This window comes from Passer domesticus, chromosome 10, assembly GCF_036417665.1.
Source record: "Passer domesticus isolate bPasDom1 chromosome 10, bPasDom1.hap1, whole genome shotgun sequence".
NCBI lineage: Eukaryota > Metazoa > Chordata > Aves > Passeriformes > Passeridae > Passer > Passer domesticus.
The window spans coordinates 14,152,683-14,441,040 of NC_087483.1; the positions used below are offsets into that span (position 1 = coordinate 14,152,683).

General features: G+C 42.7%; 1 protein-coding gene and 7 long non-coding RNA genes across 24 annotated transcripts; 3 read left to right on the plus strand and 5 right to left on the minus strand.

The window, feature by feature from the left end:
• Positions 1 to 81,529: 81,529 nt before the first annotated feature.
• LOC135309418 (uncharacterized) lies at positions 81,530 to 82,504 on the minus strand. 2 transcript variants are annotated; one of them, XR_010369691.1, is made up of 3 exons: positions 82,460 to 82,504; positions 82,194 to 82,250; positions 81,530 to 81,883 (listed from the first exon to the last, which is right to left on the minus strand). It is a non-coding gene; the product is annotated as an uncharacterized LOC135309418 (long non-coding RNA). The 2 variants fall into 2 exon arrangements; XR_010369690.1 differs by lacking the exon at positions 82,460 to 82,504 and having other exon boundaries at positions 82,194 to 82,396.
• Positions 82,505 to 88,634: 6,130 nt separating this feature from the next.
• LOC135309419 (uncharacterized) lies at positions 88,635 to 89,356 on the minus strand. The gene is made up of 2 exons (XR_010369692.1): positions 89,299 to 89,356; positions 88,635 to 88,988 (listed from the first exon to the last, which is right to left on the minus strand). It is a non-coding gene; the product is annotated as an uncharacterized LOC135309419 (long non-coding RNA).
• A 6,361-nt stretch (positions 89,357 to 95,717) lies between these two features.
• Positions 95,718 to 96,692, minus strand: LOC135309420 (uncharacterized). 2 transcript variants are annotated; one of them, XR_010369694.1, is made up of 3 exons: positions 96,648 to 96,692; positions 96,382 to 96,438; positions 95,718 to 96,071 (listed from the first exon to the last, which is right to left on the minus strand). It is a non-coding gene; the product is annotated as an uncharacterized LOC135309420 (long non-coding RNA). The 2 variants fall into 2 exon arrangements; XR_010369693.1 differs by lacking the exon at positions 96,648 to 96,692 and having other exon boundaries at positions 96,382 to 96,584.
• Positions 96,693 to 102,812: 6,120 nt separating this feature from the next.
• Positions 102,813 to 103,534, minus strand: LOC135309421 (uncharacterized). The gene is made up of 2 exons (XR_010369695.1): positions 103,477 to 103,534; positions 102,813 to 103,166 (listed from the first exon to the last, which is right to left on the minus strand). It is a non-coding gene; the product is annotated as an uncharacterized LOC135309421 (long non-coding RNA).
• A 13,421-nt stretch (positions 103,535 to 116,955) lies between these two features.
• Positions 116,956 to 178,672, minus strand: LOC135308662 (uncharacterized). 12 transcript variants are annotated; one of them, XM_064433888.1, is made up of 7 exons: positions 137,387 to 137,805; positions 130,158 to 130,243; positions 122,689 to 122,766; positions 121,299 to 121,423; positions 117,886 to 118,306; positions 117,620 to 117,676; positions 116,956 to 117,309 (listed from the first exon to the last, which is right to left on the minus strand). In XM_064433888.1, exons 4-7 carry the CDS (start codon positions 121,413 to 121,415, stop codon positions 117,197 to 117,199), a joined length of 708 nt encoding a protein of 235 aa, XP_064289958.1. In that variant the 5' UTR covers positions 121,416 to 121,423; positions 122,689 to 122,766; positions 130,158 to 130,243; positions 137,387 to 137,805; the 3' UTR covers positions 116,956 to 117,196. The 12 variants fall into 12 exon arrangements, 5 of the variants coding, with proteins under 5 accessions (XP_064289958.1, XP_064289957.1, XP_064289959.1 ...); XM_064433887.1 differs by having other exon boundaries at positions 122,689 to 122,769; XM_064433889.1 differs by lacking the exon at positions 137,387 to 137,805 and adding an exon at positions 134,047 to 136,252 and having other exon boundaries at positions 122,689 to 122,769.
• LOC135308663 (uncharacterized) lies at positions 118,793 to 122,745 on the plus strand. The gene is made up of 2 exons (XR_010369047.1): positions 118,793 to 120,516; positions 120,816 to 122,745. It is a non-coding gene; the product is annotated as an uncharacterized LOC135308663 (long non-coding RNA).
• A 12-nt stretch (positions 178,673 to 178,684) lies between the features above and the next one.
• LOC135308664 (uncharacterized) lies at positions 178,685 to 230,784 on the plus strand. 4 transcript variants are annotated; one of them, XR_010369048.1, is made up of 3 exons: positions 178,685 to 179,049; positions 201,924 to 202,018; positions 230,615 to 230,784. It is a non-coding gene; the product is annotated as an uncharacterized LOC135308664 (long non-coding RNA). The 4 variants fall into 4 exon arrangements; XR_010369051.1 differs by having other exon boundaries at positions 230,681 to 230,746; XR_010369049.1 differs by lacking the exon at positions 230,615 to 230,784 and adding an exon at positions 205,214 to 207,022.
• A 306-nt stretch (positions 230,785 to 231,090) lies between these two features.
• On the plus strand, positions 231,091 to 240,723 carry LOC135308660 (uncharacterized). Its single transcript, XR_010369037.1, has 3 exons — positions 231,091 to 231,222; positions 231,420 to 231,516; positions 235,823 to 240,723. It is a non-coding gene; the product is annotated as an uncharacterized LOC135308660 (long non-coding RNA).
• Positions 240,724 to 288,358: the final 47,635 nt, after the last annotated feature.

Sequence of the window (288,358 nt, forward strand, 5' to 3'; positions counted from 1 at the left end):
ATTTCCATCTTTTTCCAGAATGAAATATAAACTTTCATTATCCCGAGTCTGCTTCTGTAAAGGATGGAAGATTGACTTCAGGATTTTTTTTCCCCACTTGTTTAATGGTTTGGGCTTTTTTAATCTGTTCACATATGCATGCTCCTTTGAGTATTCTCAAGAGGAAGCTTTTTTTTTTTCAATTACAAGTGAAGTTCTTGCATTATATTCTGACTCCAGGACATGAAACTTTCTAAAGATGATTAAGCATTGTGAGATCTAAGATGAGTTGCCAAAACGTTGCAAATCTTGAAGGTTTCTTCAGACACAGTTAGCTAAACAGCTAGAAACAGAGTATAGTAGAAAGTAAAGGAAGGTCCTTAACTCCAGATGCCAACTAAGAGGCCATAAATATCAAAACAAAGATCTCCTTCAGCTTCTGGAGAATTGGAGTCCAGATTCTATGGAGGCCATGCAAAGAGATTTGAAATACAACACAAAAATAGTTCCTCATCTTTCTTACCATTTCTATTCTGCTGTAAGCTGCCTTCCCCCTGACTTTTCATGTATCATCATCAACAGAGGAATCAAAGAAAAGACCTGTTTAGAGAGTCGCAATAGGGGTAATGTCTGTCCTCTCAAGCCAATGCAATAGGATAACTAAACACTGAAATGTGCCTTTCCAAACTGTTTTGGGATGAGATGAAGAAAAATGAACAGCAGAAAGACTGAACTGGAGAGGGAATCATGGAGAAGAAAAAATCACTCTTAAGAAATCAATCACGTTAACAGCACTGGAGATAGTCTAATTAATGGCTTTCAGCCATTTCACGTGGCATTTAGTGGGAATCCCATCCAGCTCACTCATTCAGCAAGAGACCACCCCATGTAGCTCCAGCTGCCTTCCTCATCCTTCCTCAGGGCACAGGGACTCGTTCTGATTCCCTGTGCCAGCCCCTCTGTTGCTCAGGGTAACTGGGAGAGGCCAGCCCTGCAGGCAGAGTGCCCTGCACAGCCAGGGAGGAGGGACAATGACAATCCATCTGTAACAGTGACAGCCACAGTGGGCGAGCACCACAAATGCTAAAAAGAGTGATGAGAGTTTATGGAGAAATAAACTGAGATCTATAATGGTGTGAAGTGAGGCATCCCTGAGAAAATAAAGGAAAATGAAGTAATTTGAGCACTCTGCTGGGTTTGTGGATGCAGGGACGTGAGCTGAGGGAGCTGCTGGAGAGATGCAGGCTCTACAGGTGCCTCTTGCTTACTAAAAGCATAATGTACAGATGGAGTAGCTAATTTATGATGATGTTTTTCTTGAGCAGCCCACCAACAGGGTAGAATGAGCTTCCTACCTTTGGGGTAAGAATACAGAGAAGATACTCTCTGCTGCAGACTCTTCACCTTGTGATAGAACATACAAGTTGTGTTTCAGGAGGGTTTTGCCAATCAATATTCTGTTTTAAAGTTTTGGCAGCCTAGTGGATGGCATTTCATTTTCAAGCATTTTAGCCTCACCAGAAAGAAGGAAAACTTTACATTTCTCTCTTAGATATTGCATTTTTAGTTACAGAAACACTATACTGCAGTATTGATTTACAGGGCTGAATCTTCAAATCAGCTCAGAACTAAAAATTAAGGGCCCTGTCCTGATCCTGTGGCTCCATACTGTTTACTGCAACAGCACAGGGACATGTTCTTAGCTCTCATCCACTGGAAGCCAAGTGCAAGAGTGAAAGTAGCAAAATTCTTTTACCTCTATTACTTTTGAGGGCCATTTTGTGTGATAAAAAGATTAAGTAATGGTTCTGAGCTATTAGTGTGTCTTTTTCTTTCCTTATACAAGAAACAGTGTAAAGATGCATCATCAGTCTGTCCCTTCTGAGCTTCTTTTCCATTTCTATCTGTATTTTCAGTGTTTTTCTGTATTATGTGCCTTATCTCGAGAGAGTTGCTGATCAAGTTTTTCAAACTTTGGCAGATGTAGTAGCAACACCACAACTGGGCAAGCCCAGGATCCTCAGCAGGGCCCTCAGACTCGGCAGCCAAGCAGGAGAAGCTGTCAGCTCTGCTACCTCGTGCCACTGTACCAGCAAAACCTTTTAAAAAGATTCTCTTTGATGTGTAACCACGGGAGAGCACAGGTCCCAGGTTCAGCTAAGCATGTTGTGAACATTAGCAGCTTTAGCTCCAGAAGGCAAACACAAGTGACAGCCTGTAAGTCAAGATATCATTTTGGAAGGGTTGCTGCAAGAAAAATACTGAGATTAAGAAAGAGTGGGTATTGTGGATTTTCCAAGTGAATATTGGAGCTCCTGAAAAGCACCACTACCCAAAACTTTCATTAAAATAGGAAAGGCATTAACACGTGCTTTACAGATCCACTTTACCTGTCCCAGACACAATGGAAAAATCAGAGAGGGGAGAATTTAACTTTCCTTAGTAACAATAAACACTGAACAGCATCCTCTACTCACAGAATGCAGTCTGCATTTTCAGTATGGAATAAAATCCTCTCAGCACTCCACCTTCCTCAGCCTTGGTACAAAGCCCTCATATCCCACTCAGGAGGGTAACAGTGTCCTCCAGACCCATCTCCCTGGAGAACACAGGTCAACCAGGGTGAGCAAATTGGTCTAAGCTGTGGTTGCCAGTTAAGCCTAAATTAATCCTCTCCATAGATCAGCATCTTGCAAATAAATTAATGGGCACACTACCTGGGAGACAGTATAGTCCTTTTCTACCTCATTAAAGAATTCCTGCTTTAAGCAAGACATTAGTCATTCTGAAATTTGTGGGTCCTTCACTTTCAAATTTTCAAAGGGAGTTTTGAACTCAGTCTATGAAGGATTAATACATGATTTGAAGTCCAACCAAGGCTTCTTAGGTCTGTGGAAAGAACAGGAGCACAGAGCAATCACTGCTACTTTTGATTTAAATGCCTCATTTACTCATTCCACATGAAATGCTATTAAATAAAATTATGCTTAAGTAAGGATTTAACACTAAAGGAATTCTCCTTTTGCTCAGAGATAGACTGTTGTTGTACACTGTCCCCAAAGCAACAATTTTCTACAAGTGGATTTCTGTCAGTACAGTCAATGTATTAGGAAATACAAAAAATGAAATAAAAACACACTACCCAAAATTTAGAAAACGTTAACAGTTTCCACTGCTCTAAAAAAAAAAATAAAATGAGACCAGTATAAAGTCATTGCACACTGATTGTGGGTGAAGTAGAATTTGAAATCTTATTCCTTTGGTTTTATTTGTTGGTAGAAATGTGTATTTTTAATATAGTGAGAATAAAGACCAATCATATTATAATTAAGGGTATATTGCAACAGGTGTATTGCAATGAAAACTTCTGCGTTGTTCAAATCTTATTTTTTATACATACATCAATGCACCACTTTACATAGCTCATGTTCTACAGAACCAACAGAATGTTTATTACACACAAAATGTACTGACTGCCATTATCCTCCAAGTGCCCTGGACTTTGAGATCAAAAGCAAAGGGAGCCACCTGCTCATCCCTCACCATTCTTAGCTGATATTTGCTCAGTCCATCAAGCAAGACACCTTTTTTTCCATTCACAGCTTGTCTTATGAGCCTGAAACACAGAAAAAAAACCCCAAATTTCCTTCCTCTTTACAACAGCCTTTCACAAAACTGAGTAGTTACGCTGCCTCCCCGTGATTTTCTTCTAAAGATTATCCAAACTGCAGTTCTTTCAATCACCATATTCTGGGTTGTTCTTCCTTGGCCACCAACCCATAAATCTAAATCCCTCTTGAAGGAAAATCATTGTATTTTTACATAGGACCACTTCATGCATTTTCTGCACTGTGTACACAGCCTAAAGGTATTTACCCTTCTCTTAGCAGTGTAACTGTTGGCTCACACTCTGCTTGGAGAGGAGGAAGGGAAGCTCTGCTCCTGCACTGATGCACAGGGTGCTGGGTTTGGAGACTGGAAGCTCTAAACCAAGGCTTTCCCAGGGTCTGGTTTTAAATTCAGCCTCTGACAGAAGAAAGGGCAATTTCTCACAAACAGAGAAGGAACAGAAGAAAATACATGGGAAAGCCAGACTGATACAGGAGGAGAGCCCTGATAACTCTCGGGTTTCCAGTCAGTTAATTTCTTTCCATCTGGACTCAGCGCAAACTGGAACAATTCCTTCATGGGACTGTGTGCACAAGTATATTGTGTTTTAGGAGGGCAGAACTCCCAAGTGACCACATCCTACTTCAGAGTGTGCCTGTACGTGGAACTGTAACAGGGGACGCAGAACTACAAACAAGCTAAACTTTTTTCAGTTTGGGGGGTGAAAAAGAAATCTGGTGGAAAATTTATTGGCATACAATTTTGTATTTATGCAAAAACACATTTTCAGAAAGAGCACAGAAAGAAAAAGGTGCCCTCAAGGTGGTACCAGTTGTCAGAGGGAATTATATGATTTATAGAAGCTCTCATAGCTGGGGCAGGTGGCACAAAGATATTTATAGCCATCTTCCCAGCTGAACAGGTGTGCTTTGTGAGTAAAGTTAATTTCACACAGTTTCATTAGGCAAATTTTCACAGATAAGGTCATGATTCATCAGATCACTTTTTCTATGATTATATGCATTGAAATCCTTCACTGAATCAGGTTGCTGCAGTGAAGCTCAAGTCTGCAGTCAATGGCAACTCTGTCATTGTCTTAAATGAGAAAGAATTTCACATGATTTCTTCCAAGATCTATTCAAACATTGTCTCAATACACAGGCACATCTGTTCAGACTCTGGGCCTAAAAGAATAAGCATTTTGCATTTTGACTCTGGCATTTTATTCATCATGTGCAATGACTAAATTAAAAGTTAGGTACAGGATTAGATATTTAATCTTAAAATAATCCTATAGGATTTTTTCCAACTTCTTAGTTATGGGAAAACAAAGGAGAAACTCTCTTTACCCCTACATATATCCACCTTCTCACTCATCAGAACAACCTTAAATCAGTCCTGACACTTTCTTAATCTCTGTGTGCAGAGAGCTGATATTATAAAGAACAGCTCAATATACGTCCCTTTGAAATTATTCTTACTTGTGACAGGCTGCAGAAGACTGGAAAACTTACACTATAAGATACTGGACTAATCTATCTCACACAAAGATAAATTCAGGTATTTTGCACAGAGGTAAAACTAGATCTGAGATACCACCAGTGCAAGGCTTTGCCACCACGGCTGCATTACAAGAGCATTCACAACGTGACAAAGCTGAGCTGGCTGACATGAGCTGCTCCAAGTTGATCCCAACACTGGATCCACCTGTTCTAAACCCATGGGCTCTGTAAGAGCTGCTCACCCAGCCCCGATTTGTAAGGGAGCTTCTCCTGCTGAGACTGCATCCACAGGCTCCTTACCTTTGGATATGGAGCTTCACTGCTGCTCTCAGGGTGTTTATACACCTTTACTGCTCACCTTCTTTCAGATATCTGTGCTTCACATTTAACCCCTTAAAATATGGTGTATATAAAGTCTGTTACAGAATTTTCTTCTTAGGAGTACAGATAACCTATGAACATGATCATGCCAGCCCCAGTTTTATCAAGCCTGATGTGCGGATCCTTCATCTCTTCTCAGACATATTCTTCACTCAGAACATTTTTTCGTTTTATTCTTTCAGGCAGATGTATCTTTCCCATTATTTAAAATTCCATCTTTTTCTCAACCAGGAACAAGATAAATGGTTCAGCAAGCCAGCAATTTGTGGAGAGATAATCAGCACTTAGGATTCTCAGATACAGTGAAAGTTGGGGCTACACTCTGACATTAATGTCACAACAAACGGCAGAGTTCTACAGCTCAGGGTAGAGGTGGCACGTGGTTACATTTACAGCTGCAAGACAAACATGTTCCACCAACAGTCTGACATTTGACAAGAAGTCAAGTGTACTGCATGGGATCCCAACTAAGTTTATGGTTACAAATTATCAAATACAAAACTTAGGGTCTCTTCAGTTGTTCAGTAATACAGACTTCAATTATTTCTGTGGGAATACAGATTTTGCTAAAGCAGTATCTCAAAAGGGTTTAGGAACGAGCGAAATAATTTTCTTATCTAAAACAAAAGAGAAAAGTGATACAGTCACACAGCTAATGGAAGAGCCACAAAAAAAAAAACCAAAAAAACCAAAAAAAACCCCTGCCTCTCTCTCTAGATATATTATATATTCCAAGATTTGGATAGCTCAGAAACCTCTTAAAATACACTGTACATTTTTAAACTCAATAATTCCCCTGACATACAGATACTTTTGAGAATACTTCCGAAGATACTGTCAGTTTTCCTGATAAATCAAAATTCTAAAGATGAGAGGTCAGGGATGGTTCACAAGATATATTTCTGCAATACATAAAACTTGGACAGGGATACAGTTTGAGTCATTAAAAAAAAAAAGTAATTGACTATCAAATGCATAAAACAAGCTAAAACCTAACCAATGGCTGCAGAAGTAATGTTCCCAGAACTTATGTTCAGTAGCATGTCTTGTTTATCCAAATGAGGGCATGAAACCAAATTGCCAGTTTTTTTTTAGTATTGTTCAGTTATTTTCATGTTTATATAAAGCAAGTGCAACATAGCTGATAAATCTATAAGCTTCTAAAATTCTTGCTTTATTGCAAATTATATTTGACATACATGCATTCTCACTAATATTTAAATGCTCAATCGCCTCTGCACCAGCAGGGTGCTGCTCTTACATTGATGGCAGGTTTTTACAAGGAACACACATTACAGCATGTGACAATAAGAGTACTTGGTCTTTCCAGGCAAGGATGACCCAAGTGTCTTTTCACCATGCAGTATGAATGGACAGAGAAATTTCATCCAAAGCCTTTAGCTATTGCTGTCAAAAGGCAGTTTTTGCAAGTGAAAAATTGCTCTTCTCTACTGAAACCCTATTTCTCACTCACTCTGCAGACCAAGGTCAAAGCTGAAATGTGTCTCGCTGTGTAATGAAGACATAATAAAAATGTGAAGCCCTAAAAGAGGAGGAGGTGATTACAAGCTGTAATGGATGCCCTGTTTACTCTGCAGATTGCATTCACCATGCACAGCCAGGCTCTGATGGGTGCCACTGCTACCTGCAGCAGATCCCTTGGACATCTCCTGGGAAATGACACCTTCAAGTATATTATATTTATCAACATGTTGCCAAGACTGGCTGCCGGCCTGAAAAAGCCCCTCACACTGTTAAAGACAAAATTGTTCTCTCTGTTACCATGAAAGGATTTGATGAAAACAACTTACAGTGCAAATCAGCCAAAGGCTTATGGACAGTCTATCTTTGTAGCTTACTACAGGAGAAAAAGGACAGTACTCCTGTCTCAGTGAAAATGGAATGTTAACAGAAGAAAAATAAGAAAGGCACTAGTACCCATGTGAAACGGATGGGTTGGAGTACAGAGGAATAGAGCCTTGAGCAAAAGAAGGTCAAAAAAGAATTATTGAATTTCATCAATGTTATAATAGGTTTAAACTACCAAAGTTGTATTGGAGTGGGATGCACTTTTCAAACCATTTGTTTATCTTCAGGTGGAGATGACATGATGTACCTTTGTGTGTACCTTCAGTCAACATGGGAAAATTGGATGCAGCTTTGTAGAAATTTAAGTCTTCACTTCCACAAAACAACCATGCTCTTCAAAGCCTTAGACTCACCCCAGGCACAACAGTTTTCAACTCTCTCAAAGGCGGCTGAATACCATTTCAGTACAAAAAAACCCCAAACAACTGGACTCAGATACTGCATATCAACAAAGTTTTTTTTGTCAAGTACAGCAAGTAGAGAAGACATCTGAAAAAAGGATAATTTCACAGCACAGCTTGAGTTTTTTATCTCTCCTTACTGCTTTTGGCTTCACACCACTCATGCTTTGACCTCTTCCCTGATTTGCCTGCTCTATGGAGTGTTTATTTTATACAAATATGCAGGTAGTCAATTCTCAGAGCTGATTCTATTGACTGGAATTGCTTGGGCAGTGGGACATTTCAGCAGTGAGCCATCCCTGAGGTAATTTTTTGGTAGTGTATTCATTGTATGCAAGCAGGTGCCTAATTTTTGGATTCTGTTCCATCAGCAGGACACTATTACTAGAGTATGAACATTTCATACACAACTTTGACTTGTAAATAGGAAAAAGTGTGCTTACACAGTAATATTTGACTTTGTGGTCTTGCTTAATCTCCTTCCTGCCTTCCCCAAAATTTAAAAACAAAGAGAAAAATCTCCCCCAAAAAAGATGAAAGAGGACACACAATTACAAATATGATGGATTTGCGGCTGGACAAAATAAAGGCTTGTCCACCTTGATGTGACTCAACTGACCCACTGTGTGCACATTAAACCCAGCAAGGGATTCCCACCAGCTGCCCCAGCCTGTTCACAGGCTTGGGAGTTTTGTTTAGGGTTTGGCTTAAATAATAACACGACCTCCTCCACTAAAAATCATCCTGTGATGGACCCTTTCTCCCAGCTTCAGAAATCAAGCTCAATTCCCTACAGAGCCCCTGCTGTGAGAGTGACAGGGAATTCCAGTGGCTCCCTGCCAGCCCTGTGCCGTTTGCAGTGCTCAGGTGGGAACCTTGGCAGCCACTCTGTGATTTCCCACTGGAGTTTCTCTCAGGTTAATGTGCCACCTGACCTGGTGAGTTACTGACAGCCAATACATCTGTTTGTTTTGGTGAATGTACTTGCTGTATATTCACACAAACCCCCTGAGTCCATCTGACCTCCACCCTGAAAGCGTGGCTCAGGTGCACAAATACCTCTGATGCCTTCAGACAGCAACAGAAGGAATTAACTGAACCTCTTGTTATGGCTTCCTAATTCCAGAGTCCTTCCTTACAGTTTGGTCATTAAGTGGTCCCACTCCTGCCCTACCTGACTTTTGATTTAAGAACTTTTGACTAAAAGCTTGAGCACCCCTTTCAAGTTTTTAATACTCTATTTCCTGTCTCCACTTGACCTGCCATGATTTATGCCTTTCTAGTTGTCATTTGGACAAGCTTTGTACTTTTTAAAGAATTTTTTTAAGCCTTCCCCTATGATAACCTCCTTGCAGTCATGCTCCCAGGAGCTGGGACCCTTTGATGGCTTTACTGAGTTTGGATTGCTTTCTTTTTTTTCCCCCCATTTTTTTCTTCTGTAAATGTGGTGGTTTACCCGTGCTTCTAATAAAACATTTTCCAAAACTGGAGAACATTTTGTAGGCCTCTTACTTTTCACACAATTATTTTAAGTGTAAATATACGATTTTAAATTACACTTAAAAAATATATATATAGTTGCATATATATATTTCTGCTTCTTTACATTAAGTATTTGTCTACTGGATTAATTCAGCTTGCTACATAAAGCAACCCAGTGCAAGATAAAACAATTATAATTAGTAACACTTCCATGGATGGATCTTTAATTCACCTTGAAGCAGACCTTGTATATAACTTAAGACAAAATGCAGAATGGCTTTTTTTTTCCCCCAAGATCCTGACACTACAGTTCAGTCCAAAAATTTTACCTTTATACCTCATTTAAGTGAAACATTGACTGTACATATCTGTGCTATGATCAAGTTTGCTCAATGCACAACTTTTGATTTCACTTCATATTCCCTGATCAGTGTCATGGTCCTGAACAAGAGCTTGCAGTACATTCCCAGCTATTTTGACTTTTATCTTTCCCTGTTTGAGTGGGCAGGAATCCTGTGCAAGCAGGGCCTCCACAGAGCTTCTTCCTTTTCGCAGCACTTGTATTGTTACACTTTCCATGCTGTGACACTCTCCTGCTGCACATGTGATGCTCTCATCCTTGCAGAGCTGGTGCCTGGCAACTCTGTGCCCCATTGATCACTGTCCTATTGATCACTCTCCTTCTTCCACAGCTGAGGTGTGCTATCATAGCCAGCTGTCATCAGACAGCCAGGATTCCTTCCATCCAACTTCCCAGGCTCCCAGCAGTGGCACAAAGCCCTTGCTGGTTCCTCCCTTCTCCTGCTGCTCAGCATCACACCTGGCAGCTCACTGAAGGCCCTTCCCAGCAGTGCTGCTTTGTTTCCCGCTCCCCACCTGCCTTTGACTCGCACTGCTGGCTACCTCCACCCTGCAGCTTGCATCAGCAGAGCCCAGGTTTTGCCTTCTCCATGCTGATTTCCTTGGTGTGTTTATCTAGACCATCCCAACCAGGAAAACACATCTTAACCCACTGTTTTAGGGTGTAAGATGTGGCTGGGTGTGTGTATTCCATTGCCATCTGTCAGAGGTGTGGCAGTCATCTTCTGTTAATTGGGCCACCCATTAAAACCAGGTGGGGCAGTTTCTTTATCTCCTCCACAACCAATCCTCCCTGCAGGAAATATCTTCTGTTAATGGGCTATTGAGTGTCCCTGCATGGCTGATAAAATGACATCATCCCACTGGGAGATGCTCCACCCAGAGGGAGGAGCCAAGCAGTCCTACCTGGATGGAATCTGAGGTGTGAAACACCACAGAAGCCTTTTCTACTGGATTCCCAGAGGAAGACCAGGCCCATCTACAGCACCCCTGGACCTTCAGAGGAAAACTCCACCCTTCTACAGGATCCCTGCTCCAACAGAACCACAGTTGGCACTGCGGGAGTGCTGAGCCACCATGGAATGGACTGCTGCCAACACCCTGACCCACAGGGTGTTGGGTTGTATCCTGACTCTGTCAGTGTTCTTCTGCATTACTGCATTTTCTTTTTATCTTTCTTTTTTTACTAATAAAGAACTGTTATTCCTATTCCCATATCTTTGCCTGAGAACTCCCTTAATTCCAAAATTAGAACAATTCAGAGGGAGGGGGTTTACATTTTCCATTTCAAGAGAGGCTCCTGCTTTTCTTAGAACACACCTGTCTTTTCAAACCAAGACACCAACACAGCAAAGAGTCACCAGTTTTGCCTGCACTTCCCAGTAAGCTCTGAAGGGCCTGCTACCATTACACTTGCCAGGGCTTATTTCAGATTAATTATTGTGTCTGTCTTTTTGCAACAGCATAGCATTTTATACTCACGTTTTTCATCTCATGCCATAATCCGCAAGCTGAGTATCTTTTTATGATTATTTTATCATCCTAAAAACACTAAAAGAAATGACATGCTCTACCTATAAGTGAATATCATTAGCATTTACTTTCAAGTATGCCACTGACAGAAAAAGTAGAATTCTCATCTTCTCACTTTTTTTTTCTTCCAGACTCTTACTTCATACTTTGTAACTATTAGAACTTAAAAATAAACTTAAAGGCTTACCAGTACTGCTAGTACTTGAGCTACTTTCACCATCACTCTTCCTGAATTTTGTATTTCAATCATCATTATACAGGCTTTGTTGATTCAATATTGTCTTTTATGCACTATGTTCGTAAAGCCTTATTAAAGTTTAATGAAACACAGAATCAGATAATATTTGCATGTAAAATAAAGCTGTAGCCTAAGCAATACAAAGTATCTATAATCATCAAAACAAATCACTCAGCACAAGAGACAATAAAAAGAGAATGGAAGCCAGGGAAAGAATTTATACAGAATCTCTTCCTAGAAATCAGCTAGCAAAGGTTCACTAGACACAGTAATTTAACACACAAAGCTTTGTTTATCAAGCAGAATTGCAATTTCTACAGTTTTTTAACCTTTAAAACCCCAAATATCTGTAAAATCTCAAATACAATAAGTAGTTGTCCTAATTCTAAATTATTTTTAAGAATACCACTGCAGAATGAATCAATGAAGGATAATCTATGATGTACATGGGCTAAGTGACAGATGAAAGAGCCCTTTACTGAAATGCTACCTGTAGTATGGGATAACAGAAAGGAAAGAATCAGTTTCAATATACCTCAAAAAATTTAAAAAGGTAATGAAAATCAAGATGAAGGTGCATATTCTTTGCTCTCGTACTATCTGCAAAAGATCTAAGCAATTTGAGACCTAATTTATTCTAAGATCAAAGTTGTCCTAGTTCAAGTCTCTCTGCTGGCAGAAATGATTTTACATTAGCAAATTATTTTACTGTTTTTGTAGTGATTCTCAGATGTGTTTTTATGTTCCCTGACTGCTGTAGACCAGGGAAATATTTTGGCTGAGTCAAAGCTAGATCACAGGTCTGCTTCACCTTAAACAGAGGTAAAGCAGCACTGGTTGTTATTAACCATTATAAATATAAATGATGTGTCCAGTAGCTAAGGCAGGAGAAGACAACAGCCCCCAATGAACTGCCACTGAATTGAACCAATGCTGCAAAATCTTATTTATGAATGTTTATTTGAATTTTAAAGCACGTTGGCTTTCACTTCAATTTTACATCCCCCTTTTGTGTTTGCTTTTGGCATGTTCTAGTAAATTAATTACTAGCAGAAATGCCTGCTGAAGCTGTGAATTTTCAACAAATACTACAAAATATTTACTGAAACTGCCCTATAAATTTACAGTTGTGGTTGTAGCCAGCAGAAATCTGATTTTGGAGGTTAATTTAGGAATGTCAACGGAGAATAAAACAGCAGGTAACCCCATCTTGAAATTCCTTCTATTAAAATCAGCAAGAACCAATTCATGAGCCATAGTGACTTAATTGCATAGCTACGATAAACAATTTTGGATAATAAACACTTCAGATCATGTAAATAGTCCAAAATTGTACTGCAAGGGAAAGACCTTTGTGTCACTTCAGAAATTATGCACCAGACTTGACAACATCCCTGCTTAGGGAGCTGCCTCTCTAAAATATTAGATCCTTCATATTCCCATTTCTGCTGCAGCCATCAAATGTTCTGACCTGGCAACATGATTATTGTCAAAGCAGGGAGCAAATCCTGCGGCTCTTTAGGAGAGTCAGATTTGCATTGAGTAAGCCTCAAACACTGCCAGCTCTAAAAAAGCATTTTTCAGAAACCAACACATGACCCCCCCCTCTCAAATTAAAGAAAACCAATTTGCACTGGAGTATCCATGAAATGAAATTGAGGAAATAACCTTCGAAGACTCAATTTTTGATCAACACAAAGTAGTATGAGCAGCAGGCACTTGCAACAGATCAAGCACGAGGAATTATATTAATCTCCTTGAAACTGGATGACTTTGGGAATGAGCAGATATTAAAAAAAGAAAAAAAAACAGCAGAGAGACTCCCTCCAGAAAAACATCCAGATTTGTAAGGAAATGGTTGGAAAATAAAAACATATTTGCCTTAACCACTTCTCCAGCAGAGGTGGTTAGAATTTTGAAACATTGAAGGACATTCAGCTGAGAAGTTCATCAAACAGAAAGGGTTTTGCCATATCTCTATGCAGGACCATATAACACTGAAGAAAAACCATGAAGCAAATAATGAAACTTCTTGGGACTATATGTGAAATTATTTTTACATTTCAGGTTACAGTACTTCAGTTTTTGGCTTCCCTTGTCTAAAGCTATTTTACGACTCTAAATGAAAATTTATATTTTTATCAGGATGGTTACACAAGCAAGAAATTAAGCTCTCTTCAACTTTGGCAAATAAGCCTCAGAGGAACTCTTGAAAATCATAGCCATTTCTGCCTACCAGAAGATTTTGACACACAACACTTCAAACAGAGAAACTAAAAAAGTAATAAAGATAGTTGCAAAAAACCCCAACCGTACTTCAAGAAGATGGCTCTTGGACATCAAGAAGATGTCTTCCTCATTTTCAGTTTTTGAATATCAAACAATGTAGCTACCAATTTCCATTTAAAAAAATGAAGAAAAAGAATACATTTGTATTGTTTTTTAAACACATGAGCAAACATTTAAGGCTGACCATTCAGAGTCCGTTTTTATGAGGAACAAGGCGTGCCCTACTGAAAACACAGCAAGGAAGGGAGCCAAGACTGGGCAAGCAAGGATTACAACTGAAAAGGCAGATTTCAGCAGGATGAAGACCAGGCAGCTTTAATTCTTCTCCAGTGGTGGTGTCCTGTTCCACACACACTTCTCAGGATGGTCCAGGTGCTCCATGTGCTACCCTGGACCATGTTTGCTCCCCCTTCACTTGCCAGGACCTGTCACCCGCCACCCTGGGCTGTCACACCAGGACTCCAGAGCAAAGTGGCCTGGCCAAGGACATTTTGAGGTTTCATTATTAACACTGACAAACATTTTAAATGTTAGTCTGATCAACATTTCCAAATTTTGCTTTAATTCTGAACTCCATAAAAAGTTTCTGTGGAAACTTTGAGTATGTTAAAGACTTAACTCCCTATAATGAGTGGTGGTAGATACACCATCAGACATTAGAAATAATACCTGGCTCTACAATTTACAGGTAATCCACAAACAAAACTAAGAGTACAGGATTTGGTAACATCTCCTGTTCACCTACCCCATCTAATTCCCCAACTCAGAATAAACACTAACTGGATAAATTACACAATGCTTTAGTGAACAGTTTTACTCAAGCAGTTCTGTTTTGATTTCAGAACTCTTTCAAAGCTCTATCGTGAAAACAATCAAAATCCCCAGCAGCACCATAAGAAAAAGACATAAAATAAGAACGTGCAATTATTGAATAAAAACATGAAGGATTGTCTTGCTCTCTAAGCATACATGACAGCACTAAAAACTGCTGTGGATGTTTACTTCAAGTTGAATGTACACTCAATTCTTTACAGCTGCAAAAGAGATCTTGTTTACAAGATCTAGGATGTTAACAAAGATGGTACAATCAGTCGTGGGAAACAGTTATAAAGCCTGAGAATTTGGTCTTCCGTTTTTGCATAACAGTAAAACCACGTTCAAATCATGACAGTAAAGTTGTGACAACAAATGAAATCAGGATGCTAAATCATAGAAAGTCAATATAGGAATTACAATACAAAGACAAACAACCCCCAACTCACTGAATATTTGAAGTGAACATCCTCAAGTATTGACATATTTCTTAAAAATGGCTAAGCTGTCACAACATTTCCTTTGAAACATATGGAAAACTGTACTTGCTTTTTTTCTTGCTAAATTTAAAGTGCCTGCTCCAGTAGGGGAGCACAAAGAATCACTGTGCAAAGTCCACACAGAAGGAGGGAATGTCAGGGCAAGGTATGAAAAGATATTAATTTTATTAATTACTCCCTGGAGCAAGCCTTGCCAGGAGGTGCAGTCATGTGCACACAAGGGATATGGAGAAAAATATAAGGAAACTGAAATATATTTTAATTATTTCTTACTAAGAGGAAAGAATCAACGTGTCTTGAAATTGGTCAGGACATCAGGGCCTGGAGGATACCAGCTGCTCTGAGTGCAGGCTTGACTTAGCAGGGCTGGAGATACCAGTTATTATTAGTATCAAACACCAACAGCTCACCCCTAGTATAGTTTCCCTTAGGTGGGTGTAGAATTCTCTTTCCTTTCCCCTTCTCTGGTTCCATTTAATCCTCACCATCTCATAAAAAAAATTGAGGGCATGAGAATAGGCCTGTATCACACAATAGTGTTTGGCCAAGAGGTTGTTTCCCTGAAGACAGGTAAATATAAACATCATCTTCATTTACAAGGACTGCAATCGTTCTTAGATAGAAATAGTATTGTCAAAGAAAAAGGCAAGGCCAATTACTGTACCAATTAATGTCCATTATGCTGAGTGATGTTTAAGAATGTCCATGAGATTCAGCTACAGGAATTCTTGAGTACAAAGCAAAGAAATCATAAAACCAACAAACAACAACAAAAATTTGAACTTAAAAAAAAACCCAGCCAAAAACCCCCCACCCACCCAATGAAAAATTACTCAGATAAACACAGCCAGAATTTTTAAAAAAGTCTGAATATTTCTATTCACTTTTTTTAAAAATACATTTCTGCAAACCAACATACAGATGAAAAATTACGACAAATAAAAAAGCTGATTATTGCTAACCACAATAATCACAAAAATCTTAGTCTGCACTCTGATATATGCATGTGCAAATATTCATAAACTAAAAAAACCCACAGTAAATGTGGAAAAAGTGTGGCAGGATATTGGGTGAGGAGCATATTTCCTTTCAGACAGACATTATGATTGAAGTTTCAGCTATGCAAGATGTAGGGAAAAACAGCTGCAAATAAACCAGAAATTTCCAATTTTTGTTCCATTTTTAATACCTAATAATCAAACATAGGTCACAAGTACCTTCCCAAATCTACTTTAATTTCCCTGAGCATAGTCAGATACAATCTCAGAGGACACATAAAACTGAGAAAAGGGAAACTGAGTGTATTCTGCAATAGCAAACTCTCCATGTCAGCAAATGCCAGGGTAAAGTTATAGTACCATGACCATGCAAGATTAATAGAAAGAAACCCAACACTAAGATTAAAACACTCTACCTTAGCAAACAAAAATGTCTTTTACTTCCTGCTTATAATTTTTTCCCTTTTTTTTCCTCCCCCTTTTCAAATACCCACAAAATTAAAAACCATAGAGGAAGATAATCTATTACCATTGGAGAGCAGCACAGCTTTAGCACACAAAATCCCTTCAAGTTTTCAGTGTTTTGTTGGGCTTTTATTTTTGGTTTTTTTTGGGGGGTTTGGTTATTTGTTGAAAAAAATAAAGCAAAAAACCAAACCTTTCCAAATGGATTCACACTTGCGTAGGAAGTACTTTCTGCACCACTTGTGTCTGGTTTGTCTTACACAGATATTGCAATATAATGGTTTGTAGTAATACCTCCCTCTTCATCAAAATTATACACAATTATCAGACCCTGAAAGCCTCCCAAGTTCAGCTGCTTCTCCTCACAGAATTTTAAAATAATAATATTTTAAAATGTAACATAACACTGACATTGTAGAATTTACTCCTGCCTCTTAGCTGATAATGCCCCTCATTCCAACAGCACTGCAAACCAAATAACCCCAATAGGGAGCAATGCACTGTACCTGCTGAAGCTCTTAATGTGAATAATAGTGCTCATTTTTGTGATATTATTCATCACAACCAGAGCACACATTTATCCCTATAGTTAGAAATACAGATTCACAAAAAAATTATATCAGATATCAAAGAGAAGTATATCAATTTACAGATTTCACCTATCTGATTACACCTCTGTTGTGAATACAAAAGAAAATTACCAATAAGTAGTAATGAAACTGAAATACCCCACTAGAAGACAGACATTATGGAAACTTCTGGGGTTTTATTCAACTGGAGAAAGGAGGATCCTCACATTGTCTGACCATGTTGTCACCACAGCTGTCTAAACCACATCAATATCAGAGTGAGACACTTCTCCAAAGCTGATCCAAAATACCAAAATTGCAGCACACTTATTTTCTCCTCACAGTTTAGACAGGCTGCTGAAGCGTTGTTTATGCCTAGAATAAGCTGCTGGTGCTCTAAATTAAACTGCAGGTTGTCTCCGACTGCATACAGGACCTAGAGACACTAAGGCTCCCTGCTATTCCATTTTTTTCTTGGCCACAGCATGGGTAAAGTGTTCATCTACTACCGAAAACTCTTTCCAATGATTCATTTTTCATTTGCTTTAACAGGAACATATACATAAAAATAATAATAAAAAAGGCAACAAAATAAAATATGACAAAGGTGATGCAATTATCACCTTGGGAATAGGAGAGGGAACAAGCCAGACACAACAGATGTGAGCAGCATCAGTGAGTGTGTAGCTGCCAGGCTCCCGGATACTGGCATGGTGAAAGGAGCCTAACAGAATATGACTGGAAAGGTAATGGAAAGCAGACACAAACCTTTGATTGATGGTTAGCTACTGCACTACACTTAAGACTTCAGAAAGGATGAAGAATATTTAATTCTTCATTAAAATGGTGCTGAAAGAATGGTGTCAAACTCAATTCACAGTTAGTATTTTAGCTAATTACAGTCACACATTTAAAATTACTACAACTGTGGGGGGAAAATTGAAATTAAATTTGTGTAGGGAAGCATAGCAGTTAAACAGTGATTATCAAGGAAAATTATGTGGCTTCTGGGAAGAACTGAAAGCACTGATCCCAAAGACTTACCATTCATGGGTAAGAGACTATGCACATTTTATAGTTCTGTGGAGTATTACTTTGTCTTCAGTGAGAGGAGAGGAAGGTCCCTCAGCATTCCAGAGCAAAGCCCACGCAGCAGATCACCGAGAGTGAACGCCACAGCAGCTCGAGCCTGCTCTGCAGCAGACTGTGCTTTTATGCAAAACATTCAGAGTGACTCCTACAACCTCTGCTGAGACAAGTGCCATCTCCTTTTCCTGTTCTGCTGGCAGTGGCTGTGTCTGCACAGACAGTGCAGCGCAGGAGGAGCAGAGCTGCAGAGAAACACACTCGGAGCCGAGGACTCAACTCTGACATGACATGCATTTTTTTTTAAGAATTTAAGTTCTCTACTTTATACATCTGACTGGATGATCCCTGGAGTCAGGTGCACAAGACAGACTCATGGAATAGTTTTCCTAATTTGAGCCTATTTCCATTTAATTTCAGCTCAGAAGTGAGTCTGCCAGCTGCCTCCCCTCACTGCTCACCCTGCCACAGGATGTGAAGAGTGGATGTGTATCAAGTTAAACTCAAACATTCAGTCCAGGGGGTATCTGATGAGCCCCAAACACCAACAGCTATTCAGGGCAGGACTCAAGTTCTATAAAAGAAAAGATGAAAACAAGACAAATAAAAACTGAACTGCAACAGGCAGTGTTTCTGGAGGAAAAGCTGTTCCTGCACATCTCATCCACTCTGATGTTTGAAGCAACGTTATGCAACATGCAGGAAAGACAGCCTGTGGCAAACAATGTCGACATGATTAGCAGCTATTAAAAAACAGACAAAAAAACCCCTTTTTTTAGTTAATGATTTCTGGAGTAGAAAACAGACTTTTTTCTGCTGCACTGTTTAATTGCAGAATCAACTCGATGTCAAAGGTTTCCAAGGGAAAATATAATTAGAACTGATTCAAAAGGCAAATAACTTCTGTTTCACTCCTACCAAGTAGGCAATGGCTTGAAAGCTATATTTAGGCTTTTAAAAAGTCATTTCCCAATCTGAATTTTATAGTGAAAAACACCACCAGGGCTTAAGTTAGAAAATAATATGTTCTTCATCACAAGCTGGAAATCTGACTCTAACAACCTCCTGCTAAAGGATGTTCAATTGTCTTTTCACAGTGGACAGTCCCATCCTTCAAGTTCTTTCCTGACATCCATCTTTTCCAAATCTCTAATAAATTTGTGAGAAGAGAGATACAGCCCTCTCATCAGGCCAATGGCATCTGTGAGTTTTTCAAGCATCTTTCTACTATTAAGCTCCTACTCCTACATCTAGTCCTCACTTTTCAATTAATAGAAATAAACCCAACCAAAGGCAACTCCCTTTTTTCTTTTTCAGCATGATCTGTATGATTAATCTGTATTTTAGTGCCAAAAACCTAATCATGTTGGACAAAACAGCTGTCATATCTTCTGCCCCAATGTTTAATATCTTTGTCAATGATCTGGACAAAGGAATCACTGAGTGCTTGGGGCTGCAGCTTGAGTGCTGTGCCCAGCTCTGGGCCCCTCACTTCACAAGGACACTGAGGTGGTGGAGTGACGCCAGAGAAAAGTAACAGAGCTGATGAAGGGTCTGGAGCACAAATCTCATGAGGAGGAAGCAACTGAGCCACCATGCCTGGAGATATTTCAAAGATGTGTTGATGTAACACTCAAACATGGTTTAGTGGTGGACTCAGCAGTGTCAGCTTAACAGTTGAACTCAAGGACCATAGAAGTTTTTCCCAACCTAAATGATTCCATTTTTGTGTGAACATCAAGTAAGCAGCAGTGCCAAAGGTCTCCCACAGGTGAAACAAAATGCTGTAATTACTGCCAGCCACAATTTGAAGGTTGTATTCAGATTTCCAAGCCAAAGTCGTGATACAGTCACTGACTGCTTAGAATAAAGTCCTTCCGAACAGTCTCACAAAATAATTGAAGTTATCTACTTCAGAACATTCATCCTGATTCTTCCTCTTCTCAGGTATTCAGGAAAATATGCCTGGGCATTTAAATAGTCTCAGGAATATATTGACAAAAGGAGTATATTGATACAAAAAAAAAAAAAGCTCTTGATGGCCAAAACAACTTATTACAGAGCACCAAAACCAAATATTAGTTATTTTGCTATCTTTCATTTCTACTCACATCCTAATGCTGACAAATGATAAAGCATGACCTTTATCAGCAGATAAAGCAGTTAACACAACAGTCATGGTTTTTAAGAAATATGTACTGGGAAAAGTGAGTCCTTCAGGAGAACATATGCTTTCATTTTTTTAGTAAAATGAAAGGAACAAACACTTCTGTTTGTTTGCTGTTATTTTGGTTCGGGTTTTATTTGAGATTTTTTTTCTTTTTTTGCTTTAATTCAAATATCACTGATTAATTCTTGGCAGACAGTGCAAGCACATTTTTACTGACATTCTGAATTACTTAAGTGAAAATTTCAAACATCCATAATTCAGAAACCTCAATTCCCTAGATATCCATTTCAACATCAAAATATTTACCCTATGTTATTTTAAAATAACTTTCAAACTTCATTTTCATCATTAATCTATTTTTCTCTAAAGACTGCACAAAAACCACTTTTTTAAATGAACTTTGTGACTAGGAGAATACAGAGTGCAGAATAATGCAAGCTCATGGAAAGGCTGAGATTATTCAGAGTCCTTGGCAACCTGGAAGTTCTTAGTTTCAAGATAAATGTACTGGTTTTAGAAAAAACAAAATTCTACAGCTGCCTGTCCCCTGGCACCTTGTAACTGTAAGTGGACTGAGCAAATTAAGTTTGACCACCACTGAGAAAAATGTGCAGCTTTTAATTAGATGGCATGGGGGTGATGGCTACAGGCCTCGTGGTTAGAGCACAGTTATTGTGGCATTCAACCTTTAGAATATTGAACAGAGCTGTGAAATGGAAAAGGGCCTAAAAATCACCTCACCATTAGAAAAGGCATTTTATCCTAAAGGTTTCTGTAGTGTTTAAGTGACTTCACAGTGCAAGTGAATAATCATCTGAAAGAGAAGAACCAGTGGACTCATCAAAATGCAAATAACAAATGAGAGGAAAGTACAAAATAAGGCAGTTCTGTTTCCACATTTCCTGAAACTGTACCAGATGGCCCAGTGCTTGCCTTTCATTAACTAGTGTGCTGGGATAAAGCTGTGTTAATTAAATCACTAAACTACCTCTAATTCTCTGTTATTTACTAATTCAACAAATTTAATTTTTTTTGTTTCGTTCAATACAGCAAATTCTAATTAAGTCTTGTAAAGTTGAAAGGATCAATAATTAAATAAAATAGATGAATAATGATAGGTGGTTGTCTGTTATAGCATTAGCCATAAAACACAAGTTCAAGACACAAACTAGCTCACATGGAAAGAATATTTCTCACTAAAGAGACCCCGTGGAACAAAATATTGAAGGAAGAACTTTCTAATACACTTGCTAGAGCATGACAAATGCTGCCAGCACTCTAATCGAGATGCAGGCTGCTTGGCACTGCAGCTTTTCCCTGAGATAACCTTAGATCAGGACAGGCTTCCCAGAGCCTGGCATTGGGGCCAGCAAGGCGCAGAGCTGCATCCCCACACCCTGGAGCAGGCAGAGGTACCACACAGCTCTCTGAGGTGCAGAGAGCACATCCTGCCCCTGCTCAGCTGCCCTTCACCTCAGCCTCGGCTGAAAAGCAGCTCCAGTGCCCAGCCACCCTTATCTCCCATGTTAACTTTGGGGAAAAATAGCCATTTGGGTGCACCAGAAGAAGCCACCTGCTGTCCCTAAATACTTCTAGCACGACTGGCAATTCCAGGGCTTATTTGAGCATTTCCCTCCATTTTGCTCTCCACTTACAAGGAGCTGCTCCTTTACTCAGCCACAACCAGTTAAGAAGTTGTTTCCTTTTCAAGATGCTAAAATTTGAGAGCCAGGAGAGAATAAAAGAAGCAGATCTGTTGATTCCCATGCAAGGACTCAGGTGGGTTTCTGGGTCCCTGCTGAGGAGGTCAGGACAGCACTGTCCAAGCAGCACCAGGACAGCACTGTCCAAGCCCAGCAGGCATAAAAGCCCTGGAGCCTAGGGAGTGAGGAGCAGAAATCAGAGGACTGCTCCTATTCCAGAAGGGCAAGCTCATATTTCTTAAAGAGTAACACAGCACAGCTCAGGGACCACGTTTATCCAACATTTTCAAATTCCTCAAACAAACAAAAACCTTCTTGCAGCTGGGGTGCCAGCCCACTTCGTAAGCAAATGCAAACTCCTCAGAAAAGTATTTGTGAAATCACAAGAAATACTGGGATTTTTTTGTAATTCTACATGCTTTGGAAATAGGAATTGTGCAGAAAACTGACACTTCAAGGAAAAAAAACCCAAACAGAGTCAAAACAATTATAATGACTACAACTGGCAGTCAGTGTTTGCATTCTAGCTCCATCCATAGCCTGTTCTTATTCTACTCTACACAGAGAAACACCCTGCCACTAAAATGTATTTAGACTGTCTAATACATGAAACCAGTGCAAATTTACCCACCAATACAGAAGAATCTTCTGTCAAGAGACAGAAAACATTGTTAAGCAAGGAATCCTGCTTAAATACCTATTTTCCTAAAAGACAGGAATGTATTGGATACTGTTGAGGGGACAGTGGAAATAGCACCCAGGGTTAATTACCAATGGTTCTCTAGAGAAGAAAGATTATCAGCAGCACAGAGAATAGATAACTACTTGCTTTGGTAACAGCTGTGGCACTAATGCTCTTAGAAGGCTGGAAAACAACCCTCCATCAAATATTCATGCCAAGTGCTCATCTGTGTGCATGACAGGTGTAACTAACCTGTCCAGCTTCTAATTCTTCCCATATTTGCATTTATGATTCTCAATTATGTAGTTTCCTGAAACACTCCCCTGTGAATTAAGCCGGTGCCAAAGAACTGGAAGATATTCACATTCTCTCACACCACAATGACAAATTATTATTTGATTCTTAAGAAATTGTGAAATTCTAGAGGTATTTTGCTCAGATATAGCATATACATGTATAGGACACATTCACACCATTTTTCTACTGAAACATTAGTGGAAAGGAAAGCAAGAGTAAGCAGCTGAATGACACAAAAGGATGGTTTCTTTGGACAGCTTCTCATGTGGCTGGTTGAAGAAGCTGAGTTCAGAGGAACCCCAGAGCCTGCTCAGGCAGAAGAACAGACTGCTGAACTGTCCAGCCCTTGGATAAAGCACATGGCATTTCTTCCTCCTTCTGAACTGCTGCTTAGAAAGCACACTCAGGTACAGGCTGAGCAATGGCTCAAGGCTGAAACACTGATTAAATCTCACACAGCCTCTCCTTCCCTCTGAGCCTCAGTCTCCAGACCACCCTCCTGTCCCCAGCAGTGCCAGGGCTGAGCAGGTCACTGGGGCTTGCTGTTGACAAAATTCACAGAGCTCCCTAAAAGTTCCTTTCTGGCTGCATTCTGAGCTGATAAAAGCATTGCAGAGTATCCCTCATCAGAGTTGATGCAGAAATCTCTTTTTAACACACAGATATTTTCAGAATGATTAAGAGGCAAACAGACCATGAAGTAGGAACCCTAACAGCTTTTATGCTGGATTTAACTGAGATAAATAAAAGTTGTAGCCAATTTTACTTATATCAACTTGTTTTTCTTAGGTCTGGGGTTTTTTTTTCATATTTATCTATTTAAGCATAAAGTCTCCATCAGAAATTTTTGTTTGGTTGGGTTTTTTTATTCATTCTTTTTTAGAAAGGATCGTTTAGCAAATGCTCTACAGGCAAAGCAAGAAGTCCAATGGTCAAAGTCCATTCACAGTGAGATAGCTCTTGCTTTAAGAGAGCAGAGCTGATGCAGAGATATTGACATTTGGATGTGCAGATATTTACACAGAAGCAGAAAATCTTAACTGAAACCTGCATTGAACTCAGAGCACTCAAAGCAAGAGCAATTTAAATGTTCTTCTTTTCTATCAGCCAACTCACAGTGACAAAACAAGGCTGACTCTGTTGCTTTCTGACTGGTGACATTCCTGCTCAGGGTTTCCTGTGGAAAAGGACTAGTCTGGATGGGTTCCTCTGGGGAAGAAATCATGGAAGGAGGTGAAAGATCTATAATTATAATTTCTTCTAATTGTTCATGATTCTCAAGCCAAACCGCACCTCTTAACAAAGGAGCTTAGGGGGTTCATTGTCTTTGAGGGATTACACTCCACTGAATATTGAATAGCAAGCCTAAAATTTTCTTCACCTGTTCCTGGGCCACAGCAGCCAAGCTTAAAAAGGCTCAAAACTTATTTTCCAAACTGGGTTTTTTGTGTAGGTTGTTGGATAGGGGTTTTTTCACCTGTTTATCTTTGAGATTTTCTTTGTGCAAGATAAAAGAGGTGCATATTTGATGTGTTTCCTTCTTATTACTGTTCTGGAATTGAGAATATCAAGAAAGCAAGCTTGAGTGATTGAAGAATATCTGCAGCAAGTTTAGTCTGGGAGAAAAAGCATTTGTTTTTTGCACAAAAAAAAAAGGGTCACAAGAAAAACACTTCAGAAGGACAGCAACAGGCATTTGGAAAAAGCACTTTACGTTTCTTGTGTAAGACATGTGGAAGAGGAGAATGAAAAAGTAAATAAATGTTACTATTATTGGCATGGCCTGGTAGAAGGAAAAATAAGCCAGAGATACAATGAAATCAATCAAAAATAATTCAATTATTGAGAAAATAATTGCATTGAACTGGCATAGTATGCACTCAAGATGCCACATTACAAAGTCCAACACATTCCTGGGTAAATTAAAAGGTCATCACATATCATAAATATGCTTTTTAAATCTTGACCATATTTGAAGTTCTTTTAAATCTAAATAATTTAAATTTACAGTAATTCACCTGGAGATTGTTACACTACCTGTTACTGCACCAGTTAATTGATTAACATATATTATCAGGTATCAAATTTAATCTGTGAAGAATTACTGAATTAAGTTTTTCCTTTGAAACACACTTTTTGTGAAAACTCTTTCCACAATTATTAATAGAACTGCTCAAGAGCAGAAAATGCATTTTAACACTAAATTGCCTGGTTTCTTCTTTCTTTATCTTAGACAAAGCATTTCAACTTGCTCATTTCTAGAGGACAGGTAAACAAATTAAAGGCCTAAGTAAATTATATCAATCCTACAATTTAAATGTCCAAACCCACCAATTTATCAGGGTCTGCAAAGCAATAATGAATAAATGTGCCTTAATCACAAAGTAGCACACTCTTACTTAGCTTGGCATTTCCTGCTGTCTTTTTTGCCATCTGAATTTTGAAAGGAATAATTATGCTTCTCGACTACTATCAGAAAACTGGCAATATGTAAAATTTCCTTGTGTGCATCAGAGTCCAGGAATGTCACAGGCACAAAGCACCCTGGACACCCAAACCGTCCTTGTATTCCCTGTCTCATTTAGAAACCGAAGTTTCAATTAAAAGCAAGGTATTTTTTACCCTGTAACAATCTGATTCATTAATCTTTGACCCTGTACACCCAAACTGTCAGTTGCTAAGCAAGCTGCCTGCAGTATCATTCCAATCAGATTTTTAATTCCTGCAGTGGCTATTGCCTCCTTTGCAGTCTCAAATAGCTGCTCTGAATTATTTTTCCAAACAACAAATGTAATTTTGAACTTTGGATACCTTGCTAATAGATATGTAAAGCTCATTGGTAGCCAGAAATAATATGTTATATTCATTAAAATATCCAATTTTTTTCAGAGTAAACGTTAACATTATGTGCTACTTCAACACACTAAGCAAGTAAAAATTAAGAAAGTAAAAATTCAAACCTAAGAAAGTAAACATTTTCCACACTAAGAAAGCAAAAACTCAAACCTAAAGCCTGAACGCACCTTTGCTACCTTTTGCTTATTCAGTCACAATTCTCATCCATAAAATACCTCCTACCTTCAAATATTCAATGAATGTACCCAATCTTCCCTTACATATTTCTTTTCTGGTTCATCAAAACCCACTGGTGCTATTTAGAGGCCAAGAGAGAAACTAAATCCACAGCCATCCTCCAGTAATTCTGCCACAACAAAGCAGATGAGAAACAGAACCTAGGAGCACTGCACACAGTAAATTAAGATGTTTATTTTCAGGAGATTCATTTTAAAGATGGATCCCACCCAAACACAAAAAATAGGTGTCTCAGGATATGCAACACACAACGTAAAGTCTACTTTTCATAAATTCTCCATTTCCTAAACCTGTCAGATTTGTTACTGAAAATCCTACTGTCCTTGAGAAATTTTAAGTTCCCAAAAAATGAAGAAACTTCCCAGACTAGTAGAACCAAATTCACTGTGCAAAGACTGCAATTTGGTAATGGCAGTTGATCCAAAATTTCACCTGCTCTCCCCATCCCTAATTGCTTATAAGGATTACAGAAGATATTTGGGTTTGCTGATGCTTCATACAATAATATGTAATAAAAAACTAATTACATTTGAGGTAAATGAAACAATCTTGTGCTAAAAGCATAGTTGTGCAAACAACAGCAAAAATTAAAAGTAGATATTGGAGAATAATTTCTTTTGTTCTAAAGCAAAATGTTATAGCACTGAAGTTTAAAAGTCTAATGCAAGTCTAAATCCAAAACTCTAACGTAAGCGATTTTATTATAGTTTTCTAATTAAACTATCCCCTCATGAACCTACGAGTACAAAAAATTTTTAATGCCAAAATGCTAATTTTAAGAAAAAAATTTCTTGTTTATATTTCTTCTTCACAGGTAGAATCAACCACTGAAGTGCACTGCTAGCTGTTTATAAACAGCTTTTGTTCAAACAAGCTAGTGCTGCAAATATTTTAATCACAGGTTGTAAAAGCAGGGACAAAAAGCAAGTTTTGTGGTGAACAAAGCAGCCTGTCACACTATTGTGCCCCGAAGGCAAACAGAATGCTAGATGCTTTATCAAATGAAATAAAAACAGCTTGCACCTTTTTTACATTAATTGGCTCATGATTGAGCTTTAATAAACCCACAATCTCTCTTTAAAAGTTCCCTCACAAATTTTAAGCGTTATCTTTTTATTTCAAATTTCCTTGGTTCAATAAATTCCAGAACCAACTCTGTGCAGTTGCAGGCTTTTATTGCCTTTTAGTGCTTTATTCTATTTCAAAGGGTTTCAAGCCAGCATGCACACTGTTGCTCAAAATATTTTGTTATCATTTTCCTCATGCTTCTTATTTATCTTTTCAACTGGCTCTTAGGTATGTTTTTACTTTCACAGCTTGCTCATCCAAAGGTGTATTATTTAAATGTCCTCTAAGACAGGAGTAACTGTTTTGAACACAATACAAAAGGAAAACAAGAAACCAGTGCAAAGAACAGATTTCAAATCCTGCTTGCTCCAAAATTGCCTGTTTCTCCTCAACAGCTGGCACATTTAGACAACCAAAGTTATCCAGCACATAAACTTCTAAAGCTACATCAGATGAAATGCCTCATTTCTGTTTAGCTTCAGATTCATCCGTTATGAGGAAAAACAATTTTTTTTCCTTTATCTGCCTCTCACTGTAAGTCAATTTCCTGAACTAAACAGCTGGGAAATAAAAATACAGGTAGTCAAAACAGAGCAAGTAACAGAAATTAACTTCCACATGAACTCTAGAAAAGCAATAAGCTTATTCAGCATGGTCATAATTAGTGAAATGGCTGAGGAAATAAAGGGTTTTGCAAGAACTCACACACTTCTGAAAGATGATATTGTAACACTTGCAGATAACAAGAGTTGTGTTTAATCTCTGCAAATATATTGCATTAATGCTATTGAACCTTCAAGTCAATGTACAGAGAAATTTTATGGAGCTTCCAATTCAACCCTGTCACTGCTGACAAGACCAACCACCACAATTACAGTGTGCTTAAGTTAAACTATTAAAAATCATTTATTCACTGAAAGACCAGGTAAAATTCCATCTCCTATGTGAGGAAATGCATGCTTACTCCCATAATGTTTTCTTTCTTATGCAGAATTTCAGAAGAGTCACAGGGAGTGAGGAAAGATTTTGGAAGAGTCTGGGAACTGCTTTCCTCAAGCCTCAAGAGATTCCATATCCAACCCTATTTTTTTGTGCTGGGTAATATTTGTCTGGCTTCCACACATCTTCCCTACTACTCATTTTATGAGGCACTTGGCAGTTGCGTGAATTATCCCTTTATTTTTACAGTTCTGGTATGTACTTAGCAAAATTAGATGGCATTAGGTTTATAGCACCACAATATATTTAGTCCGCAGATTGTAACTCTTGCTATTGCTTTCAATGAACAAGCAAATGAAGTCTCCTTGGAGGCCCAGGACTTTGTATGTTCTTATCTCAAAATTCCTATAAGTTCACCAGAATCCAAGTAATTTTTTCTAAAAGCAGGTGTGATGGTCTGAATTTGAAATCCTGTCTCAGAACTTCCCAAGTCTCTGTGATGGGATGTGTGGCTGCTGCAGAATTAAATCCAGCAAGCTCATACAGCCCTTGATTGTTTTAAGATAGAGATACTGATACAATAAAAGCACTTAGTTATGTTGTTTGTTGAACAGGCCTGTAAAATCAGGTAAGATTGGCACCATATGAGTTAATAGCAAAGTTTCCTACCCGTTTGAGGGCTGATTTTTCTGTGCAGAGTATGAAGCCATTGTGCTCCCAAGGCTTAATACTGGGAAAAAATATACACTTTTGGACCTGTGTAATTATTAGTTCTTACTCATCTTCCTTACACTTTGGAGGAAAAAAAGACATTTCCTGAAGGTAGCATTTAATGTCAGTAATCAGCAACCACTGATGGTTCCAAGACCAGTAATTCAAGATCTGCAGAAATAAAGAAAATAGCTCTGTCACAGAAACACTTAAAATAGCTTCTCCTCTAATTTTAAACCAATGCAAGCCTCACAGGGATGTGACTTTGGATCCTCACAATGGCAACATATTTATCTGCACTCCACAATTATGCATCAGACAACCAAAGTAAATATATAACAAGTTGAGTAAATGGACAAAAAACTTCAAAACAATTGCTTTTCAAACACCACCTTGTGTAAAAGTGGTCTGCACCTTCATATATTTGTTTTTGCTCTGAAATATATGTAAAAACAATATTCCATTCTAAACCCATTATAGTCAACAAAGGAGCTGTCAATGTATCACAATGACCACTGAGGAATTACTTGTTGGTTAATCCCAAATGTATGGTGGTGAGTTTATAAAAATCCTTTAAAAAAAATTTAAATAATGGTCACAACGCAGCTGGCCATATGTTCAGCTGTGCTTATTCTCCATTCTATATTTGATCCCTCACTCTTATTTGAATTTCTCTGTTAATCCCCAGATCAATGGTGGCTGAGGGATCTAGTGTGCAGAGTTTGAAGAACCAATTTATAAGCTGATATAATTACATCTGCATTTTTAGCTTATGACTGTAACTGCTATATAGGGATTTTTTTTCCTGCATAGAAACATTTCTGTGCTTGTTCTTTCTAATGAAGTTTATGTCATCTTGTTCATAAAATGACTCTCATGTCAAAAAGCTTGCTGGCATTAGTTAATTTTTCTTCCATTAAAATTGCTTCCAAACTTCATTAGAGTAATGTTTGTTGTGCACATCAACAGCAAATTATTTTAATAATTCAGTTAAGATTTTTGCATTGTCTATTTAAATTCTTCAATACTTCCTCAATGTTAAAGACAAAAGATTCAATGCTGTCATTAGTCTGTCTGTCCCAGAATAGTTGGCACTCAAATGCTTTGTCAGCCCAGAGACAGATTTACTGAATTCAGCTAAACTGGAGACTATTAAATCCCCAAACATTAATCCTCTTTATTCAACAAGGGGTTTAGAATAAAACATAAATACTCTTGTTCAAAAAATAGTGTATGGAGTCCAAGTATGACAGAGCACATCGCAGACCATTGGAGTAATTACTTAAAAGGCAAAACTCAAAGTGAAATGGTGAAGCTTTATCTGCCTGGGCCCCTGCACAGCACAGAATGGTTCAGGTTAAGAGAGATGTCCAGTGGTTCCTGTAGCAAGGTCCAGCTAGAGCAGACTACCAGGGATTGTGCCCAGTGGATATCCTGCAAGGATGGATATTCACCACCTCTCTGGGGAGCTTGTTCCAGTGTTGATCACCCTTGAGGTGAAAAGAACTTTCAGTGTCTTCTGGTGGGATTTCCCTTTTTTTTTTTTTTTTTTTTTTGATGAATGGAAGTTGCCTGTAAGATCCTGGTTCAGCTCTCTCTCTGTTACCCCATGTTTGCCTTTCTTAGTCTCAGGAAACTGCTCCAACCTCCAGACATTCCAAAAACCTTCCCAGAACACAATCCACCTCTGAGATGGCTGTAACTCAGCCTTGCTATCCCTGCATCTCTTGATAAACCCCTTGGCTCTCCTCTGGGCAGCAGGCACATCTGCACCGCCCAAAGAGCCTGTGTCCATCCATGGCAGCACTGCAGCCAAGCCAGAGCTCCACATTTTTGTCATCAGAGCTCTGTAACTCTGCACAGGTTCCCAGTTCCCTTTGCTTCCTCAAGAGAAGCTCCACAAGTTCCTACCCCAGGCTGTCTTCCAGCTGTGTCTCCTCTCCTATCATGCTAGCAGCACCACTGGCTTTATTCTGGTCTCTAAATCAGGAAGTTTGTTTCCTTTTTCTTTCCAAGAATGTATAAGGCTTACTAAATTGATGACTTGTATGAGGTACTCTGGAGGAGAGTGCTAAAGAAGCAGAATGTCACTGATATTTCATCTGTAAATGCCTGCTTAATGTTAATATTGGACTACATTTCCACCACCCTAAAATATCCGTAGCAAACTGTCCTAGTATTTCCACACTGAAGCAACAGAGTTCTTGGTCATGTTTCAATGCAAAAATACTGCAGAACTAATTCCTTAGTTTGAGAAAGAATATGGCAGTATGTTTAAGTTATTCAGTAAAGAGTTATCAAAAAAAAAGGGCAATAGGTTCATTAACATGCAAAACCATGAGCAAATGGAAGTATATTCTTGACTCAGAGTCAAATGCTAGTCAAGTCACACTTGACCTGTAGTGATTTATAACCACACATATATAGAGGAGAAAAATAATCTGAGAAAGGAAAAAATTTAGCAAATTGACTGATTTTAGCGATTGCTGATAAATCTCTATCTGAAACTGATGGAAAACCTGTTCAGTATCACTGAAGCCAGTGGAGCTCTGCTGATATATCCCTCAGAAAGGTCAGATTTTCCCACTGTCTTCAGCCCCTCACCAAGATGCTGCTTTCTTTTGCCATCATGCCTGGAAATGATTCAGTTCCCTTAATTACCCATCTGAACCTGACAAGAATCATTTAAAGATCTTGTTTAACAACTGAACCCATAGTCTCCAATATTTATTAACAGAACCAGAGCACAGTCTTATTTTGTCCAATCAATAACAGTTTGAAATAATTAGAGCTCAATGAACCACAGCACCACATACCTTGCTTACTACTATATTGTAGCCTGGCAAACCCTTAAGATCATGTTTGATGCATTTTAAATGTATGTTTAACATACATATTCTGTTAGCTTTTAGGTCTCTAGATGGCAGAGTAAAAAATAAATATAAATAAAGCTCATTGATTGAAAGCCCATTGTCACCACTCTCTCCCAAAGGTAGCATCCCACCAAAGACAAATCCTTCTTCTGAACATCACTACTCAAATTATAAACACTATAAAAATAAAGCACTGAAATCCCAATCTAGTATTACCAAAAAAAAAAAAAATCCATTTGAAACAACGATCTTATGCAGCTGAAAGGTTCACAGGAAAGACAAATTCAACTTCTCAAAATGCAAGTTTGTTGCTGCTAGTAAGGATAGTTGACAGTCACATGAAGTTGCGAAATTTAGAGGCGTTTTGCTCCTTGAAGCAGTTTATCAGTTACTCTATTGTATTTGTTCCAAAACACAATATATTACTGGATAACATTGCTGCTTTTCCCTTCCAGCTCTCTGGGGGAAAAGCCAGGCCCTTTTGAAATGGAGATGAGAGTGACAGTGAAGAGCTGCTACAAGAATATTTTGCTAGGTGACATCCCTGATACTTACTAGAGTAGTGTGCAACTTCATTGTGCAACCATCATTCCATTAATGAGATGTGACCAAGGCCTGGGAGCATCTGGTTATGAATATATATTAACAAAGTTTCAAGGCAGAATGATTCTTATATCCCATTTTATACTCCCAGCAGTTCTTGAGAGTGGAAATGAAGTTGAATCATCTTAGCATTGACAAGGAACTTGAAATATTTAAGAAATAACCCATAAAAAACTAAAATTCAATTAAAAAAAAAATTCATGACCACTAGAACTGAATGTAGTGGGACCCTGGCACCTTAAATCCTAAACTTGAAAACTTAACAGCCCTTACTGGTTGAAAAGACTGATTTTTCCTTCTTTGCTGTAAAACTGTGGTTCTGCAGTCAGTGAGGAAGATATTTCAATGGATGTATGAAACAGTCTTAAATATTTCTGTTTCACTCAAGAGTATCTCAGGGTTTAATTATAAAGAGTAACAGGGGAAAGAAACAAAGAAGTTGTAGGTCTGCCATTCATTTCATGATTTCCCAGGGCAAACTAATACAAATTTGGTCATATAATCATCACCACACACAATGGTGGAATGAAAAAAAATTGAGACAGAAATAGCTGGCCACACAGAAAACATACAAAGTAGAAAACCTGTTATGCATAGGAGTTAAAATTTGAAGTAAATAGAATGGAAGCTTATAAAAATATATCATAATGCATCATAGGAATATACACAGATCTTCACCTATTGTCCACATACCTAAAATTTCAATTTGGTTTGTATCATACATTCACAAGCCAAAATAACATAATTTAGCTATTTGGTAAATCAGGTAAAAACAAAGTTATTTTTAGAAATATGATTTTTGAATGCTCTTCTTCATCCAGCTCCTTTCTAACTTGCTGTTTGCATATGAGCTTCCATTCCCTAATTTCTAGGGGAGATTCTGGGTTGTTTTTTTTTCCTCTCTTCCCCTCCTGAACTCTAAGTATGTTTTGCAGATGTTATGGTACTACCATTGGTTGAAAATTAATATGCTCCTCATGAGAGACAGCACCAGGAACCAAACCTTAAACCATAGGATGCAGCAACTGAGCAAGAGCTGCACTGCTATCTGTGCCAGCTGTCTTTTGAAGCCTGTTTGGGATTTATGAATTGTTTTCTATCTATTCTCTGAGGTTTTCCTGGATGCTGTACTCTCTGCTTTATTCCACAGATGGAACCTATTAACTTCAAAGGTATGTCAAGTGAGCAATCCTGCAAGCTAGTGAAAATGCTTGTGCATCTGAAAATTCACATATAGAAATCCTTTATTTCATCTTCTGAGATTCTTAGTAAGACATCAAGTTTCAGGCAATAGATTTTTTTTTCCTTATCTCAGCATTTCTAGCAAATTGGGACACCAGCTCCATTTCCACAGGAAACACAAAAACATTGGCATCTACTTTTTCCCAATATATCTGAATCTAAAAAGCTACTTCTGTGGGATTCTAGGACAGAAGTTTCCTCTATTACTCAGCTATTGTTTCCTGTGTGCAACTGCTACTTTCAGAATTTATCAGCCCTACAAATAACTCCTGTGCAGCCACACTGTCATGCCTTCATTCCATTTAATAACCAGTTCCTTATTTTTATCCCATTAGGTTTGGGGGATATAATCAAATTTCCAGAACCAAATGGGATTAATATTCCTCCCCCCTTCTCTTTGAATAAGAACAGCATCAAGAGATGGGGGAACAGCAGATTATGACAGAAAGGTGCACATTTATTACAACTGGAGGTTTACAAACCATTACTAGCCAGAGTGCAAGAATGGGAAGCTCTGACTTGTCCCAAAAAAAGGCTGGTTTGGAGCAGCCTGGTGAGAGTGACTTGCTGAACCACAGACATTTGCTCCTAGCTCAGTTTTTTGAGAGAAATATAAACTCAACACCAAACACCTGCTTCACTATAACTTTCACTCATTTTACTCAGCACACCCCCCCATACATCCTTTGTTTTCCACAATACTTTTCCTAAGATGTCTCATACCCATTTCTCCTACATCTACCATGACAATTCTCAGACATCACTTTTGCTGTCACATCATCACACAGCGCTTCTGCTCACATTTTCAAAGAAAAACAAGGTTTGATCCAGGCTGTCCTTAAGACAAGCTGCAAGTATTTTCTTCCCTGGCTTATTTGTGACTATCACATAATAGCTATGCACAGCAGGATGCAGTGTCTCTGAAGAACAGGTATAAAAATAAATGATTGCTCCTCCTTAGCAAAGCTACTTAGAGAAATCTCAGGCTTGAATCCCAACGTCTGAGATTTCTTCTCTTTTGATTCTATTTCTGTTACTGCTAACAGTCTATTTTATGAAAATGCGCGGTGTTAAAGAACAAAAGCAACTGGTCAAACAGACAAAATCCTGTGATGGCTTGAGTAATATGTCAAGAAATCTGCTATTCATCTAGTTTGAAATGAGGAACTTGGTGACTGGCAGTGTAGATCCAGGTGAGGAGTCTGCAGCCAGACAGATGCTGATTTTCCAGCTCTGGGTAAAAAAGAAGACAGCAGGAGAGCTTGTTGAAACCTATTGCTTCCCATGGTAGAGTACCTCCATGGAAAAAAGAAAAAAGTCTAAAAAGGAAAGCAGGGACTCCCTGAGGCAATGAATGGGTGAGTAACCTGGGCATGTTTGACAGGAAAATACTATTTTCTCAGATGGAGATGACAGTGAAGGATGAAATCTCAATGGGGCTGAACCCAAAGCAAAAATCATGAAAAATAAGAACTGATCAGGCATCAGACAAAACCCCAAGTATTTACCAGCCCTTGATGAGCACAGGTGGCCAGGAAGCTCACACACCCAGAAATGCAGCACACCACAAGGCACTAGAATTGCAGTAGGAGGTAGCAAAGCCACCCATGCAGCAGTTGCTCAGAAACTGCACATGACAGGACACAAAAATAGTGTTGGATGCTATGAAATGGAAGCAGGCAAGCTTTTTACACAACATCTAAAGGATGAATAGAAATATGACAATAAATGGCACAGCTCAGAAACCTTTCACATTAAGAGAGGTGTTCTCATCTGGAGGCAGGGTGATCAGACACACAAAAAAAAAAAAACAAACCAAAAACAACCTAGCCAGGCTCTGGCTATGTGATTTTTGTTTTTCAAATGGCACCGCCTAAATCAGAGAACAGCACCTATCAGTGTTATCATGCCTGATTAAAAAACTGCAGCTGGTGATGCATGAAAGCAAGACAATATCATCTGCATCCTGAAGGAATCTTTCAAGCCACTCCTTGTGGGCAAGAAATCTGCGAGACAGTTGGAACCAGAACAAGCACAGCTACCAAGTGAAATGGCTGCAGCTGTAATTACAGCAGTTATATTCACTAAAGCCAGGAGAAAGAAAAATTTAAAAAAGAATGAGAAAAAAAATCACAGTAAGTTATAATACCATTATTAAAGCAGGAGTCTTACTAATGACAATTCCAAACATTTATTTTTTTTTATTAGCAGTTAATAGAAGAGCTCTTTGGTCAGACACATTCTCCAGGACATTGCTTTGATCACTTTTTAGGGGTGTGCTGATCTGTGGCACTGATAGCAGGATCAGTGAAAAGCCTTTTTTATAGTAATGGCAATGAAAAGCAGCTTCATTTACTTTATCCCACATAAATCTCTATTACTGTGAGCAACCTAAGCCATGACAATACTGGTGCTAAGCAGCTGAGCAAAAGACCCATTTTCTAACAAACCTCTTAAGAAAGCAAAATTAATAAGACCACATCTCAACACCATGGTACTCACTCTTTTCATGCAGCTATACAATACACACATGTCAGCTGCTGCACGCCTGTGTTAGCAAAGAAGCTGCAGGTTTAACCTGGATACCCCTATCTCTGCTCACATCTGCAGTGCTGCTCTTCTTCCCCTGCTGTTTTCTCTTAAAGGATGCCAAGAAAGCAGCACTTAAGTCTTTTGTCTTCTCTTTTGCAAATCCTTCGCTGTTATCAGTTCCTGAGCAGAGAGAGTTTCCTGCCAGGCACCATGCCCAAAGCCTTGGCAGTCAGAAAGGCTTTAACTCATTCCAGGGCAAATCTGAGCACTTTGCACTGAAAGAAACGAGACTGGTCACAGACTCGGGCAACTTGAGAAGCTCAGAACCTACTGAAATAAATCTTAAGCTGCCATTTTCAATAGCTTCTTCTACTGATTTTATCTCTCATCATATAAACTCTCTTTTTCTTCATAGCACTCTCTGAGCAACTTGGCTGTCCAACCTCCAGGGGAGCCAGGGCAAGCATCTCTGGGTACCTGAAGGACCACTCATCCCCTGCTGCCCAAGAAGGCTCAGATGCCTCCTCACTCCATCCTTTCAGGGGCTCCATGCCCTGTGTTGGCTTTTGTCACTGCATGGCCTCGACATTGCCAGATGTGACAGTGCTTTGTCACTGCCAGACGTGACAGCCCCCCTTCACTGCCAGCCCACCCCAGCAATGACTCGAGGGTGGCACTGCCAGCCCACCCCTTCCAATTAAACCATGCAGAGCTGGGTCCCCTTTGATAATTCAGCCACAATTTATACCAGCTCTGAATTAGCATAGACTGTGAAATAGGCGTTCAGCTAAGGCTTTAATGGTTTTCCAGAAAAAAAAATAAAATAAAACAAACATACAATGTGGATTCAGATTAAAATGGTGTAAATAGAAGTTAATGAATATTATTAGTTGAGTTATTAGAACTTTCTGCTTGAAAAAATTTAATCTAATATTCCCATTTTTAGTATTGCCAACAGCACTGGGGCATGCAGTTCAATAGTTCAAAGTTACCAGCTTTATAATTGCTTTCTACAGACCTTAAAAAAGGCATTTAAGTTTCAGGATGTAACAGAATGGAATGAATTACCCATAGTCACTTCAAAAGCAAGGAAAAAAGTTATTACTGTGCTAAGGTATTTACATGCCTTTTCCTTTGAGAGACATGAGGAAGAACTAAAAAAACTAAAAAGCATGATAAACAAATGAGAAAATTCTGTAATCAAAGAATTAGGAAGCCTTGGGCATTTCCAGCTCAACCAGCGTTGAGCATTTCCAGCTCAACCAGTATCTTTAAAAGAGAGTTTAAGTTGAAATTTTAAGTGATATCACAGTTTTTCTTCAAGACACAATATTTTAAAGTCAGAACTACACTTTATTTACTCTTATCTATGCTTTGTGTACTCAGAAGAATATAAATTGGATTAAATATAAATTGGATTCATCTCAATGCAGCTCACTCACAACAAAAGGTGTTGCTAGCATGTTATCTTCAGGTTAAACGATATTACAGTTTGTTAATAAATGTGTTTTGGCATCACCAGTTAACACTGCATGAGGAGACCCTTAGAAAGAGGAATTGCTTTGTCCTGGTACTGACAGTTCCCTTGGTGATAAAACTATCAGATTTGCCATTCCAGTGGCAGCAATACCTGCTGGCCATCTGTAAGAAGGACACATTGCTTTCTGAACCACTACAATGATTACATAATTTTTAAATATTTAAAAATGCAATTAAAACAGACACAAATATCAGTAATAGGAGGAAAAGCCCCTAGGAATCTCACCTAAGTAGTATTTCAAATATCAAACATGCTTTTCCAGCCTGAATTACTCACCATTTTACACTTAAAGAATCAGAGAAATAGTTATAACTCAAATATGCAGGAGCAGATTGACACAAATTACTATGACAATCAGCCCAAGTTATTTCAAAGGCCTTGTTTCAGGCAGAGTAATTTGGCCCCCAAATCCTAAAGGTTTTTGGAGATTTATGGAATTCCAAGGAGATGGGAGTAAATGAGAAATGAAAGATCATCCTTACCTTAATACTGTTTTGGATGTTCTTACTTGACTCACCCATGTCTGTAGTGAAATTTCCATTTATAAAAGGAAAATCTCATGATTCTCACTAAGGCTAATATTGAGATGATTACCTAATAATTCTCTGTTCAAATGCTGTGAACAATGGCTCCATGAGCTTTTACAAAGGAGGAGAGATAGGTTTGCTATCTCTGGAACTTTCTTTCTTGCTTCTGCCATTAAAAAAAACCAAACCAAACCAAAACCACAAAACCAAACCCTAAGTTGAAGGGCTTCTGCAATTTGTAAAGTTCTGAAGTAGAGCAGGGACCTCAGGCTGAGGTTCCCATGGAGTTCCAGCTTTGTGTGTTATATACCACAAGAGAACATGATTCAGTGCAGCCCCAGCACTGCTTGCTTTTCCAGTTCAGCGTGCTTCTGTACAATAAAGCAGAAATGTCAAGCCCAGCTAAGCTTAAGCTAAATGTTTAACCTGCAAGTCTTCCTCACTGTACAGACCAATAAAACTGCAATGGCTTCAACAGGCATTTGAACCAAAGAGCCCTTTTGAAATTATCTGTGATGAAAAGCTCAGATTTTTTTGAAGTTAACTCTAAGATTCGAAACAAAATAACATTTAGGAGGCACATAACTTGTTTTTGTGGTTTTGAAGGCTCACTAGTAGAGATCAACAGGCTCAACACTCAGAGATTGTGAGCCACTCCTGAGAAAATGCTTTGTTCATAGAGAAATATCCAAGCATTACTGCTTTCCTTTTAGCCAATTGTGCATCATGAAAGAACTTGATATCTGCCTTTCTGTCAAGAGACTTGAGATCAGAAAAGTTCAAGAAAATCTCTTTGTTTGGGCACATTTCTGACATCAGCAGGTGAGATCTTGCCTGAACACACCAAAACTCAGACAAGAGACACAAGTGTAGGACTTAACTACATGCTCAGTATTCATTGAGTGCTCAGCTTCAATAGCAAAGCCTTCCGGTGACTGGGTTTTTTTTTTCATTTCACTAATACCAGGGCAAAACTCAAGTATGTTCTGTGATTCTTTTTGTTTCTACGTTGCAGGGGTACTACTGACAGCAAATGTAGCTGAATGCTTCTGAGACAGTGCACTCAAGTAGGGCTAGTGCACACAGTCTGGTCACATCCATAGGCATGGTTCTGTTTCAGGAATATGCAAGAGCCCATCATACTTAGAAACTTTTAAACAACTTCTGCCAAATATGCACATAAAAATAAAATAAGCTTTGTAAAAGTTAAGAAAAATCTACTTATAAAAAAAATTGTTATAGTTTATATATTCTAACACAGAAATTTTACTTTTCCCTTTTCATTGCAAGGCCTCTGCAAAGCAATTCTGGCCAACTTCCAGATATTTCAACAGATTTTGTTATTTGTGTGATGGAAGCACGAGAGCATAGATCACCATTTAATATGTTAAAACACTCCTGCACCAGAGAGTTACCGAGGGCACAATGATGAAAGAAGCATTTGATTCTAACAGATTGAACCACATCACCTGGAGGCAGGCTGGGGGCTGCCCAAACTGCACAGAAAGCACAGCTCCAGAGGTTTTGTGCAGACCCAGAATGCTCCCACACCTGGAAGCTTCCAGTGCAGAAGTGAACTCCAGAGCCACCAAGGGATGAGGCACTGCTGCAAACTCCAGGCTCCTGGATCCTAAGAGCTGGATTAATGTTGGGAGGGGTGAAATTCCCCTATGGCACATAGCACAGTATCAGTGTCAGAAATGCCTCAGGCTGAGCTTCCCCAGGGAGAGAGCTCAAAAGTGAGCAGGCTGGAAAAGAATGTAATCCCAAATAAGCTTCCAGTGCCTCGTGTACAGACACAGTTGAACTTCTTCTAAGGAGAAGCACTGAGGGGCTTGGTTTGGGTTTCATTTTTTTGGGGTTTTCCTGGGTTGTTTATTTAGTTTGTTTGATGTTTTGTAATTAACAAGGGAGACAGAAATAAGAAACATTTTGTACTTTCCTGAAACTATTAGAAAAAGGTATGAAAGGGTAACAAAGCTTAAAAAACTTTCAAGAGCAGTAAAATAAATCTACAGTCAAATACTTTTGGATTCTTTTGGATCTCTATATTCTAATGAGGAGTTTCGCATAAATTCCAGAGCAATCTCAAAAAAGGATTGACATTCACACACTGGACTTCCACGTTAATCTGTTTTCCTCCAAATGGTCCGCAGAATATTAAAAAAAAACAAAAAACAACCCAACAACCCAACCCCAAACAAAATAAATATATGACTGCTTTAAGTCAACTCAAGGGATAAAGTCCAGTAAGGAGGCACATAAAGTTCAAGTTCAACATCATTTACATCTGAAAACCCAGGAAACACACAGACAGCCCCTTCCAAAATTAGTAGGATTAATTGCTTTTTCAATGTAATTCCATATTTTGTGCTTCTCCCCTTGCTATACAAGCTGTCATCACAGTCACCCTGCTAAAGGGCTGATCTTTTCCCAAGAAACTCCATTTCAGAAGCATGAAAGGTCTACAAGGGATTCAGACAGCCTGGCAAGTTTGAATTTCATCTCCAGCAAGATAACATCTATGATAAAATCAACAGAGCAAATTCATAATCACAGTTTGTTAGGAAAGTGCAGGACAGTTTCTCCTGCTAGCCCTGAACACTCTGTGGCAGGGTCTAACAGCATGGGAGTGAAGGGATTCCATCCTCATAGCACAGCTGCAATTTCAAATGTTATTAAGAAAAGAAAAGTTCCACCAGACTGGAGCAAACAGCCATTTCTGGACTGAGTGCTAATCCAAGGAACAAGAGCAAATAATAATGCTCAACCACTGCTGTGCAGGGTGAGGCCAAGTCAGAGACATCCACTAAGTGCTGGTTTCTGTCAACATCTTCATCCGTGACCTAAAAAAGGAAATTGGGAAAGGATTTCAAGCCTTTCCAGATCAAATGGTGCAGCTGAAGAAGAACTCCAGAAAGACCCCACCCCAAAGGGGGAAAAGCAGACAAAAATGACAAAGTAGCCTCAGTGGAAATAATGTATATTACTGTTCCTAGGCACCATAACATCATTCTGCCCACTGCAACTATAGAAAATCCCATATTTAAAAGTAAATTTTAGTTATCAACATGAAGTTACAATACAGCTTAGATATCTTAACTGTTTTCTTATAGTAGCTCTTTCACAGAAGAAAAAAAATCACCACAATGCAAAATAAGTACCTCTACTACACATTAGAAAGTCAACAAAAAAAAAGCAGAAAATAAATTTTAGAAGACCGTGACAAATCAAGCTTTTAATTTAACAAAATACCCATGAATACTTCTCACATTAAAACAAAACCTGCAGGTATGTTTAACTTTAATGACTACTGAACAAAAGACAAAACAATTGGACTGAATTATGCTATAAACTTCACTTTAGGTACTTTGAGGAAATTCTGATCTAAGCAGAGAAATAAAACACTGCTACAATCTCTAAGGAACACGTACAAGCAACCTGTGTTAAAATGACACTGTCCGTATTCCTCTCCAAGAAATTTAATTTGTAATGGAAAACCTGTATTGTAATTGCACCTGGTCCCTTTGATATTTTTATATTGTTTTCAAAAACACTGAACTCTACTTTTGGTGGTTGCAGATTCACAGAGCTATGCTCTCAGGGATAAGCTCCAAGGGAGGAAAAATACTTATGAAATGAAATAAACAATATTCTGCACATTTTAAGTGCAGGCACAGAATGTGACTACAAACAGGTTTGTGCCTCAGAATGGTTTGTGGGCCTTACAGAACACAAGCAGTGCTGAACTCCAAGTGCCATTCACTGAAGGTGAGGGGGTCTTACAGAACAAATGCTGTTCAGCACATCCTGGGTGTTTAGAAAATACACAAACTACTGTGTGTAAAGGCTATTGAGAGCCTAGGATAAAACTAAAATCTACATTGGAATGAAGAAAGGACTGACAAAGCTAAATCTTAATGCTTAGCAATACTTCAGGACTCAGAAATCTGGAGGCAAGCCTGGTTGCAGCATCACAGTAGTTTAACTCTTCTGTGTTTGTTCTGAAGTCAGTTTGGTGGGTTTTGTTTTTAAGGAAAGGTGGAAAGAGAAGCTGAAAAAGCTAAAAGCCTAAGAGAGCTCACTACAATAAACTGAAACTGAACTGCAGGATGAGTTCCTCATCCATAAGAGATAAAGTTTTTATTAATGTCTTAACTAAATATACACTTATTATTTGGCTGTTTGATTCCATATAAATGACAGGGGTGAGGTGATGGCACCAACGATGAGCAATGACCCCAGAACAAAAAATAAGCACTTGCCATCATTCAGGTTAAGAGAAGGTGGCAAAGAGCACATTTACTCTAGTCATTCCAAGAATAGAAGCTCATAATCTATCTTAACTGCTAGATATTTTAATGGCCTGCAGAATATCTCTAACTATGTAGAACAGAAGCCTTAAAGGAAATGAAATTCTCAGGGAAAAATATGATCTAATTAAAGCATCTACAAACACGTTTCAGAAATGGGAAAGAATATTTAATTTTGTCAGCAACATCTGCAAAATGTTTTAATATGAGGTATCTATAACCCTCCTGACTTCCAGATTTTCAGACTATGTCAGAATGTTTTACAAAACACATTAATTGGTTCAGCAGTAGTTTGAAGCAGTGCACACCATTTCACTGGGAAAAAACTGTCAAGAAATTGTGGCTGGTTTTATTTCACATCCTTGTCTCTGAACTCAGCCTTAAGCTCCTCTGTCATATCCCAATGGTACTAATATTTGTAATTATAAAGATATCAGAAATTGTGAAGATGTTATAAGATATCCAAGGTATACAAGATCTGATATCTTATATAAGGTTATAAGATATCAGATTTTCAAATTAAATTTTGGCAGCTTTATTTTCAGCAGCAGTCTCCTGCATTCATGATTTGTTCTAAGTTTTTTTTCCCTTCAGTGAAAGATATTTCTTTTGCTTGAGACTCTCTCTTCCATTTTATATTGTTTTTCCTGAGGGCAGGAATTTCATATTTTTTGCTGGGCTGCAAGTATACCTGTAGCTGAAACTTCTCCCTTTTCCATTATTAATTGCTGTAACTTTGGACAAAACCAGAGGTAGCAAGACAGATAACACAAACAAAGCTCCATACTGGCAATGGGAAACAGGGAAAGAAGTTTAGTTGTCTAGTGCAAATCCACTCCAAGCACATTCTGAAAGATGGGAGTGCTTTAGCTACAAGCAAAATTTTGGCTAGAGCATTTTCTCCAAGCCTTCATTCTGGAAACGTGTAAAACACAAGTTTCATCACCTCCGTTTAGTTTCCAGTGTCCAACAGCAATTCAGGACACTGTTGTGGCATTTCTCCCTGGGGGACATGGGGTCTGGGTGAGGACAGCCACTGCATGCAGGTGCAGTCAGACATTCCTACAGCAGCAAATGGAAAAGGTCCTGAGAGATAAAGGGAACACTGAATCCATGGCCTCCTGAGCAATCCACAATGTCCCTTGGGGAGCCACACACATGGGCCAAAATCCTGACACAGCCAAACACCTCTTCAGACAGCTCCTCTGCAATCCCTCCACCTACACATGACAGAGTTTTAGAGGAAAGCATTGTTTTGGGCTCAGGATACAACAGGATTTATCATTACAGGACTGCTATTAATTTCTTCAGCAAATTTTCATTTGCTAACAGCCCAAGTTCACTTAGAAGTTTACTCCACTAATTATCTTCTCTTCATATGCCTGTAATTCAAGACATTTTACACTGGTTTGTTCCCATACTTGGTATTGCTTTATCTTCTTATTTCTAAATGCTCAGAGTAAGGAAAATGTTTAGCTGTCTAATCAAACACTTTTCACTTACTGTGGAAGTCATTGACCTCTTTTTCTGCCCTGGCAATGAGAAACATTATGATTTCTGAAGTTAGCAAAAAAGCTGCATATGTCAGTCCTAAATCACTGAAATACATCAGATAAATCTAGAACAATTCAAAGACCAGAACACAAAATTTGAATGTCTGAAAACAGTGGCTCAAAACTAAACCAGTTGAATATCATCTACATGCACAGAAGCACCCGTGAGATTAGGTTATGTGAATGTTTTCTAACTCCAATAAGCAAAGGAGAACAGAAAGGCAGATCTAAAGTACATTCCTCAATAGTCAGAAACAGAAATCAGAGAAGAAAAAAAACCTGTGGAGGAAAATTCATTCCCACAGACAGGTTCTTCTCCAGTTTGCAAGTGAGGAACATTCAGACACTTTACAAACAGAAGTGTTTTGTTTTCAGGGCTGTCAGCCTGGTATCCTCTACAATCATTACATGAACTTCCATTTCACATTCAAAAGGGGAAAAAAAGAAAGAAGTCACCTGGAATTAATAGAAGTAAAATGTAAATTTATCCTGCTTCCTGCAAGGTGACCACTTGTCACATAGCCCATTGAGATTCCCCACAGGCCTGAAAATAAACTTCCCAAGCCTGAAAGTAAACTTCAGCTGTGTGCAAGACTGAGAGCTTAATGTGTGAGCATCTGTTCCTGCAGCTATTCCATTTAAAGTGCACTGTCATTCCCAAACTGCAGTACAGGTGTCCTGTGCCACCAGCCTTCACCAGAAGCTCCCCATGTATAGAAATATTTTCTTCCTCCTGTTACTTTTATTTGCATTATGTGGAATTACACTGAATGAAATATTGACTTCTAAGATTTATGTAGCTTCAGCAATAATGCAGTTGGTAACACCTCTTACTGTATTTTCTCTCCTCCTCTATGGCAATTTTCTTAGCTTAAACACGTTAGCTGCTGGCATATGGCATGTTAATACACACATTGTGGGAGCAATGCTCTCCATTTATCTACCAATAGTTGGCAGTGTTCACTCAATTCTCTACAGCATGACAGCAATTCCAGAGGGTATTGCTGGGCCAGGGTTATATGCCAAACTTCAATGTTTTACCTGGGCACATTAAGTCATTCCATGAAAATTAATTTTTAGTCAAAAAACCTGAAAGGGTGTGAAACTTCCATTCTGCTTCCTTATCTTTGTAATGGTTCAGGCTTAAGACATTATCTTTTATTCAGCTCAAGAACACATCACCACGCCTGGTAGTGTCCTTTTCTTTCATATTTTTCCTATTCTGTTTACTATTCTTCCTAATTTATATTCCCATTAATATCCTACCTCCTAAACATAAAGAGGTAGCAGTGATAACCTAGACTGCTTGCCTTATTCTACCCTGATTTTAATGGATTTGCCCTGACAGAAGCCTGTGGAGAACCTCCCACTTCAATACTGGCATCACTGAAGGCTTTATTATCATAGTTTGTGTGATTTTAAACAGTTTTTCTGTCATTCTGAATCCATGGAGACAACATATAGATATTTTCAAGGACAAAGATCACTTGGCACTAGTCAATCTTGAAAAAAAGTCAGCCCTCAAAGTCTTCCCTGTTAGCAGATGGCTTTGTGAGCCAGTTACAAGCTTCACATCACATCTTCCTTCCCTCAGTGCTTTGCAGAAATATATGCATCTATATATTTGTGCTCCTATGTATATATAAATACATATTTCTATTTTTTTGCATTTCATTCTTTTGGTTAAATATACAATTCCATATTTCTCTCCACTTGCTAATTTTACTTTGACAAGCCTTGACAGATGACAAGAAATCTTCTCCTGTGGCTTTCCCACATTCCTTCAGGCCTGATTGCATATCCACAAACAAAGCTGTCAGTGAAGCCACCTGCTTACTGACAAAGCAATGTGTAAAACATAAAGCTACATGGCTTTTCAAATTGCATGCAAAGAGCAACAGACAATCCAGAGCCATGAACCAGGACTTGCTTCAAATCAGAGATGTGCCAACTTTGTCACCAAATGTGTGGACTATCACTAAACAAGTCTTTTTTTCCCTCCTCAAAACTGGAGACAGGGAAAAGCAAAGAGAAGATGTCTCCATTCTAACCACTCTGCAAAATCCTTTCCCATGACACAAGTAAAATGCTCCAGATTAACATCTACTGCACAAGCACAGAAAGCTGAATCAGATGATGTGGTGCTGGTCCCACCACAAGGAGAAATGCACAGGAAACACCACAAAAATATGATGGTTAATAGCAATGAGCAAAACCCAAACAACAGTGCAGGCTGGGGACTGACTGGCTGTGAACCTAAAGGGCTACAGATTCTTTAATACCAAAATGGACAAGGAAAAGTTAAGAAAGGAAGGATGCTTGCATTTATATAGTCGTACAACACCTGTTCTGTACTATTTCCCACATCCTATTGTATTTCCTCATCTTCTAACATTAAGATAGAAATGTGGATGAATACATCTTCCTTTCATTTCCTTACAGCTTTTCTACAGGAATATACCCAATGTATTTCACTTTTATAACATACACTGAAGTTGAAAATAATGTGAGGACATCTCCATTCCCTGTTCCTTTTCCATTGTCCACTAGACACACACATTTTTATCAACACTACAGTTTTATATTTGCCAACACATCTAAAGGAGTGAGAAGTACTCAGACTGTAGATCAAGCTAAAACAACCCCCAGTCTGCTCTGCTTTGGACCAGGGCAGCAGCTGGAAGCTGAAGCCAAATGTGTTTCTGCATGTCACTGAAGTATGAAACACAGACAAGTGCCCAGTTTTATCCCCAGACAACCCCTAATGAGTGAGTCAGATAACTGACCCTTCTTGCTCTGCTGTGTTCAAGATGGGACCCATCAAGACCAGCTATGAAAGCATTTTTACAGACAGCCTAGCCTGCCTCTGAGCTTCAGGGCAGGCATCTCTGCAGTCCCTGCTTCCCAAACACCCAGAGAGGGACACCCCAGGCTTCCAGCCCCTAGCCAGCACAGCCTTCCTTACACAGAAAAACAAAGGAAGGAGTTCAAAACCAACACATTCACGTTTAATTTGAAGGTACACAGGAACAGATACTCATGCTTCTGCAGTGGAGGTACCTGCTGCCTGTAATTGTTCCCTGACAAGTGGTTTTTTAACAATGACAATTTCACCCACAAAGCTTGGAAGGCTTACAAAATACAATTGCATTTGTCCCTGATAGTACCCTACATTGGAACACTTTCTCCTGAAATCGTACCTCTAGCAATGCATATTTTGAAGAGGAACAATCATGTTACCTGATCAAATAAGAACTTTTCTTTTCATGTTATATCATCACAAGCTAATTCACAAATACTTTTCTCTAGATTTGTAACTAAACTGGCAATTCATTTCAAAGCTTATGATGTATAGCAAAGGGAAAAACTGAATGCTAACAACTTATGCTCTCGATTATAAGAATATTTTAAACACCTGTAAAGATCTATCACAATGGATCATGGAAACAGTAAGTAAGCCATAATGTACCTATAAAAAATCTTTAAGGGTTTGACACCATAAATTACTAGCAATGACAATGATACTTATAACAGTTTGCACTAAAGTTTCATTGTAGCTATAAGGAGGTGCATTGCTTGAAAAGCAAGGAAGAGCTTGCAGTAGGCACAGGACTGATAAACTGTTCATATTTGATTTTGTGGACTTTTTCAGCACTATTTCATTAGAAAAATTAAATTTTTGTTTAATTTGTCATATAAATATATTTGTGTAGACTCCTCGAGAACTTACATAAAGCTTTTATTTTTGTTTCTGCTCTCAGTTATACAGTGCCACAAATTTAAAGAAAACCAAACAATATCTATATCAAATTCCCAAGGTGATTTTAGCAACAAGAGTCACATATACACAAAATACAACAAACCTAAGTTAGTTACTTGACACATGTAGATGGTGGCCATTCTCAGAGTCCTAATAAATGAAAGATAACTTCCAGGAGCCTGATCTGTAGCCACATTCAGGCAATAAACCAGTTAGAATTTTAAAATATTGGTTCAGCTAGGAAAAACAGAAAAAATTGAACCGTTCATTCAAACATAAAAGAGCCATGAAAATATTTCTGCCCAGGAACTTATAACAGTGTTCCTGTTACAATTCAATATTCTATTCGTTATCAGCTTGGATTTGATGAGGCAGAAATCTTGCAGTTAAAACCAGGAGGTTTTTTTCTCAAAACAGAGGTAGTGAGTTTGGGTTCAATAATCATTAAACAGGCACAGAGGGATGTACATTTTCTCATAGTTCTGTCTCTGAAGGCATTTGGTAGCAAATGAGTCCTTCAAATTGGACTCATCATTACTCAGTTTTACAAGACAAGTATTGCACTGAGCTAATTGTGCATAGCCACCCAGCTTTACCTTTAAGCACAAGCTCCCTCATTACTTCCTTGGGATTTTAATAGATTTGCTGTCTCTAAACAAGAGCTGCACAAATAAACAATTACATTATAGGTACATAAGGAAAAAGCCTGAAGTTGGGTCATGGCCTTGTGCTGCAGGTAGTAAGAGTCAAGAGGTGTGGCTGGAGACAGCACAGAGGAGAATTCACATCTTTCTTACTTAAGGATATATCTCTGCTTCAGCCTAAAACCCAGGCAACTTCTCACTAGAGAATTCCTTCCCTCTCCAGAAGGAATCTGCCCACTCTGACTTTTTCCACAGCTTTTTCTCTTTCCTCAAAAGTATCTGGCATTTATGAAGCCCTCATAAAGACAACATGTAATTACATGGAGTATAAACATCTGAGTAGCCAAAGGGGAAAACATATCCTAATTAGGACATACACAACAGATATTAACATATCTCCACCTCATCCAACAGATTCTGATTATCCCACTTCATGTGTTTTACTTCAGGAGTTAGCTCTTATATCTCTGCAAAATCTATTTTAAATTACCTGCATCTCAAGTGTTAAACAGATGGGAGGTTTTTTCTTTACACTCTAAACTGTTATGGCACTGGAGTTTGGGCTCTCATTCCCTGCTGAACCTACACCAACTTCACAAGAAGCATAGGCTTCAGCTCCCTCTGAAACTTCTGGGATATTGGGATATGTTCACAATTCATGAAATTCAGTCAGGTGAGTGCAGTACATGTATTGAGTTCATAAAGGACTCTAAAGACAAAGTATTTTAAGCCAAGAGTCACATTTAGACTGAGAAAGTTCAGTAATCACTACGACACCTTAGCTGTTAATGGCAGGTAGGATACGCTCTAAACTATAGTGTTTTTCACCTTCATCTTCATTTATTTCAGGAATATAAACTGTATTAAACACATCTGAGCCCAAAGTCTTGCTGTCTTTTACATATCACTGCAGTGACTTCCTTCCATACAAGGAAGACAGAAACACAAGGTCACTTGACAGACAACAGAAAGTGGTGCAGCTTTGACAGCTCAGTAAAAGATTCTTCTTCAGTTTTAAAGGAAAAAATGGCTAGCAGAACAAAAAAGTTTTGGTGACAACATTGCCGAGTCAAGAGATCTGGGTCTGAATGAATATTTACATCTTGGACATTAAAGGCATTTATCCATGACATGAGCTTTTAAATGACTAAGCACGTTTCTGTGTAACGTCATAATACTTTCATTCAGCTAAAACTACCCTTGACCCTTTAAAGCCCATGCAAATAGTATCCAAAAGAATCCTGAAAACATGTTCTCCAGCCTGCATGACAGCTCAGTTCATTGTTGCAGTCAGTGAGCTGTGTTCTGTTTGCAGGGGTACTGCACTAGTGTTATCCCATGTAATAACTGAGGGGATTTCAGGAATGTAACCAAACCTACTGAGCTCTGCAGTACCTCTGGAAGCAGCCACCTACAAGTTGCTGTAACAACTCTGAAAAGACCTTACAGAAGTAACTTCCAGTTCAGAAGTCACAGAAGAGGATGAGGACAAACAAGACCTGCAGAGTAAGCTCTCACCATTCCAACAGTGTTAAACAAGTTCTTCCTGGTGCATTCTAAAGGACAACACCTACTGTACCAGAGGTTAAAAGCAAGTACATGCATTGACTTTCCCTCTAATAGGATCTATCACTTACTTTAGACCATCTGGTGCAAAAGAACTCTTACTTATCACACAGTTTAAATGCATGGAAGAGGCACAACCACCAAATTACTGCTAGAACTGTAAATAACTAGCATGTTGTCTTTGCTTATACAAGACTATTCACTTACACACTTTCAAGTCCATTACTCTCTCCCGTCCTCAAAATATGGTGTTGCCATTCCCTGAAGAGAAATTCCCCTCAGAATTCAAGGTTGGCTATTCAGCATTTTTCCTAAATCTGGGAGATTTGTGTTCCTAAATCTGCGTGACCAATATGAAACTCACTGTTAACAGACTCCTTTTCCTTATTCCTTCTTTGGAAAGCAAAAAGGTGTGGGGAAGCATGGAAATCTCACACAAGTACTCAGACTAAACCCAGAGCTACTCCCCTTCCAGGGAAGCAATGGATCTCACTTGAAGGCAAAGAACATCTCTTCCTCAGCAGCCACCATCTTCTGCAGATAAAAAAAAAAATCACCAGGGAGAGAGCACCATTACCATCCACTCTGCCATAAAACCCCATCACCAGAGAGGGGTTGAGCAGTATTTGATGCAGAGAAGTGCAGCAAACCTGGGCTGTGCCAACAGAAGCACAGCCAGTTGTTCAAGGCAAGCAATTATTCTTTGCTCCAGTCAGACTGACTGTACCTGCTGAAGTCATTAGTGTGCCCTCCAGAGCTAGCAAATTAATGGTAGTGATAAAGGAAAAATAGTCAGTGTACAAGGCCTTTGAAAGGATACCAAGGCAACCTGGCTTGCTGGATTAGGGAAAAAAAAGTAATATAAAATATATATTTTATATCTACAATATTTTAAAATATATATGTTTATATTTATATATATACATATAGCTTTGTGAGGGACCCAACAGTAGCTCTCCAGTAACACCCAATACTGAGGGGCTGACAAGATGAAAAGTCTGCCACAATGCACAACAGGAAAATGAGAGACAGCAGGCACTAATTGAAAAAAATTACTCCAACAGTACAAGGGGAAAAGAGTCACTACAAAAATAATTAGGCAGAGAAGCAGAGGCCCAAAGAGGTTGTGCAACTTCCATCCTGGCCAGCTTTCAAAACCCAACTGGCCAAAGCTCAGATGATCCTCACAGCTGACCTACTTTGAGCAGGATGTTGGATAGGTCCCTTCCAGCCCCAATGATTTTGTGACTCCCCTCTTAGTTGGCTCTTTAGCTACAAGCTTACAAAGCCACTTCAACGTCTCAGGTCACCAGTTTCCTTTCTATTCAGTAATATTGAGCTCTATGAGATGAAAAATACAGTATCATTCCAGTTGGACATTCCTTTCTTTAATCTAGCTTCCTGACTATAGGCAAATTTCAGCAGAAAATGTCAGCAATAAACAAGACTCATTAAAGAAAAATAAGAAATACAATCAAATACTGAGTTTTCAGTTTTAAATTTAAATTTTAAACCTCTTCAAAGAACTTAAAACACATACATGTTTTATGGTTTCATGGAGGCAAGAGTCATTGTAGTTCTAGTTCTCAGTAAGTTTTTTAATCTACTTACCTAGTGCATTTTGTCACAGTGCTCTGCTCTCCCTGAAATAGGAAAATCCCCTGTTCCTCCTAGGCTGAGCAGTAGCCTGGCCACTACCTAAAAAAACCCATCAGCAGTATTCCTCCCTTGTCACAGACCCAGGTGTCATTGCCCAGGAAAGTAGATTTCTGTTCTTCCTTTGCTGACTTTGACCCTTGGAAAAAGAGTATTTCATTGCTTTATTTGTAAAATTGGAAGTTATACAGAGCAACACCAGAAATATTTCATCTTTTGCCAACAGACGTGTTAATAAAGAGCTAATCCCCTCATGTTTATATCAAAGCTGAGGCAATCCACAGCACTAATGCAAAATCCCTCACTCATCTTCTTCCATTTATGCTCTGTTAATCATATAACATTATTACAAACAATACAGTAAACTAATTACTGTTCAGTCACTTTTTCCTTCCGCACTATAAACTAAATTACTTACTCACGGATGCATTCTCTCTGTGCAGATGAACTGCTTGTTTGTTCTCCTTCCTTCCAGGCTGTTTAATGCCTTTTCAATTTGCAGACACCAAAGCCTTAAGGATGCCTCCCCACATAAGTGGGGTGAGAGTTCTTGGGCTGTGATGGTTTCTGGGTTTGGTTTGGGGCTTGGTTTTTTGTTTGAGGGGTTTGGTTTTGGTTTGTTGTGCTTCTTTGATTTTCTTTGTTGTTTTTCTTTTTTGTTTGTTTTTTTTTTTTTTTTTTGTTGTTTTGGTTTTTTTTTTCAGGGGGTGGGGAGGAAAGAGAGAGCAGCAATGGGAGGAAGGAGTACATGTTAAAATGGCTTCAATGAATTTTCTCCTTGGCTGTCAGAGCCACTTTTGAATGCTGCACCTAAAATATTCTACAAAACCTGGAAAAGTCCACCTGATTCATTACCCTGTAGCCTTGTGAGATTAAATTGGTGCAGCAGTTCAGTAACAGGAGGCACAAAGCAAATTGCACCTATTGCTCCCTCACATTCATTACAAATACCTTTGGGCACGTCAACATTCTGCTGAACTATTGCAACTAAAGTATCATGAACCCTGTATATTTGAGGCATAGTATGAAGAGGGAGGTCTTAGCCTATGAAAACAAAGACTTTCAGTGAAAAATTTTAAAACAATCCTCTAAAGAAAAGTAAGAAATTAGAATCAACATAAGTTTGTCTGAAACAGACAGATGGGCAAAACTATGCCAGCATCCTATGGTTTGGATTACTGAATATTGAGTTCAGAATATTAGAATAAATACTGAACACATTTCAAAATATTACTGTGCTGGAAAAACTGCATATACTCAACATATTCAATGCTATTTGTGAAAGCAAATCAGAATTTGTTCTGAAAGCATTTATACTCCAAAACTGAACCTGAAGACATGTATTCATGCATTATTCTTCTCCTATTTGACAGGGAAGTATGAAAGGCATTAATATATGAATCAGTGTACCACTATCATTTTTCATAGCATGATACCAAATCTTGCCATCCATTTTTGAGAACAATGAAAAGCTTTTTCACTTGCAGGGTAAGAAATGTAGCATGGAATCTATTTCAAGCTTCTAAGGTCATTTGAAACAATCCATGTTTTGAAACAGAAGTATTTTACATAAATGAAAAATTCTCTTGGTACTATAAAGATCTTTGTAAGTCTACTCTGTTGATTTATGAATAAAAATATACCACAAACACAGCTATGTCATATTTGTTTGTACATCTCAGTCTTCAATGAACACTACAGACACTTTCAGCAGAGAAAGCAACAGCCACTTTAAAGGCAGCAACAAAATTAATTCCCCTCAGATGGGTTTCATTTGTGCCAACAAAACCCAAGAAGACTTAAAAAAAGCTCAAAGTCTAGGGAAGAAAGCCCTCAATATTGAATTGTGGATCACAAGCAAGACAAGTAGATGGCACAAAATCTGTGACAGGACTTGTCAGGTATTTCTAGCAAATTTCTCTCATTTGGTGTATCCAAATTCATCTTCCACACAGAAATCATATGGCCAGCCCTTAAAATAATTTGCACTTCATGACTAACTCTGCATTGCTTAATTAGGGATAAACTGCTTTCCAGCTTTCAGCTTGCTTGGAAATACCAAGACAGTACTTTGCCATTTCTTTGTGCCAAATAAGTACTACATGTCACTTCACGTTACATTTTACCAATTGAGAAAAGTGCACTGTGCACTTAGGAAGCACTAAAGGCTTATCTCTTTCCACTACCAATTATTTACTCTTTCCCTCATCTTAACAAAGAGGAGTTATGGTTTGTACATCTCAATATTCACCTCTCGTTTATATCCTAAGTCTTTGGAAAAATGGCCTTTTATCAATGTCCTTAGGAGCTCTGCTTCTCAAAACTCAACAGTATTTATCCTACTGTGGTCATGTTCTGGTGCTCAAAAAGTGCTGCTGTTTCTGCAATGTGCACAAGGGCATCTGCTTATTAAAGAATTGAGGCGTTTTCTAATAGTATCAGACTACAAAAGAAAACTTACTTTAAACATATGCTCCAAATACTGTACGGTCCACCTTGGTGAGCATTTCAAGAAATCATTGAAGGTCTGAATTTTTATACTTTTGTACCAAATATTTGGTCCTGAATAATCAAATGAAATCCAATTTCCTTTAAGATATTATGCACAAAAATAGCTCAAAAGGCACAGAAACCATCCACAAAGACCTTGTCCTGAGATAAGTGAAATCAGTAAATCTCTTATCACTTCCAATGCAAAGCACTCTCTGATTTAAATATTCTTTATTAAGCTCTCATTATTATTCTACATATTTCTATTTTTTTCCATGAGCAGACTATATTGCAATAAATATTTGTATATGTAATTGAGAGATACAAGTGGTATTAACTTTTAGAATTACTGGGATAAATTACTGGAATTGTGTTCAGTCAATAAGCTTTCCCTGGCAACTGTCACAGGATATACCACTAGACTCAAAAGCACAGGGAACTATTTACCACACAGCAGACATGTCCAACAGGTCATGTTTCAAATAATCAAGGACAGCTTTCCACTAGTTTTCTTGCTTTCCTTCTGCCTTACTTTACTTGCTGGCCCCTCTCTTCACTGAGCACTTATTTACACTAATAAGTGATTATCCAATTTTCATTTCCTCACTCAGCATAAGTACCATAATATTGCCATATGATATTTTATTCAAATAAAAATTTTATTTTAGTTTTTAATCAGTGCAGCAAGGGTCTCCCATATCACATTTCTTCCTCGCCTTCTGCTAGATACTAAGCCAACAGCACGAAAAAAATTAATTAAAACTGAAAATGTGGGCCATAGGTATTTATGGTAAGCATAAAATAATGATTTTTTTGCTACTATGATCAATTGCAAGAGTTGAGATCTATTTTTTAAATTTTCCTTCAAGAAGATATCAAGCCAAAATAAAAAACTTGCCTGTTTATTCATGTTGCAACTTATAAGAGCTCCATTTCCTTTTGCTACTTTAGCACTGTACTGTATCCCACCAGGGGAAATATTTTTTTGGTTTCCTTTTTATGCTAATAACTTGGTCATAATTTAAAACTTCAAGCCTGCACATGGCATTTATGTTGATTTAGCAAAGTAGTCATCACCTCTCTATGTTTGGGCCTGACGACTTTTTCCCCCAAAGTGCTAAGTTGCTATTTCAAGTGGAAAAAAAAAGTTTGAAAAAGGCTGAGTACTCTGACAGCCACACTATTAGCAGAAAAAAAAAAAAAAGACAAATCCTACAGAAGCATCACATTTTAATGGTGTAAAACATCAACTTTCAAGGTGCTGCCTAGTTATGAATCCCTGAAACATTAACTCATTCTCTGTCCTGTTCCTAAAGTCGAGGTGAGCTGATCTACTCTCACCAGCAGCCCTAAACACAGAGCCCAGTGGCAAGGTTCCCTCAAACTCCCTCACCCCATCAGTCTGGCAGAGTCCACATTTACAAGCCTTCAGGGCTTGCTGCAGGGTTTATCTATTTATTCAGGCTTTTGCCTGAGGGAGGGCTGCAGAAGCAAAGGGAAGGTTGGCAACTTCTCTTTATTTGCAACGAGGTCAATTTTATGTATTAATTTATGTACATGTGCCTGGAGATTATGATAGGCACAATTCATACAATAGCAAACAACTTTAGCCATAACCTAATTAACTTTGACTAAGGAGGAAAAGAATTCTCCAGGTCTCCATTAGAGATAAATTCCTGTAAAAACTTGCCATGATCACAGATGCTACAAAATAAGAGTCTGCCTGATCTTAAAACAAAAAAAGGAGGAAAAAATGTGCCTTTTCACACACTGAGGAACACACATGAAAATCAAAAGCCAATTTATAAGTTACATGTAAACTTTGGTACTATCTGAACCTTTTCTTCCGTGCCCTTTGACTTACTGTTGAGTAATAAAAGAAAAATTCTCCTTCCCTCTCAGTATAACTCTGGGCATAATTTTGCAAGTGTTCAAAAGTTGTAGAAATACTGTAGCTCACGAGACTAGGAAAAAAAATAAAAGGAGCTGCTAAGAATAAGAGAGTCGCCTGGAAAGGAGCACAAAGTGGTAGATTCTTGGTATACTGAAATAATACAATCAATACAAGAAATCAACTGCGAAGTGAAACTGATTGCTGAATACTTTCTGACAAATCTAAAGAGACTTTCCTGCAGGTGTTGGTTTGACCTATTCCCTGAAGAAACAAGAGAAGCATATTAGATTGGCAAGCTCAGGGTACAGCTTAGATATAACACTGTTTTAAGGGAAAGAAAAAACCCACCATGTTTTTAAGGTGACACATCAGTTCTAGAAATGGACTTGAAAAAAATGCAGCAAGTCTTATGACACCTGCTCTGTTGTTAAATTTAGACTTTAGCTGTTATGTTACTCAGCAATGCAATATTAGTAAACAATATGTTGCTTCAGTGACAAACTCAGCCTACACTGGGATGAGACATGTCCCAGACCAATGTATCAAGCTACAACAGCACTCAGAGCCAATAAAAGACTCCATGAAGATTTTTAGAGGGGCCAAGAGAAGCTTCAACTCTATAAAGTGTCTGTTCTGCACTTGCAGCTCCTCAGGAGGTGCTGAAATGAGTCATTGTGTTTTGGGTGGATGGATAAATAAGTTTAAGAATTGCTTTGCAGTATGGAGACACAAAGTGACAGAAACTGAGGATCCTACCAAAAGCTATAAAGTGACCAAGTACCAAGGGTTTATAAAAAAGTTGGGAGAACTTGGATTTGTAAAAGAAAGTCTCTAAACACCATATGAGCCTTATTCAAACCAGCCCATAACTCATCTACAACTGGTGTTCTTACCAAAGGGAATGCATAGCAGGGTTGCAGTTCTATGGGAGAAATGAGATGGAGTGCACGTGAAACATCAGAAATTCCAAGTATGAAATCACACATATGTTATCATATTATCACAAAAGTTTCATACCTTGTTGGTGTTTCTCCTGGGCAGCCCCTCAGAGCACTGACTCTCTCTTCCCCACAAGGTAACCAACAGACTCCAGCTCCTCCTCAAGAGCCAACCCACTCTTTTATAGCAATCTTCTTCTTATTAGTTACAGCTGTGGCCTGTTAAAGCCAGGCCTGCTCCTAATCTTTGGTAATTGGCCTAGCTGCAACTCCTTAGGGGTAAGATTACTTTCTGCACCATCTTCATTGTCTTATATTCTATCTCCCCACACACATATGTCTCAATGATGAGCATGTCCCAAATACCATTGAGAAATATTCATGGCAAATGAATAAAAAACAGTGTGCATTGAGAATATGGCACGTAGAGCAGACCTCAGGAACAGAGCTTATTTTACAAGGAGAGAAGTAGATACTGCACTGTCACAAACACAAACGTAAGGTGAAAGGGGATAACATCCTCAGCAGGTCACACTTGAAAGCTTTCTCTTCCAATAGCTAAATTATGGTGACATTCCTAATGACCCATCTTTTTACAATGGGTATTGTAAATACCATGGGATCTTTATATTTAATTAAGAAGTGAAAGTTTTTAAGCTTTACTAATCTGCGGCTGGCTGCCAAATCTGTGGTTCATGCCATAATATCAAACATATGTTTTATACAACATGCAACCCATTCAGTAATTTTCACCAGTTCCAGGCATCCATTTCCCTTCCCCTGATACATGAAATGCATTCAGAAGCAGCAGAGTAATCAGAACTGGGAGCTGGAAGATTTAAAGTGCAAACCCATGGGGATTTTCCCATTTGTCACCCTTGGGCTCTGGTAGTGGCTTACGGAGAATGTCACGTTTATCTACAGACTGTAAAATGAAGCTGTTAAGCACAAACAAACTCAGGATGAAAAGTACAAAAATGACTTAAAATTTCAAATCTATCTTCTACCTCCCTGGTGAGATAAAGCTGCACAAGCTGCCCTGTGCCTGATTTCTAGTGCAATAAGGGAACATGTGGATTAAAACTGCATTTCTAGCTTGGCCACAAATCCTGTGCAAATGCCATTAATATTTCCTTACTTGAGCAATCATCCCATCAGACATGGGATCAACTGCCCTGTACATAATTTAATGATTCTGAAGAGAAAGGTGAGGTTAATGATGCAAACTCAACCTTTCAAAATAAACCCAAAAACTTGCCACAGCAATTTCAAAGTACACGAATTTTTCTTTTTCACAAATGAAAACTTTTTTTTAACACTAAGTGAAGACTTAGCAGTATTTGTTTACAGTGTTAAAAGCTTTCTTTAACAATAACAAAAGACTGAAATGCAAAACCCACTGGAGGATCACCTGCATTAATAACAAAACATTCTTTCAGAGAGTAATTGGACAGTACACCCACTCTTGCATGTAACTGGTAACATTACTAAAACCATAAAGCTGATGGCAGAAGAGTTGTTTACTGTGAAAATGCTCATGCTTCACTTCAGCCTGAAAAGTCACTAAATCACAAAGGCTTGAACTATGAGTATCTAATATCATGAGGTTGTGGGGTTTTGATCATCACACATTTTATTTACTCAGAACTTCTGACATAATTGTCACGATTACTGAAATGTTAAAAGTGATCCAGCCAACACGTTTGGAATGGAAAGAAAGGAAAAAGCTGTTTTTTCCAAGGTTTAAGAACATGAAGTCCTTAATCTGTCTGCTTGTTTATCATGAGACCACTCTGTCTTTGTTGGGTATGGATACCAAACATAACAGATGGTCCGCCAAAACCCTATCACGTTTGCTTCAATTATTTGTGAAAGACTGCAGAGGGGGAGGAAAGAACTATGATGATGCATTAAAATCTAAAAGAAACACAAAGCCAGGTACTAAACAATAGAAAGAATGACATGCTGAAGAAAATAGATGCTTGTGCACAAATTGCCCTGAAACAGCTTCAGGATATTTCACTTCAACAGAAATGAAGCAAGTATAGAGTCAAACAAGGTGTTAAAAAAGAAGATGGTTTCATTGTTAATTCTGTCTACTTAATTTTTTCAACACTCCAAAGAGACATACAGCTGATTTTGCATAGTATTTCCATGGAATTACTAACTTAGTATTATGAGAACATTTGTAAAAGATAACGATACACCACTATGTGCAACAATTAACTCTGATTGCAAAAGGGCAAACTTGTAATGTGAAAGGAGACCAAACGACCTTTTAAATACAAGACAAAGCTCAGCAGACAGTAATGTGCTTTTTTGATTCTCCTAAGCCCTTAAGAATGCTTTTTCATGGGCCAAGGGGTTTAAAAGACATGTATTTATGGTATTTAAGAGACCTAGTTTAGTGATGGAACTTAGGTTAATGATTGAGCTCCATCTTTTGCAATCTAAATGATTCTATGCAGGAGAATATGTAGAACCCTCATGTGTTTCCATGTCTCTTAAATTGGCCACCAGCACTCCACCAAAACACAAATGCCAATACTGTAGTACTAAGTCAAGCATTCAAAAACTAAGACAAAGGACATAGATTAGAAAAGATTATGGCAGAGACTTATAGAAACATGTTTGAACATGATTTTTTTTTTTCCTGAGCTAAAAGTGCTTGACCTCAGAACTGCAGGAATTTAGGGCATTGAGATGGGATGATTTCATTATGTAATCTGATTTCCTGTGTCTTACCCACCATTGCACTTTTACTTAGCTATTTCTCCCTCACTAGATCCAGTAAGTTACATTTATCAATATTATCTTCCTCAGGATGCCAGCACTTTTTGTGAAGACACACCAAAACCAGAAAAACAACCAATTACTTTTGAGAATGTGTTCCAAAGATTATACTCTCACTTATGGATAAAGTCCAAACAGTGATTTTCAGGTTTTTTCTTGTCATTGTCCATCAGCAAATATTCCTGTTAAAAAATTCTTCAATACTGAGTGTTTTTCTTGTCAGAACACACTGGAAAATTAGTTGATTTGTCATATACACAAAATTGCAACTGTATTAGATAAATGGGTATATAACAGGTAACCTACAAAAGCTATTCTGAGAAAAAAGTTATGTTCAAGTAACACAATTTTTGTGAAATTCACACTGTCACCATAGATTTGCAGTCTTATGGGCATCAGAGAGAAAAGCTAAACACTTTTCATTATAAACAATTAACAAAACTGAGTCCCCAAATTTATTGGGGTAAACAAGAAAAGGCACAATTAACTTTTTGTCTCCTCCCCAACCTTTATATATAGCTAGGATCCTGAACAACTCTTTTCATATTCAAAGGAGATAAATTACACAACAAAAAAATGTTACTATAAAGAACTGTAGTGTTTACTACCAGATTTCTCTGATAACTAAATTATGTTCTTGGAGGTTTTAGAATTTATTCCATAGATAATTGAGTCCTTCCTAAGTGACCTAGAAGTTCTGCCTGAAGCCATAAAGCCCTGTGTTGAAATAACTAGATCTTGCATTTTAGGGTAAAGCACGCCTGAAATTTGAAGTTCACTTTAACAATTAACCCTCCAAGGATGAAGGGTTATATGTACTAACATCTCAGAAGTTACTGCAAGGCACTGCACTCCTGCACTGTATCATGGGGCTCACACAAGTGAAGCTTTCACCTCTGCTGGTGAAAAGGGTGGTTTAAAACCAGGCTACAGCACGGAGACCTCCCTCACAGCATGTGCTCCATCAGCCCAAAAATCCTCACCCTGAACAAATCACAGATTTCAGGTTCTGAAACAAAGGTTAACATCCATGGGTGGCTTGAGAGGCACCTTCCCTCTCCAGCACACACCCGGGCTTTGCTCTGACATGGAACACTCATCACTCCAACACTCCTCACTGTTTTTGGTGACCCGTAATGGTCCGAGTGCTCCAGGAGCTCACACCAATTGTCACCACCCTAACACACCTCAAAACCTAATCATCACTTCAGTGTCCATTACCTCTGCTGCAACCTCTCCAGATCTGACTTCCTCCTAGAAAAGACAAGAAGACGACTTGAGTTTTAGGGGTTTTTTTTTATAAGAATGAAGTGGATGAAGCTGCAGTAGATGCAGAGTTTCCGACAGATGATTCAGGGAAGCACTGGTACAAGGCAGCGTGGGAATTAGAAACTGTGGTGAAAATTATTTAAACCACCATATAATAATGAGTAATCCAAATTCCACACCTCTTGAACAGTGAGAGAAAGATGAAAAACTGCATCTTTTACCACCACATGCATGTTGGGCATGAGTTCAGATCTTGGGAGCTGTCATGGAATGTTTCACCCTGCTCATTTGCCTGGCAGCGCAATCTCTCTGACCATTAACAAGTAATTCCTTTACAAGAGCCAGGAGAAGTTCAGCTCATCAACCATCTAATTTCTTAATAAAGGAAAATAACTCAAGGTTGCCTGGGAAGAGGATGAAGCCAGTGTCTCTGCAATTTACAATTGTCACAATTGTCACTTTTATAAAAATCAGTCTTTTCAATGTCTAGCTCAAAACAAATACCTTTTCTCACATGTGTCATTGCAGATAACTGCAATTCAATCTTATTTTTGAGTCCTTATTGTAGGAGGTAAGCAAAATAGCATCTGCACTTTGGTTATTTTTTACTTGGTATATGTGAAGAGATAACTGCAAGGAGTTTCAATGCTCAAGTTTATGTTAATCATGTCTATGTCTAATACTCCACAAAAAGGAGCATTCAGCATTTTCCACTCCATTTCAAAATAAAAGAAATAAGAGTAAACATAAGAGCCATGTAACATCAGAATTCTTTACAGCTGCCCTATTTGAGTTGTATATGTGCACTATTCTCGTCTGCCTAGCCTTACAGAGGCTGTGCCTACTTTATAAACAGTATGAAATTCAGTAAATTCAAAGAAAATTTAACTATAACAGCAGCACAAGCCATTATGTTCCAGCAATCCATCATTTTTAGAGAAAAAAAATGCATTTTCTTCACAATGAGCAATTTATGGATTCAGATAGTACATCTGGGATTTCTATTTCAAGTCTATTATTTCACAAAAAATAGTTCTAGTAAGGGTAAGGCTAGATAAATATTAGACGAGATTGACATTTCGTGTAGATTATTTCTAAGATCTGAAAATAATTCGGTAAGCATTGCACCAAACAGTGAAGAGAAAAATCTGCAGCTCATTACTCAATGTATCATTTTGAAATAAAGGATACATTCCCAAGGGTAAAAAGACAACAAAATGCCCTGCCCCAAAGAATTCTGAAATTATTTGCACTATTTGCTTACACACATCCTTGGGAATCCTGCAGCCAGGGAAGGTCTGGCCCAAAGTTATCCCAGTCCATCCCAGGGAAGGCCAATGAAAGCCTCACAGCTCCTTTAAAGCCAGCTCCAGTGTCTCCACACCATTAGGGAGAGACCTGAGCTAAGAAATTTCCTCCCCAAGACAGATTGCTGGGGTTTTTTGTTGTGTTGTTTTTTTTGGTTTTTTTTTTTTTTTTTTACTCCAGTGCTCTCTTAGCAATTAAATGAGGTGCTGTGGGCTGAATTGGCTGAGCTAAAAGAAATTTAAAGCATTATTCCATGTTTTAAAAATATTTTCATTTCTAAGCACTTTGACACTAATTAACCAATTCAAGCAGAAAACAGACCTCTCTTCACTCCACGATTTCCTTCCATTCTGGAAGCAGATTGTGGGGTTGTTTTATTTTTTGGAAGATAGTAGGATGTTGCAACAAAGACACCCAAGCAGATCTAACTGTTTATGGGAAACAATAGATGAAATTTTGTCTTCAGAACCACAATACTTTGTTAGATCATGAATGTATAAAGCCCAAAACTATGGGTGCAACGAAAATGTGGTTTGATGATTTTTCTTACCTTTTTTTTTAATGTAGCCAAGTCTTTATTAGAGTATGAAAATAGGTTCACAGAATTTCAACACAATATGCTATCCTAACCGTGGTAAGTACATGCCAAATACAAGAATAACATATATGTGGATCTAGGTAAGTAGTAAAAGTGGGTTTTCTCAAGTGGGTACAAACTAAGTCTATTTATGTCTTCAGTGTGCCAAACTATATTATGTTATTCTATGAAATAACTTATGCCTTTTTAAAATTATAGGAATCAAATAATTAAAGAATTATGTACTTCTAAGGGGTGTTTTCAGGTGTCTTTTACTCTATGACTATGGATAATCATAACTTTTAAAATGGGGGGAAAAATCCAAGAGGAAACCCATCTGCATGTGCCTTCAATATTCATTTCTTCTTCCTTCCTGATACACAACCTCACTTCACCCATAACAGTTTCCTAATTTATTAAAATTGATCCCACACTATAAACATAGTATGTGCAACCCAAATATTGCCTCTAGATTCAAACAATGAAATAAATGTCAGTCCTTCAGTCTTCCCTTCCTTCCCACTTTTGGGAAAAAGGGCTTCTGGCTCTCATGCAGACCTAGAGATGAGAAGTTATTCATTCCCCCACCAAGCACACCTCAAAATGAAGGTCAGGAAAACAACTTTGCATACCCCTATCAGCTGCCCAGTGTTAGATGTACAGTGGCATTGGTTTATTCCAAGCAACAATCCACTTCAGAGCAGCAACCAATTCCCTTTTTTATACAAGTGTCACAGCAGGGAGTTTACATTTGCAGGGATCTACATCAAGGCTGTTTGTAGCATGCAAAGGATGCAGTGGAATATTAAAATTTTACATACACGTGCTTTTGGCTCGATTATAATTTCATTAACAATATGTAGTAGAGAGCTATGTCAGTCACTCCTGAACAGCACTGGGATGCATGATGACAACACTAGATGACAGCTAGAGGCCATCCCCTCAATGGCAAAATCCAAAATAGCTTTGAAGGCTTCTGATTAAAAACTCCCAATCACCAATGAAGTTCTATTAAGCTCTCCTTCCCCTGTTTGGATTCAAGTAACATGGTGGATTTTGCCTCCAATTCTTACAGTTGTTTAAGGATGCAGCAAGCTTGGATCCTGTAAATAAGACATGGATTTGAGACTATTTTTATGCTTATATTTGAGTACAAACATTGTTTAGGATCTTAATTCTTCTCCTCAATAGAGGATAACCACAGGGAAAAAAATAAAATATAATAAACCAGCAGTTGCTTTCGTTTGTTCTCCATTACACTTAACCATTTTGTTGTCCATAAGCATTTGGGTTTTTCATCCTGTTGGGCTTTTCACAGTTCCTTTATGATCTCACTACGTGATCTTTCACCATATTATCTACAAAGCCATTTGGCTACAGGTTAGAGACAGCACAGCTTCCAGGCACCTCTCTGCATAAATAACAGGAAAGGGGAAGAGAGCTGAACATAATTTATCATGAGTTTAATTTTCTATTTCCTTAATAATTGGTTGATAAATGAAAAAGGGAACATTTTATTGATATCCAATCTTTTCATCCTTCTATTAAACAGTAACTTGAAAGTTTTGCATAAAAAAACCCTCAGGAAAGTGCTACTACTTATATCAATAAAATATTGAAGGAAAATTGCAAGTTTCACTTCCACTTGACTGTTCCTGGGCCACTGTAACACATGGTAAAAAACTACAGCAAAACAGAATAAGTTTCCCTAAAGACTGGGGAATTACTAATTTTATTTATTTTTAATTGATCTGCTGAAGTTTGTTCATTAGGTTGTTATGCTTGCAAACTTTGTACTTTATTCAGGAATAAAACATTAGATTTTTATTGTTAAAACTCCATTTTTTAAAATAAATATTCGTTTAGGCCACAAAACTCACTGTTAAATACAGCTTTTAATTAACCAATAGCTGAGCTTGATTGGACCAGCTAATCAACAACAAAAGGAACAAAGATTCCTTATCCTTAGCCCAGAATAAGAAAGCCAAAGCTACATAATTCCTAGACAGATGGCAATAGACACTTGGTGAATGGGTAAGAATTTTTAGAATTCCAATATTGGCAACGCAGCGAAAGCCTCCTAAGCTCAAGAGCACGCAGCACACATCCCCCTAAGCTTGGCCTGTCAGGCAAACCAGGACATACGGGCTAAAAATAAAAGCAAAATTGTGGCTCACTTGCACCCTCCCAAGCAGCAGAGCAAACAGAGCCCCTGCCAAGGCTTTCCTCTCTCAGTTCCAGGCACGTGCAGCTGGCACCAGTGTGCTGTTCTCATGCACCAAAGGCAGCAGATGGAATGAATTACATATTTCAACAGCCTCTGACACCATATCAAACACCTTGGCTTTTAGTTTGAGAAGAGTAACTCCTGGGATACTTTTTTTTCCAGCTTTCACCATCCAAATAAAAGTCACACACAGTTATTTCCTTCTTTATAGGACAATATAGCCATGCCATATGCTGCAGACTTGCAAGTCTTGCATAGTGAAACAGTGCAACAATAGCAAAATAAAATGTTCCAAGTTTGGCTTTGTGGCTAAGCAATAAGTGAGCAATGAGTTTCAGATAATGAACAAAGCTTCAAATCACAGAACAGAGCAGTTTGAGTTGGAAAGGGGCTTAAAAATCACCTATCTCCTTCTCTACCTTCCCCACCACAGGCAAAAACATCTACCAACGCCCACTGCATTGCAGAAATTATGGGGTGTTCAATACTTTTCTAAACCAAACAAAACTCAAGCCTCTACAGCTTGGCAAAACAGATCAGCTTTAGTTAAGAAACATCAGCTGATTTTACTTTGTTCCTTAAATTCCCTAGTTTCAGCTACCTTGTGTAAGTGCACTACCCAGGGAGGTGGGGATCTGTCCTGCTGGTCACAGTGGCAGCGCTGCTGGGAACAGCACGGCTAAACATGCCCCACGGGGTATAGCTTTCATCCAGGAAAATAAATACCTCCTCCAAGCATCACATTCAGCTGAAGGTCTGTTGCTGAACTGCATCAGAGGAAGCCAGGCTGCTCACATCTGTGACTAAGTCCAAGCAGAGGCTGCACCACAAGCCTTTTCCAGTACCTGACCTCCATCGCTTGCTTGCTTTCCTCTCTCTCCCAGAGCAGCTGTCAGACAGACCTACAGACATGTCTGAAACCTCTTCCCCTGTGCTTTTCCTCCCCACCAGCCCTACAAAACTGTAGACCTGCCTGGCTCAGACCATCCAGAGGCTGCTTCAGCAGAGGGCAGAGTGAGAGACCATGCTGAGGAGAGCCAAGCTGGAAGGCACCATGGCTGCACAGAGCCAGGACATCACCTCACCTAATTCCTCTGAAGACCTCAAAGTTTTATCAAACTGATAAAAGTTCTGCTATCCTTAAATGCTTACAGGTCTTCTGTTTTCCCAGAGCAAGCTGCCAAGTGCCTCTTGGCTTTTATGTTAGCAATCATTTCTTCCAGTCTCAGGTTTTGAGCAGATCAAGCGAACGCACCTTGTTATGACCTTGATTCCTTCCCCTTCTGCTGAAGTGGGATCAATGCTGGCTATTCTGCCTCTTTCAGATAAAGGTTATTCTGTCCTTTTCAGACTGTATCCTCCCATAACTTCTTAGCTAGAATTTCTGCATGTACAAGTGACTTTGATCCTGGCCAGCTCAATACTTCTGTGAAATACATTACCTGGTAGCACCAATAGTGATGAAAATCTCTTTGGCCCTGGTAATATATGAAATGAGGAAAAAGAACACCAAGTATGATATTCCCACTCTCCTGCTTCCCCCACTAGTTTATTTGTATTCAACAATTTTAATAACTCTCAAATTGAGCCTAAATGATCCTTTTTATTTTCTTTTAACCCAGTTTAACAAAGAGAAACATTCAAACTGCAATGCTTATCTTTCTCTTTGCACTTTTTTTTATCCAATACCAGTTTTTGTTATTTCTATTTGGGAAGAACATTCTTCTTTCATCAACTGAAAAAAATAGTTTGACATACCCCTAAGAATTTCCTCTCTCAAAATTTGCTGTCTTAATGGAGTCAGTAAATTGATAGCCTGCTGCAGTTCCATATGGAATTAGGAGTTTCTACGTACCTAATTCAGTCCAAAGGGGGCTCTTTTATTCCAGCTTTCTTCAAGACACTCTCTCACTTTGCTTCTTCCTAATTATTGTATGCCTCTGAAATATAGCTCTCTGTCCAGTTTCTCCTCTTTCTTGCAAGAGGGACAGCTGAGAGAGACAGGGTTTTTCTGACAAAGATGAACTACTTCAATTCATCTCAGTTGTCTGCTATCCTAATCTCTCAATTTCCTTAAATCAGCCACTCAAAGTGGAGAGACTAAAATACTTAGAAGGAGAAAATAAGGAAGAAAAGAGCCCAGCACACATAACAATAGTACAAAGAAAATAGATTGAGATGTTAAAAAAAAAATAAAATAAAGCATCAACTCAGCCTATAGAACCAGGCAGAAATCAGCAAGATGTAAGCAAAATGTTTTTCAGAAGCAAAATGACAACAAGGCAGAGCAAGATGTGGTTCTCAATCTGTACATTCAAGGCAGTTTTACTTAAATAAAAGCAAAGTACTTATTTCTAGTTTGTCATCACCACTGTGTCAAAATAAACTGATCTTAGCCTTCATGTTCAGCTTCACACTAATCTAATTTGCTAATTTCTGTGTAGTACATAACACACGATGCAGTTTAAGATGTCATTGAAATAGAAAACACAACTGCCACACAGAGACTTTAATTTAAATTGTGGATGTAGCAGTGTATCCTGCTCCTTTCCTGGGAGTCAAGCACAGAGACGCACTTTTTTCTTTGCTGTTGATCAATTAAAATCACCAGCTGTTTATGCAGAACTGCTGGCAACCTTGGAAGTGTCATTTCTCTTCCTAAGCTTCATGAACTTGATTCACCCATTTGTTTAAAGGTACAACAAGCTAACAATGTGAATGTTTTCATGATAAGTACATAAAAATACTCAAGAAACAGTCCCTGCTCATGCAAAACTTCAACTGCAAAGAATGATACCTGCTAAAGAGCTACTGGATCAAGCTCTACAAGTAGAAGGGAGCATAAATCCATGTGAAAGTCTTTAATTGCTAGAACAATCTAAACCTTTCAGCTTGCTAATTAGTTCAACTCATACTGTCTGAGGCATAACACCTGGGGCTGGTTACAGGCAAATTTTAAAGGTGTATCAAGTCTGTACAGGTGTGCAAACAAGCCGTAAAGTTGTGCTGCTTTCTCCAACACATAGAAAGTAAATTTTTTAGCACATTTTTTGTTATCCACGTTTCAACCTTAACTTAAAATGGTTGCCCTTGCTCTTAGCTGCAACTTTCCAGTGATGTTGAGGCCATTGTCAGGTGTATAAAGCGCTCTGATTCTTAGGTTAAAAAAACCGTCATTAATCCAGTCTTTTAAACTATATTGGCAGAACAGGGAGAGGCACAGTGCAATGGAGGTCAGACATCAATGCAGACTGGTGAACCCATACACAACCTGCATATTTTAATTTTTGATATTTATGACAAGAACACATCAGTGATTTAGAAACCTCACTCTTCTTTCATGGGTGAAACTCTGATTCTAAATGAATTGTCCAAGACTGTACTACTTTTCTTTTTCCTAACCTTTCATTAGAAATATATGCACAGTTTTAAGGGTATCTTGCAGAAAGTAACAGAAGAAAGACTATCCCCTTTCATTATGCCCTGAGATCCTCACTATTATTCAGAATATTTAAGGTAATCATAAAAAAAAGTTTAAAAGCTCCTATAATTGGCAGTCCTGGTCAGGCACAGCCAAGCAATGCTATCAATTCTTTCATACCACACACATGCTCACATGCAACAACCTGATGGCACAGGCATCACAGTTACTGCTTCCCCATTTCTATGGGGAGTATTTCTCTGATTTTTGAAAGGCACAGCAACCGAGTTTTCCAAAAACCCTCCACCATGCTCCCTTGTCTTTTGGTAGGAGTCCATTGTCAAGTCATAGACGTTGAAACTTTTGAACCGAGCGTGTGCTGGCTGCACATTTGCTGTTCACTGCCAGGTGCTGTCTGCAAGCCAGTTCTGCTCCATCCCAAACAGACAAGCAGGCTCAGCCTGGCATCTCCCCTTGCCATGCACAGCTCTCATTAGAAGCAGTTGTTCAGGCACAGGCACATCAAACCTGGCAGCCTGGCCAGATGAACTCGAGCAGCCGTGACCTACACACCAAGTTCCAAATTCTCCTCCTTCATGGGGCTCTGTCACAGCCACGCTGCCTGTGACAGACCTGCAGTGAGGCACCACAGAGCAGCCAGGATCCCTGTCTCACATTGCATGGATGCAGCAGGGAGGACACACATGCACCCAGAGTCGAGCACATGGCACCTGTCTTTCTCAAAGCTGATTATCTGATGTGGTCTGACAGGAGCTCCAGCGAAGCCATATCCTTTCCAAAGGCTCCCTTGCTGCTGAAAGTCAACAGAGGAGGCAGTGGAACAGCATTTGGAAGGACTGAGAAGCCAGGCAGGAAGGTTATTCTCTCCCTGATCTGGCACAAACACACAGTAGTCACCAAGTGGAACCTCCTGTAAGCTCAGTTCTTTGGAAAAAAAGAGTTGAGTGGCAGGGAAAGCCAGAAAGGGAGAGTTGGGAATTTATCATTCTGTCTATAAAATAGACTGGGAAGGAAGCACACATGGCAGTGCCAGCAACCTACCATGAACTAGGTGATGGAAAACAGACACCAACAGGAAAAGATGACATTTTAAAGACACGTTCAAAGATAATTTCCAGTTACAATAGTGATCCACAGCACTGAGAAATTATACCTGTCAGATGACTAATTGGTGATGAACACCACATGATGGAGTGAAGCTGTTTGACAATAACTGTCAGCATGATCACAAACAAAAACCACCAGCTACATCCACAACAATCCCATCCAGCATATTAATAAAGGAGCTGGGACAATCCTTCAAAATATTCGGCAAGACTGAGGTCAAGTGACAAGTGATTTCATTTCAGGCTAAAAACCTTTGTAATAATTTATTAGCTAGTACTTTTTTGTTGCACTCAGATAGAAAACAAATCAGTTTCTTACTAAGAAATGCAAACTAATCTAACCATACACAGCACTTTAGTCTCAACTTGGACAAATACTCTCCTCTTCAGATCATAAAGGAAAATAATTTCTATCTCGGATAAAGGATTTTTTTGGCCTTAACCTCAAAGTCCTCTTTAGAAATCTACTTTTGTTATTTTAATCAAATTCATTCACCCCCACATACTGCAACATGAATCAAATCACTTGCTTTGCAAGTTCAGTACCCAGAGACACTACAGAAGTTTTAACAGCTGTTGGAAAAACACTGCAGCCTCTGACTTTTTTTACTGGAGTTACTGCAGCCAAGGTTTGCTGCAAATTGATGATGTAGCTGGATTAGATGTTAATATGCAGCTTGATATATTATTCATGAGAGTGAGTCACAGACCTAATTAGAAACATGACAAGAAAAGCTTTTGAGTCCACAATCTGGATTCTCCCTGACATGAAAGATTTGACATGTGAATACATTTTCACTCACTGAGAGAAAAGAGACAAATGACCTTTCACATCTAAGCACAAAAACATCATGCTGGAGTTGCAGAACTGCCTTCCTGAGAGTTTGGGGAAAAAAAAGAAGCATCCAATTTGATATGAAAAAGTCTTCAAAAATGTGATTTACCCTTGTAAGCAGATAGATGCTCCATCAAAAACATAAAAACATCCATTCCATGTATCTTCCCAGTCACCGACTTCAAATAGAGGCTTCATAACCCTCTGCCAGGTGGGGCTCCAATAAGGTGGCACAGGAACTTGTCCCATCAAGGCATGTAGGCTTGATAAGTGGAATTTTGAGAGAAATGACTGCTGTTACTTTTTTTTTCCCCACATTTGGGTAAATTATTCCTTATCTCATTGCCTAAAAATTGGATGATTTAATTTCTACATCTATTTAAATCTTACAGTTATATTCCAGTCCTAGATGAGACTATGCTTCAGATATAAAAAGATGAAGGTATCTCCGGATAAATTTAAAATAAATGTGGTCTGTCAGGCAGAGAAAGAATATTATGGGAAACATTTTCTTCAGCTTACAAAACAAGCCACCACAATATACTAATGAGCTGTCAGAAGGAAAGAAAGCACTTTAAACAAACTATTTTAACTTAGATGGCAATTAGTGCAACCCTTACAGTAGACATGCAAAAATTGAAAGAAACACACTCCTACCCAGTATTGATCTGCCCCTGGTGAAACCAAAGGTTACCCCAATGTAAGCCAGGCTTCCAAGGAAAACAAACTCAAGTGGCACATGAGCAACTGGGAGTTTTTCCAGACTTTACAAAATTGAGCAAGAAAAGTCATTACTAATAAACAGCCAACAGCTTTGCACTCAAGATATCTTTGTGTGAGGGCAACACTGAAGGAGATAGAAAGGAAGATGTCAGGATGTACTAGCTTCTAAAATTAATAATTCATTAAAAATTTTGCTTGAGAGAGCTGTTATTAAAAAAAAAAAAAACAAGAACAAAAGCCAAAAAACCCCAACCAACAAAAAAGCAACCAACAAAAAAAACCCCCAAAATACACCAAAAAGCAAAAACAACAAACCAACAAAAAACCAACTAAACCCCCAAAAACCAGCAAAATAACCTAAAGAAACCCAAAAAAAAAAAAGTAAAAAATTAACAAAAAAAAAAACAACCAAAAAAGAAAGGGAAGAATCCTAAAACATTCTTAGAGTCATCAAGGTACTGGAATACTAAGCACCAATACAACAGCTCTGACTTGCTCAAGTATGGAAGTGTATTAGAATGTCTAAGTGAACATGAGCCTCCATTTATTCTTAACTACGTTCTTAACTTGTCCCCCCTTCCCCAGAAAACATTTCAGTCTATCTTTACTCCTAGAAAGGCAGAAAAATTGAAGTTGTACAAATACTACCTCACAGGTTCTTGACCACAAAGGAATATGTACAGCATAAACCATTGGGACTTTGCTTGAATTAAATAAAATAATTATTTTTACTAGATTTCATAAAGGTATGTTTGAGGAAGAAAACAAGAAGACAAATAAACAGTGGGAATGCAACTACCTTACACTTTTACTGTGTCTCTAGATTTAACTAATGGATAGACCTAAACCCAAAATGCCAGGATGGATACAATCGAGAACAGAACTTAAAACATGTAAATTTCCCCCATAATGGACAGGATGTCAAAACTAAGTAGGAGTGTTCCCATGTGCTTGGTCTGTGGCTCTGAGCAGTCCATCACTACAGTTGTCACAGCTGCAAACCCCACCCAGTGAAGTATTTAAGAGACACCTAACCTGACCTCTGCAGGCAGCTTTGTCCTAGCTCCACTTTGCTCCCCTCTGCTGTGATTTCACAGCGACCCTCTTTCCCAAACTGGCCAGGTGCTCAAGTCAGTGGGACTCCTCGTGCCCTAGGAGAGCCTGGACTGATGTTGTAAAGCACCCTTTCAATAAACCAAGGAGAAGTTCTCAGTGCAGCAGTCAGTTCTAATGCAGACACGCAAACTGAAATTAACAGTGGAAGGAGTAACAGCTACAGAGTATTTACAGCAATGAAAATGTCATTTATTTACAAAGCAAAGAACAGCAACAGAGTTTGATGTTTGACTAAAAATGAAAAATATCAATGCTTTGACTGAAGTGATCTCTTTGAAACAGTGATATTGACAGAGATAGCCCTAAACTGTGAAACTTCCCAGTTCTCAGTTCCTGCTAACTGCTCATGTTTGTTTCTAAGAGTCACCTAATCAATGGGAGAAAAATCCCAACACAGAAAGCCACCCCTGTGCAGGGAAAAGTCACTGCAGGCCTTCTCTTCCCCCACACCCCAGCCTTCTCTCAATGAGGAAGCACATATAAATACAGATAAGAATTCAGTGAGGCATCTAATTCAACAGATCAATCCAGAGTGTTTTGCAAAGAAGTAAGAGGTTAGAAATCATACTCTGACCATGCTACATAGGAAATTCAGACTTTTAGAAGTAGTTTCAATATTAAGCCTCTCTGATAATGCATTCTGTCCCAAAGTAAGCTATTTAAATAAATGAATGGCAATTTCAGCTCTTCCAAATTTCCATTGCACTTAAATTATAAGATTAAACAAACATAATCATCTTTAAGAGTTTAGTAAGAAAAGTTTCTACATCAAATCATTCTAATCCTCTTGTTAATACAGTTTGGTTATATTTAGGGACACCATTTCCCTGCTTATCAGATACAGCCAAGATTCAGAAGTGCTTAATCGAGAAAATTCTCCTAGAATTATCAGTCAGCATCACAGTATCTGCTTCAGAACACATTCTAGGCCTCTCAATATAACATCATCCCAGACTGCATTTGCCCTTAATTCATTTAAATCAGTTTAATCCCAAATGTTTTGCATAGCAGAAGTAGAAAATGTCTCCTCACATGTGGTTAAATCACTATTATACTTGACTGCTACATAAACACTTGTACATGACAATGTATCTGGCTCGCATTTGTGATAATTTTCTTTTCATGTTAACATTTCTTTCAACATACAGCAGCATTTATGTATGGCCAAGGTCCCACAAAGCAGAGCTTGGCAGCAGCTGGGGGTACTGCAGTGCAGTCGCAGCCACCTGCCAGTGCAGCTGGCCAAAATTAAAACAAACAGAAACAAAAACAAACACTAATACAATTTTTAAAAATTAAAAAAACAAAAAACAACACCCCAAACATTAAAGGTGATTGGCCCATTGGCCTGGTTACTAATAACATAAGAAACAAATATTAAAGATGACACCTGGGACACCAGCTGGCCAGAGCCAATTCCCAGCTACCCCATAACTTGCCTTTCTGTGCAAACACAGAGGTTTCAGTTGCCCACCTTTCAGAGAGAGGAGCCTGCCAGACCAGGATGAACATTCAGCCATGTCTACTTGAATGACCTAAAGCTTCCAATCCAGAAGCCCAAGCTTATGAAGTGTGATTCTTCATTTAATTTCCTATATCCAAAATTGATTATTCAGATCTACTCGTGAGCCAGTTCTCAAGATCTGTTGAGAACATGGAATGGTTTGGAAAGTAAACTAAGGAGCAAGGCAGAAAAACAAATTTTACAGGACTAGGGAGAAAAAAGGCAGTTGTGTTTTAATTGTCCTATTAGCTGTAACTTGTAATTGCTGTGGGGCAGTTAATAGTTTATTCAGCTTGACAATGTAAGTCAAAGGTTTATTTTTTTTAATTCCTGAGGCTGCACACTTGAAATTCTTCAAGCTCTTATATCCCAGGTGAATCCTGTATGCAAAATACTTGAAAACACATTCTTTACCAGAAAGAAAAATAGATTTAAGCATAGTTGCAAGCGTTTTCTATATTCATAGAATTCTCAAACTACTAGGTTAATTCCTGAGACTATTTTTATCTTTTGCTCTTGTGCTTATTGTTGTCTTATTTCATATTCTGTTACTACTTGTAACGTACATTAATCCTATCTCACTGCAGTGCAATAATAAAGCAAATAATTACCTAAGGGATGAAAAGAACACATTCCTCACTATCTTGCATAAGGATGAACACAGAACATTTCAGGGACTTGAACAACTCATTTCTCTTAATAGGAAAAAAAAAATAAAAAGGACTTGAAACACTCCATAAATTCTAGCTTAACTAAGAAAATCTCAACGGGCACCAAGCCATGGAGGCACATGCACACCATCACCTCATCTGACAAAAATGAACCCATTTCTCACCACCAGCCAGTTCATAGACCCAAACTCCTTCCCCAGCCCCATGGGAAAGCAGTGTCAAGACACAGAAACCAGGAAGTGTCCCAGGATGCAGAGATAATGCTGCCAGCAGCACTGGCTCAGATACACTGAAGTTCAGCTGTTGCTGTGCAGCAGTTTCTTCACACTGCTAAGCTCATGGCTCTGGCTGGATTTTCCACAACAGCCACTTCAGTACAGGACCTGGTGTAGTGAGAAGTTCTGGAGTTCTGTTTCCTCATTTGTAAAATATTTCTCTTCTTCTTTAAGACACACAACTTGAGACGCCTCAGGAGGCAACATTTAATTGCAACCAGTTCCCCAAGTGAGCTTGTAAAATATGCTATATGTTTACATTATGTACCATGGGGATTTCAAGACTAAAACTCTAAACCGTATTTTTCCACTTAAAAACACCTGTCAATTAAAAAGCTTAAACTTGGCCAGTTTTCACTACAAGGAAGAATACTCTCTGTCCTAGACAACCATCCAAACACACCCTTGCTTAGATACAGCTCTTGGACCTTTTGGGTAGCTTGACTGCAGAATTAAAACATCCAAGAACAGGGGTACAAATACAAACCCTTACATAAACTGAAAGCAACTCAGAAGGTTCTGGGTTTTTTTCATTTTAGAGGAAGAATTAACACAGCAGTAATAGAAATCACCTTTCTCCAGAAGCAGCTCTCACAGGTAGCACACTTAAGACTGCACCACAAGCAGTTCCTAGGTGTGGAATCCAGTTGTTGCATGCCACCAATAGCATTTGGAACTGCTATAGGAAAATACCACAGATTTTCCCCTCTTTTTCTTTCAGTTCCAAAGACAGTCATAAAACCTGGCTGGCTCCCTGGGTAGTGGTGCTAACACTAAAAACACTGACCAGCAGAAATGACTGCAATCACACCACTACAATCTTCCACAGAGGAGGGCAATCATACAGATCAGTGTATGGTCAAATTGCCCCCTAATTCTCATAAAGTCCATCCACTCTGGATACCCTTACTTTGTATTTCTGTTTCTCACTCATCGCAGGACTGAGAGCAGCAAGAAGAATAGAAAGAAACATGAATAGTCCTTGGGTAAGAGCAATACTGGACTGCCAGGAACTAAAAATAGTTGATAGCATCTGTATCAGGGATTTTTTTTTACTCTCTACCAGTGTCCATTTCAGGCATCCTGTTAGTGTGATTTAGGATTTTGCAGCTAAATACAATGGGCTGCAATTTGAGAGGCCTACAAGAAAAAAAAAACCTTATCATACTTTTTTTTCCCCTCCAAGTGACAGGTATAAAATTCAAAATGAAATGGCCTAGAGAAGGTATTAAGCCTAATTTTAGAAAAATATAGTATCATCAGATTCCAAGGAATGGAGATCCAGGAGCAGCAAGGAAATGCTCCCAGAAATGTTTTCTAGCCTGAAGAGAGCAGCTAGCCACAGGAACAGGAGAGAGCCACTTCTTTTGCAATGTATACATTACTGAATGCAAGATCTATTGGCCATTTCACCTTCTGTGAAGACTATAACTGGACTTCAATGTTCTTGAGACAGCTTCTGAGAAAAATACAAAGAAACTACATTACATGTCAGTAAATGCAGCATTTAGAGTAGTAACTAAAAAGTGCTATCTCATAGTTAAATCTTCAGTTCTTCATAAATTGCAATCAAGTCCGTGAAGTGCAATACCTAAACCAGTTCAATCCCACCTACACCTGCTTGTGTAACTAATATTTTCCACTCCACTCCCTATCCCTTCTCTCACCAAGATCCTCAAGCCCTCAACCAGGCACAAGCCAACTTCTCACCTGGCTGCTGGTAATTACCAAGCACCTGTTGGTAATTACCTGAGCACCTGCCCCACCCACAGCAGCTGTGCAGGTCCCTGACTGCTGGGAGAACAGGCCTGAAGTGCAGGCATGACCCTCCCCATTAAAAAAAAAAACACCCTACAACTTTGCAAAAATAATTTGAGACTAGTAAAACATACATCAGGACATTGAGAGAATCAAGAAAAAGTTTATATCCTTCTCTGTGAAGGGAATGCACGGTTTTTGCTGAAGCAGAAGCATGTTTTATTAGTCCAGTGTCCTTCCTCATTTGTCCCTGCTGCCCAGGAGGCCACTCACTAGGCATATATATAAATACCTGTGTCTGAAAGCACAGCTACATGAGTGCATGACTTGCACCAGAGCACTTAAAGGCATAGTTTTTATTGCATAAAAAAGGCAGAAATCTGTCCTAGAAGAGGCACATCTGTAAGAGCCCTGCCAGCACATCTGCTGCTAAAGCAACAATTCCAGCTCTGCAGTGGCTCAAGTAGGCTGAGATGGAAGTGTTACTTCATCAATGCATAAACCACAACAAATTATTGGTGACAAGCCTTCTTTCCAAGTCTGACTGAAGGTTTGGGAAGGAGGTTTGCCTGCAGAGGGCACACAGAAGCATGACACCTTTCCCTACTGTGCACCTACAATTTCTACACCATCGTTATTGCTGCTTGGGTGACTGAGCAAGCTGACAGTGTATGACAGGTTATCCATCGTGTATAGAAAGTCACAGAAAGAGGAAGAGAGAAAGAAAATACAGAAGATTACAATGCAAAAGATGCTGAAGTGTGGCAAGGACTGAGGATTAAGGGACAAAAATACAAAGAGACCACACCCTTTAATTGTAATATGCTGAAAGGAAACTGCAAGCACTTCCATGTTTAAGATCACCACCCTGACTCACATGCCTTGTCCACATTACCATCATTTCACTAAGATTTGCTTCCTGGAGAAGCTGCCAGGTCTCCAGTACCAGTTGTACCTCCTTTCCAGCAGTCTACATCTAGGTAGAGAGCTGAAAATAGATCAGGGATTGCCTTTTACACCATAAGCATTCAAGACAGCCAAAGAGCTTTGAGGGAAAAGGCCACATTGAGTGCCCAGGACAAAGAGATTTTAAGAAACTGGAAAAAGAAAATATTGATTGAGGGTCACAGTTATGTTGAGGTTTAGCCTTTCAAATGTTTGTTGCTTTTCTACTGAACACCACAGGTGAGAAAGCCTAGGCAGAAAAGGGAGGGAGAAGCCATGTAAACAAGCTCATAGTTGTATGCAAGGACAGAAGCAGCTTCCATCTTCAACAGGCTGAAGAGAGTAGTTTTATTATTAGAAAAAACAAAAGCAAACAACGCCCAACATGTACGTTCTCTCACTACATTTAGACATGAAAACAACACAAATGCACTGTAAAACCACTGCAGTAAATTAGTGAGTTAGAAAAAATAAACAGGGCTAAGGTTAATTGTATCCATAGCTATCTTTGGAAAGATACACAATTACAATCTGCATCCTAGCTCATGCTTGGTGTTTTCTACAATCTCAAATAGCAACAAAGTCAAACAACAGATGACTGATGTTCCTACCTTCTGCTTCCCAAACACAGCCAAGGGTGGCAGCAGCTACAGCTCTGTTCTCCTGAGTTCACAGCGCAGCTGTTCCAGCCACACCAGCACGGGACTGGCCGCAGGTTGTACAGCCCGCGCCTGAGCCAGCATCAGAGAGTGTTTCCTCTCAGGTAATGGGATCCCCGTGCTCTTCCACAACTTCTCCACCTTCTCGAGGAGCAAAGCAAACCCCACCACAGCCACAAAAGCCAATGCTTATCAAAGTTTTCCCTTACCAGCTTGGAAGGGCCAAGTCCCGCAGACTCCGCAGAGCATCCACCCCGAAGAGAGAGACACAGCCAGCCTGCTCTCCTTTCATCAAATCCAGGCAACACCCACCTACAGCCATTTAAAAGGGTCATTCCCAACCTGAGAGCTAGTAATGAAAAGTGATGATAATTAGAATCACCTGAGTAACAGCTGAGGCAAATTAGCTCCCTGCTTTGGACTAGCCCATTTGGTGTTCTTGTGCAGTGGGGCAGTATTGTAGTGTGTTTTTGTTTTAGTAGTAGGTTTATTGTTTGATTTGTATTCTGGTAGTTTCCTTATGCTGTTTTCCTTTTTGTTCCTGCTTTTTCCCAGAACTTTTGTCACTTTTCCTGTTATTAAACGCTAGTTTCTATTTCTCCCAACTCTATTAGTTTACTGAAAATGTTCTCCTCCCTTGAAAATTTGTATTGGTTTATACTTTGTATTCCCCGCCTGGTTTTTCACTCCCAATTTTCCTGATTTGTTAAAGATTGTATCCTCCTCTGAGACCCCACTTATAAGCTCCTGTCTGCCCCCTGTTCGGGGTCTCAGGATGAGGAAGAGGGGAAGTTTTACCATCAAATAAAGTTACCCGGGGACCGGTGTGCTGCTCTGTGTTTTATGCTGTGCCGACACTGGCAGCTGGGATTCAATGAGGCTCAAGGGGGGGATCTTCTGCCCCCCTCCTGTCACCAGCTACCTGAGAGGAGTGGCAGGGTAGTCCCTGCCCCGGCACTGGCAGGGGCTGGAGGGCAGCTGGGAGCCTTTCCCAGCACATGGCAGCTTCTGCAGCTTGGGGAGCTGGGGCATGTCTTGTGTCTTCTGGAAACCTGGCACCACAGAGGGGGTCCTCGGGTTGGCATCTCTGATTTTGTTGCAGTTCCTTTGTCTTAGGTCTGAGATCAATGAAAGGGTTTTTTATCCCCGCTGCCAGTATAGCAGAAACTGCTCAGGCCACTTCTCCCTGAGATCCTGCCCTGACCAGAGACCTGCAATATCTGCAATTATTGTTCAAAGTACTCTCATTAGTGTTGTCTATTGACAATATTTCCATAAACTAGGACTGGGTTCGGTTGTTTTCCAACAAGCTCACTTGCCTAACAGAGATTTCTTTCAAAATTCTTCACTAAAATTTTTACTGTGAATTAATTCAAAAGAAGTTTACCCATCTTCAGCTCCACCAAGAGGTGCCCCCTGCCCACTTTGGTGATAACTATGCACAGAGCAAAAAGCTTCATAAAATGTAGTCCCAATTGCCCAGGATGACTGGCCAAGCAAACTTTGAACTGCCTGAAGCCTGTGCCCTTGATTCTCTGCATTTGTCACACAGGACGCTTACTCAAGATAGAAGTGTTTCTCTTCCACCAGCTCAGCTTCTGTGCTACCCACACGTTTAAAATGCCATTTCCTGCCACAAGACACAGAACTGCACCTAAGCAACTAGCAAACGCCAAGGTTAAAATGGGGAGGAAGGCAAATTCCCCATGAAGGTCCCTGATGAGCTAGATAAACACTACTGAACATCATCATAAAATGTATCTGGTGCTTCTTTTTGTAGAGCATGTGGCTAAAGATAAGAGAGACACAACCAGATACATGAATGGTACATACATGCAGATTTGTTAATTGTCAGTATTAGATTTTTCCATTTCTGATATGAAAAGCAGTAATAAATCAACACTTTTGGTCAGGATGCAGAAAGACAGGGTGGATTGAAGAGGCATTTTAAAAGATAGTTTATTGCAAAATCAGTCTCAAGTATGTTCCAGGCCGAGAGAGCCTTCTATGCTTGCATTTCCCGAAACATTCAAATAGCTAAGTGAAAAAAAATCGTTTCTTAGTTCACAAAACACAATACTGCTGCACAAAAGGAAGAACATACAGCACAGGAATATGTCCCTCTATTTGTAATACTGCTGGATGAAGGCACACTTTTTTAAATGCCTACTGGCTTTTCTAAACACAAAAGGTAATATGGACTGGGCTTTACCAGGGTTTCCGCATCATTCTGTAGCACAGAAATCTTGGACTCTTTAGAACGTACATCTGTAATTCTAACATATTCTGAAAAGAACAGGAGAGAAGAAATGGGATAAATTCAGATACCTGAAGATACATATCAACATCTGCAGAGGTAAATCAAAGACACAAGTAAAGCATTTCGACGTAAAGAATAACAGAGCAAATTAAAATATCTATTGACATGATAATAAACACAGTGGAAATGAAGAGCATCTGAACCATAACAGAGAATGCACAAAATCACACTCTGCATCAAGAAAATATAGCTCATATTTCTCTACAGCCTTCTCCCTACCCACGCCCCTCTGCCAAGTGCAAGGGGCCTCAGGGACAGAAAGGAGAGCAGGGAGGCAGAGGCAGACAGCTGCACCTACCTCACTGGGGGCTCCTGGGGAAGCACTTTGCTTGAGAAGCAAGCCCCTCTCTTCCAAAGGCATTTCCCCGAATGCGCACATTTCCCGGGGAACACCAACACACACTTCAGAAACCCTGGCAAGGCTGAATGCCTTCTGCTCCTTGCAGCCATGGCACTCCAGCTCGAGCTCCACTTCCTTCCCCCGAGTATGTTTCCATGGGTCCTTTCTGGCACGCAGCCCTGGGCCCCCTATAAACAGGAGCTGCCCGCTGCCTCCTCACGTGCCTGAACTCCTGCCTGCGCTCAGGGCAGCAAAAGCAGGCTGTTGCCAGCCAGGGAGCGGAGCCCTGTTCCCGCAGGAGGCTCTGGTGAGCCCCTTCCCCACTGTGCACGCAGCACTTCTCCTGCCTGCCCAGAACGCCCCTGGCAGAGCAGAGCACAAGCTGGCTGGCTCTGGGCTCAGCACACCCCAAACACAGGCGCAGGGAGACGCAGCAGCTGTTTTGCAGCCATGCCCCAGAGAGATGGGAAGGATCCCCTGGCCCTGGGCTCACTTGGTTGGGTTTCTGACTGGCTCTGAGGCAGGGGCAGCACTTCCTCGCTTGTGGGGAGAGCAGAGGCGCCGGAACCACACGCAGCGTGCAGGCACTGCCTGACAGCGCTGCGGCCACTGGGACGCCCGCGCCTCTGAGCCTCTGCCACTGCGCTGCTGCAGGACAGGGAGCTTTGCAGCCTGAGCTGGCCTTGTTCCTCTCTGTCCGTGCAGAGAATGCAGCGCGGAAGAGAAGGGCAGCAGGGCCCCGCCTGTCCCCGGGCTCAGGTTTTGCGACGCTTCAGCTCCACGGAGACGCGGGTAACACGGAAAAGCCAAACTATTTATTACGGGAAAGCGAAGGGAAGGGGTGAACTGGGAGGTAAAAAGGGGGATGGGCAGGGCCTGAGGGCTGCAGGGAGGGAGATGCCATCAGGGAGAGGGATGGCAGGAGCTCCTGGAGCTTTCCACAGGCTCAGTTGTGAGCACTGGAGCTCCAGCTGGTTCCTTCTGCTGTGCAGCTGGTCCCATCTCCAATGGGAGCTGGAAATTGCTGATGGATGTCAGTTCTTCGGATCCAGCAGAAGAACGAATCCTGCAGATCTTCTTTTGAAGGCCAGCTGCATCAGTGTGCTCCTGCAGGATGGGCTCTGATCTTCCCCGATGGCTTGAAGAGCTGAAAGAGAGAGGACCAGAGTCACGGCCAGAGGCCAGATTGAGGGAATGCAAGGAAAGCCTCCTGCCAGGGCCATCCCAGCCGGCTGTTGCCATGGCCAGGAGGGAGCGGCAGCCAGGGGCTTGGGCCGGAGGGTGCTGGCCACGGATCCCCCACGTGTCCCTGAAAGCTCTCCGGGCTCTGCCCCCGCCGCCCCTCGTCCGCACAGGGAGCAGAGCCCTCGGCAGCCCGGGCACGGACTGTAGCTGCGGGGCCGGCATGTGCAGTTGCCCCCGGCGGTCCCCGCTGGCCCGGGGCTGCCCTCACTCACCCTCAGCGAGGACCTGGAGCTCCTCCTTCTGCCCCGTCATGAGCGCTCCGCCTGCCCCTGGCAACACAAAGGCACAGGTGGCGGCCCCGGGCGGCACAGCTGCCCGACACGGGCGCTGCCAGCCCCGGGGCCGCACGCCCTCCTCCCCGGGCAGGGCTCGGGCCGGGCCCCTGCCGCACGCTGCCGCCCCGGGGAGGGCTCGGCTCCGGCTGCCGGGGCAGCAGCCGGGCCGGGAGGCGGGGAGGGACGCCGGGCTCGTGGCTCACCGGTGATGCTGACGGCCGTCTCTCGCAGGGGCCTCTGCGGGCTCTGCAGGCGTGGCAGGGCGCAGCGCAGGTGCTCGGCCGCTGGGCTCTGGTCCTGAAACAGCTGCGGGGAGCGCTGGGAGGGAAGGCCCGGCGCGGGCTCTGCCCCTCGGCCGGGCGCTGCCCGAGCCTGGTACCGGCCGAGCCGGCCCCCACGGCCCAGGGCAGGGAGCGGCGTGCGGGGCGCAGGCTGGCGGCTCCGGGTGCGGCGCTGGGCAGGGGCACAGCTGCCAGCCCCCCACGCCGAGCACCGGGGCCAGGGGGCTTCTCCAGCCTGTGGCTGGGGCTGCCGGGCTGTCCTTACCAGGCTCTGGGCGAACTTCATCCGCAGCTCCTCCAGGTCCATCCTCCTTGGGCAGCGTGCCACACAAAGCAGGGCTTCGCGAGAGTCCTGGAGAGCAGCAGAGAGCCGCAGGTGGCACCAGAGCCCAGGGCACAGGACCCGTGTCCCTGTGCCAAGGCCAGGGGGAGGCTGGAGCCCAACAGGCGCCAGGGCAGGAGGTGGCCATGCCCCCTCCCAGAGGTACAGCAGCATCCCACAAAACCTCACCTTGGCCACGTGCCAAGCGCAGGAATAGAGGCAGCAGGCACTGGCTCAGGATTCTTGTGAGAGCCTCTTCCCCCTCTTCCACTCCCAGCTCCATCACCTGGCTGAAGAGCTGAATGGAGGGTAGCTGCAGCTGGCTGTTGTCCTGCAAGGAAAGGAAAAGTCCTAAGCAACAAATGCTCCAGGCCCACTGGAGCGAAGGCCCAAAACTGCGGAGAGCACAGAGTTTCCAGGCAGGGGCCAGTGCCCTGGGCTGGGGGCACAGAGCCTTACGTTGCCAAAGCGTGTCAGCGGGGGCTCAGCCAGCTTCAGGGCGGTGATGCTGGGTATCTTGAGGTGTTTGTCCTGCAGCACGTGCGTGAGCACGGAGAGGCTCGTCCAGAGCATCTCCGCATTGGGATCACGCAGCTGCTCCAGCAGGTGTTGATAGAGGCCGCGTATTCCTCTGCCCTGTGTGCAAGACGGGGCTGTGCTGTGAAGCCGTGAACGGCTGCAGCACCAGCAGCTGCTCGGGGCACTGGGGCAGCTGAAGCGGGAGGCAGGAGAGCTGGGAGCAGCTGCCTCTGCTGGCAGAGGCCAGCCGAGGCCAAAGGTGTGTGTTCCCCCGCCCCACGCTGCCAGCGCGGCTTCAGCCACTGCCCCCTTCTCACCAGCGAGGGCTCCTTGCTGAGCAGCATGAGGCCTCTGAGCTGCAGGCGCAGCCTGTCCCTGCACTGGCTCGGCAGGTGCCTGGATAGGAGCCAGAGGGCCCTGGGACCGTGTCGGCTCAAGTCCAGGCAGTCCAGGAGCTGAAAGGCACAGGGCAGTGACGGGGGAGCCGGCCGGCAGGAGCCCGGAGCCGCACAGGGCCGGGCCCCGGCAGCAGCGGCAGCGGGCGCGGGCAGCGTCCCAGGCGGCTGCGGCTAGCAGAGGCCCGAGAGCTGGGAGGCAGCTCAGGCAGGCAGCGCTGGCCGTCAGGCTCACCTCCACAAAGAAGGCCAGGGCAGGCAGATCCCGGCGCGGCTGCTTGCGGATGAGCAGGCTGAGCAGGTGCGAGGCCATGTGGGGACACAGGGGGCTCAAGCCACGGCGCATCTCCCTGGCAGGGGAAAAAGGCTTGAGCCGGCAGGCAAACCTCTCCCAGGAGTGACTGACAGAGGTCTGATCTTTCCCCAGCACTCTGCAAGGGGACACGGGCCCCTTGGGAGGCGGCTGCTCCTGGGCATCCTCCTCTGCCAGGCTTGTGCAGTCTGCTCGGCCGTGCCTCGGTGGCAAGGCCCTCTCGCTTACGGCCGCGGGGACTGTGTGGGGCACTCCGGGCACGGGGCACAAATGCTGGCAGTGGCGGAGGGGAGAAGGGAGTCTCACCTGGCCAGCAGGCCCGCTGCCTCATGCTGGGTGTTGGCACAGAGCAGGGCGTCCCAGACCTGTGTGTGCTCCAGAGCCACCAGCTTCTTGTCGAAGCCCAGTCGGGAGAGCAGAGCCTTCATGGTGTGCGCTGCAAACCTGTGTGCCGAGCAAGGGCCAGGTCACGCTGGGAGCACTGGCCCTGGCCACAGGGGGCATGGGAAGGACAGGGCGACTGGGACCTGTTGGGGTTGCTGGGAAGGCCGTGCTCCTCCCGGCACACTCTCCAGAAGCTCTGGGTCTCAACGTCCTCTGGCATCTGCTCTGTGGTAGAGAAAATTTCCAAGAGCAGATCCACGAGCAGCTGGGGAGAATAAATGTGCATCCCGTAGTGCCACTCGGACGTGGGGACAATCCTCCGCAGCACCAGAGTTGCCTGCAAGAGACAAAGCACCCCGAGGCAGCGCTCAGTGCCGAGGTGCCCATGAGGCAGGGCCCGAGGGGAGACGCAGGGCGGGCACCCGGCCTGCTGCCCGTGAGCCTGCCCTGAGCCCAGCTTTCAGCCCAGGCAGGGAGCTGCAGCGTGGGGAGAGCATGGAGAGCTGCTGGAGAGGGTGACCTGGAGGGCGAGCAAAGGCCAGCTCCAGAAACTCACAGCCAGGGCAAAGGCGGCCTCATTCCCGCTGCAGAAGATCGGGCCGTGTGGTGGCTGCTGCTCTAGTACGGAGAGCAGCGCCGGAAGGACCTCCTCCATGGTCACTTCTGAGGTGGCCATGGCCCTCCACATCAGTGTGGCAGCTCTGTGGGACCAGAGCTGTGTGTCAGCACCCTGCCCCGTGCAGCTGCGTGGGGCCGGCTGACAGAGCCCCAGTGCCCTGAGGGGCCGGGAGGGAGCATGGCAGCAGGCTTGGGAAACAGAGGGGCCCGAGGGGCCCTACGGGCCGGTGAGCACCGAGCTCTCGAGGCACTTGTGGCCCGTACCTGTCACACAGTGGGGCGCAGTGCAGGAGGCTCATGACCACGTGAGCAGGATGTTCTTCGGTCAGGCTCACGATGGCCATTTGCAGCCCGGCGTCCACAGAGTCGCAGGACGCCAGTCTCTCCAGGATGGCCCTGACCGTGGCTAGCACCTGGAGGGAACGGCATGGGGGAGACTTGGTGTGCTGTCCAAGGCAGCAACTTGCCCAGCTTCGCCCAGGAAGTGCTTGCCTTCCCACCCCACTGTGATGGCCCCAAAGGCTGAGCAGGACCAGCAGACATGGCGTGAGGGGCCACGTGATCCTGGGAGGCCTTCAGCCCCGGCCCCAGGCTGCTTGCCTGCTGCGGAGAAGAAACACCCTTCTGGCAAAACTCCAGACTGGGTGCAGGACTCACAGTCAGGGCAGTCACGGCCTCAGTCTCCGGGATGGCCTGATTGTGGGTGTGTGAAGTGGCCATCCCCTCCGTCAGGGCCAGGTCAGCCTCAGCCCGGCCCTCGGCCGCTGCCCGCTCACAGCTGGCAGCGAGCTCAGCGGGCGCAGTGCTGGCAGCAGGCTCTGCCCGCAGCTCGCTGGGCACGGAGTCGGGCTGGGCCGTGCCTCCGGTCACGGTGGCGCTGGTCTTCCTGCGCCGGAGACGCAGGAACCTCCGCAGTGCCTGCAGCAGAAGGAAGGGCGGGAAGAGAGGGACGTTCCATGGTCTGCTGCAAGGACGGGGCTGGGCCGAGCAGGGCCAGCAGGCCCGGCCCAGGTGGGGATGGCCGCAGGTACCTGCGCCGCTCTACGGAAGCGGCCACGGGTGGGCTCCTGCTCTTGAGACGGGTCCTTGGCTGCATCTGGCAAAGAGGGAGAGCAGCCAGAGCTGAGGGGCCGCAGGAGAGGCCGGAGAACACAGGCCAGCCCTGCGCTCCCCAGGCAGGGACAGCCCCCTGCATGCCTGGGAGATGGGGCACGGCTGCCATCGGGGGGGCAGTCCCTGCCCCTGTCCCATCCTGTCCGTGGGCATGTCCATAGGGATGGGATGGGATGGGATGGGATGGGATGGGACGGGACGGGACGGGATGGGACGGGACGGGACGGGATGGGATGGGATGGGATGGGATGGGATGGGATGGGATGGGATGGGATGGGATGGGATGGCATGAGATGGGATGGGGCGGGATGGGGCCTAGGCTGGCTGCAGGCACCAGGCCTGTGGCCCAGCTGCACCACTCACCGTCCTGCAGCGGCTGCAAGTGCTCCGGCTCTGCAGGCTGCTGCACTGGGGCAGCTGCAGGGCCGTTCTTTTTCTTGCCCCGAAGCCTCCTGAACAGGCTGAGCACTTTGCTCGCCATCCCGCTGCCCGACCTCGAGGGACAGATGCCTCGGCAAAGGTCCGAGTCAGCGGTGCCGCAGTCGTGCCTTGCAGGCACCTGCGACAGGGAGGCCTCAGGAGGATGACAGGACAGCAAGTCCTGCCCTGTGTTCTCGAGGGCTCCTGCCACAATGACAGGAGACTCCTCGTGAACGATGTAGTTCGCCAACTCCCACGGCCTGGCCACAGGGGCACCGGCCACAGGGATGGGAGATGCCTCGGAAAGACTCCGAGTCAACGTGTCCCGAGGTCTGGCCGTGAGGCCAGCCGCAGGACTAGCGCTTCGGAAGAGCTCCGGGTGGGCAATGAACGAGCTGGCTGTGCGGGGGATCCACACAGCACCGCTCTGTCACGTCCTGTCCCGTCGCGTGCACCGAGCACTCTGGCGTGGCCGTGACGCTGCCAGCACCTATGTCAGCGCGTGTCACAAAGGGCTGCTGCCACACCCTGTTGCACCGCGCCGCACGGTGACCCTGCTGCACCGTGTCAGGTGCAAAGAGGGAGAGCAGCCTATGTCAGCGCATGTCACAAAGGGCTGCTGCCACACGGTGACCGTGCTGCACCGTGTCACATGGGGCCCTTGGTGACGCTGTCATGTGCCCCGGGGCCACCCTCTCCCCAGGCAAGGCGCCCCTGCTTGGAAGGAATCCATTGCCCTGAGTGTCTAACACAGCCCTGGACACAGCAAGGCCAGCCAAGTGCTCAGGGCAGGCCTCTCCACGTCTGTGCCCGGCCCGCACAGCCCAGCTCCGTGCTGGCCCTGGAGCAGAGCGGCTTCCAGCAAGCAAGAAGCAAACGCATCTTGCCAAGAGCTAAAACACACTAGATAGGGAAGATGGCATTAATAAAGGCCTTGGAATTCACAGCTCTCTGAGAGACATTTGGGGTTCTTGCTGGGCAGAGGTGATCCGGCTCTGTCCTGTGCTCAAAGGGGGGAACACACCCTACCACAGGTGCTTGGTTTGGTCTCCGCAGGCCCAGGCAGGTGCCAAAGCTGCTCTTGACAGCCTTCTCCCTTCCCACGCCCCACTGCCAAGTGCAAGGGGCCTCAGGGACAGAAAGGAGAGCAGGGAGGCAGAGGCAGACAGCTGCACCTACCTCACTGGGGGCTCCTGGGGAAGCACTTTGCTTGAGAAGCAAGCCCCTCTCTTCCAAAGGCATTTCCCCGAATGCGCACATTTCCCGGGGAACACCAACACACACTTCAGAAACCCTGGCAAGGCTGAATGCCTTCTGCTCCTTGCAGCCATGGCACTCCAGCTCGAGCTCCACTTCCTTCCCCCGAGTATGTTTCCATGGGTCCTTTCTGGCACGCAGCCCCGGGCCCCCTATAAACAGGAGCTGCCCGCTGCCTCCTCACGTGCCTGAACTCCTGCCTGCGCTCAGGGCAGCAAAAGCAGGCTGTTGCCAGCCAGGGAGCGGAGCCCTGTTCCCGCAGGAGGCTCTGGTGAGCCCCTTCCCACTGTGCATGCAGCACTTCTTCTGCCTGCCCAGAACGCTCCTGGCAGAGCAGAGCACAAGCTGGCCAGCTTGGGGCTCAGCACACCCCAAACACAGGCGCAGGGAGACGCAGCAGCTGTTTGGCAGCCATGCCCCAGAGAGATGGGAAGGATCCCCTGGCCCTGGGCTCACTTGGTTGGGTTTCTGACTGGCTCTGAGGCAGGGGCAGCACTTCCTCGCTTGTGGGGAGAGCAGAGGCACCGGAACCACACGCAGCGTGCAGGCACTGCCTGACAGCGCTGCGGCCACTGGGACGCCCGCGCCTCTGAGCCTCTGCCACTGCGCTGCTGCAGGACAGGGAGCTTTGCAGCCTGAGCTGGCCTTGTTCCTCTCTGTCCGTGCAGAGAATGCAGCGCGGAAGAGAAGGGCAGCAGGGCCCCGCCTGTCCCCGGGCTCAGGTTTTGCGACGCTTCAGCTCCACGGAAACGCGGGTAACACGGAAAAGCCAAACTATTTATTACGGGAAAGCGAAGGGAAGGGGTGAACTGGGAGGTAAAAAGGGGGATGGGCAGGGCCTGAGGGCTGCAGGGAGGGAGATGCCATCAGGGAGAGGGATGGCAGGAGCTCCTGGAGCTTTCCACAGGCTCAGTTGTGAGCACTGGAGCTCCAGCTGGTTCCTTCTGCTGTGCAGCTGGTCCCATCTCCAATGGGAGCTGGAAATTGCTGATGGATGTCAGTTCTTCGGATCCAGCAGAAGAACGAATCCTGCAGATCTTCTTTTGAAGGCCAGCTGCATCAGTGTGCTCCTGCAGGATGGGCTCTGATCTTCCCCGATGGCTTGAAGAGCTGAAAGAGAGAGGACCAGAGTCACGGCCAGAGGCCAGATTGAGGGAATGCAAGGAAAGCCTCCTGCCAGGGCCATCCCAGCCGGCTGTTGCCATGGCCAGGAGGGAGCGGCAGACACGGCTTTGGGCCGGAGGGTGCTGGCCACGGATCCCCCACGTGCCCCTGAAAGCTCTCCGGGCTCTGCCCCCGCCGCCCCTCGTCCGCACAGGGAGCAGAGCCCTCGGCAGCCCGGGCACGGACTGTAGCTGCGGGGCCGGCATGTGCAGCTGCCCCCGGCGGTCCCCGCTGGCGCGCGGCTGCCCTCACTCACCCTCAGCGAGGACCTGGAGCTCCTCCTTCTGCCCCGTCATGAGCGCTCCGCCTGTCCCTGGCAACACAAAGGCACAGGTGGCGGCCCCGGGCGGCACAGCTGCCCAACACGGGCGCTGCCAGCCCCGGGGCCGCACGCCCTCCTTCCCGGGCAGGGCTCGGGCCGGGCCCCTGCCGCACGCTGCCGCCCCGGGGAGGGCTCGGCTCCGGCTGCCGGGGCAGCAGCCGGGCCGGGAGGCGGGGAGGGACGCCGGGCTCGTGGCTCACCGGTGATGCTGACGGCCGTCTCTCGCAGGGGCCTCTGCGGGCTCTGCAGGCGTGGCAGGGCGCAGCGCAGGTGCTCGGCCGCTGGGCTCTGGTCCTGAAACAGCTGCGGGGAGCGCTGGGAGGGAAGGCCCGGCGCGGGCTCTGCCCCTCGGCCGGGCGCTGCCCGAGCCCGGCACCGGCCGCGCCAGCCCGCACGGCCCAGGGCAGGGAGCGGCGTGCGGGGCGCAGGCTGGCGGCCCCGGGTGCGGCGCTGGGCAGGGGCACTGCTGCCAGCCCCCCACGCCAAGCACCGGGGCAAGGGGGCTTCTCCAGCCTGTGGCTGGGGCTGCCGGGCTGTCCTTACCAGGCTCTGGGCGAACTTCATCCGCAGCTCCTCCAGGTCCATCCTCCTCGGGCAGCGTGCCGCACAAAGCAGGGCTTCGCGAGAGTCCTGGAGAGCAGCAGAGAGCCGCAGGTGGCACCAGAGCCCAGGGCACAGGACCCGTGTCCCTGTGCCAAGGCCAGGGGGAGGCTGGAGCCCAACAGGCGCCAGGGCAGGAGGTGACCAAGCCCCCTCCCAGAGGTACAGCAGCATCCCACAAAACCTCACCTTGGCCACGTGCCAAGCGCAGGAATAGAGGCAGCAGGCACTGGCTCAGGATTCTTGTGAGAGCCTCTTCCCCCTCTTCCACTCCCAGCTCCATCACCTGGCTGAAGAGCTGAACGGAGAGCAGCTGCAGCTGGCTGTTGTCCTGCAAGGAAAGGAAGAATCCTAAGCACCAACTACTACAGCCCATTGGGGCAAAGGCCCAAACCTGCAGTGAGTACAGAGTTTCCAGGCAACGTCCAGTGCCCTGGGCTGGGGGCACAGAGCCTTACGTTGCCAAAGCGTGTCAGCGGGGGCTCAGCCAGCTTCAGGGCGGTGATGCTGGGTATCTTGAGGTGTTTGTCCTGCAGCACGTGCGTGAGCACGGAGAGGCTCGTCCAGAGCATCTCCGCATTGGGATCACGCAGCTGCTCCAGCAGGTGTTGATAGAGGCCGCGTATTCCTCTGCCCTGTGTGCAAGACGGGGCTGTGCTGTGAAGCCGTGAATGGCTGCAGCACCAGCAGCTGCTCGGGGCACTGGGGCAGCTGAAGCGGGAGGCAGGAGAGCTGGGAGCAGCTGCCTCTGCTGGCAGAGGCCAGCCGAGGCCAAAGGTGTGTGTTCCCCCACCCCACGCTGCCAGCGCGGCTTCAGCCACTGCCCCCTTCTCACCAGCGAGGGCTCCTTGCTGAGCAGCATGAGGCCTCTGAGCTGCAGGCGCAGCCTGTCCCTGCACTGGCTCGGCAGGTGCCTGGATAGGAGCCAGAGGGCCCTGGGACCGTGTCGGCTCAAGTCCAGGCAGTCCAGGAGCTGAAAGGCACAGGGCAGTGACGGGGGTGCCGGCCGGCAGGAGCCCGGAGCCGCACAGGGCCGGGCCCCTGCAGCAGCGGCAGCGGGCGCGGGCAGCGTCCCAGGCGGCTGCGGCTAGCAGAGGCCCGAGAGCTGGGAGGCAGCTCAGGCAGGCAGCGCTGGCCGTCAGGCTCACCTCCACAAAGAAGGCCAGGGCAGGCAGATCCCGGCGCGGCTGCTTGCGGATGAGCAGGCTGAGCAGGTGCGAGGCCATGTGGGGACACAGGGGGCTCAAGCCACGGCGCATCTCCCTGGCAGGGGAAAAAGGCACCAAGGCCCTGAGCCGGCAGGCAAACCTCTCCCAGGAGTGACTGACAGAGGTCTGATCTTTCCCCAGCACTCTGCAAGGGGACACGGGCCCCTTGGGAGGCGGCTGCTCCTGGGCATCCTCCTCTGCCAGGCTTGTGCAGTCTGCTCGGCCGTGCCTCGGTGGCAAGGCCCTCTGGCTTACGGCCGCGGGGACTGTGTGGGGCACTCCGGGCACGGGGCACAAATGCTGGCAGTGGCGGAGGGGAGGAGGGAGTCTCACCTGGCCAGCAGGCCCGCTGCCTTGTGCTGGGTGTTGGCACAGAGCAGGGCGTCCCAGACCTGTGTGTGCTCCAGAGCCACCAGCTTCTTGTCGAAGCCCAGTCGGGAGAGCAGAGCCTTCATGGTGTGCGCTGCAAACCTGTGTGCCGAGCAAGGGCCAGGTCACGCTGGGAGCACTGGCCCTGGCCACAGGGGGCATGGGAAGGACAGGGCGACTGGGACCTGTTGGGGTCGCTGGGAAGGCCGTGTTCCTCCCGGCACACTCTCCAGAAGCTCTGGGTCTCAACGTCCTCTGGCATCTGCTCTGTGGTAGAGAAAATTTCCAAGAGCAGATCCACGAGCAGCTGGGGAGAATAAATGTGCATCCCGTAGTGCCACTCGGACGTGGGGACAATCCTCCGCAGCACCAGAGTTGCCTGCAAGAGACAAAGCACCCCGAGGCAGCGCTCAGTGCCGAGGTGCCCATGAGGCAGGGCCCGAGGGGAGATGCAGGGCGGGCACCCGGCCTGCTGCCCCTGAGCCTGCCCTGAGCCCAGATTTCAGCCCAGGCCGGGAGCTGCAGCGTGGGGAGAGCATGGAGAGCTGCTGGAGAGGGTGACCTGGAGGGCGAGCAAAGGCCAGCTCCAGAAACTCACAGCCAGGGCAAAGGCGGCGTCATTCCCGCTGCAGAAGATCGGGCCGTGCGGTGGCTGCTGCTCTAGCACGGCGAGCAGCGCCGGAAGGACCTCCTCCATGGCCACTTCTGAGGTGGCCATGGCCCTCCACATCAGTGTGGCAGCTCTGTGGGACCAGAGCTGTGTGTCAGCACCCTGCCCCGTGCAGCTGCGTGGGGCCGGCTGACAGAGCCCCGGTGCCCTGAGGGGCCGGGAGGGAGCATGGCAGCAGGCTTGGGAAACAGAGGGGCCCGAGGGGCCCTATGGGCCGGTGAGCACCGAGCTCTCGAGGCACTTGTGGCCCGTACCTGTCACACAGTGGGGCGCAGTGCAGGAGGCTCATGACCACGTGAGCAGGATGTTCTTCTGTCAGGCTCACGATGGCCATTTGCAGCCCGGCGTCCACGGTGTCGCGGGACGCCAGTCTCTCCAGGATGGCCCTGACCGTGGCTAGCACCTGGAGGGAACGGCATGGGGGAGACTTGGTGTGCTGTCCAAGGCAGCAACTTGCCCAGCTTCGCCCAGGAAGTGCTTGCCTTCCCACCCCACTGTGATGGCCCCAAAGGCTGAGCAGGACCAGCAGACATGGCGTGAGGGGCCACGTGATCCTGGGAGGCCTTCAGCCCCGGCCCCAGGCTGCTTGCCTGCTGCGGAGAAGAAACACCCTTCTGGCAAAACTCCAGACTGGGTGCAGGACTCACAGTCAGGGCAGTCACGGCCTCAGTCTCCGGGATGGCCTGATTGTGGGTGTGTGAAGTGGCCATCCCCTCCGTCAGGGCCAGGTCAGCCTCAGCCCGGCCCTCGGCCGCTGCCCGCTCACAGGTTGCAGCGAGCTCAGCGGGCGCAGTGCTGGCAGCAGGCTCTGCCCGCAGCTCGCTGGGCACGGAGTCGGGCTGGGCCGTGCCTCCGGTCACGGTGGCGCTGGTCTTCCTGCGCCGGAGACGCAGGAACCTCCGCAGTGCCTGCAGCAGAAGGAAGGGCGGGAAGAGAGGGACGTTCCATGGTCTGCTGCAAGGACGGGGCTGGGCCGAGCAGGGCCAGCAGGCCCGGCCCAGGTGGGGATGGCCGCAGGTACCTGCGCCGCTCTACGGAAGCGGCCACGGGTGGGCTCCTGCTCTTGAGACCGGTCCTTGGCTGCATCTGGCAAAGAGGGAGAGCAGCCAGAGCTGAGGGGCCGCAGGAGAGGCCGGAGAACAAAGGCCAGCCCTGCGCTCCCCAGGCAGGGACAGCCCCCTGCATGCCTGGGAGATGGGGCACGGCTGCCATCGGGGGGGCAGTCCCTGCCCCTGTCCCATCCTGTCCGTGGGCATGTCCATAGGGATGGGATGGGATGGGATGGGATGGGATGGGACGGGACGGGACGGGACGGGACGGGACGGGACGGGATGGGATGGGATGGGATGGGATGGGATGGCATGAGATGGGATGGGGCGGGATGGGGCCTAGGCTGGCTGCAGGCACCAGGCCTGTGGCCCAGCTGCACTACTCACCGTCCTGCAGCGGCTGCAAGTGCTCCGGCTCTGCAGGCTGCTGCACTGGGGCAGCTGCAGGGCCGTTCTTTTTCTTGCCCCGAAGCCTCCTGAACAGGCTGAGCACTTTGCTCGCCATCCCGCTGCCCGACCTCGAGGGACAGATGCCTCGGCAAAGGTCCGAGTCAGCGGTGCCGCAGTCGTGCCTTGCAGGCACCTGCGACAGGGAGGCCTCAGGAGGATGACAGGACAGCAAGTCCTGCCCTGTGTTCTCGAGGGCTCCTGCCACAATGACAGGAGACTCCTCGTGAACGATGGAGTTCGCCAACTCCCACGGCCTGGCCACAGGGGCACCGGCCGCAGGGATGGGAGATGCCTCGGAAAGACTCCGAGTCAACGTGTCCCGAGGTCTGGCCGTGAGGCCAGCCGCAGGACTAGCGCTTCGGAAGAGCTCCGGGTGGGCAATGAACGAGCTGGCTGTGCGGGGGATCCACACAGCACCGCTCTGTCACGTCCTGTCCCGTCGCGTGCACCGAGCACTCTGGCGTGGCCGTGACGCTGCCAGCACCTATGTCAGCGCGTGTCACAAAGGGCTGCTGCCACACCCTGTTGCACCGCGCCGCACGGTGACCCTGCTGCACCGTGTCAGGTGCAAAGAGGGAGAGCAGCCTATGTCAGCGCATGTCACAAAGGGCTGCTGCCACACGGTGACCGTGCTGCACCGTGTCACATGGGGCCCTTGGTGACGCTGTCATGTGCCCCGGGGCCACCCTCTCCCCAGGCAAGGCGCCCCTGCTTGGAAGGAATCCATTGCCCTGAGTGTCTAACACAGCCCTGGACACAGCAAGGCCAGCCAAGTGCTCAGGGCAGGCCTCTCCACGTCTGTGCCCGGCCCGCACAGCCCAGCTCCGTGCTGGCCCTGGAGCAGAGCGGCTTCCAGCAAGCAAGAAGCAAACGCATCTTGCCAAGAGCTAAAACACACTAGATAGGGAAGATGGCATTAATAAAGGCCTTGGAATTCACAGCTCTCTGAGAGACATTTGGGGTTCTTGCTGGGCAGAGGTGATCCGGCTCTGTCCTGTGCTCAAAGGGGGGAACACACCCTACCACAGGTGCTTGGTTTGGTCTCCGCAGGCCCAGGCAGGTGCCAAAGCTGCTCTTGACAGCCTTCTCCCTTCCCACGCCCCACTGCCAAGTGCAAGGGGCCTCAGGGACAGAAAGGAGAGCAGGGAGGCAGAGGCAGACAGCTGCACCTACCTCACTGGGGGCTCCTGGGGAAGCACTTTGCTTGAGAAGCAAGCCCCTCTCTTCCAAAGGCATTTCCCCGAATGCGCACATTTCCCGGGGAACACCAACACACACTTCAGAAACCCTGGCAAGGCTGAATGCCTTCTGCTCCTTGCAGCCATGGCACTCCAGCTCGAGCTCCACTTCCTTCCCCCGAGTATGTTTCCATGGGTCCTTTCTGGCACGCAGCCCCGGGCCCCCTATAAACAGGAGCTGCCCGCTGCCTCCTCACGTGCCTGAACTCCTGCCTGCGCTCAGGGCAGCAAAAGCAGGCTGTTGCCAGCCAGGGAGCGGAGCCCTGTTCCCGCAGGAGGCTCTGGTGAGCCCCTTCCCACTGTGCATGCAGCACTTCTTCTGCCTGCCCAGAACGCTCCTGGCAGAGCAGAGCACAAGCTGGCCGGCTCTGGGCTCAGCACACCCCAAACACAGGCGCAGGGAGACGCAGCAGCTGTTTTGCAGCCATGCCCCAGAGAGATGGGAAGGATCCCCTGGCCCTGGGCTCACTTGGTTGGGTTTCTGACTGGCTCTGAGGCAGGGGCAGCACTTCCTCGCTTGTGGGGAGAGCAGAGGCGCCGGAACCACACGCAGCGTGCAGGCACTGCCTGACAGCGCTGCGGCCACTGGGACGCCCGCGCCTCTGAGCCTCTGCCACTGCGCTGCTGCAGGACAGGGAGCTTTGCAGCCTGAGCTGGCCTTGTTCCTCTCTGTCCGTGCAGAGAATGCAGCGCGGAAGAGAAGGGCAGCAGGGCCCCGCCTGTCCCCGGGCTCAGGTTTTGCGACGCTTCAGCTCCACGGAAACGCGGGTAACACGGAAAAGCCAAACTATTTATTACGGGAAAGCGAAGGGAAGGGGTGAACTGGGAGGTAAAAAGGGGGATGGGCAGGGCCTGAGGGCTGCAGGGAGGGAGATGCCATCAGGGAGAGGGATGGCAGGAGCTCCTGGAGCTTTCCACAGGCTCAGTTGTGAGCACTGGAGCTCCAGCTGGTTCCTTCTGCTGTGCAGCTGGTCCCATCTCCAATGGGAGCTGGAAATTGCTGATGGATGTCAGTTCTTCGGATCCAGCAGAAGAACGAATCCTGCAGATCTTCTTTTGAAGGCCAGCTGCATCAGTGTGCTCCTGCAGGATGGGCTCTGATCTTCCCCGATGGCTTGAAGAGCTGAAAGAGAGAGGACCAGAGTCACGGCCAGAGGCCAGATTGAGGGAATGCAAGGAAAGCCTCCTGCCAGGGCCATCCCAGCCGGCTGTTGCCATGGCCAGGAGGGAGCGGCAGACACGGCTTTGGGCCGGAGGGTGCTGGCCACGGATCCCCCACGTGTCCCTGAAAGCTCTCCGGGCTCTGCCCCCGCCGCCCCTCGTCCGCACAGGGAGCAGAGCCCTCGGCAGCCCGGGCACGGACTGTAGCTGCGGGGCCGGCATGTGCAGCTGCCCCCGGCGGTCCCCGCTGGCCCGCGGCTGCCCTCACTCACCCTCAGCGAGGACCTGGAGCTCCTCCTTCTGCCCCGTCATGAGCGCTCCGCCTGCCCCTGGCAACACAAAGGCACAGGTGGCGGCCCCGGGCGGCACAGCTGCCCGACACGGGCGCTGCCAGCCCCGGGGCCGCACGCCCTCCTCCCCGGGCAGGGCTCGGGCCGGGCCCCTGCCGCACGCTGCCGCCCCGGGGAGGGCTCGGCTCCGGCTGCCGGGGCAGCAGCCGGGCCGGGAGGCGGGGAGGGACGCCGGGCTCGTGGCTCACCGGTGATGCTGACGGCCGTCTCTCGCAGGGGCCTCTGCGGGCTCTGCAGGCGTGGCAGGGCGCAGCGCAGGTGCTCGGCCGCTGGGCTCTGGTCCTGAAACAGCTGCGGGGAGCGCTGGGAGGGAAGGCCCGGCGCGGGCTCTGCCCCTCGGCCGGGCGCTGCCCGAGCCTGGTACCGGCCGAGCCGGCCCCCACGGCCCAGGGCAGGGAGCGGCGTGCGGGGCGCAGGCTGGCGGCTCCGGGTGCGGCGCTGGGCAGGGGCACAGCTGCCAGCCCCCCACGCCGAGCACCGGGGCCAGGGGGCTTCTCCAGCCTGTGGCTGGGGCTGCCGGGCTGTCCTTACCAGGCTCTGGGCGAACTTCATCCGCAGCTCCTCCAGGTCCATCCTCCTTGGGCAGCGTGCCACACAAAGCAGGGCTTCGCGAGAGTCCTGGAGAGCAGCAGAGAGCCGCAGGTGGCACCAGAGCCCAGGGCACAGGACCCGTGTCCCTGTGCCAAGGCCAGGGGGAGGCTGGAGCCCAACAGGCGCCAGGGCAGGAGGTGGCCATGCCCCCTCCCAGAGGTACAGCAGCATCCCACAAAACCTCACCTTGGCCACGTGCCAAGCGCAGGAATAGAGGCAGCAGGCACTGGCTCAGGATTCTTGTGAGAGCCTCTTCCCCCTCTTCCACTCCCAGCTCCATCACCTGGCTGAAGAGCTGAATGGAGGGTAGCTGCAGCTGGCTGTTGTCCTGCAAGGAAAGGAAAAGTCCTAAGCAACAAATGCTCCAGGCCCACTGGAGCGAAGGCCCAAAACTGCGGAGAGCACAGAGTTTCCAGGCAGGGGCCAGTGCCCTGGGCTGGGGGCACAGAGCCTTACGTTGCCAAAGCGTGTCAGCGGGGGCTCAGCCAGCTTCAGGGCGGTGATGCTGGGTATCTTGAGGTGTTTGTCCTGCAGCACGTGCGTGAGCACGGAGAGGCTCGTCCAGAGCATCTCCGCATTGGGATCACGCAGCTGCTCCAGCAGGTGTTGATAGAGGCCGCGTATTCCTCTGCCCTGTGTGCAAGACGGGGCTGTGCTGTGAAGCCGTGAACGGCTGCAGCACCAGCAGCTGCTCGGGGCACTGGGGCAGCTGAAGCGGGAGGCAGGAGAGCTGGGAGCAGCTGCCTCTGCTGGCAGAGGCCAGCCGAGGCCAAAGGTGTGTGTTCCCCCGCCCCACGCTGCCAGCGCGGCTTCAGCCACTGCCCCCTTCTCACCAGCGAGGGCTCCTTGCTGAGCAGCATGAGGCCTCTGAGCTGCAGGCGCAGCCTGTCCCTGCACTGGCTCGGCAGGTGCCTGGATAGGAGCCAGAGGGCCCTGGGACCGTGTCGGCTCAAGTCCAGGCAGTCCAGGAGCTGAAAGGCACAGGGCAGTGACGGGGGAGCCGGCCGGCAGGAGCCCGGAGCCGCACAGGGCCGGGCCCCGGCAGCAGCGGCAGCGGGCGCGGGCAGCGTCCCAGGCGGCTGCGGCTAGCAGAGGCCCGAGAGCTGGGAGGCAGCTCAGGCAGGCAGCGCTGGCCGTCAGGCTCACCTCCACAAAGAAGGCCAGGGCAGGCAGATCCCGGCGCGGCTGCTTGCGGATGAGCAGGCTGAGCAGGTGCGAGGCCATGTGGGGACACAGGGGGCTCAAGCCACGGCGCATCTCCCTGGCAGGGGAAAAAGGCTTGAGCCGGCAGGCAAACCTCTCCCAGGAGTGACTGACAGAGGTCTGATCTTTCCCCAGCACTCTGCAAGGGGACACGGGCCCCTTGGGAGGCGGCTGCTCCTGGGCATCCTCCTCTGCCAGGCTTGTGCAGTCTGCTCGGCCGTGCCTCGGTGGCAAGGCCCTCTCGCTTACGGCCGCGGGGACTGTGTGGGGCACTCCGGGCACGGGGCACAAATGCTGGCAGTGGCGGAGGGGAGAAGGGAGTCTCACCTGGCCAGCAGGCCCGCTGCCTCATGCTGGGTGTTGGCACAGAGCAGGGCGTCCCAGACCTGTGTGTGCTCCAGAGCCACCAGCTTCTTGTCGAAGCCCAGTCGGGAGAGCAGAGCCTTCATGGTGTGCGCTGCAAACCTGTGTGCCGAGCAAGGGCCAGGTCACGCTGGGAGCACTGGCCCTGGCCACAGGGGGCATGGGAAGGACAGGGCGACTGGGACCTGTTGGGGTTGCTGGGAAGGCCGTGCTCCTCCCGGCACACTCTCCAGAAGCTCTGGGTCTCAACGTCCTCTGGCATCTGCTCTGTGGTAGAGAAAATTTCCAAGAGCAGATCCACGAGCAGCTGGGGAGAATAAATGTGCATCCCGTAGTGCCACTCGGACGTGGGGACAATCCTCCGCAGCACCAGAGTTGCCTGCAAGAGACAAAGCACCCCGAGGCAGCGCTCAGTGCCGAGGTGCCCATGAGGCAGGGCCCGAGGGGAGACGCAGGGCGGGCACCCGGCCTGCTGCCCGTGAGCCTGCCCTGAGCCCAGCTTTCAGCCCAGGCAGGGAGCTGCAGCGTGGGGAGAGCATGGAGAGCTGCTGGAGAGGGTGACCTGGAGGGCGAGCAAAGGCCAGCTCCAGAAACTCACAGCCAGGGCAAAGGCGGCCTCATTCCCGCTGCAGAAGATCGGGCCGTGTGGTGGCTGCTGCTCTAGTACGGAGAGCAGCGCCGGAAGGACCTCCTCCATGGTCACTTCTGAGGTGGCCATGGCCCTCCACATCAGTGTGGCAGCTCTGTGGGACCAGAGCTGTGTGTCAGCACCCTGCCCCGTGCAGCTGCGTGGGGCCGGCTGACAGAGCCCCAGTGCCCTGAGGGGCCGGGAGGGAGCATGGCAGCAGGCTTGGGAAACAGAGGGGCCCGAGGGGCCCTACGGGCCGGTGAGCACCGAGCTCTCGAGGCACTTGTGGCCCGTACCTGTCACACAGTGGGGCGCAGTGCAGGAGGCTCATGACCACGTGAGCAGGATGTTCTTCGGTCAGGCTCACGATGGCCATTTGCAGCCCGGCGTCCACAGAGTCGCAGGACGCCAGTCTCTCCAGGATGGCCCTGACCGTGGCTAGCACCTGGAGGGAACGGCATGGGGGAGACTTGGTGTGCTGTCCAAGGCAGCAACTTGCCCAGCTTCGCCCAGGAAGTGCTTGCCTTCCCACCCCACTGTGATGGCCCCAAAGGCTGAGCAGGACCAGCAGACATGGCGTGAGGGGCCACGTGATCCTGGGAGGCCTTCAGCCCCGGCCCCAGGCTGCTTGCCTGCTGCGGAGAAGAAACACCCTTCTGGCAAAACTCCAGACTGGGTGCAGGACTCACAGTCAGGGCAGTCACGGCCTCAGTCTCCGGGATGGCCTGATTGTGGGTGTGTGAAGTGGCCATCCCCTCCGTCAGGGCCAGGTCAGCCTCAGCCCGGCCCTCGGCCGCTGCCCGCTCACAGCTGGCAGCGAGCTCAGCGGGCGCAGTGCTGGCAGCAGGCTCTGCCCGCAGCTCGCTGGGCACGGAGTCGGGCTGGGCCGTGCCTCCGGTCACGGTGGCGCTGGTCTTCCTGCGCCGGAGACGCAGGAACCTCCGCAGTGCCTGCAGCAGAAGGAAGGGCGGGAAGAGAGGGACGTTCCATGGTCTGCTGCAAGGACGGGGCTGGGCCGAGCAGGGCCAGCAGGCCCGGCCCAGGTGGGGATGGCCGCAGGTACCTGCGCCGCTCTACGGAAGCGGCCACGGGTGGGCTCCTGCTCTTGAGACGGGTCCTTGGCTGCATCTGGCAAAGAGGGAGAGCAGCCAGAGCTGAGGGGCCACAGGAGAGGCCGGAGAACACAGGCCAGCCCTGCGCTCCCCAGGCAGGGACAGCCCCCTGCATGCCTGGGAGATGGGGCACGGCTGCCATCGGGGGGGCAGTCCCTGCCCCTGTCCCATCCTGTCCGTGGGCATGTCCATAGGGATGGGATGGGATGGGATGGGATGGGATGGGACGGGACGGGACGGGATGGGACGGGACGGGACGGGATGGGATGGGATGGGATGGGATGGGATGGGATGGGATGGGATGGGATGGCATGAGATGGGATGGGGCGGGATGGGGCCTAGGCTGGCTGCAGGCACCAGGCCTGTGGCCCAGCTGCACCACTCACCGTCCTGCAGCGGCTGCAAGTGCTCCGGCTCTGCAGGCTGCTGCACTGGGGCAGCTGCAGGGCCGTTCTTTTTCTTGCCCCGAAGCCTCCTGAACAGGCTGAGCACTTTGCTCGCCATCCCGCTGCCCGACCTCGAGGGACAGATGCCTCGGCAAAGGTCCGAGTCAGCGGTGCCGCAGTCGTGCCTTGCAGGCACCTGCGACAGGGAGGCCTCAGGAGGATGACAGGACAGCAAGTCCTGCCCTGTGTTCTCGAGGGCTCCTGCCACAATGACAGGAGACTCCTCGTGAACGATGTAGTTCGCCAACTCCCACGGCCTGGCCACAGGGGCACCGGCCACAGGGATGGGAGATGCCTCGGAAAGACTCCGAGTCAACGTGTCCCGAGGTCTGGCCGTGAGGCCAGCCGCAGGACTAGCGCTTCGGAAGAGCTCCGGGTGGGCAATGAACGAGCTGGCTGTGCGGGGGATCCACACAGCACCGCTCTGTCACGTCCTGTCCCGTCGCGTGCACCGAGCACTCTGGCGTGGCCGTGACGCTGCCAGCACCTATGTCAGCGCGTGTCACAAAGGGCTGCTGCCACACCCTGTTGCACCGCGCCGCACGGTGACCCTGCTGCACCGTGTCAGGTGCAAAGAGGGAGAGCAGCCTATGTCAGCGCATGTCACAAAGGGCTGCTGCCACACGGTGACCGTGCTGCACCGTGTCACATGGGGCCCTTGGTGACGCTGTCATGTGCCCCGGGGCCACCCTCTCCCCAGGCAAGGCGCCCCTGCTTGGAAGGAATCCATTGCCCTGAGTGTCTAACACAGCCCTGGACACAGCAAGGCCAGCCAAGTGCTCAGGGCAGGCCTCTCCACGTCTGTGCCCGGCCCGCACAGCCCAGCTCCGTGCTGGCCCTGGAGCAGAGCGGCTTCCAGCAAGCAAGAAGCAAACGCATCTTGCCAAGAGCTAAAACACACTAGATAGGGAAGATGGCATTAATAAAGGCCTTGGAATTCACAGCTCTCTGAGAGACATTTGGGGTTCTTGCTGGGCAGAGGTGATCCGGCTCTGTCCTGTGCTCAAAGGGGGGAACACACCCTACCACAGGTGCTTGGTTTGGTCTCCGCAGGCCCAGGCAGGTGCCAAAGCTGCTCTTGACAGCCTTCTCCCTTCCCACGCCCCACTGCCAAGTGCAAGGGGCCTCAGGGACAGAAAGGAGAGCAGGGAGGCAGAGGCAGACAGCTGCACCTACCTCACTGGGGGCTCCTGGGGAAGCACTTTGCTTGAGAAGCAAGCCCCTCTCTTCCAAAGGCATTTCCCCGAATGCGCACATTTCCCGGGGAACACCAACACACACTTCAGAAACCCTGGCAAGGCTGAATGCCTTCTGCTCCTTGCAGCCATGGCACTCCAGCTCGAGCTCCACTTCCTTCCCCCGAGTATGTTTCCATGGGTCCTTTCTGGCACGCAGCCCCGGGCCCCCTATAAACAGGAGCTGCCCGCTGCCTCCTCACGTGCCTGAACTCCTGCCTGCGCTCAGGGCAGCAAAAGCAGGCTGTTGCCAGCCAGGGAGCGGAGCCCTGTTCCCGCAGGAGGCTCTGGTGAGCCCCTTCCCACTGTGCATGCAGCACTTCTTCTGCCTGCCCAGAACGCTCCTGGCAGAGCAGAGCACAAGCTGGCCAGCTTGGGGCTCAGCACACCCCAAACACAGGCGCAGGGAGACGCAGCAGCTGTTTGGCAGCCATGCCCCAGAGAGATGGGAAGGATCCCCTGGCCCTGGGCTCACTTGGTTGGGTTTCTGACTGGCTCTGAGGCAGGGGCAGCACTTCCTCGCTTGTGGGGAGAGCAGAGGCACCGGAACCACACGCAGCGTGCAGGCACTGCCTGACAGCGCTGCGGCCACTGGGACGCCCGCGCCTCTGAGCCTCTGCCACTGCGCTGCTGCAGGACAGGGAGCTTTGCAGCCTGAGCTGGCCTTGTTCCTCTCTGTCCGTGCAGAGAATGCAGCGCGGAAGAGAAGGGCAGCAGGGCCCCGCCTGTCCCCGGGCTCAGGTTTTGCGACGCTTCAGCTCCACGGAAACGCGGGTAACACGGAAAAGCCAAACTATTTATTACGGGAAAGCGAAGGGAAGGGGTGAACTGGGAGGTAAAAAGGGGGATGGGCAGGGCCTGAGGGCTGCAGGGAGGGAGATGCCATCAGGGAGAGGGATGGCAGGAGCTCCTGGAGCTTTCCACAGGCTCAGTTGTGAGCACTGGAGCTCCAGCTGGTTCCTTCTGCTGTGCAGCTGGTCCCATCTCCAATGGGAGCTGGAAATTGCTGATGGATGTCAGTTCTTCGGATCCAGCAGAAGAACGAATCCTGCAGATCTTCTTTTGAAGGCCAGCTGCATCAGTGTGCTCCTGCAGGATGGGCTCTGATCTTCCCCGATGGCTTGAAGAGCTGAAAGAGAGAGGACCAGAGTCACGGCCAGAGGCCAGATTGAGGGAATGCAAGGAAAGCCTCCTGCCAGGGCCATCCCAGCCGGCTGTTGCCATGGCCAGGAGGGAGCGGCAGACACGGCTTTGGGCCGGAGGGTGCTGGCCACGGATCCCCCACGTGCCCCTGAAAGCTCTCCGGGCTCTGCCCCCGCCGCCCCTCGTCCGCACAGGGAGCAGAGCCCTCGGCAGCCCGGGCACGGACTGTAGCTGCGGGGCCGGCATGTGCAGCTGCCCCCGGCGGTCCCCGCTGGCGCGCGGCTGCCCTCACTCACCCTCAGCGAGGACCTGGAGCTCCTCCTTCTGCCCCGTCATGAGCGCTCCGCCTGTCCCTGGCAACACAAAGGCACAGGTGGCGGCCCCGGGCGGCACAGCTGCCCAACACGGGCGCTGCCAGCCCCGGGGCCGCACGCCCTCCTTCCAGGGCAGGGCTCGGGCCGGGCCCCTGCCGCACGCTGCCGCCCCGGGGAGGGCTCGGCTCCGGCTGCCGGGGCAGCAGCCGGGCCGGGAGGCGGGGAGGGACGCCGGGCTCGTGGCTCACCGGTGATGCTGACGGCCGTCTCTCGCAGGGGCCTCTGCGGGCTCTGCAGGCGTGGCAGGGCGCAGCGCAGGTGCTCGGCCGCTGGGCTCTGGTCCTGCAACAGCTGCGGGGAGCGCTGGGAGGGAAGGCCCGGCGCGGGCTCTGCCCCTCGGCCGGGCGCTGCCCGAGCCCGGCACCGGCCGCGCCAGCCCGCACGGCCCAGGGCAGGGAGCGGCGTGCGGGGCGCAGGCTGGCGGCCCCGGGTGCGGCGCTGGGCAGGGGCACTGCTGCCAGCCCCCCACGCCAAGCACCGGGGCAAGGGGGCTTCTCCAGCCTGTGGCTGGGGCTGCCGGGCTGTCCTTACCAGGCTCTGGGCGAACTTCATCCGCAGCTCCTCCAGGTCCATCCTCCTCGGGCAGCGTGCCGCACAAAGCAGGGCTTCGCGAGAGTCCTGGAGAGCAGCAGAGAGCCGCAGGTGGCACCAGAGCCCAGGGCACAGGACCCGTGTCCCTGTGCCAAGGCCAGGGGGAGGCTGGAGCCCAACAGGCGCCAGGGCAGGAGGTGACCAAGCCCCCTCCCAGAGGTACAGCAGCATCCCACAAAACCTCACCTTGGCCACGTGCCAAGCGCAGGAATAGAGGCAGCAGGCACTGGCTCAGGATTCTTGTGAGAGCCTCTTCCCCCTCTTCCACTCCCAGCTCCATCACCTGGCTGAAGAGCTGAATGGAGAGCAGCTGCAGCTGGCTGTTGTCCTGCAAGGAAAGGAAAAGTCCTAAGCAACAAATGCTCCAGGCCCACTGGAGCGAAGGCCCAAAACTGTGGAGAGCACAGAGTTTCCAGGCAGGGGCCAGTGCCCTGGGCAGGGGGCACAGAGCCTTACGTTGCCAAAGCGTGTCAGCGGGGGCTCAGCCAGCTTCAGGGCGGTGATGCTGGGTATCTTGAGGTGTTTGTCCTGCAGCACGTGCGTGAGCACGGAGAGGCTCGTCCAGAGCATCTCCGCATTGGGATCACGCAGCTGCTCCAGCAGGTGTTGATAGAGGCCGCGTATTCCTCTGCCCTGTGTGCAAGACGGGGCTGTGCTGTGAAGCCGTGAACGGCTGCAGCACCAGCAGCTGCTCGGGGCACTGGGGCAGCTGAAGCGGGAGGCAGGAGAGCTGGGAGCAGCTGCCTCTGCTGGCAGAGGCCAGCCGAGGCCAAAGGTGTGTGTTCCCCCACCCCACGCTGCCAGCGCGGCTTCAGCCACTGCCCCCTTCTCACCAGCGAGGGCTCCTTGCTGAGCAGCATGAGGCCTCTGAGCTGCAGGCGCAGCCTGTCCCTGCACTGGCTCGGCAGGTGCCTGGATAGGAGCCAGAGGGCCCTGGGACCGTGTCGGCTCAAGTCCAGGCAGTCCAGGAGCTGAAAGGCACAGGGCAGTGACGGGGGTGCCGGCCGGCAGGAGCCCGGAGCCGCACAGGGCCGGGCCCCTGCAGCAGCGGCAGCGGGCGCGGGCAGCGTCCCAGGCGGCTGCGGCTAGCAGAGGCCCGAGAGCTGGGAGGCAGCTCAGGCAGGCAGCGCTGGCCGTCAGGCTCACCTCCACAAAGAAGGCCAGGGCAGGCAGATCCCGGCGCGGCTGCTTGCGGATGAGCAGGCTGAGCAGGTGCGAGGCCATGTGGGGACACAGGGGGCTCAAGCCACGGCGCATCTCCCTGGCAGGGGAAAAAGGCACCAAGGCCCTGAGCCGGCAGGCAAACCTCTCCCAGGAGTGACTGACAGAGGTCTGATCTTTCCCCAGCACTCTGCAAGGGGACACGGGCCCCTTGGGAGGCGGCTGCTCCTGGGCATCCTCCTCTGCCAGGCTTGTGCAGTCTGCTCGGCCGTGCCTCGGTGGCAAGGCCCTCTGGCTTACGGCCGCGGGGACTGTGTGGGGCACTCCGGGCACGGGGCACAAATGCTGGCAGTGGCGGAGGGGAGGAGGGAGTCTCACCTGGCCAGCAGGCCCGCTGCCTTGTGCTGGGTGTTGGCACAGAGCAGGGCGTCCCAGACCTGTGTGTGCTCCAGAGCCACCAGCTTCTTGTCGAAGCCCAGTCGGGAGAGCAGAGCCTTCATGGTGTGCGCTGCAAACCTGTGTGCCGAGCAAGGGCCAGGTCACGCTGGGAGCACTGGCCCTGGCCACAGGGGGCATGGGAAGGACAGGGCGACTGGGACCTGTTGGGGTCGCTGGGAAGGCCGTGTTCCTCCCGGCACACTCTCCAGAAGCTCTGGGTCTCAACGTCCTCTGGCATCTGCTCTGTGGTAGAGAAAATTTCCAAGAGCAGATCCACGAGCAGCTGGGGAGAATAAATGTGCATCCCGTAGTGCCACTCGGACGTGGGGACAATCCTCCGCAGCACCAGAGTTGCCTGCAAGAGACAAAGCACCCCGAGGCAGCGCTCAGTGCCGAGGTGCCCATGAGGCAGGGCCCGAGGGGAGATGCAGGGCGGGCACCCGGCCTGCTGCCCCTGAGCCTGCCCTGAGCCCAGATTTCAGCCCAGGCCGGGAGCTGCAGCGTGGGGAGAGCATGGAGAGCTGCTGGAGAGGGTGACCTGGAGGGCGAGCAAAGGCCAGCTCCAGAAACTCACAGCCAGGGCAAAGGCGGCGTCATTCCCGCTGCAGAAGATCGGGCCGTGCGGTGGCTGCTGCTCTAGCACGGCGAGCAGCGCCGGAAGGACCTCCTCCATGGCCACTTCTGAGGTGGCCATGGCCCTCCACATCAGTGTGGCAGCTCTGTGGGACCAGAGCTGTGTGTCAGCACCCTGCCCCGTGCAGCTGCGTGGGGCCGGCTGACAGAGCCCCGGTGCCCTGAGGGGCCGGGAGGGAGCATGGCAGCAGGCTTGGGAAACAGAGGGGCCCGAGGGGCCCTATGGGCCGGTGAGCACCGAGCTCTCGAGGCACTTGTGGCCCGTACCTGTCACACAGTGGGGCGCAGTGCAGGAGGCTCATGACCACGTGAGCAGGATGTTCTTCTGTCAGGCTCACGATGGCCATTTGCAGCCCGGCGTCCACGGTGTCGCGGGACGCCAGTCTCTCCAGGATGGCCCTGACCGTGGCTAGCACCTGGAGGGAACGGCATGGGGGAGACTTGGTGTGCTGTCCAAGGCAGCAACTTGCCCAGCTTCGCCCAGGAAGTGCTTGCCTTCCCACCCCACTGTGATGGCCCCAAAGGCTGAGCAGGACCAGCAGACATGGCGTGAGGGGCCACGTGATCCTGGGAGGCCTTCAGCCCCGGCCCCAGGCTGCTTGCCTGCTGCGGAGAAGAAACACCCTTCTGGCAAAACTCCAGACTGGGTGCAGGACTCACAGTCAGGGCAGTCACGGCCTCAGTCTCCGGGATGGCCTGATTGTGGGTGTGTGAAGTGGCCATCCCCTCCGTCAGGGCCAGGTCAGCCTCAGCCCGGCCCTCGGCCGCTGCCCGCTCACAGGTTGCAGCGAGCTCAGCGGGCGCAGTGCTGGCAGCAGGCTCTGCCCGCAGCTCGCTGGGCACGGAGTCGGGCTGGGCCGTGCCTCCGGTCACGGTGGCGCTGGTCTTCCTGCGCCGGAGACGCAGGAACCTCCGCAGTGCCTGCAGCAGAAGGAAGGGCGGGAAGAGAGGGACGTTCCATGGTCTGCTGCAAGGACGGGGCTGGGCCGAGCAGGGCCAGCAGGCCCGGCCCAGGTGGGGATGGCCGCAGGTACCTGCGCCGCTCTACGGAAGCGGCCACGGGTGGGCTCCTGCTCTTGAGACCGGTCCTTGGCTGCATCTGGCAAAGAGGGAGAGCAGCCAGAGCTGAGGGGCCGCAGGAGAGGCCGGAGAACAAAGGCCAGCCCTGCGCTCCCCAGGCAGGGACAGCCCCCTGCATGCCTGGGAGATGGGGCACGGCTGCCATCGGGGGGGCAGTCCCTGCCCCTGTCCCATCCTGTCCGTGGGCATGTCCATAGGGATGGGATGGGATGGGATGGGATGGGATGGGACGGGACGGGACGGGACGGGACGGGACGGGACGGGATGGGATGGGATGGGATGGGATGGGATGGCATGAGATGGGATGGGGCGGGATGGGGCCTAGGCTGGCTGCAGGCACCAGGCCTGTGGCCCAGCTGCACCACTCACCGTCCTGCAGCGGCTGCAAGTGCTCCGGCTCTGCAGGCTGCTGCACTGGGGCAGCTGCAGGGCCGTTCTTTTTCTTGCCCCGAAGCCTCCTGAACAGGCTGAGCACTTTGCTCGCCATCCCGCTGCCCGACCTCGAGGGACAGATGCCTCGGCAAAGGTCCGAGTCAGCGGTGCCGCAGTCGTGCCTTGCAGGCACCTGCGACAGGGAGGCCTCAGGAGGATGACAGGACAGCAAGTCCTGCCCTGTGTTCTCGAGGGCTCCTGCCACAATGACAGGAGACTCCTCGTGAACGATGGAGTTCGCCAACTCCCACGGCCTGGCCACAGGGGCACCGGCCGCAGGGATGGGAGATGCCTCGGAAAGACTCCGAGTCAACGTGTCCCGAGGTCTGGCCGTGAGGCCAGCCGCAGGACTAGCGCTTCGGAAGAGCTCCGGGTGGGCAATGAACGAGCTGGCTGTGCGGGGGATCCACACAGCACCGCTCTGTCACGTCCTGTCCCGTCGCGTGCACCGAGCACTCTGGCGTGGCCGTGACGCTGCCAGCACCTATGTCAGCGCGTGTCACAAAGGGCTGCTGCCACACCCTGTTGCACCGCGCCGCACGGTGACCCTGCTGCACCGTGTCAGGTGCAAAGAGGGAGAGCAGCCTATGTCAGCGCATGTCACAAAGGGCTGCTGCCACACGGTGACCGTGCTGCACCGTGTCACATGGGGCCCTTGGTGACGCTGTCATGTGCCCCGGGGCCACCCTCTCCCCAGGCAAGGCGCCCCTGCTTGGAAGGAATCCATTGCCCTGAGTGTCTAACACAGCCCTGGACACAGCAAGGCCAGCCAAGTGCTCAGGGCAGGCCTCTCCACGTCTGTGCCCGGCCCACACAGCCCAGCTCCGTGCTGGCCCTGGAGCAGAGCGGCTTCCAGCAAGCAAGAAGCAAACGCATCTTGCCAAGAGCTAAAACACACTAGATAGGGAAGATGGCATTAATAAAGGCCTTGGAATTCACAGCTCTCTGAGAGACATTTGGGGTTCTTGCTGGGCAGAGGTGATCCGGCTCTGTCCTGTGCTCAAAGGGGGGAACACACCCTACCACAGGTGCTTGGTTTGGTCTCCGCAGGCCCAGGCAGGTGCCAAAGCTGCTCTTGACAGCCTTCTCCCTTCCCACGCCCCACTGCCAAGTGCAAGGGGCCTCAGGGACAGAAAGGAGAGCAGGGAGGCAGAGGCAGACAGCTGCACCTACCTCACTGGGGGCTCCTGGGGAAGCACTTTGCTTGAGAAGCAAGCCCCTCTCTTCCAAAGGCATTTCCCCGAATGCGCACATTTCCCGGGGAACACCAACACACACTTCAGAAACCCTGGCAAGGCTGAATGCCTTCTGCTCCTTGCAGCCATGGCACTCCAGCTCGAGCTCCACTTCCTTCCCCCGAGTATGTTTCCATGGGTCCTTTCTGGCACGCAGCCCCGGGCCCCCTATAAACAGGAGCTGCCCGCTGCCTCCTCACGTGCCTGAACTCCTGCCTGCGCTCAGGGCAGCAAAAGCAGGCTGTTGCCAGCCAGGGAGCGGAGCCCTGTTCCCGCAGGAGGCTCTGGTGAGCCCCTTCCCACTGTGCATGCAGCACTTCTTCTGCCTGCCCAGAACGCTCCTGGCAGAGCAGAGCACAAGCTGGCCGGCTCTGGGCTCAGCACACCCCAAACACAGGCGCAGGGAGACGCAGCAGCTGTTTTGCAGCCATGCCCCAGAGAGATGGGAAGGATCCCCTGGCCCTGGGCTCACTTGGTTGGGTTTCTGACTGGCTCTGAGGCAGGGGCAGCACTTCCTCGCTTGTGGGGAGAGCAGAGGCACCGGAACCACACGCAGCGTGCAGGCACTGCCTGACAGCGCTGCGGCCACTGGGACGCCCGCGCCTCTGAGCCTCTGCCACTGCGCTGCTGCAGGACAGGGAGCTTTGCAGCCTGAGCTGGCCTTGTTCCTCTCTGTCCGTGCAGAGAATGCAGCGCGGAAGAGAAGGGCAGCAGGGCCCCGCCTGTCCCCGGGCTCAGGTTTTGCGACGCTTCAGCTCCACGGAGACGCGGGTAACACGGAAAAGCCAAACTATTTATTACGGGAAAGCGAAGGGAAGGGGTGAACTGGGAGGTAAAAAGGGGGATGGGCAGGGCCTGAGGGCTGCAGGGAGGGAGATGCCATCAGGGAGAGGGATGGCAGGAGCTCCTGGAGCTTTCCACAGGCTCAGTTGTGAGCACTGGAGCTCCAGCTGGTTCCTTCTGCTGTGCAGCTGGTCCCATCTCCAATGGGAGCTGGAAATTGCTGATGGATGTCAGTTCTTCGGATCCAGCAGAAGAACGAATCCTGCAGATCTTCTTTTGAAGGCCAGCTGCATCAGTGTGCTCCTGCAGGATGGGCTCTGATCTTCCCCGATGGCTTGAAGAGCTGAAAGAGAGAGGACCAGAGTCACGGCCAGAGGCCAGATTGAGGGAATGCAAGGAAAGCCTCCTGCCAGGGCCATCCCAGCCGGCTGTTGCCATGGCCAGGAGGGAGAGGCAGCCACGGGCTTGGGCCGGAGGGTGCTGGCCACGGATCCCCCACGTGCCCCTGAAAGCTCTCCGGGCTCTGCCCCCGCCGCCCCTCGTCCGCACAGGGAGCAGAGCCCTCGGCAGCCCGGGCACGGACTGTAGCTGCGGGGCCGGCACGTGCAACTGGCCCCGGCGGTCCCCGCAGGCCCGCGGCTGCCCTCACTCACCCTCAGCGAGGACCTGGAGATCCTCCTTCTGCCCCGTCATGAGCGCTCCGGCCACCCCTGGCAACACAGAGGCACAGCTGGCGGCCCCGGGCGGCACAGCTGCCCGACACGGGCGCTGCCAGCCCCGGGGCCGCACGCCCTCCTCCCCGGGCAGGGCTCGGGCCGGGCCCCTGCCGCACGCTGCCGCCCCGGGGGTGGGCTCGGCTCCGGCTGCCAGGGCAGCAGCCGGGCCGGGAGGCGGGGAGGGACGCCGGGCTCGTGGCTCACCGGTGATGCTGACGGCCGTCTCTCGCAGGAGCCTCTGCGGGCTCTGCAGGCGCGGCAGGGCGCAGCGCAGGTGCTCGGCCGCTGGGCGCTGGTCCTGAAACAGCTGCGGGGAGCGCTGGGAGGGAAGGCCCGGCGCGGGCTCTGCCCCTCGGCCGGGCGCTGCCCGAGCCCGGCAGGGGCCGAGCCGGCCCGCACGGCCCAGGGCAGGGAGCGGCGTGCGGGGCGCAGGCTGGCGGCCCCGGGTGTGGCTTGGCAGGGGCACAGCTGCCAGCCCCCCACGCCGAGCACCGGGGCCAGGGGGCTTCTCCAGCCTGTGGCTGGGGCTGCCGGGCTGTCCTTACCAGGCTCTGGGCGAACTTCATCCGCAGCTCCTCCAGGTCCATCCTCCTTGGGCAGCGTGCCGCACAAAGCAGTGCTTCGCGAGGGTCCTGGAGAGCAGCAGAGAGCCGCAGGTGGCACCAGAGCCCAGGGCACAGGACCCGTGTCCCTGTGCCAAGGCCAGGGAGAGGCTGGAGCCCAACAGGCGCCAGGGCAGGAGGTGGCCAAGCCCCCTCCCAGAGGTACAGCAGCATCCCACAAAACCTCACCTTGGCCACGTGCCAAGCGCAGGAATAGAGGCAGCAGGCACTGGCTCAGGATTCTTGTGAGAGCCTCTTCCCCCTCTTCCACTCCCAGCTCCATCACCTGGCTGAAGAGCTGAATGGAGGGTAGCTGCAGCTGGCTGTTGTCCTGCAAGGAAAGGAAAAGTCCTAAGCAACAAATGCTCCAGGCCCACTGGAGCGAAGGCCCAAAACTGCGGAGAGCACAGAGTTTCCAGGCAGGGGCCAGTGCCCTGGGCTGGGGGCACAGAGCCTTACGTTGCCAAAGCGTGTCAGCGGGGGCTCAGCCAGCTTCAGGGCGGTGATGCTGGGTATCTTGAGGTGTTTGTCCTGCAGCACGTGCGTGAGCACGGAGAGGCTCGTCCAGAGCATCTCCGCATTGGGATCACGCAGCTGCTCCAGCAGGTGTTGATAGAGGCCGCGTATTCCTCTGCCCTGTGTGCAAGACGGGGCTGTGCTGTGAAGCCGTGAACGGCTGCAGCACCAGCAGCTGCTCGGGGCACTGGGGCAGCTGAAGCGGGAGGCAGGAGAGCTGGGAGCAGCTGCCTCTGCTGGCAGAGGCCAGCCGAGGCCAAAGGTGTGTGTTCCCCCGCCCCACGCTGCCAGCGCGGCTTCAGCCACTGCCCCCTTCTCACCAGCGAGGGCTCCTTGCTGAGCAGCATGAGGCCTCTGAGCTGCAGGCGCAGCCTGTCCCTGCACTGGCTCGGCAGGTGCCTGGATAGGAGCCAGAGGGCCCTGGGACCGTGTCGGCTCAAGTCCAGGCAGTCCAGGAGCTGAAAGGCACAGGGCAGTGACGGGGGAGCCGGCCGGCAGGAGCCCGGAGCCGCACAGGGCTGGGCCCCTGCAGCAGCGGCAGCGGGCGCGGGCAGCGTCCCAGGCGGCTGCGGCTAGCAGAGGCCCGAGAGCTGGGAGGCAGCTCAGGCAGGCAGCGCTGGCCGTCAGGCTCACCTCCACAAAGAAGGCCAGGGCAGGCAGATCCCGGCGCGGCTGCTTGCGGATGAGCAGGCTGAGCAGGTGCGAGGCCATGTGGGGACACAGGGGGCTCAAGCCACGGCGCATCTCCCTGGCAGGGGAAAAAGGCACCAAGGCCCTGAGCCGGCAGGCAAACCTCTCCCAGGAGTGACTGACAGAGGTCTGATCTTTCCCCAGCACTCTGCAAGGGGACACGGGCCCCTTGGGAGGCGGCTGCTCCTGGGCATCCTCCTCTGCCAGGCTTGTGCAGTCTGCTCGGCCGTGCCTCGGTGGCAAGGCCCTCTCGCTTACGGTCGCGGGGACTGTGTGGGGCACTCCGGGCACGGGGCACAAATGCTGGCAGTGGCGGAGGGGAGAAGGGAGTCTCACCTGGCCAGCAGGCCCGCTGCCTCGTGCTGGGTGTTGGCACAGAGCAGGGCGTCCCAGACCTGTGTGTGCTCCAGAGCCACCAGCTTCTTGTCGAAGCCCAGTCGGGAGAGCAGAGCCTTCATGGTCTGCGCTGCAAACCTGTGTGCCAAGCAAGGGCCAGGTCACGCTGGGAGCACTGGCCCTGGCCACAGGGGGCATGGGAAGGACAGGGCGACTGGGACCTGTTGGGGTCGCTGGGAAGGCCGTGTTCCTCCCGGCACACTCTCCAGAAGCTCTGGGTCTCAACGTCCTCTGGCATCTGCTCTGTGGTAGAGAAAATTTCCAAGAGCAGATCCACGAGCAGCTGGGGAGAATAAATGAGCATCCCGTAGTGCCACTCGGACGTGGGGACAATCCTCCGCAGCACCAGAGTTGCCTGCAAGAGACAAAGCACCCCGAGGCAGCGCTCAGTGCCGAGGTGCCCATGAGGCAGGGCCCGAGGGGAGACGCAGGGCGGGCACCCGGCCTGCTGCCCCTGAGCCTGCCCTGAGCCCAGCTTTCAGCCCAGGCCGGGAGCTGCAGCGTGGGGAGAGCATGGAGAGCTGCTGGAGAGGGTGACCTGGAGGGCGAGCAAAGGCCAGCTCCAGAAACTCACAGCCAGGGCAAAGGCGGCCTCATTCCCGCTGCAGAAGATCCTGCCGTGCGGTGGCTGCTGCTCTAGCACGGAGAGCAGCGCCGGAAGGACCTCCTCCATGGCCACTTCTGAGGTGGCCATGGCCCTCCACATCAGTGTGGCAGCTCTGTGGGACCAGAGCTGTGTGTCAGCACCCTGCCCCGTGCAGCTGCGTGGGGCCGGCTGACAGAGCCCCGGTGCCCTGAGGGGCCGGGAGGGAGCATGGCAGCAGGCTTGGGAAACAGAGGGGCCCGAGGGGCCCTACGGGCCGGTGAGCACCGAGCTCTCGAGGCACTTGTGCCCCGTACCTGTCACACAGTGGGGCGCAGTGCAGGAGGCTCATGACCACGTGAGCAGGATGTTCTTCGGTCAGGCTCACGATGGCCATTTGCAGCCCAGCGTCCACAGAGTCGCAGGACGCCAGTCTCTCCAGGATGGCCCTGACCGTGGCTAGCACCTGGAGGGAACGGCATGAGGGAGACTTGGTGTGCTGTCCAAGGCAGCAACTTGCCCAGCTTCGCCCAGGAAGTGCTTGCCTTCCCACCCCACTGTGATGGCCCCAAAGGCTGAGCAGGACCAGCAGACATGGCGTGAGGGGCCACGTGATCCTGGGAGGCCTTCAGCCCCGGCCCCAGGCTGCTTGCCTGCTGCGGAGAAGAAACACCCTTCTGGCAAAACTCCAGACTGGGTGCAGGACTCACAGTCAGGGCAGTCACGGCCTCAGTCTCCGGGATGGCCTGATTGTGGGTGTGTGAAGTGGCCATCCCCTCCGTCAGGGCCAGGTCAGCCTCAGCCCGGCCCTCGGCCGCTGCCCGCTCACAGGTTGCAGCGAGCTCAGCGGGCGCAGTGCTGGCAGCAGGCTCTGCCCGCAGCTCGCTGGGCACGGAGTCGGGCTGGGCCGTGCCTCCGGTCACGGTGGCGCTGGTCTTCCTGCGCCGGAGACGCAGGAACCTCCGCAGTGCCTGCAGCAGAAGGAAGGGCGGGAAGAGAGGGACGTTCCATGGTCTGCTGCAAGGACGGGGCTGGGCCGAGCAGGGCCAGCAGGCCCGGCCCAGGTGGGGATGGCCGCAGGTACCTGCGCCGCTCTACGGAAGCGGCCACGGGTGGGCTCCTGCTCTTGAGACGGGTCCTTGGCTGCATCTGGCAAAGAGGGAGAGCAGCCAGAGCTGAGGGGCTGCGGGAGAGGCCGGAGAACACAGGCCAGCCCTGCGCTCCCCAGGCAGGGACAGCCCCCTGCATGCCTGGGAGATGGGGCACGGCTGCCATCGGGGGGGCAGTCCCTGCCCCTGTCCCATCCTGTCCGTCAGCATGTCCATAGGGATGGGATGGGATGGGATGGGATGGGATGGGATGGGATGGGATGGGATGGGATGGGATGGGATGGGATGGGATGGGATGGGACGGGACGGGACGGGATGGGGCCTAGGCTGGCGGCAGGCACCAGGCCTGTGGCCCAGCTGCACCACTCACCGTCCTGCAGCGGCTGCAAGTGCTCCGGCTCTGCAGGCTGCTGCACTGGGGCAGCTGCAGGGCCGTTCTTTTTCTTGCCCCGAAGCCTCCTGAACAGGCTGAGCACTTTGCTCGCCATCCCGCTGCCCGACCTCGAGGGACAGATGCCTCGGCAAAGGTCCGAGTCAGCGGTGCCGCAGTCGTGCCTTGCAGGCACCTGCGACAGGGAGGCCTCAGGAGGATGACAGGACAGCAAGTCCTGCCCTGTGTTCTCGAGGGCTCCTGCCACAATGACAGGAGACTCCTCGTGAACGATGGAGTTCACCAACTCCCACGGCCTGGCCACAGGGGCACCGGCCGCAGGGATGGGAGATGCCTCGGAAAGACTCCGAGTCAACGTGTCCCGAGGTCTGGCCGCGAGGCCAGCCGCAGGACTAGCGCTTCGGAAGAGCTCCGGGTGGGCAATGAACGAGCTGGCTGTGCGGGGGATCCACACAGCACCGCTCTGTCACGTCCTGTCCCGTCGCGTGCACCGAGCACTCTGGCGTGGCCGTGACGCTGCCAGCACCTATGTCAGCGCGTGTCACAAAGGGCTGCTGCCACACCCTGTTGCACCGCGCCGCACGGTGACCCTGCTGCACCGTGTCAGGTGCAAAGAGGGAGAGCAGCCTATGTCAGCGCGTGTCACAAAGGGCTGCTGCCACACGGTGACCGTGCTGCACCGTGTCACATGGGGCCCTTGGTGACGCTGTCATGTGCCCCGGGGCCACCCTCTCCCCAGGCAAGGCGCCCCTGCTTGGAAGGAATCCATTGCCCTGAGTGTCTAACACAGCCCTGGACACAGCAAGGCCAGCCAAGTGCTCAGGGCAGGCCTCTCCACGTCTGTGCCCGGCCCACACAGCCCAGCTCCGTGCTGGCCCTGGAGCAGAGCGGCTTCCAGCAAGCAAGAAGCAAACGCATCTTGCCAAGAGCTAAAACACACTAGATAGGGAAGATGGCATTAATAAAGGCCTTGGAATTCACAGCTCTCTGAGAGACATTTGGGGTTCTTGCTGGGCAGAGGTGATCCGGCTCTGTCCTGTGCTCAAAGGGGGGAACACACCCTACCACAGGTGCTTGGTTTGGTCTCCGCAGGCCCAGGCAGGTGCCAAAGCTGCTCTTGACAGCCTTTTCCCTTCCCACGCCCCACTGCCAAGTGCAAGGGGCCTCAGGGACAGAAAGGAGAGCAGGGAGGCAGAGGCAGACAGCTGCACCTACCTCACTGGGGGCTCCTGGGGAAGCACTTTGCTTGAGAAGCAAGCCCCTCTCTTCCAAAGGCATTTCCCCGAATGTGCGCATTTCCCGGGGAACACCAACACACACTTCAGAAACCCTGGCAAGGCTGAATGCCTTCTGCTCCTTGCAGCCATGGCACTCCAGCTCGAGCTCCACTTCCTTCCCCCGAGTATGTTTCCATGGGTCCTTTCTGGCACGCAGCCCCGGGCCCCCTATAAGCAGGAGCTGCCCGCTGCCTCCTCACGTGCCTGAACTCCTGCCTGCGCTCAGGGCAGCAAAAGCAGGCTGTTGCCAGCCAGGGAGCGGAGCCCTGTTCCCGCAGGAGGCTCTGGTGAGCCCCTTCCCCACTGTGCACGCAGCACTTCTGCCTGCCTGCCCAGAACGCTCCTGGCAGAGCAGAGCACAAGCTGGCCGGCTTGGGGCTCAGCACACCCCAAACACAGGCGCAGGGAGACGCAGCAGCTGTTTGGCAGCCATGCCCCAGAGAGATGGGAAGGATCCCCTGGCCCTGGGCTCACTTGGTTGGGTTTCTGACTGGCTCTGAGGCAGGGGCAGCACTTCCTCGCTTGTGGGGAGAGCAGAGGCGCCGGAACCGCACGCAGCGTGCAGGCACTGCCTGACAGCGCTGCGGCCACTGGGACGCCTCTGAGCCTCTGCCACTGCGCTGCTGCAGGACAGGGAGCTTTGCAGCCTGAGCTGGTCTTGTTTCTCTCTGTCCGTGCAGAGAATGCAGCGCGGAAGAGAAGGGCAGCAGGGCCCCGCCTGTCCCCGGGCTCAGGTTTTGCGACGCTTCAGCTCCACGGAGACGCGGGTAACACGGAAAAGCCAAATTATTTATTACGGGAAAGCGAAGGGAAGGGGTGAACTGGGAGGTAAAAAGGGGGATGGGCAGGGCCTGAGGGCTGCAGGGAGGGAGATGCCATCAGGGAGAGGGATGGCAGGAGCTCCTGGAGCTTTCCACAGGCTCAGTTGTGAGCACTGGAGCTCCAGCTGGTTCCTTCTGCTGTGCAGCTGGTCCCATCTCCAATGGGAGCTGGAAATTGCTGATGGATGTCAGTTCTTCGGATCCAGCAGAAGAACGAATCCTGCAGATCTTCTTTTGAAGGCCAGCTGCATCAGTGTGCTCCTGCAGGATGGGCTCTGATCTTCCCCGATGGCTTGAAGAGCTGAAAGAGAGAGGACCAGAGTCACGGCCAGAGGCCAGATTGAGGGAATGCAAGGAAAGCTTCCTGCCAGGGCCATCCCAGCCGGCTGTTGCCATGGCCAGGAGGGAGCGGCAGACACGGCTTTGGGCCGGAGGGTGCTGGCCACGGATCCCCCACGTGCCCCTGAAAGCTCTCCGGGCTCTGCCCCCGCCGCCCCTCGTCCGCACAGGGAGCAGAGCCCTCGGCAGCCCGGGCACGGACTGTAGCTGCGGGGCCGGCATGTGCAGCTGCCCCCGGCGGTCCCCGCTGGCCCGCGGCTGCCCTCACTCACCCTCAGCGAGGACCTGGAGCTCCTCCTTCTGCCCCGTCATGAGCGCTCCAGCCGCCCCTGGCAACACAAAGGCACAGGTGGCGGCCCCGGGCGGCACAGCTGCCCGACACGGGCGCTGCCAGCCCCGGGGCCGCACGCCCTCCTCCCCGGGCAGGGCTCGGGCCGGGCCCCTGCCGCACGCTGCCGCCCCGGGGAGGGCTCGGCTCCGGCTGCCGGGGCAGCAGCCGGGCCGGGAGGCGGGGAGGGACGCCGGGCTCGTGGCTCACCGGTGATGCTGACGGCCGTCTCTCGCAGGGGCCTCTGCGGGCTCTGCAGGCGCGGCAGGGCGCAGCGCAGGTGCTCGGCCGCTGGGCGCTGGTCCTGAAACAGCTGCGGGGAGCGCTGGGAGGGAAGGCCCGGCGCGGGCTCTGCCCCTCGGCCGGGCGCTGCCCGAGCCCGGCAGGGGCCGAGCCGGCCCGCACGGCCCAGGGCAGGGAGCGGCGTGCGGGGCGCAGGCTGGCGGCCCCGGGTGCGGCGCTGGGCAGGGGCACAGCTGCCAGCCCCCCACGCCAAGCACCGGGGCCAGGGGGCTTCTCCAGCCTGCGGCTGGGGCTGCCGGTCTCTGTCACCTGAGCAATCCATGCAGGGTTCTCCAGCTAGGTCGGGTTTGTTGCCGTGATGGTATGCACTTCTCCTCAGTTTCCAAAACTGAAAAGCAAAGGTGACAAGAATAATAACTGGGACGATTTGATGCCCTGCTTCTATTTCTTCTGCCATATTGCTTTGAAAAGTTGGAGCAGTGAAATGGCGAGTTGGGAAATACTGCAGTGGCTCTCAGGGCAGTTGAGAGAATAAAAGAAGGGTGGACTACTCTGTAAATATAATGTCTCAAAGCTTATTAGGCAGGAATCCTGCATAGGAGTTTTCGTGGGTTTTTTTTTTGTTTGTTTGTTTTGTTTTGGTTTGGTTTTTTGTGATTTTTGTTTTGTTTTGTTTTGTTTTTTATTTTTTTACCCTATGTTTTTATAACTAAAAGGTACAGTGTATTTTTTTTTTGTTCATTTGTTTGTTTTGGTGTCCTGTTTTTGTGATATATAGAAATCTAGAATCTCTCCTCTGTTGTTTTTTTGTTTTTGTTTTTTCTTGTGTAATCAACATTATGACTGACTGTGTAACTTACTTGCCAGGCAACAAAAATTCCTATGCACTTTTTGTTGCAGTGCTGGTACCTGTGCCAGCTGTCTCATGCTTGTTATGTGCCCATAAGATGTTACAGGGAGAAGCTGTAGCCAGTGTCAAGGGATTGCAAGGAGGGGTGAAGGAATCAATCCTTCATTCTTTAGGAAGAAAGGAAACAGAAGTACTGAGATGAGTTTACACTACTTCTGCTGCTATGGGTTTATGGCACATTGTAATACAGTTATTTACAAGCAGGAACTCAGCAGGCTGTTAAAAAATGGCAGCAGAGGGCTGAATAAGTTAGCCCTCTTCATGAAAGACAACGGATTTAGTTTGTCCCCAAGCTGGTAGGGATCTCATTCTGTGATAAGGTAAATAAACAAATTGTGGGTAGAATAATTATACACACATCCACGTTGAGACAGTCTGACTGGCGAGGTATCTGGCTGTTGTGTAAGAATCTCTAACCAAATACTGAATTCTAATTGACTTTCACAAGTCAATTCATACTGGGTTTCACAAAGGCAGTTGTCAATGCTCTGTGGTTGAACAGCTTATTGAATTAGGTGAAAGTCACTCACCATTCTGAGCAGACTGCATTCTGAAAGTACACATGAAACAGCTAAAAAATCCCATCAAATATAATTTAGCAGGGAAAGGATTTATAAAGATTTCATTGTAAATAAAAGCATATTGTTCTGATTTTACTTTCATTGTTCTGTAAAATTAGGATGACTTATAAATAATGAACAAATGAATTTTTTTTATTGAACATAAATTATTTTTTTCTTTACAAATGGCTGCATAGATAAAATACTATTTATATATTTCGGAAAGCTGTGGGAGAGCTGTGGAGAGTTCTGTTTAAATCACCCCAAGTGATTTATAAATCACTTCTAAATTGTTTAAATCATCTCCAGCTCATAAGATAGGAAACTCTTTTTGTTAGAGAAGCAGCTAACTATGTCTTTTCATACTTGAAATATCTGATGCTTTGAATAATACATGACATTTGAATGCTTATTTTGCACTTGGGACCCAGATCATCTACTAATCTTTAGGGATATCGGGACTTGACACCCAGCTGAGCAGCTTGCTTTATGCAGTAGCCAGCTCCAAGCAACTTAAAGAACATCACCTGTGAGGGTCACTTCTAAATCTTCCTGTCTTCAAAGTTAAATTATTTAAACAAATACTATAGGTTTGCAATAAGATGAAAAATGTGTGTTTAAGGAAGCTTTCTGAATGGCTTAGTGAGAAGCAAATTGACTATGATTGACTGGAAATGAAACTAGGTGCTATGATGGTACGTTTTTGCTGTGGAAGTGTGAGCCTGTTGTTACTCAGGAATGACAGACTTCATTGTCAGGAAAAACAAAAGATTCTACAGAGCAAGGAGTTTCTGACAGTGCCAACCAGCACCATTTGTTTTGCAGGTCAGCACAGCCTTCAGTCATGTTTCTGAGTTTCATATTGGATGCTCTCATTACTGTTTTCTTTTCACTGACTCATCTGGAAAATGTAGAGATCCTGAGCAGTTTATAGCAACTAATCCCTTGGGCTAGGAAATACAGCACAAAACAATGCAGATCACAGACCCCCTTAATCCTTTTATGACATCCATCTTTAATGTGCATCATGATGGCACACAAGAAACCTGACTGCAGAGTAGTCATGCATACAGAGCACATGTCACCAGTTGCTCAAAAGTGGGCCTGTGGCTATTTCAGGCTGAGTGGGTGGGTGTTTTATTTATCTCAGGGATATGACAGCTCTCTTCATGTAGTAGGTGAATGCAGTAACTGCTCTTCCACCACTATAATTTGTTTAATATAGTCAAACAAAAAAAGTTCTTTTTATATTATTTTTTATGTATTCTGCTGTGTATCACAATGGATTCTGAAAGCCATGGTGCCTTTTTCAACTGTTTTCTTTGGAGAGGTCTAATAGCGTGGTTAACACAGTTGAATTACTCCAGCATGTAAGAAATTTCACTCTATATTCTGCTTTCCACCTTCATTCAGTTTATTTTCATCAGGTCCCAGCTTGCTGTCCGGCAAACCAGTCTCATTCCATATTGATTTGTGATGAGGCAACAGGGCAAAAGAAAGCAAAAAGAACAGGAAAAAAGTAGCCCAAAAAGGAGAAGCCCTTGACCTCCTTCCTTTATGTGGCAGCCTGGTTTGGCTGAAGGGTGAGTGTTGTAATATAGATGAAAGTAATTTCTCTAATACAAGGAGTATACATGTATTTCTAGTCCCTCTCAGTGTGGAATTTGCTTACTAGATTTGGATAGTTAACACATTGTGGCAGGAGTCACGATTCAGCAGAAAATATTTTCTAGTTGAAAAACCAGCGTGACCAAGAGCTGGTGCAAACCAAACACAAGCAGAAAGTTTGTTTGCCCACCCTCTCTTAATGCCTCACTCCTGATATGGTCCAGACTCCAATATTCAGCCCATTCCTCTGTTCAGAATGGTTCAAGCCTGTCCTGTGCTGTTTACACAAGTACAATGCTCACCCTCTGCCAAGGATGAGCAATTTTCAGCACTGCTGATTCTGATACGCTCTTCAAAAGAAAGGTTCTGATGGTCACAGCTACTGAGGGCAGCTGTGTTACACTGTGCCAGAAACACATGTAACACACTTGAAACATGTATGTAAGTTGATAATGTGGTAACAAATCACTATCTTATAAGAACCAAAATTGCCAGTTAACCTTGCTATAATTGCAAGCAGCTTATGTGCAGAAGGTCTAATGTGGAGAGCAAAAGATCATTTAGAAGAAAGATGTTAGGACAGTCAGCTCTTTATTTTTCATCTTCTGATGCATGTGCTTCCATCTGTCTTGCCATGGAATGCTGTCCATCAAAATAGTTTTCCAGACAGGACTTCCTAAGACGTTGATTTATAAATCAGGTACAAATTTGCACAAGATCACTCTGACTCAGCTTTGAATCTGACCTAAAAGTATTTCTTGTCATATGGAAGCAAATTATGGTGCAGCAATAAAACAACAGAAACATTGCTGAGAAACATTGGTGCTATTCTTGGCTCTGGGGTGCTGCTGGAATGTCACAAACAACTGACAGAACAGAAACTCGTGTCTAAAAGAAAATAGGAAACCAGTAGCTTAGATTGTCTGTATTTATTAAAATACACTCTGCCTGGATTGTGAAAAAACAAGGTAGTTTTGGCCATCTTTTTTACACAGAAGCATGATCACCAGTACAAAACCTGCCGTCTTCAAAGGATGACTGGTACTGAGATCTACCAAATGAAGTGGCTTTAGCATGTCATAATCTAATTTTAAAAGTGAGATTTTAAAGTTAATATTCCCTTCCGTTCAAATAATCATCTGGAAATCTGAGCAGGGTATTTTTTATATACTTTTATGTACACTCTATCTATTTTTACTCTCCACAGAAGGAAAGACAAGAAAGGTGAAGGATGGGTGCGGGGACATCAGCCCAGATCTGGAAATGCTTTGCATTATCTGGTAATCTCGTATGCATTATATGCAAACACATAGCAATCCTTCAATGCTGAAAGATCTGCAAACATTTCAAAGATGACAACTTTAATTCCAGTACAAAGTACATTCCCAAATGCAACTCATGTCCAGAAGATATCAAGAAGATAGGTGCTGTGGTTTGTCTTTGGGGTATTTTTTTAAAATTACATTACATTATTCATAGACCAGTATAATGGTTCTTTGGGGAGGAGATGGTTGAGGTTTTTTTCCTTGGGGACTTAATAAAACCTCTGAGGATGGCCAAAAAACACAAAAACAACAATTAATCTGAAGTGATTCAAACTCTGGAGAATACTTTTTCCTTTCTACATCCTCTCTCCTTTGGTACGGCTCCTGGCAGAGAAGGTTAAAAGTTTTTTGCTATGGACAAGGATACAGTAAAGTCCTGGAAGAGTAACGCGTTAGGTCTACCAATCTTCCTATGTATGAAGCAGGGATCTTGAAAAAGATGGGCCTGCTGGAGAAAAAAAATAGAAAAGGAACTGTTATTTTATAGTTTTCTACCCTCATTATCAAGCAAAGCCCAAAACCTCTGTCACTGAACAGTACATCAGGACAAACCCCATAGCAAATATGTGATGTTCTCGCTCATGAAGCTGGCATTCCAGAATACAGAGTGCCTTTCAGATAAACTGGCCTACTTCACCTGTACAAAGAAAATAAATTTATTAGGTTCACATTACACCTTCTGTAATTCTCAGAGCACCATCTGTTTTTAAGCAAACAATTGCAACTCATAAAGTAATATACCTACAGTGATTTACATAGAACAGTTCAGACCTTTATCCCCAAGTATGATGACAGAAAATTATGTACTTTTCTGAATCAATGCTTCCTAGAGAGTCAGGATCAATGCAGATGTCCTTTTCATTCTTTGGTATTGTATCTATTCCTAAATTGGATTAGATTAAATGATATTAGATTGATAGATAATACCACACATATCTTTTATCTCAATTTGACTAAACAACATTGCAATGGTCCTAAAGCAATGTTTTTTCATTTGAATCTTCATGTACACATGAAGCTAGAGATTCAACTGAATTTCTGTTTCCTCTTTGTCCTTAACCCTAACCTTTGATGAAATTTATTTGGATTTGTAAATTGCATTTGCAAATTGAAGGCTCTGACATGGATTAATACAGACCAAAATTAGGAAGAAAAGTGGGAAATAACATGTTAGGTATCTCCAATAACCCTTTCTCCTCTAGGTACATAAAAAGGAAAAAAACTTTTGGGCACAGAAAGTAAAAGACAGTTCTTTACTGACAACTGCACTCATCCCTAAAGAATCAGGATGGTATCAACATTTAATCAGGCCCCCTCTAGTGTAACTTTCAGGGTCTCTCTGGTATAGATACTGCTTAGATACTGCTTCAGTATCAAAGCTTCAGTCCTCTGAAACAGTCCTCTTTTCATGCCTGGTAACATAAAACGAAAAGATGTTGTGTTCTGACTGGGTGTCCTCCTACTTAATTACTTCAAAAAATAATCTACATCAGTTTTTCCATCAGCAGCAGGTGCCTCAGGTCCCAGAGATTTTTGTACTGTACATCATGGAAGAAATAACCAAATACAGATGGTTTGGTTGTATTCTGCAGTGGTAGTCAGCAGTTACATTATCCCTGCTACTATTGTTGTAAGAGATTCTGAAAGGCAGAATATCTGAAGATGAGGGTCTGAATTAAAAATGTTGATCTAAAGCTATTGTGAAATTAATTTGAACTTGTATCTCAGTTCTAGTAAGTTCTGAGAGAATGGTTATGTGCAAATACTTGTGATATTTCAGAAGTTACACAGATACTTTGCCAGTTATAAATCTGAAAATGATTGGATTTCAGGGGGAGGAAATTGTGTGATTAAGTAGCAGTTTCATTTATGGTGTAGTTAAGCTGAGATGTCAGGATTTATGAATGTTGTTGGAACGGTCTGAATAGTTTTCATAGGAACTGTATAACATTGATGTGCATTTAAAGTTCAGGCCACTCTCAGTTCTTCACTTCTCTTTTTTAATGCAATATTCCAGCCTTTCATTCTTATGAAAACTGCCACCAAAATCAAAATCAATTATTTAGGGCCAAACACTTGGTGTAGTTGTGACTGGAGAAAGAATTTAAAAATTCAAAACCATCACAGGTTGCCAGTATGACTTGAAGGAAGAAGGGCAAAACCATGGGAGGCAAAAAAGTCTGTGAGTCTTTTGGGTCTCTCCAGTGGAAGTCTAACAAGCCTGAGATCCAATAGTTTGGGAGAGTTATGCAGTCAGAAATATGGTTTCAGATACACTGATTTAGTTCCTATCTCTGCATTTATCTGTGGTTATCTAAATTACAGAGCCATGCAAAGAATTGGACAAATGATCACAGGGAGCTTGGGGCTGGATCCAGAGCTCTGGCAGAAGTGATCCTTAATTCCATCTTACTCTGAACACCTAATTCTTCTGTGCCCTCTAACAAACAGGAGTTACCCCCCAGCAAGATTTTTGGTTAGTCCCTTGATATCAGCAGGCTTCAGAATACCCCAGCCATTGCTTTATCTTCTGCAATAGGATTTCTTCCACAAATTGCTGGGGAAGTTGTAAAGTGCTCTTATTTCTCTACATTATCTCAATGCTAACCTACAAAAGACGATGCACCATTAACTGGCCAAATGGAGGCCAGTTAAGGAACTTAATATCCTTTCAGGCTACTAGGATAAATTTTTAACCCTAGACACTAAAGCCTGCCTGTAAATTTAGCAATATAATTTAAAACACCTTTTTGATATTTGCAACTTAGGCAGGATAGTTTAGTGGCAGTTTTAGATGATAATTGCAAAGTTATAGCCAAGGTAAAAATTACTACATGAACAGATGTCCTAAGGGCATAACAGACTTGATTCAGGTGTGATCCAAAAAAAGGTGAAGGTGTGAAACTAAAAGGCACCTGGAGAAGTTTGAGAAGGAAAACTGGGAAGCAATCACCAATCTTTGCAGAACCTGTTAAGCAGTAATTAGCAGGAGTTCAAATGACATGCTCTCCCAAGTGATTTGTTCATTTGTGCCCACAGAGATTTAAAACTGATACCAAATTTCTACCATCATGCTCAACTTGTACTTTTCAATGGTGTTTTAGTACTGGCGTATTTCTAATATCAGTTGACAAGCAGATTCACGTGAGACAGAGTTGGAAAGAGCATCTTTCCCTTGCTGAAGGTTTCACCACTTTTATATGTAACTGTTTAAAGCTGAGAGGTAAAGAGTAGCTAAGGTTATTGAAGAAATCTGTTGTCTTTTTCTCCACAGGGCAACATTCAAACGTGACAACTAGAGCATCAGCCTCTAGGTCAAATCTTTCAGGGACTGGCATTTGCTCAAAACTTGCAGGAATAGAGAATAATGACAAAAAAAAAGTTAAATTTTTATGCAATATCACAACTAGAACTCAAAAGATTCATAACTTGAAAAGTTAAATATTCTAATGCACACACCTACTACAGTTAAAATACTTGGAGCAATTTGACAGATACATTTAGATTCTATCTGACTTGTTTCTTATCATCAATGTTAAAATACTTAATTAAAAAAAAAAAAGCAAACCACAAACATACATTCAGTTCTGTATTGGCTTTCCTACAGTTGTCTGCATTTCATAGTTGCATATGAAATGAACAAATTCAGAGTGCTGAAAAAATGATGTTAAATGTGCTGCTCATAGGCACTGATTTGAGAAATAAAATAAATATTTAGATTTCAAAGCAAGCAAGGACTCAAAATATTTAAAAAATAGATTATTTCATCCACCTTTCATCATTATGTGTGGTATAATGTGTATCATTCTGAAAGGATGAGTTAACAGGTATAAATCAGCAAAGCTACTCCAATTTCAATATATAATCTTGGAGGAACCATCTGGGAAACATTGATTAGAGACAAGACTCTGGGGAAAAAGCAATAATAAGAAATGGTCTGGAGTGAACTGTAATAGTCACCCAATGATCTAAAGATGGAACCCTCCAAAATTGTTGGGATTTTTGTTTAAGTGAGACTTATTGACCAGGGTTCATTAAATGTTATATTGTCCCAAGAAGAAGGCTGATCATGCATAAAAACATTTCTGTCAATGGTATAAGCCCATTAAAAAAAGAGAAAACATCCTGGAAATAATTAAAAAAAAACCCAAACCAAACCCATGCTTCTGTGGTTTAGAGTTAATTGAGTTTTTCCAGGGGGAAATTCAGAGCAGGACATTACAGAATGATTAAAGACACCTGAATTCTCTTTGCTTATGCCCTGTGGAAGCTCTGGGGATTCATAAGAAGTTAAATGGTAGGCGATGGCAGAAGATCTGGGTGAAGTCTCCAGCAGTGTCTCCAATGGAGGGTGGGTGTATCACTAACCCATCTTTGTAGTAAGATCATTTCTGTGTTGTTGAAAATACCCTTCACATTTTATTTTTCAACAGCTGTTAATCATTAGTTTTAACTAATCAAAGCAAAAGACTTCTTGGCTATCAATAAAATGTTAAAATTCTGAATTACTTCTTTTTCTCCATTTTTTTTCAAGTAATTCTTTAGTAATAATTGAGTATCTAATTTCTTGCTCAAGAAATTTAGCTGTTGTGAAATAAGGCAGGTAAATGAGGGCTCCTGCTTGCTGCTGTCACACGGGTGTGTTGGTAAGGAAGAGGTTTTACAGCAGCTTCTGTGAGCCAGAGAGAAGTTTGATAAGAGGATCCATGCTTACCCTTGAAAAAATTTTCCACCAAGGTCATGGACACAAAAACCGAAAAAGAAGGAAGGATAAATAAGAGAAACCTGCAGCTGTCTACTCCAATGAGCACTTTGCTTGTCTTTCCTGACCAATGAGTAAAGTGTAAACTTGATGAGTTTTGCAAGAATGTATAAAAAACATACATGCTATAATAACAATAGGTTTGAAGCCTTCTGAAAATGCAGTGTGTTGCTTTGACCCTCTCAACTATGACAAGTTGAAGCAGCAGCCCAGCTGTGTCTGCGTGCTCCATGGGCCTCAGGTTCCTCTTTCTCCCTCCATACACCACAGCCCTGCAGAACACCCAGGTTAAGGCAATTATACATCCTAAGACACTGAGTTTCTTCCCTCACCAAAGTATAAACACCTTTTGCACAGAGCTGAAATTTTGTGTTTACCTGGTATCTTTTAATTAAAAGAGAAACTTTTTTAATTACATGGACTTCTTTTGTCATGCGTTTAGGGGTTTGTTGTTTGGGGTTTTTTTGTGGCAACATATCTTCTCTCCAATATTTGCAAGCCGTGCCAAGGTTTTCTGAGCAAGCATAGAATTATGCTGATCCTGGTTTAGGAGACCTTTTCATAAAGGCAAGAAGCAGTAGCAGTAAACAGTTTTACAAAACTACATTTACAGGAAACGTTTTATAGGATTCTAAAATTAAACTTGATTGAGGACATTTGTTAAAGAGCTAAACAAATTAGAAGGCCTTAATAGAATATTTTAAGCACTTTAAAAGGAAGAAACCAGATCTTTCCCCTTGTACAGTTATCCTGAAAAGCCTTTTAAATAAATAACGCTATGACATTTGATATAATTAGTTTCAAAACCTATCATGAAATGGTATCCATTTAAGGGTTTCTATTTAGCAAACTATCAGGGCTTTGGATTAGGGGAAGAAGAGAATTCTGATGAACAATTAAACAAATGTCATCTCTTTACTCAATCCACTTTTATTTGTTTAGTGAAGAAAACATTAATGGAAATGCAGATGCATTAGGACATTATGATAACTAGTACATTAATAATGCAAATAGCTTAAGAAGGTTAATTACTTCTTAAATGAGTAGTTACTGTGTAATGTTCTTCCTTTGCAAAATACACCAACTCATTCAAAGATAAAAGCAATTTTTTTTTGCCTTTTTTTTTTTTTTTTGGCTGCAGCTACTCTTGAAATATACATAAGCATTTTGACCTGTTGGGATTGAAAACAATTATCAGTCAACAATTATAGGCTGAAGTCCAGCATTCAAAGATCAAGAATACATTATCAGTGAAAAATCTTTAGTCTTTATACAGCATCAAAACCAGACAATTATTTCTGTGACTGCTAAAACATGCCTTTCCCCAAAAGGCCAAAACATAAGCACCACATTTGAATTTCAGATGATAATTGCTGCTCTTGAAGACAATTAAACCACAATAACTGCTCCCTTGGTTTGCATGAATGCGTTCTCTCAGTTGTTGTAACATTGTTTGAGATCCAACATATGAAGTCAACTGTCTCTGTTAGATTCAGATAAATAACTGAACTGATTTTTCTGGTTTAAATTAAAGTATAACTGCTTGATAACTGGGATTTCAACATATCTACTCTCTCACTAATTACTGACAATAAGAAAAAATGTTTCAGTGTATCCTGCCACAGAGCAGAGCAAAAGTCAAGTTCTGTTACAGTGAGGTCAGCATTTGATGGAACAAGTCACACAATGAAATGCAAGTTTCCAAAGGAAGCTCACTTTCAGAATTATTATTTACTCTTAGGTTTGCAATCACTGCTTTTGGCTTGAACCTCTTATAAATTTTCTAAGACTTCCTAAGCCACAAGCAAAAAGAAGCCATCCAGTACTTCAAACAAGAGGGAAGCTAATTTCTGTGTTTTGGTAGGAACCAACGTGACGCTGCTCCTTGCAGTTATTGATCAAATGTGGGATGGAGAAATCTCCCATCCAAGCTGTCTGTTGTCCTTTTGTGGAGGGTGTTCTTGCAAATTAGTGTCCTTTCTGTAATCCTCACTGTATATTCCCAGTTATTTTCTCCATGGGAATCTCAGTTTTCCTTATTTTGGTCCACCTATCAGTTAAGTGTGCAAGCAGTGCCACTGAAGTGACACATTTAGGTATTTTCCTGACACAGTCTCCTGCTCCAGCAAACAGGTACAAGGTGGGCTCTTGATGAGCACTCAGCTCTTCAACCTCCACAAGACCTTTCACCACTCAGGGCTGATGACAGCAGTGAATGAACAAACTCTCTGCTCAGAGGTGCAACCCAGCACTACAGAAGGTGAAATCTAGCTCTGAAACACTTCCAAGTAATTAGAAATACTCCATTACCTCAGCTTTGGGGTTAGGATCTTTGTTAAAATATATATAATTATTGACATCTGTGCCAGGTTGGGAATGCTCTGCATGCTGGTTCAGTACCTTGGAAAACAGAGGTTTGGTTCCCTTCAACACTTCAGAAAAACATGCACAATGAATGTCAATATTCAGCACTAACAACAACAAAAATTAGCCCTGAGCATAGCTGTACTTAATAGCAGCTGTTAACATAACAACCTTCATGGATCCGTTAAAATTACACATTCTTATACATTTTTCTCGTAAGATTTTTTTCCATGCTTTTAATTGTGGATCCTATGATTTCCTGCGTACTGCTAACAATTTGTGCGTTCTCCTAATATTGACATATCTAAATATGACTTTCTATGGCTCAAATGATTTGAAAAGTCACATATTTTCTGCTATAGTGTCAAATGTCTATAAATATCCCCTTCATTTTTCATACCAGGTCTTACTGTCATGTCCTCATTCCTTTTTTTAGAGAATTTCAGTCCTTGTGTTTGAATATTGCATTGAAGAAGACATTTGCGCAATTTGGCAATGAATTATAATGGCATAAGAGAATCCATTAGCTCTCCCTAAGTCTGAGCTGCTGGCTGCTCTTTTCTTGCTGTCAAATATCAAAAAGTTCCTACGTATAGGGAAAATGCAAAGTTTGAGAGATGACTGTGCTTGCAAAGTGAAGTTTCCTGGTTTGTTTCTCTAAATACAAGGTGACAAAACCATACTGGAAAGATGAGATAACAATGACTCACCTTAGAGGAAGATTTTTGTTCACTCCTTTTGTGGGAAAAAATGCTGTAAAAGCACTCTTTCTGAAGTAAAAATATGTTTGCATTTCCTGTAACATAAAGTTTTCACAATGTGGGGTCATTTAGTTTTCATTTTAGGGTTAGGTTGTACATTAGGACCAGTACTGTATTCACCAGATAAACAGTAGGAATTTGTGATACTGATATGAAATGTGCACATGGCCCCCTCTCTCCATCACCACGTCTCCATTTAGGACTTTATAATCACTATAAAACATTTCCAAAGTTACCTTGCCAGGTTTCAGATTTGTAGCTTTTCAATAGAAAAAAGAACCAGTGTAGTAACACTGGTAACTATGTTTGGGTACAGCTCAAAGACATTTTTAATAGGTGTAAGTTCTACTCATACTTTCTTGTGGGTTTTAAATATTAAATGAAAGAAAAACGGTCATTATTAACACGACACATTGGAAAGAAAATGAGTTCATAAATATTGTTGCTATTACTTAGTTATAGCATTCTATTTCTATTCCCTGTGGAAGTTGTATTAACATTGAGCATAATTTTTGAGGCACAGAACGTATGCAGCAGAGATAAGGCTGCCGTCCCAGGAGCTGCTGCACAGCTCCGCCGTCCATCACCCTGATGAATCCTAACCATTTATATCCTGCTTTTTACCAGTTACTGTAAGCGAGGCCGGCTGGTTTGGCCTTACTGGAACTGGGCAGCAGACCCATCTCTCGTATTATAGATTAACCTGCCTCACAGTCCCGTGATAAATGTGCTGCAATTTCTTTGCACATTATTTATTTAGTTTCTAACTCACTAGATCTAAAAATTTGTTATTGAATTTCTAAAATTTTCTCGTAGAATTTATATACATGTATCTACCAGGATATAGGAAATAGTGCTTTAAAAGTCTGTTGTTGATGAAAAACTAAAAGCTTTTTGATTTTTGCTTTCTCGTACAGGAGAAAATTTACAGAAGCAAACAGCATACCTTGAAAAGTCACATTTTTCATTAACTATAAATTTTTAATAAAGAAACCCAGGAGGTTTTTATTTAAATAGATAATTTCTTGAATAGGTGGTTTATTCAAATCTGCCTTAGGTCACAGGAAGCTCAGGAACTATTGATTGGATCAGCTATTGCCTTCATTGTTCACTGTTCAAAATGAGCTCTTCATTGCCTGAGGTTGGTCACCAAGGTCATCTGGTGCCATTTATAAACCCATCAGCAGAACACCTGCACTTTCAGAGGTTTTGTGCATTTCTGGAATGAAAACTCATTTGAAATCTACACAAAGTTGCCTGATTTCTTTTCCCAATTCTAAGCATTTGGATCCTGTTTTAAACACTTACAGTTTTTAATTAAAATTCTCCACTGATTCCAGTGAGATTGTATCGAGTCAAAACTGGTTACCATTTAAAAGCACCAAGGCTCAGAGGAGGCGAAAAGAAGGACTCACAAGTATTTTCAAAGTGATTTTAAAAACCAAAGTCTCAATTAGGCAATTGTATTCATCCATTCCCAATCCCCAGCTCACCAAGGAATTCCAGTTTATCAGTGCAGCATACAGGAATGTACGCCTGTGCCTCCATCAGCACAATCCACTCCTCATTCCATTCACACTTCCCAGTAAGAGGTGTACTCATCCTCTTAATGCACAGGTCTGGAAGGAGCAGAATGCAGCTTTGGGGGAGCAGAAATTGCATGGGAGCTCCAAGGTTTGTATTTTAAAAAGAGCTTGTGCTTATGGTCTCCTACCCATCGAGCCTGCTTTTCAGCTGAGCCTGCCAGCAGCACTACTGGAACCAAGGGCCAGCTAGCAAGTCTATTGTAAAGGAGGCTTTTGAGAGTCTGCATGGAAGAATTCACCCCGAGATGAAATTTGGCATCAAAGGCCCTGGCATAAAGCTCGCTTAAAATGACACTAGGGCAGAAGAAAATAATTTCAGATCTAATTCAATATTTCAATGGGGAACTGCAGAAAGTGTTCAAATCTGCTGAAAATCTGGCTTTTATAATATTGTCTCCAGGAAGGTGTCTGATAGAAAAGCTTCAGTGCCAAGCAAGAACAGAATTATCCTCCATTTAGAAGGAAGTAAATAGATCATTTCTCTCTGACCTCCAAAGAGGAAGGACTATTCTCTCCACACGGCGGTGAAATGTAATAAAAAGAATGATACCCTTGGGATCCGTTCTACCAACAAAAAGCTACTGAGCACACTAACAGCATAGATAATCAAGGTAGTTGCATGAAAAATGAGAAATTTAAAGGATTGCTGGGAATGGGATTCTGGCCAGTAAGAAAAAAAGGCTTACGGACTAGCTAGGGGCAGTGAGTATAATTTAATATATTTCTGGCAGAAAACAAATAAGAAAGTACTCATCTGCAATTACAGAAGATGTCATCTCTTTTGAACTAGAGTTTGCAGAATCTATTTGTAAATACTGCTGTGTTTTCTCCTCGCCTCCACCCCTATACCAGCACAAAGCCTTTGCTCTACCCTGGCATTAGTAACACACACACTAAAAAGTTCAGGAAAGATTAATACACTTTCAAATAGGGTAATATTTCACATTTCCACTACACTGCACATTGTTTGCAATTTCATTCAGAAAGATATGGATAAAATAAGCATTTGGAATTTTGAGATCAATAAGGTTTTTTCGCAGTGCTGTGCAAGGACATCATGGTATTGCTCCAGGAAAACACTGGTGGCTGAGGTTTCCAGGCTCTCTCTGCCCTTAGAAGGTTGATTCTTGCTGGGCTGTTGCCTGGTGCAGTTCACTTGTCTGGCTTGTGCTATGGAGGCTACACCTCCCACACGTGTGGACAGTTGAAATGTGTGTCCTGAAGAACAGCATCCATCTTTGTGCCAGTCCACCAGGCCTGACTTGTCTCTGGGGATTGTTAGAGAGACAACTGATCTGTATGAAATATGGAGAATTTTCACCTGAGCCCTTCTCGGTCACTCCGTGAGGATTTGGGCACTGCCTGGTCACCTGCTCACCAGACCCAGCGCTAGGTGCTCCTCTGCACACCACAGGATTGCACCCTGTGTTTGTGTTCATAGCAGGGTTTGGTCCTGCCTCAAACCCTTCTCTGAGTGTTTTGCTAGGAAAACAGAACTCCTGGCCTAAGTGATCTCAGCTGCTGATTTAGTGGGGTCTGCCTGAGCAGGGCAAATTCTGCTCACCATATTTATATAACTAAGAAAGATTCTACTGATTTCTTTTAAAATCCTCTGCACACCACGGGATTGCACCCTGTGTTTGGTGTTCATAGCAGGGTTTGGTCCTGCCTCAAGCCCTTCTCTGAGTGTTTTGCTAGGAAAACAGAACTCCTGGCCTAAGTGATCTCAGCTGCTGATTTAGTGGGGTCTGCCTGAGCAGGGCAAATTCTGCTCACCATATTTATATAACTAAGACAGATTCTACTGATTTCTTTTAAAATCCTCTGCACACCACAGGATTGCACCCTGTGTTTGGTGTTCATAGCAGGGTTTGGTCCTGCCTCAAGCCCTTCTCTGAGTGTTTTGCTAGGAAAACAGAACTCCTGGCTTAAGTGATCTCAGCTGCTGATTTAGTGGGGTCTGCCTGAGCAGGGCAAATTCTGCTCACCATATTTATATAACTAAGACAGATTCTACTGATTCCTTTTAAAATCCTCTGCACACCACGGGATTGCACCCTGTGTTTGGTGTTCATAGCAGGGTTTGGTCCTGCCTCAAGCCCTTCTCTGAGTGTTTTGCTAGGAAAACAGAACTCCTGGCTTAAGTGATCTCAGCTGCTGATTTAGTGGGGTCTGCCTGAGCAGGGCAAATTCTGCTCACCATATTTATATAACTAAGAAAGATTCTACTGATTTCTTTTAAAAGAGCTTACCTGTATTTCATGAGCTAAGCCAGTGCTTTCATATCCTGTTTGTTAACAAGACTCTGTGCTCCTTAGTCTGTGCTAATTCATCCTGTGGTAGCTCATCCAGTAGCTCACCGGGTGAGCTAATGCTTTACAAGTCATTATTCAGCATCAACGTTTTCTCACTATTATAACCAAAAGATTAAGCATGTAAACTCCAGTGTAAAGCACTGATATATTAAATTAATATTTCGGATTAACAATGCCATTGAACATCGGTGTGGTATCAAAATCCTTAACATAAGCAGGCCAGTTGCCATGGAGATGGCAAAGTTTCAGAATGATTTTGTAGTAATGACAACAACTTTAGAACCTAAATGCTTCCAAATAGTCTATAAAGCTGCAAAAGGAGGGGCAAAATAGCAATTGCTATTCTTGAAACAAGTTACAAGATACAAGTGCAAGGTACCTGATATTCTGAGCAGGTGTTTCAAGAAGAAAACAAGTATTAGCTGTTTCTGTACAAATACCAATTTGTTTTTTTTGTTTTTTTTTACAGAGCCCCCACTTTTGCAGTGAGCAGTCTAGTCCATATTGCTTTCAATTGAGGGTGTTCAATATCTATAATGTCTGGGAGGTTTTGCAATTTTTCTCTGTTCTACATATGCACTTTTCTTCATTAAAGATAAAAAGAACCATCAACAAACTGTTTACCCTGCAGTATGAGTAAAAAACTGACTTAGTAGCTCATGAGGCTTAAACCCCTACCTAAGGTGTGTTCCTGTTTGAACAAACATTAACTTTTAGAGGGAGAAAATAATGTGTTCTGTAAGGTTGTTGTCTTCTGTGGATCAGACTGAAAGTGTTGATTGCAATCAGTGATAATTTGAGGGAATTTTTGAGAGTCTAACATGGCATTTCTCTGACTGGCTGAAGATTATCTTATGTCCATTCATCCATATTTTGTATCTCTGCAAAGCAAGTGACATAAGTGATTTCATCGCAAATTACAGACAAATCCACTGAATTTGCTAGACCTGTACAACAGGAACTCTGACATGAGTGGGGAACTGATCCCCCTGTACCTTTCTAATTTTATCAACAGTGATTCCTATCACCAGAAAAAAAAAAAAAACAAAAACACCAAAAAAAGCCACTAAAAAGGAGAAAGGAGGAACAGAGAACAAATTCTCTCAATCTAGCCCATAAAGTTTGATTTTATATTATAAAATACAGTGATATGAAGTACAATTTAATAGCAGAATCTTACAGGGGACAGTCTGACTACAACAACATCCAAGATATGCAACAAGCAAAAGGCTGAGCTGTTGATGCACATTTTAATGAACAGAGATCCACAGCAATTACTCTTTATCTATGAATGCATTATTATTCTATGTAAATGTTAGTGAAAAAAAGATAATAGGTGAGCCAGTTCCTACTTTCCTCTATTAAAAAGTGACACCATAATTAATTCTATTGATATGAACTTTTCAGTGACACTTGAGGAAGTGCAGAATGAAGAAAGCTCATGGTCTCAGCATAACTGACTGACAGGAAGTTTAACCTTCAGGGGTTTAGAAAAGTACTGGTCTAACAGTACCATAAGCTTAAATTCAGTGTCATTTTTAGGGGGTGGAAAGTACCTTTTAATCTCCATCTATTCTAGGAATAAATTATAACTTTTGTAGAGCCTATGTTTCCACAACTTCTGTGAGAGCAAAAGCAATCCACAGCTTCATGGAAGAATTATCACACCCATCTTTTGTGAAAGGAGTTGATATTGAGATCTGAGATATGTTTGTTTGGGGAGAACACAATTACAGGAAGCAAATTCAGAACTCAAACACTAATACATCTCATTTCACCAGAGAAATCCAAATCAGGGGGGAACATTTCCAACACAACTTCATGCTATTGTTAGCAGAAATAAACTGTGCACTTTAGCAGTCACCTATGCGTAGTCCATGGGGATTTTTCCAGTTGCATGTGGGGGTTTAGCCCCTGTGTCTGTCAGATAAATCAAAGAGCCAAATGAAATTCTAGTACTCAGGAACACTACAATATTATGTCACACTCCCTGGAGGGCTGCAGTTTTGTAATGAAATGAATAAATGACAAAGTAGCAGTTTGATATCCTGAAAGTTCTACCTGTCCTTTAGGACAAGCATGTCAGGATAAATTCCATTTAATTACACTGAGCACAACTTAAAAAAAAAAAAAAAAAAAAGAGAAAAAAGAGGAAAAATAAAATTCAAGCATTATCTTTTTGTCTGGGGCTCCACATGTGCAATAGTGAATTGACCTCATTTATTGCTGCATTTCTTCATTACTTTATGCCTCCACAGAAGTGACACTGGAATGGATATCAAACAGCAGAAAACTGGAGCAACATTTCAATATTTCAAAATGGGCCATGACAAAGCTAGCTCAGTGTTGATTATTATATTAATGTAAACTCCAGCAATTGCTGAGGGCTTTTCCTCCTGCATGTACAGCCCTCTACAGAAACAAAAGCACTCAGCAGTTCCCTATAACTGATAGTTCGAAATTTTAAAACAATTAGCACAGCAGGAGAATGCACACAATACCCAAGTGTTTTCCCCATGTTAAAATTCCCATAAAGTACAAAATGCCTATAATTTCCTATTTTTTTCAGCATTATTTCAAATCAAATGCCAAGAAAATATATGGTAAGTCTTGTTTTAGTTGAACCTGAGGCTTACAATGGAGTTACTTCATTGGCTTCACTGAATTTCTTGACAATTAATGTCTGTTTTGGAAAAAATGTTTGCTTTTCCAAATGTGGGCTTTGTTCAGAGTTTTATGTCAGGAATGTGAGAAGTTACCCCATACCCCCTTTTCAAAGAGTGCTACAACTGCTGGTAACTTAGCAAAGGGGCAGAGACAGACACAAGATATATGCTGTAATATTAATTCTTCATAGTGTCACAAAATACTAAAACAACACCAGCCAAGTGTGCTATTCTAAACAAAAAAAAAAAATCATGCCATGTCATCTTCAGCACCATTTCTGGGCAACACCCCTGTGTGGCATCAAAGACCAGCCATTGATAGCTTTGTAGCAAACATCACAAATAAAATCAGCTCACAACAGACTGACGTGTGTAGGAACCTGCCATCCACACCACCCACAGGCAGCTAAGGGAAGGATCTTCCAGGCACCTTATATTTAGATTTAAGCAGTTCCCACTAAAATCAGCAGTGAGATAACGGACTTCAGTAGAAGCCAGTTAAAGCCATCAGTGTTCTGTTTTGAGCCCTATCCTAATTAAAAAAAAAGGACTTTGGTGGAAGTTAGTTTTTGCCATGGAATTAAAAAAAAAGGTATTATAAAATCACTTACATTGCTTACAGGAGCTGGGGTGTTTCCACTGAGGAAGAAGAGAACTGAAAGGATCAAGAAAAAAATTTGGAAACTGCATCTCTATGGTTTCAGCTTGCCCAGCTTGATTGTAGAGCCACCTTCTGGTTTCAAATAACAATTTCATACTTGCTGACAGTAAGAATGTGTGCGTGTGTACCTTAGTTATGCATTTGGAAGTGTTTCAATTCACTACTTTAAGCCACATTAGGAAAATGACACAGAAATTAAACACTGTGGATTCTGCTTTGTTCTAAATCCAAATAGCCCAGTGACACATTTGGATATCTAACAAACTCTGCCTTGGGCTCTTAGGACCATTTATGATTGTATAAGAAACTGAAACTGCAAACATGAACCCTGGGAAGTGGTGAAACCACAGTGATGAGAGTCAATAGAAACAGGATGGGAACAGTTCTGGAGAGATCCTGGGAACATTCTCTTTCCACAGCACACTTGCCTGGTGGTTTGACCTCTAATGTTACTTTTTGAAACACAGAACCACCCCATTAATTCCATTTTCTTGATATCTGACCATTCCCTGGTTTGGGTTGATTGCTGTAAGTTTCAGCTAATACAGCATGACGTTTAGAACCGATTACAATGTTAGAGGTGTCTGCCAAATGATTGCAGTCCAGAAAGAAAACTAATCATACAGCATCTCAGGCAGAACATGAGTGTTACAGTGTCACTCTAGTTTGCACTAAGTTTTTCCTACAGTTGTGTGATTAGAGATGGCTGATCTGATCCCAAAACAGGCCTCACCTCATGTGCTTCATGACAGGCCAAGGATTGATTGCAAAGGCACTGAGTAAGCAGGTTCTCAGTGGCATCATTATGAGACATGGGAGGGAAATACTAGCTAAAAAAAAGGTTATAGCAAAAAACCCTCTTTGTTTTCCATTTTGAAATGAAGAGACAAGAGCAAGGGTTTGATCAACATCCCAGAGCACCAGAGATCCTGTGGCTGTGGCTCAGAGGAAGAAACCAGCCCCTCACACTGACAGCTTCATCTGTGCCTTCCACATTCCAAAGAACTGCTCTAATCACAGACCATCTCATTTATCTTGGGGCTGTTCCAGGTTCTATAAGCAATTTCATTCCCATTAGAGCAATAATGGGAACTTTCTCTGCCACCTACATGTCAGGCAAGATTCCTCACCACAGGGTCCTAAAATTCTTTCCCTTTTATTCAGAATGCAACATTATATATAGAAACTTGAACAAGTCCAACGGAAGAAAGTGCAAGGACAAGATGAACTTTTCAGCCTCCAGACAGCAGATTAGAGATTTTCCATACATGTATGCCAAGCACTGTACAAAGCACTTGGCATGGAAGCCTCTTTCTCCCAAACAGAAATTGAAATTTCAATAGTGGTTAAAGGCATTCATTATTAAAATTAGCATTTTGCAAAGTTCTTTTTTTGTTGGTAAGCTGGCAAAAAACCCCATTTACTCCTGAAATGTGGGACTCACTGTAGTGGTGTGACACAAGACAGGACAAATGCATACAGGAAGGCAGCTCCCACATTCTCAGCTCAGAATCCCTCAGGTTCAGAGGCTGATCCTCAGGCAGTTCAAAACATAAAGTCAAATACTGCTTCCTTAGCAACTCTGCAGCCATCAGGGAATTAAAGTTATTAAAATCTGAATTTTATGAAAGACGTAAATCTCAGATTCAATAGTACCTAAGCCAGGTGCTATTGAAATCAATGGTGGAACTTGCTCTGATTTAGCAAGGCTAAATCCTGTCAGCCATAAAACATACATTGGTTGCATTTTCAGTGCTCCTGTTCTTTACCTTATATACACACAGACACATGAGTTTGCAAGGATGCAAATGTTAAAAAAAAAACAACAACCCTTTGAAATATTTTTGGTATCTGATAAAGAACCAATCACTGTTCATAATTATTTTTAAAATTCTATATTGTTTTGATGTTTAGCTGATGCTGTGAGGCAGCTTTACAAACCTTCTGCTTTTATGTTCACAGGAGCACAGTTGAACTATTTAGTACACATTACATTGATTGCTGCTGAATAGAGGACTTTTGAAGTATCACTTTAAATCTGTTTGATATTTAAAAAAACAAAGTCCTGTGTGTGCTATTTTCATAGTAGAGACTTTGAAATTATTTCCTGAGAATAATTAAAAGAAGTTAAATTATTTATAACTGCAAAACCAAAGCAAAACACATTCTGTTAGGTCTTTTAGATCAGTATCTAACAGGAATGTTTTGTTCTCTGAACATGTCCTTCACACTGCTTGCTCTTAGAGAGCAGAATGAATACTATTTATGAATAAAAGTAAGATTTTGTTTACTGCTCCCAAATTCTTTACCTGTAGTTCTGCTCAGGAGAGAAGTCCACAAGCTGTACCAAGAGTTGGAACAACAAAGCATTTCTGGAAGACACTCAGGTATGGGAGCATGCAGGGTTTATACACATACAATAACAGCCCTGCTTTTGGTTAGAGAACAGGTATTTTCCAAAAGGCAGCACAAAAGTCATCAAGAGCTCAATTAAAATGAGTAGGGAAATGCTGGAGTACCATATGGAAGATTTTTATTCTTTTCCTCTTAAATCCATTGGATAATACATTACTGAAAAAAACACTTCAAAGTAACTTTTTTGGATGCTTAGCCCATGGTCCTCTAGAACTGTTTGGAAAGGAACCAGTAGAAGTTTAGTTTCTTACCTTTTTTTAGTTAGTTTTCCCAAAACTTCAAGTGAAAAATAATACAAAGAGAAGGAAAAAAAACAAGAAAAAAGAAACAAACAAGGAAAAAGAGATTCTCAAATAATGTCAGACACAAAAAAAAAAAATCTACACTTGCAAGTGCAAATGGTAAAGAAAGATAATAAGATCAAAAGCACCTTTACAGTTAAAAATTGATGGTTTTGTTTAGTTCTTCTATATAAAAGCAACATTTCCACATATTTCTAATTAGTAAATAGTGTCTATTTACAAGAATTTACTGCAAATTAAAGTGATCAATATTCATAATATTAATTTTATTTTATGCTAGATTGACTATTAATTTCAGGGGTTTTTTTCTCCTCAGAGGTTTTTCCTCTCTCATTTTTACTTGGAGAATCAGGGAAGTGGAATCAGAGTGGATGAAGCTATGAGAATCTATGAGATAGATGAGTGAATTAGACAGAATAATTTGTCAAGACACAGAAATATCACTTCTTCCAGGGAATGATATACAAATTATTGTAAGTTATAGAGGCCTAAGAGAATATACTTCATGACTTTTCCTCTGATGTGATTTGTTCTGTGATGTGATTTGAAAAGAAAATAAATTATCAGTCTCTTGAAAGAAAAACAACTCTGATTGGGGGCATGTTTTTGATTACTAAGTGCTTTATTCATTTAAGCAATAGTCCTCTAAAATGTTTTTACAGGAAGGAAAACTTGAGGAAATGCAGTTACAGGAGAAGGAGGGGTGAGGAGAGCACTGTAACATCCCTTGTTCATGGGAATAAGGAGCCATGGAGAGGACCTGCACTTGGAGCTCATTGATATGGACTTGTTAAAATTGCCAAATTGCTACCAGCGATGTGCCATGCAAAGGTTTATTTTTGTGTGGTGCTCTGAGACTGGAGACAGGATATTTCCTCCATGGATACGGCCACAAACGAGCCGTTCTCAGAGTCTTTGGCACTGATTCCTAAATATCATACATGTCTTAGGTTTCCTTCTACCCTTCCAGAGGAAGACATTTGACAAATAATAGCACATACTTTTCCCCCCTAACTCGACATCTCACTGTGCCTGTCTAGAATCATAAATTTTCAGTAACAGATATAGTCAAAACCCATGTCCAATTACAGTGAGGATGTGTAGAAATCAAAGATGCAATAGAAGCAGAAAAAGTGAACCGAAGGATTTACCAATTTGCACAGAGGTGTAAATTACTTGCTCTGAAATACACTAATATGGAACTTCTGCAATGTTTTTTTCCCTCTTATTTTCAGCCTGTTAAAACTTCTTTTTAAAAAAAGGGATAATAAAATGCTCTAACACTGAAAGCAAGGGGTTAAAACACCTGGTCTAACCAAAGAGTTTCCCAGAAAGGTGGAAACAAAATACCTTGGATAACTTTCTTGTGCAGGAAATCAATGTTAATTTAAGACAAAATAAAATGCTCTTAAAGTTATCCTCGCTTGGGAAAACCGTCCTAAAAAAAAATCATTATAAGTTTGCACATATATTTCAATATTATATTTAATTTGACTTTAAGCCCACATTTCAACTGAAACATATGTTTAAATGCATTGTGTCAATAAAGATAGACTTAAATATATGCTTAAGTGTTTTCCTGAAATAGAATTTATGCCACAAATTATGCCTTAGATTATTACATTGAAACAAGTCTCTAATTATAATGTATTACCAGTTCTGTTGTCTATTTTCCTGCTCCATTTAATCAGTCTGGAAAGAAAGCTATTGTAATTTCATCTTTTGTTGTAGATGGATGGGAATTAGAGGCCATAAGCAGCTGTACAGTGGGGAAATCAGGATTCAGATCCAGGAGCATTTCCTCTAAGTCTTTCAGATTTTTTTCACTTCTTGTAAGATTTGGTTCCAGCAATTACATAATCATCAAATTGTCCTGGTCACTTTTGGATGCCATCATCCTCGTTCCCTTGGTTTTGGACCAACATGCAACCAGCATGCATTTATATGATGGTGTTTTCATCTTTTCCTGCTTCCTTACTGACATTTGTGCCCATAGATCTTCACCATAATAACATTGGAGCCGTCCTTGTACTTCGGTTTTAACCAGCCAAGTTATTTACACTGAACTGTTAACACAAAGAAACAAAAGGAAATTACACTGCACGGATGACAACCTTGAAATTAAGGGCTGGGAGTAAACAAAGCCTTCAAATGAAAACCTTAGCCATTTCTCCTTAATGCACAATGAATTAAGGGCACTGGGTAAATGCTATCAATCTAATTAGGAAGCATTAAGTGATCTTCCTCATTAATCAGCTCCTTAGTGATTTTCTATGAAATTAGTATTGAATTTTGTATAAAAGCAGTCTTTTTCTTCAGATTCCTTCCACCTGCCTTCACAGTGAGCAGGATGAATCATCTGCTCACATGCCTGTACATCCAAACATGTGCACATAGTTACTTTTTCACAGCTAAATAAATCAAAACAGAGAGGTGAAAGGAGATGGATTTTGAGGCTGACCCATGTCAAAGAAACCATGGCATGAGACAGAGCACGTGTCCTTTGCCAAACATAGCCATTGGATTCCAAATCTGGAATGGTTCCCAAAGGAAAACAAGTCAGGTTGGAACAAGTCCTTCCTGCATCTCACTGAGTCAGAGTGGAGGGGGAGGAGGTGAGGTGATTTTCTGAGAGATTCATCTGGGTCTGCATTTGATCTAGGATGGCTCCCCGTGCTGCACCTCAGAAAGCATTAGGCAGAGGTGAGACACAAACAAATATGCTCTTATAATTTTAGAAAAAAGCAATTTCTCTATTAATTTCTGAGTAAAGATTTCAGTAGCTCTCCTCTGCTGTTGTCAAGTTTTTAAAGCTTACTTCATTATCTGTGTTCATGGAATCTTCTTTCCAAACTGCACATTCCCAGTTAAGCCAGAACCTTTAGGTAGATGAATCCTGTCACAGATAGTTGCAGTTCATGTGCTTATGCACATGGCTAAATACCCCAATAAATCAGATATCAGGATCTGTAAATGCCTTTTTTTATCTCTCCCTCAATGTTTCCATATATTGTCTGTAAAAAGCTATTTCATTTGAACCAGATCTAGAAATCACTGGATAGAGCCAATCAAAGATTCTGACAAAATGCAGTTTCACCAACTTTTTGTATGAGATGATTGTTATTTACATCTGAATCTTAGAAAATTCCTGTCAGAAAAATATTCAAAAATTTTATTTAACTTTCTTAACTTGACTCATTGCTTTATGTATTTTCCCTCCGGCATCCATCAATGACATTTTAATAGGAAAACAATAAACCAGGATTGTAGGATTTAACACTACAGTTTAACAAACATGATACATCACATTGTGATTTAAACACAAGTTATTTTTTCTCAATACTGCATAGGAATAATCAGTATTCATATTCTTCTTATCAACATAAGCCTGTGTAGCTTTCCACCAAACATCAGTTTAATTATGTTTAGACAAATCCCTGTGTTTGGACCAGCAGAGAAATTCTGCCATTTCAACATTGGTTTCCATCTAGATTGCAATGAGAGTTTAAAGGAAAGAATAAAAATTCAGAGAAATATTTTACAGAGATGTCAATATAGTTTTTTAACTCTGAGACTTTCCAGTATGGAACAGCCATTTACTAGAGGATTTTAAAAAAATCCGCCTTCCTAGTTTGAGAAGGAAGAAAAGAACTGACACCAATTCTTATAATGTGTTTGTTACAGATTAGGTTTTGCAGCATCTCCAAAATGGTTGAACTGCCTGAATGCAATTATCTTTCTCAGTAGAATGAATTGGGACAATAACATCATGGACAGTGAGGTTACCCTGGGGCCCAGCAGTCCTCACACAATGCATTTTCCATAGGAAAAGGTTCACACTGGCTGTCCTTGCGCAGCTGGAAGGAGCAGTGAGCACAACTGCCCATGTGTGAAATCCACAAATGCCGAATAAAAAGAATCAGCTGGGACAATCAGCTGGTCAAACACTGATTTTCCTCTGAGATAAAAACAAAGCCCTCAGAAAAAAACCAAATGGCTGTTGGTGTTTGGAACAGGCAGGGACTGTGCAGCACATCCCAGCAAGCAGAATGTGTGCCTGAGAGTTGTCTGCTCCTGGAAGTTTCCATGACCAACACACCAACGCGCAGTAACAGCAGCACTGTGGAAAGCACCAGCCCCAGGGGAGCAGAGTGGAGCTGGCCCTGAATGCACAGGTGTGAACTCACCTGTGAGCCTGGGGAGAGGCTCAGCAGAGAGCAGAAGCATGTCAGGCACCTGGCTGAAGGCCTCACACACATATCATCATCTCAGGCGAGACTATCATGGCAGGAAGTGCTTTGAGATTTATCAGCACAGCCATTCAATTATCCTGAACCAAGTCCTAGAGCAGGAAGAGTCCCAAGAGCAATGGCAATGAATGTTTCCTACTCCCTCACTTCCCATGGCTCACTTAGACTCTCTCATTAGCAGTTGCATATTTTCATTTTCAAGTTGAAATGCTGGAAAAATAGATTTGTGTATGCACATACAGAAAATGCAGCATTAACATACCACTAGGGTCCAAAAATACAAGGCTTGAACTGAAGGGGAGTGGCTTCTCTGTCGCTGGGATTTGAGGCTAATGAGAGAAGCTTCAGTGCACTTTACTGTAAGCTGATACCTGACCCAGGAGATTTGAATGAATGACTCAAGGCGGGTCAGATTTGGGGCACTGAACTCTGTGTAATCTGTCGGATAGCAAAACAAACACAAATATGTGGAAACACAATCAATAACTTGCAGAAATATATATTTTGCCTTTAATGAAAGAAGTACGTACAATAGGTTTAATTTGCTTTTCACTTGAGCCAAATTCATTTGTGCCAACGGCATGGAAGAATTGCTTTCATTTAAGTCTTGTTGCTGAAAAAGCACATTCATTTTTTTTTCCAAAAGAAGTTTTTTCACCCCTAACAAGCCAGTAATTTTAGAAAAAACCTGTAGCTTGTCAGTTTGACATGGTTTAATTTGCAACAAACGGTAAACAGAGTATAGAAAATGGAAACTCTAATAGAGACAGGCAGAGAAAAACCATATTTTTTGTCAATAGAAAAATCTGTATGGCAAAAAATGAATCACATACATTTGCATTTGTCCCTGTGACATAATGTTAATTACTTATGTGTGAAGCATTCCATTAGAAGGTATGCACCTAAAATAAATAAATGTTAGTTTAGTTAATTGCAGCCTAAATTCTAGTCAGTGACTGAGTATTCAGTACCCATTCATAGATGCTTCCAATTTACATATTTCAGAAAGCGTATTATGCTCCCATTTGCTTAAATGTCAAGCGACAGAATGATCCTGATAAATACCATTTAAAACCAAGAAATACTCAGAAACCCCCCCCAAGTGTAGCTCAACAATTTTTTTGAATCAAAATGCCTAAGTCAATATGTAGGAGGAAAGCTTCATCTAGTTTAAATTTCCGCTGAGGGGCTGGCCCTAAATTTTACTTATAAGTGTTGGTGTTTCTTCTTCACCACAGCATTTATTGTAGCACCCAGTCCTTCCAATTACTCTGTATCAAATGATTTGCTACCCACAGCCAGCCGTGAGGGAAGTTGTGTACCCATATTCCCTCAAGCAAGAAGCTTGCTGGATGAGGAGCACTCCTGTTTGTCCTAAATTCTTTTAACATTTCCATGTGGTTTTAACATTAGTTCTCTGCTTGAGCTTGCTTTGACAAGCATATAATATGGGTGAGAATGATGTGCATACAATACTTGAGGCCATTGAAAAGCTTGGGAAAAAAAATTTGTATTACCAAAATTATTTCAGCAACAGAGCCACTGATCAGGAATACAAATAAACTGTAACAGATCCCCTGGGCAATTGTATGCAGAAGCGCACATATAAATATTTAGCTTTTCATATCCAAAGTCTTAAGAGGAAAGATCCTGGGCTACAGTTGGTCATGAGATAAAATCATGAAATGGATCTGTGGTCATTTCCAATGCTCAGCCTTAGAAAGAACTTTGAGTGGCATCTCATGATGATACTGAGGCCCCAGAGAATTTTAAAAATGTGAGATAGACAAATGTAACAGTAAGATGTCCAGACAGGTAATGATCCCTCTGCTGGGACTTTATTCAGAATCTTATCACACTACTGGGACATACCACAGAAATGCATCCAAGCCTATGTTGTGTATATTCCTTGGGAATCTCGAATATGGGTTTTGTTCTTCCCTTTGCCTTTGCTTCCCTTGCCTTTACCTTCACCAAGAGAGTTTTGTGACATCAAGTTTGCTAACATGCAATGGGCTAGATGGAAACTGTACTGTCATTCATATTTCTGTCTCCCCCTCAGTCTAAATTTTACCTGGCAACATTTCCACTGTTGGAGATAAACCATTTATGGCAAACAGAAATGAAGTTAATTTGGAGTACATAACAGAGTCATTGTTATCCCAATTCTTCAAGTAAATTAACAAGTTTAAGCATGCTAAATCAGGTAGTGGCTCAACACATGGTTAAGCTGGGTTTAAATAAGTGCTCTGGTAACTGTTTTCTAATTGAGGCCATTAAGAATAAATAAAACCAAAGGTAATAGTCAAGTGAAGACTACTAAGGAAAAGCAAGATGAGGACAGAAAGAACTTGTTAATAACATACTGAAAAGTGAAGAAAAGCATTTACTGAATGGAAACAGTGACTATTAAGTAGAAAACAAAGAAGCAAAGATAAAGGAAAAGTACTTCAGTGAGGTACAAAAAGAATCAAGCTTAAAAACGGACAAAATGCAGAGCAGAATCAAAATCAAACCATACTTTTGTAATTACTGACAGTTTTTATTTAATCCAACCAATTATCTAAAATGTGATTCAAGCACACTTGACTTCAGTGAATTGCCTTCTATAACACTTTTATGTGTATCTTTTTCAAAAGTCAAGTGTGCACTGATTGCACTTCAGACAATCAGTTACATTTCTAGAACGCTGGAGAGAGGAAAAGAGCCCCACACATTTAAACCATCCATTTAGCATGAAGTTACCTGGAGTTTGGGTGTGTCTGCCCTGCTCACAGCTGGATGCACTGGGCTGGAGCTCAGGGCTGCCGAGCTGCTGAGCCCAAGGTCACCTCCTCTGCTGGTGGCAGGCAGCATGAAGAGAGCTGGAAGCAAGAGCTAGACCCTGTTTTCCCTTAGGAGCTGCTTTTAAGCTACAGCACACCAGCAGTCTGTGATCCTGACCCAGGGTTGCCACCACACCTGGATCCTTGCAAGAGAGGCCACAGCTGCCAGTGCCAGAGTCACACTTGGCTCCTGGATCCCTGTCCCTTGCAGAGTGGCCATCCCTGCTGCACCCTGTCAGCAATGGGGTGTTTTGTGAGGTTAACAGCAGACCTGCACACTCACATCTTCGGGAGCCCAGAATCTGCATAAAAGCACTGTGTGTCATGCTGGTGGCCTGCAAAGTTTGCAGGGTGACATTGGTTCATAGGTCCTGAGTGCCATTAACCCTGGACTCATCCTCTTCTGATCTTTCAGGCACAAAATCACCCTGGTTACTGCAACAAGGGCAACAGCCACAGTTACACTCATGAATTACTCTCCCTTTTTGGCCGGGTCACAAACTGGAGGCTTTGTGAGGTGAATACTCATTCTGACAAACTGTTGTTTTGATGCCAGTCTTAAAATGCCATCAGATCAAGGCATGAACTTATCATCAGGGAGCTCCATCCAGCCTGCTGCTTTGAGTGCTTGGGCAAAAGGCCCCTTTCCTTTGCTGAGAGGGGAACAGGGCACATAACCATCAGACTCACGAGCTGGGACAGCATTTCCCAATGCACAGCCAGCATCTCATAGGGTGTAAACAGAGTGTAGAAAAAAGTGCTTGTTACATGATGTGGGTAAAAAACTGACAAAATGCCAAAGTCCTTGAGAACAGAAATCTGAGGATTAAACTGGGAGACACTGGAGTACCTCTGTTGTTACATCAACAAGATTTTCTCCACCTTCAGGATTTTAGTAAGGAGGACCTGGAAGAGCTGCCCATGTCCCTAAAGCCCATCTCTCAATCGTTGTTGGGAAGCTATTAATGGAAAGAGGGCTGTGCTTTCATTCCAGCTGGTTTTGCCTCTGAAGGTGCTGCAGGTGCCCATGCTTCTCATCCTTTGATGAAGGAACAGACAGTGGCAGGTGTCCTGTGGCTCCCACTTGTAGGAAGAGCACAAAACCAAGGATCAGCCTGTGCCTGTTTGTGCAAAGTGTTTGAAGAGCAGCTGCCAGCAGACACATTTTGATCAGAGACAATGAGGGAGCACTTCCTAAGGCATTTTTCCTTGGGAATCTGTGAAGGAAATTGTCAAACACGGATGGATTTCCTACAAAGCCATTCCATTTTTTTTTCTCCCTCCCCCATAACTGGTATTCCTACAGGGAAGCCCAGGGGTGGGAATGAAGCATGCATGTAATCAGTTCTGTAGATAATCAATAGATGGACGGTATCAGGAAATTAAACTAATATTTCTAGCAAGGCAAATGACAACAGGAATTCAGCATTTGGGTTTGAAAGATTGATGTAAACTTCAATAAGATAACAGCCAGGATTTTTCTTAGTGACTTTGCATCCTTCAAGTTTTTGAGGGCCAGATTCCAGAGATATTAAGGCATTTGTTTTTCAAAAAAAAAAAAAAAAAAAAGAAAACAAAAATCAAACTCCTACAGATTACCTCCAAAAACATGATTGTATATTAACCTGAAAATAACATCCCCTGGCTGCTGGGACTTTTCCCATAAGTTTCACATGGATGACCTATGGACGCTTGGATGTTTTGCCTTATAAGGCTATGCCACATTTTTCTTTCAAGTGACTTTACTTACTCTTCTATTTCTGGGATAAAACATTCCATCATTTCTACTATTTTAGTTTAATTTAGGTCAGAAGCATCTTTCTGGCACCTAATTCTAATTTCAAAATGTCAATGATTTTTTCAGACAGATGGGAGTTTTTTTCATACTGTGATCACCCTTTATTGGGTGAAATTGTTAACAATATCATCTCTAACAATTAGGAGATTTATTTTTATGTCTCTCTGACAGGAAAATCGAACTTCGGGTACTAAGATGGATGTCAAGTTCAAGTGATTATGTTGAGGATTTAATTCACACAAATCTAATCACTTTCTCTAGGTCACTTTTTGAGCACTGTGTGCAAAGTCTTGCTTTCAGTGTCACTCACATTTTCTGAATTCTTACAGTTTTGTTCCTGTGCTTGAGATATTTGAAATCATATCCTAGGACAAGCATTCTTCAGCCAAAAGCCCCTGTAAGCCTAAATATTTGACCAGGAAGAAGGAACAAATTTTTCCTGAGAAGAACATTTCTTCATTAATAATTCTATATTGGGGAAGTTAGAATTCTTTAATTCTAGTATTCACCAAATAGCAAAAATTATAGCTTTGGAAAACTTATAATAAAAGTCTTCTTCTGTGTGAATCTTTCCCTCAAATGAAAACCATCTAATGTCAAACTTGATGTCACAAGGAGACTAAGGGAGTGTTTCTTTCTGGCTTATTTGAATATCTTTCATGCAAGATATATGCTTAAATTCCACTAATTCACCCAGTGCTGCTTGTCACAGACCATGGTGACAAGTGCTATTCAGACTTTGGACTTTCAAACAGCAATGTTTTGCTAGTCCAACCTAGAACACTCTTAGCACTCTGGAAAAAGGTAAAGTAACTCACACTTGATCTTACAAGCCTGCAGCAATGGAAAAAAGAATCATCCTGAATCAGAGGATGTTCAAGAGTGCCTGAAGCACCCTGGGAGGCACAAACCCAATAAACCAATGATGGCTAAAGCCAAACTGCTTGAAGCTGTGGAAGGAGGACAGGGAGGTTTGCCTTGCTACCAGATCCCAAAATGTGCTGTGGGTTCCAGCAGCCCAATTTACAGCCCTCTTGGGAAGGATGAGACAGCCACAGAGCAATTAGCTGGGCTCAGACCCGCTGGAGAGCACACGAGCTCCTACCTGAAAACCACACACAAGTTCCTGCCACGTTTTAGAAGTTTACTTGTCTACTCTGGACAAGTAGAAAAGAGTTTAGTGATAACAGGTAGGAGTTTAATTCTAGCATACCCTTTCCTATTCCCTCTGCTCTAATAGAGGTTGTTTACTTTTTGTCCTGCAAACACAGTAAGGAGCCTTGTATTTCCCCCCTCTCCAGAGGGGTGAGCTGTTATCCCCCTCACAGCACTTAGTTGACTGATAATGCAGAAGCTGTATAAAAGAATCAGGTGATATGACACATTGAAAACAGGAGCCAAGGAAACACATAGTATTTTTCAATAGTACCAGTTCAGGATAAATTTAATTTTCGCATGAATTCCTCCCGTTCAGAGCAGAAACTGAGAAAACAATCTGCCAGTAGAGAGGTCCCAGCTGTGTCAAGGTTCAGTAACAACTAGAAGTCATGACTGGCCATGCCTCCACAGATGTGTCTCTGGGGTTTGCAGGATAGCAATGAGATCAGAAAATTATAAAAAGGGCCCACCAGAAACTGCTGCAGCCTGCAAATGCCTCAGGCATTTGTTGGGGACAAAGCAGCTCCTGTCACCCATGGCTAGTGTGACTTTGCTGCAGCAATTTTTGTTTGCAAATTTTCTCATGGCTGTCACCTGTATGGTGCAGGTTTCTTATTTATAAATTCATTTGTGTTAAAACAACAATAGCAGTGCAAAAAGTTTTACTAGTAATGCCAATAGAAATAACATTAAATTCCCCAAAAGAAAACATTAAACAAGAGCATGTTACCAGGTAATGTTCAAGCCAATTCACAAACCTTCTCTAATAGTGGAAAAGTGAAAGGTTTGTTGTGAAAAGTCTTTCTACACTGTTGAAAATATCAATACCACATGCTGTGGTTGGAACTCTCCAAGAAACAAATATTGATTTCCCTCTTTCCTGATGTACAAATGGCAGACAATGACTGAACGAACTCTGAATCTTTTAATTGTTTTAAGGTTGACAGATTCTGTTAGTATTGAATTTTTATTGTTTCATTGTTCTCCTGTTTTCTGCTGCCACCTCCCCCCACAACCCCCCCAGCCCCTCTTTGAAACCTTTCTGGGTGGGGCAGGTACTTTGCTTTTTTTTCCTTTTTTGTGTTACAAAGACAAGCAAAGGAGTAGATGAAATTAATGTAGTATTCCCTCTACTGCAGTTCACTGTCGGGTCTGATTCATCTAATTTTAGTATTACCATCAGGAACATTGTAGCAATTTCTTGGGAACACAAGGTACTTGTGATGATATAACATTCTTATTTAAAAAAACAACATACATTCCAGAAAATCGTGCTATAAAATAAATGTTTGCTGTATAATGGAGAACTGTGGACAATCCATTTCAGTTCAAATGCTACAAACAAATCCTGCTTCAGAATCTGTAATTTCACCAATTTTACAACACACATTAATAGCAAAATTGAAAGAGAAAGACAGAGGAATATGTAGGCACATGTGTTTCTAATGATCCAAATGCTAAGCAAAATTTGGAGCAAAATGAAAAGGATTAGAATAAATTTTTTTCTTTAATTTTAGTTTATGGAATAAGCACGATTCTTCAATACTAGGTGTATGTCATGTAAAGCTTAAAAAGTAGTTATTCATTGTCCTGAAGGTCACCCAGACACAGTAAGTTCATTTCATTTCCTTGGCAGGAGACCCAGGCTTGTTATGTACTCTATGGAACATGACAGCCAGGGGCTGTCCCTCCAATCCATTTCAAGCAAATGTGATTTTTCCCCTCTGGGGAAGGGGGAGAGAGAGGAGCTGGCTGAGCCTGATCCTGCTGTACCTGTGCTCATCCAGGCACAGCAGCTGGAGGGAATGCACTGCAGAGGTGTCCCCACGAGTGAGGAATGGGTCAGGCTGTGCCAGCGCCTGGGTCCCGCCGTGCCACGGCCACCAGGCTGGTGGCAGCAGCTTGGGCAGGTGCCAGGCTTGTCCCCAGGGGCTGTGCTGATGCCCACAGCCTGAAATCCCCTCCTCCCTCCAACAGACCAAGTGTGACTCTGTGCTTTACTGTGATGCCAGTAGCTTATAATATATATTAAGAATAAAATATTTTGATATTTCATTTGAATGCCACAGTTACTTATTTTCCTTTCATGCAACATCTTTGCTAACGTTATTTCTTTTCTTCTGCTGCTTTCATCCAAGCCAAATTACCTGCGATCCTTTTCCTTTTTCTGGACATGTCACAATTTGGAAAATGTATGTTGTCGGTGATGGTTTTTTGTCACAAATTTTTAATTACTGTCTACCTATCTTATGGCACACAACACAATTAGATCCTTGGAAATGGGAATGCAACTCCCATTTGGGAATTACACATATGCAGACTGACAGGGTGAGACAGGCACAATACAGGGGCTTTTAGCATCTTTTCTAGCACTTGTGCCTGTAATGGGATGCAGATGAAGCAGGCAGGTCCTTTCAGAACAGAAAACCTCCCGAAGCACCATGTTGAGATATGGGCAAAAGCAGCAATTAAATGGGGTGTCAAGCATGTGTGCTAAGGATAAACAAACATGCAAAACTAATTAGTTAAAATTTGTCTGGGAATTGGTGAATAATAAGAGCTGTGAATTATGAGACAGCTGTTTTGTGTTGCCAAATTTTCTCCTGTCCTTTTGGCAATGAAAATTTATGAAGACGCCGAGATATAGTTTATAATTTATACATTGTGATGTTTGAGAATGTAAATACTAAAGGAATGTAACCTTTTTACTGATGGTAAAGGGCAGTCTTGTGTATATAAACATAGTTCTATAAATAATTTTTTATAATATTATAATTAATATAGTACACATATAGTAATAGAGTTGAGATGTCAAGTGTCAGAAAATATGTTCAGTATTGTTCCTGAAAAGATTATTGTAACCTCTCCAGAGTCAATGAGCCTCTCATTGTTCATTACTCAAGCTGCTTGACCTGCCTGGTTCTGTGCTGATGATACTGCAACACATTGGGTATCTTGCATAAAACACAGGACAACTGAGTTTTCTAGCTGCTACGTACCTAAAATTCAGTATTAATATTTTGCCTAAGTGTATTTTGTACTAAAGGAAATTAAGAACACTTTAAATTATCAAATCAATTACAGAGGGATTTAATATGCAAGTGAAATTCAATTTTGGTGTTCAACTTAAGGACACTTAAGATGTAAACCAGTTAAATTCATTAATAAACTAATTGGAAAAATGGGACTAAGTTTTTCTATAAAGCATGACCTTGTCATCAATTCTGTGATAATTCTACTTTTTTAAAAAATTAAATGTTATAGATTTTCAGTGAAACACTAAGTCTAATTTTTAAATGGGAAGAAAATGTTTTCTGCTAACAACACCAGTGTCTATGGCTTTACATTTTAGTAAAATTCCTCAAATTTGGCTCTCAAGTTGTTTTTTGTTTTGTTTTTTTTTAAGCCAGCAATTTTTCACTTATTTTTCTCTCTTATTTTGAAAACCCTGGAACTTTAATGTCATTTTCATAGAAGCTCCTTGCAAAATCATTAGAATTGTGTGATCAATTTGCATGAATTGTTCTAATATGATGCATCAAATAGAAGTTATGTTAAGAAATTTTGAAAACTTGCATGAATAATTGCAGTAATTTTTTCTTGGCAAAGTCTGGGAGAGCTGCCAAGAAAAATCTCTCTCCCTGACAAAAGTTCCTAAGCACTACATTTACAAAAAGTGTAAATATGTAAATATTACTGCCAGGAATAAGTCTTAAAAAGAACATATTTATACTGAAAGAAAAGGTTATTATTGAAACTGGTTTTGCTCCCCCACCACTGTGATCACCAATAAATGCTAAGTTTACTGTAACATTTTAACAAGATATGTACATGTTCACTCAGAACCAGACTGATTTTATAAACATAGTGCAGGATGAGGAATGACCAACTAAAAGTATTGCTGACTGTCACTAACCTGGCCAAAATCCAACATATGACATTTCCACAAGAAGGAAAAGTACAAAGAAAAGCTGCTAAAATCAAGAGCAATAAGCAACTTGAGAACAACAAGAATTTCTAGCCAAACCAAATTCTAAAGAGATTATCTCTTAAACACTTATAGTCTAAATTATCCTGGAATAAAAACTGTGCTAAATGCAAACAAGGGGTGAAACTGGATAGAGAGAAGTCAGATAGATACAGGCTACATCCAGTCTAAGGTTTTATCCCGTGTTTAAACTCAGATTTTCAGTTCCTAGGCTGAGTCCTTGCCCCTCAGTCACCGTTTGCCTTGAGGAGGGTGACATCATGCACAGCAGGTTTGTAGAAATCAGTGGATGTATAACAATTTGCACCAGCTAAGGATCTGCTCCTTTTATCTTTCAAAAGCACCGACTGCAGAAACCTAATTTACTACTCTTGATCATAGCCAGAAACATCTGGCTGATGAAGCTGGAGTTTCCCAGGAGTATTCATGCCTCAGAAGGGAACTGGGATTACAATTGAGATGTGGATAATATCTCCGGTATCACTTGGCAATTTCAGACAACTTACAGTGCATTACCACACTTTCCTGCAATTTGGTGCTTGGATGTCATAAATTACATTGACACACCATTAACATAGGTAAGTAGAGTAAATAATTGATCTCTCCAGAGAAACATTAGAACCCACTGTAATAACAGATCTGCAGCAATCTCTATTAGAAACACACAGACCTCAACAGTTTTTCTTTTTTCATACCTACAGCTCAGCCCAAATTACTTTCCTTTTAGTGTCTTACTTTTGGGCTGCTATTCTTGCACTAATGCCAGGATAGGCCTTTAATGTGTGAAGTGAGAAAAATAGCCTACCAAAATTAGATTGTTAGATATATCCACATTATTAGAGGTATCTATGAAATTACATGTGCGGGTTTTTTTGAAGAAAGGAAAAAACTAGGTTATTAGTCTGTGCTAATAGCAAATTTTCTTGGTGAAAGGGCACAAATGAACCATTAAAGTGGACAGGAGAACAGGAGAGGGGGAGAACAGGAAAAAGGTAGAAGTGCAAAAGAAAATTTAAAAAAAAGGGAGAAAATGTGAGAAGATGAGTGAGAAAGCAAGAAGAAGAAAGTAGGAAAGAACTCACTTTGAACATGCAAATAAAAAGATGAGCACGAGAATTCTAGGCACAGATGGATTCCCATTTTGGAAATTCTGACAGGATTCATAGACTTATGAGAGGATGTTACTCTTCATCAGATGAGTGATGCTGATGTGACAAGCAATATATACAAAGGTTAGAAGTAATTCTATTAAAAGAAGGAAAGACAGACTAGCCACTGAAAGCTCAAAGTACAGTTTGCATTTATGCTTTTCATTCTTTGTTAAAAATATGCTGGTGACATACATGTTTAAAGAATAGAAATTCTTTTCAAAACTGGGTTATTAAACCTTCCCTTAGACTCAGCACAAGTGATGAAAGGTAGCCATGTGTTCAGATAGCTGAGGTATGAATCATTTTAGGGCTACTAAGTTGTCCCAGATACTCACAAACCATCTGTTAAGTGAAAGAACACTAGGTATATACCATACTAATAATTCCTACATTTAATAGTTATACTCAGCATGACACATCATTGGGAACAGCAGAAAAATACTTTTGGATACCCACAAAATCCTCACACAATTTTAAATATAGTAGGTGAGGGTATGTTTGAGTGGGCAGTGATAAGTAAGAGCATCTTTGCACAGAAAGGGAACTGCTTTGAGAACATGCCTCTTTTATTTTCTCACAAATACCAAACATTAATTTTATCTTCACTGCTGGTCACAAGATTCTCAGAAATTAAAGCTGAAGATGAAAATCAGAATGCATAAAACTCTAATATTTTCACAGGCTAAGTGTGATTTAATTCCTGATTCATGTATTGTGGCTTTCTCTCATATATGATATTCTGTTATAAATTCTAGTGGACAAATTGTGGATCAGAAATCCTCAACATTGACTTTGGCAACAAAACTGGGTAAATAATACCTTCATGGCCCCAACACACTTTCTCCCCTGCCATGACCAGAAGAAAGTGAGTTATCTTTATCCTCAATTTCCTGAAACACTTCAAAAATATTTGTAAACTGTTTTGTTTGTGAAGCAAAATGGTGACCTGATCCTAGTGAGAATCAGAAGCAGAAATTCTAATAAATTTAAGCATTGCAGTCAGCATGGGAATTGTCAGTGTGTTTGAGTTATGTCTTTGACTTTCCTAGGCAGAACCTAAGCCATGACTTGCTAAACTGACCACTCAGTTCATATTTACCCAGCACTAACCATCATCACCTCTCTATTTTCTTTCTTCTATATTGCAATATATTTTTGTCTTATATTTTTGGGAAACTTGAAAAGCCTTTAGGGAAGCCAAAGGTGTTTTACAATAAAAGGAGCTCTTGATTTGTATTGGTCCAGTAGTTACTATATTGTACTTGTGTGGTGAGGTGTAGAGTATAAAACCTTAGCAACCTAATATTTTTTCCTTTCTATGACAAAATAAATTGGTTCACTCTCAATATTATTTCTTCTGAACTTAGGAAAACTCAGAATATCTAAAAAGACAAAGTGAACTTTTCACCCCAGACTTAGCTAAACAGGCAATTTTAATTCTTCTCTCCCATTCCCCTCTCTTCTCAAAAGTACAAATAGAAGGCTCAGGGATAAATATTACAAAATGGAAACATTCAGCCATAAATCACTATTTATATCTTGCTGAGGTCAGGGCTAAGGCACTCATTTCTGAAAAATGTTTGCAGTCCCTTGTGACCTCCTGAAGCCAGTGGATCTCAACTACTTCATGCCAGTGAAGATTTGTGACTTTACAAATTCCATTCTCAGTTCTTTATTCGCCCACTTCATCCCCAAAGCCACTTCCCTGAGGAGTCCCACTGCTGAAGAGCCTTAGTTCTCAGACAGAGAGAGAACTACCCTCACAGGAAGCACTCCTTTATGGGGGATGAAGTCATCCTAAAGCATTATGTTATGGGAACAATATGGCCAGGAAGAAAGCAAGACAGTGGTGAGGGAAGGCTGCACGTGGTTCTAGCCACTATTCCGTGCTTGGAGAGCTGAAGGGTGGAAATAACATCCCATTCTGCCCCTGCTGGGTTTTGTTTTTCACTGGAAGACAAATCAGTGTTTCAGCCCCACCGTCCTGATCTTAACTGCAAGCTATAATTTCATCAGATCAAAATCTGTATAGGCAAGAACAAAGGGCTTGCCTCATTCTGTGTGTTCTGTGGAAATTAAATCAGTCAAAGTGCAGTAAAAACAACATGCAGTCTGAGTTTCCTCCTAACATAGGAAAGACTTTGGTTTAATTCTGTTCAGGTGTGAAAGCTCAAGTTTTTGCTTACTTTTGTCCCTTTTATAGCTGTTGTACACAACAGCAAGGTGTTATCTTATGAAATCACATAATTCACCAGAATGGTGCTAAAACTACTTCTATAGTAGTTATAGTAACTACCAGTTTCACTTAAATGCAACATTTATTATATTAAATTTAGAATTTATGCTTTTAATTTATTAATTTGTATCTTTTAGAGAGGAAAATATATGGAAATATAAGTATTTTGATAGTTAAAAGTGCTGCAAACCCAAGAAAATAAGAAAAATAACTCTTAAGTGCTCTGTTGAGAGAAAGATGGAGAAGAAAATCATTTACAAGGGGAAAATTGCATTTCTGTGAAATATACTCTTCTAATACAACATTCACAGTGACTTTGATGGGAATATTTATCTGAAAGGAGTATTGTTGGATACTGATTGGTGATCAGTGCTGAGATACAACTTGCTTGGTTTGGGCTCCGGACATAAAAGGAGTATATCACAAACATGGTTTAAATGCATGCAGATGTGCAGGGTGTGCGGAGCAGACTGGTGCCTCCCAGTTTGATGGTTTCCCTCTTCAGTAGGTGGTGTAACTGTCTCCTGGATTATTTTTTTTTTCCCTACTCCATGATACTTGAACTGCCCTTCCTAGTGGCACTGTCTCCCAGGAGGAATGGAGAATAATTCCTTAGAGCCATGCACTATGACTAAGCAGCTGGCCTGTTTCTTGAAAATGAAATTTGAATCTCTCAAGTCCAGAAAGAGAACCAAATTTACTCTTTCTACCTAGAAGCACAAAGATATTGCTTAAGGCCACCTCACATCTCTGCTTTGGACTCCAGGCATGAAAATCTGGCACTTAGAAGGCTTTCAGACTCCCTAAATTTTGCTTTTCATTAGATACTACATACTTACTGGAGAAATATGCTATACAGAAGCATTAAATATCCCATCGTGTCCTACACAAATTGGTGTTAATATTTCCTAATCCTAGACCTCCAGTTGGAAGGAACTCTTACACTATCACAGCACACGTTGTTAAATACTTTCTCATTTAGCTTATAGAACGTAGGTTTAATGAGAATTTGAACTGTGATCTTTTAATGTGATCACTTAGTTCATTAAAACACTGTTTCACCTACACAAATCTCTTGCTCGTGAAGTTCACTGCAATGAATCAGAGCCCAGCACACATGAGTAACCACAAAGTGAGACTGAGCTTTCCTGTATCTCTCTGGTGCAGTCCCCCATTGGTTTCTCACAGTGAGGGCTTTTCAGAGACTGCAGTTCTGAAATAATAATGAGAAAACCCATTAAAAAAGATCCATTTTTAGTTTTTAAAGAATGGAACATAAAGTGATTCATTGCACTATGGCATGTGAAGTCTGTCATTCTGCTTTCGAGTCCCTGTTCATCCAACCTTGCAAACAACTAACAAAAAACACTGTATTTGGTTAAAGTTTGACTTACTAAGAATTTCCTATTGCCTAAAAGAGGATAGAAAGTAAAAGGATAGGAAAAGAGACAACAAAAGATAAAAAGAAAATTTATATGAAATAGAACTGGACCTTTCTAGGGCATTCCAGGAATAGACCATGGCTTATACAATGGTTGAGCATTTGAAAACAAATAGTCCCACAAGAATTTCCATAATGCCTTTTCCTAACTCTTTTTGTTGTTTTTCAGTAGTCTTTCTTGGATTTCTTGTTGGCCCATTAATTCATCCACTTGTTAAATGGAGGACAAACATCCTAAAAACGTAATGAGGGCAGGACAATTTGTTTATCATTCATATACAGAAATCACCCTGATATTGAAAATATTCCGACTTTTTTTCATCTAGTCTTTGTAACCTTTGTTGTCAGGTTCAGTTGCCTGCTTTATCCCCATCTCACCCCAGTGGTGTTGGGAAAAACCTGACAGCAAATAATTGCTAAATTCCTCATTCCTTATCCTCCCTTTCTGCCAGGAGTGTACCAGGGCTAACAGCCTGGAAGGGACCCATGGGATCTCCCAGACACACAGAGATGAACATTCACCTGCATGCTTGGATGACAAAGCCTAGAAGAAAGCAGGCTGTAATCCAGAAGATCCCAGGTTTAATGCCTGTTGCTTGACTGATTCACTTGTAGTACAACACCTCAACTCCCATCAAGTTTCCACAACCTGACTGAAAACTAGACATTTTCTAATTTTGTGGAAGAGTGTTTTCTTATGCTAACAGGAAATTCATAGATGTTTAAAAACAATTTTCTTACCAATAAAAGCTAGTGTTTCTTCCCTTTCAAAATAATAATTTTGACTAAAAATAAAGAGAAAAAATAGTGACGCCTCCTTAATTTCTGGTAAAAGCTAGACAATTTTTAGCAGAGAATTATTGATATTTGAAAGAAAATATATATGCACATGTGTACAAAATGCATAGAGGTACAGAAGGATGGTTCTTTCTGTAATAAGATTACTTTCCCCTTCACATATAAGCTAAATGTAAGTCCATTTAGCACTTAGAACACATGCTTTCTTCCCTGACTGTACAACTGCTGGCAAAGGCCTGAAGTGCCCAGGGGTAGATTGTCCTGTGCAGTGAAGAGACCCTGCACAGGATAAACACAGCCCATCACATGGCTGTCCAATTTATCACCCAGACAGCACCAAGCAGGGAGGGTTTAGAAATTACATTAACCTGATTTAAATCCCTCTATCCAAAATAATTGAACAAGAGAGCTGCTGTTGACAAATATGTGATCTAGCCATGAAAGCCATTCTGATATTTTATAGAAGCTGGGTTGTGCCCCCCAACATGCAGATAAGGCACCACTCTGGGTGATTAAATATGACAGAATCCTTCCTGGAGAAGTATCAGTTTGTATAAGCTCTTCAAGAAAGTGTTGAATATATTTACCTGGACAGTGTCAGGTTGTGCTGCACCATCATTATAAAATTGACAAGAGAAGTGCTAGAGGTAAACAGCAGATGATGGAAAAGGGCAGGGAAAGCCAGCAGCCAACAAGGCATGAGGAAAAAAAAAGGAAAGGATTTTGATGGAGAGTCTTTTTTATGCTAAGTCACTTTAATGGACACAGCCAGGGAAAGAAAGAAATTCTTTTTTATCATAGGATTGTTAAACCTATTCCCCTAAGTCACAGTGCACTGAAAGAAACATTTTAAAATCTGATAAGCAGAGGTAGAAAGAATGCAGTAACAGAGGAAGGTATGTCCCAGAAAAATGACTTTTACAAAGGGAGCCAGGATCCTGATCTACCCTGCAAATAGAAGTTTCTGATTAAACTGAGCTGGGAGCCTCTGGGAAAAATAAAGGAAAAACTAAATTTTTCAAAATAGCTTAAATAACAATAAATTTTAAAAACCATTTATCCTGAAATAAATGACTAATTTATTCCCAGAATTCTTCATCATTTCTGAATAATATACGTGATGAAGTGTGAGAATGATGCTTGATTAAATGAGGTCCCTGGAGTGTATTAGAGGAGATTTAGTCTGGAAAACAGCATCTGCTGTCTCTTTCTTTCCTTCTCTCAATGCTGTGTTGTTTCCATGTATTACAGCATATTAGCCTCTTTCATTTTTAACAGAATAGGACAATATTTATTCAGATTTTATGTGGTGGCCATACAATGGGTCTTTCAGTGTGAGGGTCTGAAAAATATTGCTGAATATTTATTTTATTTTTCCTGGCAGGAACAGCAATTACCTTCTCTTAGTCACTCACAGGTCATACAAATCTAAGTCATTATCTGATATAATAAGGTCAGTAAATTTAATTCAACTGGCTTTTTCCAAGACTATTTTTTTTCATATTTCTGTTCTTACCAGTGCAGCCAATGTTGATGATCATGGCTTTGATACAGCACTAATGAGAGCTAAAGAGATCTGTCAGTGATCAACAGCTGGGTATAGCAGCACTGCTGTCCTTTGCCACTGCCACCAGTTTGGTGATGATGAAAGGCCTGGGCACTGTCCAGTGCAGCTGTGCTGGACACATCCAGCCTCACCCAGCTCTGGAAGCTGAGAACAAGCAGAGACAGCTCATCTGCAAGGCTGCCTGAAGGGCAGGTTATTGGAGCTCAGGTGTAAACACCCATGGTGAATTTTCAAACCTTTGTACGGACCCCAGCTGTCCTTTAAGACACCCAATCTGGCAGCAGCATCCCAGCCCACATCTGAGCAGGATTTTCATCCCACTTTCTCTTGCTGTACTCACACCATCTGCCTACCAGCCACAGTGATACAGGAACACTCAGTACCTGCCATTCCAGTAACTTGGGGGAAAAATTCTATTGTAACAGTGCACTTATTCAGCATCAGAAATAAATGCCAAAACATGACTGGTGTGTAGGTGGCCAGATGCTTGTCCACAAATACCTTCAGACTAATCATGTCTCCAGTGGGTGGATTTGGTTTGTTGAGTTGTTATTTTTTTCTACTTGAAAGCTATGCTGTTCAAACATTTTCCGGTATGCTCTGCTTCTTCATTAACACACATTCCTTCCCTACCATGTGCTACATTTGATTAGAAAGACAACCATTTTTACAAGATATTATGTCAATATTAACTAGTGACAGAGATAATATCAAAGATAAAACTGCCACCGAGTTATTAAGAGACTGTAATTTGCTTGAACGCTTTCATGAAATTATAAAATTGGGTATCATATCTATATCTGATTATGAACAGCAACATATCTCCAAATTAATAATTACAATCTTGTTTTTACTTGTTGACAGTCTATGACTAATTGCTGTCTGAAGAGAATTTAAACAGATCAATTCAAAAATCAGCCATCTAAAGAAAGGTAACATGCTTAACTTGTATTCAGATGGGACTGCAAAGTTCCTGTATTTTATTTGGATATCTCTATTATATGGCAGCTCCTTAGGAGAAAAAAAACCCCAAAGTGCATTAACGAAAATCAAGTAATTTAATAACTTAAATGTTTTAGTTATTTCGGTTTTGTAATGCTGCTAATTTACCTATATTTAGAGCAAAGCAGAGTTAGAAGGATTTCTGATACCCAAACTGAGATCTTTCATTATCTAACCACGAGCAAACTGGTGACAATTGGTCTCTGTCCACTGTCAGTCTTTGACTTGTAGAAGATTGCATCAGTGAAGCTGCAGGGAGAGCTGCAGCTGAGCTCTGGGTGGGAGCTGGAGACAAGAGATTGATGACCCTTTGCACAACAAAAGGCACAAGGACCTCTGCCTATCATAGGGGCTCAAGTGTGACTGACCTAGTGATTCCCTGATGCTCAGAGAAGAAGGTTTCCTTAACAGTTCCTTTGAACTTTGGGTGACCTCTGATCTCCTGCCATCTCTTGGAGCTGGAATGCATTGGGCATTCTCTTAGGGTCTATGTCCCAGCTCTGTTTCAGCTGAAAGGAACCCAGGTCACACAGTGTTCTGTAATGTGGACCTGGGAACAGTCAGAGTGGGTGCTCCAAAAGCAGGACCATCATCTGCTAAGTCAGAAATGAGATGTCCTTGTGGTGTTGCACTGGGCTTAGAAGCAGCAATACTAAATCCTGGGTGGTTACCTGGGTAAACAGCAATGACAGAACCTTCTCTTAAACCTCTTATCATTCAGCTTTCAAAAGTAATATCTCCATTTAAAGTATAGGGATCTTTATCACATCAGAAGGCTGTTACTTCTAATTTGGAATATAATTTACCACTGTGTCTTCTGAGTTATTTTTCAAACAGGCACAATCACTATTTCTGAAAGTCCCAAATATCATTTGAAATATAAAGCAAGACTACATAATTTTTCTTCCTTTCAACTCTATCTTCATTAAAATTCTTTTAAATATAATACTTAAGTTGTAGCTAATAGTTGAGATAGAGCAAGCAAGCATACCACCCACTTTAGAGAAATGTGGTTCTGCCTGAAAGGCATGAGATTCCCTTTTTGATAAGGTACGTTACTGGGTGAGAAAACTGTTCTTTTATGTTTATCCAATGTTGCAGGCTATGTTCAAAAGCTGAGGAAAACCCTAATTCTCAGTTATTATTGCACTGCTGTTTGTGGTTGCAAAGACTCATACAAAAGGGATCTAATACAGAACCAATAAACACAGGTATATGCAAATAGTAAAAGCATCACAATGAAATATAGTTATTTTCCCATTATTCTTCATTTTGATTAAAAATTCTAGAATCTAAGAAATTGAGAAGGTGCCCAACAGAATCCTGGTCTGCATTGTGAAGAGTACTGCCAGAAGGCCAGGGGAGGTGAGCCTTGCCTGCCTGGGCAGTGCTGAGGCACCCCTGGAGAGCTGCACCCAGTTGTCAGCTCCCAGCTACAAGAGCGACAAGGACGTGCTGGACCAAGCCCAGCAAAGGGCTGCAAAGGTGCTCAAGGGATGGAAATATCTGACCAACAAATATTTGAGAAAGCTGGGACTGATCAGCCTTGAGAAGAAAAGGTTTGGGGGAATCTCAGCATGCCTAAATAACAGCTAACAGCACAACAGGGAATGGAGCCTAAAATGAAGCATTGCAAATTCCATTAGAAAAATATTATTAGACTGTGTGGTCAAATAATAGCACAGCTTGCCCAGAAATTCTGGGGTCCCACATCCTTGGAGAGACTCAAAACCCCTCTGGACATAGTCCTGAGCAACACCTTCTTAGAGCAGGGGGACTAGACCATGTCCAAAGACCCCTGCCAAGATCAACATCCCATAAACCCACGAAAGTTAGCACTAGAGACTGACCCTGAATTTCCTGCTTGTAACATCTCAGCATTTCAGCAAGGCCCTTATATTCTAACACTTGCAATCATAATATCAAATTCATTTATCTGGTATCCATGAGGTTTAGTAACAGATTTATTTTAACATTTTACCAGGAAACATTAAATATATTTAAATAAATGTCTAATCTCTTGAAATTAACAATAAGGACTTAATATTAAGAGAGATTGGAAAGGATTTAGTAAATTAGTATACAAAGTGACAGGTTAATTGCTCTGCAGATCATTAAGCAAAACATTTATTTAGCAACCAATAATTTAACCAATGAATTCAGCCTGTTAACAAGGGAAAAAATATTTTGAGGCATTTGCTCATATTTTGATGAATAAATTTATCTAGTGGACTTTTCCACCAGCAGTTTGTTTTCAGCTCTCATTCAATATTTATTACTCACACTCAAGGAAGTGATGGGTGCCTGCAATTGCATTTTAACTATCTGTTTCTTCAGATGGCTGCAACCTCAGCTGCTTTCTCTTGTGGGAAGGTGGGGGGTTTTTTGGTTTGTTGGGTGGTTTTTTTTGGTTGTTTTGTTTTGTTTTTTGTTTCTCCCCACCTCTCTGTAGGTAGGTCAAAGAGCTATGAAGATAAAGTACATATCAATATGCACTTGAACTATCTTAAAAATAATTCTGAAAAACAGTGCAAGTAATTCTCCTCTAATGAAAAAGGATTCTTAGAAACACTGAACTGAAAAGGGCTGCAAACCTGGGAACCCCCAAGGCTCCAGCCTGAGGGGGCTTCATAATGTACCATTCAAACCCCAATATTATTCACATTTAAAAAATATATTTATCTGATTCCATGCATATTTAATGTGCATGGAAGTAATGGAGATAAATGCACACCATTATAAGCAGACACTATTTCAGTTCATTTATTCCCTTTCCCACTACTTCTACTGAAAGGACAAGAAAATATAAATGGGCATTCAATCTTTAGAAGAGAAAAAGGCTAGAGACATGTATGGAAAAATTCAAACTTAGGCAGGCAGATCTTCCAGAAAGGCTCTGATTAATCTGGGAGAGAAACACCACCCACACCAAGTACTCTGCAGAGGGCCTGCAGGGTCATAGAAAGGGAGGGCTCTTCCAGCTCTTGTATGATCCAAGAGCTTCTCTTGGGGGCCAAGGAACACAAGAAAAAAAAAAAAATCATGACTATGCTGGGAACACATTCACTTCAGGTGTCAAAGCAGGCAACCAAAGACCTCTTATCCTCTCTTCCCAAGACACAGTGATAAATATTAGTGGATTTCTTAGCACACAAAGAGGCCAAGTATACAGTAGCTTTTACAGGAAAGAATAGGAAAAATTCCTGGTGCCCTAATGTCATTGGCAAAGCTCTAGATGCTACATATTCCACTGAGAAGTGTTGGGCTTTTTTAGACATTTAAGCCCTTAACAAAACTTGTGGAAATCCATTTGCTCCCCATGTATATGTAATTCCCACAATTTCAATAAATATTGATCTTTGTTTTGGTATCTATTGAGATTAATTGAGTCAAGAACTAAGTATTGACCAAAACAAAGAGGAGGTCAATACTTACATTGAAGGAAAATATACACTCATCTTTGCTGAAAACATGAAGCCTAGAGGCCAAATATTTGCTGTAATTTATTTATCCTTTATGACTCCTGGAGATTCCACTGGTGAAAATGAGCATTAAAAAACTCCATAACTCAGTTTATATAATTAGTTAATTGCCCACCCTAGTGTAACATATGATCTCAGTGTTATGAACTACCTTGAAAATTCTACAAATGAGAAGGACTAGTTCAGGAATAAAATAAAGACATGCTCCCTGCTGATGTACAGTCTCTTTTTCAGTGAAGCAGGTTGTTCAAGAGATTATCTAAAATTAAGTCTCCAACAGGTAAATTGTGGAGACTTAGGTCTGCACAATCCATCAAAATGGATTGGATGACCTATAGACATCCCTTCCAAACTATCTTATTCTACAAGTGCTTAAAGGATAGCATGACCAAAATCCCATACAGTTCAGTGTCCAATAGCTGAGTAAAGACTCATTCAACGGCTTCACAACAAGAGTTAATTTAAATCAGAAAAAAATGTAACAAATTTATTCTCTTTTTTTTTTTTCCTTTTTTCCTTTTTTTTTTTTCCTTTGCATAATTGTAACTTCAAATTCTTCCTGTATTGGAAACCTTTCCTAGTCAGGAACAGAAGTCTAATTTGGTAGAACAAACACAATACTTTCTGATATTTGAGTCACAAAATAGTCTGAGAAAGATCATTGAGTCCAACTCAAGCTGTTATTTTCCTTGCAATTTCATCTGACCTAAATATGTAGTCTACAATGACAATGACACTACAAGTGAGCAATAGGTGACATTTTTATCACATCTGATATGAGACATTTTATCATAATCTGTTCTAGGTACTTTATATTAAACACACATTTGTTTAGCATATTGCACTGGCAAAACCTCATATGGTGTGTTTAAAAGGCAACCTTTAACATATCAATATGCCTAAAATACATTTTCCTGGGAGAAAATTTTGGCTGAAAAGAAGTAGACACTGCATAGTAGGGGAAAACAAGCTAAGGTTTTTTCAGAAATTTTGTAATTTAATTCACTAGAAATGAAAGTGCTCATCCACTATTAGACTGCCGTAGCAGTGAAAAAACATGTAGCTTTTAATGAAAAGGCTAATAAAATAGAAAAAACCTAATTTAGACAGAAAAGAGAAGATTAAACCCCTGGCTTTTGACACATGATTTGATTGTGGTCATAGTATGAACGTAAGGATGCCTCATGCAAAGGATTCAATTTCAGATAACAGGCTTTATCTTTATTTTCATCTTTGTGCAATGAAGAAACATGTCACTTCTTTGTTTTAATATTTACATTTTGGTCAAGGGCGGTGGTCATACTGTCTTGGGCAAAGCCTACTACAGCACTATTTCTCAGGGGGAAAAGCCCAGCAAAAAAGGGGGTTAAACCTCACACTATGTCTACAGAAATCATCTTCTAAGCTTTTTTCCCCCTCTTTGTTTCACTAAAAATTCCCTTACATATTTCATCTGCATTATGGTTAGTGTTCCATCTCTGTCATTTCTGTGGGGGGAAGAGGAAAAGGACTGCAGAGATTGACATTTTAATTTCTATCTGTCAAGAATGACATCTTTGAATGAGCACACAGTCTAACAGGACTGGGAAAACCCAGCTGAGATCTTCACACCAGAGTAAAGCAAGGAAAGGGGAATTGAAAAAAAAAGTCTTAAGTGATCCACCCTGAGAAAACTGTTTTAATCTGTTTAGCTGAGCATCTTATTTTTGCCTAAAATTAGTACATTCAAAAGAGAATAAGAATAAAATTAATTACTGTGTTAATGCTAATCATACCAGAATAAAGGCAGGTTCTCAATAGAAGATTTTTTTTTTCTCCACGGTTCTCTAACAACTCTCCTCAAAAATATTTTTAAAAATGTTTTTATTCACAAGGTCAAGCTATAAGTCAAGGTGAGACATCTTGCTGTTTTTACCTGGAGTGAGAAGGTATATTTAGACTGTAATTCAAGGATCCAGAACCTCTGTCTCTCTTATGACTGTGGAAAAAGAATGAGGATATTAACATCCATATGCCAGTAGCATCTTTTATCAACACCTGTCTCTCTTTGGGGATTTGTTGAACTCTTAAGAAAACATTTATTTCTTTTTTTTTTTTTTACAATAAAAGCAGGATAGAAATAAAACCATGATTTCTTTATTTCATAAAAACTGGACAGAATAGAAAAACTACCACTGGCCTTTTTAGAAACTGATTGGGTAAAACATGGAGGGGAAAAAAGTGGTGATAAGCATTTGCTGGAAGTGCTAAGAAAAGAGCTAGGGAATTTCAGTGCTGGAATTAATCACAAAAGTGCATTATAACACAGTAATCAGACTTCTTAAAAGCCTAACTATTCAGAGTACTTAGTCCATTAAAAAATGCTAAAAAACCTCTAGATTTTCAGATCTGCTAGGTAGTAGTCCAAATTATACTTACCATTGTGATTAAGTAGGATGATTTAAAAACCAAAAAAACTGATTGCCCTGTCTCATTAAAGTAATACTTGTGAGCCAATAATTAGCTCCAAATAACCTGACTTTATGTTTGACATAGTTCCATCACATCTCCTGAACAGGTGGAACCAGTAAAAAACGCTGTGCACAGAGACACTAGGCTAAGATGTGATTTATTCATTTCATGTACAAGCAAACATATAGAATAATTTAAAAATAATTAGGATTACCAGCGTCAGCAATGAGTTGATGAGAAATGCCTTATGGCAGGGATATTCAGGAAAGTCCCATTTTGATACATCTGTTGCTTATATCTCACTTCAACAAATGCTTTATAGAAAACTTGGCACAGGAAGAAATCCTTAAACCTAGTAATAGTCAATCTAGCGTGTTTTGATTACTCACAATCTGTAACAAGTACTAGGAACAATAAAACTTCATTGTAAATGCTGTAGAAACAGCACTTTCCTCACCTTAAGTCTGAAGATTTCTGGAAGTACAATAGTCAGTGCTTTTTGAAGAGAAGTTACTGCAATTTTGATTCTTTATGGATAAGAAAGAAGTGCTCAAGTCAGTTATTTCTGGAGGTGTTAGTAATGACATAAGGCAGCAATATAATCATAAATACACTGCTGTATACTCTTGCATAAAATTATGTTATTTATTCTACATTTATAAATCAAGTACAGTCTGCCTGTGATCTATTTTAACACTTGGAAATATAAGAGAATTTATATTTGTTTATTGGAAAAGTTTAGTGATTTGGTTATACACAGTTAAGCTGGAAATTTAGTAATTTGGTGGTTGCTTATTGATGAAGACATGAGCAGACAGACAACCATTCATTCCTCCAAATGAAAGGTTTCCAAATCTTTTGCTAAACTGCATTTCTGATTACCAGAGGAGAGAGAGAATTTATGGCCATGGCTCCAGTTCTGTAATCATAAAGTCAATTTTAACTGAATGGGTGTGGACGTGAACAGTCCAGGACTCTTGCTGTAACTGGCAGAAGTGCCAAAATGAGACTTCCTCCACCAAGGGCCACCAGGCTTCTGTACTTTATTTCTCTACACTGGCAGAGAAATTGGCAGAGCTCCACTGACCTCTGTTTGTAGAGAAATGTAATTTCAACACAGTGGATGGAAAAGTGCCTGTCTAAAACTCTTCTGTGAAGCAGTCTTAAAGAAAAGAACTATATTTCTTTGAAGAATATTAATAACTCCCACTATTTTTCCAAGTTAAACAGAGCCTTTAAGATTCTGCAACCCTTTAAACTACATGCAGAATATCCTGCATCTCACAAAAGTTGATATGGATATCAAATGGATATAGATAAACCATATACTGCATTAATGAGTGTAAGATCTTGAAATCAAGATAATCTAATCATCGTGTTTCATTTAGTCCTTGATATTTACTGCAGTAACATTGATGAGGATGGTAACTTCCCTAAGACACCATGAATTGCTTAGTCAGCTAATCAATTGTAGCCCTTGTAGGCAATTGCTACAAGGTGTCCAAAAAACACAGGAATTTGATATTACTGCAAGCAGCTGCACAGTTTGGCAGTAGATCTACATGATGGCTTGCAAACAAATTCACAAATAAAGCTTCATAAAGCAATTAACATTTCTCAAGTAGGTCTCTGCCAGCCCCTGCATCTCAAATCACAACTGTCTCAGGGTAGGAAATCAAGCCTGAATTGACAGAATTATGTGGACTGAAGGTCACTTAGCAGCAGTTTACCTTCTCTACGGTCTTTGAGAGGGAGATGTTGAATAATTGAGAGCAGAAACCAAATTTAGCTGTTCTGAGCAGCCTTGCACAGCGCTGCGTGTTCCCTAAGTCAGGGTAGATTTTTCCAAATATCTCACTTCAGTACATGTCACCATTTCACTTCTAGCAGCAGGGTGATAGCCAAACAGATTTAGTCATGTTCTTTGGATTCACATGATATCTTTAGTACAGCTTTATCATATATATTGTTCTAGACTACATATCAAAAATGACCAAGGTCACATTGACAAAATGATCACTCCACACCTCTCAGAGATGAGACCCATACTTTCCCCTTTAGCACTTAAGTGATTCAAAATCCACCTTTTACACAAAATAACACACACAACTCAGTCTCTATGAAACTCCAGTAATATACACCTAAGTCAAGAGGGTAACCATGCAAAAAAAGGACTGCCAGGGTGGAGTTTTGGCATTCCTCACAAGGAAGGACATCTTTTTCTTAGGTTAAAAGTATTCAGGGAGCTGCTGTATTAAAGTTCATGGAATTGCACCAGAAATTAATTTGGTCTTCATTGCTCAGCATGTAAACAATAGCATTATTATTTTGTTCAGACCTTTCTGGTCTTAATGAACTGATCAGATTATTTTATTCAGAGGTTTCACAGTGATGAGGATCATTATGTATTGTCAAAAGATTCAGCACATAACATCCATAACAATGCAGCTTTGCAGGAGCATAGCATTCTAATATTAAAGGTTGATAAATTAAGCAGCCTTGGAGTTCTCATTAAGTTTGTCAAGCTGAATTGTCAGGTATTTTGCCTTAGCTAATGGCTTGGGTGACCAGCAGTCACTCACAACTGAGGCCATGGTTATCTTGTTAAGGTAACTGAATAAGTGTTCAGAAAGGTGACAAGCAGTAAAAATCTGTTACAGTTTGAAGAAGGCTGCTCCAGATTACAGAATGTAAATACTTCTAAAAGAAAGTTTCTTCCATCTACTTAACAAGAGAGACACATCGAAGTGAAAAAGTGTATTTCTTATGATTACTACAAAGGGGAACTTAATTCATTCTTGATCTAAGTGTGATTCATACTGTTTATGTTTTCCTGTTTTCAAATACTGAACCCAGCTCTAAAAACTCCATTATAGATTAATCATACCTGGTAAACTATTAGCATCACTACACATCATCTGCATTTGCCTTTTTTTCATGCAAAGCCAATCATCTTTCATGTCTACTTTTAATGCTTTCCCTTAATTTTTATTTTGATACTCCCCCCTCCCCTCCCCTTTTGAAAAGGTATCTGCAGTTCACAATTCCCACTTCCATACACAACAGAAGTAATTAAAATACTAAAGATATAGAGAGAGCCACAACAGCATTGCTGTTCTCTGGCCTCCTTAGAAAAGCCCTAAACCACCTCCCAGCCCTGCTAAGCCACCTCCAAGACACCGGTGTGGTTTTATCAAGAACAGTTAAGAAACAGATAACTTATCTTTAACTCTCACTGTTAATGAAGCTGAAGAGTTTCGTTAATAATAATTTTTTTTCTGTGCACCATCACAGTTTTAAGTCTTATGACCCTCACTCAGTGCATTTAATGATATTATTAACAATTTGAAACAGGTACTATTGTAACTCTTGTATTCATAATGCTGAAAGCTGTTATACTATTTTAAATTACAATCCTTTGAAGAAACTTTCCACAAAAACATAAGTAACATTTTTTAAGACACAAAATGAGGAAAAGAAAGTATAGCAGCATTCATGACAAGTTTGGGAGGTTTTTTTGTCTTGTCTATGTATGACTTTTCCCCATAGGAATTAAATTGTGACAAGAATTCAGTTGTGGAACAGTGTAAATCATTAATTGTCAGACTAACCCAAGTTCTTTAGTTACATACATTCACCACCACACACTTAGAAGTGCAAGGACTTCCTTCTGCTACAGTCATTTCATTTCAACTTTTACTCTGAAAGCAATAAAACCAATTGCTCTGTTGACATTTTTGGTGGATTGACAGTGTGCACATAAGGTACAGAATGCCTTTCCCATGCAAGTTTTGTGATTATTCTTCTGTCTCACATTTCAGAAGTTGAAATGAAACCCCTCCTTTCCTTATGCCTCCATTACAACCTTATACTGCATTCTGACCGCCCACAACATTAAAAAAAACCACTTAAATACTGGCCTTCATCACATGATTGGAAACAGAAGGGAATTTTCTTTCAAAGTTTTTCACTGCAGATTTCCAATCTCCCTGGGTGGGTCTGACTTTCCTCCTGGTATTGTTTGTACCCTGCCTTAAAGATATCATGACATGTGCTTTGGAACTGGGTTGTGTTGAGTCACTGATGCATTTTCTGTGTACTCCAGGACTGTTTAGTAAGTGCAGTGAATCAAGGAACCATGACAATTTTGCAACAGATGTAGTCTGTAAGCGTATTAATATTCAGATAAATTAACTAGAGTCCCTTCCTTCCAGTGTTCCTCAAGAGCAGTCGTTCTGTAAGATGGTGTGGAGACACTCTGGCTCTAAACTACAATCAAGGTTTTCAAAAGCTTTTCCTGAACTAGAGAAGGCACTGGAACTTGAGAATCTACAATGGGGCAGAATACAGAATTCAGAACATAATTTCTTTCCCCTCAGCATGCACACAAATGTTTTTCAAAACAAAAATACCACAAATCAATTTACTAAGATAGAAAATTCCTGCAATGCACAGTCTAGTTCATGGCCTTGTTCACAGGATCTGAGAATAATTAAAAACATTATTGCCAGTGACGATTATTTTCAACTTTATTAAATCTTATCATGAACCCATCCCTATCAGTTCTCATAGGAGTGCTGGGAGGATTGTTCAGTACAATATCTTCAAACTCTCATCTCAGGAGCAATGCTGACTGTCCCCATGGTGACCTTAGAGACACTTATAAAAAATTAAATTCACTGTACACAAAATGTAGATTTTTCTGGCTAATGGCACAACTTTACACATCTTTTAATGTCTTTAACAGTTACAGTGCTGAGGATATCCTGCATGAGCCTTTTCCTGTGGCACAGGTATCTCTGCTGGGCATTAAAATTCAACCCACAGAAAACTGAAGCTTTGCAGGAATAGGTTGGAGGTGTCTCAAGCTGCAGGGACAGGACTCCCTTCTAAAGCTTTCAGTTGCATCCTGGCCTGAATTCTGAAAACATTTCAATGTTCAGCTCAAATTATCACTGAGGTTCTTCCTTAAATATACACTGCCAGTGTGCAAAAACATACCAAAACCAACAAAAAATCTCCAAACCAAACCAACAAAAAATTAAACAAAAACCCAAGGAAAAAAAACCAAAGCAAAAATACCCCCAAAGCCCCCCATCATAATTTTCTGAAAAGTACCCCCAAAGGCCTGTCTTTGCCATTAGTAGCACAGATCCATTGTACAGCAACAGTAAACCAACCTAAATAGTTTTGAATTTCAGAAGCATCTTAAAATTGCACTTAAACCGAAATAATCAAATGCATATTTTCTTGTAAATTAATTGACAGATTTTTCACCTGTCTGCCTAAAATGTGACATTTAATTTTTGTAAAAATCTGCTCAAAATTTCTTGCTGTCTCAAGAAACTGATCCAAGCTACTGATTATTTCACAGAGATATCTTTTAGTGTAAATTATGAAACAGAGCAGGCATTCTTCTTTCATCTTCTTAAACTAACATCATCCCCTAATATTCCCATCATTTGGGAATAGGCAACTTAAAACTACACAATAAGGAAGATATTGTTTAAGGATTAAGTGCATTTCCTGATTACACTGCATTTCAAGATTTGGATGAGTACCAAATATTAAGACCTTTGTCTTCAGGACAGATTTGTGAAATCTCAATGAGTTTTTAAATCTGCAGATAAAAAACCTTGTAGGGACTACAAATAAGCTAGAGGACATGCTAGGAATTCAAATTATCTTGACAAGTAGGAAAGCAGCTGAAAAACAAAGGATGTTTATTCAGTGGGGACAAAGGCAAGGTTCTGTACCTAAGCATAAATAATTAACTATGCAAATGTAGCATGTGGATCAAGTTGTTAGCAGTTTTACAGCAAAAGATATGAGGTTTGTTATGCATCAGTGATGAACATGAGTCAACAGTGTTACAGTGTTGAGTAAAAGCCAAATAACCCCATCAGAGAGCTGGAAATGAGAGTCAAGATGCATCAGGCAATCTTTTCCCTCTAGGCAGGGCCAATAAAGCTTCAGCTGGAGCATGCCATGCAGCTCCTCACTTTGATTTCCAGGAAATATAGACTAACTGGAGAGAGGGGAACAGGGCACTCAAACAGCCAGGGCTCATTACCTATGACAAAGGACAGAAATATTTGGAACTGTTTAGCTGAAACAATAGAATATGGGAAATGTGATGATAGTCTATAAGCGTGCAAAATTTTTTTGTCAGAGAGAAGTGATGAACACATCTGTAGCCATAGTGTACAAGATAAGAAAAATTTGCAGTTGCAGTAATAAAGATTCAATATTGTTCCCAGATAATTAGCCTTTATTCCAGCCCTTCACCCTCCCTTCCAACACAAGTGAGATGGCCATCATCTCTAAGCTGGTATTTTTAACAGGTGAAAGAAATGGCTGTTAGGAATAAAGAAGTTATAATAGAGGCTCCTAAAGTACTTCTGAAAGTCCCTTCAGTATTATTTCTGTTAAGAACCTGCATGTACACATTCACACAGACTGAGCGCTAGAGAGGAAGGGCAATGAAAGCATGAGGAGAACTCACTTCTCCTGTAACTCTTCTCTAGTTTTCCTTAAGTACAAGCACACAGGAGGGATAGAACCAACTCAAGCTTCTAACAATTGTTTGGTATTAACAAACATGTGCCTAACTTCTCCAATTTGGGCTGGCAGATTTTTCACCTCCAGAAAGACACTGGACAATCATATCTGACAACTAATTCAAAGCAATAACCCAACACTGCTCACTCTCACCATCAGCTAGAGTTTTATTCCCAGCTACAGTGATTTGCATCCTTTTGAATTTGGCAGACGTGCCTTTGGAGTACAGGCAGAAGAAGGGAGTACTCCTCTGCTAAGAGAACACTGTCATTGTCATTTCAGAAATTAGTAGAGACAAAGGAAAGCCTTGGCTAAAACACTAACTCCAAACTGACAAAAAGGATGAGGCTGGGTCAGAAAAGCTTTGCTTTACAAAGAACACATTCTCTGAGTTTTCTGTTTGGGAGTCTGGTATTTTAGCGGGGTATGCATGGATGTTGTGTGCATTTGAACCAACAAGGAGATGTTTTCAGTTTATTTTGTATAAACCAAGGTACTGCCCAAGCTTTTTACACCCATCACACTACCTAATTCAGAGGATTGCATTGCAAATCAGATATTCTGATGCAAGGCTGAAACCCTGCATGGGTGGTGGAAGACAGTGAAATATAGGAATAAATGGTAGAGCTGTGCCATTATTTTTCAAGAAAAGTTGTTGCTTCCTAGGACTATAGTAAGTATTCAATGAAAAACAAAGACAGAGAACATTAGGAAATTAAAACACAGACACCTGGGTCTTTTTTACAGTATATAAGCCATTAGAAAAGGGTTTTCAGTGTCTTGTGGAAAGTTCATTCCTGAGCAGGAATGGTGTCAGAGGTAAATGTGGTAACTGACAGATGAAATCAAACAGAAACAAACATTGAAAGTTAACATCAAAGGAAGCTTGGAGTTGTATTTATAAGCCAGAAAAACACAGCAAGGAATTGTTGTGCACATATGGTCTGTGGTGCTGCAGCAGTATCTATATTTGCTATCACAGTTTTAAAAAAAAACAAACACCAAAACCAGCTATGTTATTGCTTTGAATCTAATCGTTCCCATCATCTAAATTCTGTTCCTTGATGTAAACATGCTGAGGATATTTTGAGAAGAAAAATCACCACCCAAAGTGGTCAAAGGCCTCGTACAGCAAATGGGACAAGAAAATGAAAATATATCTACAACTCAAGTAAAAATAATGCCAGGCAGCAGATCTTCATATAATATTTGCTAGGCTGTAATGTTTTGTAAATTAAATTTCTGAAGGGAGGTTGTATGTGTAAACACAGCAAGCAGTACTTAGTTAATCCATAAATGTATTGGCTCAAGGAACAGTTTTAGCACATGGTGTTATTTAGAAATCTGTGAGACTTCTAGAAATTCAAAATTTCACTCTGCAGAAGAGCTTTAATTCCTGTGGCCCTGAATTTTCATAGTATCAAGTTTCAGAATACCTATTGGCAAAAATAACAAAACTGATTCAGATAAAATGCAATTTATTGTAGAGAAAACAGCTAGACAGATTAGACTTTAGGACATATTCTCCTCTTGATATATGTGCTTAATTCCTCTCAGCACTAAAGGGTATTATTTGCATGTTTCAGAACAGACTATGTGCCTTTCAACTTTACTGTAATATGCAGGTTCCATTTCAAAAATGAGTGGGTGTTAAATACAAGAGCATAACACACAGTACTCAAGATTATTTAATGATACAAATAACATGACTGCGCCATGCCAGGAGGGTTCAAAGAGTGGCTGAAGGAGATTTAAGTTAGCAGCCCTCTCCATCAGATAATTTCTAAGGCCATAAAATATTTCCTTTTACTTATTTGTGCTTGCTGTGTTCAGTTAAGAGACCACCCCTTTTACCCCATATATCCAGACAAGTGAAACTCCTGCAATAGGGCTTGCCAAAAATCCCACAGTAGAAAGAAAGAAATTCCATCAGTACCACCTTCATGCTATAAAATGCCTATATAATTGTGTTAAATATATAAAGTATTTACAATTTACTTTGAAAAATTAAATTACGGCCAGAAGCCAGGATTTTTTACATTATTTCTTCATATTTTTCTCTACTTTTACAGAGCCTTGGACAAGTAACACAACACATGTCTCAGTTAACAGCTGGACTCCATCTTTCAGGTATTGTCAACCTTAATGATTCTACAATCTTTGATGGAAGTGAGGTTTAACTAGAGATCATTCACTGTTTGGACAGATCAGTGGGGAACATCACAAAAATACAAAGTATTTTCTTAGGTTGTACAAATGCAATAAAGAGTGGATACAAAGTGACGCCAGCATTAAACATGAGGTCAAGCACTTGCAGTAGCAGGCAGGAATAAACAGAGGAATGAGAGAAAATTTCAGCTGTATTTTCGAGATACTCAACTGTCTTGATTTCAATACTGACTGTAGGATAGAGTCTAGCAAAATACTTTACTAACTTAGGAAAATGAATGGTGAGATGCAACCTCAAGTACTTTTATAACCATGTTATTCCAGTACTGCTCAATGAACAACAGAGATGTCTCAGAAAGCAGCCCAGAGTATCTGAAGCCAACACAAAATAAACTGCAATTTAACTACAGGTTCATTCAACTGCCTGGCACCAAGTAAACAATCAAACTTCTGAAGAGGCCTGCTTAAAACAAATTTTAAAAAAACCCCACAATGAAAAACAAACTTCCAGCCTCACCATCCCTTTCTATAATAACAATGAAGCAACAGGTTAGACAAATCAGAATTATATTATCACAATTATATCCTGGTCCAGAAGGGATAAAAATTTAGAAGAACATGAAATATTTGTTAAAGCTGCATTTTTCTCAGTTTTCTTAAATTGATTAACACACATCAGGCAGAGTGAAAGATAAAGTCAAGCCAAAACCTTTCCTGAATAACTTTAAAGATATCCTACTATGACAACAGAGCAACTAATACCAATCTAGTTTTACATCCCATTTACAGAGAGTTACAAACAAAAATATATAAAAGAAAACCACTTAAGTGACAGGGATAATACTTCTGCAGCATAAAAGAGTTGCACAACAATACCTGGGAAACAAAGTATACAGACTTAGGGGTTTTTTCTTCTTGAAGATAAAAGAAAACTTGCTTCAAAACTTAGAAAAAATGGAAGAAAACAAAAGAATTCTTAACATTTGTTGCACTCAGGTGGGATTGTCAGCTGTTCCTCTGAGTGACACCCAGGTTGCATTTCTCCACCCAAGGTGTTGGCAGAACCAAAGCAAAGACATCCCTTTGACTCCTGAGCAAACCCACTAATGTTTGGGTGTATTTTTGACAATTAAGATAGAGTTGGACAGCAAGGACCACAAACAAAGTTTAAAACACCTTTCTCACCCCTTTCCCCCAAGCTCTCACCCCCTCGTTCCCAGCTCCTCACCTGCCCTGTGTGGCACAGAGGCACTGGGCCCAGCAGTACCTGCCTGCAGCTGCTTCCTCCTCGGCATTCTGCTCCAGCATCACCTTCTCCCCACAGGGCACAACTCCCTGGGGATAAAGCTGCTCCAGACATGGGCTCCACCTCCCCAGGCAGAGTCCCTGATCAAACCCCCGCTACTTATCCCCACCGGGCACTCCCAGCTGCTTCTCCGCCCTCCTCACGGCCTGAGGGGAGGAACTCAAACAGGTGCACCTGGGCCACCATGCCCGAGGGCTGGCTGAGCTCTGGGGGCAGCTTCGACAGCTGGAACAGGTTAACACAGGTTGGAACAGGTTAGAACAGGTTGAATTTGGGCAGAGCAGCCCCAGCGCTGACCCCCTCAGGCAGGCCCGGCAGCCCCCAGCCCCGTCCCCTCAGCGCACAGACCCAGCGCAGCCCATGAGGGCCACGGCGCAGGCCGAGCTGGGAACTGCCATCCCACCTGGAATATTCACACTTTTAAACCTTGCACTCATCTGAGCAAGTGCCATTGGCAATTCTACACTGGGCACGACACAAACCATTTCCCAAGGTGTCCACAGAAAGGCGGGAGGGGAGGTTGTCTCTCCCTCCCTCTCTCCGCACCTACAAGCTGCCCCTCAGCCCAAATCTCATTTGGCAGAAGCTGCTGGTAAACTGTGGTGTTAGCACTTGCCATCAAGCCAGAGTGTTTCTCTAGCTGCTCATTGTCCACCACCATGCTCAGAGGATGAAGAAACCATGGATGTTGATGTACCAAGCCCTGAGGGCGGGTGAGTATGATCCATGATTTTCCGACGTGTGGCCTTGCTCCATTTTTTACTCCAAAGATTCAATGCCCCTTTGATGCCTAACCAAACTAGCAATTAGTTGTCAAGGCGCAGTTGAAATGTCAAAATAAAACCAGTAGGTTTAATCAGCATTTCCATGGTAGCTGAAATGATGCTGCTTAATGGCTGAAATGGGTTGCAATAAAAGTGAGTTGACTGTGTATCCCTGAAAATTGATTCCTGGAAGAACAGTCAAACACAATTGCTTCAGGAAAGAACATTAAAAAATATTAAACCATGGGTCTCTCAATTGCCTTAAAACATGGGCATAAAATCTAAATCTCTTTAGGAGTATACCAAATTTAGCCGTAGATTTAGCTGGAGAAAATAAATTTAGAAAGGGAGAATTTGTTTGGAATAAATCTTTGGAACAGCCTAGCTGATTGCCTTTTCATAAAGACTACATCTTCTAGGGAAAAACCACGTAACTAACTCTCCCTGGTGCCTTGGTTAATTGAGGTTTTTTGGTGAAACCTCTCATTGTTTTTATTCTACAGCCGCAGATAATAGTGCTCTCTCACCAGGACAATGTATATAAAAAGGGTAAAAAAACTTGATTTGAAAATGGTGGGTTTGACCCATGAGGTCAAAAATGGAAACATCATTCTATATGTGATACTTAAATTGGAGAAGTATTTAAAGTATCCAACAAATATTTTAAAGATAAAATTATTTGATGAACAATATTGTTGTTAATATTACCATAGGCATCAATTTCACAACATCTCAAGAACCATGTTGTGGATCGTGTTTACAACTTTTTTGAGGTGAAATGCTTTGCTACTCATGTTTATTCTTATGGATTTTTTTGCAGTTTGATTATTAAGTTTTATATGTCTCAATACATTGTGGTTTTATACAAGATATTTGGTAAAAAATATATGGAAATTGGTCTTCTTTTTGCAGTTCTCTTTCTGGATAATGACACAGAAAATACTTCCATCATGTAAATTAAACTTGTGGAGAGATTTGACAGATTGATGTTAACTATCTTGCTGTCAGATTTTAAAGCAGTATCTCATTTTTCTTTTACTTTTGTAAGTATTTAAATGTATCAATATGTTTTAAAAAGCAAAGCGAATGGGTAAAGCAACTTTATTAGCTTTACCTAAATGTCCATTTTATGTTGATAATGTCCAGGGTTCAAAAGCTGAAGCTCCAGGAAAGGGTAACAATTTCATATTTTGTCATTGCATGATAAGAAAGGACAATAACAATGCAGCAGATATGAGGATTTTCACAGTTAGCAGCCTGCCTGTCACACCCCTCATTATCTGGCATGCAGATGGCTTTTACAATATTTTTCCCAAGTATCCTGCAATACTGAAATGAATTCTGTAAAATGATCTACCATATGTTTATAAATACATTGTGATTACACCTAGGCTGAAAGAGAGGGACATTTGCATATGGAAGCTGTCAGATATCTCATTAATGGGCAATATTATTTATACATGCACCTTACAATTAATTACAGATGAAGATTACTACTGGGTGACAAATTAATGACAGTTGGTTCAGCACAGTCTAACAGGTTTCATATAGATGCATTGAATTAACAAACACAATTTGAAAAGTCAGGAAAGGTTGTGTGGATTCCTAACTGCAAATACATAACCAGCCACTTATCTCTTTCATCCCAAATTAATGTTTTGGGAATAGGACAAACACTGTGACAGGTACTTTGAACCAAACATTGATATCAAAAGAGCAAAAATTAGATAAATATTCCAGCAAATGCCAAGTCTAAGGGCTGCAATGACAAGAACTTTAGGAAACATTGGAAATAGCTGACTATCCAGAGACTTGTTCTTACAGGGATGCTTAGTGAAAGATGTGTGTAGAGTCACTTAAGAGATGCACCATTTCTAATGAACACATTAACTGTAAAGTCACTGTAGTACTTAGCAGCTCACAAATACACAGGGCAAGAACAATGAGAGGAAAGGAAAAGGCTGATGGGCCAGCAAGAGCCAAGTGCAGAGTGGCCTGAGAGGAGGGAGCAGGGAGAGGCAAGGCAGGCAATTTTATCCCACCCCCTGCCTTGGCTGCCCCATCTGCCAGGTGATCTCTTCTGTAACTCAGAATATCCTGCAGTTGAATTACCTGGTTTTGCCTGGAGAGTGGCTGCCAACCTGGCCAAAGCTTGATACACCTGTTGTTTCTTTGCATTTTAATGTCATTGTTTATCATTACTGCTGCACTAACTGCTGGCTCCCTCAAGAAATATGCATAGTTAAATCTGTAATTTTTCTACTCTGTGTGAAAACCTTCTTGCTCTTCTTTTGGGTAAATTTGCAAAGCCAAGTTAGAAATATCCTCATTAACAATCTGTTTACACTTATATTTTGTGTATTCTAAATGATTAAAAGGACTGTCCAAAACACCAGTCGACCTCGGTCTCAGACCAAAAGAGAGGTCATCCCCTTTTGTTTAGCTGCTGCTGCATCCAGTGCTTAATTACCTTCAGCTAAATACCCCTAAAATTGCTGAATATGAATTTGTTTTTATCTTTAGTTGTAGTTCTTCCACTTCCTACTAACTCACAGAATTTTCTATTGCAGACAACCTTTGTTTTGATCTCTGCTTAGATAACTTTTTTTTGTATAAAGGGCCTTTTTTCCTTTCAATCCACACAACATGATGGTGACTCTCCATGCAACCTCCTATTTTCTTTCATTCTGTGTGTTCTGTGGTAGCTGTTAGCTCTGCATTGAGAGATGTCCCAGAATGGAAGTGCTGAATTACAAATGCACATGTGGGCATTCAGAAAATGTACCGTATGAATCTCAAATAGCATCTAATCTGACATTATGGCCTATTCAGCATGCACAATATTCACATAACAATCACAGTCCACAGTCATGTTGTGCTAAGAATCATACAATCACTTTGTTAGGCTCACTTGCAGAAAAGCTGCTTTTCCAGTCCAACACATAAGGCTGAAAGTAAAATCATTGTGTTGGAAATTTCTCAGTAATTATAAATCCTCTAGAAATAAAATTTGTATGTTATTTAAGACACAAGACTCTTTTTGGTTGCTGCATGTATCTAGTCATGGAATTACTGAAATTATTATAGCTGTGTTCATCTAATATGGAAATACCAGTACAATGTAACAACCTTTCAGCAATAGATCAGTCCGTGTTTTGAAAACTGTTTCAGGGGAGTTCATGCCAGAGATGTGGGCACTGAAAGTCGTTATAGCAAGCCCTGTTAATCAGTCTTTAAAAAACAAACAAAAAAGACATTCCCAGACGTTTTGTGGTCAGCACAAGAAGTCAGACTTTCTAGGAGAAGCTGTTCAAAGTTCTCAAACACTTCCTTACATGTGCTCTGCAGAAACTTCCATGACATTTCTGACGAGAAGGACGCTGACTTTGTTCCTGCTTCTGTGCCTGCACCACAGAGACAGCTCTAAGAAATGGTTTGGACAAAGATTTTACAGCCTATATGTACTAAAATGCATGGATACATGTAAGGATAAAAAAAAAGCAGGAAGAACCCCCCCCCAACTTCCTTAGAAAATAGAATGTGTCACTAATGCAGCATCACTTTTAGTTTTTTCTCCCTAATTCAGTAGCTACAGAAATTATCATGCCCTAAACTGACTCCTCTGAACATCAGACTTCTCACTGTGTGAAGTGGTCTGACATTAAAATACATTCATTGACTGGCTGCAGAGCTGAGACTCCAGCACTATTCCCCATGTATCTTTGTTTAGTGGCTCTGCACAACAGATGGAATTTTATGTCATGCAGCATTAGGCTACTGTTAAATTTTAATTTCAATTAATGGTCTTTATACTCTTTCTTTATGCACACCAGGGATACTTTAGGCATCCATTTCCCTTCTAATTAGCTTTTATTGCTGAATTCATTCTGAATCTCTGGAAGTCATTAGATTCTCTAGGATTCACAGCTGAATTTACTTACTCTCTAATAAAATTAATTAGTCCCTAAAAAAAAAAGAAAAAAAAGGGTGAATTGGGTCTACTTTTATGCATATAGGTAAATATTAAAGGTCTGAAGTGTCCACACATCCCTTTCTGCTAGAGTTTGCTTGTTAATGTTGACTTTTATGCTGGTTATTGACATGAGTGTTTCTCAGGTTGATGCTTTGCCTACTTCATTTAAAAAGCAGCCTGTTTCCAGGGCTATGTCTCCTGGTTTATGGCACAACATCACTTCTACCCCACACTGTGTGAAAGAGCAGGTTTTTATTGTGAGTTTCTCTAGAATATTGTGCTCACTGTAAAATTGAGCCTAAGGCACAGGTAATTTTCACAAGCACTGCTTGAGAAACTTGGATGATCTACTCTGAAAAATTGTAACAAGTATAAAAACTTTTATTGGGCTGTTGGAAAAAAAGAGAAACAACCAAGGTAATGCAAGAAAGAAAGGAATAAATATCACACCAGAGTGACTGCTTTCTGTATTTTTAACATTTGGACAGTTGTTTATAAAAAGTCTTGGCTAGCTTAATGGCACAACAACATTAAGCTCTAATTTATCACTGTGCTATAACTCTGAAAATTGAATAATATACCTTCAGGGGAGAGGCAGAGAAAGATCTCTTATTGTATATATTACAATGGAATATTTATGACACTAGTTAAGAGTCTGTGACAGCTTTTGTGGTAACCTCACATTTTGAGAAACGTAAATTTTATGTGGTTATTATATGGCCACAACATAACTAATTAGCAAAATATTGCAATATTTATGAGACTCAGAATTGAACTTAGCACATAAATTTCCTTTATTTATGCTTTTTATAATATCAACACACATACTGAATTACATTTAGAACCTGGTCATGAATGTTCTATAGCCATTTCTGTCTGTTCAGGTGTGTAAATAAAAAGGTGCATTTATACAAGAGACACCATGTGTGGCATCTGTATGGTTCTTGCATGGCTCAATGCAGTGGTGACACTTGTTCTCATCACTTCCTACAGGCAAGTGCATCTCATGTAATAATTCATTTTATTCAACTCCATCATTTGGAAGGCCTGGCTTCACAGAGGAGACAACCTCACAGACAAAAGATATTTTTATACCAGACAGGCAGCAAAAGGTGTGAGAGTTTACAGGGTCTAAACACTGCTCTGAAACAAACATGCAACACAAAGTGAATACTGTCACTGGAAGCATAACAGCTATGGCAGCAAGGGCAGTGGTTGTTTCCTTGTCCAGTTTGGCATTTCCTCACTTGGGATATCCCCACCAAACTGACTCCAGATTTTCTGTTTAATAGAAGAGAGAAAGGAAAAAAAAATGACAAGAAAAGGTACTTCAGAAGTGCAGACTAACGTTTCCCTGGTTTGGTCCTGTAGTAATCGCTGATATTTTTCCATTCTGAGTTTTTTCAGTTTCACATACTACACCTAAGAGCAACAATACCTGGTTTTATTTTAGTATATTCCCCCTCAGCTCTTCCCTCTTTGCCAAGTGCATGCTCTTACAAGGCCCAAGCCTCTTCCATCTCTGCAACAGGCACAAGTGGGCATGAACAAAAGAACAAAGCTGGCTGGCGGGCTCCTGAAAAAGTGCATAAAAGCAATGACAGCTCAAAAATGCACCAAGCAAACAGAGACATCCAAAAGGAATGTTTTACACTGTGTCACAGTTCAGGTGCTCAAGCTAAATCTACAATCCACTACCTACCATGTTTTGTTCCTTAGCTTGCAGGGAGAAAGGGACAACAGGAAACCTCTGAGAGGGGTCAGTTGTTCACAGTGCCTCCAAAAGGGACAGACATTGAATATTTCAGTAGTTTTTTTTTCAATTGGATAGAAGTTCCCATCAGATAAAAGGTACCTTGTCCAGGCATTGCCTCAGCAAGGCCTCATCAGTCTCACCCTCATAAACGCAAACGAGATAAACAATGGAAAAGGTTAGAAAAAACCCTTTGAAATTCACTTGTAGCTCACTTGTAACACTTAATACAACTCAGTGTAAAGAGTACAGTAAAAGCTTAGAGAATTAGGTCACTCAAGGAAATTGAAAGGCCAAATCTGCTTTGACTTTGTGGAACAAATGCTAAAAACAAAAACAAGAATTATTCCAAATGGTATTTTCTTAGGCATCTTCATTATCATTTCCAGGCAGTGCTTTTTCACAAGATTAAAACAAAAATAAGTAACTGTATTTATAGAAAATGTTTAAGTATTCATGGTCATGAGGCATGGCACAACCTTATTTTATGTTATTCAGACTCAAAAAATGTGAAATAAAATTATATTTTCCCCCAATTCAACCTTTTTTAAAAGGAAATGCTGACTAAAACAAAGGATCATGCAAAACAGATGATCAGAATAAAAGGATGATCTGAAGTATGGATGTTAACTGAAAAGCTTTCATTTTTATTCAAAAGCTATTATGTGTTTTCATCTAGAGTTTTTGGGTTTGTGATATTTTTTGCATAAATAAGTTTAAACAATGGGTAATACAGATTTATCTATGAATTTGTTAGTCTGGAATTTTAAATAGTCCCAAGAATTCAAGCTGGTCAAAAATGAAGCAATAAAATCTAAGCCACCTGCTCCAATTAACATACCTAATTTCTTTTCTGCTTTATGTAGCTATTTTTCCCATGAGCCCATTCCACATGCAAAATTTGGAACACCAGTGTACTTCCTTGGGTTTATGTTATCAATATTATTTAGTTTTACAAATCTTCAATTTTCACTTAATCCTTATTCAAGTAAATTTATTTTTTAACACATAAAGATAATTAAGATTTACTGGTTAGTAAAGTTTGGGTTGGGTATTTTTTGCCTTTTTTTTGGTTTTTTTTTTAAGCTGATGTATGTGCAATTTTTGCTTTAAAGCATTGAGTTCCCTGAAAATTTTGAGCACTTGTCTTTGAAGTATCATGTGTGGCATCACTTGTCTTTGAAACATTCAAAGCTGTTTGTGCCAGTCTGGGCTCTGCAGCCACTTCACCACAGACAGCCAGGAGCTGTGCCTGCGAGTCCTTGCTACCCTCCCAAGCTTATTTCCTTCTGCAGCTTTTGTCTGGGGTTGTTTTATTGTGTCACTGACTAACAGGCCCCCTTGGATTGTCATCCTTTATTGCCTATTCCTGACAGCTGCAAAAATACTGGCTTCCTTTTTTAATCATGAAATGAATTGTTGCAGGAATGGGGAATGCTACAGTTTCCTCCACATATCGTTCTTCAATCAGAAAATTGTAATTTCTCAGATGCATTAGCACAATATACTAGGAAACAGCTGCATAATTTAACTTAATTGTTAAGCAATACCTCATTATAGCTAGACAGTAAATTCAGCAGTTCACATTTTTTCTGTGCCTCTCATCTTTTCAGTGCTCACATCATGTTCTCTTTTTCATCTGCCTTTCTTCTCCCAGAGGTGCTGGAAAAGTACCATATTTGCAATAAAAATGAATTTAATTTTCTTTAAGAACCAGTTTAAATTCATGGTAGATGCTTAAGATTCAAATTGATAGGAAAGTAAGTCTTTCTCAATAACCCTGGAAAGTCTGATAGCAGATACTCATCTATTTTTTTAACAAAAAAACCTCCATCCAAAATCCAAGAGCAAGTAATAATTTTGTTTTGAAATACATCTTAACTTCTAAAGGCCTCCTATGATAGCAATAAATATTGTTCGGCAGAGTAGAGGTGGACAGCTTCAAAAAGAATACAATTCAATGCCAGTGCTGAGTACCTAATATACAACTTGTTTTAAGACACTACAAGGCATGAAACCATCTGCATTCCCCACTAGTTCATCTAAGAAAATGTAATTTATGATATGAAATTGATAGGGCAATGCTGGCTGACACTATCTCTTCTACAGACATTCAGTAAATCTAGTCTTTCTTTCTTTCTTTCTTTCTTTCTTTCTTTCTTTCTTTCTTTCTTTCTTTCTTTCTTTCTTTCTTTCTCTCTCTCTCTCTCTCTCTCTCTCTCTCTCTCTCTCCTTTCATTCCCTTTCCATCCTGAGCCAGTAAATTTTAAATCTTCTTTATTTCTAAGGGTTTTTTCTTAATTTAGTACTTTCTGAGTCAATTTGGACATATTTGTTCAAATTACATTTGAGTTCAATGGCCAGACTTGGCTATTTGCATAGTGTATTCACATTACATGTCCATGTGCTGATTCCCAACTCCCATGCAAGTTATTAATTTACTAGAAACTCTAGGTTAACAAAGGAAAAAAATCCATTCAGTTTCTCTGTTAGATATATTTTATGTTTTAAGTAACTGCTCCAAACACACATGAGTTTTATTGCTGCCATTATCAGGTGCCTCTAAAATATTTCTATTTATACAGCATCACTAAATACTGGAGCTGCCAGTAACTGACAGGTGTGTTACCAGTCCTGCTGCTGGTTTCTGCCTCTTTGCACCAGGAGCTTTCCTGTGTTCTGAATATGAATTGATACTGCCTATCTCAATGAGTGACAGGGCTTATTTTCTTTTGAGTGGTTGTACATTCCCTTCCTATATTCCTATCCAATACAATGTGGGAGAAGGAAAAGGTTTTACCATCACAAAGGTGGCACTGATCCTCTCGCCTCCTGGAACAGACTCTCTGCCCTCTCCAAATGCTGAAAATCATCTTCATTTGTAAGTCTACTTCCAGCCATGTAAAAAACAGACAGACTCATTTTGAGTAAGATCAGAACAGTAAACATTAAGAACAACCACTCACACTCCCTGCTGTAAGTTAGGACTGTTCTAGAGAAGCACTCAAGAGAGAGTAGGAAAACTTCAATGACCTTTCTTCTTGCCAGTTCTATGTACTATGAGCAATCAGTAATTAAAGGTGTTCTATATCTGGAGCCAAACATTAAAAAAAAATTAAACCTTGAGGTTTGTGGGAAGGTTTTGAGATTTTGTTTCTTTATTATTTGGTTTTGTTCCCTTTTTTGTTCTCAAAAATTAGAAGGAAGTAACTTGGATACAAGAAACAATAACAGCAGGAATCTGAGAGTGTTCAGTCAGACCATGTAATTACTGATACAAATCAATCATCTCTGTGACTTGTGATCTGTGTAATTCCACACCCACTGAAATTCAACTAGTTTCTAATAATCCTTTCATTAATAAAAAAAAGGAAAGGATTTTTGCATATTTATAACCCTTTCACAATTAAATTTTGGGGTTTGTGGGTTTGTTTTTACTATTACTGCACATCTTTATACAGCCTGACTTCATTAGATCAATTGAAGATGTTCACAGTGCTGTAGACCGATTTTCCTGCTAAGCAATATCAGCATCTCCTGATTTCAGTGATATCTATCCAGCTTGTTTCCCAATATTGTGGGTTAATACACAATCCTTGCTCTTTCTCCCTCTTGAGGAAACAAAAAGGTCCTGATCGCTACACCTGGACCTTTTATAAACAGGACGTGGAAGTTCAGAATCTGACAAAACATGGTGAAAATACTTAGCTGTGCATTAGCATGCAATTATACAATGAAATTTGCCTGTAGTTAGACTAAAGGGGATGACTAATTGGCTTCCTAACATGGTCATCTAATTAGAGTAAGCAGAACTCCAGTCATTACATTTAGTTCTTAGGAAAGCCAGTTTTGTTGAGAATTACAGAAAAACAGTAGAGAACCAGGCTTACCAATGTTTCCATAAGGGAAGGAATATTTCACTTCCAAATTAGGCAAGGGAAAGGAAAAGATCATCACAAATATGTGGTGATATTTAAGTGTATGGTTTATACCAACACTATTTCCTTGCTACATCAAAAAAAGCACTGTTTTATTTAGAGCAGGTTTTAAAATAAGTGCAAACCTGGGAGAAGTGAACACCTGCTATGAAATATGCTATATTGCCAAGATTAAAAAAAACCCAAAACCTACAGTGCCTGACTTTAAAGTGTCCACAGCTATAGAATGAACATTTATAATGTACAGTTAACCTCTGTGTAACAAACAGCACCTGGCCTCAGTGGCAGGAGTTAAGGAAAGCACTCCCTGTGGCAGAAGCAGTTTCTTGCCCTCTGCTTCCAACCTGTTGAAACACACACCATGGATGTAGAGATTTCCTCCATGTGCAGAGTTATATACTGCATATTCTATCATTCCATTTTATACAGATATCCTAATCACAGACTCCTCACATATTTGATGTATTGTGAAGACTCTGATCATGTCATGGACAATTTTAATTTGTCTGTTCCAAGCAGCAAAAAAGGTCATTGAAGTTTTCCTACTCTCTCTTGAGTGCTTCTCTATAACAGTCCTAACTTACAGCAGGGAATTTGAGTGGTTGTTCTTAATGTTTACTGTTCTGATCTTACTCTTCCAAGTCAGAACCCCATTAAGAGTATTTCTTAGTGTGGTTCAGTATGTCTGAACATTATCTAATAAATCTGATTATGAGTTCACTGTTCCTGGTTAAAATTCAAGAGTAGCTTAGCTGAAGAAATTACACGTGTTTAACCTGGAGATAAATCAAGTCAGCTGATGAAAAGATCAGAAAAGGACAATAACTTAGCAAATTGAAAAATGCTAAAGAGTGACAGCTATTTGTTCTTTAAACCAAATCCCCCTGGCAAAGTTTGTCAATTTGCTGTTGTAAGAATATTTACAAAAGGTTCTAATAAAATCTGTGGGTTTGTTTACAACAGAGAAAAAAAAAATGCAGTCCTTCTATGGTCAGTGGAGCAGCTATGAAAACAACATAAACCAAAAAAAAAATCTGAAATGCAAAACCTAAAAACAATTACCCAAAGAAGTGCAACTTGCCTAGCGTGCTAAGGTAAACAATAATTTGTTAGCATATTTTGCAGTTCCCTGATAGCCAACCATACTTATCCACAAGGACCTGAGTCTCTGTTCTGCATGAATTAACCTTCATCGTTATCTCTCAGAGTTTTTGAATGGCAAACACTGCAACAATGATTGAGATTAAAATGTTAGCCTGAAGTCAGATACCTGATACAATGGATGAATCTCTAATTCATTTTTAAATTGCTTAAATAATGTTACATTCAAAATTTTCTGCATGAATGAACATTAATTCAGCTAAGAAAGAAATGTTGCCATGTTTAATTCAATAGTTTTAAAAATTTAGTTATTAAAAGATTCTAGTTTAGCATTTCCTTTGGTATTCTGTTCATTGCAATTCATTTTAAGATGCATCAGTAGGCCATGGGAAAGAGATTAAACAAAGCTGTGAAAATGCTGCCCAAACTGAATATTTGGTTTTGTGACATAGCTTTTTACACAGACAACTATGACAAAAATAAATTACACCATTTGATAGCAGATTAACACAATCATGGCCTCCATCTCTACAGCAGTTCACTGAGGGGTAGGTGACAACTAATAAAGAAGGGTCTTGAAGCCTATTGGATTTAATTCTCTTTGGCATTTAGACAGATGTTGTTCCTTGAAAACCTCTAGAAGATTGACCTTTGATAAGAAAGTGCTGATCAAAAGTCTTCTAAATCACAGTCTGAAAGTCTCAATTCTCATCAGTGATTCTTAAAAACTCACTTATTTTGAAATCAGAGAATTTCTAAAATGCCCTAAAGTTCTTAAAATATTCTGAGTTTAATGAACTGTCAAGTGAATGGTTCAATTAAATAAAATAAATCAGCATTAATCTGATTTAAGAGGATATTTATTAAGGGAAAAATATAGGAAAACCCACACACTATGGGTAGAAACTTACCACTATTACCACAGAACTTTTAGTTTTATTTCTCAGACAAATTCTTAAAAGTAAAGCATTCATGTTCTGTGAGAGATTGTGTAACTGGCAAAAATAGATCCTTCAGTACAAATCAGGGAACCCTACACTTTTATTTCTTCTATCATTCCATAAATCTTCACATTCATTAGACCAGGTAACAGACCAGCCCTCCACTTCCCAGCTGCAGCCTCAGAAGCCTCAAAGAGGGTCCAGCAGCAATGCAAATTGTGTGGGGTTTAGGTAATAGGCTGTCCCAAAATGGTTGGGTAGGAAGGAGGAAAAGATTTCTGACAAAGTTCAAGAATTACTTCCTTAGGTTCAAATGAAGATGTGTGGTTTTAATCATTAATGTGTCCTTGCTGCTCTGCCAGTCTGGATTCAGTATCCAGCACTCTCACGACAGGTCTCAGCTGAGCTTTAGGAATCTTCTACCAAACACAGCTTTTGAAGCTGGGAAATTACAAAGAGCATTTGGCAAGAAGGCTGCCACAGGCCAGGTCTCAAATCTGCTTTTGTCCCAGACACCTTTTTGGAAAAAAGGAATACATTTATCCACCAGGATCAGGAAATTACTATTTGAACAGAGTATTTCAGAGCACTGGGTCGTTTCCCTTGAGTGCCACCTGTTAAAAGCACACTTCCATTTGGTGTTAGCTGACACTCACCATCCATTGTTCTTACTTAAATTCTCATAATTTTTTTTGACTGTGAAGCAATTTGTGAGGGGACAAAGATTCATTAGGGCTTTCAGCTCACAGGTGTTTCCCCTGGCTGCTTCCAATTGCTGTCTGTCTACTGGGTCATACCGATACCACAATCCCTCTGCTGCTGAGCATCCAGCTCTAAGGCAGCTTTTGTGTTAGATTTACCCAGATAACCCACAATAAGATAGAAAACCCCAGGACATACAGCTTTTCTATAGGTAATCATCCACACAGACATCCAGGGTATGCCCGAGGAGTGGCAGCAGTTTGTGCACCAAGGTGTGAGTGTTTGTCTTGCAGCCTGAGGTGAGACGTCAAGGAAAAGGTAAATATCCCAAATACTCAATTCAATATTTTCCCACTCTCAGGTTGTCCTACACACTGTCACAAAGCTGACTGTGAAACAGCATTGGGAATGTCTGTGTCAATGCTTGTGTGCCCACAATTCAATCCTGTAACCTCAAGAACATCATCATCATTTATCTATTTGATATTTAACTTGGCCATAGGTTCATGTCCACATAGAAATGTCTTTATATATACCTTCCTGTAAATGAAGCCTCTGCCCTCACTTTTTGAAAAAGGCTTTTGGGTGCAGGCGTAGTGTAAAGCAGGCACACCTTAAGGACATGAGCAGAGCTTCATTACACCACAAAAATAAATGTGTTCATTCCATGGTAACTGGGACTTTTCTGCCCCACTGTGGGGTGGGGAGGCATATTCACAGCTCCAAACAGGCTGCCCTGCTCAGTGCTCACAGGCCAGTGCACAGCCTGCTGCCATTTAGCAGTGACACTGCTGAACACTAGTAGGGATTCTCTGAGGAGAAACAAACAGGCAACCCTGAACTCAGGAAGATGCATTAAATGGGCTTTCATCAAAATTCTGCAATATTCCATCTGACAAAGACAGCAGTCCTCAATTTCCACTTTCCTAATTGCAAAGCCAAGTTAAGGAAATGTAATGTCTTGCAAAACAAGGGGAAAAAATAATGTGTTCCTCAGTACCTACTGTACTTCCTCCCACCTTTAAGTAAATGCAGTTTGTTAGTACACAGTCACTCACCACACACACAGAACATGATCTAGAAGGAAGGGGCCCTCCCTGGAATAATTGCTTTGCTGCTATATCTTGCTGCATAATTTCATGTTACACACCTCCCTACATGATATGCCAAGGGCAGGAGCAGCATCTCTGCTGTCCTGGATAGCAGGCAGTGAGAAAACCTGCCTCACCTGCTGGGCATGTCCTGGGGTGGTGGAGCCAGGCTGCAAGAAAAATTTAATCCCAAGGACAGTCGTCTCAGAAATATTTGAGGAATAACACACAAAACTATAGGTGCTTAACTTGGCTATTTTTTTTTTCCTTTTTTAAACGTAAATTTAGCCTAGAAAAATGTTTTTAAATAATCCAAGGAAAACCTTGATAAGTACTGAATATTTTAATTAACACTGATTTTGTGACTGGACAAGGATAATTAAGAAATTCTTTTATTAGCATCTTTCTGTAATACAGCAATTTAGCTGAGAAAAAGAACAGTGCAGATGCATTATGTTAAGACCCTATGAAGTAGCAGACCTCAGGAAACAATAACTGAATTAAAAATATTAATCCTTTAAAATTTAAAAAAGCAAACCTCAAATTGTTTACTGACCTGAAACATTGAGGAAAATTAACCAGCACAAGCAAAATCAGCTTTTTGTACCATTTACATAATTCACCCAGCTCAGCTGAAGCCTTCTAAGTTATAAAAAAATAAAAGGATATGCTGGATACTTAGCCTTGTTTTCTAAATGGCTCATCCACACAGTTTGCTGGTTCAACTTTTATGCTGGTGCACACTCTCCCCAAGACCCTGTTTAATCTCAGGTCATAGAAGTGTATTCCTGGCTGTAATTTTTGTATTACTTGCTTGAAAATTGTGGTTCTCTGTGACAAAGGGTGGGGGACAATAAGGCATGAAGAAAAAATACTTGCATCAGACAAGACAGTCTTGAAAATGCCCTCTTCTGTGCCTAAACCTGTGCTGAGAGGGCAATAGGGGTGGGCAAAGAAAAGAGAAGGCAAAGGAAATCCCAATTTTCTCAATGTGAGAGGAAGCACATCAAGCCAAAGAGATCATCCTCAAGTGAGGCGTTGAAAATGATGCATTTTGTTACAACAAATGTTACTGAGAACATGGACAAAGTACGATGTCTTCAAGTCCTCACTATTTTAAACATTCCAGTTTACTGAATGTTTCTTCTGTTATGGGTTTTTTTACCGAATGTTTTTTCTGTTATGGATTTCTTTTTCACACTTTACTAGCAGTTCCAGCAGGGACATTTAAATGTTAATCTGACATTAAAAGCTAAAATATCTGTTTAAATAGTGTAAATAGAAGCTGTAGGTGTACACTGTATGTTCTGAGGCCGTCGTTTCTCGCTGGCATGGCCCAGAGTGTGGATGTGAAGCACAGCCCTTTGTCTCCAGGACAAAGCCTTTCTGCTCCACTGCAGCTCGATGCACACCAAAGGTTTGTGCAGAGTCACGCATTGGAGTGCTGGATGTACTGGATATGAAGGCAGCTGAGGGAGAAGCCTCTGACAGCAGCTGTGATTTGTTTTTCACAGGTAGGTACCGCTTTAGTCTTTGAAGGGTAGAAATATGTCACCATTGAAGAGGGAAACACTGTTTAAGTAGGAAAAAAATTGGCTGCATCTTTGTGTATGCTAAAACTGTCTCTTTGGGAATTAAATTCCCTTCCAGAATAAGGGTAGTGACTTGCCACCTCCTCAGTTTGATCCTCTGCCCTTTCATTGTGGCTTGTGAGAATGTAGGCCTCTCAGTGGTACAGCCATTCATGAAAATCTCTGAAGAAGGGAGAAGATGCCATAAAACTCACAGAAAATTACTCTGACAAACCCATGTTTCAGAGCCTTTCATTTCTGAATACCCTGACTCCTCAGTTAAAAAGTCTCCTTTGGCTCCATCACCTCTCTTTCTGCACCTTGTTACACACAGAACCATTTAGGGTAGTTTCCCTAATGCTGCTATCAAGGTGAAATTTCTTCCTTGGAGGTGTTTAGTATGATTCAGATTCATCTGCATTTCTCATGTAGGAGTCTAAGGTTTCCATGGCTTGCTGTGGAACCAGCCTGAGGTTTTTTTTCTTTCTTTCTTTCTTGCCATTCTATAAAATACACTATTTTTTCTATCTTAACAATCTTTCCTATACTGAAGTGTATTCTTCCAAATTCCTTTTTAGATTCTAACAAGGTGTAAACCAGTAGATTTCCAGGCAGGTAACAAACACTTTATAGCTAAACAACACTTGTGTGCCTGACACATTCATTGTGTTTCTATTATTTACCTAGAAGTAATAGTTTGTCTCATTCATCAGCAATTTTACCTCATCCAATCTGAGGCACAAGTTTCTTGAAGTAGTGCTTAATCTTTTCAGTTACTTTTTTATTGACCACATTTGAATTCACAGCCTTGAAAATTCATTACTGCTCAAGATTTTGAGTTATCCTTCTCATAGAACTGTAACAGAAGAATAACCAGGGTAGGAGAAACAGAGATCATTTCTTCTGCTGAACCATAATTTTGGAACCAAGGAGGAGATGCTAATCTCATCACTCAACAAAAAGTGAAAGATCCTCCCTTTGACTTTTAATACAGGAACACAGAATGATCTGAAGTGTCAATATACACTCCTTCCTTTCAAGGCTACAGAAGATCAGGACCAATTGGATTACTAGAGTACCAACTTGGTTTAGGATAATGCTTTAAGCACATAGTGATAAGCAGGGTAAATAGGACAGCATTTCCACTGGGACACCAACAAAAGATGTTTGTACAGACTGTAGGATATAGGCCAGAATAAGGCACCATCCCCCTTGGTACCTAACACAATAGCTGTGCTCCGAAGACTAACTCCTGACCTGGACTTCTGGAACTCCAGGGATAACCACCTTGAGCAAAATGCATTTTATGTACTTTTTTTGAGTTCTCCTGTACATCAGGCCTGCATGAACCAAAGAGGTTTTATTTGAATTTGCCGCGGTAACTATTATGTAATGGAGGCAATATATATATATATATATATATATATATATATATATATATATATATGATTCTTGGAATGGAAAAGCAAGGTTTCACTTTGATCAAATCTAGGATGTGTTTATTTTGATCTTCAAAATATCCCAAATTATTCATCTGCAAGGCATTTTTATCTCTGAGACTCATTACTCCAACAGAATTGATTTATATTCTTCAACCAGAAAAACTGAAGGGCTGATTAGGCCTTAAGAACAGCAATTTAATCAATGGCCTAGTGAGCGAGTCCATGTGTGCAATTACTGCACAATGAACTTAGTGCATAATTTCAAGTGAAAACCAACTGGATTATTTACAACCAACATTTACAAATTAGATGGCTGTAACTAAACTATATGAGAGGTTTCTTCTTTAGTCCAAATGATACTTATGTTAAGTGAAAGTTTTTAGGGTTTCTTTGTTTTGTTTTGTTTTGTTTTGTTTTGTTTTGTTTTGTTTTGTTTGCAGTTTTTTTGTTTGTTTGGTTTGGTTTGGGTTTTTTTCCTGCAAGAAGGATACTGTTCTCCAAATACCTGTAATTAAGGATGTAAGCAATATGCAGACTGAGAATTATTTACAGCACATCAGCTTTGTTCTGAAGCAAAGGCAAAACACAATGACGTGTCAGTGAGAAATTGATGTCTTTACAACAATTAATTATTTGCCCCCCCCCATGCCAATAACAGTGGAATAATTCACATAAGAAAATAGAATCACAGAATCATAGAATATCCTGAGCGGTAAAATACATCTATAAATTGTTAAATTACGCAGTAAAAAGCTGATTATAATACAGTGCATCACAACAAGTGATTGGTGTCAAGAAGGGCCTCTCCAGCCCTCCACTACACACCTGAATAAGACTCAGTGACTTTGGGTCTTCAGAGTGTGACTCCAGGGGGTTTGACTAAATCATCTTCAAAGGAACCTTTCAACTCTAAGTTCTGGTGATGATGTGACAAAACTACTGAGAATGTTGATGAGATGAGAAAAAGCATCCAGATATGACAGCTTCTGCAGTTTTCAGCCTAAGCTCCTTCTTCATACACTCCACCCCTCTTCCCAACAGAAATGAACTTCCAAGATGTCTTTTCTAGACAAAAGCTATAAAAATAAAAAGAAAAAATTGTGGAAAATGTGGCTCATAACCATTTGCAAGATCAAGGCTCTACATACAGAGAAATTAAGAGATTACATACAGAGAAATCAAGAGATGTACACCCAGGACATATTTTGTATCAACTTCTCACTTTGTACTATAAAATGAACAGTCAAATGGAGGAAATGCATCTGAAGAGAATTATTGCTCCCTAACTTTGAAAAACAAGACCATCCAACAGTCAGGGCAATTATAAACACTAACACATAGTTCAATGAGTTTTGCACAGCTGGACAAAATTAGTTACCAAGAATCAGTTGTTTAATCTAGAGCAACATCATCTAGACCAAAATTAACTGTTTCTCTACTCATACAAAATGGAAACTCCAAACAAGTTGGGTTTGTTTGTTATTTGTTTGGGGGTTTTTATTCTGTATTTCCACAGACCTCCCGCTCAAAGTCAGCTTCTGGAAAAAAAAATAAAAGCCCAGAATTCAGCAAAACGAAGGGAGAAGAAAGTGCAACACAAACAGAGGTTTGTATTGAAATCACCAGGAGGAAGAGGGCAACTAGAAGCTAAATAGTTTTTCTATTTTTCAGAATAAGACCAGCCTTCCAGGTGCTACAAGCTGGCTGCAATGAATGTGATCTAAGTATGCAAAATGACAGGTTGACTTTATTCACATCATATTCAAGTATATTAAGTGCTTGAACACTGCATAGCTTTAAGAGCTTCCTCGCTTTAAAAGCATTAAACTTTCCCTATAAAGGAGCCAGGATGTGTGTTACTCTTAAAATCCTCCCTTTGAATTCATTCCTTCGGCAGATAGGACTTGGCCAGAGTGAACCTGAGTGTGAGAGTTTTAATGCATTAATACATAAAAAGAAATTTCAAGTGAAAAAGAAAAAAAATATTTCTTCAAAGGAAAAGAAAATTATGGCCAGAAAAATGTTTTTAGAAATGCAAATGGAAACTTGGCACTTTATGTTTCCATATGTTTCTTGCAGCCAGGATGAATTTCAGCAAGTTGTCCTGGATTCCTGAAGAACAAAGAGAAAAGTAAAAAAAGTCCTGAGTCAAATTAGGCAGGAGTAAAATATTCCTGTGCTGAATGTATAGAGAAAATTTCAGAAGCATCATAAAGCCTGCAGCAGTGTGAATTAATTGTGAAAATGGAAAAATATTAAATAATCAGCATAGTTCCTGAAAATGACATAAAGCATCAGAAATTTTCTTTACTGAGACTCATTTCAAAGCTATCAAAAAAGCAATGAGATATTTTCCATATTTTGATATTAGATAAGTTGATCTGGAGACATTTTACTCTTTATTTCAAATGCTTTTAACACAGTTGAAACAAAAAGGGAAAGAAGATTCAGTAACCCAGAAACTTCATCTTTTGCTGCTCATAGACTCTAATTTCCTTCAGTAGTTTCAAGTTTTGCACCCAATAATAGAGGTTGGATGAACAAGCATTACACTTGTCAGTATAGTAACACAAGCCAGATCTACCCTTCATGAATTCAAAGGGAGTTTCTTGTTAAAAAACCAAAATAACTGCACAGCTCTTCAGAAAATGTCTTCCTAAAGTGGATCCATTTGCTGTGGTACAGATGTAACTACGGTTCTTCTAAAACAGCTTTTATGCTCTTGGGACCAAGTCAAGCAGGGAAAAGGTTTCAGGATGAGCAAAGAAACCAATGGTTTATATTTCATAGGATTTTAATATCAAATTTAGGATTTCAATTAATTTACCTTTTTTTCCAATATATTTTCATCCATAAGACTATATTAAATGAAATTCTTTTAAATTATTTTCAAAGTCCTTTTGCCATTCCTATTCCAACATATTTACCCTCAAAGGCTTTTGGTGCATGCTATAATTGCAAAAATCTACTGATATTTTTCTTAATCCAGATTAAGTGAATGATAAATGCTCTGCTGAAAGAGCTTCTCTAAAAGGCCAAAATCTACCAATATTCTCACCAGCATGCATTTCATTCAATGTTATCTTTTACTTTAGCTTCTTTCATTGCTCACTAGCTTAAACCTTCAATTTGTCAAGCATTACCAATAGCAAAAGTACCTTTCTTCTTAATCTGTTTTTGCACTTTTAATCCTTTATTTTCATCATTTGAAATCAAAAATAATTGAAATAGCTACAAGAGACCCAAGAGTTAATATAGATCACAAGGGTGTAGAAAAGGTAAAATGCTTTAGATGTGCTAACTGAGAATTTTAGAAAGGGTGAACCAACAAATTTCTGAAAACCTCTTCTTTAAGGCAAACCACGAAATTTCGTCTTATTTATGAAGACTTTGGCTAAAGAGTAGAAAATGTTTAGCATTTATTCTGTTGTTATATCACAACATAGAATTTGTCATATTCAAAGTTATTCCTAGCAATTTACTTCTGAGTCTCAATCCTTTCCAGCCTGGCACTCCATAACTTGATCAATACTTTAGCACTTGGTCTCCCAACCCAACATCCTCATTCCACCTTCACCTGTTGTAAGCTCAGTACCTCAAAATGGGGCCAGGGGTTCCCAACAGCACAACCAATTAATTGCAAGGGAAGAGGACAGGGCTGACCAGAGCAAGGAATAACTGAGCACTGAAAAGGTCAAAGCAGTCTGATTTACAGTACTGTCATGTTGTGCAGGATGCATGAGGCATTTCAGTGCTCATTTCACATTCTGCAGTGACATTGTCTGTAATGAATAGGAAATGACATATTATGAATTCATTCTTGTGATGATAATTGTAATGAGAATAGTGAATGGTACAACAAATCTAATCCATCTTCATGACAATTTAAAAACTGTAATCTGATTGCAGTCCCGGGGTATCCTTCAGACACTTTCTAGAAGGAAAATAAATATGATAAAGAGGCAAAAAATATTGTCTTTCCTAGATATGTTAAACCCATATTTCTTGGAAAGGTGTGTGATCTGTGTAAAACTTACACAAAAAACCTGTTCCTTTAATTACATGGAAACTTTGATTTTCATTTTATTTCAGCACAGTATGTTGTAACTTTATTAACAGAATCTTAAAGGTCATCAACCCTAAATCATGCATTAATAGAGGATAAAGAAAAGAATTGAAAAACCTTGAGTTATTCCAATAATAATCAGATGTTCTGTATGTAATATAATAGGACACACTGATGCATTGCATTTAATAAACTCAGTGTATAGGAAAATCAAACTCTACATAAAGCTTAGCTACCTTGCAGATTTCAGAACCTTTTTCTTGGCAGGGAGAAAACACTATTGTAGTGAAAGACACGGCAGTGCACTCACTGAAACTTCAAAAGCAATAATTTCTGTCCCCACAGTTTTACTGGTAGCAGGAACCACAGGAACCACAATATTTGCTTATGCCAAGCTATTAAAAATGTAAGCCCTCCCTCTCCCAAGCACACTACCACCTGATTTCAATGCTCAGAATTAAATATTGGCTCCACAGCAGGCCCTTACAAAAGTGAGACCTTGACCCTCCTGGGACCAGGACATCAGCATTGCTTGCTCATGGCCTCTGTCATCCCCTCTGTCTACCATTGATGACACTCACACAACACAGCCAGTCTAAACTACCCCAAAAAATCTGAAATTAAGTCTAAGAAATGCTTCTTCAAAGTATCCTTCCTCTTATTCCCTATAACACCAACATTCTTTTCTGTTTTAATTTTGTTTTCTTAGAGTCTGGCTAATTGTATCAAGCGTGGGTCATAGCATTGCTCCTAACCCAGGCTTGAAATCATCTAGAGGAAGGCTCATTTAATGGATCATTGCTTGCTAACTTGATGTAGCATTGCTTGCATTGCAAACCAGTTGTGGATCTTGTTACACAGCTGATGGTCTTGTAACCATGCTGCTGTATCAACTGAAATTTATGGCTCTGCTTAAGATTTACTTTGGGAGTGATTTATTTTTGTTTTCAAGAGTAATTTGTATTCTACGAGAGCCTGTTCTAGCAGAAGCTGAAATCATTCTCCAAGAGGTTTACATAAGCAAAAATAAAAATTATAATGACAGTCTGTAATTTTCATGGATGAACTTTTAATAGAAGTGCTCTGGTAAACAGCGACAATTTGTGTTCACTTGTAGAATTAAATCACTTTATATGTTGATTGTATTGAATTAGTCACCTGTGTAAGTCATGGGGTTGACTATTGAATTTTTTTAAAAGGTCTTTATTGATTTTTAAGGAGAAAATGTATTTAAAAGGTGGCCAACTGTTGTAATTCTACTCATTATAAAGTGCTAAATAGCTGAAGGGGACTAAAATAGTATTTGGGAAAAGAGAATCTATTTTTAACTAATTAGCTTTGAATCATTTGTCTAGCTAATCCATGTTCTCAATCTATGGCTGTGTTTGGAAGGTAATTGAAAACCAGTTTTCTAATAAATGTGGTGTCTGCCCTAACTAGAAGAGATTCCAGTACTCAAGAAAGAGAACAGAAACAGCTGCAAATGGCAGCTGCACGACTGGGGCATGACCAGTGTTCAAGAAGTCACTGAGATGTCACTGTGTGCACACCAGATTAGTGCACACACACCTTGAACTGAAAACATACACCTGGCCAATATGGGAACAAAAATCCTCCTCCCCCCAAATATTAGTTCTCATTTAAATTAGTATTTATTCTGTTCAGTGTTAGTAATTGGAAGATTTCTGTAATGATCTAAGTGTTATTGGAGTTTCAACATTTAAGTGCCTTCTTTAGTCTGCCTATATAATGAAGCTGTGTAAGAGCAACCAGATGAGATTCCTGGTTGTGTAGGTGGTGGGCTTGTTTGGGTTTTTTGTTTGGTCTGGGGTTTTTTAATTTTTTCTTTTTAATTTAAAGACCAGTCAATATTGTGATCCTGGGACAGGATGAATAACATATGGCTCTTAGAAATAGCGTGGTACAGAGAACACCTTAAGATGCACTAACCAGCACTGAAAAAATGGTGTAAGCAAACAGACAACATAAAGCCTTTTATCAAGATAAAGCAGCTAAATGTCCAAGACAACGTTCAGAAAAGGAAGTTATTTAGCACAGAGCCAATAATTGGATAGAAATTTAGAAAAATACCACGGTCTGCCAAATTTCTCTTGGGTCAAAACAGAAAGACAGAGGTAAGGATGTGTAGCAAACCTACCTGCAAACAAGACTCTGATAGAACCCAGAACAAATTTTTTTCAAGTTTTACCTTATCAAGCTACTTTTTTTCTTTTTTTTTTTTTAGATTCCTGAACTCTTCCTGTGTCATTCCTTTGTTCCTTGGAAATCCTTAATAATTTCTTGTTACAGTAGTTTTTCGGGTTTTTTTATAAGAATCAGGTGAGTTAATTTGTTTCTAGCATGACTTTTAAACCCATACCATATGTACTTGGAAACTGGGACTGTTGTAAATGGTAATGTGTAATTTCTGAAGGATTGTGCAATTTCTATAAGCACATTTCACCTCCTCTTAGACCTCTGTTATCTGAAACCTTGTCTTGATGAACCCACCAAGTTCGGTGTGTTTCTGTAAACCCACAGCTGAGCAATGGTTTGTTTTCAGCACCAAGGGATACAGCCTGCAAACAAAGATAATATCCAAATGCACTGGGCCCACCCCAAGTAGAAAAATCTCTCTGCATTCCTCTGTTCCAATGTGTATGCAGTCTCTTTATGCTTTAAAAAAGAGGCAGGAACATGACAGCAATTAGTTTTGGAGCTTTGGATCTTGTAATTGTTGTTGGAATCTCCACAAAATCTGCTGTGCAATTTCCTGATTAGAAGCACTTTATAAAAGATTCTAATTGTTGTTTTCTCCCACAAAGAAAAAGAAAACTGAGTAGATATACTTTTAATTATCTGCTAAGATAAAGCAAATGTTTTTGAGAAAGAGTATCAAATCAAGTCTGCATTAACATGAGAAAACAGAAAACAAACAAGTAGCATTTACTTAATTTTATTTGTATTTTTATACATCGTGCAGACTAGTCAATCATAAGTCATCTCACTTAAGATAAATGTACAGAGCCTGTAAATAATTGCCTAAGTTCCACAAGCCCATTAAAATATAGCCATACAGCAGAAAATGAAACAAAGTAAACACTCCAAGATTTAAGCTCTATCTCCAATTCTCCATGACCATTTCCTCCCCAATTTTCACCCCAATTTTCAAATAGGAGAATTTTAATGTTTTTGCATCCCTTACTTTTATCTGCTGTTCTGCTAGTTCTTCAAAAGTACAGATTTCTACCGAAATACACATTTATTATACCACTGAATTAAACAGAAGTCAGGACCACAAAGAAAGGAGTAGCAATACTGAAATGCTTTTTGTCTCCTTCTTGTAACTTTCCCTCAAATAAATATTTGTCTTCCTTGTCCTTTGAAAGATGCTGATGCTTGGAAAATTAGTTCCTACAATCTAAGCTGCTATGAACAAGACTGAAAAATCCACACTGGTCATGATCTATTTTGATAAAGCCCCACTGAAGTTAATGGAATTATTCTTGTTAGGGTATTTCAATGAAAAATGTTTCACCAGATACCCTGAAAGCAAATTTACTTTTTTTCCAAGGTATCAGTGTTGATATATTTAGCCAATCTATTTTTCCTGGAGTGAAATTACTAGTATTACATTATTCTGTGTATTCCTCAGGGACAGCAAAGTTTTTCCTTTTAGGTCCTAAGGGATCCATTCATGTAAAAAAAGGCAGCAGCAGTGGGGCTTTAAATTTAAGTCTAAAGCAATTGGGCTGTAAGCACAACCTGCCAAGCAGAGGCTGTATGGAGACTTTCTCCTTTGGGCATGCTCCTGCCACAATTCTGGTTTTCCCCCAGGAGTCACTGCAACACCTGCAAGAACATAGCAGGGCAAAAGAATGGTGCAGTGCTTCTGAAGACCAAATGTTCTGTGAAATTCTTCCACTTAAAAGTTCTTTCAAGTTCTCTCTTTGGGAGCAGAAAATAAGACATCTTAGTGTCTTAGGAACTTCCAAGACAGAGCTAGACAGTTCTTGTTCCATGTTCAAGTTCATATGAAGAATCTGCCTTTCCTTTCTGCCTCCATGCTGAAATTGCTCATAGTGAGAGCTTTGGATTTAAGTTTGGGATATGTTTTGCTATTTTTCATTTTGTTTGAGGGGTTGTTAATGATTTAATTATTATTTGGTCGGTTGGTTTGTTCTCTGGTTTGTTTTTTTGTTTGCTTGTTTTATTCAGAAAAGTCTGTCAGTCATACCATTAGCCATGTGATTCAGGTCCACTTGAATAATAAGAGATTATATTGTTTTGTCATTTTTATTGAACAGGAACTCTCAGCACGCAGCAGGCAGATTAATGTCACTGGCCATCATTTAAGTACTCATGCCCTCTTTGATTCATTCCCCGAAGTTGTAGAATTGATATTAACTTTTAAGAACTGGACAGTAAGATAAATGATTTTCGTTTTGTTTTACCTTGAAATAAGAAAAAGGTCAGAAATAATTTATCTTGGCATGACAGAATCTGACCAGGCAAACAGAACTTCCTGACAATTTGCTTAGGGAAAACTCTCATTGCCTCCAAGCTGAAACACCGGGATGTTGACCCTTGAAACTCTCTCACCAGCTCTGCTTCATATTAAATTCTCTTTGGTGTGCACTGATTTAAAGGGAGTGAGTAAAAGGTGATTGAGCAAAATACTATTTTTGACAGAGGCAGAGACATTGCCTGTTTCCCTCTGGTTCAGTCTTCTCATCCTTTGCAGTGTGGAGAAGACTCAGATCTGCTCTGGTTTGGACTTACTGGACAAACTAAAAAGCAACACCACAACACCCTGTGCACTGCAGGAACGCACTCGCCAGATCTCCCATCTTCAAATATGACAGTCTATTTCCTTTTGGATTTTTTTCTTTTGTTTTTCCGTAAAAATTTGCCAGAAAATTGTTATGAATGAGTCTGGTTTTGTGAGAAGAGTCACAGTACACTCCCAACTTTTTAATGATTTCGATTATTTACTAGAACTGGGGGAAAACCTGACAGCCTGTCACAGACAATGCTAGCGAAGTTGTTTAAATCATCTCTAGGCATGTTCTAATTTAGCTCATTATTAATTTCCTGCCAGGAAATCACTGCCCTAAACCTCTCTAATTCAGACATAAGTCATTCTAAACTCTCACACAGACAGCTGATTGAACCCAAGACTTTTGTCTCATTACAAAGCCCAGACGCTTTCAGGCAGAAGACTGTTCTAGGCATTTAATATTTTGAAACAAAATGTACTGTATAATTAATTGAGTATGAAATGCATCGTTCATCACAGAATTAGTTTATCTTTTCAAGAGTTTTCTGGCTGTATGCAATCATTCACATTTCACAAACTGCTGTAGGTTTATGAATTTTCACTTTTTGATACAATTGAGTCCTAACTGTGTTTGCAAAATGAATACAGAATATTATCTGGAGGCAAACTGAGTGAAACCCCTCTTGTTCTGTCTAGTAAAATAGAATGTTAGGTCATTAATCACCTTCTTCTTCATCACTTCTCATTTTTTCCAGTGAATTATTTGTATTCCAGCCACGTGGGGGATACTAGCAGAGAACAAATAAATCTGAACTGACAAAGCAGGAAATATTTCCTAATTATTTAGAAGACTGCTGAAGAGAGCTAGGAAACAGACAAAGAAAACCCACAAAAGGATTAGTTTGTGAATAATTTCGTTTGCTGGGCATGAGATGTGCCTGTCATGTTAACTTTAGTTATCAACTTTCTCCAGAAGACAAGGAAATGGAGACAGAAGTGCCACCAAAGGGGAGGTACCGAGTGCCCACTCATTGCACCCGAGAAGAGTGAGCCCCTGCTTGCCCAGTGTCAAGGTGTTTGCTTTGGCTTCATTTGAAATAGAAGGAAATTAGGTCAAAATTTCACCCATTTTCTGCTTTCTTGTATTAGCCATATAATAGACTGAGAAACACTGCTTTATGACACTGTTCCCTGTTTCACCCCTCTTTTTGAATTGCTATAAAAATAACTGACCATAGCCAGAACTGGATTATGCTTTCCAGCCTTCAGCCTCTCTTATCAGACCATGTGGATGTGTGGGGCATTTAGACACCTTTTTTCCCCTTCCCTAATATCTCCTTTACTGAAACCTGTGCCCCCTCATCAACACCAAAAGAGCAAATGATGCCCAAACCTTTAACAGCAGTCCCCTCCTGTACCAGCGCTTGGGACCACATGAATTAAAAAATACCATGTGCCAGCTACTGAGGTACGATGACAATATGAAATTGTCTCTGCTGTTACTTTGCACAAGAAATAATGAAGAACTTTCTTTAATCAGGACTTACATGCCCTAGAGAAACTGTGGGCACTTCTTTCAGACAGAGCCTTTGTTACAAAAGGAGTGACGGCTGCAGGGGAAAAGCCTGCAGAATAAATAACATTTTATACTCCACTAGGTGCTATAATAACACCCTATAGTCTTTCAGGAGATCTTGCTGGTGGATTTGTGCTATTTTGATGATAGCTGTCGATTCACAGTTCCTCAGACCAATTGGCAATAGGGCCCCTACTGTGTTGTAGAAAGCATGCACTTTAGCTTTAAAAGCTCAAACCTTTAATCAAATTCGAAATGCCAGAGTAGAAATTTCAAATCACTGTCAGTATAACTTTGCTCACATCTTCAAGTCTGGAAGTCTCGAAAATGCTTTTTCAACTCTATGGTACCAAATGGAATTTGCTTAAATACAGTGGTGAGAATTTTTAATGAGGAACAATTTGTGTTGCTTTATTTCTCTGTTCAGATAGAGGCAGTATGTTAAGCCATGTTTTCCCTCATTTTGCTTCTTCAAGTTAAAGCCTTAAACTGTCTTAATCTTCACCATTCTGTTTTCACTCTCAGAACAGCTTTTTAAAGGATTTTTAAAATGAAATAGACTGGCTGATAAAATTTTACTAAAAAATCTTGAAAACTGCTATCTGACATTCAGCTTTTAAGTTACTCATTACTAACACTGTATTGTATGACAAAATCCTTAATGGCTGATCTTTAACACTTTCCCCCAACAAAACAGACTTCATCAAGCAAAAAAAAAAAAGAGATTTCCAAATTCCACACTTCTACTTTTCACTCAGGACCCAAACCCCATACAATAATAAAGTTCCTATCATCATTATCAGTCAGAGGGGAATCCAACTAGCATTGAGCCATTGGACACTGGTGTTTAGAGATCATTTTCTTTGCACTGCTGTTGCAGTATCCCTCTGCCAGAGGGGAGGACATCATGCACCTGGCAATGAATCCTCCTGCAAATGTTACCAATTTCTGAGTAACAGCCATAAAATCATTATCCTGAAAATATGATGTAACCACTATGGCCCCAGACCTGGAATAACTAGGTTTGTAGATCAGTCTGATTTCAGGAGTGGCCCCAAATCTTTATCAAGATTTTCTTGTCCCTCAGCATTCCAGTTCCATGACAAGATCAGGGACCTCTGAGAGATGTAATGAGATCAGCTAAAAGGAGCAACAACCTGTTCAGGTGCAATTGCCAGTCTCAGAGGTTTCCCACTGAAACCCATATAGTCATTCATCTGTATTCCTTACTGTGCCTGGGATAAGTGACTCATCCCATTCTTTACATCCAAGCAAAAGAGTAAACTCCCAAGCTGAAACTCCTGTCTGGGTTCAGCACTAGATTTTTGCAGTCAGGATAGGGTGCTATATCACAGCTGCCAGAGCCCAGCTACGGTGGCTCCTCTGAAATACAGTTTCAAGCAAAAACTTAAATCCACTGCTCACCTAAAGTACAAACCTCTCATAACAGCATTATATAACAAACATAAACCTCTCAGTGCACCAATGTAATTCACAGGTGGTACTAAATTAAAAATTCTAAACACTGTGAGGGTAGAGACAACACAACAGAGTACCCAAGATTAAAATTTTCAGAAAATAATTAAAGGAAGAACATCAAAGAATGCAAACAAACCATAAGAGGAAAGAAACTGAAAGATGAAAATCTAAGATGTGATACTGAAAGATAGAAAGGAATAATATATGCAGACATTAATTAATGATGCAGCCAGAAAAAAAACCCCAAAAGCTGCTTGATACACCTTTTAAGGGGCAAAAGAGGCAAAATAAGGATATGGAAAAGCCATGGTGAAATCCTGTTTTCCAAAGTTAAAAAACAGAGTTTTTAAAAAAAGTATTTACATGAAAAAACAGTGAAAGAACCACAGCAAGGGATTCACCAAAAAAGACTGAAGAAAGCAATTACCAAGTAAAAGCACAGCAACAACCCACAAAAAGTCAAAGAAGGCTAATGCAAGGAATAATAATTATTTACTGTGTTACACAAAAATTAATGAAATAAAACCAGAATCAGCCTTCAGGAAAGGCTGAATTTTAAGAAACAGCTCTGAAAGTGAGTTTACTAGAAAGCTTAGCAATGCTGCAAAGGGCACATTGAAATCAGCCCATCAGCTGGGACTTAAATGAGAAATATACACGTGTCAGTGGCATTTCCAGTACATTACTGAATCTATTTTGAGAGCTATATGGAAATACCTGGTGAACAAGTGAATCCATATCCTATTTAATGATTTTTATCTTTAAGTGAATAGTCAAGAATCAATTATTTCTGAACAATTTGTAGGTAAAGATAACTTAATGAATATGCATGCAAACACAGAGTGGCAAATACTCTGATGAATATGCAAAACACATGAAGTGTTCACAAGTATTCCTGAAAACTTTTAATTAGGTACTCATCCAATCAAAGAACAGAAACACCACTTAATTATGTGATCCCAAACTGCAAATCATGATCACAATATGGAATCATCCCTGCACTCCTTCTGTAGGCTGAAATAAAAAAAATTCAAAGAAAAGCAGCACCAAATTAAGATCCATTTACAGATAACTCTGGAATTCGATAGATTGAGAATTTATTTTAAAAAATTCTGTTTGCTTTTTTTTGTTTTTCTTTACTGGCAAAAATACCCCTCCTTTTTTCTTTGTGTCAAAGCTCCTTAGCCTTTACTGAGGCTGACTACCTGAGCAGAAAGCCATGCAGGCCAGGTGTTGCCTGGCATTTCTGAGCCCAGGAACCACTGGCCCAAAGCTGTTCTCCAGCAGCACTCAGGAGACAGCACGTATGCAGGGGCTCAGCAAGGTCCTGCTCTGGCTGCCACTCCAGTAAATTTGAGACAGATTATGTCACTTGGTCTGTTATTGAAGAGCACAATCAACTTCAAACGTTTATTTCAGGGGACAAACTAATAAATCACAGTAGCTTCAGATGACCATTAAGCTTGTCAAGACTTCACTTTCCGACTTACATTTCTTGTGACTTGGCTCCACACAGGAATTATAATGATGGCCACATAATGTAATGCCAGGCTGACCTTTCCAGTCAGGAAAGGCTTACCAGTAAACATTGCAATAACCTAACTTCTAAAGAGGGCACCCAAACCAAAAGGAATATGAGCTCAGGGCAGGTGATGGGTGCTGTGGAACATGATCCAGGCAATGCTGTGTGCACTGCACATGCTGAGGATATGACTGAAAGCTGGCACTGAGGTTTATTGCCATTTTCCATAAAATTACATGGTTTACACATTCTCCATCCTGACAGGGGTTCAGAGGGCTGGCAGATGAGCATTGAGATAACCTTTTAATGAGCAACACAACCATCAGGAAAAGAATGACAAACTGAGCTCTTATAATTGCTAGTTTCATGGTGTATAAGACATGAAACATGAGATTAGAAGGATAACAGCAAGCTTGATGTAAACATTGTTAAGGACAACAAGCTCACAAAACCTTTAGAAAACTAGACCCTCCCTCACTGGGACTTTGGTGGAACAGTTCCACAGAAGGTGAACTCACACTTCAGCTCCCAAACCATGGTCGTACAATGAGCTGCAGTGAGGAAGAAGGTGAAAATGCTCCTGTGCCAGGTCCAGGCCAGCTCCTGCTTAGCAGCTGCTGGGGGATCCCTCCCTTTTCTGGGAAGAGCAGAGCCAGGCAGTCTCTCTCCAGGGCAGTGAATGTACTGGGACTCAGGGCAGGTCATATCCAGGTAAAGTACAGCCACTAGATGTGTTCCAGGAAATGCTAAATTGTCCATTTGTCAGAAATTTCTTCTCTGAATAGGTAAATTGCAGTGAAATTCATTGTATGACAGTGATGAGTGAGGAAAAGAATACCATGTTCTTTCTGAGGGGGGATTTAAGGTCAGTCCTGGTACACTGCACTCAGTGATATGTGCTAGTAAGTCTTATAAAGTAAGAGCAAAAATGAAGTCATATAACATCCAAAGCCATCCTGCACCATGCAAGGTCTGGTTTGCTCCCTCCATCCCTCCTTCCACACCCTGACCCAGGAAAGGTAGCACACAGCCACCAAAATCATCAAATGGAAGAGGGACAGGGAAAACTAATTCTCCTCATGAACCCCAGGCCTTCCTGTGGCTTCCATGAAACAGGAATGAATCAGTGATGATGTTTTCACTCTTATATAGAAAACTAATCACCTTAATGAATATTGTATTTGTGATGTGCATCTATATTATAACTATCTTTGACTATCACTTAATGATCTTTCTGTTGTCTAAAAAAACCCTGGTTACTGAGTTTGGGTTTGTCTGGTTTTGTTTCTATTTACACAGTAAAAAGCGGTTGCCAAGCAGAACATAATAAATCAAAATCCTGACATAATAAATAGATAATGTATTGTAATTGGATTATTTGTAGGCTGTCTCAGCAGAAATTTGCATAACACTCTGGATGGTTGTTGCAAATATCGAAAATAAGCAGCAAAGCTAATTAAGGGGTTTGTTTACATGTATCTTCCTGAAAACACAGTAAAGAAGGAATTAAAAGTATGCTCTCTAGTTTTCAGGGAAGATAGCCACAAGGTTAAAGAATTGATGACTCTCATAACTACTCTTTTCCATCAAACCCAACATTTAAACCTCCTTCACTTGCATGGAAAGGATAATGCACCCAATTCCAGAGGCAAGGACTGAAAGTTATTGTAGTGGATAGGCATGTATCAACAGATCAATAGACATCTGTGTTCATGCAGATAATCACTGAATTAAACTAGAGAAGTCTATTCAGTTGTCATCCTGGCACACACCAAAGAGGGATTGGTCTTTGGGCCTTCAAGTGCTCATGGTCTGTAACCTAAAGTGTGATTTTTGTACCATTTCTTCTTGTTTGGATGTCAGGTTTCAAAGATGAACACTGCAATAAATGTGCAGGAATAATTAGACCTGAGAAAGGCCTCAAGATACCACTGTAACACTTGCAGGCCTTTAAAGAAAACAAAATGTTGACTCTAGTTTGGGGTTTTTTGTCTTTCAAAACCAGAATGAAAGACAATGAAATAAACTGAAAATGTCAGTGATTGTGTAATTAGTCATAAACCTTGACCCAGATCACCAGATTTCCCAAAGAAGGAGTCTTCTGGCAATTTGGAGATTGTCTTTGAGCTCGGTTGTTGGAAAATTATTGTACATAACTCCTAATCAAAACAGCATTGATGATCACACTGATGTCTGATTTGGTTGGTTCTTCAGACTTTCAGGGAGAATCAAAGTGTAGACACATTAAAAAAGAATCACTGACTTAAAGGTGTTTGGTTTTGATGCATTATAGAGTTGGCTTCTGTCTGCAGTTGTGGCCACTCACCCAGGCCACTCACCTGTTGCAGGAGAGAACCAGGTGCACATTGGAGAAAACTGAGGTACTGAACGTGCCTAATCCTGAGCCCTGTGCCTGAGGGATCCCACAAACTGCCCTGACTGGGCCTGCACAGTGCTGACAGGGACATTACTTTCTAGTTGGACCATGGTGTTCTGTGACTGATTGTATTTTCCTTCACAAAGGGGTACTCCATGGCAGGACATTAAAATTACTTGCAGTAATCAAGCTGTACAAATCAGTTGTACAACTGGATTGCAATCCTGGTAACAAAAGGATCTTAACCTTCCACTATTGCTGTAATTTATATCAATCTTTTTAAAAGCAGTCTCTGGGGCTGTATAAACTGTTTCAGTGACATGACAATGTGTGCATCACAGTCTTCCTCCAGGCTGTGTCTTTTCTGTTCTCTCATGGCCCATACTGAACTGGAGATAAATAGTTTTATTATAATTTTTAACTGTCTTAAATTATTCTATTTGACATAAACTTTTGTTTATGTATAAGCAAATACTAAATAGGACTAAAGGAAGGTTGTAATAACTCCCTATATGAAACTCCCTATATTCTCTTTTTAAAGCTCTTGAGAAGAATAAACAGCTGGAGTGAGGGCCTGGTCCTTGAGAATCAGCCCAGTGAGGCACCTCAGAGATATCAGGATACCACCCATTCCCTCCTGCTGCCTCCACAGGAGAGTGCAGACCTCTCCTGTGATCCTCCAAACAGTTGATGCACTGCTTGATGCATGCTGGAACAGCAATGTGAACACACATTTTGGAAATTCCATCCAGTGCAAGGATTTCTGCTCAGTTTTCTAATAATTCAAGCCAAACCACAATTTTTTAATCTCCTTGTTGAATTTTTACCCTGTCACTTCAAGAAAGGCTTTGAGATGCTGAAGAAGGCATCCAGAGAAGGGAGACAAAGCAGGGGAAGGGTCTGGAACACAAGTCTGATGAAGAGGGGCTGTGGGTGTTTAGCCTGAAGAAATGGAGGCTCAGGGGAGACCTTATTGCTCAGTACAACTCCCTGAAAGGAGGCTGTGGCCAGGGGGTCTGTCTGTTTTCCCATGTAACAAGTGATAGGTGAGAGGAAATGGCCTCAAGTTGTGCCAGGGGAGGTTTAGGTTGGATATTAGGAAAAATTATTCAGTGAAAGGATGGTAAAGCCTTGAAACAGACTGTGCAGGGCAGTTGTGGAGTCACCATCCCCAGGGATAAATGTGTAAATGTGGTGCTTGGGGCATGGTTTAGTGGTGGGTTTGGTAGTGCTGGGTCAGTGGCTGGACTGGATGACCTCAAAGGTCTTTTTCAACCTAAAATATTCCATGATTCTGTGATTCTATCTCTCATCAAAATTATGTCCCACGAGTATCCAGTTTCAGTATAGTCTCTAGAGGGGAAAATGGTGTTAAATAGGATTAAAAGTTAATGAAATATTTTATGACAATATTTTACCATAGCAACAGAAAGTTAGATCTGAGCATTGTATAAATATTAATATTACTCTCTTCATCTCAATCACTGAAGGACTTGGGGAAAGTGTGTGGAGGGGGAAGAATCTCATTTTTATGGTTCTAAAATTCAAATGTGAAAGTGGAAGAGAGATTAGGTTATAAAAATAAGGTGCTGCTAACTTGCCTAATGGCCTGTAATCTGCTGGAAGTACAGCTGCACTGGGCTTTTAAACAGGTGCTCTGATTATAGAGCATAACAAACATGTTAGGCTTTGTAGTGCATTTAATACCTTATAAACAGCCAGGCTAATTTAGGCAAGGCTAATGGCTTAGCTCAGATGGTACTCGTGTAAAAGGTGTGTGATTATATCTGTGTACATTAAAGTGACAATTTCAGTGCTCTGAGCTCCCACCCTGCACATCTCAGAGCAGAGGCTGCAGCAAATTCCCACTCAGTGCAGTGGGAGATCCAGCTGCTCCTGCCTCTGATCACTGAGTTTACTTTGTGATCCTGTAGCTGTGTAATCTTCCAGACAGGAAAGAGGCTGAAAATGAGCTTGGTGTCTTGAGAGAGTCTGCTGTCATTTATATTTGCCCCCTCTCCAGAAACCTGTGACTGTGTATTTTCCAAGTGCAAACCTAGCAAGAGTGATGTCCCAACTGCCCCTGTGCTTTGTATTTTCTGAAGTTCACTTTATCAGGATGCTGCAAGCCTCTGCTAGCTTGAGACTAAGAGGTTATACTTCCAAGCAAGAAATAAAAATCTAAAAAAAACAGAACCAGGAACTCAGTGCAATGTCCCCAGCAGCACTGGTCTGGTTTGGGGTGCAGATCCTTGGGTTGTTCACACCTTCAACACGGACCAGACACTCAGTCTGAGATGTCAGTACTGTCTCTGCCCATGGAGCACATCTGGGAAAGACAGCGTGCATGTGGACCCACTCATCTGTCTCTGCTTTGTGCTGTCCAAGCAACACTTTATGCCTGTGGCTCCCTGTGGGCATAAAAATGAGGTGTTTAAATATTTTATTAACTAGATCATAAAGCCAGCATCCAAGGGGGTGATCCTACCTGAGGCAGTGAGATCACTGCCCTGCTCTGCTCTGCAGCTGCTCCTGAGCTAATTAATCCTTCTGAGAGGTCAGCACAGCCACAAGAGAAAGGAGGTGTTGGTTGAGGACAGATCATGAGGCAAAAGCAGATTTGTGGGTACAGAGGAGAGAGGGCAGGAGAGGTAAATGTTCCATAGGAAATTACAGTGAATTATTCCCAAACTGGAGCTGGAGCCCCATGTTTGCTGCAGTGCCTGTGGGTACCTGTATGGTGCACAGCTGTAGCTTTGGGATTTGTAAATAACTGTATACTTTAAAATTTGCTTTTTAAATGAGATTTTATTTTTAATCACTGTTGGATTTTTTTTTTGTCATAATGAATCTGTATACCTTAGATGAAATTCAATTTAAATGCAATAATAACTTTTAGTGTACTTTTCCAAGTTCATAACACAGCCAGAAATGTTTAAGTGACTCAGATATTTTTGCAGGTTCTGGAAGTTTTTTTAACAACTGACATATTTAAGTTTTAATATTTATGCTCAGTTGAATTTTGACACCTACAATATGCAAAAGTGATGTGACCTTTTAGGCTTTCTGTTTTGTTTTTATTTGAATTGGTGCTGTTCTTTCGAGCATCTGTTTGGTGGCATACTGTGGAGGAACACTTATTATTAGATTGTTTATTTTAAAAATAATTATATAACAGCTATGCCATTGTTAGTGGAAAAGCAAAATATCAAAAAAAAACAGCATATGAACCTGGCAGCTCACATACATCTTTCTGGGAGGCACCTTAGTCAATCCATTTCTTACTCCAGTTGCTCCATTAAAGAAGAAAAGTAGGGTTTTTTATAGCTACACTAATGCCACATGAGCCATTCTGATTAAAAAAATTAGTGTTTCAGATCTGATGCTGAAATCCAAAAGAACAGTATGATTAAAATATGCCACATCTTCAGTGTGGCATCTCCCATTTAAGGAAGAATACTGTAAAAGAAAGAGATTAACCTTCTCATGCTGTAAAAATTCAAAGGTTAAGCCCAAATCTTTTTGAGCAAGCACACACACGGTGGCTTAATCCAGAAAACATTTTCTCATGGTGAATCCCAGAGTTGCAAAGACTCTATCTCGGCCCAATTAAGTTCCTTGAACTCTGGCTGTCTGTGGATGTATATAAATCTCCCTAAAATCCTATAGTAAACCAAGAGCAGGTATCTGCTATTCTAATGACTGAATGATTTAAGCTTTGTCTTCCCACCTAGCACAGTGCAACACTCAGTCCCAGTGCTGTATCACTCTGCAGCATATTCCATGGTGGATACACCACTCAGGATCACTTTAGATTTTATGTGTGCTTCATTATGCAATCCTAAAAGCCTAAAATGTGATATAATGGAACATTTAGCTCAAAGATAAGGAAAACAGCATGCTGCACTTTGCAGCCATTTGATATCCTGACAGGAAAGGGAACTGACACATGATAAAGGAAGAAATAGTACTAGCAGTGAGTTATGGCTTGTGGGGATTCAGTCATGCATTATTAAACTGGTATCACGACACAGTTCACTTTGCAATTGGCCAGGCCACCATTTTGCATTCCTTCAAACAGACTGGTTTCCTGTGCAAGGAACTGATGGGAGCCAATGAAATGAAACTACACATGCAAATGGTAGGCAGGAGGATGAAATAACAAACCCAAGGGCAAATGTGCACATCCTGTCAATTCCCAGACCATAAGGAAAATAAAATATTCAAGCATTATGATGATTCATAATGTATAGAAGGCAGATAATGTAAACCAGTTGTGGTGATCCTCTATCACACAGGACATAGAACTGCCCCGAATTATGTTTTCTTTCTTTCAAGACTTCTATGAAAAACAATTTTTAAAATGCACATTGAGGGAAGATCCAATGCTGTCTATGATAAATCACATTCTGGTTAGTTTTCCTCACTGTCACGACCATAATTCTGTAACAGGCTCTTTGATTAACAAAACTGCTTGAGTACCTGGATTCCTTCTGATAAATATATTTTCCATTTCTTCCACTGTTCCCATAGCTACAAAACTCCCTTCAATTTATTAACACCCGAAAGTTCAGAGAAAGCAATAAGCTGATTAATGACATGCAAAGGGGAAACTCAAGAACATGAATCCAGGAGGTGCAAAGAAGGGATCTACCATAGGCTAAGGGCTTTGGAGCAAAATCAGAGGGGAAAAAAAAAGGCAAAAAAGTTTAGCTAACACTTGTTCAAAATACAGAACACTAATAATAGGAAACTCTTTTCTTGATTAATTTGTCAAGCAGGGAACTTTGCACAGAGTATCCAAGGTTTTGTAGTATTAATCTGAGTTGCTGCTGATAAAATGAGAATATGTGAGGCTTCACAACAAGAACATAAATTCTAATTATCAACCAAAGAGAAGAAAGAATTAATTCAGTAGGTTATATACACCAGAAGAATGCTGCAGTTGTGGATGTTGAAGTAATAAATATTATAAATATTTGTTACATTTTCATAGTCTCCATATGCCAGTAGCTAAACAAGGTTGAGAAAGAAGAATCAATATTAAATTACACTCTTTGCAAACATTAATAAATATTTTTGTTACTTCTACAGCCCCTGTATTAGAACCCAAACTAATAAATCAAAGCTTGTTCCATTTTTCCTTTTGGCTCCCACCCAGACAAAAGCAAGTTGAGACATTAAAATGGGTGGTTGGGAAGTTTCCTTTTCATTCAGTTATCTGTCTTTTCATTGTTTCCCTGACAGTGCTACTATTTTCATTTTGATACACAACATATTAGTCCAGTTAGAGTCGTGTCATTTACGGAGTACCAGCTCTGGAAATAGAGCACAACTACACGTGTGACAGTAACTCCTCAGGATAAACAAGTGCAGTTAAAAATGGTAGTGCTCCCAGCTGGAGGACTTCATCCAGGGCCAAAGTTGTGTCTGTCATAGGATATATGCAGTTAATTCCAGACAAATCCGTAGGAATTCCTGGTACTCTTCAAGGTACACCAAGGAAGGAGAAGTATTGGAAAGAGGGTGGAAAGAATTCTAAAATTTGGTTGTGCTTTATGGGGAAGTTTTCTTAGATGAAAAAAGGAAAGCAAATAATATAATTTATACTATACTATAGCTATGTTCAAAGATATCAAGTCAGATATATATAAAATGATATTAAGTCAAAAAATTAAGATTATTTGGGCCCCATTCTATCCTGTATTAGTGTTTGGGGCCAGAAACTCAGGACCAGTGTTTGAATTTGACGTGACTTATTATTTTTCTAACACATTACTCTCTTTAAGAAGGAAGAGAGTGGGTGGGTAGGGAAAGGATGAGATGAAAGAGCTTTTCTTTGTTGCTGTGTTAATTATCTTGAATTTCTAGCAGGTTGTCTGGCAGAGAAAAATAAGTTTTCTAGTATATTTATTATATTCTTCATCCATTGTTACAACAGGAAAGAATTTTCAGCTTGAAGGGTTAAAGAGGAACTCTTTTCACTCCTGCTTAAATAGCTGAATGAAGCTAATGGCAAAAAATCTTTCCATCTGCTGCAGAGCTGCCCATGTTTTGCACAGTCTTTTTCCCAGATAATGGGACAAACAAATATTAGTGCTTGTATTCCACCATAACAGCAAACCTTTTTTCGTGCTCCAGCCTGTTTGTTTTCTTACAGTCCTTGGAGGAGGAAATGAGAGGGGAAGATTTGAAGAAATAAAACCTGAAATCTCATTGTTCTGCAGAACATAAGCATTATGTGGGATATGTGAATGTATGAAGAGGAAGTTAATATTGTGGCTCTTTGCAACAATACTGTGCTTAAAGGTCATTCCTGACAGGGACTTTGAGAGCATCTGTTGCTAGGAACACACAGGCTGAATCTCATTACTGAAAACTATTTGAGTGACAATCATCACAATCCTTCACTATTCATTATCTTCTCTGCCTTGCAAGAGATCTGTACCCTCTCTCCCTCATTCCTGTTACCCAACAAATATGCCAGACGTTTTTCAGTTTGACAATGGTGACCTCAAAATCACCTGTTTCAGGGATTATTTTATTTCTGTTTTGCACTGCCAAGAGGAATACTTGCTATCTTGAAGCAAATTATTAAGGAGATATTCCCCATGAATATTCTAGCCACTGAGCCTGATGAAGAGGTGATGTAGTTCAAACAATCTGACCAAATAATTTCATTTAAGCAAACTACAGTTTGAATGCTTCCTCAGTGTCTTGAGAGTGACAACATTAACTACATTTGCATCTTCCCTTGAGGTTTGCTTCCCATTCAGTTTAGAAATCCCCACTGCAGTACAGAATGGAAATACTGGCTATGGGGAGGAAAGCTGTACGAGCCCTCTCAAAGGTCTACATTGCCTTAATTTGTAGGGAGAAAGAATTAAGTATTTTTAAAATCTGATTGAAGAGAAAATTTTATGAAGAATTTTATTTTTTTAAATGGGACTGATTCACATTCTTTCATTTATTAAATGATGCAGGCTTATCTTTTATTGTGAGCATATGTTTTAATTCTCTAACATATTTAGCAATATTTACCTTAATTTAAAAGCCTTTAAATTCTCCATACCAAAATACATCTTCCAGAAAAATGTGATGCAATAGCATCAACATACATCTCCCTTGGTGTTATGGATTGTGCCAGCTCTGCTACTGTTCTTCCCTTAGAAGTACTGGAAACATCACCTCTTCATCCAACAATGAAAATTAGCTAAAAATTCTGGCTAAAAATTTTCACTTCTCCTGGAGCATGAGAGCCAACCAGTTCTGCCATCAGCTTGGAAATCTTAAGTCTAGGAATGACTGTATCAAACTTTCATGTGGACATGAGAAAAAGCAATGCCTGTGAGCTGCCCCTGCAGTGGCACTGACCTTTAAAGCTGATCCTGTGGGGAGCTCTCTGCAGCACCTGAACACAAGGCATGATCAACAGGAGTTTATCAATGTCTGAGCAGGATTTTGGGAATCTGGCTCCTCTCATAGGAGCTAGAAGTTCCCTTGAAGTACAAAGGCAGTGAATGTATTGAAACATAAATATTGTGAAACACAACAACACCCTGAGATGTAGAACAGATTTAAATGCTGGTGTCTTGCAATCTACACCTCAAACTGCACAAATCTGGCTTGACACTTACACGTCTTTCATATTTTATTTTTGTTAGTTTTTTGTCATATTTTGTTTGTACCAGTGCAGGGATGACATTTAATAACTTAAATCTGCTGCATCTGGAATGGTAGTCTGGATTTCTAGCAGCGAACATATAGAAAATATTGGGAATTTAAATATTCTGTCATTTGTTATAAAAACCCAGAGTGGTATACCTGAGAGAGATTTTTCTTCTCCTATAAAGACTTAAGGTATACATTCACATACAGCACTTTAAAAAAATCCAGGATAAGAGTCCAGTAGTGTCAGTAGTATTTCTAATCTATTAATCTACTGACTGTCATAGAATATATATTGCAAAACTTTGTTACTTCAATGTTCATCACTCTTAGTTTTTTGCCACATTGCCTCCATACATCACTGAAAATTTGCTGATTTTTACTGACAAGGGCAGCAAACAGAGTTTTCCTATTTGGTTTATGATATGTGTACATGGAAACAGGATAGCCATCCTGAATTATTTAGTTTCTCAGTATATGGCATATTTTGCAAACAGCAATCAGCACATGGCAACACAGATTTGTTCAATAATGTATTGGCTTCTCTTACATGTGCATAGTGTCTTCCCTAAATATTATTCTGTCCAAAGGGAAAAACATGAGAGCTCAAAACCCAAACTGCCTAACAGTGCAGACATAAATCCCTGTGGGCATATTCCCCATTGTCTTCCTACCTGTGTCATCCTTCATCCTTTTGTAAAGTGGGTACACAGTACAATCAGGTCTGAAAAGCAGATGATTTATTCCTCTTTTCACAATGGTAAATGATGATACAAGATGCAGAACAGCAAGAAATTTGATCCTTGGTCTTCTGTAAGCCTCTTTTGTTTGCTCTGAAGTAGCAGCTGTACTTCAGGTCAGAGATTAAAGTGTATTGCAGCAGCTAGAGCAGTTGCCATAAAATGTTTTCATTTCCCAGTAGTCACTAAAGTGATCATCTATTACCAAGTTTTTATGCTGTCCCTAGGAAATATCTACCATCTGAAACAAACCATCTGGCAAGTGCTGATCCTTTACTTTGGGAAAGTTGCATATGCGCACTACTTCCCACTTATAAATACAATCTGTATTATTCTCTTCATTACTGGCAGAAGGTACTGTCTCAGAGCTGGTCACCACTAAATTTCTGAATGCATATAATTCACAATTAAGCCTAGATTTTCAAGAGTACTTGGTGTATCCAGAGCTCTCTTGGAAATACAGTGGTTTTTCAAGTGAGCTACTTTACATCTGCCAGAAACAAACATAACAGGAGTAGCAATATCCAGTGAAGAGGAAAAACTAACTTGAATTTACATAGTCTTCCACTTATTTAATCTTCAGAGTGATTATTTTACCTGTTTGTATTCCATCCAGTAATATGATAATCTTAAATTACTGTGGAGTAGTTATCAAAAGTACTGCTGTTGTGCAGAAAATGTTGTCATCTGAACATATCATGTCCTATTTGTGAAGGTGGCAATGGTGTCTGAGCTGTTTACAACCTGTGGTCCTCGCAATGCTGAGTCCTTGACTGTTATCTAAGCTGCATCTGATTTCTTTCATTTGTGGTTTCTGCACACAGAAATATTTGCTTCCATATCCAGTAAAAATTCTGTGCCACTCACACACATCCTCCTTCTGTTGTCACTGTTCACAAATGTCCTTTGTGGAGGTTCCTCTCCTTCACAGGGTAAGTTCTTTTAGCTGGCTTCAAGTGTTTCTGATTTTGAAAGTAGTGTAGGAAAGAAAAAGTAATTTACAAAAAAAATAAAAATACCAAAAAAAAAACAACTGTCTTACCTTTCATTAAATCCTTTCAAAATCCTTAAAAAATCTTTTTCCTTTGCCTTCTGCTTTGAACTGCACAAATCCAAGAGTTTTTAGTTGGGACAATACACATCTGAGATCAAAAAAAGACAGATTCTTGCCAGACTGTTTCTGGGAATAAGTTTGAGTAATCATTCTCTATGAAATTAAGGTAAGGGATTTTGATTCTAAAACATTATAACTGAGAGTTTTTCAGGAAATGCCTCATTTTTCACAAACTGCCTGGCACAGAGAAGGAAATCACATTACTGATTAAAACCAGCAAATGTAATGAGAATCTAGTCTTCATAAAAATAATACAAGCTGTGAGAGAGGAATGAGAGAATATTTTTATTTGTGACTGTAGCTACACATTAAAATATTAAATATTAATAAGGACTATAATAGTTATCATATTTCATAATTTTTTCTAGATTTTTGCCATATCACTCTAATTCAAATAAATACCGATTAGCTGCATTAAAAATAAATTAAAAATAAATGGAACAGCATATACCTTTTTCTTTGGAATTACTTTACTTAAAAAGATTACTACTATTTCCACATGTTCTACTTTGATTTCTGCAAATAGTGTCATTGCTAAAGAGTCACAGACATAATCAATAAAGATATATGAAGTGGCCTAGAAAACATGAAAGAGCTGATTTTGCACAGAGAAGAGCAGAGCATTTTGCTGCTGAGCACATAAACAAGAGTGCCAGAAAGGGGGACCTGGAAAAAGGAACCATAAACAGCCAGTGGGATTTTTTTTACTCCTGCTTTTGGTGGTTTCTTGTTCTTTATTACTGAACTCTTGGCTGAAAGTCTTCACTTGTGACAAGGCAAAGAAAGGGCCTTAAGAAATGGCTTAGTTTGACTCAAGGTGAGATTTTCCAGCAGCAACCAGAACCTTGCACTTGCCTGAACTTATCATTTCACCTCTGCACAGATTCCCACCAGGGTTCAGCTGATGAACAGCTGCAAAGGAGCAGGAACTTACCGGGTGCAAGGCAAGGTTCCTGCATCAGATGCAAATACCAAGTTGTGGGAAAAGCTTTGTGTATTGACCTGCACTGCGCGACACACGCACTTTTAAAGCCATGCAGGTGAAGAGGGGTGGCCTTCCTGGCTGCTGTGTGTGCTGGCTGTACAAAGCCTTGTGGGCTGCATTTTGCTTTAGCTACAACACCCACATCTTCCTTCTGTTGTTCCTTACCGAATGCAGAACCCCTGTGCAAAGAAGCAAAAGCTGTCAAAATACCAGTGAACGCCTGTACTCTTCTGACCTGGACTGCACCTCCTCTGTCTTAAATACGGACAAGGCAACTTCATTGACAAAGGTCCAATATTTGACAGCACCTTGGAACACAGAATCAGAGAATTTCTTTTGGTTAAAAGAGACCTCCAAGATCATTGAGTCAAACTGTTTACCCAGCACTGCCAAGCCCGCCACTAAACCTGTCCCTAAGGGCCACATCTACAGGTCTTTTAAATACCTTCAGGGATGGAGACTCCACCACTTCCCTGGGCAGCCTGTTCCAATGCACAGGAAGAAAAATACACATTTCATCAATTATTTATTTTTCATTTCAATTTATCTCCATCTCCTGCTATTTTATTTCTGTAACTGTGCTACCTTATTTTGTAAAGTACTTTAGGGATTAAGTGTCAGGAGAGACAAAAAGAGAAAAATATATATCTTGATTTAGAGATTTAGATTTTATACAGAGGGATAATTATTAGCATCACCTGTTACATTGTTCCAAAATTACTTCCAGACCCCAAAGAATGAATTAGTTGCAGGAAATTAGAGTCCATTAAATAGTCTTGTTCACAAAGTAATCAGTAACCAACAGCCGTCCTTCAATTTAAAAGCCCATCTTCCTAATGGCCAATGTAATGCTGGCTTCAGGTTAAAAGAGCACGTGTCCCTAGTTTGTCTGTCTCAGCAGAAGATGATGGTGTATTTGCACTACACTGACACTTCTCCTTATCTGCCTGCACTCCTGTACCTGGAGAAAATCACTAGCAGTGGAGATAAGCAGGTACCTGAACCCAGAGCTGACAGATTGTTGCCTTTTACAAGGTGAATCATATTTCTTAAAGTGCACAGCAGAGGAATTTTACCCTGTGAAAGGGGAAGTTACAGGTTTAGAGTTCTGTATCAGCAGTGGAAAGCTTGGAAGTTGCACTGACCAAAACTATCACTTTAGTGTGAGTAATAGGAAACGGGATCTTGAAACAAGGATCCAAATGTTCCAGTAAAATTAAATAAATTAATTTTATTTCTTCTCTCTCCTCCTTCACTCTCAACAGTTGCATATAGATAAATAAACCAGTTATAGACTGGCTGTGGAATGACTGGACTGCAAGATTAAGTACAAGTATGCTGCAGCAAAGAAGAAGATTTCTTTCTGCTTAAAATAAGATGGACTCACAGCACAGGTTATGCTGTGTTTGGGGTAGTACTTAATGTGTTCATGTACCCATTGTTGACACCAGTGGAATGGCAAGGCAATTATAACCATTAATTCTAGCTGTGGGATGTTTAGAAAAGGTCACCACATTTGTCTCCAGGAGTCACTCTGAGTTCTTCAGAAATTGATAAGAGAATGGACACTGGTGATATCTGTTTTGATACATCAGATCTGAATGTAGTGCAGAATGAAGGGTGGCTGTGAACTCAGCACTCAGGACATGCAAAAAAGAAAAAGACCCCAGATAATTAAAATAAAAACTGCAAAAAATTCAGCAACAATTATAATAAAATTAAAAGCAATAAGCATATCAAAAAGTAACATGTTGAAAGCCCTAAAAACAGGTGCTATGACTGACTATACTGCATCCACTGTTGAACAAGGATTAGTTGTTCCCATTGCAGCTGTGAACAAGATAAAAATGAAACACCACCTTCCTTATGGATGGAGGAATAGACAATAGAGAGCCAATAAAAAGAAAATAAAAGCACACCTCTGTATAATGAATCTGAGCTCTACTGTGGCTATTTGTGCAGGAGTGTTAGTGTGGGAAGAAGCCTGCACTGCTGAGATGAATATTTTATTTCTCCATATATTCTGTAGTTCCCATGGCTTGGATTTGCACCAGCAGTGACAAAGTGCAGCAGTAATCTCCATTTAGCTCTGCTTTCTGACCAAATAATGTATTTACTCCAGCTGTGCATTCTTTATCAGGATTTGGCCCTTTTTATAAAGGTGAATGCTTTTTTGGCTGTGGTCCCAGTGGGGTGTTTGATAACTTTGTCAGAAAGAATCAAGAGAACGTAATGACCGAACAAATAATGGGCTGTCAAGGAGACTTGAGTTACAGGAACTGAAAGACAGTCCAAAACGCTTTGCTCTTCAAAGAAAACTAGAAAAACTTTGTCTTAATTTGGCCTTCAGAACTTTGACATCAGCCTTTGCTTGTCTGCAAGCATCAACTCAAACATGGGAATTTCTATGGATAGTTAGTCCTCGTGAGAGGTTCCTGGCAGGCTGCTTTCCCTCAGGTCAGTTGTGTACCATGTACAAAAACTACCACATCTGCTTTTTCACCTCCATTCCTTAAAAAAAAAAAGTCTTACAGATTGTACTAGAAAATAATTCCTCTTTAGTTTTTGGGTTTTTTTTTTAGAATCAGTTGAACAAGGAATTATGCCTCTTATGAAAAATTAAAAATGCACAGAAAAGCTATATATTTCAATGGAATTTCAATATATTTTTAGTACCCCTCCTGAAGAACACTTCAATCAGCAAATTTATCAATACTAAATTCAATGGATATTCTTACAGAAATAATCCATATTTTTTGCTTTATAGGCAGATATACAGCACAGAGGTAAATAGAATAAAGTTCAAGTCTCAGTATATTTAGCCAGCTTTTCCCTTTGAAGACTGGGAAAAAATCCCTCCAAGCCCTGGAGGCCTGGCTGCCACCTTCCCTCAAGCTAGCCAGGAGATGTTAGGGGAGGGCAGTGGGACAGATATGCTTGCCTTTGGAGAACTGGGAATGCTCTTTTGGAGCTGCATCACCCCTTGGCTTAGACACAACCCCTTGATGCTGCTGCAATGGACAGCCAGAGGCTGATAGAGCTGTTCATAAAGTGATTATTTGCCACTCACAGCACTAATCTATCAAGGCCCAGCTTGGAGCAGATGGTTGGCCCAGCTGACCTCCAGAGATTCCTTCTGTGACTTCAGAATACTGAGTACTCTGGAAGAACTTCTGCATTCCCCAAAAGCCCTGCAACTGCACAAAGACTGCTCCAGGGGAAGGGGGAAACAGGGATTTTGTTTGCTTGTCTTCATGCTGTAGCCATCATCTCAGCCAGCCCGAGCCACTGACCCAGAGGCTGCCTCACCCAGAGTATCCCATTGAGGGATATCTGCCCATTGAGGCTGTCACAAAAATGCAGAGTTTTGCTTCCCCAGAGAAGTGAGAAGACAGTGGTAACTGGGGCAGGTCTGCAGCCAGGTCACTGCTCTGTGAAGGTGGATCCATTGGTCCCGACTTCAGGGATGAAATGATGAAATATAAGAATCCTTGGTTGGTGACAACAGCACTTTCTACAGCCACAAAAATAATCTATTCCAAAATGAAGCTTTGTCAGTTAAAAAAGGAAACTTTATTTACAGAATATCTTTGAGGGGTTTTTTTTGAGGTATTTTCAGCTTACACATCTACTGCTAGCTTGGGAACTTAAGCTGTGTTTATTTTAAAGGAAACTGTCAGTGCATCTTTAAACAGTTCACCTTTTCATATCATTGGGTCTCCCCTATGGAAACCATATCCTCTCTTTATATCCTGATTCGACTCAGCTCGAAAAGCTAAATATGCAAAGGCATGACACAGACATGTCTCCCATTTCTCATTCAACACAACAAACAAATGGAGAACAGCAACAACGTGTGGCACAAAGATTAAGAAGTTGAATTTCTGTTCAGGTCTTTTTCCTTGCTACTCAAGGCAATAAATCATTTCAATTAGACATAATTAAAACAGTTTTCATTTGAAACGTGAATTAAAATTGAAATCAGTATTATCCAGATTTCCCCTTACACATTCATCTCAGCTATCAGGAGGATATTGCATATCTATCTACTCTTGGCACAGATTAAGTCATAATTTACATTTTTTTATATAATCTCTGGTTGTAATCAAGCACTGGTATATGGACTTTTATCATCAGTAGCAGAGTTACACTGTCTTTTCCAAGTTCCTGTCCAAATACCTCTGGGCTTTAAATCCCTTATTGTCTTTTCTAATTTTCCCTTTTCATCTAAAATTAATTAGAGTACAGACTCTCTTGTCTTTTTGGTATTCCATTCAGCTTTCAGGGTGTTTTTGTTCTCCAGCTAAAGAGCAGTCTTCAAAGATTTAATACACTAGCCTAATGTCTATGAGTGTGAATTCAACAAAATGAATGCCACAATAGATATGGGCCAAAAAATAAGTAAAGAGAAATAAAGAAATCTTTTGTAGCCTCTTATAAAAAAGGACAACATTATGATATTAGAGTGCAGAGCAGTGGACTGATTAATTAAGATAATAAAACTGATATAATTAAACATGACTTGGATTCTGTTTATTAGCCCTTCTGTTGTCAACTAAACCTTTCAAACCCTGTAAATAAGCAAGCTGAATGACAGGTGTAATTGGTATGCAGGGGATTCAAGTTACTTAATGTTGTAATTTTTTCCTGGTTTCACTCTTTTAGAGCATCAGGTCTAATGCCAGGAATAAACACATTGATTTGGTTATATTGTCAGTGGGTCACTAATCAGAGAAATCATTGATTAGACAGTAATCTGTCAATTAAGTCTGACATTGTCTCGAGTACCTTGGCAATGGGGGGGCTGCATTCTTTAAACTGAGACATTGACCTTGTTGTTTTCACCGTCTGGAGACTGAAATGAGGATTCACAGTAAAGACAATGCTCTTATCCTTCATTTTATTCCCTTGTCATTTTGGGTTTTGTTATTTTGTTTGGTTGGTTTTTGGTTTTTTTTTTCTGGGTGGGTTGTTTGGTTGAGTTTTTTCCTCAGCTCAGATCTGATTGTCATGTGTTTTTCTGCATTTCTCTCTTTTTAAAATGAACACATGCCGTTCCTGCACATAGGTGACATTTTGACAGGATGTTAAAGCACTTTAACAATTGCCTCCCCACTATTTCGTGAAAACTGATTTTCAGGATTCATTACTTCAAATGATGAAGTAACAGTTTGTAAAACTTCATTTTGGGGGGTCATCCTGATTGCCTGTCAAGGAACTCAGGGCATCACTCGCTGGCAAGTCTGATTGTGTGTCAATATTTCAGAGCTCCTCCAGCCCATGGGCTCAGCTCCTCCACTGTGTACCAGCAGCATTCATGGAGAAAGGGAAGTGAAATGTGATGTTAATCTCCCTGGATACTACCAGAATGAGTAATTCTTCCAATCTAGCAATAAGACACAATGTTAGCCTTGAAATTAGACACTTGGGCTCCAGTTCATCATTAATCAGAAAGGCACTTGAGCATGTCTATACCTTTAGGCATGTGCTTAAGTGTTTTGCTGCAGTGGGGCAGGCTAAAGTAAATGCTGAAATGATTTGTTGAGCTTTGTGTTCCAACACGTTGTTGTTAGCACTTGTGTAGAGCAGCAGGAATGCGCGTTGTTTTCTACAGGAGACTGAAGGCAGTTATCAGACTCTCATCTCAATGAATTAAATCAACATCGCTTGGAATTAGTTCAGTTACATGAAGCTGTCAGGGCTGTCTTAAGAAAAGATCCATTGCACTCCGTGATCCAGGGGAAATCTGTGACGCCCTATCAACTCACAAGAAACAAGATTTCACTTTGTACCACAGGATGCTCATCACCACTCATTCTCAGAGTGTGCGTGTATTTCAGATTTATTTTCAGTTGTTTATTTATATGTTAGAAACAAAAATGGAAGAGAGAATCAAGTTACCTCAGAACAAAGCTGTTGATAAGAGAAAATGAAAATCAACACTGGAGTACTATTTCTATTTTTCCTGTCTCATAGGTCTGCGTGATATATAACATAGTGGTACCTCATTATGTACTAAGGGACCTGAAAACCAAAGGTAGAATATGGAGTTAAACTGGTATTTAAGGTTACATTTCAGGGGGTTTAGTTTTTTTTCTCTCCCTTTTTCTGTCTTAAAAAGTTTTCCCATTAAAAAAAGCCTAAGAATCTAAAAAAATTTTGGAAAAGAAGAAAATTTAGAGGCGTGTAGAAAATATACTCAGCTGCATAGACCAGTGCTTAACTTAGAAAATCTTCTGATAATAGTAGAGCGAGAATTTAATAAAATAGTACTTATCTCCTAAGAAGCCTGTAGAAACATTAATCAGGCTGTGTGAAGGGTGTTCCCACTTGGTTAGTTCTTAGTCTGCAGGCTTTCCCTGTGAAAAGGGAATGACTGGGAGAGCAGGAGATGGCTATTTCTGTGTAGAGCAGGTCAGCACAGGGGGGTCCTGCCAAAGGCTTCAGGCTGAGGCAGGAGATGAGGGAGTCACAGGAGGACACTGTGTCCTCAGGCAGCCAAGTGTCCCCTGATTACAGAGAGGGGAGCCTTAGTTCGTTTTTAATGACACCAGGCTGTTGAGTCAATGAATTAAGGCTGCCCTGGGCAGCTCACTCTCACATGGAGATCTAGGCAGATCCACCTTGACTGTCTGATTGATTTGGCTCCTGTCACAACTGATGTACATGCTGAAGTAGGGCTGATTTTCCACACCAGGAAATAAACTAAGTCAGTACAGGATTATTGCTTAAATTCAGGGAATTTGCTCCAATTTATTAAAGTACAGGGCAGAATCTTGGCACGTATTCAGTTGCTTTACTGCTCTTTGTTATTAATGGAAACCTGTCTATACAGAGCTAAATACTTGTTTTCAAAATGAATATGTGTGCTTGTTCATTATTGTAAAAATTTTTTTTAAAAATTGTCACTTTCTTCAAGAGATCCCTGCCTTTTGTTTTCCTCCTTTTCTTTTCTGTTTTCTCTCTGTTTCTCCCAGCCAGCATCCTATTGAAATTGTTTACAGCACTGACACCGGAACGCTGATCTGATGGAGAGTTCTGAAGTGCTTTGGTACACATTTCTCCAGTGGGGAAAAAGCAGTATCCAACATATTGTGCTTACTTAACCTCCCTTTGAGCAGCTGTCCCTCAATGGAAAGCCATCAGATTTCTGTTCTTTTTCTTCAATGAGATGTTAGTGGCCTTCACAGCATTTCTATCTCCCACAATGAGTATCTGATACCAGAAATGTAACACATTCAGCACTATCAATTTCAAACACAATACACTGGAGTAATAGATGTTAAAAATTGCCTTGGCCACACAGTATATTGTTAAAAAAATAGATTTCTTAGAGCAAACTCTGGGTTTAAAGGAAAGGTGACATTGTTAACGAATGTTGTCAGAGTGATAAAGTGATAGATGCCTGGCCATTCCTCTCCATGGGCCTTCCTCAACAGAGGCTGTATGAAAGAAAAGGATATTTGTCAAGGAAAACTGGATTGAAAACTAAGGTTTTATGACATTTATTGTCCTTTCCTCAGCTCCTGTCTGCCATAGTAAAATGTCTAAATATTTGTATAACTTCATATTTTGTTTAATTTTGAAGGTGATAATGATGAAAGGTATAAGCACAACTTGGAAAAATCCTTCTCAAATTCATTTCACCTATATTGCCCTATCTCTGTCAGTGAAATGAGAAAAATTAAACCACATATTTAGGAGGGCTGTATTACCTTAGGAAACTGCATACAGAAAAATAAAATAGACATTAAAAAAAAATCAGTTCTCCCCAAAATGATTTCTGGAAGGAAACGAAATTTTCATGCAAAAAGATGTTTTCCAGAAAGCAGTGTTAACCATGGAGTAGTCTAAAGAAGTCATTATCTTAATGCACACCTTATATCAAATCCTGGTGATGAGATAACTGATAATAATACAATGGGGAAATTAAAAATTGTTTCATTCCGTGCACTTTTATGCAAATATTTGCCTTTCTCCCTAGAGCTTTGAGGGCAGAACATGACAAAAATCACCATCCATCACTAAAAGAAACCCAGATACCCCTTCCCTGAGTCACCCTTCCTGTAGCAGTGCTGGGACTCACCTGTACTTCTGTCTGGCTAGTTTTGACCAAGCTTCCTTTTAAAAGAGAAACCAAAAAATCTCTCTTCGGTTGTACAAGCTCTCAGAGATCTGCTCTCAAATAGCAGAATATATTGATAAAGACAATAGTTCCATACTGTTTTCCTCTGTACTGTGATTACAGTAAAATTACAGGAGAAATGTTATTTGCAAAAATATGCAAGCTAGGAACACTCATCTGTAATATTCACTGATAGGCAGCACTGGCAAATACCCACTTATTTGCTACATGCAGTTATCTTGATATCATTGGCTCTTCCAACTCGTGAGCCAAAATGCTTAAAATTCCAATTGACAGGTCTTTGTCATTATTATTCATTATGCTTTGTTAGAGCCATTTAATCATGTGCAGGTCCTACAAAGGATTTCTTCCTCTTTCTCCTTTAAACAAACATGCTTTTGAAGGTAAGCTTGCATAGCAAATAACTGATCCGACAGAAATAATTACAGGCAGCAACAGGGAAAAAAAAAATCTAATCTGCTGGGAATTGTTCTTTGCTTTCATTGTCCTGCAACACCATTTTACCAGAAAGAACTCTGAATAACTTAGGGTTTGCTAATATGATTGCAGTGCCTTCCCATGTTCATCACAACTGCTTGAGGCCAGTGTCCTATCTGCTTACATTTGATGCTCCAGGAAAAAGAGGAAGCTCCAAAACTGAAGGCAGCTTATCAACTACAAAGATCACTCCAGCTGGATTTTGTAGGTCACTTAAAGTGGACAGTAGGAAGCAGCAAATATTCAGGTGATAATCAGAAACATGATGGATTCAGAGGTTTATTTCTGCAAAAATTCAAAATAAGAAAACTGATTATTATATTTCTCCTTCCATGTTTCATGTTAGTGGGCAATGAGTTGTTGCTTAAGACAATAAATAGAAAGTTAAGAACGCGAGTTAGAAAGCCACCTTCTCCTCACTAACAAATTAGCACTGTGCAGCCAGGGGTAGCTGAACTAGGACCTTTCAGGTCTTTTCCTTCCTCAAAGAGAGTTTAAAATGAAAAAAATCATACCACCTGTGCCTTGTAGCTGTCCTTTAATGAGGGCTCTAATTATCACCAGGCGAGTGCAATCACTGCTAACCGTGGCCTGGGTTATTTCAGAGGTTGCTGGGCACACAGTAGTTTTTGGGAGCCCCCAGCTCTGGTTGGTGCCTGTGCTGCTGAGCTGCATCTGTGGTGGGTGTCTGGGGCAGAAATCTGGTTGTGACAGGGTGCTGGGGCCTGTTAAAAATGGACAAAAAGTCTTGAGCTCTAGTGTGAGGGGGGATGCTGAAAAAAATAAAATAATAATAATTTTAAAAAGTAGCTTGATTACTAAGGCTTGAGAAGACTCTGTAATACAGGTTTCCTTACATTCTTCTCTTTCCTCACAGGCTGTGGAGGGCTCTGTAACATAGCAGGGAGCTGTGTCCCATGGAGAGAAGCCCAGCTTGAAGCAAGAGAAAATGAGGAGCAAGCAGCTCCAGAGAGGTACTACTCTGTTCTTACCTCATCCCAATGCTCATTTGGGATGTACTCCCCAAGTACTTGGGGAGGGAGAGGAGGTGGAAATGAGGGAGTGGAATTGAGCTTGGAAAGGCAGGAATGGGGGCATTGCTTTATATCTTCTGTTTCTTTTTTTCTGCTGTCCAACTCAATTTAATTGTCAATAAGTGAAACTAATTTTCTTTAAATAGAGTGTGTTTACCCCTGATGGTAACTAATAGCCAATCTCCCTGATATTGTCATGAGCTTTTGTTAATCCTGTTACTCCTGGGGAAGGAGGAGTGAGAGATGGGGTGAAGGGGGGTCTGGCAGCCAGCCAAGGTCAACTCACCACAGACAGAAATCAGTCAGTTCAAAACTGTGTACTTCAGAGATACCTTTGTGTTGTTAGGCTGTTCTTTATTGCACTCAGTGTCCAGACTGAAAAGTCAGAGAGGCCTATTTTTGCTATTCCTGGTTTTCTGTAGATAAGAACCAATGGCTTTAATGCCACTTAGTTAAAAACAAGTGATAACGTTGGAGGAAGTTTCACAAAGTGAGTACCCTCTAACCTTTAGGATGCTTGTAGAATAATTTTGGTTGCTGGATCAATTATGAACCAAGAAAAGCATGGGATAAAACTTGTCCCTGCATTTCCCACCTGCATGCTGGGAAAAGGCTGGGAGCCCTCATGTAGCGAGAGATCAAAGTAAATGTCATAACTTCTCTCTTAGCTGTTGTAGGCTGTATGTAAACCTCTTCCTCTGGTAATTCTGTGCAATTAATAATTCTGAAAAAATGCTGCCTGTTATAAACATGCAGAAACCAACCAAACAAAAATTAAAACATGCAATTTAATAATTGCCTCAACTGAATGATGTGCTGGCAGGAGTTAGAGCTGTAAATGTAGTTAGAGACTGTCTAGAAGGGAATGAATGATATTTTATGTGACATGATATGTTCAGAGATAACAACTGGTTCCGAGTCCTGGATGTTGGTATTTTGGAGCTGTACAAGAGTGAAATGCAAATCTTCCTTGTCTTTCTAGACTTATCCCTACAGGTTGATATGTGTAATGTTGGAGTTTTGAAGAAAAACGCTTCCTTTAATATTGCTGGGATTTCTTATAAGGACTTCTCTGACTACAAATTACTTTATTGTTGGTTTTTATTTGATAGAATGATCCAGAATGTTGTAGTAGGGACTTCATGTCATCCAAAACATCAAGAGATCTTCAAATATTAAGTAGCAATACTTCCAACACATTCTTCCAGATAAATTAATCCACACTTTGCCTAATCTTCACAGATTTTTTGCCTTTAGGGTTTTTTCATTCATGACATCTATATATTAAAAAGGAGGCTTGAGCTATGAATCCAAAGCCCTAGAAGGAGAGGTGCAGAAGATGGGTATGGTCCTAACAGCAAAACCTGAACCTAACAAAGACATTGCAATGCACAATTTAACACTGCCATCAAATGGCCAAATATATTTCTTGTTCTGCAATGGCACCTTAGCTGCCTGTTATAAGCACTTCTTACTCTAAACAGCCTGGCTGAGTCACACAAACTTAAAGCAAAACAACACTGGCTTTCTGCTTTCATGTTTTGATGGAATCTAGGTCTGATTCTGCAGCCAGCTTTGGTGGGAGGGGTCCAGCCTGAGGAGGTGCCAACAGGGCAGAAGTACTTCTACACTGGGCTATAAAAACTGAGTGAGTGAGAGTCATCCCTGACAGATGTCACAGGCCAGGTGAAACCTACTTGGTGGGTGTGATCAAGCTTCTGGTTGATAGTATAAACTGAGGAAGAGGTTTCAATAAACTAATGCATTAGAAGTGCATCTTTCTTTGTCTTTTTACTTCTGTAAGATATATGGAATTAACATGAACTCCTTCAATTTATGCAAGTTCATACATTTTTTACTGCCTACAATGAGCCTTAACAACCCCTCAATATTGTTGTTAATTTGAATTCACTGTTGTTAATTTGAAGTCACTGTAAAAAAGTCTTGTGGATAATTTGATCTCATGCATTCTCCATCCTCTGCAACATTTATAATAATCTTATAGTCTTCAACTAAAACTGTATTTAATATTGGAGTTCCCCACTTAAATTTCCAACACAGTATTTCTTGCTGCTTTAATTCAGTTCAGAAGGGCCTCTTCCTGGGCAGATGCTCTCACAATCATAATTCCTTTTTTTATCTAGCCTTGGAGAATTCTTTCACACAAAATTCATAAGAATATAGTGCAGATATAGACTTTCTTTGGTGCATTTCTCCAGCTGCTGTAGAGAAGTCTTTCCTAATCTTTGCTTTCAATATACTACCAAGGCTGAGGAAAAAGCCACCTGTTTCAGATCTGTCTGCCACATGGATTTTATCAAAGACTTAATGTTTATATTCAGCTAAACTGAGTACTCCCATCTTTTTAAATGCAACTGTTTATGTCCAGGAAACAGGCTTAGTTGGTTTTTTTTCATTGTGAGGTTTTTTCTTTGGCTTTGTTTTTTTGTTTTGCTTCTTTTGTTTGGTTGGGGGTTTTGGGGTTTTCTGTAATTGTTATGTTCCATATTCTATTCCATCCTCTTACCAGAATGTAAGAAGTGGGCATCTGCCCAATGTTTGATGTTACCTAATGCATTTGTACTATTAGTTTTATATTTATTATTGTAGCAGCTGATCTCCTAGTTGTTTTCAGTTAGTGCCCAAGCTGTGAAGGACTTGTATTGAACATCTGTTAGACATTTCTGTGTTTGGACATCTTTGTGTGGTTGTGCATCATGCTGCTTTTGGTCTGAGCTCCTTTTCGCTGCAGTAGCTGCCATGGGCCTGTGATTTGGATTTGTGCTGGAAGCAGAGTGGGTAACACAGGGATATTCTGGTTATTGCTGTGCAAAGTTTGCAGAGTTAACACCTTTTTTGTTTTTCCCCTCCTCTGGTCACTGAGGAGGCTGCACAAGAAGTGGAGTGGGGAGACACACACAGCAGGGCCAGCTGACCAAAGGGATATCCCATGTCATGTGGCAACAGCTTGGCCCATGGAGCTGGGGAAAGGAGGAGGAAGTGGGGGATGTTGGAGGGATGACCTTCATCTTCCCAGAAACCATTAAATTTTCTCTCAAGTGCATTATGGTACACACAACTTGTACTTTAAGCTATAGCTGGCTTCATGGATTTAGATCCTTCAATGCTTTGCAGTGCTGTTCATTTCACACATCAAAATGCCACCTGTAAGGTGCATGCCTTAAAACTAATCCAACTGTCAGTATGAGAAAACTGTCTTGTGCATTTAGTCCATAATTATACTCCTTATTTGCTGCAAGTTATGAGTATTACTGACTCACCTCTTTCTACCAGTTGTTTTCCAGTGCTAGTTTCTCTCAAAATGCACTTTAGTTTGGTGCTCCAACTCAGCTTAACTTTTCTGATTTAAATTAAAAAAAAAGAAAAAGAAAAATAGTGTTTAAGTATCTTTTCCCTTTTCCTGTACACTCTAATTGAAACAGAATCCAACTTTCATGTAGAAGTTGGTGGCATTTCCTCAGGTTTTTAAGAAATCGCATCAGCCCACTTTAGCTGCTATATGTCTTTAGCTCCTGAGGTTTCGTTTTAAGTCATCACCTTGTACACTGCACTCAGCTCATGAGAAACAAAATTAATTAGCTTTGTCCATCTTTGTCCTTGTCATCTCTTTATGAAAATGATGGCAGGTCCTCTGAGGAGCTGGAAAAGTGTAGATTAATCTGTGGGCTGAGACTGTCCAATATGTTATAGTTCTGTCTTTAAGGTCTCTCTACTCCTGATTTGCAATAATAAAACAAACCAAAAGTCATAGGAAAGTCTTCCTAATATTCCATAAAGGAGTGGTTAACTGGTTTTATCTTTATGATTTATATGCTGTTGAGGGAGTAACCTTTCCCTGCACATCCAAAATTTCTCCTCTGCCTACACCATAGTGCCCTTTGTTCAAATAGTGACTGTTCAGGTAATTCATTTTTACTTTCCACTCTTCAGGCTACTGACAAATGAAATGATCTTCAGGAATAATTACAATGAATTACAATGAAGAGAGTCCTGTCTCTCTCATATTAGGTAAAACATGCAATGTCTTTAAAGCTACAAAAGGCAAATCCCATAAATATATAAAGGTCTCTGACAGGCTGCTATATAGAAGTCAAAGGGGCTGGGAAAGGCAAGAGCAATGCTGGTATTGGCTTGTTCTGTCAGAGGGAAGGGGAGCAGATCCTCAGCTAGTTCAGGGCAGCCTAATTCCATGAAAATCAATAGTGCTGCTCTCCTCTTCTGTTAGCAGAGCACCGTTTATTTCCCCTCCTGCTTGGGGCACTTCAGTCTGACTTCTTCCCAAGCTATGGATGTGAGAAAAGAGACACTCTCCTTGCCCTGATGGAACGGAGCCCTTCCCTGAGGACCCAAGTGCCTTTGAGGAGCTGGACCTTCAAACCCAAACACTGCATCACCTGAGCCCCGACTCAGCACCCAGGGGGCTCATTTGTTGATAATGCTGCCCCATCGATTTACTGGTGTTACAGGAGCTGAATGAGGCCCATTATGCCCTACTCAAGTGACAGAAGAAACTGCAGCTATAACTCAGATTTCCCTGAGCCACTCTAGCTACTTAACTGGCCTGGCTTCCGGACACGTGTCTTCCTGCTCTCTCAGGGTGTTGGGAGTCAGCAGCACATAAAGGTGCAAGGCTATTTTCTCCATAAATGAGAACTACAGCTTGGATCTGTATGGGGAGTACATATTACATATCCGAGCATAGAGAAACATAACAGAGCACCCATGAGAGCCGAGAATGGCTTCAGAAAACAATCTATAAATCTCTGGTGTTATCTTTGTGACAGCCTCCTAATCTCTGCAGGTTGTTGTTAAGAGCTGCATTAAACTAGCCTGTCATTGATCCCAGCTCTCACTGCTTCTCCAAGAGATGCACTTCCTGTGATCAATTAGGAAAAGAGACAACAGCGTCTTAAAAGCATCTTTACAACAGGACCTTGCAATAACATATCTTCCCAAAATGTGTCTCTCTGACATTTACATCATACTTTGTCAAAGTGCAGCCAGCATCTGCACTAACAACATTATTTAGTCTTCTGAAATAAGTGAAAACCTTAAGTTCCTCATGTTGAATCATCATTTTTGCCTCCAACTTCACCCCAAGTAAAAACAGTTAAGTTTAAAAAGTGCTTGCAATTTCTTGCTATTTAATTAATTTTGAGTCAGGCTTAGATTAGCTCTGGATAGTAACTACCTTACTCTCAATGCCTTCTTAGGGGGAAACAGGCTGTGAACCTGGCTCCTTGTTAAAACTTTGAGGCCTGCTTATTCCCCCACTGTGGCACAGAAACTCGGTACTAGTAAGGAAAATACTAAAAAAAAAAAAAAAAAAAAAAAAAAAAAAAAGTATATGGCTATTAGAAATAAGGGCTTGGCCATTGGATTTCTACTATGTTTTAAATTGTGTTTCCCCTGACTTGTGCACTAGGTAGAAAAGGTAAAGGTCATTTTTACCCCCATTCTAGCCAAAGTAAAGTCCCTTTGTGTTGATGAACTTATTTTAATGTTGTCTTTAAGAGCTTACTGTCCAAGTATCAGAAAATGATTGGCTCCCTGGTTTCTACAAAGCCTGAATACAGGGTAGACCAAAGCATGAAGAGAAGGACAAGTAATGCTGTATCCTGGTATGGTGGATTTTATATTGACTATTTAATTCCAGAATAACTTGTGCCACACATATCAAGACTGGGTTTTCATATGCCACTCCTCCTGCATGTATTTTTAACATGTTTTTAAGCCTAAAATTAAGAAGAGATTGGCCTTTCAACTACTGTACTTTTTTAGTACTTGGAGCAGTCTGTCACCTCAACAAGGGAATAGAGTGGAAGAGGAAGATAATTATCTTTTGAATTTAGAATACACATTCTCTATATTTTCTGGACTATAGCAAGATGGAGTAGCACAAATGCTGCTGGACTAGTTTTCCATTTCACATCTTTGCAGCCACTGACAAAGAAAGCTAATTGTGTGTCTTGGCCTTCAGGAATTCTAACATGAGATGTTCTAAAATCACAGCAAAGGATGGCTTTGTTTCTGTGTGCACTTGCAACACTCCATGTAATTAGCAGGCTGAGCAGGAGAGCTGAATTTAGCTCACTAGCTCTTAAATGGAGTTACTTTCATTTGTTTACTGAATGTCTCTACCCACTAAAGGCTAATGAACTGGTAATGGATCTGTCAGAAAACGGAAAAGACAAATACCTCTAAATGTTGCTATTGTAGCCCAAGAATGTGGCTATTATTGCTCCTCTAACTCATGATCTTAATAAGAAGGAAGGTGGTGGGAGGTTTGGTATTCAATGGGTGTAAGGAAGCACAAATATAATTTATGTACTGATGGAGTGGAAGGGAGGAGAGGAACAACCCTCAGGAAACAGTAAAATAAGCAAACATATTGTTCCTGCATATATCCATGATGGCTTTCCCATCTACACCCCCGTGCTCCTGTGTAAAGTATATTCATCTTCCCAATTTTTATTTGTGCTAGATAAAACCTTAAGAAGTGAAGCACTGCTTGAAGTTCATCTGCTAAAAGAAAGGGCAGGTCAGGTTATCAGCTTCAGGTGTGATGGGGAAATGCAGTGGTCAGAGTAATGCCCATATAATAAATTTAGGCTGATTTAAAAAAAGACATTTCTCTCTAAAAAATGTGAAGAAAGCACATGGGCACCACTTGCCTGAAAATTACTGTGTTTTGTAGCTTCAAGCGTTTTTTTATGACTTAAAATTCCAGTCTTCTAAATCTGCATTGCTCAATTTGGCCCAAAATATTCTCTGAATGAAGACACTAAGAAAGCTCTGGGCAGGCTGTCTTTGCAGTTGAGTAGATGTAATATTAAGTCTAATCACTGAGACATCAAAACTTCTATGCATAAGATTGCTATGCTAGTGCAAGCAGACCAATGTTTATGTATTGAGTAAACAACACAAGTAATGCTTTAACAATAAAATGAAAGAATTTCTGCTTTTAAGCAATTATAATTAAATTTCATAACATTCAGATATCGGAAGGGTTCTTCTGTCTGATTTTTAACAACTCTGACTTTTGGAAGAAAAATATGTCCATATGTCAAACTTTTCTTTATGTAGTACAGTTTCAGGGGTTTGGGTTTTTTCCCTGTAGTCTGTTGTCACTCCTTCTACATAGTTATATAGCTTAATTTTTGTCTTCAGTCTCCTCTGGTGGTGTTATTCTCCTCTTGTTAAAATTTTATGAGAGGACTGTATTTATGACTCATGTTACATTTTATCTGGTGTTATTTCATTCCTTCTGCATCTGGAGGCTGGGACAGGTTGAGACTGTACCTTGTGTCAGGGTTTGACTCTGGACAAGTGGAGGAAGCAGAAGAGAATCCTGACTCTCAGCTCAGACCATTCCCTACAATCAGAGTTGTTTCTTTGCTCTTACCTAGCAAAAGCAGTTTAAATTTTGAAATTATTCATGAAAATATTCACAGGAATAGATTGGTTCCATCTTGCTGCTGTTTGGTGAAGCAAGGGCACAGAGTTGCAGCATCTGCATTAATTCTTTATTCCTCTCCAACAGCAGATATTTCTGCTGACCATCTGAAGACAGTTTCCAGGTTTCTTACCTATGTTCAGGGTAATAGATGATATGGTTATGGGATGTAGATTAGTACAACAGTTTTTAGGGGCAGGGACAGTTGCAGCCTAAATTTTTGTAAATAAAGGGTGAGTAACCTAATCAGTTTTCAGCTGTGGCATGCCCATTAGAAAAATTTCAAACAAAGATTTATTGACTCAAGAAGAGGTAGACTTACTTTCCTTCTGGGGGACTGGGGGAACCCAACAAGCCAAAGAAAATTTATTTTCTGTTGAAATCAAGCTATTGGAAGGAGAGTCACTCCTGAAGAACATATGGTTGAAGGGAAAAAATATGCTATTTCTCCTTTTTCAGAAAACACAAATAAGCCTTATGCAACTATGATTGCTCTTCATTCAAATATGTGCCCTGACTGTTTAAGAATCAGGATGGTATCTAGGTGCTGTTGTGAAAACAAAATGTATTTTAGCTCCTCAGCAGACTGTCATGACTCATACAAAAATCAGTCCAGTATTTTCTGTAACAACTTTGTAGCATTTCTTAAAAGTTGTTTTAGTAGTAGTCTTTTCTGAAGTCCTTGTTATTTTTAACATAATAGGGGTAGGTTTGACAGGAATTAAGTGGTGTTACACATCCCTGTGAGGTGTCTCCCAAACACTGAGTGCTCTGGTCCTGGCACAGGGAGGTGTAACCCCCAGCTCGTGAGAAATGTTAACACAGTACTGATACAGCCTGCCAATACTGACACAGCACTGCACACGCCTTTGTCAAGGAATTTTGTGCCTCCATAACATTCTCCCACAGGACTGTGGCACCTCTGGGCTCCTGGGGGCTACAGTGTCACCTTCTCCTGGCTCCTGGTTGCACACTGTCCCTAAACCAACCAAACACAGCTGCTAATTTGGAGAGGCCATGTTAGGAAATATTAATACCTTTGACAGTTTACTGCTTTTGGAAAAACCACCTAACTTTCATTGTGCCTTTCATTTCTTCCCCTCTGCCATCTGTTCCTGCTGAAAACAAGGTGGATGCTGTGATGAGTCAAATGCAATCCATGCACCAGTGGGACAGACAGCAGACCCCCACCCCAAATTTGACTTAGAATGTTATGATGAGTCCTAGCCTCAGCCTGACCTTGACCAAATCTTCCTTTCATCTGAAAGTAACGTGGGAAAAGGGTTTCCTGCAATCTAAAAAAATGTCTTTACAGTATGTGACTTGTTTTTTGTTCAGATTTTAGTAACATATTGTTCTGTGTATATAAAGGATCCAAGCTGTTTAAAAGTAGAGATGAATAATGTTTAAGAATGTATACTATAAAAGACCAATGTGCCTTATTAGATCAACATAGATGACCAAAGACAGATTCTGTCTCTACAGTAACATGGAACTTGTCAGTAGATGTCACTCCTTTTTGTAGACATTGATTGTAAAATTAAAAATTAAACTGCAGTAATACATCTAATTTTACATGCATGCAAATTCCTTGTTAGACTATTTAGCATGCATGTCTTATTTAACATATAACATTACATTTTAAAATAAATGAAATTGTATATACAGTATTGACATTTATAACTCAAATTATTTCCAGTGCCAACATCATTAACCAGAGCAATATCCAACCTGTCTTGCAATAGTTTTGCAAAATCATTACTGTCACTTCATAAGGACTTGCTGAAGAACACCTGTGTTAAAGTATCATAAAAAATGGGAAATCAAGTTGTGCGTTCTGGAGATTTCCTCACAGTTTTTCATTTTGAGGTTTTTATCATAAACAGGCTGTTGTTTTCATAGCATGTGTTGGAGTTTAGTAAATAGCAGATTCCTACCACTAGGTTTACATGAAGAGTTTCCAGATAGAATTGCTGGTAGCACCAGAAAATGCTGTCTTTACAGCTGACAGCTGTATTTACTTTGTACCTCAGCAAACAGCCTGGGATGGATGTGTCAGGCTGTGTTCGTGTCAGGGATTGCTCTGGAAGGGACTGGGAGCGTGTGTTCTCCTGTGCTCGTGTAATTCCAATAAAACTCATATTGCTGCTCAGGTCAAGCAGGTTACAGCCACAGCTCAGAATGATTCTGCTCGTAAATTTACCTCTGTTCCTCCTACCCACATCTTGGTTTCAAAATCCCTCAATCTTAGCCCATAAACTTGGGTGGCTGCAGAACTTCAGGGATATTCAGCAGAGCTGCAGAAGTGACCCAGTGACCACCTGCATTGTGGTGGAAGCTAGAGGCTTCCTTTGCTTGTGCAAATTTATTTAGTAAACCACAATTTAGGTTGTGGCTATTATGCATGCAGAATTCTTTTTTTCTTTCAGTGAGGACTGAAGAATAATTGAAATTGTGTCATGTTTTAAATACTTTGCTTGGAAGTGAGAGCATATGTGGAGTTTTAATAGCTTCTGTCCTCAAAATTAATTGTTTTTGTATTTATTAATGGAAAATACAAGGTGTTTCATTATTGAGTTTACAAGAGTATTTGTGATACAATCTTCATTTGTTATCAGAATTTTAAAAATGCTTGTCTGGACTATGAAGTTTTTAAAGATTTTCAGTAAAATATTGAGGAAGAAACATTTGTGTACTTGGACAAAGCCTAAAATATTACAGAAAGTGAATGTATTCTGCAGACATTTCCTTATTTCAAAATGGAGGTTTTAATTTTTAATGACTCTTCAGTACTTTTAGTTAACAATTTCTTGTCATGTTAGTTTAAATAATTTTTTCTTGCCTTTTACCTACATGGAGACTATGAAATTTTCATTTTTATGTACTAGGAAGAATGGATTTCTTGAGTCACTTAAACACCATAGAACTTAGGTAGTTAGATCTTGTTGGAGCTTTTGGGGGTTTTTTTAGTAACAATTAAGTTGTGCTGTATTCCAGCAAGTATTTTAAAGGCCAGCTCAAATAAGAAATTTAGCTAAAGCTTGTAAAACAAAGTAAAGATAAGTGTCTCCATAATATCCCAGTTCAAAGTGCTGCCCTTTTGAGGATTCAGAGGCAGACCATGAGGGAGCTGGATGTGCCAGATCGAGCACGTGGGGAGCACTGAGCCCTTCCTGGATGGCAGGGCAGGAGCTCCCCTCTGGCCACGAGGGCAGGGTGCCAGCAGAAATCAGATGTGAAGCCCCATGATGAGATAGAACAAGCAGAGCACTCCTAGCAGAGGGAGCACAGCCCAGCTGGACACAGGCTCTGTTTGCACTGATCTGATGGGTGCTGATTGCACCATGGGGCAGGCAGAGAGGGGCTGAGAATTCAATGGAGCTCTGCAAGAACCAGCACCATGAGCTGGATCCTTGCATGCAGCACAGCTTCACCAAGCTCTGCAAGGATCCAACAGCTGACACGTACAAGAGGGAAATACCACTTTCTAGTTCTGGTGGAACCAAGATAGCTCAAATTGTGGAAACAGATGTCCCTGTGCTTGCAAGGCTCCAGCCTGTTATGAGCGTTCTGGCATTTAAGAGCTGGAAAGGAAATGTAGGTGAGGTCAACAAGGTCAATGCACATGGCAGTCAGACAGAAGCTGGCATTGGGAATGCATCTCACCATGGCCATAGATATTAATTAAAGAAGGATATGTAATGACAGAAACCACAGATACATAACGACAGGTTGCACACACAGCATGAAATGAGTGAAATCAAAATTAGCAAAGGAAGTGGAAACAGAAAAGCATTATAGAATCACAGATTTCACTTGGGTGTTTAGTATGTATCTCTGGGGCAGTATAGATTTTGACAGCATGGCAACACTAGGAGAAGTCAACAGGTCCTGAAATCCTTTATTTGCAATACCAAGACTATAGTTTTTCAATGTGGTGCTTAGATTAAAAAGCTCTGGTAAACCAGAAATGTCTCTGTTTGCTGTTTCTAATAAGGTTTTGGCAGTAGTGTAGACAAAATTCAGAATTTCTCTGAAATCTAAATCCTTAGCATGATTATGTTCTCAGGAATCATATCTATTCTCACCCACCTAGGCCTAATAATTTTAATGAAATGTAAAAAATTTAATCCTTCTAGCACTAAAGTAAAATTGTAATTTAGAGTGTCCAGAATAGCAAGCCTTAAACTAACTAAATGGTAAAAGTTGAATAGTAGATATCTTTTGTGACTATGTTGCATATACTTCTAGATAACACTTAGGAGCTCTGAACATATCCTTTTAAGATGGTCCAAGATAGATCAATTTTACCTTGAATATCTGATGGAATTGGAGGCTTTGTTCTTGTTCTTAGTCACCACCTCCTGGAATAAAAGGATTCTGAAGAAACCCATGTGGTAACACTCTTTCCCAACGTTCCTAAATGCAGGGGTAGCAAAGAGGAAAAAACTCCAAATTGTCCTCCTAAAATATTACCTGAATTTGGATACGCTGCAACAAACTATTGTCAAGGATTGGAAAAGGGCACAGGTGAGAGCTGCAGAGATTATCCCAGTTTGCGCCAAGGCCTAAACAATCCCTGATTAGCTCCTGGATTAACTGGAGCTTCATAAAAGCATTGTACAATTATCTTTTCTCCCTGCTTGAGCTCTACACAAGAGCTTTACAGCCAGAGCCAAGGATCTTACAAGGATAGAAAATGCTGTGATTAAAACCTGGTGGGTTTTTTTTGTTTGTTTTATTTTTCAAATAATAGTCAGGGAGAAATTTCTATCAAACTGCTCCATACAGGAAAATCTGTCTTGCCAAAGCTGGAGCTGACTAATCACGTGATGCTAGTTAATAATGAAAACATGTCCCCAACTTGCCTCAGACAACTACCAATTTGTTTTTCAGAAACAAATAATGTCATTTTCTCTAGAAATCCCTCTTTTCTATAAGCTTCTGTGATACTGGTGCTCCAGTACCCATATTTCATCAGCATATGGAGCAATGATAAACAGCTATGTTGTCTCCCCTTTTGGAGCTTGATTGCAAAGAGCCATTTTCTGTCAGGCACTGGGATCTTGTTTAAATATTGTGCTCTGCATCATTGTATCTTCCCAAGAAGCTGTTTAATTTTGTCTAAACATTTTAATTGCCATCCTAAGGGAAAGGAAGTCATTGCCCATATTAAATATGAATCCCATTATACTAAAACGTTTATGTTTCTCAAAGGCTATTTATAGATGCTTTCCTAGTGTATGAAAATGTAAAAAGCCAGAGCTGAACAACCGTCTCCTAGCTGTGCTTGCCAGGCTGAGCCTTGGTTTATTTATCCCAGTGGTCAGGGAAGGCACATGAAAGGGCTCCTTCCAGCATTCCCATGAATTCCTGGAAACAGGGATGGGTGGCTTGTGGAGCCAAGGCAGGTGCCAGGGAATGGGTGTGCTCAGCAAGGAGAACAGAAGTTGGACTTGCAGATGTACGGGGGAGAACAGTGTGTGGATGTAAGTCCCAGAGGGGCAAAACCAAACTGGAATTGAATAAACAGTAATTCTGCCACAAATCTGTATTTAACAGAGGAATGGAGACATGTTGCCACATTCTTGTTACAAGTGTGGTGCACATGTTCTTCAACATGGTGCAGATTTGTTTGCCTGCCTGATTCAAAATACCCTGAACCAGTGTGAACCAGTGGTCGTACAGAGCCTACAGTCTGCAGGGCTCTTTGCAGATTTAGAGGATTTCTCACTCATGACAGAAACCATCTCTTCCTCCCCACAAGTGGCCATGAAAAAATGGAGCACCAGAGTCTCAAGTTACTGCTAGTAACTTGCACAGCACACAGATGTGGTGTACAGATGCAAATGTCTTTGCATTTTGCACTAAATGGAACTTGGATGTAGCTGTGGACCTGTTTCATAGCTTCTTGCTTTTCAAGAGTTCATGAAGCCGGTGAAAGTCCAGCTTCATCTACAGGAAAACAAAGCTGGGAAACTGGCAGCATTATAATCAAGGAAATGCGGGACTTTTAACACTCAGTACAATTGCTGTTACCTTAGATATGCCATCAGGAGAATGTATTTTTCTTCCAGATTATTAGTGAATCTTATGCTTAATACAAACAAACATAGTTTTTAACACTTCATAGAAAGTATCACCAATAACAACACAGCACTCCTAGCAATACCAATAGTACAAAACCCCATTATTTTCCTGCAACTACTGAAAGTGCAGCTTAATTTCTATCAAAGGCAAAACATCTAAGAAAGAGAAAGCCTTTATATGTTTCTCAGTACTCAGCATAGTCTCATGTTTTTGTGTTATTGACAAGAATGAATTTTCCTTCAAAAAACATTTTCAATCAAGAAAATAAGGTTTCTGGGAAAACAACCTGATATTTATAAAAAATATTAGAATTCCTGAAAAACAATTTAATTTGGATTCAAAGACACAGAAATCTGAGAAACATAAATAGAAAAGGTTTCATTTTCTTTATTTCCCCCAAACATATTTCTTTTTTTTAACTACTAATATTTTTGGAAGTTAATATAGACTAGTATTCACAGGAAATTTTCTTTTCCCTGAAACAACTTTCTCCTGCCCCCAGTATATTGAGACTGGCTGTAAACATCTCACTGAGCTAGCAGGCTGCAGACTGAAATTTCTTGCTTTTCATATATTATTACCTAGGAATAAACTATAATAAAAATGAAAGAGCAGTAGAAAGTGCCAGTGAGAACCAAGTTGTATCACCAAGACTTGCTCTTCTTTTCCTGTCCTTTCTCCTCCTTGACAGTATTTAATAGACCACCTGACCCTGCTGACAACGAAACTGTGAAACTGCATTTTCTAATATCCACAGCATCACAGGGAGCATCCATTTCTAGGAACCCCAGAGTGCTGAGCTAATATTGCAGGCTTATTTGGTCCTACATAATTAGTTATAATGACAAAAAGGACTACCAGAACATAAAGCCTTTCCAGCAGGCACTGTCATTTCTGGGTGGTGTTTTATATTGTCTAGACTGTAGCACTGTAGCTCTCCAGCTCCGATGGAACCTCAATTAATGGGCAACATAAAAGAGGGTGAAACATTTTGATTGCTGGGAGTGTGGAGAGAACAAATGATGCTAGCAATGTATTTTAACATATTAATCTTGCCCTTTTTAGAAATAACATTGCAATTTTTTTTTCCTTGATGTTAAGAGGAAATTAGTGCCTTGCAAAGCTTATACAGCAAATTAGGTAGGAAGAAAACAGACATATATTGTGTTTAGCATGTTTGCAGCCCAAGTAACTACATATGTCTGTGTATTTGTGCATGTTCATGCATACATGAATAACTTAGCTAAATAATGACAGCATTGAAGCTAAAATTGGACATTGTTACAAGGGATGTTTCTAAGTGCTACTAGTATTTGGAGCTATGTCTACATAGCAAAATTGACAACAGGCAAAACTTAACACCTTTAATTTAAAGGGTGCTAAACTTGCCTATTTCTTGTGTGACCTATTAGTTAATAGTAGAGAAAAATTTTGTCACTGTCAACAGATGTGTAGATTTTATCATCTTGGGACTGTCTAGAGTCATTAATTTGCCAAGTTTAAGATCAAGAAGAGTCAGTCATTTAATGACATCAGAAAATGCCCGACTGCTACACTAGTCTGAATGTCTGCAGGGAGTGGTCAGGACAATCTTTGCATTGGCAGTCAGATGTATTTCTTTTGGTTGGTACTGTGGATATTTCATTTTTCTTGCTAAAAGTTAGCCTGATGTGCAAAAAAGAGCTTCTGGAGAAAAACAGGGACTGGAAGAGTCACTAAATACCAAATATATACACCACAGTATAAATGATATCTACTGACAAGCAGTCAATAGATAAGCAGTGCAGGAATCCAACACTCCTTTGTTACATTGGCTTTAAACTGCAGGTTTAATTTGTTGTGGACTCCTGTGGCATGTAGCCTTCCTCTGTGCCTGGTTCAGAGACATGGCTCAGGCAGGCTCTGCTTCCCATGCCATGCCCCAACAGAGGGCAATGCTGAAGAGAAAACTGCCAGCTTCAAATACAGATTGTTGGCCAAGAAATGCATCCACTTACAGGACTCTTTGGTGTTGTACAGTTTTAATTCAATTTTCTGATTAAAGAGGGTCTGAGGCTTTTCATTTCTCATTCCAAAGTACACCTGAGAATTTAGAAGTAACAGCAGAACACATCACCAAACATTCACTGAGTTTCTGCCTTTTTCCTCCATATTAATATTAAAAAAGCCTTTAGCTATCTGTAGATATTTGGTGGACTGACTTTATAATCCTATATCTATATTGAGTAATTATATTCATGTGTCTTCACTGTAAACTGCAAGTTAATACTTTGTCCTTCAGAAAAACCTTGCAAAAAATTAGGGAGAAGAAGACAATCTTTCCTTCTAAACCTCTGCAAATATGTACCCATTTCCAGTTGTGATACTGTGATAATCCAGTGCTTATCACATACCCTTTGCTTTTCTCAGCTGTATTTTTGTGATTATTATAAAAATGGTCTAAAACTGTGCTCCCCCCTGCCAATTTCTCATTTTTATGACAGAAGCAAATGTCAGACTTGAGCAGTGACACAATGTTTTGACTTCTTTGAATATTATTTACCAGTGAAAGTTCTGAGCAATTCACATTTGGCTGGCACTTTGTTCCTATCCAGTGAAACCGGCTCTGTGCTAAAATCAAAAGGAATCATCATTCTGATTCACTGAGCGTAAGGAGTCATAAAGATATTCTTATAACACTCTGGAAAGGACAAAAAAAAATAGCTTGGCACTAAACCATGTATAGGGCTGTGATTATAACATAATGGCAAATGATGAAAATGAAATCCATTCCTAGAACATGACTGTAAAGATTTATCTAACTATATTCTGTAAGAGGTAATTGGCTGGCTCTTGTCTGGCAGCAGGACCCACGGGGTGCAGAACCAGGCAGAAGGGTGGGTTATGTCTCAGGGTGACTTGCAGAAGAGTTCAGCTGCTGTTTCACCCTTTTAAGCCTTTGTGCCACAGATGCTCCTCTGTTTTTCAGTTAAGAGCAAAGCCTGAGATCTGTAGATTCAAAGAGTGCTAAAAGGCACTGGCATACCCTAACATAGGGGTGGTCATGACATTTAAAGTTAAGAAACTTTTTCTAGGCACCTAAGTCTACTTTGGATTTTGATAGAGAAAATTTCCTTTGTACTTCTCCTGAGAAAATAGTAAATTAGAAGTATACATGTGACTTGCAGACAATTTTGCCAGAACCCTTAACATTGCAGTTATGCATTTATTTGTAGACTGTTATTAAAAAACACAGAGGAGAGTTACCTCCTTTCCCTGTATTTCTGTGCCTGTGGTAGCTGACTGTAGCCTGTAAAAATCACGTGTGCCTCAGGTCACACTGTCAATGAGGACAGTACCAGCTGATTTTCTTCTTTCTTGGTGGCTTTTCAAAGGAAGAGATTTTTGCAGCTCCATGAGTTGAGCCAGGATAGAGGAGGAAAAGCAAGCTATGTCAGAGACGGGAGCTGCTTCTTTGGTGGCAGATTATTTTCTCATTCACATGTACTTATTTTTAGTGATGGTCAACCTGAATTAACATTTTCCTGAGCTAGGTCAGATTTGATCCAGGGAAGTATAGTATAGTTTCAGGAGAAAAAAGAATTTTGCATTTGGAACATGGAAGCCAGTACATTGTCTAGGAAATGAGCCTCTGGGATCTCAACCTATCATCACTGAAGTGTGAAGTTCTAATTGTATTGCTTTTCATAATGTATCTGCTACATAAATATTATTCAATACCTGCAAATTTGCACTAGTGGGAAATGGAGAGGTTATAATGCAGGGAAGATTTATGCCAGCTAGATGCTGGGCTGTCATGATTAAAAATTTTCCACCCATTATGTGAATCCTATTGATCATTGCAGGAAGCAGAAAATTGTGCTGTTCATTGATTTTGCGTGGCTGCAGAATGCATTAGGCCTGATGCATTTGATGGGTAGCCAGGTTTTCAAAGGAAGTTCAGTTAAGCTAATCTTAGTTCAGAGGAATATGCACAATGGAATAAGAACCCTTGTAATTGCAAGAGCAAATAGAAGAGTCAGAGGACCATATTATGAGCCATATCAGCAAAAGAATTAGACATGAGCCTTCCCAAGGCACAACAGTAAAATGCATCAAGGCTTTGATGCTGTTTTTCATGAACGTAGCAATTACTGGATGAATTGGGTTTTAGTTTCTCACCCATCAGCTAAGATAGTGAACAAAAAGCAATTAGTTCTTCTGCTTCCTTAGCAAAGAGGAGTTATCATGATTTCATTGACTCCTTAAAATAATATGGTGAAGAAATAAGTTTGAATCTAAAAGTAGAGCAGGAAGGGTACAAGGGCAAAGGGGAGAGAAAAAGAAAACTTGCAGGCAGAGGGAATTTTACCTTTGAAATTTGTTTCTACTGATTTGGTCCTTATTATCTCTCTTTTTATTAGCTTATGGTAATGCTTAGTGTCATCTCTGTATCACAAGCTGCATTGCCTATGAACAAAGGCTTTGAGAAAATTTAATCCCCAAAATAAATTCTGTCAGTATCTAATGCAGGGATTAATTCCAATCTTAGAAATAAAGAGAAGAAAAGATTATTTTGCATCCCAGCTGGATGCTGTCTTACTGGCATGTTAATACAATGCAAAGAGTTACATCTCTGTGATAAAGGAAATATTAAAATTGCATGTATCTTTGGGTAGTATATTAACTCTTCCTGGAAGTCCAAGACATACAGATCATTAAACATCTGAATCATTTCTAAAAGTGACATCCAAGCCACTTAGATTCTGCAAAACTTTTGAAGAGTACATGCCCTTAAGCATAAGAACATATTTAGTCCAGATTTTTGTTCTTTACTTGCTAGTTCTAGTAATTTTATCAGGAAAAAGTGTACTGAAGTTACTACCTATAGAGTATGCTTATACTACTTTTATATTAAAAAAATGCCAAAAATGCTACTAGCAATATGAAGAAGTATTTTTAAATGTAATATATATATCTGTGTTTACTCACATAACAGATTAGGTGAAAAAAAAAAAACCCCACATGAGTATTATCACATTTTTCCTGGTTTATGTCTTACATCAGATTTTCAAAACAGAGATTTTGCAGCAATGTGAAGGCACAGCTCCTTTAGCTTTCACATATCATTAGGTGAACAAAAATTGTATTTGACCTTCTCTGCATAAAACCAGTAACAAGTGAGATTGGAGAGTTCTGTTTATGTGTTTCCTAGTGGTTAATAACCCTGAGGGGAAAATTGAAAGTTTTGTCTCAGTACTGAAAAGATACTATAACTGTAAACATGAGTGTAAACTCTTCAAATAAAGTGACACTGAACATACAAATATGGTCATCGTAAAAATCTATGGAAAGTTTTCACTCTTTTTCTTCTCCATTAAAGGCACTTATCATAGTGTGTATTTAATTTTGCCAGCAGACTAAGAAAAATTCAGTTAAACTTTATCTGTGACTAAATCCTACAAGCATTTAAAGAGTAACTCTGAAATCCTGCAAAGATGTATCTCACACATGAAGCTTTGGAGAACTCAGATCCTAATCTGTAATGAAGAAGCAAAGCCCTGTACAGTAGTTTAGTTATTCCACTGCTTTCTAAATATAGCCACGTCTGGGGGATTAAAGCAATAGCAACAAAAACAGTGTTGTAACACAAAACGTCAGGAATTGAAAGAATGGGAAATGACATAGGGAACAAGGATCACAGCTCTGCACTGAGGTCTTTAGCTGTGCAACCCAGAGGATAGATTTGCTCTTGTCTGGAAGCCAGCCCAGCTCAATTTAAAAGACCGGGTTCAGGAATTACTCAGACACAGCATGTCTGACTAGACTGGAGCAATTGAAATATTTGCCCACACAGTCGCTTATCAGACAATGTATTCTTCATTTGACAGACCTTTCATCGATGTTATTTAACAGTTGTTTACTCCTAGAACATCCAATTACCAATTAAATGTTATTAGAAGCATTGCATCACTTTTCACTGATTTAATTCTGTTGTTTCCTCAAGAAGATGTCACGGACCAGAGGCTTTAACTTTTTCCAGCAGGCAAATCTGAACTGTAATTCTGTACTGTGCATTAAACTGCATGGCTATAAATAATGAGGGGTGACAAATGAGCACATCCAGAAACCCTGGGGTAAAACCAAAAAAAATGTTGATAGATAAACCACCTGCTAGCTTGAGGTTCTCTGCTGCAAACCAGAGGGTTTCCTCTCTTATTTTGCACAATATTTCGTGGTGGCAGCATCTGAGATTTTAGGTCTGTCAAAGCCACTGTACTGCCCGTATTCCCTGTATTCACAGTAGCTGTCAAAAAAATCATTGCAAGGTAATTATGGTGAGTACCAAGACAGAGGAAAGAAAATGAGATAAAATGCAAATGAAGGGAGATGATTCTGAAGCTGTGGTGTGTGATCTCAGTGACCTTCTGTGGGGCTGTGAAAAGGCACAGAAATGAGCTATATATTCTTGCTGTTTCATAATTTTTGCTATAAGATTTATTTTGCTGGCTCCTAAAAGCACAATTTGCAGGAATTAGATGTTCGTAGGTCACTTTACTCCTACTCTGGAGGACATATAGGAAATTTGGGAGGGGCAGGGGGAGAAGCAGCTCTGAAACTTGAAATTAACATTTTCATTTTGTGTTGTTAAATATAAATTTCTTTTTTTTTCTTGTGAACCCTGTGAATGGAAGCTATCAAATATCATAGCCAAGTCAGTAACAGACTTAGATCACTGTGGCTGTCATCAAAAAGAAGTAAAAAAACCCATAAAAGTTGTCTTTTAATCTATATTGCTGGAATATATTAGTTTATCTAAAAGATATGGCTTCTGCTATGGAGTCAGGCTCATCTGCAAAAGGTGTCCTGCATCTCGTCTTGAAATTAATAGCTCTTCATCTATCATGACTTCATAAGGGAATGATGTTTTGGATAAAAAGCCAAACAGAGGTCAATACTGTTTTCAAGAGGAGTAAAGTACTAGTTTGATGTTTTGTTTGGTTTGTTTTGGGGTTTTCTGCACAGGAATTTTTGAACAGGAAAGAGAACCAGAAAAATTAAAAATGAGTGTACAAGACCATGAAAAATTCAAATAGAAAAAATAATAAAAAATTTTAATGAGCTACGTAGAGTCCATTTAAGGGTCCAAGTTCATGGTCACTGTTATAGTTCACAAAATTTGGGTAGTGTTACAGTGTCCAGTCTCCTGTAATGGGATGTCTCATGTGAGTCTTCTAGCAGGAAGGGAATCTTACCAGTTTGTCTAAGACAGGTGAAGCAGCAAATAGTATCATTATGATGGGAAAAGAAAGTTTAGCATAGTTTAAACTGAAATGAACCATTTCAGTCCTTCTCATAGGATTTGTTCTCTGTGCTCCACTCCCTCTGGATGGGATCTAGTCCCTATGCCATGAGAAAATCCATGTCTTTCTGCAGCCCTGGTTAAAACACTGATGCTATTTAAAAAAAAAAAAAAAAAAAAAAAAAAAATCAGTATAGCTTTCTCCTTTTCTTTCCTGAAACCTCATCTCTCTCTGGCCATGCTGCCCCCACACCCCATCCCATTGCCTAGAGATTTGTTAGCTGTATCCAATACATCCCTTCAGAGCATGCACCAAGGTACAGCTGCTGGGGCTCTTCGAAGACATAAGAATGAAAAGCTTTTTGACAGAGTCCCTGAAACACAGGTAGAATGAGTTCTTGAGGAATCCCAAACAACTCAAGTGTTAAAACAGCTCCTATCAATTTCTGTGACTTTCCTGTCAGTTCACATATTTATAATCTGTGGTGTTTCCTGACCTCCAGTTTTGCATCCTGGCTGCGTTCTGCAATCCTAAAAATGCCTTTTGTTCACCGAACACTCTTTATTATAAAATTCTTGGAGTTTTAGCTGTGTAGGTTCACTTTTCTTCCAAATGCCATGGTCCATCACAGTGTTTTAAAGGATTGCTCATTTAGACACCTACATCCTGACAAGCACTGAAAAGCAGGTTATCATATTCTTCATGTCAGGTCATGCAAGAGTTTTATGCATTATTTGTGTCCCAAATAACTTTGATAGTTTCACAAAACCTCCTATTAAAGATTTGTTATTTAATGATACAAATAAAAGACAAATTTTCATATCGGAAACTGGTTTTCCTCCCTTTTGATGGAAATTGAGGTTGTTTTTCAATTTCCATTAGATTTCATTTTTAATTATAAACCATGCTTTCTTTTATTTCAGACTGCTAAATGCAGTGGAACAAAACTGATTTCAGAGAATTAAGTTCTATTTAGATTCATTTTAATTTTATTACCACTTTGCCCATAGGGTTTGCCTTGTGTGGGTGTGTTTGGTAAGAGAAAATGACTTTTTAAAAATATAGTATTAAAAAGCACATACTAGAAAACAGTAAAAGGTGCATGGATGGGGGGGTGAAAGAGAAATACATAAATATCAGTTGCTAAAGATGCTAAAATTAAGTGATAGCTATTTGCTTAGCCCAGAATTAGGTAAGCTATGAACTGATGAGTGTTGAGCACGAATTCCACGCCATGTTCTCTATATTATGTGTCCCTCTGCCTTATTATAAACCTGCTCTGGTGAACACACCTCCAGCATCCCGGGGAGAGTCATGCTCCATGCTCTGCCTCTTCCCATCTAAATGCTTGCTTCCCTGGGCAGCACTATTTACCTGAGCAAATGGGTTTGGGCTGCCCTGGCAGCTCACCCCCAGCGGTAGCTGCAGTGCCTTGGCAGGAGCTGCCTCGCCAAGCCCTGGGGTGACCCTCAAGGAAACGTGAGCACATCCAGGGAACTCATCGACCTTGCATTCCCTGTGGTTCTTTACTGAAGATTTTAACTACTGCACTTGACCTTAATTTATATAGAGCATTTAAAAATGAGCTAAGGTTTAATACCTGCTTTTGTCCTTCTCTGAAGTGCAGCCACCATGAATTGCTTAATTAACTCATTAGGGCCCTAAGCCAAGCAGGTATCTAAGCCAACCTTGCCTTTAAGACCCATCGTGAAAGGGCTGGAACTATCCAAGCCTAAACCCACAACATGTTCTTTTCCATGCTTGAAAACCTCAGGCAACACAATGTGAAGTCAAAGTGTGTTTGAAGACAATTTGACACACTATTTTTCTTAATTTTAAAAATGTACATAGATCTCCATTTCATTGCAGAAAGAATCGGCGATTGAGTTCACACTTGATTTTTATTAGAAATTATTTGCAGGCCTCTAACCCCATGTTCCCTAATTTACTTTAAGATTTCAGGTTGCCTCAGTTTACTTTGTTATCCAGATTCCTTCCACTTAGCCAGAAGTGATATTAAAACTGGCAGCAAATGTTATGGAGCTCTATTACTTCTCATGTCTTTTGCTATAAAAAACTTTCTCTGGACTACAGGTTTTTAGTGTTTTGTTGTTTTACTTATATTGGTTTACTTTTTTATTAGCAAGTGATAATTAAATTGGAAAGTGGCAGCGAAAAGCATTACTCACAGTGGAAAGTTACCCTTTGAAGTAAAGTTTCTTAGTCTTTTCTAAGGAAAGAACATAACAAGCAGTAAGACAGGGAAGCAGATCTGTTATCTGAATTAGATACAACTAGTAAGTAAAATACAGAAACCAAAATAACAAATGGTAAATTGTAAATCACATCCTCCTTTATCTTGGTGGCACAAAAAGGAACTTAGTAGTATGCTTTGTTTGTGCTAGGAATTTTCTTAGCAATTTTAACACTTTTGGAAGTTGCTTCTGTGTCCTATACAATGGGGTAATTTCCTCAGTTAATTGCATCTTAAATGCCAAATTCTGTGGAATAAATCTGCTTTTTCATGCAAGTAAACTCCAATGGATTAGAAGAATGTAGGAAGAGTAAAAGATGTTGGCTGGAGGACAAAACCTCATTATGTTTCCTACCATGGAGAAAGTGAAATTTCATAATGTTCTACTGTTCCATTTTTTTGCTTTTATGGAGGAAAAAAATACTCTGTGCATCCCTTCAAGGATAGTTGTTAAACATTCTCTTGCTTATCCCCCAGAAAAAAATTATTAAATATGTTAATAAAAATTATAAACAAATTATAATAAATTATATTTTAAAAATATTTTTATATTTCTGATACTTTAAAAATATTTCATTGCAATAATTTAAGTTAGTTTTAGTCCTTTTAAATGTTTTATTATATTAGCATATACAATTTTTTGTGCAAAGTTTTATTTTATTCAACCAACAGGAAGATCTCTTCATCACACAAGTTTAGGTTCTTCTACCATAAGCTGACTTCCCTGTGATTTGGATGTCAGCCTAACCCATTCTTCCTGTGAAATGAAAGAAGTGGGGGGAAAAAAAAGAGGAAATAATGCCTTTTAACTCTATTATATAGTGACTGTATGGGAGGATAAATGCAGACCTTTTTCCCTGAGTGACAAGTAGCCATAAAGCTGGAGCCAGCAGCATGCCCTGTTCTCCTGGCAGTACCTACATCTAACCTGCTTACTCAAAGCAACTACTGGCCTTTATAAAGGAAAGAAAAAATTAAATTCTTTTTTTACAAACACATTCACAAAGTTTAGAAATCTGTCCAGATGAGGAAGGGAGTATTTCTTAACTATGCTACTAACCAACACTTTTAAAATACTGAAATAAGCAGAAGCATTCTGATTATTTTGTAGTAAATCTCATTGCCAGCAAAGTAAATTCTGCGTTCTTAGAAAAAGTTTCCTGCTATAAATATATATATATAGCAAAGAAGTAGTCTTTTGGACTAAGACAAATCAATCAATAGTGTTTCCTTAGGAATTTGATGAGTCACTTCTTTAAGATCCTTCCCCCAGATGCTGATTTCTGAAAAGTTTTACCACATGTGGTCAATACAAGGGCACTGCACACACCCTCCAGCACCCATGGAGCCGTCAAATCCTGCTGTAAAATGTGTAACTTATGTACTGTTTAAGAAAACCTATGTCAACGTGGATTGAAGATTCCTATTTTGTGTTTCCATTCCAGTATGCTGCAGAGAAATCTGAGTATTTCACAAAGCTATTTCTGAAGTTTTTTGTTCTCTGGTTCAATTGCATCAGAAGCCAAAACTGACAAGGTACGAGCAAATGTTTGAGTTGGTTATCCAACTGAGCACATCTGAAGGCTTACCTCCTTGTTCTCTGAGAACTTCAAGCTCTTTTTTTCCTGTATCCAGTACCATTCTCAAAATGCAGCATTTGAAGTTAGTGACAAGACAGCTAGAACAGCAAATTGGAAGTGCTATAGGAAGGATCTTGCAGCACAGTAATAATTTCACCTTTTTAGTGTAAGAAATCTTTAAATAGCAATACAGAATTAATCTATTTGGTGATGAATCCCTGAGGCATAGCACCTTGAATGCCTGCATCTAGATGAACCAGGTAATTTTATAGACTCACTGGAAATTTCAGATGGCAACTAAAACAATGTAAAAATTACATGCACTAGGAAGCCAACCTAGTCTTATGAGCTTTCAAGGACTTAAAAGACAGACTCCTTCCTCTCATTTTTTTCATACTGTTTTTTTTTTATTCTCTGTGAAGAGATAAAGCATTAAATTAATTTTGAAGATACTCTAATGGCTTACCAGTGTAACATTTAGCTGCTCCATGTACAGAGGGTTTCAAGAGCATTTAAAAAGGAACACAGCACAATCTATTTTTCTCCATTCATTGAAAAATTTAAAGCCAAGTTTTGTGACAGGGAAAAAACAGTAAGATCTTGAAAGACTTCTAGCTTGGGCTGAAGAATGTGGGATAAAGGGGGTTAACAGAAAAAGCACTGCAACTGCACTTTGGAGATCAGTAATTGTGAAGTGAAAACCCCTGCATCATCACAACCAAATTTAGATAAATTTTCTTTTCAGATGATAAAGGTTCATCATTGACCTGTTCTTCCGTTGCATTATTTGTGCAGCTGCTTGTGTTCCTATTAGTGGTTAGGAGTATTTACACCCTATCTACCTGATTTTACAACACCTTTTATAAAATTTCTTGCAGATAAATCTTGCAGAACAGGTGAAATTTCACAATGTGGTTTTAAAAAGGTATAAACTCTATTGCATGGTGATTATCACATTGACTCTATAACATAATTTTTTTAATAATTAAACTGCTCAGATTAGTTTTACCCTCTGCTTGATTGCTGTATGGGTAGCTGTAATTAACCTCTACTGATGTTAATTATGCACGGAGTGGGATCTTGGAGCTGCTGACCATGCAATTTGTTAAACAACTCAGGAGGTGATATGGCTTGCATAGTGTTTCTATGCACTCTTTCAACTTATGGCACAATGTGAAGTCCAAGTGGTGAGTTGTGCTTTGAAAAAAGTTGCAGAATTTGTTTGTTCAGTAAAGTCACTGAAGTTCATTTGTGTCAGAGTCAAAATGAGTAGAGGTGTCACCAATATATCTCCATAAGGGTCCTGCTGCGAAAAACTTGTGTAGAAGTACATTAAGCCAACCCAAATGTGATTAAATTCCTCAAAGGACTCTTTTGATGAAGGCCCAGTTCCACTAAGAGCCTCTAGCCACAACAGGAACACCATTCCATGTAGTCCCTCTGCACAGGCTTTAGAGATGCTGGCAGGAACCTCACAAAATGCAGAACAGTGAGGACACAGGTATAATCTCTTTGATGTTGTACAGGTGTTGGTATTTCAATATAAAGCTGCTCAGGGAGTTATCCTATGTAAGGATGAAATTTTATAGGTCAGTTTGTAAGATTTTAAAGAAAACTTCTCACTCCATTACCCCACCCAAGATTAACTTCTGTTTCACAGGGATCAAACCAATTTATCAGCGCATGGCTTCTCCAATCTGCAAGCAATGCTAGAATTAGAATTGCAAGTAATTCTACAAACTGACTTTAGAAACTAGACTGAAGCAGCCTATTTTCTGCTAAAATGAAGAAAGCTTAACTGGTTAAAATGTGTGTTTAACTGTGTGTTAAAACAAAACCTCAAGCTTATGATTTGTTTATAAACAAGTGCAGCAAGAACACAGGATAGAAGCTCTCCAGTAACAAATGGGAGCTCAAGGATTGGTCTCTATCAGGAGGACTGGAGCCTGTGGGGCCTCTGAAAATATCTATTATTTGATAATCACTTTATCAAAATATGGTCTTTATCTTCCAGTCCTGTTGGATAGGAGAAATAGCTAGGAATAAAAATGTTGTGTTTGAGATGCTGGTCTTGTGCCAAATTATTATGATCCACATGGCCATTTAGATTTGTAGAGTTCCTCAGTACAAAGAGAGCTCTTCAGAGTTAGTCCCTCACTTAAGCACTTTATTGCCATTGAAAATATCAGGTGATAATGTCATAGTTTGGTGTTCTTTGCATACTGACTAAATTCCTTCAATATTACCAGAAAAAGAAATATCAACGCCTTATTAATATCCTTTCTTCATATTACCACATTTAATTTCACTGATGGTTTCAAGTAACTTGAATTCAAATGCCCAGTGCTATAGTGAGACTAAGCCAATATAATAAGAAAAATTACTCAGAAAAATATATTTGTAACTTCTACAATATATTTTAAAGTACTAGGGAAGCAAAAGGTTAAAAAATGTTATTTGAGCCAACATGTTTCTTCAAATTAACTAAAAATGGGCACATTTTTATGGATGAAGATTCAAAAAGTTATTTTTCTTAGACCTATATAATCACTCCTATATCACTGCAGTGTGTCAGTTAAAGAGCAGTGCCATTATTTGTGAGAAAACAGAAGAGTTTGGCAATAAAGTAAAAAAATACCACAAAATAGATCCAGTGAAAGATTTTTCTCCTCAGTTTTCCACCTTCAAGGCTCAGAGGTAGCACACTGGGTGCTCCTCATGCTTCTCCCCTCGGGCCCTGACACATGGACAGGACAGCACTGAGTCCTGCACCTGGACAGCAGGGGTAGCTGCTGTCATGGTTTGACCCTGGCACAATGCCAGTGCCCCTATGAAAGTATATTTCCAAAATGGTTACTGTGAGATGTGAGCCGGAAACAGAACAAAGCAGGCTCCAACTTGGGAATGGAGGGAAAAACACAACAATTTATTAATCTACAACATTAGAGACAAAAGGGAAAGAAAAAAAAAACAGGAAAAAAAAAACCACACAGCAATCCACAATGGAATACTTCCAAAACACTCCTCCTCCTCCCTCCACCCCTCTAACACTCAATCCCCTCTAACACTTAATTCTCAATCCAATACCATCCTCCACACAACTTCCCCCAGTTCATCAGGAGAGAGGAGTCTCCCTCTTCCACCATGGGCCTTCCCAGAAAACACAGTAGGAACCTCTTGTGCTTCTGTATCACACGTGGCAGCTGCCCGAAGAGAATCTGCTGTGGTGCCCATCTTCCTTCCATGTCCAGTGCTCTCACCATTGGCCATGGATCCAAACTGCTCCTTAGGTCCTTTTAAGAATGCCTTGCCCAGTTCCAAGAAGTGGCTGCCTCCTACCATTTGGGACACCTGTCCCCCCCCCATATTTCACCTCCTGGGGCCTGCAGGTCTCAGGAACAGAGATCCTTCTCGGCTGAAGGCAGAGGGCTCCACCACACAGTCTCTGTTCCCTCTACTTCTCACAACAGCTTTGTCACTCCTGGGTTCTGGCAAACCGCTTCCCCCAAAATGCAGTCTCTACATTACAGAAAGATTTGGTTCTGTCCCGTGGCCATGTAAGAGGAAAGTCCAGCCAAAAGTCTACTCCAAATCATCTCCTCCATCTAGGGCACTTCTCATCTGCTGGTATTTCTTCACTCACGCAAGCCTTCTTCTCATCTGCCCATCCTCCGTCCCCTCTCAATTGTCAGCTGGAGAGGATCAGTGTTTCTTACAGATACCATTGTTTCAGCACCAACAGCGTTAAAATCTTGGCTGTGGTCTGCCGACGGCTGGGCTCCTTGTCCCCCCTCCTCTCTTCTCCTGGCCATGGTGCCAGGACAAGATATCAAATTTCAAACCAATACAGAGTCTCCATCATTCCCTCCTGGGGGGCTGCCCAAAGTATCCCAGGTCTCCTCCACCACTGCACCTTGCAGGGCTCTGGCCTACCTTCCCACAGGCAGCATGGCCTTCCCCTCCCCCAACCAGATGCAGCTGGGCAGGGGAGAGGAGGTCAGACTCCACTCACCACCGGACTCCAAAAGAGGAAGACACTCTGGGAATCCTCTGCTTTTAACCTGTGTGTTCTCAGAGGTGTATCCAGGTCCCCAGTGGTCACAACACGTGCAAATTTTTAATCGGGCCACTAGTTGGTTTGACAACAACTTTTCCAGAAACTCACTTCCTGGTAAAACCATGACAGCTGCACATGCCGGCCCCGCAGCTACAGTCCGTGCCCGGGCTGCCGAGGGCTCTGCTCCCTGTGCGGACGAGGGGCGGCGGGGGCAGAGCCCGGAGAGCTTTCAGGGCACGTGGGGGATCCGTGGCCAGCACCCTCCGGCCCAAGCCCGTGGCTGCCGCTCCCTCCTGGCCATGGCAACAGCCGGCTGGGATGGCCCTGGCAGGAGGCTTTCCTTCCTCAATCTGGCCTCTGGCCGTGACTCTGGTCCTCTCTCTTTCAGCTCTTCAAGCCATCGGGGAAGATCAGAGCCCATCCTGCAGGAGCACACTGATGCAGCTGGCATTCAAAAGAAGATCTGCAGGATTCGTTCTTCTGCTGGATCCGAAGAACTGACGTCCATCAGCAATTTCCAGCTCCCATTGGAGATGGGACCAGCTGCACAGCAGAAGGAACCAGCTGGAGCTCCAGTGCTCACAACTGAGCCTGTGGGAAGCTCCAGGAGCTCCTGCCATCCCTCTCCCTGATGGCATCTCCCTCCCTGCAGCCCTCAGGCCCTGCCCATCCTCCTTTTTACCTCCCAGTTCACCCCTTCCCTTCGCTTTCCCGTAATAAATAATTTGGCTTTTCCGTATTACCCGCCTCTCCGTGGAGATGAAGCGGCGCAAAACCTGAGCCCGGGGACAGGCGGAACCCTGCTGCCCTTCTCTTCCGCGCTGCGTTCTCTGCACGGACAGAGAGGAACAAGGGCAGCTCAGCTGCAAAGCTCCCTGTCCTGCAGCAGCGCAGTGGCAGAGGCTCAGAGGCGTCCCAGTGGCCACAGCGCTGTCAGGCAGTGCCTGCACGCTGCGTGCGGTTCCGGCGCCTCTGCTCTCCCCACAAGCGAGGAAGCGCTGCCCCTGCCTCAGAGCCAGTCAGAAACCCAACCAAGTGAGACCAGGGCCAGGGGATCCTTCCCACCTCTCTGGGGCATGGCTGCAAAACAGCTGCTGCGTCTCCCTGCGCCTGTGTTTGGGGTGTGCTGAGCCCAGAGCCGGCCAGCTTGTGCTCTGCTCTGCCAGGAGCGTTCCGGGCAGGCAGGAGAAGTGCTGCGTGCACAGTGGGAAGGGGCTCACCAGAGCCTCCTGCGGGAACAGGGCTCTGCTCCCTGGCTGGCAACAGCCTGCTTTTGCTGCCCTGAACGCTGGCAGGAGTTCAGGCACGTGAGGAGGCAGCGGGCAGCTCCTGCATATAGGGGGCCCGGGGCTGCGTGCCAGAAAGGACCCATGGAAACATACTCGGGGGAAGGAAGTGGAGCTCGAGCTGGAGTGCCATGGCTGCAAGGAGCAGAAGGAATTCAGCCTTGCCAGGGTTTCTGAAGTGTGTGTTGGTGTTCCCCGGGAAATGCGCGCATTCGGGGAAATGCCTTTGCAAGCGAGGGGCTTGCTTCTCAAGCAAAGTGCTTCCCCAGGAGCCCCCAGTGAGGTAGGTGCAGCTGTCTGCCTCTGCCTCCCTGCTCTCCTTTCTGTCCCTGAGGCCCCTTGCACTTGGCAGTGGGGCGTGGGAAGGGAGAAGGCTGTCAAGAGCAGCTTTGGCACCTGCCTGGGCCTGCGGAGACCAAACCAAGCACCTGTGGTAGGGTGTGTTCCCCCCTTTGAGCACAGGACAGAGGCGGATCACCTCTGCCCAGCAAGAACCCCAAATGTCTCTCAGAGAGCTGTGAATTCCAAGGCCTTTATTAATGCCATCTTCCCTATCTGGTGTGTTTTAGCTCTTGGCAAGATGCGTTTGCTTCTTGCTTGCTGGAAGCCTCTCTGCTCCAGGGCCAGCACCGAGCTGGGCTGTGCGGGCCGGGCACAGACGTGGAGAGGCCTTCCCTGAGCACTTGGCCGGCCTTGGTGTGTCCAGGGCTGCGTTTGACACTCGGGACAATGGATTCCTTCCAAGCAGGGCCGCCTTGCCTGGGGAGGGGGTGGCCCCGGGGCACGTGGCAGCGTCACCAAGGGCCCCTTGTGACACGGTGCAGCACGGTCACCGTGTGGCAGCAGCCCTTTGTGACACGCGCTGACATAGGTGCTGGCAGCGTCACGGCCACGCCAGAGTGCTCGGTGCACGCGACGGGACAGGACGTGACAGAGCGGTGCTGTGTGGATCCCCCGCACAGCCAGCTCGTTCATTGCCCACCCGAAGCTTTTCCGACACGCTAGTCCTGCGGCTGGCCTCGCGGCCAGACCTCGGGACTCTTTGACTCGGAGTCTTTCCGAGGCATCTCCCATCCCTGCGGCCGGTGCCCCTGTGGCCAGGCCGTGGGAGTTGGTGAACTACATCGTTCACGAGGAGTCTCCTGTCATTGTGGCAGGAGCCCTCGAGAACACAGGGCAGGACTTGCTGTCCTGTCATCCTCCTGAGGCCTCCCTGTCGCAGGTGCCTGCAAGGCACGACTGCGGCACCGCTGACTCCGACCTTTGCCGAGGCATCTGTCCCTCGAGGTCGGGCAGCGGGATGGCGAGCAAAGTGCTCAGCCTGTTCAGGAGGCTTCGGGGCAAGAAAAAGAACAGCCCTGCAGCTGCCCCAGCGCAGCTGCCTGCAGAGCCGGAGCAGTTACAGCCGCTGCAGGACGGTGAGTGGCGCAGCTGGGCCACAGGCCTGGTGCCTGCCGCCAGCCTAGGCCCCATCCCGCCCCATCCCATCCCATCCCATCCCATCCCATCCCATCCCATCCCATCCCATCCCATCCCTATGGACATGCCCACGGACAGGATGGGACAGGGGCAGGGACTGCCCCCCCCGATGGCGGCCGTGCCCCATCTCCCTGGCACGCAGGGGGCTGTCCCTGCCTGGGGAGCGCAGGGCTGGCCTGTGTTCTCCGGCCTCTCCCACAGCCCCTCAGCTCCGGCTGCTCTCCCTCTTTGCCAGATGCAGCCAAGGACCCCACTCAAGAGCAGGAGCCCACCCGCGGCCACTTCCGTAGAGCGGCGCAGGTACCTGCAGCCATCCCCACCTGGGCTGGGCCTGCTGGCCCTGCTCGGCCCAGCCCCGTCCTTGCAGCAGACCATGGAACGTCCCTCTCTTCCCGCCCTTCCTTCTGCTGCAGGCACTGCGGAGGTTCCTGCGTCTCCGGCGCAGGAAGACCAGCGCCACCGTGACCGGAGACACGGCCCAGCCCGACTCCGTGCCCAGCGAGCTGCGGGCAGAGCCTGCTGCCAGCACTGCGCCCGCTGAGCTCGCTGCAACCTGTGAGCGGGCAGCGGCCGAGGGCCGGGCGGAGGCTGACCTGGCCCTGACGGAGGGGATGGCCACCTCACACACCCGCAATCAGGCCATCCCGGAGACGGAGGCCGTGACTGCCCTGACTGTGAGTCCTGCACCCAGTCTGGAGTTTTGCCAGAAGGGTGTTTCTTCTCCACAGCAGGCAAGCAGCCTGGGGCCGGGGCTGAAGGCCTCCCAGGATCACGTGGCCCCTCAAGCCATGTCTGCTGGTCCAGCTCAGCCTTTGGGGCCATCACAGTGGGGTGGGAAGGCGAGCACTTCCTGGGGGAAGGAAGCTGGGCAAGTTGCTGCCTTGGACAGCACACCAAGTCTCCCCCATGCCGTTCCCTCCAGGTGCTAGCCACGGTCAGGGCCATCCTGGAGAGACTGGCGTCCCGCGACACCCTGGACGCCGGGCTGCAAATGGCCATCGTGAGCCTGACCGAAGAACATCCCGCTCACGTGGTCATGAGCCTCCTGCACTGCGCCCCACTGTGTGACAGGTACGGGGCACAAGTGCCTCAAGAGCTCAGTGCTCACCGGCCCGTAGGGCCCCTCGGGCCCCTCTGTTTCCCAAGCCTGCTGCCATGCTCCCTCCCGGCCCCTCAGGGCACCGGGGCTCTGTCACCCGGCCCCACGCAGCTGCACGGGGCAGGGTGCTGACACACAGCTCTGGTCCCACAGAGCTGCCACACTGATGTGGAGGGCCATGGCCACCTCAGAAGTGGCCATGGAGGAGGTCCTTCCGGCGCTGCTCTCCGTGCTAGAGCAGCAGCCACCGCACGGCCCGATCTTCTGCAGCGGGAATGAGGCCGCCTTTGCCCTGGCTGTGAGTTTCTGGAGCTGGCCTTTGCTCGCCCTCCAGGTCACCCTCTCCAGCAGCTCTCCATGCTCTCCCCACGCTGCAGCTCCCGGCCTGGGCTGAAAGCTGGGCTCAGGGCAGGCTCAGGGGCAGCAGGCCGGGTGCCCGCCCTGCGTCTCCCCTCGGGCCCTGCCTCATGGGCACCTCGGCACTGAGCGCTGCCTCGGGGTGCTTTGTCTCTTGCAGGCAACTCTGGTGCTGCGGAGGATTGTCCCCACGTCCGAGTGGCACTACGGGATGCTCATTTATTCTCCCCAGCTGCTCGTGGATCTGCTCTTGGAAATTTTCTCTACCACAGAGCAGATGCCAGACGACGTTGAGACCCAGAGCTTCTGGAGAGTGTGCCGGGAGGAGCACGGCCTTCCCAGCGACCCCAACAGGTCCCAGTCGCCCTGTCCTTCCCATGCCCCCTGTGGCCAGGGCCAGTGCTCCCAGTGTGACCTGGCCCTTGTTCGGCACACAGGTTTGCAGCGCAGACCATGAAGGCTCTGCTCTCCCGACTGGGCTTCGACAAGAAGCTGGTGGCTCTGGAGCACACACAGGTCTGGGACGCCCTGCTCTGTGCCAACACCCAGCACGAGGCAGCGGGCCTGCTGGCCAGGTGAGACCCCCTTCTCCCCTCCGCCACCGCCAGCATTTGTGCCCCGTGCCCGGAGTGCCCCACACAGTCCCCGCGGCCGTAAGCGAGAGGGCCTTGCCACCGAGGCACGGCCGAGCAGACTGCACAAGCCTGGCAGAGGAGGATGCCCAGGAGCAGCCGCCTCCCAAGGGGCCCGTGTCCCCTTGCAGAGTGCTGGGGAAAGATCAGACCTCTGTCAGTCACTCCTGGGAGAGGTTTGCCTGCCGGCTCAGGGCCTTGGTGCCTTTTTCCCCTGCCAGGGAGATGCGCCGTGGCTTGAGCCCCCTGTGTCCCCACATGGCCTCGCACCTGCTCAGACTGCTCATCCGCAAGCAGCCGCGCCGGGATTTGCCTGCCCTGGCCTTCTTTGTGGAGGTGAGCCTGACGGCCAGCGCTGCCTGCCTGAGCTGCCTCCCAGCTCTCGGGCCTCTGCTAGCCGCAGCCGCCTGGGACGCTGCCCGCGCCCGCTGCCGCTGCTGCAGGGGCCCGGCCCTGTGCGGCTCCGGGCTCCTGCCGGCCGGCTCCCCCGTCACTGCCCTGTGCCTTTCAGCTCCTGGACTGCCTGGACTTGAGCCGACACGGTCCCAGGGCCCTCTGGCTCCTATCCAGGCACCTGCCGAGCCAGTGCAGGGACAGGCTGCGCCTGCAGCTCAGAGGCCTCATGCTGCTCAGCAAGGAGCCCTCGCTGGTGAGAAGGGGGCAGTGGCTGAAGCCGCGCTGGCAGCGTGGGGCGGGGGAACACACACCTTTGGCCTTGGCTGGCCTCTGCCAGCAGAGGCAGCTGCTCCCAGCTCTCCTGCCTCCCGCTTCAGCTGCCCCAGTGCCACCAGCAGCTGCTGGTGCTGCAGCCGTTCACGGCTTCACAGCACAGCCTCGTCTTGCACACAGGGCAGAGGAATACGCGGCCTCTATCAACACCTGCTGGAGCAGCTGCGTGATCCCAATGCGGAGATGCTCTGGACGAGCCTCTCCGTGCTCACGCACGTGCTGCAGGACAAACACCTCAAGATACCCAGCATCACCGCCCTGAAGCTGGCTGAGCCCCCGCTGACACGCTTTGGCAACGTAAGGCTCTGTGCCCCCAGCCCAGGGCACTGGCCCCTGCCTGGAAACTCTGTGCTCTCCACAGTTTTGGGCCTTCGCTCCAGTGGGCCTGGAGCATTTGGTGCTTAGGACTTTTCCTTTTGTTGCAGGACAACAGCCAGCTGCAGCTGCTCTCCATTCAGCTCTTCAGCCAGGTGATGGAGCTGGGAGTGGAAGAGGGGGAAGAGGCTCTCACAAGAATCCTGAGCCAGTGCCTGCTGCCTCTATTCCTGTGCTTGGCACGTGGCCAAGGTGAGGTTTAGTGGGATGCTGCTGTATCCCTGGGAGGGGGCTTGGTCACCTCCTGCCCTGGCGCCTGTTGGGCTCCAGCCTCCCCCTGGCCTTGGCACAGGGACACGGGTCCTGTGCCCTGGGCTCTGGTGCCACCTGCGGCTCTCTGCTGCTCTCCAGGACTCTCGCGAAGCCCTGCTTTGTGCGGCACGCTGCCCGAGGAGGACGGACCTGGAGGAGCTGCGGATGAAGTTCGCCCAGAGCCTGCTAAGGACAGCCCGGCAGCCCCGGCCACAGGCTGGAGAAGCCCCCTGGCCCCAGTGCTCAGCGTTGGGGGGCTGGCAGCTGTGCCCCTGCCCAGCGCCGCACCCGGGGCCGCCAGCCTGCGCCCCGCACGCCGCTCCCTGCCCTGGGCCGTGCGGGCCGGCTCGGCCCCTGCCGGGCTCGGGCAGCGCCCGGCCGAGGGGCAGAGCCCGCGCCGGGCCTTCCCTCCCAGCGCTCCCCGCAGCTGTTGCAGGACCTGAGCCCAGCGGCCGAGCACCTGCGCTGCTCCCTGCCGCGCCTGCAGAGCCCGCAGAGCCCCCTGCGAGAGACGGCCGTCAGCATCATCGGTGAGCCACGAGCCCGGCGTCCCTCCCCGCCTCCCGGCCCGGCTGCTGCCCCGGCAGCCGGAGCCGAGCCCTCCCCGGGGCGGCAGCGTGCGGCAGGGGCCTGGCCCGAGCCCTGCCCGGGGAGGAGGGCGTGCGGCCCCGGGGCTGGCAGCGCCCGTGTCGGGCAGCTGTGCCGCCCGGGGCCGCCACCTGTGCCTCTGTGTTGCCAGGGGCAGGCGGAGCGCTCATGACGGGGCAGAAGGAGGAGCTCCAGGTCCTCGCTGAGAGTGAGTGAGGGCAGCCGCGGGCCAGCGGGGACCGCCGGGGGCAGCTGCACATGCCGGCCCCGCAGCTACAGTCCGTGCCCGGGCTGCCGAGGGCTCTGCTCCCTGTGCGGAGGAGGGGCGGCGGGGGCAGAGCCCGGAGAGCTTTCAGGGACACGTGGGGGATCCGTGGCCAGCACCCTCCGGCCCAAGCCCGTGGCTGCCGCTCCCTCCTGGCCATGGCAACAGCCGGCTGGGATGGCCCTGGCAGGAGGCTTTCCTTGCATTCCCTCAATCCGGCCTCTGGCCGTGGCTCTGGTCCTCTCTCTTTCAGCTCTTCAAGCCATCGGGGAAGATCAGAGCCCATCCTGCAGGGGCACACTGATCCAGGCTGCATTTGAAATAACATCTGAGCTACTTAGTTTGTCAGCTGGATCAGATGAACCAGAGTCCTTCGGCGATTTCCAGCTCCCATTGGAGATGGGAGAACCTGCACAGCAGAAGGAACCAGCTGGAGCTCCAGGCACAGCTCTAGCTGCTCACAGCTGAGCCTGGAAATCTTTAGGAGCTCCTGCCATCCCTTTCCATGTTGGCATCTCCCTGTCGGTGGCCCTCAGGCCCTGCCCATCCCCTTTTTTTACCTCTCAGCCCACCCCTTTGCTTTGCTTTCCTGAATAAACAGTTTGCCTTTTCCATGTTAACTGCGTCTACGTGGAGCTGAAGCGTCTCAAAACCTGAGCCCGGGGACAGGCGGGGCCCTGCTGCCCTTCTCTTCCGCGCTGCGTTCTCTGCACGGACAGAGAGGAACAAGGGCAGCTCAGGCTGCAAAGCTCCCTGTCCTGCTGCTCCAGTTGCACAGCGCCATGGAGTTAAAGGTGGTGCTGAGCACACTGAGGGGGACAGTGACCCTGGGTTTTAGAATAGCCGGCTTGGGTGTGCTCTGAACCCAGCCGTGAGGGATTCCATTTTAGCCCATGCTGTGAGCCTCCTGTTTTGCTGGGCTCTCCATATTACAATCTTACTTCTTTTTCTGCCAAGTCTCCTGTACCTACAGACAGTTCCCTGCAAATAAGTGTAAAATTTTTCTTTCTCCCTTCAGTTACATGGTTTCAGTAAAGTCTCACTATACCTCCTATCAGGAGGAATCCTAAACACTGGTTCCCTGTTGATCATTGTTTTCTTGGCAAGTTGCACTCACTACATAAAAGAAGTGGCTGTCCATGGTCAGGGATACTCTTTTTCTTTGTCAGCTAGAACGAACAGCTTAAGACTAGGACTGGTGGTTAAGTGTTCTGCAATACCAGGTACTTTTTTTTTTTTGCCTGTTGCACTTTCTTTTATATATATATCACATATACAATGCATATGGATTTCAAGAATTATATAAACAGCATTCAGAAAGTGTTATAGTAGGTAATGATTTCCCCAAGGCACCTGTCTGAGTTTTCTACGCAGAATTTTAATTTCCCTTCTGTATCTTTGAGCTTCTTTTCAGATGGCTTGCAATAAGTAATAAATTGGCTGGGACTGCTGTGAAGGCTCTTGCTAAACACCTTGGTTAGTGAAAACTTGGGAATCCACGATCTGCCTTTAGGGTAAGGCCTGGATACTGGAATCTTTCTACATCACCTTTACAAAGATAACTAAGTCCCATCCTAAAAGCCCTTACTATGGGAAGCACCCCAAAGGAAGTACACCTTTCTTCAGGAAGTCCCTCTGTCACCAAGCAGACCAAGTGCTGGGGTGACATCCAGGTTTAAGTACTCTGTTTTCCACTTGGATTAGGTAGGAAGGCCAGATGCAGCATCTCATCAGCATCAAGAAGCCTGATCATATCTACTTGCAGAACTACTTCAGGTGTCTCCACACATCAGTGTCAAGCACAGCACGGCCCTGGGCTCTGGGCTTCAAAGACAGAGCAGTTGGTTTTAATCTACAAGTGAAATAACATTAATAAAGAAAAAAAAAGATAGTTTTTTTTCCCAGCTTCTTAAACTGTATTTCAGACTTCTATAATCAGATTCCTTAGCCAGCGAAATTAGTTCTCTTACATCATATCCAGGAATGTAAACATTTCTTTATGCAGGTCTTACATGTGAAATATGGTATTAGATCACAGTCTAGGGCATTTAATTGTCTTTCCAACAGAGCTTTGGGGAAGAGTTTTAGTTTTACCCACTTCTAAGTCCTAAATCCTCCACATGCCTCACTGAATTTTGTCACTGGGGGAAAAAGAGGCTAAGATTTCACCTTGATCTTTTGATTAGTAGTTTACAAAGTTTAATATATTACTTCAAGTTGATTTATTTGATGATTAATTTAATACTTCTAGTTCATGTTAACTTTGAATGTAAGTTTATGTTTCAAGCTTTTGAAGCACTTTTGACAAAAATAATTCCATTTTTAATAGTCATCTCTCATGGCTCCAAATCCAAGCCATACTTGGCCAGAAACCTTGACTTTGTCAATACAATTCTAAGTGAGGATAAAAAACCAGAAATTAAAAATCTGTATCAGCAATACCTGTACCAAGCTGGGTCACAAGTTTATTCCAGTCTGCCGTAATGTGAAATGAGAACTGAACAAATTGTTTTATTTGGGAACTTCAAAATAGTCCACATACAAACAAAGAAAACAGCACGTGGTAATGGCAGGTGTTTGGAGCATACTATATTGGTCCTTATTTTTCAACTATTTTTAAACATGAAAATGTGCTTTGTGTAACTTTTTTATTTATTTTGTCTCTTCCTACTACACAACAGACAAGTTCATCAAACAAAAAATGCTGCAGCTTTTCTTATGTGGGCTGTTCTATTCAAATATCTCACATATTTGAATAGAATTCAAATTTAAGCCTAACCATTTTTATCAGTTTTCAATCATTAACAAATTTATTAAAAGTAGAAAGAAACTTTTTAGCCTACCATGTAATTTAAGGAAAGTAATTAAGTATATTGCAATCAATTATTCAGTTTGCTTACTTGGGAGATGCTCAGGCAGCTTTCTGTCTTTGCTGCTCTCACACTCCTGAGCTCACACTGGTGCAAATGCCAATGCTCCATGTTTGCATTGAGAAACATTCTCTGTATATGAATATTGGATGCAAAGGAAATAAAAACAAATATTAGGCTGAGTTCTTGTCTAGAAAAGAAATAAAAGTTAAACTAAGCTATCCCCAATGCCCACAATTTCATCTTCAAACAATGAAAGTCAACCTACACAATTATTAAAAGGAAGCTTATTCTGAAAAAAATTGTATGCATATTTCAATATGTATGAGTATTTTATGAATAGGTGATGTAAGAGACATAAATATTGCAAAGAAACTGAGTCCACCTCTCAAAGTAACAGTTATTTTGCTACTTTTAATCAAATATTTTATTGCTTTGCTATCAAACCAATCTGTGGTTTTTTTACTTCAAAATTGCTCTTCTATCAATTCATAATACTTAATCTCTTAATAAACTTTTCAAAAATCACTGATGGTGATTAATTTGCTGCTAAAACCCTCTACTCTAATTTTAACAGATAGAAAGGTGAATTAGTCTTGGCCCTTTCCCAAAGTGTGAGCCAGCCACTTTAATCATAAACAAGGAAGAGGAGAGCAGAATTTTTTGTCTTCCAGTATGGCATGCTCATGTCAGGCATATCCAGTCCAAATTAACTTTATTTTAATGAGATTATTTTTGTGTCACTGCAAATCCTGATTGCTCTGTGGTTGTTTAAATAACATAAATGGAAATCTATTAAACAATATATTATATTTGGGGGAGGTGGGGGAGACCCCAAACAGATAGAGTTAAATGTCTACATCTGCATGAAATGGCACAGTTCAAGTAGGAACAGTTTTGCCCCTCCTTATTTTTGTTAGAGACCTTAAGAGATGGTAATAGTTTAATATATATGCCTATGTTGTACTGACTGAAGACATAATTTGTGGTTTATTTAAATATTGATTAAAAATATTAAAAAGGAAACCTTAAAAATAGATAATATATCTCCAAGAAAGAGCAGAACCTGCTGGGGATACAGCAGCACCATGAAACAAATGTGGTCTGCTTCTTCCATGCTAAAATTAACAGGAACTAAATCAACAGCTTTAGAGTGTTTAAGATGTATATCCTGTCTGCCAAGGCTTAGCTGCTGAATTAAATCCATTGCTGAGGCTGTCCAGTGTGTCTATATACTATACTAATTATAAAATAACAACCTGGATTTTCAAGGGAACCTCAGTGTGACTCTGTAACTGTGGTCACAGCTTTAAGCAGGTAAATATTGTTGACATTAATGAAGGGGATGTCCACACTGCTTATCAGAGCCAGCTCTGGCCCCAGACCAGAGACCTGTGCTCACCTGGGGCTTCTTCAGCTGACCTGAAGGTTGATCTCAGCCACTTCTCCCCAGTGTTTCTACTTTCTGAACACTGTTTGCAACCATGGTTTTTGAGACTGTCAATGCTATAAAAGCTTGTGCAGAGATGAAGGTTGTTGATGATAACTATAAATTTTGAGAAAAACAGATTTTGTCATTTCTATTAAAGCTGATTAGAAATGTTTTGACAGAATCTGGTCAGATTAATTAAATTCAAAATTAGCTGAATACAGTAAAAATAAGGAGTTGGTCTCATTTGACCAAAGCTGAACAAAAAATACAAATTCCCAGGAGACTGGAAGCTGTGTTTCCAAAATCTACTGATGGGCCATGTCCAGAAAGTCCCACAGATCCATTTAAGTTCTCTGCAGGCTGTGCCTGCTTTAAAAATTAGGATTATTCAGCCTCACTACAAATCAAGTATATACAGTTGGCTAGCCAAAAACAATAGAAGAAAAAAGAAAATAACCCATCCATAATCAGCTTGCAGTTTAGGAAAAAAGAAGTAAAAATTACAGGCTTATTTCAGTACTAAGTTTTAGGAGGTGAATATTCTGCCAGTACATATATGATACAGAAATAATGGCATTAAAATTAACAGTGCCCAAACCCTTGGCACACTTCTGTCAGTACATCTCTACCAATTCAGAGCTTCTGATGGTTGGGCTTGGTGTTTTAATCTGGCCATTGTCAATTCCACTTCTGTTTTTATTAATCATACCAGTGATGTCTGAATAACTAACTCCAGAGAAATTGGATTTAAGGGTTGGTATTAAAGAATAGAATGTACAAGTACAAAACTGATGAGCAGGAAGATATATATTGGTTCTTTTTAGGTGATATGTATTGCTGCATACCCCTTCAAGGTATCTGTGGGCAATTTAAGTGTGTTTTCTGGCAGCTGTCACTGGTATCATCCATCAGAACAAGAGCCCTGGCCAGTGACACTTTGCTGAGGTGCTGAAGGAATATGGATTTTAATTCTGAGCAGCTTTATATGACAGATAGAGGGAGGGATGAATGCCAGAAAAAAGATCCACGATAGAGCTTGCATAATTATAAATAATTAAGCCATTTTTATTGTAAAAGCAGCAGCTGGACTGTTGCTGTAGTTGCTGCACAGAATTCTTCCCAAGTTCGGTGTACTGTTTTACCACCTCTATTCAAGCAAATCACCATGGGTGTCATTGAGAGGGAATTCAGGGGTTGCAAACACTGGACTTCTGCTGGGATCTGAGATGTGTTGGAACACCTTTTTGCTTTGCTTCCTTTTGGCCTCCTTTTTATTACATACAACAAAGCACCTTGATAGTACGCTCAAGAAACCATACTTGTATCATCAGAAATGTGCTCTGAGGATGCAGGGGAGGGGAGAACTACAATGATTTGCCTGAAAACATCCATAATTTCCTGAAGAAGGGAAAAATTAATTTTGGTAGACCTGGCAGAATCCACAGGTATCTACCTCTGTGTTAAATGCAGAGCTTAAGGTCCTTTAGCTGCCTGACATTTTTTTAATCTCCTCTGGATATTGTACTTTGTCCTCTCATTCAGCTCTTTGGCTGCCAGGTTCAAAATCAAAGAGATTTACTTAAGAATTTAATAAATAGATCTTTGTTAACCACATTTACCTTGACTTGATTACAGTAAACTCTAAACTCCACAGCAGATTAGGAAACATCCCCGTGACCAACCTGATAGGCTGGAGGAAGCACTGCTGATAACAACTTATGACTGCTGGGGCATTTTAATTTACATCAGCATGATCAAAAACCATCACCAAAAGAAAGAATGAATTAAGGATACTGTGCTTCAGCAACTCCTCCCAGGCTCCATTTTTAAGCCAGGGATGCTGGTGCTGTTGCTGACCATGCCCTGTGTGATCCCAGGAGGAATGTGGTTGTTTCCATAGCCATGGGATGTTTTAGCTGAGTGGTGCAGACACAGATTGCACTTTCACCCAGAAAGGGGAGCTTTTAACACAACTGGAGATTCTCTGCAAGTACATCTCCAAAAAAGAAATAATCAAAGCCATCACTGGTCTGGTATCAGCTGGAGTACAGCATGGATAGTAGCCTCAGGCTCGGTTTTCTGTACTTAAAACTAGAAAATTGCTGAGCTTCAGACTGTACCGTCACCTAAGGGCTTCCACTGCTCCAGTATGAGACAGTTTAGGGATAACTGGTGGCCTTTGCCAGGGAATGCAGCACAGGGGACCCTTCTCTAGCACTCAGAAATCGAAGAAGTTTACAAGATTCTGTCACGCACGGATTTTATTTGAAGCCTGTACAAGAAGTTACATTTCCCTGCTGAAAATTTGTAAGACTGTTTTTCCTACCCCATGAGTCTTTGATGAGATATCACAATTGGAATGTTACACTCTATGGCACTATATTAAAGATGCAGCTTTTTAGTTTAATCCTTGAAGCCCTCCATGGAGAAAGATGCCTTGAATAAAAGTAAGATTTCACCTTGAAAATAAAATAAATTGCTAAAATTAGTGGGGGAGGAGAAGAGGAAAGAGAAGGAACAGACCTAATTTCAGCTCTCCTGTTAAAGGACGACTAATTTTTAGGAATTCTGAGAAAACAGCCACTGATTCTGAAAATCGTAACCTACCATATAAATTTAGCAATTTCCTCATGAGTATTGGATGCAGAGTTTATTATGATGTTTTTTGCTTTTAACATAATAAACAAATGGAATTGTTGCTTGTGGAAAGCATTCTGTTTCTCTCCTGAACTAAATTTAGATTATTGGCACTCTTATAAGGAAAGCTCTAAGAGAAATTGATTAAAACAAAAGGAAAGGCATTTTTAAAATAGGATGCTTGAGTCTTCCTTTGAAGTCATGTATATTTTAATAAAAAAATCAATGTGTTTAAAATACCCAATGTGCTGATTTATTCCACGCAGAAAATATGCTGTAGCATGTTCTGAATTATTTTAAGTAGGTAAAAAAATGGAAATTCTGTCAGGTTAGAGGCTGCATTTTCTGATTTTCATTCTGAATTTAAATAGTAGAAATAGCAGGAAAGAAATTCTTTCCATAGAAGAGAAAAATCCATTTCAGATATCTACAGTCTGTAGGTCTGCACAAATGAAGCTGCCTCCCTTTATAACAGTGGCAAAAAGGATGTGCTTTCAGGTTGGTTTGTTCCAGTTTGTGCCCAAGGACTCTGTGTGACCTTTAAGTTGTGGTGAGGGCAAGAGGGAAAGGCCTGGCCAATGTGGTTGCTGTGGAGGGAAGGGAGCAGCTTCTATCTGGTGATGTGTCCAGCAGGGAAAGGTGCTGGGGACGTGAGGATGTGAGAATAGCAGAGGAAAGAGGAGGATCAGGAGCAAAAGTCTCAAGGTGGCAGGAGGAGGGAGCCTTTGCTTTGGGTTTCTGTGGCTATAAAACCCAGGAAGCTGCAGGGAGCTGCTGAACTAGAAAATAATACTGGAGGGATTAGCTTACCTTTCAAGGACAGAAGCAAGAGAAGTGTTTTTCAAACCTTTTTAATATATCTTTCCACTACATTTCCTATTTAATCTGACACCTTGTTATAATTTATTATTTTACTGTTCTGATAAATATGTTTTGATATCCTTTGGCACATTTGCTTAAAAAAGTGGAAAAAAAAAAGTGTGAACAGTTGGTGGTTGAGCAGGTGGCCAGAAAAAAACTGTTTTTTCCTGAGATGTGCTGAGTTTTTATCCTCATCACCCTCTGAGACATCGTGGCAAATAACACCAGCAGCAAGTAATACTCAAGTCACCCAAGCTAAAAAGTAATAATAAAAGTAATAAAATATCAAACTCTGAATTGGGACTTTCTACTCCTCAAACTCAGTAAATGAAGGTTTTTCTGTATGAAACTGCGAAGTACTATCAATGCAATCCTTCCTCTCTCCCAACTGTCTTCCTTTTGTTCTGTCCCTTCTTGCTCAAACACTCTATACTGTATGTGGTGTGTTCCCATTCCTGCCTGCAGAACATCCTGGTAAGATTACAGTGATGGGCCCTTGGAAACAACTCCAGGTCCTCCCGTTGTGATACCAGGAATCCATTCTGAGCAAACCCATAAAGAATCCTCAGAAAGAAAGGTGGCTTGGTAAGAGCCCACCTCACCTTTGAGAGCAGCCTAAATGTGTGACTGTTCTTGGTAATAGTGGTTTCAACATTCTTTCTGTACCTTTGGAAATGGAGAAAAGGGAAAAAAAATTTTTTTTTGGAGATAAGACTACCATAAGGAGACCAGCTTATCTGTTTGATTTATAGTAGCCTGAAAAGTCTGTACAAAGAAAGCAAGAACCTGGTAAACAAAAGAGACATCTCAAGGTTGTGCACTTATGGTTCACTTGTGCTGAGGTACAAGTGAGAATATAGGGGAATTTAGCCTGGCAGAGAAAACCACCTTCCTAAACTATTCTTTAGGCTGGATCTCAACATCTGTGACCTCTCCTATGTCCTTAGCACCTTCTTTAAAGATTCAGGATGCTCAGACTTCCATGAGAATTAGTAAGTAGTTCCTGTAATGAGGCAGTGCCCTACATAAGAGCAGCTCAGCATTCAGAAGAATATCACAAAAGTGCACAAACCCTCTTAATTTGTGCCACTGATGCACCAGCAGTGGGAGGAACCCCATTTGGCAGCAGAGATGTCAGCAACATGTTAGTTTTGTTGTATTCTTTCCCAGCTGCTTAGAATCTCTCTCAGTCCGAATAACAGAGTGCAGTTGTCAGAAACACGGTCTGTGCCCGAGCAATAAATGCCACTGAGAGGCATTTATTCCATTTATTCCACTATTCCATTTATTCCATTGATTGCCATCTTCCTAACAGTGACAGATTTAGGAGTAGCAGCAGCCATGAAGCCTGTGCCTCCCAACAATGCTATTTGATTAATAAATTTATAAGCTAATTTATATTGCCTAGCCATTTTTTCTGTGGGGTTTCTTTTGCGACATTGTCACTCAGTTACAGGAATGGAAAGAAATTATTTGAGAAGTTTCATGAAGTGTTAATATTTTTGTAATATTTTTATAGTTGAATGGCACAGAACACAAACTGAGTCACTGAGTACCTTTTGATACTGATGTACCTTGAAGGGCAGTTTGCATCCATGACTTTTACAGGTCATATATCATTTTACTCGTCACCATAAATAAAAACAGACAAAACACAGTCACCAAAAAATTCAATTGTCTGTTATGAAGAAAAGAAAGTCAATTAAAGATCTGTAACATTAAATAAATGGATTTATTTATTTTCTGATCATAAAAAGGACATAAATAATTAGTCCCTATACTTCAGAGTTTTAGCGGGAGAGATTTCTTTTCAAAGATAAGCTGGTTTTTGTTCAAATACATCCTAAAATACAGCCACAAAATGACATTGAGTTTACCAACAGTTTCAGAACCATTTCCATTCAGGAAGAATGGAAGTTTGGCCATTTGGGTTGTGCAACTTTCCTCACCCATACCAAGGTCATATTTACTACATGGTGTACAGTATCTCTGGAGTTTTCTTTCTTTTCTTCTGAAAGGAGACTTTACGTTTCTTAGGGGAAGAAAAACTCCTTATCTGTTCTTTTCCTGGCACTAAGTAGCTCGTTGCTTTCTTTTTGTTCTCACTTTATTGCAAGAAACAAGGGAGGAATTCAGCAGGACAGCACTGGCCCCCGAGGGCTCAGGATGCTCTTGGCTCAGCACCCATCTTTACATGCTTTGCTAAGATGAATTTAAAGGGCACTTTTTAGAATCTTGTAGTTTATCTATTCCTGCTTCCAAGCAGGTTCTTAAGTATATTTCTGGGGAATAAGAAGTTTATGAGAAATGAGGAGGTGATTTCCAGGAGAAAATACTATTCTTTTAAAACAATTTATTCATGTCTGGGCAGAGAAAAGAAGGTGTCCCAGTGGCTGCCTTTAGAAACCCCCTCCTTCTTCTGTTCTTGCCCTGCACAGTTCCTACATCAGCTCTTGATGTGTCTTCTGCACAGGTCCCCAGGAGACAGACAGACGCAGTTAAACTTTTATAAACCAATTGGCAAAGGTTAAGAAGGCTAAGCCAGGCTTGCTGTTGCATCTTGGTCAAGAGTATTGCTTTTCCTATAGATCAGCTACTATGAAAATAAATACCTGGGTTTTCCAATGACCAAGATTCTTTTTTTATTTACACTTTTTAATTTTTCCCTTCCTGTGGTCTTCACCAGCAGTATTTGACCCCCCTGATATGCAGCATTTACCTCACAGGAGAGCCATCACTCTCCTCTGGGATACTCTTATTACAGCCTTCCCAACCCCCCCTGGCATTTTACAGCTTGAATTCTGCTCATCCAATCTGACCACAGATTTAAATAGGAGCAGAAGTAATGACATCAAAGGCATCCTTACACTTGTGGCAGCCAGTCCATCCCTTACAATGACAAGCTTTACCAAATCAATTTTTCAAAAGGGTGTGGGATCAGAGCTTTTAACCTCTGGCACACAGATTCTGAAGACTAAGTTGACTATGGACCACTGAAGCTGAATGACAGCAGGCTTATACTTACTGTATGTACCTTCCCAGGAAAAATAATTAAGAAAACTCAAATAAAAATAAAAGCTGAAAACTGCTGATTATATTTCCGTGTTTGCTTAAGATCTGCTGATCTGACTGGAAACTTGCTGCACTTGGAGCCTTTTGTAACAGAACAAAAGAGCACAAATTGTGCCATTTGATCATTATTTCTATGCTTTCTCTCTTTCCCCCAGCATTTTCTGAGTAAGCGTCTGCTGCCCCGTGGCGTTTTTTCCAGTGTTTTGTTCATAAGCATCTCAGGTCATTGTAGACCCCTATTCAGCCATTAAAAATGTTTTCAGAAATGTGTTTATTGGTGACATTAGTCCAAAACATGCAGGATCTTCCCAGACAGTTACCTGGGATCCCCCTTAGTGCGTGGCTCCTGAAGGAAGCTCAGCTCCTTGCCCTCCAGCCCAGGGGACAGCACCATGTGCTCGTGGATGGTGTGGGGAAAAGGCAAAGCTGCAAGAGGAGCCCTGAAGGAGCACTGTGCTCTCCTCCTGCAGACACACTAGCTCTTGGGAAGCCTTCACCTTGCACAGTCTGCTTCTCCTCTTGGGTAGGCAAGGACAGGGACTGGAAAGGTAACAAAATAGAGCTACTCGCCTCCTAAAGGTAATTAGAAAATAAAAATCAATATTGTAATTTTCAGACAACAGTGAAAGAGATATTCCACTTTTTGCAGAGATGGCCACCGAGCTGTTATCTAATGTGATGCTCAGAAGACTCATATCTTTAATTTGGACTTCATTTGCCTTCCAGGAAATGAGTGGGCTTACAATTCTGTAATTGTTCGTCAGCATGCAACTAAAGTTTCTGTGCTTCACCAGCCACCGAGCAGTGGTTGTTATTACAGCTTGTCATACTTCCATTTCTCTGGAAAAATTTCACAGATCAATAAGTTGGTGCCATGAAAGCATGAATCCCTGGACATCTGTAAGGATCTCTTCACAATCTGTGGAACCAGCTATATCAAAGAGTTCACTTCTGGAGAATTTCACCTCAGCTGTGCAGAGAATTTTCAGGCTTTGTGCTAGAGCTCTGCTAATTGTTTGCACAGTTAATTGAACTATGGGTGAGGTATTTGGTTAAATATCCATGTGTAATGCACATATTGACTGTTTCAAGGTGAATACTTTTCTAAATCATGAGCTATTGAATGTTGACTCGACTCGCTGTGGTCCATTTTCTCTAATTGGCTTGAAGCTCCTCTCTATTGCCTGTTATGATAGAAGGTGTTTTCACCCCCACTAAAACATTGCTGTCTCTAAATGTGAACATTAGTGAGTGTGTTGTGAATCACTGTGCAGGAAGGAGACTGTCCTGGGTACACATTTGGGTTGGGAATTGGTTGGGGTGCACCTCAGTCACACTGTGTAAGTGCAGCACAGGGTCTGTCTCTCTTGTCTCTCTCATGAGCTCCAGGTGTTTCTTTCTTCCAGGACCCTGACTATGTAAGCAAAGGGTTTAGAAAGGTTTTTTTCTGGATGAAATGATAACCAAATTACACATTTTTTGGTAAACCTCTGCAAGATTCCTCACTGTGCAGCAGTAGTTCAATAAGTTATCCTGGCTTCATGAGATGTGATAAATGTACAGTGATTCCTCAACCCTTGCAAAACCTGTCATTCCATTCAAAGCCACCATTCAAAATACCCTGCATATCATAACATGCCTTCAGAGAGGGATTGATGAGGAAAACCCCTCAGATGATATATCCTAAGTCAACAAAAGTTCATAAAGAATTATGTGTTTGTAGAAATTAATTCAATTCTGTAGCTTAGTAAATCTCTTGATACTCCAGGCCGTGGCTTGAGCTACATATTTAAAATGAAGTCAGGGATTTTTTGCTCCATGCTGGATGTCTGTGTGTTTCTGTGTGACACTGCTTTGGTCAGCATCAGGCATAGGATGATATATGGGACACACATTTTTAGCTGAAACAAAGAGACCTTTACATTTGAGGGATTTTACCCTAATTTGTAATAAGAGAAATAGTGAGAGTCAAACCACAACAGCAATTCAAGAGATGTAATTCTATAAAAAATGATTCCACTTTATTTCCATGGCTTTTTTTTTCCCATCAGCATGAAAAAAAGTTTCCCTCTGTGGATTTAAGTAGCATTTAGAGCATTTAAACCTATCTATTGAATGATAATTGCTGCATTCAAAATTCATGCTCCCTTCATCACACATTAGCAGTAAGATGGGGAAGAAAAGTGTTTGGAAAAGCCAGACACTGCTGGGTACCACTCCACTGAGGTGGAGCAGATGGCAGAATCTGTTACTGAGGTGTGGAGTGCAGGGGAAAGCAAAACACTCTCCATGGTTTCCCAGTGTCTGTTTTAATAAGAAACTCAATTCCTGCTCTCAGGAAAGCAATGCTGCGGTTACAGAGAGAGAAAAGCAGCAGTCTCTGTCTCTGCCTTCTGCCTTCCTTGTTTGCCCTAGAACTGGAAGTGCTGAAAAGATTGTTTTGTAAAACCTGTCGGTCAGAACATCTTTGGAGCAGTCATCAAATTCCAGAGACAATTCTTAAAGGCAGACATGGTAGAACTGCCCAGACACAAGGAAAAAAAAAATAAAATCAATCTGCAAAGTGCTCTGCTTGTTAGGCAAAAAATTAAATTCCCTTCAGGCTATTCTGGGAGATGGGAAAAATTCTGCAGAGAATGAAAAGCAAATTCTCTTTCTTTGGCTGCTGCAGGAGGGGAAGGTTACACCTTCACCGGCCTCATCTCCATTTTGCTTCTAAAGAGAACCATCATTAGTGATTTGAACTCCTGTTGTTTTTTAGCTGCTCTCAGAAGTATGTTTGGACTTGGTAATCAAGTAGGGAGGTGTGGAAATTACTGTGGAGAGATAACAGCTAATAAGCCTAGACAAAGATCAAAACCAGCCCAGAAATGTACAATTTCTGACCGCAGCGATGAAAAGTTAAATTGTGTTTTTGTCATAGTCTTTACTTATTAGCTGGTAGCTAATCCTGCTCATTATTTTCCAGAGTGAATAAGTGTAAAGTTTTATTTTATCTGTCAATGAACTAAACTTTTAATTAACTTTCATATTTGTCTTAAGTTAGGACTAATGACTCTCAAAGGAATTGCCTAAAATCCTTAAACTTTTGAACAAAGGGACCAGAAAAAAAGCACTAAGCTTCCTTTGAAAACCAACCTTTCTATTAGAGAACAAAATCAAAAAACAAGCAACTGGAAACTGGGATACTCAGAGTATTAATATTCATAATGAAAACAAACTATAAGAAAATCTAAATCTCTGTTAAACCCAGAGGACTTTTGTTACTGGTTTCACACACATTGGGAAAATACACTAATGATTTCAGTACCCTATCTCTAACTGGAAGATAATTATTGGTGTTTAAAATAAGACTTTATCTGAACTCTGACACACTTTGTTTAATGTTACTTGTTTTAGTACAGACAAATGATTATTGACACTGACTTTAACAGAACATCATCAATTTCTGGAATTTATTTTTCTTCCTCTACATCATCATATATATAATTTATTGTGGGAATCAGGATGGTTTGCAGGATCAGGACACTCTGGGTAGAAGAGTAACAGGTGTGACAAATAGGTGAAAGGGGCAGAAACAATAATAGGATGCATAGTGGTATTACCCAAGTAGGTTTTGCAAAAAGAAAATTTATTCCAGCTTTAATACATAAACTATTATTGCAAGAATAATTTTGGCAGATGTCATTACATAAACAATAAATGAAAAAAGAGGGCTGCAATAGAATTGAGAAGCAAAAATCTTACAAAAGCAGAAGATGTAGTTATAAATCCTCCAAGGTTTTGGGTAGTCTGCACCAGGGTGAAATTAGAAATTTATATTTGAAGGGTCAACTAACACCCTCTACTTTTCCTGCTGACAGGAGATCCTTGCTTTAGCCTGAATCCTCCTCATGATGGTGTGTTAACAGGGCATTAAAAACAAGATGTGGAAGCAAACAAGTAATGGGGCCTTGTAGCATGCGTTTGACAAAAGCTGGCTGCAGCTCAGTTATTTTTTTTAAGCCCAGCACTAGGCTTTTTCTGTATTTCTTTCTTTCTTTCTGGCTCTTCTGATAGCATGTGTGCTTTCCTGCTCTGCTATTGACTTTGTTGCAAGCCGTCCTCTGAGCAGAATTGATTTATGATACACTTTGCAGCCATCCAGACAGCTTCCAGTGAAGTGACAAAGGAGTTCTGCTTCTGCACCCACCTGATCAATGGAACCCAAAGAAAGACCAGACAAAACAGAACCCCCACATGGAGCTACAGGGTGCCAAACATCAGGCACAGAAGTTCACAAAAACCACAGAAGTGACATGCAGTGGCTTTACTTACCATATAATATATAAGTCTATATTTATTATATATATGCCTGTTATATATGTCTATATAATATGCTTTTCAGGCATATTATATAGACATATATAACAGGCATATATATAATATGCCTTTTTTATTCGCTAGGTAAGATTCTTCCTGTTTAACAGAACAAAAGAAAGGCACATATATAACCACAAAAATATGGTTGGAAATAGACTGTAAGTTTAGCAAATGGAACAAAAAATCTATAGGATGCTCATGTACCAGGATAACACATGCTTAGCTGTTTTCTCCATCTCTAGAACAAAATATGTTTTACAGCTGAAATGTTAAAGGTATTTAAATAGTTAACCAGGAATGGTTTGATGTTGCAAAGGGCTGAACAATGTTATTCTGATCCAACAATTTTCTGAAGTGTGTATTTAATTGGATTTTAAACTCCAGTCCTTAGGCCAACCACATAATTGGCATCAATAAATGTTCTCTTAGACTGAGGCTGAATGTCCTCTTCTGGCAGAATCTGGGCACCCAAAGACTGAAGGGACTTTAGCAGGTCCCTGTCACCCAGACATGTGCCTGAGGATGACAGCACCACACATTCACTTAGGTTGGGAAACACCTTTAAGTCCAACCATTAAGCTGGCGCTGCCAAGGCTGTGACTAAACCATGTCCCTAAGTGCCACACCTAAGCCTCTTTTCAACACCTCCAGGGATGGTGGCTCCACCAGTGCCCTGGGCAGCCTGTTCCAGTGCTTGACATCCCTTTCACTGCAGAAGTTTCTCCTAATGTCTGATATAAACCCCCCCAGGCACAACTTGAGGCCACTTCCTCTCATACCTTCACTTGTGTGCTTGAGAGAAGTCACTGATTCTCCTTCCAGCCTCCTTCCAGGTAATTGTAGGGAGCCATAAGTTCTCCCCTGAGCCTCCTTTTTTCCAGAATTAACACTATCAGTTCCCCCAGCCTCTCCTCATCAGACTTGCGCTCCAGATTTCTCACTGCCCTTCTCTCAGTCCATGGACAATTTTTTGGAAAAGTTGTGCCAATGTACAATTTACAGCTCAAAACTTCCTACAGTTTAACCTGAAGTTGACACACTGGGAGAGCCAGACACCCTGCTTTGTTGATGCCTGCAAAAATGTAGAAACTTGTTCTGTGACCCTGGATGTTTTTGGGTTTTTACCACAATTCAGCTGTGCTAACCTTGACTTCCCTTTGCCTGAGCAATGAGGGACCATCTTGATGTAAGGCCATTGCATGTGTAGTTTACAGAGCAAATCACTGTGTGAGGTGAAGGCATGAGAAAATTAGGTTCTGAGACAGCATGCCATAAATCTTGCTTTATAGGACAGGATGCTCTGGGTCACTAGAATTATCTTGTTACAAAAGCAATGAGATAGAAAAGCAAACAGTGGCTCAGTTTTGAAGCACTCCAGTCCCTTGGACAGGTGAAAGAAATTCCTCTCAAGTCTGTCAGCCAAAATGCATTGCTCTGTGCCCACAAGTGCATCCCCATGTAGATGTTTCACACACACACACACATTTCCCATGTGCAGGAGCACTCGATGCTCTGCCATGTCACCAGGGTGAGTGTGCTCTGCTCCTCCTTCCTCTCTAATGAGATTCTGCTCTGTGACAGACCCTGTCAGAGGCTAATTATAACAAATGTTTGGAAATATTTGCTCCAGAATAACCTTTGGCTCTAAGATGGATCACTTGTGTGAGGCAGGTCCCCTGGCAGAGCCCTGGAGATCAAGTTCTGCTGCAGAACAATGCCTGAGATTCAATAATGGCACTGTGTACTCGGCTGACCGAGTTTGGCAGTTTCTGATTGATTTCTTTTCCTCTTCAAGCCTTGCCTGTCACCATCAGCTAATTAAAAGTGCAGTAATCTGATATAATCTCTTTCCCAGTTGGTGTGGCAGTTGGCTCTCTAACAGAAATAATTGATTTGTAAACTGCCAAACCTCAGACATTTAGACTTGCATTGTCTCCTCTAAACCATGTCTAACAGGCAAAATTTGTCTCCTGATACATCAAATGACCCACACAACAAAATTAATTTAGCCTTCACTGCTATGGAGAATCGATAGAATAGAAATAGATAAATTTTAAAATGTAATAAAAGTCTGGAGGAAAAGCAAATAAACATGGATACGGTCTGTTTGTGCAAAGTCAGCAGTGTGTCACAGTTTGGCTCCCCTCAGTTTTTCCACTGCTGTTATTGAAGAAGAGATAGTTACTTCTACAATATGATTGGCTTTACACTTCAAATGACACTATTTTTTTTTCCTTTTTCAAATATAGCTCAAACCTCATGTGACATGTGTGGCTCTCAGTGTCTGGTGACACAAACAATAGAATCCTTCTGCCAAGGAACTACCTTGTTACTTTTTTTTTTTTTACATTAAGGATTCTTCCTTAATATTAAAGATAATGTATCATCACTTAAGTATTCATAATGTAGGCCATATTTTTTAGGATACAGGTATCTGAGTTAGGAGGGGTGAAAGTGTCATAAAAAAGAACAGCCCTGGAATAGGTACTGAAACTGCTGTACCACAGAATTTTCTAGCAAAGGTATCTGCTGCCTCCTGAAGTTCAGCTCTTAATCTTCCTACCTGAGCAGCACAACTGTCTGTTTTCCTCTAAGTTTGTAAATGAAGAAAAAGTAAACCAGTCTTGGAAGTGTTTAATGGATCACACTGCCACAGTTCTTAGAAAGCCATCTGCTTTTACAACCATCTTAAAGCATACCTAGAAGCAGTCAGTTTTTGAGGACTAAAGCTGTGGTTTTCACCTCAGAGAGGAAATGGAATAGAAAACATGTCACTGTACAGCAGGAGCATGTGTGTAATAAATCTGCTTCTTTGGGGGGTTTGCCCCTTTTTGTTCACTGCAAAATGTTTGCTTTGACATATTTTGTTCCAGTAGTAAATCAGCATTTAGAAACTGGTTTACACTGGATTGAAAAGGCCTGTATCCCTGTGTGTAGATATAACTATCAAACTATATCAAACTGTGTATGTATTTCTGTATTTCCACATGAGTGCATATATCCAGTATATATCTATTGTAGTAGATTACAGTATAGCAGTATATATGTTTATTTCTGTATATTGCAAACATGTGTGTGTTGCATGTGCACATGCACACTGAATTTCAACCATATTCCTATTAAAGCCTCTGGATTCTGTGCACTGCAGTTGATTTTTTTGCCTCTTTTTCTCCCATGCTTTTATTTTCCATGAGTAGTCTCTAGCTGTGTGTGTGATTTCAGTTAAAGTACTACAAGTAGTACTTTAAATGTAAATAAATTTTACAAGTGAAATGGCTCACCTCCTAAGGGATTTGAATCTGAAATCCACACCATTAAAGGATTTAACTCTGATCTAGTAGCTTTGAATGTCCAGCTAGCTCATAAATGCACTAAAATGAAGGTAGCTGAAGCCTATGGATGAGTTCGAGATGTTCAGATGCACAAAGCATATTTAATTAGATATATATTCTATTCTGCATGCAAATTCAATTCTAGAAAATACTTTTGGTGGTAAATATCTAAGGAATCTTGTCTAGATTTCCTCCAAAGATATGCTCTTTCCCCAAATATATAAAACCTTGTGTTAATTTTAATCAATGACAAAACTGTAGAGATTTTTAAGTTGCATTTGCTGCTTTTCCTCTTTTAGAGTGGGGCATCTACTTCAACTACAAATTTCATTTGGCCAACTTTTTTTTTTTTTCTTTCCAAATTCTTAGTCTGTATAATTAATAAAAAAAATATCCAGAAATGAGGGTGAGAAATGGTTTGGATCTGGAGAACCTCAGTGCCCAGCCTGGAGGTGCACCAGGCATACAGATGTGTGCAGGTAGAAATGGATGAGAGCAGGACATCAAAGCTCAGCCAAAACAATTGACAGTATTCATCAATGCAGTAATTTTTCCATTTCTATATGTAGGCCATAATGGTTTTATATCATGTAAAAAAGTGATTTTTTTTCTTTGCTTGACTGGAAATATTAATTTATAAAGCCCCCCTGTACTCAGATTTCTCCCTATTCTATATCTGTGACTAGAGGTATATTATCTTCTGTACCAAATAAATTAGCACTTTGCTCCACCCTGAGAAATGTATAAGGAACAATATTTCCATGTCATCCTACATTCAAAAGTTTTAAAAAGTGATGTTTCTCTGTATGTACTTGTGAAATAAATTATCAAAATCTGACTAATGTTTTAAGAAAAATTAAAATATGTCATTACCTCTAAAATAAAAGGGCATAAATTATCCCTAATTGTCATATATCCTTCTCATCTACAAGGAGGAGGACAACATTATTTCCAGCATAGCCTAAATCATGTTCCTGAGTCAAGCCAAATGACATTGAGGAACTAATTACTGAGGTGTTCAAAGTGACTACACAAAGATTTCCTGAAGGACTAGTATGGATTAATCATGACATCTCAAGGTGCTACCCTTAATAGGATTTCCAAAGATTTGATCTATGAGTAAATTTTGAGCTCATGAATATCACGTGAATCTGGGTGTATTTTCCCATTTCAGCTGGAGCAACAGAGCCTTGCCTGGTTTTCAGGTTCTTAGTGAGTATGAATGTCTGCTGGTGATTTTAAAGACCTACCATTTATTCAATAAATAGTGAAGTTTTTCACCCTGAAAGCTGAAATTACACTACCTGGAGATTTCTATACAGATATGAGCCATATATAATAGGACATGCTTTTCTGAGTGAAAGAACTGAATTGTATGAAGATTTAGTGCTCTGGAAAATTAATGTCTCTAACATTGGTTATCAGGTTATTTGTTATGCAGCTACACATCTATTTGATCAAGATAGTTCAAATAAATAATCAGTGGGATATGTAAACTATAGGGATTCATTGAGCCTCATGATAAAAATGAAAAAGAGACATTTTAGAAACTTTGGTTTTGCTTCCTTTACAGAAAGAGTATTCTGCTCCAAAATAAAAATGTTTTTCACATACAGATATTACTGTGAAATTGACTTTGCTTCAAGGAAGAACCTAAAAGTATTAAGAAAAATTTTCACTGATCAAAAGATACTGTGATCAACTTGAAATCCAGTTCTACATCAAAAAATTATAAACTGCTCATAAATCTAAATTAACACATTAGAAGAAGAAATAAGGCAGAATATGCCTGTTGTTTTGTCCACTCTTTGGACATTGCTTTTTAAAGTAATTCAATTTTCACAAATTATTTGTGCATCTTTTGATCATTGTCACATATAGATGATATGACTTGAGTATGATGTATAGATTCAACTGTGATAATTGTATTTTTACTGAGACAAAGGCCTCAGTCTTGCAAACACGATTTACTTTCAGAGCAAATAAAATGCTCATCTTCATAAATCAAAGCCTATAAAAATGAACATTTATTTTAAGTCACTTGAGACATAGTTTGAGTTTTGTGTGGGGTTCCTGTATCCCAAGTTATGATAACTTTAAAGCTCGTGGTGAAGGGATGAGCAGCAGCTCTTTCTGTAATGTGCTAATGTCCCACATTGCTCCAGGCAAATTTCAGCACCTCATAGCAGACTGACTTTGTCTGAACTACTGATTCCTTGGTCTGGCAGCCACTCTGCTCATAATACCCATCAACTTTGGGCAGAATGAGTTTCCATCTTTAAGGCTCTGTTTTTTTCTGTGAGCCCAAAGTGTTCTAAGCCTGTTTTTATGCACCTTGCAGGTGGGATCATCGAGGTGTGTGTCTGACCCATGGATGGATGTCAACACCAAACGCTGACAGGGCTGAGGTTGT

Excerpts from the sequence above, each read along its gene's own strand:
- LOC135308662 (XM_064433886.1), bottom strand. The coding sequence starts at position 178,325 with ATGCCGAGGAGGAAGCAGCTGCAGGCAG. Across the intron at positions 118,307-122,688 it reads TACTCTTCCAGGACTTTACT|TTTTGGAAACTGAGGAGAAG; the intron begins GTATCCTTGTCC and ends TTTGCTTTTCAG. Across the intron at positions 117,310-117,619 it reads GCTCCAGGTCCTCGCTGAGG|CTCTTCAAGCCATCGGGGAA; the intron begins GTGAGTGAGGGC and ends TCTCTCTTTCAG.